Source organism: Martes martes (genome assembly GCF_963455335.1).
Source record: "Martes martes genome assembly, chromosome: 13".
NCBI lineage: Eukaryota > Metazoa > Chordata > Mammalia > Carnivora > Mustelidae > Martes > Martes martes.
The window spans coordinates 76,791,163-77,079,520 of NC_137901.1; the positions used below are offsets into that span (position 1 = coordinate 76,791,163).

Consider the following 288,358-nt stretch of genomic DNA (forward strand, 5'->3'; position numbering starts at 1 on the left):
CTGTCACACTGAGGGACAAATGCCCATCAGTGACAGCCTCCACCTAGGACATTAACCACTCCAGAAAGCATGGCTTCCCGGGTGTCGTGTCCGCCCGCCAACCCCTGGCCCTGAGACAGGGCCTTTTCGAGGAAACGAAGGGACAAGAGGGAAATCAAGCTGAACCGCGGGTCCTCGGGACCTAGCATTGGGGTCACATCCATTCACAGGCATCCGTGGGCTTCGAGATTCACGGATAATTGACAATCCAAAACAGATCGGCAAGCAGGAACCATGTGATCGTGTTTCTGGATGGATAGATACAAAGGAGCCTGGGAACACTGGTTGTTTCTGGGGAGAGGAGGGGAACCCAGAGACCGGAGGACAGAGTGGAATGAAGGCTTCTCTTTTGCGCTACTTCAATTTTACGGGGTCCTGGCGGGATACAGCAGGCACTCTCAGTTGAGATGACGTGGGGGAGGCTTTCCATAAAGGGGCTCTTTACCTAAGTGGGAGCAGATGTAGGAAAACGCAACGGATAGAGTATCAGGGCAGGGGCTGGGTCTGGTCAGCAGGCTCGGACTGGTGAGCGGTGGGAATGGCCTCCAGTGCTTTGGAGAGGGCTGTCCCAAGGGGCCAGCACCATGTGACTCCAAGCCAGGAGGTAAGAGGTAGTAAATGCCTCCACCCCTGCCGCGCTCCTGATCTCCTGCTGGTCTCTCCACTTACCAAAGGCAACCACCAGACAGATTCCCAGGGCACAGGGCTGGGTGCAGACGGAAGAGCACCCCTGCCGAGCAGACCTGACCACCACACAGTGGAGGTTTCCATGATACTGATGAACTAAGGAGTGTATATTTGGACTTCATCCCTGGATCTTGGCACAGAGCACCTGAACCCTTGTAAAATGGATGACAGGGGTGATAGGAGCATCTTTGGTTCCACTATTTGAACTTAGTCCCCGTTCTAGATTTAAGACCTTCCAAGATCTTGGGAATCTCCGGAGGGATGAAATTGTCTTTTTGTATGTTAATGAGATGGCTGATGGCTGGTGGGGGGGCACCGTGGGGGCTCACCACTCAGAAGACCAGGACCAGATTAGAGGATTAGAAATTTCAGGCCTCGGGTTTAAGTGTCTTCCTTCAACTCAGGTCATGATTCCAGGGTTCTGGGATCCACCCCTGCATCAGGGTCCCTGCTCAGCAAATAAATAAATAAAATATTTAAAAAAAAAAAAAAAGAAAATTTCAGGCCCTCCCACCCACCCCTGACCTCTAAGGAGGGGGGAGGGTTAATCAATGGCCAGTGATTTTAATCAACCCCGCCTATGTCACAAAACCTCTGTTAAGATCGTAAATGAGAGAGTTGGGAGAGCTTGCAGGTTGGTGAACACACGCTTGTGCTGGGAGAGTGGTGCCCCCCTGCTCCACGGGGACAGAAGCTCCTGTGGTAGGGACCCTTTCTTATTTTTTTTATAAGATTTTATTTATTTATTTGACAGACAGAGATCACAAGTAAGTAGGCAGAGAAGCAGGCAAGAGAGAGAGGAGGAAGCAGGCTCCCTGCCGAGCAGAGAGCCTGATTAGAGGCTCAATTCCAGGACTCTGGGATCGTGGCCTGAGCCGAAGGCAGAGGCTTTAAACCACTGAGCCACCCAGGTGCCCCTCCTGTGGTAGGGACCCTTTCGACTCCCGCCCTAGGTACCTCTTCCTCTGACTGGTCATTTGCATCCTTTATCATATACTTTCTAATAAACCAGTAATAGTAAAGTGTGTCCCTGAATCCTGGGAGCTATCATAACAGATTATCGAAACTGAGGATGGGGTCATGCATGGGAGCTTCTGTCAGACAGAAGTGTGGGTACCCTGGGACCCCAGTACCTGTGAGTGGCATCTGAGATGGGGGCCGTCTTGAGGGACTAAGCCCTTAACCTACGGGGTCTGCAATAAGCCTAGGTAGTTGGTGTCAGAACTGAGCTAAAAGCTGAGTCTTCTTTTTTTTTTTTTAAGATTTATTTACGTATTAGAGCAAGAGAGCATGAGTAAGAGATGAGCAGACTCCCCAGTGCAGGGCTCCATCCCAGGGCCCTAAAACCAGGACATGAGCCGAAATCAAGAGTGGGATGCTTACCTGATGCAGGCTTCCTAGGCTCCTAGAGGCCTGTACAGTATTTCTACCTACCGTTCATGGAACAAAATGCAGTCACATGGCCACCCCTAGTTGCAAGAGAAATGAGGAAATATCTTTATTCTAGACAAGATCAGGATTCTGTTGCTAAGGAAAAATGGGAAGAATGTCTGTTAGATGTGTAATTAGCTACAAATAATCGTAGCATCTCCAGTCATTAGGCCCTTACTATGCGCTGGTACAGTGTATCTGTGGTCAAATAGGATTGACCGCTGCCCCTTCCGTAGCCAGGGACACACACACACACACACACACAGGCCATTTGCTCCTTCACTGTGAGCTGCCCATGTGAGAAGTCTTTGTAATGTGATCCCAAGCAGGGAGGGGTAATGTTCCCTTAGCATAATAAGGTCAGGGTTACTGGTTCTCATGAAATTCAGTCAAAACGCTGTGACTTGGAGAAATATTAATTTCCCATGCAGATAGGGGGGAATGTTTTCAGAAGGAAATTAATCTTGGTAGCTGGAGATAACGTTTGATTTTATATACACTGATACGAGACCAGCCGCTGTCTGGCATGGAAACCCCCCACTATTCCAGCCAACCCCAGCCTCCCGCTCCTGCCCCCAGAGGAGTCAACAAATGGTGAGACCAAAGTCCCTCTGTTCCCCTCTGCGAGTCAGCAGAAACTCTGGAGAAGAAAGGCTTTTGATAGTCAGCAGACTCTGGGAACTGTGTACTTAGCAATTTACAAAAAGGGGCTTCGGTGGGGACTCTGACATTTTCATAGAGATGGGTGATGGCTGGAGTGGCAGGAGGAAGGGACGGCATGAGGCATGCAAAGGTAGGAGAGAGAAGTAGGCGGTGCAGAGAGGAAGGGAACATCACAGGGCTGCCATTTTGCACAACTCCAGGGTCACGCCCACTCACAAAGAAGAGAGGCCAGCACTGTTTCTAAAGGGCCTGTAGAAAGGAGATGACATTCAACCTTCTGGGAGTGTTGGTGGATAAAGGAGCTCGAAAGGGGGAGGTGGCAGCAGTGCCCATCCCCTGGGAAATGAAGCTATCCCAAGACTGGAGACATGGTTTGGGGTTCCTGAGGATTGGTGATGTGGGCAAAACCCAGGGAGGCTGGATCCTGGGTATGGAGCAGCCAGTCCAAACCAAGACACCCGCACTAAAGCTTGGCACAGAAATGGTGGTCTTGCCAGCCTTGGGGGCGGTTCCACAGCCTTGGACCAAGGGCATAGATGAAAGGCCAGAAGGCTCCCCTCAAACACGTTTTCCTGTAAAGGAGTCCCATGACCTTTGTACAAGACTAAAAATAAGAAGCTGAGTTATGACCGAACATGAATGCCACCCTCCCTGAACACGCGGAAGCCTTGGGTCAGGAGTAGTTGGATTTCAGATAAATAAAGTACTGTTCCCTAGTATCTGTGGTGGAAATTCATATCCCCCCCCACCCCCGCCCCGCTGCAACCTGCAAGGAAATGGTGTTATTTTAGGCAGATGGCCAGACCCTTCTGCAATGAGTCGGGAAAACTGGAGGAGAGGGACCTGACCTTCCACAAGACCGCTCTCACCTCACCTCAGATACCAACTGCAAGATTGGGGGGTCCCCAGGCCACCCTCACTTTTCCCTTTTTATATTTTGGGAAGGAGTTGGGAATGGAAAAAAAGAAAAGGTCAAGACGGATCAAAAGTGTAGTTCTTGAAACAATGGAAACAAAATGAAAGCTATTAAGCCTTAATTAAAATTCTCCCTTCTTCTCCCCAGAAACTTTATGCACCCACAACCTTCCCCTAGTCAGTTAAGGACAACTCCGTGGCATCATTAGGAGTCCAGGTTCTTTTCATCTTCCTTCTCAGCAGTCCACAGCATCAGCTTCGCTGAGTTGTGACTCCCCTCGTGGTCACAAAATGGCTGCCACCACTCACTGAGGCATCTTGGCTTCCTAAGGGAAGAAGCAGAGGGGGGAGCTGCTTACATGTAGTAGTCTAGCCAGATATCAATCAACCAGGGGCAAAAGAAGAAGGAATTACCACACTTGATTTAGTCTGGTGGTGATTCTCTCGGAAGTGCAGTCCTAGGACCAGCAACATCTGCCCCCCCTGAGAACATGTTAGAAAGGAAAACCCGAGGGCACCTGGTGGCTCAGTCGGTTAAGCATCTGCCTTAGGCTTAGGTCATGATCCCAGGATCCTGGGATGGAACCCCAAGTCGGGCTCCCTGCTCAGTGGAGAGTCTGCTTCTCTCTCTCCCCTGCTTGTGCTCTCTCTCTCTGGAAGAAAAAAAAAAAAATGCAAATCTTCCAGCAGACCCAGGGAACCAGTGTTTCCTAAGCCCTGCGGGTGATTCTGACACCTGCTCTAATTGGAGAACCTTAAGTAAAGTAAACCTTAAGTAAAGGTCTTCATAAACCACCTTCAAGGTCCAGGCGTGAGGGTGACGTTGGAGAAGCGTAGGTGAGTTGGCAGGAGGGCCATGAGGGAAAGAACGCCCTCCCCAATGGGCACTGCAAATCCCGCTGTGGATAATGAGATGACAGGGATGATGTGGAGTTCCCATCTGCAACAAGGAGACTGTGAAACTGAGGTCTCTTCTGCTACGATCTGCAAAGGAACGGGATCTACCCACTGGACAGAACAAACGCCTACACATCCATCATCATTGGATCTCACAGTGGTCCTTTAAGAGATGTTACAAAATTTCCATTGTATCCATGATGAAACTGAGGTTCAGAAAAGTCAAGGCTACACAGCTATACACAGCCACCCATCTGGGTCCTACCCTCTACGCCATGGGAGACGGACAGTCTTCCGCCCGCATGACCAGGGATGTACCAGTCAACGGTGGCGTGATGGGAAAAGCTAGCTTCGGATCAGAACAACTAGCAACAAAGGGGAATGAGCATTTCATGTAGAGAATTTTAACCTAATGGTAAAACCAGCTAAAAGTTAGTTTTTATCAAAATGTAATAGCGCTTCTCACCAATGTCAGTTACAAAATACTCTCCCCCCACACCACCAGTTGGTTTAAGCTCTAAAAGAACTCCTGTACTGTTGGGTTTTAGTAATATAAATGACTCTATAATAAGTATAAAATTAAATTAAAATAGAACACAAGTAATATAAATGTAAAACTGGCACTTTATAATATCTTTGGGGTTTTTTGTTTTTGTTTTTAATAATCATTGTAGTCTACTTATAGGGAAGTTAATTAGGAGAATTTCCAGTGATATGGCTGGTCCCCAGGCAGCTGGTCTCAGCTATTTTGGTTTTTAACAATATAAAATCACTGGGGGTGGTCATCACACCAGCCCCTATGGCACTATGTGTTCCTCCTTCAAACAGTAGATTTCGGGTGCCTGGTGGGCTCAGTTGGTTAAGCGACTGCCTTTGACTCAGGTCATGATCCTGGAGTCCTGGGATCAAGTCCTGCTTCAGGCTCCCAGCACCATGGGGAGTCTGCTTCTCCCTCTGACCTTCTCCCTTCTCATGCTCTCTCCCTCACTCTCTCTCAAGTAAATAAATAAAATCTCTAAAAAAATATAAACAGTAGATTTAAAAACAAAACAACACAGAGATAGTACAGTGATTAAAAAGATGAAGAAACAGAACTTAGCCTACCTCTAATTTGGTCATTTTAGAAGGCCACTTGGGAGTTCTTATTTGTGTTTAATAAAATTTAAAAAGGTGAAACACAGTGTGAACGGCAAGATGTAATACTTCTGTTTGGTCAGTGCTAATTTTAGTTCCTGCATGATATTTTTACTGAATTCACTAATAAGTTTAAAATCGAAATGTATTCCTACTTCTTAACCGTTAATTGTTTTAAAAGGAAAGAATGGGGGTGCCTGGGTGTCTCAGTCGATTAAGCATCTGATTTTGGCTCAGGTCATGATCTTGGCGGGGGCGAGTCCTGGAATGGGGCCCCGTGGTCTGGTCTGAGCTCAGTGGGGTGTCTGCTGAGCCTCTCCCTCTGCCCCCTCCCCCGCTCTGGTGCTTGCTCTCACTTTCTCTCTCTCTCTCAAATAAATAAATAAAACTCTTTAAAAAATAAATGAAATGAAATGAAACCATGACTCAAGAAAATAATAATCTTCCCCAAAAAAAAAAAAAAGAAAAGAAAATAATAATCTTTATTGGTTACCAAATGATTAATACTGAAAATGATTTTGTCGTCTCGAGGAAGGGAAGGTTGAGAAATGATGTATTGGGGGTCAGATACAGTCCTTCAAATGTCTGAAGGATATTTTCATGCCACCATTGCTAGTTCTCTCTTCCTGGCTAAATGGCCCTAATCTTTTTTTTTTCCTCACTTGTCTTACCACTAGAGCCTGGTGGGGATCTTCTGTGATTGTGGCGTCTGGAACAGTAGGGTCTGCAGAACGAAGAGCAGACAAGTTTTTGTTTGTTTGTTTGTTTTGTTTTTTTTTTAAAGATTTTATTTATTTATTTGACAGAGAGAGAGAGATCACAAGTAGGCAGCGAGGCAGGCAGAGAGAGAGGGGGAAGCAGGCTCCCCACTGAGCAGAGAGCCCGATGTGGCTGGATCCCAGGACCCTGAGATCATGACCTGAGCCGAAGGCAGAGCTTTACCCCACTGAGCCACCCAGGTGCTGCAAGCAGACAAGTTTTTGAACCAGGTGGGCCAGTATTCAAATCCTCAGTCTGGCTGTGTGATCTGGGGCAAGTCATTTTCTCTCTGAGCCTGTTTCTTATCACTACAATTTGATTAAAGATCTTTACAATCTTTTGTTGTGGTTTATGTGAGGATTAGATGAGCTAATTTATTATTATTATTATTGTTTAAAGATTTTATTTATTTATTTGAGAGAGAGATGGAGAGAGCACAAGTCCGGCGGGGTGTGGCAGGGAGAGTCAGAGGGAGAAGGAGAAGCAGGTTCTCCTGCAGAGCAAGGAGCCTGATGTGGGTCTCGATCCCGTGACCCTGAGATCATGAGCTGAGCCGAAGGCAGGTGCTTAACTGACCCAGGCACCCGGGTGCCCTGAGCTAATTTGTTATTATCTAGGTGGGCTTATTCATACTCTTTCCTTCCCCTCTTTCTTTCCTTCCTTCCTTCCTTCTTTTGTAATCCCTACACGCAACGTGGGGCTCAAACTCACAACTCGGAACCCTGAGATTAAGAGTTGCACGCTCCTCTGACTGAGTCAGCCCAGTGCCCCTCCCTCCCCACCTTCTAATGGAAGAGAATCCTTGCCAGCTAAGCTCCATACCTGTCCTTTATGATGCAGGATCCCAGCAACTGGTTTACATCTTGGGAGAAAAGTGGTCAGGGAGTTTGAGATCTGAGTCTATGTCTAAGGGACTGCCTCCTCCAGGGAGACCTCTGTGAGGGGAGAAATTGTGTTTAAAGAAGTCTTACTCAGCATAGAAAATGTGCTTACTCCCAGACCATACCTTTTTTTTTTTTTTTTTTTAGATTTTATTTATTTTGGCGGGCGGAGCAGAGGGAGAGGCATGGAGCGTGGAGCCCAATGCAGGGCTCGATCTCATGACCCTGAGATCATGACCCAAGCCAAAATGAAGAGCCAGATGCTTAACCTTGTGAGCCACCCAGGCGCCCCCAAACCACACCTATTTGAATGGCTAAAATGAAAAAGCCTGACCACAGAGTGCGGGCGAGGATCTGGAGCCGCTGGAACTTCCCGGCGCGACTGTTAGAACTGTCAAGTGGTATAACCACTTTGGAAAAGAGCTTGCAGTTTCTTCAAAAGTTAAATATACAATTCACATAGCATCCAGCCATTCCACTTCTCGGTGTTTACCAAGGACAAATGCAAACATCTGCCCACGAGTAACCGTGTGCCACACGAGTTCACAGCAGCTTTATCCATAGTAGCGGAAAGCCGGAGGCAGACTGAATGACGGTCAGCCAGGAGAGGGATCAACAAACCGTGTCCTCTCCATGCAATCAAAGACAAACTGAGGGACAACAGAGCCAAAGATTCATTCACACACCACTACGCGAATGAATCTCACGGTAATGGTGCTGAGTGAAAAAGAAGCCAGGCGAGACTGGGAACGTACGGTACGAGTTCAGTTCCGTGGAAGTAATCTCCAGTGATGGAAAGCAGACTGGTAGTTCCTGGGGTCTGGAGGGCGGGCAGGCCAGGGAAGGTGGGGGGATTACAAAGCGCACAAGGAAACTTACAAGGGTTCTAGGTGTGTTCATTATCATGATGGCGATGATGGTTTCACAGATGTGCTTTTATTGCCAACGCTTATCAAATTACACACCTGAAACACGGGCAAGTTTGTGGTCAGTCCATTTCACCGAGACAAAGCTCTTTTCACAGTCTACTCGCCCCTTTACATTTTTTCAAGGGTTTGGGAGAAGATTTGAATTGCTTCCAATTACATTTTTTCTGCCAAGTTGGTCACCACGCAGAGACTAGGCAACCAGAAGTTCTGACTATATTTGGCTTCCGTATATTACGCATACAGCTTGGGGCCCACCTCAGTAAATAGCAGTGATTGGGATTAATAATGCTGTATTCCAGGTATCACCTGACGGGCACAGAACTTTCTATTTATTTATTTATTTATTTTTAAAGATTTTATTTATTTTTCTGACAGACAGAGATCACAAGTAGGCAGTGAGGCAGGCAGAGAGAGAGGAGGGGGGGAAGCAGGCTCCCTGCTGAGCAGAGAGCCCGACACGGGGACATGGGGCTCGATCCGAGGACCCTGAGATCATGACCTGAGCCGAAGGCAGAGGCTTAACCCACTGAGCCACCCAGGCACCCCAGAACTTTCTATTTAGACCAGATGTTGCAAACCCAAAAGAGACTGTTAGGGGCCAGGTTGGTAAACAAGGTAAGATAAGCGTTTACGATAGGCAATAGCAGAGACGATGGCAAGAAGAATTTACATCTGGTCTGAATGCATTCAAATTAGTGTGGAAAAACAGGCATTGGTTGACTGTGTGGGGCAGGTCTCCAGGAGTGGGGGGCAGGGACCCCCGCACTGTCACTTTAACGGGATAACTGTGTGTAAAAAAGGTCCTTGCAACTTAGTGATTCCATAGGAACTGCTAACATTTTCACAGAAGGCTTTTACTTGGTCCTTCCTACAATTCTGCATGCTAGGAAGATTATCTCGGTTTTCTGAAAGAGGAGACTAAGGTTCAGAGGTTCACTAGCCCAGGGCCAGCGAAACCAAGATTCCACCTTGCTTCTTTTCAACCCCGCCTGGGTTTTTGCCCCTACCCGGCTACACCTACGATTGTATGAGCTTTGTTTACCCCCATGGAGTAAACCCAGGGAGGAAACTCAGCTTTCTCTTCTTTATCCCCAGAGCAGTCACTTCCTGGGGCCAACCTTGGTTTGGAAGGAGAAAGACAACAGGGGGCCCTCTGGTGGGCATTCTAGGAAAAAAAAGTTGGAGATGGGAACGGCCTCTTTGAACTCCGTTTTTTTGTTTGTTTGTTTGTTTGTTTATAAATTCTCTTTTTAAGGAGTTCGTCTGTGTCTGGATATCCTGGGATAATAATGCAGTTAAGGGAGTCTTTCAAATGTCTGAAGGCTATTTTCACTTCAGTTAAGTTCACTTCAAGGAGACCATTGCATAAGAACTCAGACTTGCAAAATGGATCTGTTTATTCACTCCACAAATACTTATACATCTGGTATATGACCAGCTTAACAGTTAATGGGACTAACTGGATGCCAGGCGCAGTTTTAAGTGCTTTGCAGGTATTAACAGTTAGTCCTGAAAGAACAACAATTCAGATGGGTTCTGTGATGTCTTGGTCCACCTGAACTGCCCCTAACTGAGTGGCTTAAGCAACAGAAATGTTATTTCTCAATTTTGGAGGCTGACAGTCCAAGATCAAGGTGCCAGCGAGGTAAGTTTCTTTCTTTCTTCTTCTTCTTCTTTTTTTTTAAGGTTTTATTTGTTTATTTGACAGAGATCACAGGTAGGCAGAGAAGCAGGCAGAGAGGGAGGGGAAAGCAGGCTCCCCGCTGAGCAGAGAGCCGAATTCGGGGCTTGATCCCAGGACCCTGAGATCATGACCTGAGCTGAAGGCAGATGCTTTAACCCACTGAGCCACCCAGGTGCCCCTCTTCTTCTTTTTTTTTAATTTGAGAGAGAGGGAGAGAGAGAGCATGCAAGCAGGTGGCGAGGAAAGCAGCAGAGGAAGAAACCATGACCTGAGCCAAAGGCAGACACTTGACCAATTGAGTCACCCACACGCCCCTCCTTTTTTTCTTTTTTTTTCCCCCCAGATTTTATGTTTAAGTAATCTCTACGCCCAATGTGGGACTCAAACTTACAACCCCAAGATCAAGATCCCACTCTACTGCCTGAGCCAGCCAGGTGTCCCTAGGTAGGTTTCTTTCTGTGGACTCTTTTCTAGACTTGCAGGTAGGCACTTTTTTTTTTTTATTACTTATTTATTTATTTGGGAGAGACAGAGATAGTGAGAGAGAAGGAAAGGGAGAAGCAGGCTCCCCCCGCTGAGCAGGGAGCCCGACGGAGGGCTCATCACCCGACGGAGGGCTCCGGGCTCATCACCGTGGAGGAGAAGCAGAGAGAGTTCCATGAGGATACAGCAGTGGCCCCTTGTCTAGACCGGGGAGTTGGAGAGAGGGACTTTCCTGAGGATGTGCTGGGTGGGCCTCGTTGTGGCATGGAAAGCGACATGGAACAAGGCACATTCTAGAAATTAAAGAAGCGTGGGCAGGATGAAGAAAGCCACAAAAGGTGTGGAGGCTGGAGAGAAGAGCTGGGACCAGACTTCACCGGTGGCGGGAAGGGGGAGAAAGAGAAACATCGTGGGACTCATTTTTTTTTTTGGAGAGTAAACTGAATGGGACGCAGGTGGATGGGATGGCTTCTCTAGGGCTCCTCTGAGTGGACCCCTTGCCCTCCAGTTTACCCCACCCTCTTCTGCTCCCTACCCCCAAGCATAAACATCTTGCCTCAATTTACACAAAACTTTTCGGGAGGCAGGGCAGTCACACTTAGAATCAGTCATAAAGAAAAGGGAATGAGAAAAGGCCTGGCATACTTGAGTCCCTACTATGTGCCACTTCATTCATTCAGAGGAGCCCCCAGGAGGCGTGGATCAGAAACAAAGCCAAGAGTTCACCGAACCCATTTCCCCTTCCCAGGCACTGACTAGACCACATTCCCAAGCGCCCTTGCATCTAGGGAGGACCGTTGCCATGTGCTGCCAATAGGGTGTGGACGGAGGGATGTACTCTCCACCACGCCTGGCCAGGAAGGAGCCTATCCAGTCTTTCACGTTCTCTGTCCTGTCCAGTGGGAAAGGGAACAAAGGAGTTTAAGATGGCAGGAGCCTTATGATGGGAAGGAACCTGATCCCAAATCTGTGGGTCAGCAGAAGGCTGTGTGCCTCTGCATCAGACCTAGCACAAGAGAGAAATAAACCTTTGTGGGGTTACGCCAGTGATGTTGTGTAGTGCTTTCTTCTGCAGTGAGCCAATGCTGATTCATATGAGGTGACTGATAGTGTACTCCTAGTTTGGATGAGGAAACAGAGGTCCAGGGACGCTGATTAAGTAAATGCAGGTCACGCTCCTCAAAGAGTACAGCAAGAATTTGAATCAAGCTCTGCCTGACACTTGGCATCTCTCTCTCGTTTGCTAATTTCTTTCTGTCTTCAAACAACTTCTTAGAAACTGTGTAAAGAATGCACGCAGGGTTTAGTGTGAACGCAGCCTAATTCACTTACCAGTTCTCCAACATCGAGAGGTGCTGCCATTCTCCCCCTCACTGTCCTAAGTAATCCTTCAGTGACTATGCTTATGGCTGGGCCTGGATGTGTAATCCTCGATTGTACCTTTAGGATAAATTCTTAGTGATGGAATTTCTAGGTCATGGTGTTCGTATGTATGTATACAGGTTTTGGAAAGCCAAATTTGGTAGCCAAAGAAGTCCCACCACACCCTGCCTTCTGCTCTCTGCTGGCTCCCTAGTAGGTGGCTGATGACTGGAAGGCGCCTTGAGATTTCTCTGACTTCTGTGACCTCGGTGTAAGGCATGAAGAAAGCCGGTCCAGGGGCGCCCCGGTGGCTCAGTCAGTTAACCATCTGCCTTCAGCTCAGGTCATGATCAGAGTGGGATCCTGGGATCCAGCCCCAGGTCTGGGTCCCCGCTCAGCGGGGAGCCTGCTTCTCCCTCTCCTCCTGCTGCTCCCCTGCTTGTGCTCTCTTGCTCTGTCTGTCAAATAAATAAAGTCTTTAAAAGGAAGGATGCAGGCAAGCAAGCCAGGTCCCGAACTACTGGCTGTATGTGAATCTATGAAATCAAGTGAGGAAGAAGCAGTCTGGGTAAGCAAGCCCAGCCGACCACCGAAAACTAGGTATTCCCCTTTCCTGGGCATTTGGGTTGTTTCCCATCGCTTGGTATCATAAACGCTGCATCAAGGAACACCCTTTACCAAATATTTGTTTAGACTATCCCAGGGTGCCCGGTGGATAACGAGGATAAGGTAGAAGCTGAGACAGATGTGGCTTGTGCCCTTGGAGAACTTAAGATCAAGCGAGGCAGAGACCATTGATAGGCCACAAACAAGTGAAGGACGTAAGGGCACAAAGGGAAGAACTTGGAGAGTGCAGGTGGGGTGTCCAGTTACGGGGTCAGTGCCAAAGGGGAGTTGGGGAAGGGCATCGCCTTCTTCCCCATCATCTCCATCAGCAGAAGCAGAGAGGGGACGTATCTGATATTGACATGGATAATTTTTCAACCTCAGGTGAAATGTGATTATCTTAGGCTTAGTCTGACTCTGGTGCACTGAGACCCAGTGAAAGAGTGAGCGAAGCAGGCTAGGGCAGGGGAGGGGCAAGATAAAGTCTAGCCTCGGCCAGGAGCTACCTGTAGCTGGGGCAGAGAGGGAGGTGGTCTGGAGTGTTAGTTGCCCTGTAGGTTTGCCGCTCACTGAGGCAAGAGGACCAGTCTTCTGTGTCTTTCTATCTGCCGTTGCCTACACGCTGCTGGGTGGGGGAGCACTAGAAGCTGTCAGAACCTTCTACCAAGGCAGGACCCCTTAGATGAAGGCAGTTCTCTGGAGAAAGAAGTTGCAACACTCCTGGAGGTTCGACAGTAGATGCTGGGGGAAAAGGATCTAGACAGGGTACCAAGAGCGTCTTCTACAGCTCCCAAAATGCAGCTTCAAGACAACTCCCTCAGCCTTCCCTTCTAAACCCCCTCACCCCACCTGCTCATGGGAAGGTTACAGAAGGCTTCTCTGCAAATATGAATGATGCTCCCTGGAGATCTGAGGGATAGTGAGGAGTTTGCAGACCAGAGGGAGGAAGGAGAGGGAAGAAGGCTCCCAGCAAAGGGCCAGCACTTGCAGAGGCTTGGGGTTGGGAGGGAGCGTAGCTCATGTGAGGAACTGAGACACAGGCAGTGAAGGGGAAGGACAGACAACTGTGGTTGACCAAGGGGGCCGCTGGGCTGGAGGCGGGGTAGAGAGCACACTGGGTCTTCAGCTTTGTCTTCGGGATTGGGGGACCCACTGGAGGTTTAAAGTGAAGGAGTGGCGCCACCTGACTCCTGTTTTCAAAGGGGTCTTTGGTGGCAGTGAGAACAGACCCTTGGGAGCCAAGGGCAGAAGCGTGGACTCTGGTGAGGTTACTGGTCCGGTTCAGGCAAGAAGTAATGGTGTCCAGGCGCCTGGGGGCTCAGTCAGTTAAGCATCTAACTCTTGATTTCAGTTCAGTTCATGGTCTCAGAGTGGTAAGATGGGGCTCTGTGTGGGAGAGCTCTCCCGAGCCTGCTCCAGAGAGTCTCTCTCTCCCCCTCTCCCTCTGCCCTACCCCTCACTCTCTAATAAATAAATTCATTCATTCATTTAGAAATGTAATGGTGTCCACACAAAAACTGCACAAACGTGCACTGTAGCATTGTTCATAATGGCCCCAAACTGGAAATAACACGAATGTCTATCCCCTGGTGAAGGGATAAAGAAATTGTGGTCTCACCATATGATGGCATATTTGGCCATTAAAAACAATGAAATACTGGGGCGCCTGGGTGACTCAGTCGGTGAAGCATCTGCCTTCAGCTCAGGTGGTGATCTCAGAGTCCTGGTATGGAGTCCCATGTGGGGCTCCCTGCTCAATGGGGAGCCTGCTTCTCCCTCTGCCCCTCCCCCACCCCCTCTTATGCACACGCTCTCAAATAAATAAATAAAATCTTTTAAAAAAGGGAAAACAATGAAGTACTGATACATGCTAAGACATGAACGAGCCTTGAAAACATTATACTAAGTGAGGGAAGCCAGACACGAAAAGATCATGTACTGCCTGTTATTGAAATATCGAGAATGGGCAGAGCTTAGATGAGAGATTAACCAGGGCTGGGGGGGGACTGGTCGGGGGGGCTCACTGCTAATGGATGAGGGGTTCTTTTTGGCGTGATGAGAATAATTTGAAAATTAGATTGTGGTGATATGGCACAAGTTGGTGACCATACTGAAATCCACTTTAAAAAGGTGAATTTTTTAAAAAGATTTTATCCATTTATCTGACAGAGCACACAAGCAGGGGGAGCAGCAGGCAGAGGGAGAAACAGACTCCCTGATGAGCCAGAAGCCAGATGCAGGACTAGATCCCAGGACCTGGGACCATGACCTGAGTTGAAGGCAGACACTTACACGACAGAGCCACCCAGGCAGCCCTGGGATGTGTTTCGAAGATGGGTCCCTTCACTGGACAGAGTGGGGCAGAGAGTGGCTCTGTAGGAGTCCTTGATTCCCTTAATGGTAATCCTGGGAGGAAAGCAGCCCATAGCAGGCGTGGCCAGCTCCCCCTCTGAGCTGCTCTGAGAATAGAGAACATGCAGTACTGGGATTCAGAAAGTTGTGGATTGTGAAGCCTCCGCTGCATGGCTTCTTGGCTTCCTGTCCCTCTGCAATGAGCTAGCCCTCCTGGGCCCCTGGATGGACTGGGGAGATGAGTCTCTAAGGCTCTGAGCTGCCTTTCCAGCGTTTCTCAGCTCATTGTAATCCGAGTGCATGGTCACAAGCTTGATGCTACACTGACGACTGTCAGAGTCCACCAGCCGCTCTCTCCGCGTGGCTTCAGAGTCCCCAGGTAAAAACCTGACCCCATCCGGCCAAGCCCAGCTCTTAAACAACAGGGCCCTGCCTTAGAGGAGGGTTTTTCCTCCAACACCTCACCTCTGTGCCTCTGCTCCCCGAGCCCAGCATTGTCCCCAGTTCACCTCCCAAATCGTTCCAGCCTCTTGTCTCCCCTAAGTTCGAATTCTGCTCCTGCCACCTCCTAGCTCTGACCTTGGGCAAGTGACATGCTCCCTGAACCTCAGTGTCTTCATCTGTGTAATGAGGATTCAGTGAGATCTTATGGCACATGAAGTGTTCAGCCCAGGTACTTGGCACAGAGCAATGCCCAATAATTGTTAAGTATGGTTTTTAAATTTTCAAATCCATTTTATTAGATAACATATATACACCGTATAACATATTCATTCCAAAAACATTTATGGAAGGCCTCCTGGGTACCAGGCCCTGTTTTGGTTGCTGGGGATATAGTGGGGACTAAAACAGACCCAGGTGCTGCTTTTGTACCTTACAGGAAGAGAAGACACACACACACACACACACACACACACACACACAAAAAAAACCTGACACTTTTCATTCTCAGGTGGAAAAAATATAAAGCAGGAAAGAGGCAAGGGAGCACAGAGTGGATATAATTTTGAGTAGTCTAACTATAAAACCTCATTGAGGAGGTAACTTTTGAGCAAAACCCTGAAATATGTTATAAAACTTAATCACAAAATAAACATTATCTGTGAATTCACTCCCTAATTTATGAGCTATAATATGATCACTCCAGAAGCTATGTTTTTTGTTCTGTTGTTTTTGTTTTAAGATTTTATTTATTTGACAGCGAGAGAGTATAAGCAGGGGGAGCAGCAGGCAGAGGGAGAGGGAGAAGCAGACTCTCCACTGAGCAGGAAGCCCAATGTGGGACTCGATCCCAGGACCCCGAGATCATGACCTGAGCTGAAGGCAGAAGGCAGATGCTTACCTGACTGAGCCACACAGGCGTCCCTCTTATGACTTCTGAAGCCCTTTGATGCTCTGTTAGAAAACCTGAGGCAGGAGGTCAACATGTGGCTTGGCCAGAAGCTCTGTGTATGGTCTTTTTAAAAAAGATTTTATTTATTTATTTGAGAGAGAGAATGAGCGAGCAGAAGCAGGGGGAGCTGCAGGCAGAGGGAGAGGGAGAAGCAGACTCTCTGCTGAGCAGGGAGCCCAATGCAGGGTTCGATCCCCGGGTCCCGGGATCACATGAGCCAAAGACAGATGCTTAACCGACCGAGCCACCCGGGTGCCCCTCTGTGTGTGGCTTTGAGCAAGTCACTGGCCTGCTTGGTGCTTCAGTTTCTCCATTCTGAAAATGAAAGACCAGAGGCTCTTCAAGAACCCTTCCAGCTTAGAATATGAGTCAGACAGTGTGTGTGTGTGTGTGTGTGTGTGTGTGTGTGTGTGTGTATTCCCAGAATCAGAACCTCGTACCTGTGTTTGGGGCAGGGGCCGGGGGTGGGGGGTGGTCCACCTTCTGGATCAAATATCAGATTTTGTATGGAATGAAAGTATCAAATATTTGTTCTCAACAAACTGGACCATTTGGCTGGAACCTCTGCAAGCACGGGCTGAGGGTTGCCTACGAGGAGAGGTGATGTGGACTTCATCTGGCCTCTAGCGCTCAGTGGTGGTTGCAGGCTATTAGGTGTGGTCCCAGCCATCTACCTCCCTGGGTTTCTGCCAATTTCCTGCTTCTATTTCCCTAAGCTTCCAGATGTCCTTCCAACAAGTTCTTACCTGCCTAAGTTACCCAGAATTGGGTTCTGTTGTTGGCAGCTGATGAGCTCAGACCTTCAAGTGGCCCTGTGTTACAACTATGTGTCTTCTTCTTCTTCCTTTTTTTTCCTTTAACTATGTGTTTTTCTTCAAGTGTGGCATGCCTTTTGGATATATATCTTACATCTCACATCTTCCCTCCCCAGACAGAGGGCTATCTGGAGGACTCGAAGAGTGCAAAACTCAAAACAGCTGGTCTGTAGACACGGGATCCTTTCCAAGATTGTGGAGCATCTTCTAGTTCACAGGGCCAAATTGTCATCCTGAAAACAGCCAGCAAGTGGAAATGCTTTGTAAATTTCACATAAAAGTTTCTGATTTCCAGATTTTCTTGAAGAATCAGATCTGGCTAAACTGACCTGTAGCCCCATGTGGTAACATTTTGTTGGAGACGAGTCACACCTACTGCCTTTAGTTGGGGTGTGGCTTCTCCAGTTATCCACAGTATTTACCTCTCCCTGTCGTCTTACCCGTGTACTGCTTCACAAATTCATTTAAATGATCTGTTTGGGTCCAGGAGGCACTTGAGTTTGCACCCTTTGTTTAGGTGAGTGGAATGTTGTGATTCATGCCTTGTTTTCCTTGAGCGAGGCTCTCAAGGCCACAGCTGGGGCTAGGACGTGGCAGGATGAGATGAGCATGGAATCATATGCTGGCCATATAACCCTAGAAAGGTCCCTCACCTCTCAGACCCTCAGTCTCCTCCACTCTGAAATGGAAGTCGTGCACAACAATGTAAAAAATATGAGGTTGATAGACCATGACACAGAGTAGAGGGTCACTAAAAGTTTGTGGAAGAGTTAGCAGAACCTGAGATCTTACGTTTGGAAGGGCCCAGCAGGCTGCTTGGCAGATAGTGGGTGCTTAGGAAATGTGCCTTCTCTTTGCCCAGCTTCTTGACTGCTGGGTTCATGGGTAGGGATGTTCTGGCCAAGAGAGAGCAGAACAATCAGGCCACGATACCCTCCAGAGGGCCTCCATGGGCTAGAAATAGACTGGTTCCCAAATAGCATGGAGTATGAGATGAGGGGTGGGCATGACACCTCCTGGAATATGGCTTGGTCCCCCCACCCCCCACCCCTGATCTGCATGGGACCCATGCGCTTCACGGAAAAGGACTGACATCCTGACCAGGTGTCTGAACCTGGGATTCAGATAGGGTCAGAACAGCCCAGCCGTGCTGTTAGGGGACAGACATGACACATGGAGCTAGAGAGAGAAAATCGCAGGAGGAAGGCACCAGACAGAGAGGGCCTGACAGGGGGCTAGGCTGCGAGATCGGCAAGATTGGCGGGAACAGCTTGGCGAAGGGGATCCACATCCAAGTCAGGACTTCCTGCCGGCCTGGCTCTGGCAGGGGGAGGCGGGTGCTCAGAGCACCAAGGCCGTAGGTGGAGGCATGGCTGTGACCGAGGCCTGCCGTATTCACGGCTCACCCGCAGCTCTGCAGCACCTGTGCCGTGCCCAGCTCCATTCCAGGCGGATGTCCGGGGAGGAGCAGCCCGCGGGAGCTTCAAGGCAGCAGGGAGATAAGCAGGTGCATCGTGTGGGTCAAAGTGAATCCAAGGTGAAGAAGAGAATGCGATGTCCTGGAGTGGCTGGGGTGGGGTGGCTGAGTCACGACGGCAGATGTGGTCATTTGTGTCCCCATATGATGAGCTCCCAGGCCTTGCCCTGTTGGGGCCCCTGTCCCACCTCAGAAGTCAGGTCCACTGAAGGCTTGCCCAAGAGTGCAGACAGCTCTGTAGCCCCTCGGCAAGCCAACCCCGGGGGTCTCACCTGAGAATGAGACCAAGTGGGTGGGTGTCCTCTGAACCACTGGTGGGGTTTGCGACGTGCTTCTCCCTGCCGGGGTGTGCCCAGAGTCCAGGGCTGGGGCGTCACCTCTGAGTCACCTCAGGTGGAGCTGGGAGCCACCTGCTACACCCCCCACCCCCACACTGCCCTGGCTCCAGGACTCTGGGAGAGGATCTGACTGGAGATGCTCACAGAAATTGGGGCTGTTGATCACTGGGGCAGCAGCCCTACCCCCTCACTCCCACCCCGCACCCCTGCCCCACAGCAGCCATGATGAAATTTAAGGTTCTTTTCCACCTCTTCCTGTGGGAAAGGGGTGTGGTCCTTGAGGACTGGATGTCAGCATTCCTTAGGGGACTGCCTGAGGATTGTGTTGCTGTCTGAAACTATAGCTCTAAGAGGAGGCCAGCTGGCAGCCGGCCCCACCAGCAATCACCAGTCTTTGCTCCTTCTTCTACAGACGTGCCTCCTTCAAAATCCACTTGGTTTTTCCCTTTGCACCCAGATCTCAGTTGAGATCCAGACCTTCCCTTCTGCTTCCTGGGAAGCCGCATTTCCCTGGGTTCAAAGCCTGGCCTCGCTGTCCATTTCTTACGTGTCTGCCCTTCGAGCATCCCTTTACCTTCTCTGCATTTCAGCTTCCTCTGAGGTAGAATCCAGACAGTCTAGCCTCACAGGGTTGTCGTCGTATTTTTTCAACCAGCAAATACTGCATGAGTTAAGAGATATAAAGCATTTTGAACAGTACCTGGCACATAGTACCACTCAGTAAATGGTAATTTTCCTATTACCATGATTAAATATTTACCCGGTGTCTGTTCTGCTGGGCATTGGGGTTCCGTGCTGAGGAAAGCAGACCCTTACAGTAGATAGAGTATAGTAATGTACAGTATTGGGGCACCTGGGGAGCTCAGTTGGTTAAGGGTCCAACTCTTGATTTCAGCTCAGGTCATGATCTCAGGGTCGTGGGATCAGCCCCCGTGTCAGACTCTGCGCTCAGAAGCGTGGAATCTGCTTGAGATCCTCTCTCCCTCTGCCCCTCCCCCACCTCAAATGAATGAATAAATAGATAGATAAAATCTTAACAACACTAAAAAAAAAAAAAAAGAAGGCGCAGCATCTGGCATATAGAGGGTCCCCAGTAAACAGGGGTGGTCCTCCTTCCTTCCTTCTTAGGAACCAGCCCTAGGAACCCAGCTGGTCCCCAGTGTTCCCTGAAAACCACAGACCTGGCATGCGATGGAGGTTGAAGGAATGCTTTGGCCAGCAGAAGAGCCCCAGGAGTGTGCCTAGAACTAGTCACCTTGGGGTGTGTCATGTGCCACACAGGAAAGGTTTCTCTGGGGAGGAGCCTTACAGAGATGTTTGCTGGAAGGGGGAAGCTTCAGGGGTGATGGCTGCGTCCTCTCTCATGACCCCCCACTGCTCAGCCAGTGTCTAGAAATAGGGCGTTAGAAGCTCGCCTTCCTCAGAACTTCTTGGTCAGGCCTGTGTTCCCCTTTGGACGCTCTGACTCAAGCCTGACTCTCGGGAGCCGAGGTGGTTAGTGTCAGCCATTTAAGTCTGGTTTTGTGATTTTAACCCCCTAGTCTGGTATTCAAGGTTGTCATTCAGGGCTTCACTGAAGGCGTGACCTGTAACGTCCAGCTCACAGGCAAGCAGGGGCACAGCCGGATGCCAAGGGCATTTTAGTCACTTCTAAGAAGTTCTTCAAGGTCTGAGCTCAATTTAAAACGTTTCCTGCCCTAAGGCAGGGGGGCTGGGGTGGGGATGGCTCAGTTGAGAGAACAGAGGTTGTGCTAACTTTGGGGAGGGGGGATTTTAAAATACCTTAGAGGGCATAGGTGTAGTTTAACTCTAGAAACTGGGTTTAGGTAAGAGACAGAACAGAGTTCACACAAGCAGAAGAGCTAAGAGAGGATGTGTTCATTGTAATAACAGCTACTATCAATTGGGTGCTTACTGGGTGTCAGGTCCTCTGCAAAATGTTTCGGCCAAATTAGCTCACGTAAACCTTACAACAGCCCCGTGAAGTTGGTGCTTTATATAGATATATTTTAAGATATTTATTTATTTATTTATTTGAGAGCGTGCAAATGAGCAGTGGGGAGGGAGGAGCACAGACAGGGAGAGGGAGAAGCAGACTCCCCCGCTGAAAGGGGAGCCCAATGCAGTTCTGGATCCCAGGACCCCGGGGATCACAACCCGAACGGATGGCAGATGCTCAACCGACTGAGCCACCCAGGCACCCCAGAGTTGGTGCCATTGTGATCTGCATTTAAGATCAAAGAAAGCAGGAGGCTCAGAGAGGTGGGACCACCTGCCCAAGGCTGCACAGGTGACAAGTGACAGAGTGGGGATGGGAATCTAAGCAGGGTCCCTACCTAGGTGGAGCGTGATGGAAAAATAAGAATCCTGAGCTATAGGAGACAGAAGAATACTGGTGGCAGGTACTTTGCCTTTCCCAGATGGGTTTTTAACCCCGACTGGGCATTAGAATCATGAAGAAGCTGTATAAAATGTAGGCTTCAAGTCTCTACCGCTAGTACCTCTCCAGCAGATGGGGTCCACCATCTCTATTATTCACGGTTTCTCAAATGATTCTGACACTGCAGGTTGAATACTGCTGCCCCAGCCTGAATAAGGGTTTTGGGGGATCTCACTTCTTTCCATCCTTGAATATTTTCCAGTGGGCTCTAGACTGGGATCCAAATCACCTTAAAGACATATAGGAAAGGTTGTGAATTGGAGCAAGGACTGGGTTATGTCATCTAATTTCACTCAAACCCTGGCTGTGCCGTGAACTAGCTATGTGACCTCGGGCAACGTACTTTACTTTTCAAAGCCTTGTTTTCCTTAGCCTAAAAACAGGGCAGATTATACTGATCTTGGTGTGGTGCTCTGAGGAATAAAGGGAGGGGATGGTAATAGCAGATTAGGATTGGGTTGGTCAGAATAACCCTCCCTCATAAAATCTGAACAAAATATATACCAAAAACTTTCGGTTAATCAAAAAAAAAAAAAAAAAAGAAGTGGGGGGAAGAGAGAAAGAGAGAGACATGGATGGGTACAGAAATATAGACATAGAAGTAGGTGTATAATATCGGTTTTGTTTTTATTCAGCTCTTAATAATTAGATTAAAATCATGGAAAGAAAGGTAAACAAAGCAAAGACTCTGAAACAACATAAGAAAAAAAAAAAAAAACTTTCGGTTATTTGAAGGCACCGTAGCGCATCCCATGGCAGCCAGAAATGTGAGAGAGCCAACAACACGTGAAAGATAGAAGCTACAGGTTGAAATTTGTATTGTTGTGGCCTCTCGCCTGAGGCACTCTCTAACCTGTGTGGGAGGTAGGCATGTGTAGAGAGCTGTGGTCTTACTGGTTTGAGGTGTCAGGAGTACAGAACTCCATGCAAAGTGTTGAAAAATTAAGGTGAGTGGTGGGAGAGGGAATCCCAGAAAAACCTGGACTGTAGAGGAGCTGAGTCCCAAACTCTGTCTAAATCCTTGGGTTTCCACTGGACTATCCACATACAGAAGAGGCTCCAGGGATCTCAGGGAAACCAACAGCCAGAAGCTGAAAGAACTGTGGAAAGCTCGGGGACCACCCTCTACGTGGATGCAAAATTTGGAGTTTTGAGTCCAGCCAGATTAGTTGCCTGCTAAAACAAAGTTCAACAGTCTTGAGAGGAAGAAGACAGACTCCAAGGTCTCTGCAATGGGTCACTGACAATGGCCAGCACACAAAAACCAAGTAAGCTGTAAGCAGACATATGAAGAAACCAGAAAACTGACTTATACCCAAAACTCATCCTCAAAGAGAAAAGTGACAATCCAGATATTGGACTTAACATCGAGGATTTAAAAGCAGCTGGTAGGGCACCTGGGTGGCTCAGTGGGTTAAAGCCTCTGCCTTCGGCTCAGGTCATGATCCCAGGGTCCTGGGATCGAGCCCCACAGGGTCCTGGGATCAAGACCCGCATCGGGCTCTCTGCTCAGCGGGGAGCCTGCTTCCCCCCTCTCTCTGCCTGCCTCTCTGCCTACTTGTGATCTCTGTCTGCCAAATAAATAAATAAAATCTTAAAAAAAAAAAAGCAGATGGTAAATATTTTCAAGGCCTTAAAGGAAAATAAAGTCACAGTGAAGAAACAGACGAAGCTCCTCAGCAGAGAAATTGAAACTATGAAAAAGAACCAAATGGAAATCTGAGAACTAAAATGTACGATAACTGATGTGAAAAAATTAACTTGATAGGTTCAATAGCAGCATGAGGATGACAAAAGAGTGAATTTGAAGATCAACAGAAATTACTCATTCTGGGATGCCTGGGTGGCTCAGTTGGTTAAGCATCTGCCTTCTGCTCAATCTTGATCCTGGAGTGCTGGGATCGAGTCCCGCATCAGGCTCCTTACTCAGCGGGGAGCCGCTTCTCCCTCTTTCTCTGCTCACCACTCCCCCTGCTTGTGCTCTCTCTCTGACAAATAAATAAATAAAATCTTTTTTTAAAAGATCTTATTTGTTTATTTGACACACACACACACACACAGAGATCATAAGTAGAGAGACAGGCAGAGAGGTGGGAAACAGGCTCCCTGCTGAGCAGAGACCTGATGTGGGGCTCGATCCCAGGGCCCTGAGATCATGACCTGAGCTGAAGGCAGAGGCTTAACCCACTGAGCCACCCAGGCGCCCCAATAAATAAAATCTTAAACAAAAAAAAAAAAAAGAAAGAAAGAAATTACCCATTCTGGAGAAGATATTTGCAAATGACATATCAGATAAAGGACTAGTATCCCAGATCTATAAAGAACTTATCAAACTCAACACCCAAGGAACAAATAATCCAATCAATGGGCAGAAGATATGAACAGGCATTTCTGCAAAGAAGACACCCAGATGGCCAACAGACACATGAAAAAGGGGTCAACATCACTTGGCATCAGGGAAATACAAATCAAAACCACAGTGAGATACCACCTCATACCAGTCAGAATGGCTAAAATTATTAGGAAATGACAGATGTTGGCAAGGATGCGGAGAAAGGGGAATCCTCCTACACTGTTGTTGGAAATCAAGCTGGTGTAGCCACTCTGGAAAACAGCATGGAGTTTCCACAAAAAGTTGAAAATAGAGCTACCCTACAACCCAGCAGTCGCACTACTGGGTATTTACCCTAAAGAGACAAATGTAGTGATCTGAAGGGGCACCTGCACCCCAGTGTTTATAGCAGCAATGTCCACAATAGCCAAACTATGGAAAGAAACTAGATGTCCATCAACAGATGAACAGATGAAAGGTTAAAGAAGATGTGATACACACACACACACACACACAAAAACATGCAATGGAATACTATGCAGCCATCAAAAATGAAATCTTGAAATCTTGCCATTTGTAACGACACGGATGGAACTAGAGGGTATTATGCTAAGTGAAATAAGTCAATCAAAGAAAGACAATTATAATATGATCTTCCTGATATGAGGAATTTGAGAAACAAGACAGAGGATCATAGGAAAAGAGAGGAAAAAACAGAACAAGATGAGACTAGGGAGGGAGACAAACCATAAGAGACTCTTAATCTCAGGAAACAAACTGCAGGTTGATGGAGGGGAGAAGGGTGGGAGGGTAGGGTGGCTAGGTGATGGACATGGGGGAGAGTATGTGCTATGGTGAGCACTGTGAATTGTGTAAGACAGATGAATCACAGACCTGTACCCCTGAAACAAATAACACATTGTATGTTAATAATAATAATAATAATAAAAAGAAATTACCCATTCTGAAGACCAGCGAGAAAAAGAAAACTGGAAAAAATTAGACAGTTTCATGAGCCTGTGGGACAACACTGAAAGATCAATTAGCCATACATAATTCAGTTTTTAGGAAAAAAGAGGAAGAATGGGGCATAAGAATATTTGAAGAAATACTTGCTGATGATTTCTCAAAATTTAATCAAAGATAAATTTACGGGTTCAAAAAGCTCAGGGAAGCCCAAACAAGATAAATACAAAGAAAACCATGCACAGCACAGCATAGGCAAGTCACCAAAATCCCAAGAGAATGAGAACTATCTTGAAAACAGCTAGAGAAAAGTGACACGCCATAAGGGCGGGATCTGTGATACAGATGACAGCTGACTTCTCATTGCAAATAATGGAGCCTGGAACCTAATGGTCAACACCTTTAAAGTGCTAGAAAACAAAACAAAACAAAGCAAACCCCCTCTCGAACCAGATTTTTTAAAAATACTTTATTTATTAGAGAAAGAGAGAAAGCACAAATGGGGAGAGGGACAGAGGGAGGGGAAGAGAGAGAGAATCTCAAGCAGACTCCACATTGAGTGCAGAGCCCTGAAATCAAGAGTCGGACACTCAATGGACCGAGCTACCCAGGCACCCCAATGCTGTACATTCTTTGTCATACTTCGTCTGCTGTAAGGTGTCTGTTTCCTTCAGCACTGAATCCCCAATGACCATCAGAATAGACACTAGGATTGTGCTTCTCAAACTTTATTTTATTTTTTAAAAAGATGTTTATTTATTTATTTGGCAGAGAGAGAGAGAGCGTGCATGCAAGCAAGGGGAGAGACAGAGGGAGAAGCAGACTCCATGCTGAGCAGGGAGCCTGATGCGGGGCTTGATCCAGGATCCTGGGATCATGACCTGAGCCAAAGGCAGATGCTTAACCGACTGAGCCAACCAGACACCCCCAAGACATATTCTTTAAATACAAAGCTACACGTAGGTTGAAAGTAAAAGAATGGGAAAAGATACAAAATAAGAACAGAAATCCTAAGATAGCTTTAATGATTGTATTAATATGAGATAAAGTAGACTTCAAAGCAAAGACTGTAACAGAGATATTTCACAAAGATAGAAGAGACACTTCATCAGAAAGATAGGACAACTTTAAGTGTGTGTTAACCTAATCACAGAGATTCAGATATGCAAAGCAGAAGTGGATAGGATTAAAGGGAGAAGTAAACAAACTCATAATTATAATTACAGATTTTATTTTATTTATTTTTTAAATATTTATTTATTTATTTGAGAGAGAGAGAGAACATGAGAGACAGGGGCAGAGGGAAAGGGAATCTCAAGCAGACTCCACACTATGGGGCTCGATCTCACAACCCTGAGATCATGACCTGAGCTGAAACCAAGAGTTGGATGGTTAACCGACTGAGCCACCCAGGCACACTTTAATCAGAGATTTTAATACTTCTCAAAAATTGATACGAAAAATCAATTACTAGACCCAAAAAAACCCCTAGTAAGGACATTATCAGCTACCTCGACTTAATTGACATTTACAGAATATTACACCTCAAATAATAGAATACAAACTCTTTTCAAGTGCACATAGAATATTCATCAAAATAAGCCATAGCCTGGGTCATAAACAAGTTTTATCCCATTTCAGAAGGTTAAAAATCTCATGGAATATATTATTTGACCACAGCAGAATTAAATTAGAGATCAGCAGCAATAAGATACCTGGGAAAGCCCCCAAATATTTGGAAATTAAACAGCACACCTCTAAAAAATTCATGATATTCTGAAGTAAGTTGAAAACATATGTCCACACAAAAACCTGTACACAGATATTTATAGCTGCTTTATGCATACTTGCCCAAACCTGGAAGCATCCCAAATGTCCTTTAGTAGGTGAGTAGATAAACAAACACAGGTACATTGATACAACGGAATATTAGTGATAAAAAGAACTTTGAAGGGGCGCCTGGGTGGCTCAGTGGGTTAAGCCTCTGCCTTTGGCTCAGATCATGATCTCAGGGTCCTGGGATCGAGCCCCACATCCGGCTCTCTGCTCGGCAGGGAGCCTGCTTCCCCCTCTCTCTCTCTGCCTGCCTCTCTGCCTACTTGTGATCTCTCTTGCTCTGTCGAGTAAATAAATAAAATCTTAAAAAAAAAACTTTGAAGTCCCCAAAAGACATGGAGGAACCTTAAAAGCATATTGCTGAGTGAAAAAAGTCAATCTGAAAAGACTGTATGATGCCAACTATAGGACCTCTGGAAAAGGTTAAACTCACAGGGACCGTAAAAAGCTACCAGGGGTTTGGAGGGAGGGAAGGATGAGGAAGGGAAGCACAAGGGATTTTCAGGGCAGGGAAACTATTCTATTCTGTATGACACTATAATTGTGGATACCTATCATTATTTCTCTGTCAAAACCCACAGAATTGTACAACACAAAAAGTGAAACCTTGGGGCACCTTCCTGACTCAGAGCATGTAACTCTTGATCTCAGGATTGTGAGTTTGAGTCCCATGTTGGGTATGGAGATTATTCTCTAAAAAGATTTTTAGAAACTGAAGCCTAATGTGAACTATGGATTTTAGTTAATAGTGACATACCATTACTGGCCCATTCACTGTAATAAATGTGCCACACTAATACAAGATATAAATAATGAGGGAAACTGTGTATTGAAGGGGAGGGAGTATGTGAGAAGCCTCATACATTCTTCTTTAAACCTAAAACTGCTCAAAAAAAATTTTTTTACAAGACCCATGGCCAAAGATTGGCAGTGACCCAATGCCTTATAAGCTCACCACATTCTTTTTTTAAAAAATCTTTTTTTTAAGGTTTTACTTATTTTTTGACAGACAGATATCACAAGTAGGCAGAGAGGCAGGCAGAGAGAGGGGAGAAGCAGGCTCCCTGCTGAGCAGAGAGCCCGATGCAGGTCTCGATCCCAGGACCCTGTGGGGCTCGATCCCAGGACCCTGGGATCATGACCTGAGCTGAAGGCAGAGGCTTCAACCCACTGAGCCACCCAGGCACCCCAAGTTCACCATATTCCTAAACCTATACTTCCGATCTTCTGTCTTCCCATTACGTCTCTAATAGAGATTTATCTGCTTTGAAGGATTCTTGTTCTCAGTCAGGAAGTGGGTTTCCGGGGACAGGAGGGGACACTAAATATGGACGAGATCATGGAGAGAATCATGGGAATATCAGGCGAAACCAGTTGTCCTGTTTCAAAACCGGGTTTGCCCTCTTGTTCACTCCAACATTCATTCATTCCACAGTGTTTGAGCTTCTACTCTGAGCTGAGTTCTGTGCTGGGAACTGACGGTGTAACTGGCAAGACGCCACAGCTCCTTCCCCCAAGGCAGTCCCAATCCAGAGGGAGAGAATGACAAGTAAACAAGCCATGACAGGGAGAGTTTGCCGTGTTAAGTATTACAGGTACATTGCATACATGTACATTCAGGGATCTGGGGGGAATCCTGGGGAAGAGTCCCTGAGCTTGCCTAGGTTTGGTCAAGTTAGACTTCCCTCCCAGAGGAGGTGACATAGAAGCCAAGCCTCAAAAGGAGGGACTGGAGTTAAGAAGGAATGGAAAAGCCTCCTGGGCTTGGTCAGAGATCTGGAAACAAAAAAGATCAGAGCCCATTGGGAAGCCACAAGCTGGTCACTGTGGAATGTAAACAGAGAGCATGTGTACGTGTGTACGCCAGTATTGGCGGGGGCGGGGGGGACGGGGGGCTGAGAGAAGTGGAGGATAGAGGTGAAAATGGGCTGGTGAGGCAGGCAGGGACCAGTCAGACCCAAGCCTTTGACCCTCTCAGTAGTGCCTACTCAGCCCAGGCAGACCCGAAAAGCCTGCTCCCAAGAGTCTGTGCCCAAGGCAGATGACGCGTCTTGGGGAGACTCACCAAGTCTCTTTTGAACACATTCGATAGAAGAAGCAATCCTATAATTACCGTGGTGATAATTAGAGGAACTTCCATCGCTTCTTTCAACAAACACTGCATAAAATGTGGCTCTCTCACCTTCAGGGCAGGGGTGGGGTGGGATGGGGTGGGGAAGAAGTCAGGCATCCCTCATGGGGGAGGCCAACGCCTGCATCTTTCTCCTGCCAAGGACACCTGACTACCCTGCTGCGGCCCAGAGGTGCCATAGATACACCTGGGACGGCTCCAGCTTGGAGCTGAGTGTTGCTGGCCGGGGGACGAGAGTCACTCCCCAGCTCCCCAGGCTGAACACTCTAGCCTTTATTTCAGTCTGGCCTTTAGACCTGCAGAGAGCCTGCCCAGGACCTGGATGTTCCTTCTACATCTTGGCCTAGCCTGAGATGCTCAAGCCACTAGTCTCTGGGCTCATGTTCCATCTTCCTAGGACCACATACACAGGGTCTCTGTGGCTTGGACATGATCCTAGGCCGTCACATGTTTCTTATACAATCTACATTCACATGTATACCCAAGAGACATCTTGAGGGCCTCTGGTTTAGATGGAGAGAAGAAAATACTTCTTCTCATTTTTGACCCCATACCTTCACCCCAACCTCTTCTCCCTCCTTTCTTCTACCATATATTTCTCAGTGCAAAGAATGGTCCCATTGCTTCTGGGACGGCCTAGACTTTCTTCCCTCAGCACCCCGTGGCCCATCCACCCGATACCAACAACTTTTCACTTGGCTTTGCTGTTAATGACTCACTGGGAGTGAAATCCAAGTGAATTGCCTGAAGGCTCTGTGTCTCTTTTTGTCTCATTAGTGACATGTCTGGTCTGTTTTGTTGTTAGCCTTCCAGACAAGAAGCTTCTGCACCTCTCAAAGTCACTTGTACCTATGGCTTCTGGCCTTTCCCATGGGGCCTGGAGCCTCACTCATGCTCCTTTGAGACTCAGGATGACTGTGTGTCACAATTAAGGGGATAGCTGGTATTCTGTAAAAACACCTGGCAAAGCTGTAAGAGCTAAACAAACAGCAAGAATTTAGGCTCTCTGCCTTCCTATCTCCCCGTGATATCCCTACATCCAGTGGTATTTATGGCTGGACAGATATTTGCAGGTTGGTATCTTTCTGCCAATGGTCAGAGGAAGGACCTGGTATTTTCTTGGGACGCTGCCTCCAACCCTCTTTGGGACTTTGATCTTATCAGTTGGCACTTTCCCAGGCCTCTCTGGTGGAACTTCAGGAAACATGCTGAACCTGACTGGTCCTGGCACCTGGCAGTGGGGGAAGGAGGAAGAAGGAGAGATTCCTCCTGAAGGAAAAGTGTACTTGGCTTTCTCATTAATGGGTTCCCCTTGGGGAACAGGCAAGCAGCAGATGTATGGGCAATGGCCAACTGATCCATTTGGAGATAGATTCAGGGTGTGGTGTTCCCTGTAAGCCTGGGCAGGTCCTGGGAAACAGGAGCAGAGCTAGATCACGGCCTGAAATTGGGCAAGCACCGTGGAGCTTGAATATGCTGGTTTCAGGTGTGCGAGCTCTGCTCCCAGTGGATACTGGGGTCCGGGGAGCTAGTGTGTCTGTTGCTCAAGCATGCTTCTCAAACATGGAGCTGCACTGATCATTTTCATTCATGAACACAGTAATCAGCAAGGAGGCTTAGCTTGGCCCTTCAGAATCTCGCTTCAGAGCAACTTATCAGTCCCTTCTCTTGATACTCACCAGCACAAACCATCTATCCCACTCCTGGATCCAAGCTCACCCCAGGCCTTCATATCTTTGGGCCTTGCCTCATGCCATTCTCTCTTCGCAGAATGCCTTTCCTCCGAGGAGACCACTCCTGGAGAAGCATCCCCCAATGCCCAGAGGCTCAATACGTCTCTCTCTCCTCTCTTCTCCTATGCCCCAGATTCACTCTGTTGGTCTCCGGTCTAGCCCTATTACGTTTGCTTCGTGCCTGCCTCCAGTCATGCCGATGGGCGGTTCCCTGAGCTTTTTGCTCCTGCATGACCAGTTCCTTCTCATCCTTCAGGTGTCAGATCAAATGTCATCTCCTCAGCTAGGCCTTCCTTGACCATTCATACATATTCTGCCCCATTATCTGGAGTTATCAGCTTCATGAAACTTAGCATCTGAAATTATCTTCACCTATATGTTGGCCTGGACTATGTCTCTACCTCTAGAATGTAAGCTCCTGGAGGGCAGAGATACAGCAGAATCAATTGATACGTGGTTTGTGCCCAATAAATATCTATTGATTGATTAAATGAAGGCAAGTATGGGGTATTCGAGTTGTCACCCTGAGGCCCTGGCACAGAGCCTGGCGCAATAAAAGTTGGCTGCATGGAACGTTTGCTAGACGAATGAATGAACCAAGGAACAAACGAACCAAGGGATGCAGCGATCTGATTACTGACTGACAGGTTGACTGACAGTTGGGGGACGCTTGGCCCGCACACTGTTGATTGACGACTGACAGCTGAGTGGCAGCCAGCGGACCCGCATCGGGGCTCCTGATTGGCTGGTTGCTGCAGCCCCCTGAAAGGGGAAGGGGAGGGGGCCTGAGGCTACTGCTCCGCGTGCGGAGGAGGCGGCACCAAGCGGCGGAAGGCGGCCCAACTGCAAGAAGCTGTGCGAGCAACAGTCGCCTCGAACCAGCAAACCGACGTCTCGCGCAAGGGCCCGGCGCGAGGGGCGGGGCGCGCGCGTCACGTGAGCGTGTTTTGGGCACGTGACCCGCGCGGGGCCAAAGCTGGCCCCCGCCCCCTCCTCTCCTCCCCTCAGCGGGTGTGAGCCGAGCGGCCTCGCCTCACCGCCTAGCGCCCCCCTCAGCCGCCGCCGCCTCCGCCCGCCGGCCATGTCCCCCGGCCGCCGCCGCCGCCGCTCGAGCGCGGCGCTCCGGTGGCCCAGCGCGCAGTGAGCGCGGGGCCCTCTCGCTGCTCGCCCGCCCCGGGGCCCCCTTGTTCTCAGCGCCGCCGCCGCCGCCGCCATGTTGGGTTTAGAGCCGCAGCGGAGCCGCCGCCGCCGCCGCCGGTGAGGGAGGCCGAGAGCGGAGCCCGCCCCGCCCCGGGGCCCAGGGAGCGGGGCCGCCTCGGAGCCCGGCCTCTCCCCGCCAGACGCCTTCCCGGCCCGCCCGCCGTGCGAGCCAGCGAGCGAGCGAGCGCCGGGCCGCGGCCGCGCCTTCCGCTCCCGGCCCGAGCGAGCCCGCCGCCCGTTCGTTCCCGCGCCGCCGCCGCCGGGCCCGGACAGAGCCTGCAGCGGAGCCCACGAGAGTCAGCGCCATGGCGGAGCAGACCTACTCGTGGTGAGTGCGGGGCTTGGGAGGCCGGGGCGCGGCGCAGGTGGGGGTCGGGGCGCCGGCGCGGCCGGGGGGGGGTGGGGGAGAGGAGGAGGAGGAACAGGTGCGCGTTGGGGGGGGCGCGGATTGGGGGTGCACGCCCCCCTCGTCCCCACCAGAGGGGGCGGCTGGCCCTCGTGGCGGGCGGTCAGCGCCCGGGGACCCAGAGTCCAAGACGAGGGATGGAGGCGGCGGCGGCCGCGGCGGATGTCATCTGGTCATGGGCGGAGCAGGTGATGGAGAAGGGGAGCATGACCCCAAAGGTGGGAAACCCACGGATGGGAAGTTGAATCCCGTGGGCACCCCGGAACTGACTTGAGGGGGTGGCTTCTGGGCAGGAGGATTGAAGGGGTGGGCAGAGGCGGGCCGGGGCAAGGGTGGGCCATCGGGCTGCGGGGAAGCTGGTGGGAAAAACAGGTGATAAGAGTCTGAACTTGGAAGTTGTGAGAGAGGAGGAGCCGTCTAACTGGGGGCCGCTGGTTATTAGCACCTGGCTGGCGAGTGAAGGGAGAGTTGGTAAGGTGGGCAGAGGCTCGGGTGTAACCGAAGGAAAACCGCGGAAGGAGCGTCTTGGGAACCATGGAGGGGAGTCCCTCGTGAAGAGGTTGGAAGGGGATCCTGTTTGGATAACCACGTTCTGGAAAGGAAGTCGTTGGTGGCAGTGGGGCATGAGTAGAATATTTGTGAGGATTGGTACTCTGTTCTTCAGAATTTAAAGTGGCCTGCTGCCCTGGTTCAAGTATGAAGATGGAAGATCTGCGAGTTATGTCCATTTTTATGGGACTTCTAAAGTTATTAAATAGTTTGTTAAGGATTGAGAAGTGTACTCTGCAGCTTATGGAGTGAGAACTTACCTATCCTGAGAAGGGAGTGCAATGTTTGGGGAGAGGGGGCTTAGAGGCCTCCCTTTAGCATGTGCAGGTAGAATATTTCCAGGAGGGGTTGAAGGATGATGATAGTTTCCTTGAAGAGTGGAAACTGGACAGTGGGGAGGAAGTAATAACTGGAGGTTAAGGAAGGAAGAAATGGGATGGTAGGTGTGGGATGGGAAATCTGGTTGCAATCTAGAGAGATTGTTTGAAGATGGTTTTACTCTTCGAAGCAAACGTGATTTGGGACGGAGTTGTACTGCTTTCCCTTGTTAGAAAAAAACACAGTTGGGAAGAGCATGGCTTTCGGAGTTTGAAGACTTTGTTTGGAAGTCCTGTTCATCACTGACTTGCTTTATAACTGGGCACGATAGTAAGTTCTCCATTCCCTTTCCCTTACCTATTAAATAGGGAATTGCCTTTTTCATAGGTTGTAAAGATTAAATGAATAACTTTACAAAGCACATGGCAAACTGTAAAGTGTTGCATTTTATTACATTATAGTTAGGGAAACAGCAAAGAAATGGGTAATACATGAAAATAAAGAATGGTTTTAGGTAGAGGGCTTTAACGGAGTAGATGTTTTGTGGTGGTTGAGGTTACGATAGGTAAGTCAGGAACTCATTGTGTCTTCACATAGGAAAAGGGGGTTAGTGATGGAAGATGATAATTCAAAAGGGAACTTCAGTGCTCAAATAGAAGATAACTGAGAGTCTGCAAAAAGTAACACTAAAAGAAGAATTAAAACATCGGTGAACAGTTGTGACTGCAAATGTATTTTTAAAAGTGTTAACTAATTGGATAGTTTTGAGGAGCAGTGAGCTGTCTCTCCTTAGCAGGTATTAATGGAACACAAGATCACAGTTTGAGCTTTCTTATGGACCAAATTAAGTTCCGTAACTAACTTAACTAACTCATCTTGAGCTCTTAACACTGACAGCTGAGAGTTCTGATGGCTGCCATTCTGCTTTTACTGTACCATACAGAGACTGGGTGGTTGAAGGGGTAAACACAGGGGCCAAGAAGTGGGAAAAGTGAGCATGTTTTGCTGGATATTTTGGCCACACTGATGTTGGACAGCTCTACTAGTGAAGGGGGGGACTACTTTGTGAAGTTTGGTATTTTATAATATTTATCCTTCTGAAATACTTCAATCTTAGCTGCTTTTGCTTTATAGGCAAAGAAGCTTCTTGAAATCAGAATGGTTATTAGCCTGCCACCTTTAGCAAGTTTTGAGATGGTGAAAGTTTTTACAGCATCTTGAGAGAGGGAGGTGTTTGAGGAGGGAGGATTGGGAAACCAAGCAGCATTTTGATAGTTACCGTAGGTAATTATCCATGTAAGGTGCACATTTAATTCTCACCAGTCCCTGAGGTAGGTGACCATTCTGTTTTATGGAGGAGGAAGCTTAGGCTGAGGAGACCAAGTGATTTGTCCAAGATACTTCACCTGTGATGCTTTATTTTGTTTGACACAGATTCCCACATCATTGTTTTTATTCTCCTTGTAATAAAAGTGTGGAAAAGGTATTCCAAAAGTACATGTGAACTGAGCTTTGGATTATCTCTCGTTTTGCAGTATCTTTGTCACTGTTCCTTTGGTTCATGTAAATAGGAGTTGATTTTTTTTTTTTTTTTAACAGACTTGTACTTCACTCATTTGTATGTGGCCTTTAGGAAAATCAACCTTGTGGTGACTATTGTGGCAGTATAGATTTGTCTGAGGATGAAGTCAGTGAAGAATGTAGAAAGTAGGTGTTAGAAGAATGAAAATAGGTTCCTTGGGATTTTCTTTTCTTTTTTTTTAAAGATTTTGTTTTTAGAGTCTCTACACGTAAATGGGGCTTGAACACACAATCCTGAGATCAAGAGTCAAAAGGTCCACTGACTGAGCCAGCCACGTGCCCCAGGATTTTCATATAATGATATGTAAATTATAAAGCAAAATTGGCCATGAGGTGGTGATTGTTGAAGCTTAGTGATGAGTACTTGGAGGTTTATTGCCATGTTTACATTTTTCATAATAAAAAGTTAATTTAAGAAAACTAATACACATGTTCATGCAGTTTTCTGGTTTCTCGTGCTTGCTTTCTGTGTTGAGAAGCCAGAATGGGTGTGCTGAATTAAGAATATGTAGATTATGACCTGATGGATGAGAGGGCACAAGACACTCGGGTAGTTGGCAGGTAGCTTTCTCAGCATCTGAGCTCCCACTTTGGGGAAGGGAAATCCAAGGGGTCATTGCAGTTGAAGATGCAGTTTCAGTACACCCATACAGTGGAAGTACATTAGCCCCCGTTACCTGTGGGGTTTACATGCCAGGATCCCAGTGGATGACTGAGGTTGAGGGTAGTATCGAACCCTATACATACTATGTTTTCTCTATATGTACATGCCTGTGGTAAAGTTCAAGTTGTAATTTAGGCCTTGTAAGAGATTAATAACAAATAATAAAACAACTACAACAATACACTGTGATAAAAGTTATGTGAACATGGCCTCAAAATATCTTACTGTACTGTATTCACCCTTGTAACAATATGAGATGATAAAATGCTTATGTGATGAGATGAAGTGAGATGAATGACATAGGCATTGTGACGTAGTGTTAGGCTACTATCGACCTAAGGACAATACGTAAGGAGGAGGATCATCTGCTTCTAGACTGGTTGACCCTGGTAACTGAAACCGTGGGGCTCAGTGAGCCAGGGAAAGGGCAGTCCTCTGTCCCAGGTCACAAACAGGAGATACAGAGTAGGGTAGCAAACACCTATTACTTATAAGATGATGGAGGTGGAGGTCAGTAATTGGGGGTCTTAACTTCTAGAGGTTATTTTTAAAGGTGCCCTGGGGAAAAGCAAGGTAGGGACTTGTGGGCCACCTAAACTCAAATCATTATCTAAATGTCCAGACTCTGGGTGTGATTACAGATAATCATAACTGTAAAATGGCTGGGCACCAACTCTGAAAAACAAAATTCTTGTCTTCGAAAGTTGTTTTCCTCTTCACACTTTCTTCCAGCAAATTCTATCAAAATCCCATTACCCAAAGTTCACCTGAAATTCCACGTAGCTGAGAAGCATTTTCTGAACACCCCAACTGAAAGTGATCTCTTTGTTTTGGATACTTGTAGTCTGTCTGCATCTTTCCTTCCTTTACTTGTGTGAATACTTAGCTTCTTCATTAGATTGTAAACTCCTTGAGGGAAAGGACAGTTACACTACCCTTTGTCCTCCCATATACTTAGCACATTGTCTTGCCCATAGCTTCTATTTAAAACACGCTGACTGAATATGATAGGTTTTGAGGGTGGTTCTTCCTTTGTTGAAAGAATATTTTAAGTGTAAGGGAAAGCTACAGATAGATGAGTATTTGTTAAAATCCTTGTACTTATAAAAGAGAGCTTTTGGTAACTTAGTTTCCTGGTGTCACAGTGCTTAAGAATGAGAAATGCCATCCTTAATAAAGTTTTAAATAAAAGCTATTGACAAATTAAATTAAAATATTTGGTAGTAACACCACAGTCTTTATCACCATGTACCCACAAGATTCATCTTGTGTTCTTTTTACTTGTATACTGAGGAAGTAAAAGAACTCATGTGAAAATACAAATAGAAGGTGCAAACTAGATTTTTATTAATTTGAGAAAAACACCTTGCTCAATATATATTTGTGAGTGCTATTTTAGCAAAAGTTCTGTGGAAAACAGGAACTTGTCTCTCTTTTTTTTTTTAAGGAACTTCTCTCTTGATGGAGTCAGTGCAGTACTTCAGTCTTGATGGTAAAAATGATTTACGTTACGATTAATATTGGTGTAGAAAGAAAAGGAAATAAGTACATGTTAACTTCATCGAGATGAATTTTGTTGCCAGAGTAGTATCATAATGTTTTATTGTGTGTTTTCTGGGTGCTAGGGCTTTAAAGAATTGCTAAGTAAGGAAACTGAGGCTCAAAGAATTTAAGTAACTTACCAAATAACATGTAAATGGTGAAAGGGCTCAAAGTCAAGACTGTTTAATATGAAGATTCTGTCACTGAATCTGTCTACTTCCATTTCCACAATCACTCCTTCTAAGCCAGCCCATCTTTTGCTTGAGTTCCCTGTTAGCCTCCTCACTGGGTCTCCCTCTCCCCATTCTCCATGTGATGGCCATTCTCCTCAGTGGACTTTTCTTTAAAAAAGATTTTATTTATTTATTTGAGAGAGAGAGCGGAGAAGGTCAGAGGGAGAAACAGACTCCCCATGGTGCTGGGAGCCCAAGGCAGGACTTGATCCCGGGACTCCAGGATCATGACCTGAGCCGAAGGCAGTCGCTTAACCAGCTGAGACACTCAGGCACCTCTGAGTGGTCTTCTGACAGTTTAACTTAGATTGTGCCTGTCCTCTGCTTAAAACTCTTCAGTGGTCATACTTGGAATAAAATCCAGGTTCCTCAGTATGCTCTTCATGGTCTCATCTTGTGTGTGTCTCTAAGGGTTGACAGACAATAAACAAACTAAAAGTTACACAGGGGTAAGAATCTTTCTATTTGGGTACTCTCTTCAGTGCCTGGCTTGTAGTGGGTAGCTGGTAAATATTTACTGAACAAATGAATGAGAATGCTTCCCCCTGGGCTAAGTATCCTAAGATCTACTCTAAGGATTGCATTACATTGAGGTAATAAACTGTGATGATAATGGGCTTTATCCTGCTGGGTATTTGCAAATAGTGCTACACCTGAGAATGAGAAATAACACAGATCTCTTGAACTTTATGGAAGTCACTTCCATGCAATTACTGTTGTGTATCATTGTATCTGTTGATGAACATATCTGTTCTTTGTATCTTGTGGTCTTTGCATCTTATGCAAGTTTTTAACCCACTGAGCCACCCAGGCGCCCCCTTATGCAGGTTTTTCAGAGAGAAACTATTTAGTTGAAAATGTGTGTCTTGGGATGCCTAGGTGGCTCAGTCAGTTAAGCCACTGCCTTCAGCCCGGGTCGTGATCCCAGGGTCCTGGGATCAAGTCCCACATCGGGCTCTTGCTCGGCAGGGAGCCTGCTTCTCTCTCTGCCTCTGCCTGCCACTCTGCCTGCTTGTTCGTTCTGTCTCTCTCTCTGACAAATAAATAAATAAAATCTTTAAAAAAAAATGTATGTCTAGCATTATAGACTTTAGATTTGCTCACTTTTAAAACATGTTTTGCTTATAGTTAAGGTGGTATAATAATGGTTTGGTGATGCGTGATTCAGACTGAAATTAACCAAAACTAAGACCAGAAATTTGTACTGAAATCATTTCCCTCAGGGTTTCTTATGAAGCCTGGGGATGGGGGAGAGGGAAGCTGGAGAGTCTGTAACCATATCAGCTTTTAATTTCCCAAGTGGTGTTATGAATTAAAATGCCTAATGTCCATGCATTTCTTAGAACAGATTTCTATGTGACCATTTATTTTAGAGATGACAAATGCCATGAATTAGGTGTTATGGAGCTCTGTGTAACTGTATTTTACTTCAACATTAATAACTTAGTTTTTATCATTCTCATGTTTCACCAAATCATCTTTTGGAAAATCAGGGGATGTTCTAAGAGGAGGGTGTCTAGCCAAATACTCTTGGCTACATTTGACATCTGAACTTTATGTGATTGCTGTCCCTAGCAGTAGAGCCATAAGTATGATTTGATTTGTTAAATTCTAGAATATATTTTCTGGAGTTTAATGGTTGCTTCTTGGGAGTTAAAGGAAAATAGTGGTTTTATATGTTGAATGTATAAATCAATAAATTTTTACAACTTCGCAACAAGTTTCTGTAATATTTTCCAATCCTCACTTAAAAAGTTAGAGGTAGAATGCTCTTCCTCTGTAATTTTAATCTCTTAGGTGTCTAGAGGGGCTCCAGGTACCAAATTCAGTTTTATAGGGAAAATCTATGGTTAGTCCCCAGGGTCCTCACAATGAATTCTTACCTCCCAGATTTTATTAATAGGTCTCACTAGGGCCACAGCTTAAAACAGACCCATGCATTAGCTGTGATTAGACTAGATTGAGCACCTGTGAAAAGTTAGGTTAGAAAATATTTTTAAGGTATTAGGCCAATCAATTAATATATATTAGCCTAATAGAGACCTAATGGAAAATCCCATTTCTTGGTTTTTGGGTGTCACCCTAATTTGGTAAGGAGACTTGATAATCTCTATTTTGGAGTTCTGGTATTGATAGTGAAGAACCGCTAAGGGATAAAAACCCAAAGTGTGCTAAAGTAGAGATGTGCTCTACTTGGTTTTTCTGTGTTTGTGAATTATATTGAATATAATTGGTTGCTTAAGAAGTATTCAGTTCTGCCAATTCCACTGATTAAATTTTTGTTTGAAATCGAAATTCTAAAATACGAGGATCTAATTCTGTTCTGGTTTCTTTGAATTGGGAAATTTTTTCTTTGAGGGTGATTTCTATCTCTGATGAACTGTGATCCTAGTCTTGTCTTTGAGTCACAGTGTTGTATTCTGTACCGAGGTTATGCCTGTCCTACTCTGAAGAGTTGTTGCAAGGATTCAGTGAGATAATACATGTGCAAATGCTTTGTAAGTTACTAAGTGAAATATAAAAACAAGCTATTTGTGCTCTACATTGCTACATCCAGACAGGTTCCAAGTACAGAATTCCTCACTACAGAAATGATTTTTCTCATTTCATAATATAACCAGCCTTTAAACTTTGAGATGTCCATTCTGAGAATTCTTTTGAGGATATCCAAATAATGCCATATAAAAAGGAGGAGAATAGTTTGCAAATTTTCATTGATTAATATAGTTGCCTTTGAAATGTGCTATAAGGCCATCTTCTTTTAGTCACATTTCATAGTCCAAAAATAAAAAAGAAAAATTGTGAATTGAATAAAACTTACAAAAATAAGTTTTTTCATGTAAGTTTTATTTTGATCTTAGAAGGCAATTTCCTTCATAATATACTCAGATGAGGGAAGAGGACAATGATGTAGATAATCCTAGTCTTTTCCTGGTTTTCTTTGGAATGCACAGGATACTCATACCCTAAAACGCCCAAGGACGGGCTGTTAGCAGTCTCTTACCTGTTTCCTTACTCCACACTACTTATTCCAGGCACACCCACTTCCCCCTCATCTGAGGGCCTCAGACTTTGGCTTCACTCTTGACCTAAATAGGACATATGCAGCAATGTTTTAATTGTTTCTTTAATTTGGTTATACAGACATTTTGACTGAAGTACAGTGCTTGACTTTGTTGTTTTCTTGTCTTAATTTTTGCCCAAGTTGTCTAGCTTTACTTTCCAAACTTGTAAATCTTGGGGCTTTGTCTGACAGCCTTAACTTTTAAACCTTTCACTATAAGCTCTGCTGACTTGTAAACTCCCCCCAATTTACATGTATTTCTCAAAAGTGCTTGCAAAAATACTGTTAGAGGTAAAGGTTAGTTTTAGGGGCACATGGGGTGGCTTGGTCCTCAGGGTCCTGGGATGAAGGCCCTGTGTTTGGCTCTCTGCTCAGCAGGGAGTCTGCTTCTTCCTTTCTCTCCCTCTGCATGCTCTCGCTCTCTCTCAAATAAAATCTTTTAAAAAATTAGTTTCAGAGATTGAATTCTCTTCCCTCTGCATTGATTAGTGCAAGCGTCAGTACCTTAAAAGTATTAAGGGCAGATATCTTAAAAATATTTTCAAATGTAAGTTTTATAGGGACTCAAGTCTAGGCTTGTTACAGAAATGCCACCTGGGACCACTGTGAGGAGAGAGTAGTTCTGAGGCCTGGAAGTTGAGGCTTGGGAAACCTCACAGTTGAGAAATGGGAGAAAGAAGAGGAGTCAGAGGAAGCTCCATCAGAAGTAGGATAATTAGTAAGGCTCAACAGTGATGAAAGAAAAGGCATGGAGAATTTTGGGGGACAAGAGTGTAAAAGGCTACGGGGTTCAAAGAGAATGAAGAAAAAACAGGCTGTTGAATTTGCAAAGGAAGTCATTAGTGAAAGTGCACTAATAAAGATCAGAGTAGTGAGGGTGAAAGGCAGATTAGGTCAGGGTAATGAAGAAATAAAAGCATCCTTTGGGTCTGGGCCATTTGTTGGCAAGATAAGATGAGAAAGACATAAAGAAGATAGGATGCTTGATATAGACAGGGCCGTAGTCTTCTGTTTTTTTTTTTTTTTTCTTTTCTTTTCTTTCTTTCTTTTTTTTTTTTGATAAGGGGAGAGAATTGTGTATTTGAAGCTAGAGAGGAGGAGAAATTGATCTTGGAAAGACTTTGCTGTTTTTAACTGTAGTTTAAATTTAGAGATTTTTATTTGTTTATTTTAATCACGGATTTCAGTTAGGAGTTTTGAAGGGAACTTAATGGGGTATGTGTATACATTTGCTCTTTGCTTCTCTTGTGTTTGTATTGCCACTAGTTCAGTTTGTATTGCTTTTGAAGGTCTTGTTTCCTGTTTTGTGTGTGTGTGTGTGTGTGTGTGTGTGTGTATGTGTGTGTGTTTAATTGTATCAGTGTAAAATCCAACCTCTTTGGTCTGACTTTCGAAACAGTCTTGCCTTGTAACCCTACTTCCCTGTATTTTCTTTAAAATGCTTGTTATTTCTGCCAAACTGGGTTACTCATCATTTCCCCTTTTATTTAAGGTGACTCCTATACCTGGTTAGTCTTTCTCCCAAGTCTCTAAATATGTAAGTCCAAAGCATCTTTCAAGGTACTGCTGAAATGCTGTCCTCTTTGTTACAGAACCTTCTGATTCGCCCAGAAGAAATATTCTTCTGATGCCTGTAGTTCTTTTTCTGATCCTGTGATGTGGCAGCCCTTTTATGATTTTTCTGACCTTGTATTGAGTATACTTACGTGACTGTCTTCCCACCCTGCATGAATTCTGTAAGCATAGGATCAAAATGACTGATTTTAGGTGTAAGGACCTACACATAGTAGAGGCTGAGATTTTCCTTTTTTTTTTTTTTTTAAAGATTTTATTTATTTTGACAGAGAGAGACACAGCAAGAGAGGGATCACAAGCAGGGGGAGTGGGAGAAGCAGGCTTCCCACCTAGCAGGGAACTTGAAGCGGGGCTTGAACCCAGGACCCCAGGATCATGACCTGAGCTGAGGGCAGATGCCCAATGACTGAGCCACCTAGGCGCCCCGCAGATTTTCCTTTTTTTAAAGATTGAGTATTTTGGAGGTGAAATTTGCCAGGTGCTGGATTTAGAATATACAGGACACATAGAAGAGAGAATACTTACCTAACATTTCACAACTCTTGGAAGAAAATACTAAAGTAAAATTGTTACTGTTAAGTTGGGTCAAGGGTTGTGGCCGGATTTTGCCTAATGTACTAATATCCACACAGCACCTTGAGAAGAGAAAGTGGCTCAGCCCCTGAACGGAACACATGAGGGAGACATTTACAGAGGACCACAGGCTCTTTAGAGTCATCATCTTCACTTACCTCATCATCTTCAACCTGACCACAGACCAACTGCTACCAACTTATTAATACTTTTATCTCCCAAACAGGCACTTTGTGACATATATTATTTTTTTAAAGGGGAAAAGCTCTGCCTTTTTTGTGCTGCGGGGCGGGGTGGTAATTAGGGAAAAGTTTCAATCTTGTGCTCAAATGAAATATTTTGCAGGAAATTTCCTTTAAGGTATGAGGAGAAATAAGCAATATGGAAAGTAGCTTCTGAGCAATTTAACATTTTCTGTCTCTCTTGCTACAATTTCAGAAATTCATACTCCTATATTTTAAGCTTTTGTTTTAAGGAGCTAAAAATATTTTAAAAATAGAAACTTATTTTGCCTTCATTTTTTTCCCCATTTCTAAGTATTTTCTCTTTTAACTCATTTCTTTTCTCTTGTTTAATAATTATAATTCAGAAAGGGCAATTTAAAAAAATCTCTTGGCCTAGTGCATGCATATTTTAAATTTCATAGCTGCAGCAGTGCCTCAGTCTTAGGTCAGAATTAAATCAACTGGTCTTCTGAATAGACATAAACCAGAAGTTTGGGGGATTAGAAGTTTGTTTTTGTATTGTATCTTTGCATGCTGTGCAATGGTGAAAATAACCTATAGACCTAAAGGTGATATATTAGAACAAACTTAGAACAAAAGAGAATAACAAGTAGAAGTAGGAGAGAGCCGTGAATAGCAGATGTGATTGGACCTTAGAAACAAGGTTAAGGTTAGAGACTCAAGCATCAGGAAGCTCAAATAATGCGAGCAAATGGAAAAGATAGCCAGCTCCTAGAATAGGAAAGTCAATGAGAGTCATCATGTGGCAGAGGTGCAAATGGCCTGCAAATCCAGCTTTGTGCTTCAGGGTAGACTTACTGAGTTGCCATCTGGAGACCTTGGAGACATTCTTTTTTTTTTTTTTTTTTTTTTCTAAGATTTCATTTTATTTATTTGGCAGACAGAGATCACAAGTAGGCAGAGAGGCAGGCAGAGAGAGAGAGAGGAGGAAGCAGGCTCCCTGCTGAGCAGAGAGCCCGATGTGGGGCTCGATCCCAGGACACTGGGATCATGACCTGAGCTGAAGGCAGAGGCCTTAACCCACTGAGCCACCCAGGTGCCCCACCTTGGAGACATTCTTAACCCTCATCAAACAAGTCAGTAAGTCCTGTTGATTTTCTACATATAAAATTTTTTTTGAAAGTGTGTCTTCTTCATTGTTCCTGGAGGACCTTTTTTGGTGTTCCCTTAGTACACTGTGCTTACCTCTTTCAGTTATTTATTTCCTTATTTGTTTCCTTTTGAAGTATTGAGGACATGACTACATTTTGTTTGTGTGTTTATTCTCAGTGGTTTGACACATAGTTTATTTAAATAAATATTATTCCAGGGCGCCTGTGTGGCTCAGTCGATCAGGTGACTCTTGATTTTGACTATGGTCGTGATCTCAGGGTCGGTTTCCTCACTGGGCATGGAGCCTGCTTAAGATTCTCTCTCTCTCTCTCCCTCTGTCCCTCTTCCCCATCTGAAAAAAAAAAAAGTTTTTTAAAATTTTTTAAAGATTTTAAATATCTGATAGAGCATACAAGCGGGGGAAGCGGGAGAAAGAGAAGCAGACTCTGCTGAGCAGGGAGCTGAGTGTGGTGCTCAGTCCGTCCCAGGACCCTGAGATCATGACCTGAGCTGAAGACAGACGCTTAACCAACTGAGCCACCCAGGTGCCCGCCCCCAATTTTTTTCAAATAAATAAATATTTTGTATTTGATTTTTTAAAAAAATAACCCTTAAAAAAGTAAAATTAGTAAGATGGGAAAGTATGTTGCTCTCAACTTCCAGTTTAAGAGCTCAAGGGGACAAGCATCAAATATCACTTGAGGTCAGTAGCTCACTCTTTATGCTAAGTAATTTAAAGTATCATTGTGCAGAATGTTAGGCGAGATCTGCCGTGATCATCACTGTTTAATTTATGGAACCTCTTCAGAATACAGTGGGAGTATTGGTTACTATATTGATTAGCTGTTGCCATCTTAATACTGTATAACAAATTATCCCCACATTTAGTGGCTTAAAATAGCTGTCTGCAGGTTGTCTGGTCAACTTCAGATCTGTATGTCAGCTGGGTAGCTCTGCTTCATGTGTATTTATTTTGAGGCCTAGACTGAATGGACAGCAGAACCTAGGGGAAGTTCTTCTCATGACAGTTGGCAGAAGCATAGGAAGGCAGGTGGAAACCTACAAGACTTACACTCAGAACTGGCATACATGACATTTCTGGGTCATTCTTTCAACCAAAGCAAGTCATATGGGGAAAACCAAAGACAAGGAGCCACAAAACTAAGCCTTGCCCATTTGTGGGAGTAGCTGCAGAATCACAGGGCTAAGGAGTAGATTGCAGGAGGAGTGAGGAATCAGGGCCAGTAATGCAATCAACCGCAAGTGAAGTTCCCTCTTTGCTTTCGTATGACTAGTTGTCACATTTTCATTCTATTCTAAAATGAAGTGTATCATATAGTCCGATTTCATATAGGTCCCTTCTGTAGCATTCAGGTTTTGACTTTAATGTTTTATTTTCTGTTAATGTTTTCTATCTATTTCTATCTATTCTTAAGAAAGCTTTTTTGAGATATAAGTCACATAACATACAATTCACTCATTTAAAGTGTATAATCTAGTGGTCTTTGGTAACTTTCACAGAGTTATGCAACCATCGCCACAATCAATTTTAGAATTTTTTTTTCATCTCAAGTGAAACTCTGTACCCATTAGCAATTACTCTCTTTCCCCCGCTTCTCTCCAGCCCCTGGCAGCCAGTAATGTACTCTTGGTTTCTATGGATTTGCCTATTTCATATAAATGGAATAGTACAATATGTGGTCTTTTGACTTCTTTCACTCAGTCTCCTGTCTTCAGGGTTCATCCATGTGGTATGTACTAGTGCTTCATTCCTTTCCATTGCCAGATATATTCCATTGTACGGATATACCTCATTCTACTTATCTGTTCTCAGGTGATGGTTGGTTCCTTTTTTTTTTTTTTTGCTATTATGAATAATGTTGCTATGAACATTTGTGTAAAAGCGTTTGTACAGATGTATGTATGTTTACATTTCTCTTGGGTAAATATCTAGGAGTGGAATTGCTGGCTCATAGGGTTTTTCTGTGTTGAACATTTTGAGGAACTGCCGATTGTTGTCCAAAACATCTGTACCATTTTACATTCCTATCTGTAATGTGTGAGGGTTCTAATTTCTCCACCTCCTTACCAACACTTGTCATTGTTCATGTTTTTTATTATAGCCAGTCTAATGAGTGTGAAGTGGTTTTTACTTCTGTAATGTTTATATTGAAGGGTTTATATAGGATAAAAGCAATGGTTACAAATTTGTTTGTAAAATAAGTAAATAAAAAATAAAATGTTAAATCTCTTTGTACTTAACAGTGTAGTACTAAAGTCATGCTTCAGTTTTAGTTACCTAAAAAATCTAGCATTAGGAAAAAATTTTTTTTGTCTCACAGATTTTTCTTCAGGCTACTCCTTCTTTAATTTACATGCTAGAATCATTTAGGAAGAAATTAACCTCAGATGATTGTTACATGAATTCTTTATTTTTGGGTAAGTGAATGCCCAGATTACTCTGGCAGCCTGCTGTATCCCAGTAGTCTTGGGACTGTGACTGGTTTAATGACTGAAGTTGTTGGGTTGTTTTGGGGGGTGGGGTGGGGAGTCCTCCATATCTATTCTTTGCCAGGAAGATAATCACTAGAGGAGTTGTAAAATATGACCTTTTTGGGCTTAGCACTGTCCAATAGAAATACAATATAAAGCACCTATGTCATTTATAGTATTCTAGTAGCCACATTAAAAAGTAAAAAGAAACACATGAAATTAATTTTAATAATATAGTTGATTTAATCCAGTGTATCAAATATTTGTATCATTGATTATATGTAATCAATACAAAAATTATTAACAAGATATTTTACATTTTTTAGTACAAAGTCTTCTCAGTTGAGGCTAGCTACATTTCAGAAGCTCTGTAGCTACATGTGGCTAGCAGCTGCCATATTGAACAACACCATCATGGAGGTGTAAGAGCTTATGATCTGAATTTCTTCTCACAAGCATAATGATCCGTATCTTGAGGAAAAACAGATGAGTGCTTGATCAGCATGTATTTCTAATTCTTCAGTTTTATATTGTTACTGCGTTTTTTTCTTTTTTTAAACATGGGAGAGCGTCTTCAGAGGGGTATAGAGACAAGCTCCTTACAGCTCAGATTTTTGTCTGTGAGTAGAGATTAGTTAGCAGGAGGAAGAAAAACTGGTCTCCCTCATCATTAAGGATGCACCAGGTTCTGTAGTTCTCAGCAAATAAAAGAACTACTACTATTTGGTCCTTATTCTGATTATTCTTAGATGGTCAGAGTCTCTTTTGGCCTGTTCTTGTACTTGTACTGTCTGACCACAGTAGTTCACTTGGTTAGACAAAATAAAGCTGTAGATTTGATCTCTGTAATTAATGACTGACTTTATGCCTGCTGGGGCTTCAGTATAGTAACTAAGGCAGAATAAACAGGATTCTCTGTTCCATGAGTTTACACTGTTGTTCGAGACTGCTGGCATTTGCTGGATCTAGCGCCAGCAAATATAATTAAAACTTCAAGAGGAGATTTTAGAATGGGCCATTCATTGTATAGAAGGCGTATCTGTCAATCGTTTGATTATTATTAGAGGGACTGAATTTTGTCAGGTGTCTTAATACTTGAGTGCCTTCACCCATAGCTTATATTTTCTAGTTTGCCTCAGTGCCCACCACTTTTATGTTGCTGTACCCTGAATCTCTACATCACTAGTTTATATGATTTACCTAGCCCCTGCAGGCAGTTGAGTGGTGACCCCTTGATGTCGGTGATCAGTTCTATGTCATTGCCACAAAGGTGGATTAGGGATAAGGAGATAGCTGATCAGTGCTTCAGTGACAGTGGATTAAAAAAAGTCTATCTTAAGAGCACATGCAACATTAGACACAAAAAGTTTCCCCATACTTGACCATTGCATTAAGTATTGCTGACTATTGTATGTCTTAAGGTTCTAACAAATGTTCCATCAGCCATGGTTCTGGTTTTTCTGAGCATTTACATGCAGTTATTCTAAATGGAATTCACTTGCTCTTGTATTGTAGTCTGTAAATGGTTTTCTGACTGAGAGGACAAGGTCACTGTCTAATTGACATGATATATCCTATTGCATTCATTTTTGAATTCTTTTGAACTCTTTTTTGAACTTTGGAACTCTTGGTATTTGTGATCATGTGGACCCAGGGCCCATTTGTTGGGTTCATGGACTTGAATTTGAATTTTAAGTCCTTATGAGTTGTAGGTCCTCAGTGCACAATTGTGGAATTAAAGAATACCATGAGTGGTACTTTCTTTGGTCAACAGTTTACTGGGTGGCTATGTCAAATTTTTGATACACATTATGATTTTGATAATCTCCAAATATTTTAGTTTGACACTTGTTTATTCTTCATTTTTGAAATGTGCTTGAAAGCTTTAGCTTTATTAAGAGAAAAGTAATGTTTTTTAGTTTAGAATTTGAAATGCTTTGATTTATTGCTATTATGAAATATTCCTTTAACAGCTATTTTACTTGTTCTCAACTGAGTGCACAGCCTCCAGTGACTAAGCTCCAAGTCGGTTGGCCCAGTGGGGACAGAATTGGAAGCCTTACTTCTCTGGTTCTGTGTACTAAACAATTCTACTCTTTTGGTGATAAAACCTAATTTAAACCTCTTCTGATGGCAAAAAAACCAAAGACCTGATGTGAAGTTTTTTGTTGTTGTTGCTGTTTTTAAGATTTTATGTTTATTTGACAGAGAGCACAAGCAGGCAGAGCAGAGCGGCAGGCAGAGGGAGAGGGAAAGCAGGCTCTCCACTGAGCAGTGAGCCCGATGTGGGGCTTGATCCCAGAACCCTGGGATCATGACCTGAGCTAAAGACAGCCACGTAACTGGCTGAGCCACCCAGGTGCCCCATGAAGTTCTTTGTATTATCTATTTATCCCTCTTAGTGTGACTCTTCACTCTGTTGCAGAAATATTTCTGTTTGATTATGGGATACTGCTTGATGTTAGGGTATGTTACATAATCCTAATACATGTTTTTGTGTTGCCTTTCTAAAAGAAAAAAAAATCTGATTTCTGAAACGTCTCTGGCTACAAGAGTATCAGATAAGAGATTATAGAACCCTAATACATATATTATTGGTGCATTTTTGGAAAATACAGATGAACAGGAGAAGAAAAGAAAACCGCATATTCCTCTTCCAGTGCCTCATTAAATTTGTTGCATATTTTTCAGGTCTTTTTTTTTCTTTTAAGATTTCATTGATTTGTCAGAGAATGGGGGAGAGAGCACAAGCAGGGGGAGTGGCAGGCAGAGGGAGAAGCAAGCTCCTCACTGACCAAGGAGCCTAATGCTGAAATCAATCCCAGAACCCTGGGATCATAACCTGAGCCAAAGGCAGACGCTTAACTGACTGAGCCACCCAGGCATCCATTTTGCAGGTCTTTTAAAAAATACATATGCTTGTGACTATTGTTTAATTACACACACGTTCATAAAAAAATCAGACATCTCAAGTAATAAAAAAATTGTCATTACCTAAAATTTAACCTACCTAGAAAATTCATGGCAAAATTTCATGCAACTCTTCTGGGTGTTGTAGGAATTATAGATCATTTTTTACACAAAAAGAGGAATCGGTTCATACTGTATTTTCCTTCTTACATCATATGGAATATCTGCTCTGTGTATATAAGTTATGAGACATAATAAGCACTCATGAGCCTCACCAACCACCTACAGAACTACAGGATTTCCAGTACTCTTTTGAAGCTCCTGTGTACACCTTGATCCCTCCTCCTACCTGTTCTCCCTCTACTGCTGTCATGAATTCTGTATTTAGCATTCCCTTGCTTTTTAAAAAATGGGTTTTACATTTACTATGTATTAATGGTTTACTGTACAACATGTTTGTTTTTACTTTTTTTTACAGTTGAGTGTGGTAAAGATAAAATATGTGGTCTTATACCTTGCTTTTTACAATCAGTATTGTTTTCAAGTTGTGTCCTACTTATTGCACTCATTTTCATGAATGTATAATGTTCTACCCTGTGAATTATACCACAATTCATATATTTTCCTGTTATTATGGATATTTAGGTTTCTAGGTTGGAGCTGTTTCAAAGAGTTCTGTGATGTGTTCATGTTTATATATATAGTATATATTCCTGGGGTTCATGTTTTAGAGTTTTCCTAGGGTTTATACCTATTGCGAGAATCTCTTTTAGGTGAGTGCTTTTGTGTCTTAAGAAATCCTTTTCTGGCCCAAGGTCATATAGGAGAAGGTATTCTCCTATATTCTAAATAGGAGTGGGTTAGTGTTAACACTTTGCCTTTCATGTACAGGTTTTTAATCTAAAGTCTAGATTAAATTTAGAATTTAGCCTAAATTAACATGAATTTAGGTAAGAATTAAGACATCTGTAATTGTCTTATTTAAACATAGGATAATAGGATTATTGATTATATTATTGTATCCTATTAGTAGAGGGTAATAGGAATCCAGTTGTCCCAGCTCTGTTGAACAGTCCCTTCTTTTCTCATTGATCTCTAATGTCATCTCTGAGACTTTTTGGTGTGTTTTGTGTGTTTAAGTAATTTCGGTGGTAAATGGTATTTTGTTATTAAATGGCAAATGGTATTTTGTTATCCGCCTTTTTTCTGTTTAAAATTCCTTGAACGTCTCTTCATACCATTAAGTATTATAGATTAGTTTTTAGTGTATGTATAGTAGACCACTGTATTCAACCCCCCCCCCTTTTTTAAGATTTTATTTATTTATTTGACACAGAGAGAGAGATCGCAAGTAGGCAGAGAGGCAGGTAGAGAGAGAGAAGGGGAAGTAGGCTCCCTGCTGAGCAGAGAGCCCGATGCGGGGCTCAATCCCAGGACCCTGGAATCATGACCTGAGCCGAAGGCAGAGGCTTTAACCCACTGAGCCACCCAGATGCCCCTATTCAACCCCTTTTTATTTAGTCTTGTTCATTCCTTCTCCTCCAGTCTCCCTCTCCAGTAAAATTTATAATTAGCTTTCTCTCCATTCTTCTAGAAATGTATGCACATGTATAATCCTATGAAATCCTTTTTTTAAATTGTGGTAGCATATAGAAAATACAAAATTTTCCATTTTAACCATTTTTAAGTGTACAGTTAACAGTGGCATTAATAAGTACATTCACATTGTTGTGCAACCATGACCACCATCCTTTTCCAGAACTTTTTCATCTTACGAATTGGACGCTCCATACCCATTAAACACTAATTCGTTCTATCTTCTCCCTTTCCTGGCAGCCACCATTCTCCTCTATATCTCAGTGAATTTGACTACTGTAAATATCTCATATAAATAGAATCATACTATTTCTCCTTTTGTGACTGGCTTATTTCACTTAGCATAATATCTTCAAGTTTCATCCAGGTTATAGTATGAGTCAGAATTCCCTTCCTTTTTCAGGCTAAGCAACACTCAATTCTGTGTGTATACCACATTCTTTTTATCCACTCATCTATCAGTTGGTTGTTGTATTATTGAATAATGCTGTTATGAACATGGTTATACAAATATCTCTTCAAGTCCCTGCTTTCAAATCTTTTGAATATATACTCGGAAGTGGGACTGCAGATAATACAATAATTATTTAATTTTTTGAGGAACTGTCATAGTGTATTCCATGGTAGCTACACCATTTTACATTCCCACCAGCAGGGCATAGGGTTCAGTTTCTCTATACCCTCTCTACCACTTGTCATTTTCTGTTTTTTTTGTGTTTGTTTTGTTTTGTTTGGATAATTGCAATCCTCTTAATGGGTGTGGTATCATTGTGGTCTTGATTTACATTTTCCTAATAATGAATGATGTTGAACATCTTTTCATGTATTTTTTGGCTATTTGTATATATTTGAAGAAATGTTTCTTTAAGTCCTTTGCCCATTCTTTATTCAGGTTGTTTGATTTTTGTTGTTGAGTTGTAGGAGTTCTTTATATATTCTGGATGTCCGTCTGGATATATTCTGGATATCTTTATATATTCTGGATGTCTTATTAGTCATATGATTTTTTTTTTCATTCCCTAGGTTGCCTTTTCATTTTGTTAATAGTTTCCTCTGTTGCACAAAAGTTTTTAATTTTGATGAAGTCCCAATTTATTTTTTCTTTAATTGCGTGTGTTTTTGGTGTCATATCCAGGAAATCAAGGCCAAATCCCAGGTCATGAAGCTTTTCTTCTGTGTTTTCTTCTTTGAGTTTTATTGTGTTGGCTCTTATGCTTAGGACTTTAATCTATTTGGGATCCATTTTTGTATATGATAAGCATTTGATTTCATTCTTTTGTTTAATCCCTCTTTAATGAAGTGATAGTGTGCTCTACACACCATGATGCCTGTGTCTTGCCTTTTTCACTTAGTAATGTATCTCAACCCTACACACTTGTTTCTTTTTTGTTCTATCTAGTATTTAGTTGAACAGGGTAACTCAGTATATAGGAGAGCTTCTGGGTATGGCTGCCTTAACTAACAGTTAAATGAAAAGAAAAATAGGAATGTTAAACCCAGGAATGAAAACTCAAAGGAAAAGACAAAAGCAAGGAAGGGAGAAAGAGAGGGAGATATGGGAATAAGATCATTAAGTTTTACTCTCTGGAAGACAAATTGGAATTTTGTTGAAAGTTATCGGTTTATTTATTCCTAATACTGTGTGCATGTAATTTATCTTTAAATCAGTCCTCTGAAGTATAGGTATTGCTTCCCCCACTACAATTTTACAGTTGAAAAACTGATTACTCACTCAAGATTATATAGTTAATGAATGGCAGAGCTAGAGTTTGAACACAGATAATTTTTAACTCCAAAGCCTAGGCTCTTTGCCACTAATGGTTCTCTGAGAATAAAGGGAACCTTTAACCAAGTAAGCTTGAGAAAGGCTGCATGTTAAATCCTTCTCTTGGAAATTCATAGTCTGAACTAGTGTGTTATGAGGTCTGATAAGTCAGGTGGTAATAAAGAAACTTGTTTAATTTTGTTTTAAATATTAAAAGACACTTGCTCCGGGGAAGATTTTGCTTGGCATTTTAATACCTAGAACAGTTCTCCATTAACACTATTTTGGGAAGTGCTGCTCTCAAGGTTGTGTTTTCTTTCTTGTATCAAATCTCATCAAAGGCTAAGGACAGGAAATTAAATCCTAACTTGGTGAAGAAAAGAAACACCCTATAGAAGAACTATGTCAGACAGACGAGGCATGTTGTAGTTTGGAGAGTGAGAGTCAGCTTATATCCGAATATCTGTAAGGTGACTCAGACGGACAGCTAGCTGCTTTTCCAGAGGTAAATTACATGTGATTGCAACTTCCGTTGTCCACAGGACAAGTAAAAAAGTTCTAGCTTTATTTCAGTGTGTATGATATGGTAAAATTGTAATACAACAGAAGAATTTAAGACATTCATTTAGAAATATTTAAGAAAAAATATTTGACCTGCAGAACTTCTTACATGTGAGCTTTCTGTTAAGGACTCTGTCTTGGTCATGAATTGTTCATTTTAGCTGTACCACAGAGCTAGGACTTAGGAAATGAAAGATTGTCTCTATTATGAGTGTGCCATTTAAACATTGAACAGAGGGACACCTGGGTGGCTCAGTTGGTTAAGTGTCTGCCTTTGGCTCAGGTCGCGATCCCAGTGTCCTGGGATTAAGTCTGGCTCCTTGCTCGGTGGGGAGCCTGCTTCTCCCTCTGCCTGCTCTGCCTGCAGCTCTCTGTGCTTCTGCTCTCTCTCTGACAAATAAATAAAATCTCCAAAAAATAAAACATTGAACAGAAATTAGTGTCAGTGATTGTCAGCAAATGAATGAATCAGCAGCCTATTTGCATTTATTTTGCAAGAGAAAGTCATTTTTTAGTTTCCTTAAGCATTGCTTTAGTATAACATAGAGCTAATCCTGTTTTCAGGATTTTAACAGATGCTCTTTGATTTTTCACCCATTTATTTTTCCAAGTTCTCAGGTTGTACAACATTCTTGTTAGTGTTCTAAGTGGAAGTACATTATATTTATTTATTTATTTTTAACTTGGACAGAATTGTCGTCTTCATGTTATGGTATATGTTCTATAACTAAGTTTTCTCCCTTTAAAGTTTAGATTTTTTATATGTTCAGTACACCAGTTACTAAGTATTTTATACTTTTTGTTGCTCTTTTAATGGAGAGAGTTCCCCATTCTTTTTCTAGCTGGTTACTGCTCCTGTATAGGGTTATATTGATCTTTGCAGACTCGCTTTATACCCAACAACTGTAGTAGACAAATTATTCTGCTGATTCTTTGCTTAAATTTTATACAAACTGAAGTAGTGATACCTATATTTCAGTAATTTTTGTAATTCTCTTGTTTTATTTGTACCTTAAAAAATTACTCGAGTAAAAAAAAAATTACTCTGGAGTAAAGAATATGTGATATATGCTATTATAAATAACTGAATAAGGCACTTCTTCGTCTTTTAAGTGGAAGGCCACTAATGTTTAACCATCAGATTTGTGGTGTGGATTGTTTTAATTATATTGAGAAACAAGTATTTTATTGCTTTTTATAAAAAGGAATGGGATTGAGTTTTATAAAATATGTAGAGTCTATTGCTATCATCACATTTTGCTTAAATCTTTGTACAATATCAATAATTTTACTTATTTAAAAAAACAGTGTTTGCATTTGTGGAACAAAATCTATTCAGTAGTTTTTAAAATCTCTTGAGGTATTGTTCAATTGCTTGAATTTTATTTCAGATTTCTCACATCATTATTCATAAATAAGATTGTCTTGTAGTTTTGTCTTAATTTTATCCGTTTTTTGTTTTTGTTTTTGTTTTAAATATCTTGTTAGAGAGCAAGCGATTGAGCACAGGGGAGAGCAGCAGGCAGAGGGCGAAGCAGGCTGCCTGCTTAGCAGGGAGCCTGATATGGGACTGGATCCCAGGACCCTGACACCATGACCCGAGCCGAGGGCAGAGGCTTAACCCTCTGAGCCACCCAGGCGCCCCTTATTCCATGTAATTTTTAAAATTTCTTTCTGAGGTATAGTTGTCTGCAGTAAAATTCACCCATTTTACGTGTATAATTCTCTGAGTTTATGACCATGCTCTTGTGGGATCGCCAGCACAGTCAAAATACATTTCTTCCCAGCACTCCAAACAATCCTTTATGCCTCTCTCTCATTTCTAGGCCATTAGCAATCACTGATTTGTTGTTTGTCGTTATTTGTTTTTGTTTTTGTTTGGAATTTCGAATAACGAGTCATATAGCATATAGTCAATTCTGGCTTCTTTCACTTAGAAAAATGTTTTTGAGATCACCTGTGTTGTTGGGTGTATCAGAAGTTTTTGTTCTTTTTATTGCTGGACAGTGGTCCTTTGTATAGGTATATCACCGTTTGTTTACTATTCACCATTTGTTGGGTACTATTTCTTGTTTTAGGGCTATTATAAATAAAACTGCTATGAATACTCAAGTATTTTCACAGTTCATGTTGCAACTGGTAGTTTTGTCTTCTCATTTCTGCTAGGTTGTATCATTTGTTGGTATAATATTTTCTTATTCTGATAATATTCTGATAATATTCTTATTTTGATAACCTTTCTTATTTTCTAATATTCTTTCTGGGGGCACCTGAGTGGCTCAGTGGGTTAAGCCTCTGCCTTTGGCCTAGGTCATGATCTCAGGGTCCTGGGATCAAGCCCCGCATCAGGCTCTCTGCTCAGTGGGGGGAGCCTGCTTCCCCCTCTCTCTTTGCCTGCCTCTCTGCCTACTTGTGATCTCTCTCTCTCTTCCAAGTAAATAAAATCTTTTAAAAAAAAGTTTCTGATTTTCTCTAACATGTTTTTTTATTTATGTAAACATCTGTTGTGATATCCCTTCTTTCATTCCTGATATTGGTAATTTGTGGCTTGTTCCTTTTTCCTGATCAGTCTATAGAGCTAGGGGTTTATTAATTTTATTTATCTTTTCAAAGAATCATTTTGCTTTCTGTTGCTTGTTCTGTAGTATTTTCCTTTCTGTTATACTGATGTATTATTACTTTTCCTTCTTTCTTTGCCTTTTATTTGCTTTTCTTTTTGTAGTTCCTCAAGAGGAAAGCTTAGATCATTGACTTGAAAGCTATCTTCTTTCCACTATAACCATTTGAAGCTATAAATTTACACCTAAGAACTTCTTTAGCTGGGTCCCTTAAATTTTGATGTTTCATTTTCATTCAAGTCAAAGTATTTTCTAATTTATAATCTACTTGACCATGGCTTATATATTTAGAAGTGCATCTTTGAAGTTTAATTCTCTTACAGGTAGAGAACATGCTTTGTATTATTTCAGTCCTTTCAAATTCAAGTAGTTTTTTCCCCTCCCTACTTCCTTATTAGTGTTTTGTATTGTTTTATTTTTTCTTAACTGGTCCAGAATATGGTTCATGTTGGTGACTGTTTCAGGTACACTTGAAAATAATGTGTATTTTGCTATGATTGGGTGAAATATTATATAAATATCTATAGGTCAAATTGGTTTATAGTGTTCAAATCTTTGCTGATTTTTAAAAATTCTGTCAATTACTGAGGAAGGTGTGTTGAAAGTTCTTAACTTTAATTGCTTTGTGTATTTCTGTTTTCAGTTCTATGACTGTCAAAGCTTTGTTACTAGGTATATACATATTTAGGATGGTTATGTCCTGTTGATGAATTAATCCCTCTATCATTATTAATATCCCTTCTAATAGTCATTGTTCCAAAATCTACTTTGTTGATATTTATACCACTTCAACTTAGTGTCTACCTTCATTTGTATTTTTCCATCCTTTTAATCTGTGTTTTATATATATATATATATATACACACATATATATATATTTAAAGATTTTATTTATTTGACAGTGATCACAAGTAGGCAGAGAGGCAGGCAGAGAGAGAGAGGAGGAAGCAGGCTCCCTGCTGAGCAGAGAGCCCGATGCGGGGCTCAATCCCAGAACCCTGGGATCATGGCCTGAGCCGAAGGCAGAGGCTTAACCCACTGAGCCACCCAGGCACCCCTGTTTTTTATATTTAAACTGTTTCTTATAGATAGCATGTGGTTGGGGCTTGCTTTTTTATGCAGTTTGACAACATTTGCCTTTTAATTGAAGTAGACTGTTTATATTTTCTGTAATTATATACTTGTATTAAACATAAACTCAAGACCCCAAAATTAGGGTTGCACGTTCTACTGACTGAGCCAGCCAGGCACCCCCATATTTTCCTTCTTGCTATTTGTTTTCTATTTGTTCCATGTGTTCTCTCTCCTTTCCTATATTTCCTCTTTTTTTTTTAACATTTGAGAATTTTTATGATTCCATTTTATCTTTTTTTGCTTTACTTGGTTTGTGTCTTTGTTTTATATTAGTGGTTGATATAGCGCTTATAGTATACATCTTTAATTTCTTACTAACTGTTGAAATAATGTTATACCACTTCACCTATAATTTATGGGATTTACGATGGCATACTTTAATTTTTCCTGTCCCAGTTACTTTCATGGCATAAGAAGTTATCAGTAACTTAGTGCCTAAAAACTATATACACTGTTAATTTTACATACCTATTCTGATGGTGAGGCATTTGAATGGGGCATAGTAGGGACAGTCCAGTGATGTGACCTCTGCAGAAGGAGCTCAAAACTGGGGGACTGGGATTATCTGAAGATTTTGCTCACTCACATGTTGAATGGTTGAGGCTGGCTGAGACCTTAGCTTAGTCTATTGGCTAGAACTCATATACATGACCTCTTTGTGTGGCCTAAATTTTTTTAAAGTCTGGTAGTTGGGTTCCAAAGGCATGTATTCTAACAATAACCAGACAAATAGAAATTATTTTGCCTTTTATGATCTAGCCTTGGTCTTGAGTCATGCAGTGTTTCTCTTGCTGTATTCTCTGGTGGAGGCAGTTACAAAGATTTGCCCAGGTTCAAGGAGAGGGAACATAGATGCCCCCCCCCCCCCGTACACACACTTACCCTATCACCATCTTATTGGAGGAATATCAGTGTCAGTGTCACATTGGAAGCAGAGCATATGGGTTGAGATGGGAGGCAATCTTTGGAAAATGCAGTCCATTATGCTCTCACATATCTCTATTCCTCTGTTATTGGACATTTTAATTTTTTGTATGTTGTAAACACCACAGTGTGTTATTTTGTTTTAAACATGTCTTTTATACTTACGCACATACTTACAATTTGTTTCACTCTTTATTCCTTTTTGTAGATCCAAATTTATATCTGATAGTATTCTATATGAAGAACTTCCTTTAACATTTATTGTAGCAGGGGTCTGCTCCTGATGAATCCTCTCAGCTTTTATTTGTCTAAAAGATTTATTTTGTCTTTGTGTTTAAAAACACTTCACTGGGTATAGAATTTTATGTTGACAAAATTTTTTTCTTTAGCGCTTTAGGATCTTACACTTTTTTCTGTCCTTTGTGATTTCTAGTAAGTCTGCTTTCATTTTCATCTATGCTCTTACTTGAATAGTGTGGCCTTTTCCCCTGGATGCTCAGAGTTTTCCTTATCATTTTTTCTTTTAAGCAGTTTGATGTATTTCATTGTTTTTTTTTCCCTTTGTTTCTTCTGTATGAGACTTGGGTTTGTTGGCTCTCTTACAGTTTTTATCAAGTGTGCCAGATTTTCAGCTATTACTTCTTCAAGGTTTTTTGTTTGTTTTTCTGCTCTCCCTTCAGTTTTTCTGGACTCTAGTTATCTGTGTTTGAGCACTTGATAGTGTCCAAAAGGTTATTGAGGCTCTGTTCTTTTTTTATTTCCCCAATCTTTGTCTCTATGGATAGTCTCTATTTGCTGTCTTACACTTCACTAATATTATCTTCTGCAGTGTCTCATCTCTTTTCCCATTCAGGGTAGTGTGTGTGAGGCAGCGCGCGTGTGCATGCATGCACGCAGGCGTGCACACACACACACACACACACACACAAGTGGTGCGGGGAGAGGCAGAAGGAGAGAGAGAATCTTAAGCAGACTCTGTGCTGAGTGTGGAGCCTGACTCCATGCTCAGTCTCATGACCCTGAGATCATGACCTGAGCCAAAATCAAGAGTTGGCCAGCTGTCCAACCAGTCGAGACACCCAGGTGCCCTGTATTTTTCATTTTAGATAATATCTTTTTTAAAACCTCTACAAGTTCCATTGGTTCTTTTTTTTTTAATCTATTTTCTTTCCACTTACATATATCTGGACCAGATTTATAATATAACATCTTTGTATTTTAAATCCATAATGTCCCATTTGTCTTTAATTCCATTTATGGTTCTGTTTCAGTTGATTTTGATTAACTTTTCTGGATGTGGATCATAGTTTTCCTCTTTCCTTTGTATGGCTGAACATTGTGAATTTTACATTTTACATTTCTGGGTACTGAATTTTGCTATATTCCTTTAAAGAATGTCAGACTTTGTTATTTACATAGTTAAGTAATTTTTAGGCCAGTTTGATCTTTGTGAAGCTTTGGAGACTTATATGACTGGTCACAGCAGTCTTTCTCCTTAGACTGTAGCCCCATGTTGGAGTGTGATCCTTCTAGTGACTCTGAGTTTCTCCATTTTGACTAATTGGATCACAGATGATTCCCAGCCCTGTGTGAGCTCTGAGAATTGTTGGACTGATTGCTTTTTGGTAGTTTGTTCCTTGCTCTTGAGGAGAAGGTTTCTGGGATCAAAAGGAACTCCTTTATAGATCATTAGATCTCTACATGCATGCAGCTAGTTGCTTTTCAGCCCTTCATTCCTCAAATTCTCACTGCACATTCTCAGCTTCCCCCAACTCTCTTTTTCTCTTCAATACAGTCAGACCTCTGAATCCTATTTCAAATTTCTGTCCCTGCAGTGAAGCCTAGTAATTGCCTCCAGGCAGTAAAGTTTGGTCAGTCATGGACTTTACTTTCTTTGCTTCCTTTTTCTCAAGGATCACAGTCTGTGCTGCTGTTTGTCCAATGTCTAAAAACTGCTGTTTCATGTATTTTGTCAGGTTTTCTAGTTGTTTACAAGAGTAGGGCAATTCCTGTAGTAGTTACCACTTCATGTTCAGAATTAGAAGTCTTCCTGTTTAAATTGCATTTGTCTTTCAACGGTTTATCCGTTTCATTGGACAACAAATTTTTTTTAAGATTTTATTTATTCATTTGAGAGAAAGAGAACATGAGCAGAGGGAGGATCAGAGGGAGAGAGGGAGAAGCTGGCTCCCCACTGAGCAGGAAGCCCAAGATGGGGCTTGACCCCAGGACCCCAGGATCACAACCTGAGCCAAAAGCAGATGCTTAATTGATTGAACCACCCAGGTGCCCCTCATTGGCCAACAAAAATTCTGTGTCAATTCTACTTTCTAATTTTTCAGCTCCCCCCCATTTAATTGTTAAAATTGGTTTAAATATACAAATACATAAATATATAATAAAATATATATTAACTGTATGTTTACGTAACGTATGTAAATAAAAACGTACCATTTTAACTATAAGTGTACAGTTCATGGCATTAAGTACATTCACGTTGTTATACAACCATCACATTGTTCATCTCCAGAACTTTTTCATTTTCTCAAACTCAAACTCAGTGCCCATTGAACACTCAACTCCCCATTGCACCCTCTCCCCAGGACTTGGCAACCACCATTTTACTTTGACTACTCTTACATTAAATGGAGTCATACAGTGTTTCTCTGTGTGTGACTGACTTATTTTACTTAGCATGATGTCTTCAAGATTCATCCATGTTGTAGCATGTGTCAGAATTTTCTTCCTTTGTGAGGCTGAACATTTTATTGTATGGCTGTATCACATTTTGCATATCCATTTGTTGATAGATGTGGGTTATTTCTGCCTTTTGGCTGATTGTGAATAATGCTGCTATGAACATGGTTTTACAGATACCTGTTGGAATCTCTGGTTTTGGTTGTTTTTGGTATATACCTAGGCCTTACTAATTTTTATGGACACATGCCTCAGAGAGTATTGAGACATTCAGGAACAGTTCCTGGTAGTGAGTAGATTGCTAATCCAGTAAAATCCAGTTTTTAAATATTCCTATTTTTGGATTCTCAGCTATTTGAAATCACTACATTTGAAATTCTTTTTGTTCCAGAAGATATATGTTTCCATTCTGGTATTTGAATCATGTTTGATTACATTTATTTGTGATATGCTTAGATGTAGTATTTGTTTTTGTTTTTATAACTACTTCTATGAGGATCATTAAAGTGAGTTGTAGCTACAGAATAATACTGCGTAGTGGCAAAAATGCTAATTTAAGAAGTAAATAGTAGCATGCCAATGATTTTTAAATACCTACCCTAGTTACTTAGCTCAGTAGTTTTCAGGTAGGGTAGTGCTGTTGGCGGGGTGGGCAGGCATTTTTGGTTGTCACCACATTAGAGGTTGTTGTAGGTGATAGTGAGCTAAGTTTGCTAGATGTCTTACATTGTGCAGGACAGTGCTGTATAGTGAATAACTATTCTGTCTGTTAGGAGGTTGGAATCTCCTGTGATGACCTCAGTCTAAAATATTTTACATACATACACAAGACATTTTTACGTGATGTTAATATATACTGCAGTCAATGAATGCAGTTGGTATGTACATCAGGGACTAAGTAATGTCCTTTCACACAGAGGTTTACAAAGAATTGTTTACCATTTTGGAAAAATGCTTCACAGTGGTACCCCTTATAGTATTTTGGTCACCATTTCGTATACCTGATTGAGTTAGCATTTGTAGGTGTCAAGTTCCTGGGGATTCATAGTATTGATGCAGACATTTTACTAGATCATATCTTCTGGTGTAGTGATGCTCAAGTTTTTACATGGTAGCGTTTTAAGTTTTTACATGGTGGCGTTTTAAGTTTTTACATGTTAGCATTTTATGAGTCCTTCCTATTATAGTTAGGGCATTGTATTTTTTTTTTTTTAAGTTATGTGGCTAGGTAAGTTTTCAATATAATTTCAGGGTTTAATAAAGGAACTGTTAAAAAGTTTGTTATAAATAGGAGGTTTTGAGTCTGGTAAGCTTGAAGGCCCTGAATTGATTGAATAGCAGAGAGGACGGAGCTGCAGAGTCCCTGTGGCACACACATACCTTTAAGACTGCTGTAGTATTTCTGTGAAAAGTTATCACTAATATTACCTTACAGATATGTGTGAAAATATTCTTTGGAAGTTACCACTATCTCATTAATGGGCACACCATTGGTACTTTGAGAAACAATGCTGTGTATCTTGTCTTTTATATATTAACCTTATTTTTCCCAGTTACTGTTTTTGTTGTAAATTCTCTATATATAGTTTTTACTTCAAGCCTCTTTTTGTTTTGTTTTAAATTTTATTTACTGAGGTATAACTGACATACAACATAGTAGTTTCAGGTGTACTCCAAGGTGCTTTTTATTGTAGTTCAGTACTAAACTTTACCCTTTAGTCTGTCCTTTTTGAACAATTTGTTATTGAATTTGGGTTTTAATTCATTGCGATGAGACTTTTTATAAGGAAATCTGATCCTTTACATTTATCGCTTTAATTTTCTTTTTTTAACTTTAATTTTCTTATATATAAATTATCTGATACTATAAGCCCAACTGTGGAATGAACGTTTTTTTAACACCTTTAAACATTTTTGATGTGCCTTTGCAGTCCTTAATGGCGAGTGAAGTTTGCGATTAACTGGTGGATAACTTTGTATTGCAGTTGTCACTGGCTGCTTATATGTCAGTTTAGCCATGTGTAAAGGTGTCTTTTCACTCACTTGCCACCTCAGTTATTTGCACTGACAACATTACACATGGCTGAATTTTAAGTTAAATTTAGGTATAGAACTTGTTGTGTATTTCTTCAACGGGAATGTGATACAAAGATTTTTTATGTGCAGGAAACAACCTGTACCAGGACAGATGATACAGTTAAAAGAGATAAAGTCGTTAACACATCTTAGAGTTTGAAAGATAAGGAAGTTGAGTGTGACTATTCATGATTTGTGGTGGATTATAACCCAAGTGCTGACATTTTTTTTTTAAGATTTTATTTATTTATTTGACAGAGATCACAAGTAGGTAGAGAAGCAGGCAGAGAGAGAGGAGGAAGCAGCCTCCCTGCTGAGCAGAAAGCCCAAAGTGGGGCTTGACCCCACGACCCTGGGATCATGACCTGAGCTGAAGGCAGAGAGGCTTTAACCCACTGAGTCACCCAGGCGCCCCAAGTGCTGACATCTTTAAAAATCCTAATTTTTAAACAGAAATTGCTCAACATCTTGTGGTCTAGTTAAGAAAAAAGGAAACAGTATAACCACATACAAAATTTAGAAGATTCCCAGATATTCCTCTGTTTGCCTCAAAGTTATGTGTTCTGAGGTTGTAAAAGAGAATGCAATTAGTTTTTTTTTTTTTTTTGACAGAGGGAGAGATCGCAAGTAGGCAGAGGGGCCGGCAGAGAGAGAGGAGAAAGCAGGCTCCCTCTTGAGCAGAGAGCCTGATGAGGGGCTCGATCCCAGGACCCTGAGATCATGACCTGAGCCGAAGGCAGAGGCTTTAACCCCTTGAGCCACCCAGGCGCCCCTGCAATTAGTTTTTAAAAAGTGACATGTTAATCTGATAAGACAGGACTGCTGATGGCCAGAAGTTCAGAAAAATTGTTAAACTTTGAATTTGAAGAAAGTTTCAGTTCAAACTTCGATCAGCTTTTGAAGAGGAAAGTCGTATGTAATTGTTTTGAGAAATGTGTTGCCATGATTTCACAGTGGATGGCCCCTTAGAATGGAAGAAATGAGTTATTTCTCCCTTTTAAATCTTTCCTGTTTTCAAACATGCCTTTTTCAAGATAGATTATGCCTTACCATTCAGTTTATTCAGAAACTGACTTTACATATCAACCTTTTATTTATTTACTTATTTTAAAAAGATTTTATTTATTTTAGAGAGAAAGAGTGCATGTGAGCAGGGAGGGGCAGAGGGGAAGGAAGAGGAGAGGGAGAAAAAATCTGAAATAGACTCTTCACTGAGCTCAGAGCCTGATGTGGGGTTTGAGCCCATGACCTTGAGATCCTGACCTGAGCTGAAATCAAGAGTCCGATCCTCAAGTGACTGAACCATCCAGGTGCCTCATGTATCAGCCTTTTAATAGTTACATTTGTAATTAATTTCATGCTTTTCAGAGAATAAAATATATAAATTGTGTGACTATAGATAGGATCTAAATTCCTCAATTACAGTGTTTCTTCTAAAGTATGTTTCCTGCCCTCACATGATCATAAGAATCCCTAACATGTTGCTGCATAGGATTCCCAGGCTTCTTCCTTAAAGTTTCTGGTCTGCTAAGTCTGTGGTAGAGCCCAGGAATCTAGATTTGTAGGCACCCTAGGTGATTCTTCAGGATAGCTTGGGAAATACTGCTAGAGAGCCTGGGCTCATTCCTGGGAGTGCTGCCTAATTTTGACTGCTATACAAAATTTCTTTGCTACAATTTAGGATACATCTGTTCTAGTTATAGTGATATTTTGACTATTACTGATATTTTGTAAGTACTTCTTTTGTATCAGGCCCCATGCCAAACACTGAATGGGTTGAATCCTCAGACTCTTAGACGTATAGGTACTATTATTCTTATTTTGCAAATAAGGATAAATAATTTGTATAAGGTCTTTGCTAGTAAGTGATAGACTCAGGATTGGAACCCAGACAAACAGACTTAAAGCCAGTGCTCCTAACCACACTATATTGGCTGTTGCAAGTCAAATGCTGAGCTAAGCTGGTTGTGCAGTACATCGTAGAATAGTGTACAGTTCACTGTGTGTATGAGGTGAGAGACATAGTAGAACATAGGTTGAAAGCCCAGCAGAGTGTTGTCTTCTAAATATGTGAGAGTCAGAGGGGAAGACAGTAACCAAACCTGAAAGATCACAAAGGGATCAGTTAGATAACTATTAATGATTCTGGAGATTAACAGTTTTCAACATGTGGTATCTGTACTCCTGGAAACCTTGAAACCCTTTCATGGGGTCCTCAGGGTCAAACTATTTTCATAACATTACTGAGAAATTCTGACTTTTTCTGTGTGCTAGTAACATTTGTACTGCTGGTACAACTGCACTGGTAGATAAAGTGTTGGTGCCTAAGCACGAAACAGGGCATTGGCACCAGATTGTCTAGTAGCCATTTTACTCTTCACTGCCATATACTCTCTAGTTTAAAAAAAAAAAAAGTCCATTTCATTAAGGAATGCCCTTATTGAAGTAAAAAATAAAATAAAAGAGTACATGTCCTTTGATTTGTCTATATAAGGTAATGGGGAGTATATAGATGGCACTTCTGCATATTTATGTACCAAGGTGGTTTTAAGGAAAAGCACTTGGAGGATTAGAGTTGCATACTGATCTAGCAAATTTCTTCATGGAACACTGTATTTATTTATTTACTTGAGAGAGAGAAGGAGAGCGCACACACGTGGGGGAGGGGCAGAGGAAGAGGAACAAATAGACTGGCTGAGTGCAGAACCGACATGGCCAGTCCCACAACCCTCAGTTCATGACCTGAGCTGAAATCAGGAGTCAGTTGTCTGACCAACTGAGCCACCCATTTTTACTTGAAAGATTAGTTGAAAGAAGAATTACAGTTATTCTGATTTGGGTAATTAGCATTTTCTCAAAAATGAAAGAACTCAGAAGTAGGAGGTTCTGGGTGACTTTGGATGTCATTCATCCTTACCATAGGGACTACTTAGTGCCAGACCTTGCAGATTTGATCTTTTCTTCTTCTGGACCTGAGGCCTCTAGTGCAGCCGTGTTATGTCAGATCCTAAGGCTTCTGAGCTTGATCCCCCTCTTATGTCAGTGGGTTAGGAAGAATGACCCAGAATCCTGGAACAAACTGGATGTTGTTGATTAAAGCAAGTTCTACTCAGTGAATAGAGATTATAGCAAGCTGAAGAAAGGAGTCCAAACTTCTAAATGAAATGTTTCACTATATAAAGCTGCTTTGAATGAAGGTCTTCCAGAAGCCATCTGCACAGTTTTCCACTTATCTAGGAAATATTTCCTCTCTAAATGTGAAATCATGTTGGTGTATTGTGTTGGGGTTTACACAAATTAATAAATCTGTGAAACTTGGGGGGAGGTAATGAAACAGCTGAGTGGAGGGGGGGTGCGCCTGGGTGGCTCAGTTGCTTGAGCGTCCGACTCTTGATTTTGGCTCAGGTTATGATTTCAGAGTCTTGAGATCAAGCCCCATGTTGGGCTCAGCACTGACTGAGAGTCCGCTTAAGAGTCTCCCTCTGCCCCTCCCCCACATGCATGTGCATTTTCTCTCTCTAAAATAAATAAAATCTTAAAAAAAAAAAAACTGATAGTATTTGTTGCCGATGGTAAAATTTGAGCTTCCCAGTATTTAAAGGCTTTTCTGAAGAGATCAGTGGTAATGTTAAGAAATAAGAATTTTTGATATTGAATAAGGAAATGTGTTAATGTTTTGAAGAGCTCTATAACTCAGTGAAATAATAATTGCTGAATAAAGATCCAAAGTGCAACGTAGACCGGTGGATTTTAATGTAACATTGATGTGGTTTTAGGTTCCATATTGTGTGTAATCTTTAAGAAACTACCATCTTTTGAGCTTTGTTGCAGTACTGAAGAAGAATATCCATAATTCTCTGAAAAGCTATTTACAAACTCCCTTTTTAAACTACAGATTCGTGTGAGGCTATATTTTCCTTATATATTTGATCCAAAGCAAATTATTGCAACAGATTAAATGCTGAAGTAGATGTGAGAATGCAGCCAACTTCTGTTAAACCAGATGTTAAAGATATTTGCAAAAATGTAAAACAGTGCCACTATTCTAACTTAAGAAAAACCTATGTTTCATTAATATGTGATTTATGTGCATATGTATTGGGCTTATTATTGTTTTAAAATAAATTTTTTAATGTTCTCAGTTCTAATTCTAAAATACATATCTGTATATATAATGTACATAAACAAAAGCTTTTTGGGTCCCCAGTAGGAGTCCTGAAATAAAAAAAGATTGCAAACAGCTTCTGTAGACACTGTGGGTATTATTTTACAGTACAGTATTGTAATTATTGTTGACTTGTTTATTGTTATTTTAAAGTCTTAATTCCTTCAAGTGTGTGCCCAAAATTCTAGAATTGAAACTATGTGGAAAACATGAAAATGTCGAGAACCACCACCCGAAGCCATATTCTTAATCCTTTCACAGTTCTCTTTTACCCCAACTCTGTTTTAGGCTTCCTTATCTTCTTTTTAGTATCTCAAAAGCTCTTGGGTATCAAGGATCCCAAGCATATTTTGAAAGGTACGTTCTGCTCTTCCCTTCTTCCCTTCCACATCCGTTATCCTTACTGCTCTTGTAATCTAGTTATTGACCCTCAATTTGAGAGATTGTTCTTGAGAGATGTTATAGATATCTTTAAAGTTTTATGGCTTTATTTCAGATGGTTGGAAGTCTGAATGCTGTTGGGATTTTTGTTCTTTGTTATATATATTGAGGAAATTTTGGTCTGGTGAGAAAGCCTGAATAATAGGGATCAGGAAATCTGGATTGTGGTCTTGAATCCACTTTTAACCAGTTACGAAATTTCTTGTTCCCGTGGTTTCATCATCTGTGAAAGGCAGATATGAATCACTCCCCGCCTTAGATCTTATTCAGCAAATAGTTGACTTTTTTAAATGTGCTTGGTAGAAGAGATACAAAGAAAAATCAGCATGAATTCTGCTCTCAAGTAACTTAGGGTCTAGTAGGAAAAGTAATGTAATTTTTACCTTGCATTTTGGCTATTTATAGATGTATCTTATTTTAATCATTAGAATATAACTTTTTAAAAGGCAAACCTATTTTTACACCCTCAGTAATGGATACCACCAACAGAGCTTTGTACCTATTAGGTACAGAAACTGTTTCATAACACCAATAATAAGGGACAGGACAAATCTGTTGGGAAATTGGATTGTTTATTATATGTTATGATTTTAAGGATGTGATTTTTTTTTTTAACCTACTGGAGATTTGGTTGTATGCTAAGTGTAAAAGCAGACTGTATCCTCCCTTTCCACATAAATCAGGATTCAGTCCTTTGCTCTGATGCATATAAATGAAGGCATCTCACTTATGTAGTATCACCACAAGACTGTAGTTTACTGTAATAAAGCAAGGATCCACCATAGCCTGGTTAACTAAAAATGTGGCTACTGGCATAGCTAAATGAAATCTAGATTACATTGATTACATTGATAAATTGTAATCTAGAGTGATAAATCTAGATTACATTGATAACAATCTCTTCAGGATTGGATTCTAAAATTCTTACTCTTTTCCCCTTCCTATCATTGGCAAAACCCCAAGGTTTTGTCCTTTGGGAGAATTTTATGCTTTGTCTCCTTCCTCCTCCTATTTTTCTTCAATGTTATATAGTACAAGAATCAGTGAATATGGCCTATAGGCCAAATCTGACCCACCAGCTGTATGTGTAAATAAAGTTTTATTATAACACAGCCATACCCCTTTATTTACATATCATCTATGACTGCTTTCATGCTGTAATGGTAGAGGTTAATGACTGGAGCAGAGACCCTACAGTTTGCAATCTAAAGTATTTACTGTCTAGCCCTTTTAAGGAAAAGCTTGTTGGATTCTGCTTCTCACGCTATTTCTGATAAAGTGCGTTTCTCATTCCTCCCTGCCCCCAATTTGTCATGAGCACATATTTTGGTAAAATACACTAAAATAAATTATCAGAAAAAAAAAGTAATAAAACATTACAAAATGCACGCCCCCAATTTCATTATTAGAGGCAACAGACATAAAATTACCAAATTCCTTTAAAGGTTTCAAAATCATTTATTCTGTTTTTGTACTTGAAGTAGGTCAGTTACCAATAGTTTTTGAACCAGCACCAGTGCTGAATCACATTCTGAATAGTCCTGTTCTAGGGACACCTGGGTGGCACCGTTGGTTGAGTGTCTGCCTTCGACTCAGGTCGTGATCCCAGGGTCTTGGGATTGAGTACTGCATCAAACACCTTGCTTGGTGGGGAACCTGCTTCTCCCTCTTACCCCTGTTCCCCCTACTTGTGCTGTCTCTCTCTGACATAAAATCTTAAAAAAAAAAAAAATGAATAGTCCTGTTCTAAAAATCAATCTATTATTTAAGGACTTTTGCATTTATATAATTTATTCAATTTGTTTAATAATTATAAAAATATTTGTGTAACTTACTTGGCGTATATGCCAAAGTATGCTAAAGATACATCGGAAAGTGATGTGTTTTCCACAGGTGAGCCAAGTCTTTCCTGGGTAATTTTATGTGTTCTTTTTTTTTTTTTTAAGATTTTATTTATTTATTTGACAGAGATCACAAGTAGGCAGAGAGGCAGGTGGGGTGGGGGCGGGGAAGCAGGCTCTTGATGCGGGGCTCCATCCCAGGACCCTGGGATCACGACCTGAGGCAGAGGCTTTAACCCACTGAGCCACCCAGGCACCCCTGTGTATTCTTTATCAGCTTGAAGACCCTGCTCAGTGACTGAGTAGACTCTTTTGTTTTTTAAGATTTTATTCATGCATCTGACAGAGACACAACACAAGCAGGCAGAGGGAGAGGGAGAAGCAGGCTCTCCTGTGAGCAGGGAGCCCAACGCAGGGCTTGATCCCAGGACCCTGGGATCATGACCCAACCAACTGAGCCACCCAGGCACTGTCTGAGTAGACTTTTTGACTCTGTGTTTTATATTGTATTTGAACTTAGTATAGCTTCCTTATTAATAGGGCAATATGTCTATAGATATAAGTGTTCAAAAAGAGTTTTTTTAAATTAGTGGTTTCTTTTTCTTTTCTTTTTTCTTTTTAATTTTTTATTTGTCAGGGAAAGAGGACACGAGCGGAGGGGAGAGGCAGGCAGAGGGAGAAACAGACTCCCCACCAAGCAATGAGCCTGATGTGGCTCTCGATCCCAGGACCCTTAGGATCATGACCTGAGCTGAAGGTGGCCACTTGACTAACTGAGTCACCCAGGCATCCCAAATTAGTGGTTTTTATAGGATTTTTGTTTCAGGTAGTACTTTTTCAGGAGGTCAAAATAAACCATATATACCCAGACACACTACTATATATGGTGCACATGTGTGTGTATATATAATCACAAATAACTTCAGTTACTGCTTGAAAACATTTGGATTCAGGAACCTTTACCTTATTTAGGAAGAGATGTGAGCACCTAATTTTATATTTTGCTTATAATAAGCACTCTAAGTTTTCTTTATAGATAAAATCTCCTCATTAGAAATTTTTCTTACCGTGCCTCCTAGAAACATGATGAGACAAAAATAAAAAATGAAAGCGTATAACTTTTTATTTTAAGGACCCTAAATAGAGTGACTAAGTAAAGGAAACCCTAATAGATTATGAAAAGAAACTGGTTCATAAAAAGTTAAGCGATATACTGTATGACCCTACAGTTTTATTCCTACTAGTTTGGCTGCCTATAAATTCTTGGCTCACATTTGGTTTTCTCTGTTGTCTTCTGCCATATTGTATTACTGTCCAAGACTAAAGATATTCTGATAGTTCTTACAAGTGATTTGGTCTTTTTGCCTGGATGCCAGAGTTTTTGCTGGCTGGTTTTCAAAATCTAGTCATTTACTAGAGTGTCCTAGTAGTGGTCATTAGGGCTTAATAGATTCGATACGTAGTTTCAGTTTTTTTATTTCATAAAATTTTTCTCAAATTATGTTTCAGTATTTTTTATGTTCCATTCCTTTGCTTTTGTTTTGTTTTGTTTTTTCCATTATGTTATTATTATGTCATTTTCTTAAATTTTTAAAGCTGATTTTGAAATATTGTGTTATAATTTTCATCTTGTAAAGGCATGTTTTTCTAGTATGCTTTCATTGCCTTTAAGGATGGTATCTGCCTCCTCCCCCCCTTTAAAAAGACGCATTTATTTATTTATTTATTTATTTGACAGAGACAGACAGAGACAGGGGGAGACGGAATATAAGCAGGGGAAGCAGGAGAGGGAGAAACAGGCCTCCCACGGAGTGGGGGAGCCTGACGTGATGCTGGTATCATGACCTGAGCAGAAGGCAGATGCTTAACCACTGAGCCACCCAGGTGCCCCACCCTTTTCTTTTAGTAACTTTGAGATACAACCCCAGTGCTTTCCCTTGCTCATTTGTAAGTGAAATTAATTTCCTGAACTATTAGAAAAAATAAAGAGTCATAAAAACTTTTCTAGCTTCATGGTTCTAGCTCCCTATTCCGAATTTTCTGGTGGGGGGCGCAGAGGTAAGTTTGTACTTGCACACTTCTCCTGGCCCTTACTCCTCCCAGTTGTTTATCCTGGCCGCCTTCTTCCTTTCCCTCTCTTGTCTCTTTGATGCTTAACTTGGATTCTGTTCCCAGTAGTGTCTCCTCAGTACAAGGCTTTGTCCTGAAAAGGGAGCTTTAGATGGGCTAGCTTTGAGTTTGTAGGGCCAGCGTACTCCATCCCCTTCAGACCTCCACAGTCTCCTTGAAGCTACCCACAAGTTGGAATGTATATAATTCCTTTTATTTTCAACTGCTGTTCTCAGTTGCCAGGCTGCACTTTCCATACAGTGTCTTTCATCTCTTTTGGGGTTCTCCTGATTTCAGGTTCATCAGATACCTTGTTGTTGTTTCCCTCTGCTGCTTCTCAAATGAATAGCAGTTGCATGTGGGTCTTTAGCAGGCAGTAGTTGGCCCCTACCTGCTTGTATATTGGGTTTCATAAGCACACCTTATTTCTTAGTTTTGTTGTAAATGTAGATTTTCAGTTTTGCTGACCAGATTGCTCAGTTTGTTTTTATGGGAGAATTCAGGAGGAGTCAAAAACAACTATGCCCTTGCTGCTGCCATTATTCTAGAATCCTGTCCTGTAATTAAATATTTTTAAAATACTTTTTTGAGGGACGCCTGGGTGGCTCAGTTGTTTAAGCGGCTGCCTTCTGCTCAGGTCGTGATCCCAGCATCCTGGGATCAAGTCCCACATCGGGCTCCTTGCTCAGCAGGGAGCCTGCTTCTCCCTCTGCCTCTGCCTGCCACTCTGTCTGCCCGTGCTCGTTCGCTCGCTCTCCCTCTCTCTCTCTCTGACAAATAAATAAATAAAATACTTTTTTGAGCAGAAGAGTAGCAAAATTGAAAATGATAGTATTTTGTTTTTGCTTTTTATGTCAGATATGCATGTAGTTTAACAATATAGTGGGGAAAAGCTCTGGTGTGATATGCTATCTTGATTCATTAGGAGTACCAAACATATTTAAATTATTTCACTTTGGAAACATGATTTAATCTGTTTATATGATTAGCAAAATTCATGTGTAAGAACAGTCCCTACTGTTCTTTGGTTTGAGAACAATTAGGTAACTTAAGTAATGTGTATTTTGTAATTCATACAAAGCAGTAGAGAGAGAGATGCATGGAGGAGAAATTAAGTTAGAAAAATACTCTGTTTTTACCAATACCTTAATAATGGCAGCCTTAAATTCGTCATTGGATGGTAGTGTACAGGTGGTTAGTTTACTGTTGACCATATTTATTTATGTTTCTTCATAGTCTGGCCTTAATACATGCTAACAAAATGATTTTTAGCAAAGTACTTATGACCCATTATTTAGGATATAATTGTTTGGAGGTGCAAATTTGGAATTGACATCAATGTCTGATCATTAAATATATATTTTTTTCACTGCTGTACCAAGGAGGACAGTTTACTTCATCCACTTTTTCATTCTTTTATGAATTGGTGTATCTTCAGTATAATTAACAATAGTCCTGACTTGACTGACATAACAAAAACTTGTTGAATTCATATTGTCAGGATTTTTTATCTGTTGTGCTTATTGCAGTATCTCTAGTCAGTACTTGAAATATCTGAATAATTGAAAATATCTAAAATATCTGAGTAAATAGATGAAAATATTATCTCCATAATAGTGGTTGGGCAGCTCAGTGATAGTACCAGAGGTCCATATTTTTTCCATTCTTCTGCTCTCCTCTCTTCAGTGTATCTGCCTCATCTGTAGGCTTGCTGCCCTACTGTTTGCAAGATGGCTGCAACATTTCCTAGACATCGCTTCCTTGAGACCACATCTAGCAGCAGAAGAATCTTTTCTTCCCTCTGTGTGTGGGGGGGCGGGGAGGTGTTTGGTTTTTTGCTTTGTTTTGTTTTATATAGGGAAGACCTTTTCCTCCTATCTCATTGGCCAGAATTGTATCATAAGCCTAAGCCAGATCGCTGTCAAGGGGACTGGAATCTCCAGAATTTGCTTAGAGCTGTGCTGTTCAATAAAGTAGACTCTAGCCCCATGTGGCTATTTAAATAAATTCATTAAAATTAAGTAGAATTATAGATTCAGTGACACCCACCATGTTTCACTTATTGGCCAGTGCAGATACAGTGTGTTTCATCATCACAGAAAGTTCTGTTGGACAGCGTGGGCTTAGGTTAACGTGATTTATCCTCTGGGCCTTTTAGAATTACATTCACTCTTAAAACTGGAATTCTCTCTGCGGCCTTCCAGCCCTCCAGGGACATCTGCATAATGAATAGGTACAGTATCTGACAGTGATTCCACCGTGGTGTGGCTCTTGGGCTATAGGTACACCGCTACTCCCTTTGCAGGGTGACGTATTTCCTCCATGTGTGAAAAAGAGTAAGATTTTTCTGCCTGAAAGAGAACTTCACACATTTTTGAAGCGAATTTTGTTTCCACTTGAGACCAGTAACTTTATTTGAAAATAAAGCTTGGAGTCAAAATGCTAAGTAGCAGAGAGCTATGATTTACTTGACAAAAACTGGTTTATATACATTTGTCAATTTCTTTTTTTTTTTTAATAAAGATTTTATTTATTTATTTGACAGACACCGTGAGAGAGGGAACACAAGCAGGGGGAATGGGAGAGGGAGAAGTAGCTGCCTGCTGAGTTAAGTTCTTTATAGATTTGGGATACTAGCACTTTATCTGATAATGTCATTTGCAAATATCTTCTCCACTCTTCTCCATTTTCTTTTGGTTTTGTCGACTGTTTCCTTTGCTGTGCAAAAGTTTATCTTGATGAAGTCCTAGTAGTTCATTTTTGCTTTAGTTTCCCTTGCGTTTGAAGACGTGTCTAGGAAGAAGTTGCTGCAGCCAAGGTAGAAGAGGTAGTACTATGCTGAATAGCAGTGATGAGAGTGGACATCCCTGGTGTATTTTGACCTTAAGGGAAAAAGCTCTCAGTTTTTCTCCATTGAGAATGATATTTGCTATGGGTTTTTCATAGATGGCTTTTATGATGTTGAGGTATGTTCCCTCTATCCCTACATTGTGAAGAGTTTTAATCAAGAAGGGGTGCTGAAAAGCATCCCTTTTTTTAATCAAAAAGGGATGCAAGAAAAATGCTTTTTCTGCATCAATTGAGAGTATCATGTGGTTCTTGTCCTTTCTTTTATTAATGTGGCTTATCATATTGATTGATTTGAGGATGTTGAAACACCCTTGCAGCCCAGGAATAAATCCAACTTGGTCGTGGTGAATAGTCTTCTTAATGTACTATTGGATCCTATTGGCTAGTATCTTGGTGAGAATTTTGGCATCCATGTTCATCAGGGATATTGGTCTGTAATTCTCCTTTTTTGTGAGATCTTTGGTTTGGGGATCAAGGTAATGCTGGCCTCATAGGAAGAGTTTCCTTTCCTTCTATTTCTAGTTTTTGAAACAGCTTCAGAAGTATAGGTATTAATCTTCAAATGTTTGGTAGAATTTCCCTGCCTTCCCCCCCACCTGTGCTCATTCTCTCTCTCAAATAAATAAATACAGTCTTTAAAAAAAATAAATAAAATGAAAAAGAATAAAGGAAATTTAGTTTTTCATTATTGATAAACTTCGCAAAGTTCTGTAATTTAATGATACTTAGACTTTGGGGCATTCAGGCTGACTTATTTTATTTTTTTTAAGAGGAGGGAGGGGCAGAGGAAGAGAGAATCTTAAGCAGGTTCCAAGCCCTGTGCAGAGCTAGATGCGGGGCTTGATCTCATAACCCTGAGATTATGACCTGTGCCAAAATCCAGAGTCTGGATGCTTAACTGACAGAGCCGCCAAGGCACCCCCAGGCTGACTAATTTTACTTTATTTTATTTTATTTTTAAAGATTTTATTTATTTGAGAAAGAGAGAACAGGAGTGGGAAGAGGAGCATAGGGAGAGGGAGACTGCTGGGCATTTGAACTCCCTGCTGAGCAGGGAGCCAGATGCAGGGGCTCAATTCCGGGACCCTGGAATCATGACCTGTGCCAAAGGCAGACACTTAACCAACTGAGTCATTCAGGCGTCCCCAGGCTAACTAATTTTAGATTGAACCAGTTAACTGCCTTTTTGTTTGTTTGTTTAGTATTATTAGGATGCTTTCTTGCCTTAATAAAATATACCAACGCAATTTGACATTTAGTTGATTAAGGATTTGATAACACCTCTTACTCTTGTCCGTCATTCACTGTTTTACTGATTTTAAATGTAGGTGTTGTAAAAGACAGGTGAGCAACACAGCACATCTCCCCCTAATTAACAAACAAAACCAAACCAAAAAAACCTGCTGCCTACTTACATACTTCTCCGTTATATGTCAGCAGGACTAGATTTACTTCTGTCTATTCGAGTGTAATTTGACAAACACCACCAAAACTTACTTGTTTCTTCATTCTGAAGCAGTTAAGGGATGAACAAACATTCTGAAGTCTTTACAAATGTAATAACCTCCCATTGGATGTGGAAAATTATTCTCATGCTTGGTGGTGAACCCTGGGCTTTGCTGAGCTTTAGTTTCCTCTGCCCACTGCCCAGCTGGCTGCTGCATGTATGTATTGTCTCACTGCGCAGAGCAGTCAGTAAAGGGTAAATTGGTAACTTGCACAGACCATGAGGAGCTCAATTTGAGTTGGCTCAGTTTTCTTGTTTGGGAAAGTACTGACTGTCACTGTGTTCCCCTCTCCCCCCTCCCCCATGTGTTTTTGTTGTTGTTTGTGGTGGGTTTTTGTTGTTATTTTGCAGTTTCAAATGTAGTTTTGTTTCCTCACCAGCTTTTATAATTAGTAGCTTTTCCAGTGCCATGAATATCTGAATTTTATCTAAAACAGTGTTTCTTTTAAAGTATGGTCCTTGTACTAGCAGCATCTGCATCACCAGGGAACTTTTTAAAAATGTAAATTCTTGACTCCACCCCAGGTCTCCTGAACCAGAAACTTGGGGAGTGATGCCCAATTGTCTGTGTTTTAATAAATCTTTCAGGTGGTTTTAATGTACCCTCAGGTTTGAGAACTCTGATCTAGAAGATCCATGGATTTGCATCATTTGGATCAAGCTCTGAAACTTTCTCTCCATGTGCTTTGATCTGCGTATCTTCCTTCCTAACAGTCTTAAAAGGATACCAAAAGAATGAGGAAATAAGATAATTTATGTTGAGAGTTTTTTACTTTGCTAATATTGTGTACATTTTTAAAGTTCGTGAATTTTTGATGTTTGGTATCAGGTGTTATTGTGATATCTTAATGAGTAAGTACAATTCATTTGGGCAAATAAAAATGTTAGTGTATCTTACTTGTCTTAACACAGAAGTTCTCTGCTTTTAGATGCAGCATACTCCTGGAGAATTATAAATAAAAGTCATTACTATATACAGATATTTTCTTTGAGCTGCTCGCATGTTCTCTCAGGAGAATATGATGAGCAGATATGGTGGTGATAAAGAATGTATTTTTAATAGAAAATGTCAGATGGGATGCCTGGTGACTCAGTTGGTTAGGCATCTGCCTTCGGCTCAGGTCATGATCTCAGGGTCCTGGGATTGATCCTTGCATGGAGCTCCCTGCTCAGCAGGGAGTCTGCTTCTCCCTCTGACCCTCCCCCACTCATGCTCTCTCTCTCTCTCAAAATCTTTAAAAAAATAAAAAAGAAAATGTCAAATTGGCATGCCAGTATGTATAGTAACAGACAGGGAGTTCTCTATATTGTTTGTCTTAGCCCATTATCCGGAAATACAGCTATCGTTTTTCATACCAAATAGCATATCCCCATAGGTCCAAATAATTTACCTGTATGCTGTGGGGTGGCTCAGCAAAACCATATGGGCATCACAGGATATTTTTAATTTTCCAGGAAACACAGTGACATCTGTCAGACATCATGCAATTTGCTGGTGTAATGTAGTTCACAATTCAGCATTAAATCACTGCATTCCTTTAGATAGGATGTTATATTTTTGCAAAGCTGGGATTTTGACCACTGCTGTAACCAAGCAAGTACTGTATTATGAAAATCAGTGTGAAGCAAGAAATAAGGGAGGCAGTGTCCAATCTGATTCTAAGACTCAGAAGTTGAGAAGTTGAGAGTACCCAAAAGGTGCTAAGTTGTTAGGACATACTTGAAGCTAACAGAACTATTTGGCATTTCTTTTGGCCCAGTGGACACCATAAGAAAATGACCAAGGTTATAAGGTAACAATGACCTGAAGAAGTGAGGGAACATCTGGTGTGAATTAAGTTTTTTTGATAAATTGCTGTTTGGACTTCAGGTATGGTAAAAAGTTGTACAAGAAAACAAGAGGGAGAAAGTGAGGTGACTGTAAACAGCACAGTCTAGGAGAAGGCAGTATGTGGTGATGTGTATGGTCTTCAGGGCCATATACTCTTGTTTTGAGTCCTGGTTTTTTGGCTAACTATATGACTGAGTGAGAAATTGACTTTTCGAGACCTGCCTTAGTATTCGTAAAATAGGAATGATTAACACCGCATAAGATTTAAGTGAGACGTTCTAGGTTAAGTATGCTTTATAGAACTTAAAATCTCTAGACAGGTTGGGGGTAGGCTCAGTAATCGTTCCTCAAAGATGTCCATATTCTAATTCCTGTTAACCTAAATATGGTAAAAGAGACTTTGCAGATGTAATTAAGTTAAGGATCTTGAGAGGGGGAAGTTATCCTGGATTATCCAGGTGGGTCCTTAAAAGAAGGCAGGAGATCCAAGTGAATAGTAGTAGAGTTGATGGTAGAAGCAAGAGGAGGGGGTGATGTGATTTAGGGGGCATGAGCCAGAGTACAGGAGGGCCTCTAGAAGCTGAAAAAGGCAAGGAGACTTATTACCTCTCAGAGCCTCCAGAAGGAACCAGCCCTGCCAACACCTTAATTTTTAGTCCTGTGGGACTCACTGCAGATTTATGACCTCCAGAATGATAAAAGAATAAATTTGTGTTGTTTTAAGTCACTGAGTTTGTGGTAATTTGTTACAGGAACAATAGAAAATGAATGCAGGGTGTTACTGAAGTTGAACAGGGGACAGTTTCCTTAAGAAACCATTAGACCAGTATCAGAAGACTCATTTTTTTATCATCACATGAAGTCTGGAATAGCAGCATGTGGCTTCTCTACACTGTGACATAAACTTCCACGGTGTGTATATGTTGAGATTTCCTTTGGCCTTAACACTCAGATGGCTCGAAAGACTAAGAAATTAGATTTGATAGGGATAGTGGGGAGGATTTCTAAACCTCTGGAACATCTAAAATAAGAGCGTCTCCAGAAGACTTAATGCAGTAGAAAGGGTTCCTGGAACGGGAGCTTCCTTTACTGATCATCCATCCTGATGAGTTTGGTGCAGCAAGTTACTTTAGAACAGTTTCTCCAAGCCTAATGGTAATTTAAGTTTACACACTGGAGGGTAGAATTTCAGAGCCTCTCTGAAGTGCAAAGTTGGGGTTTTTCATGGCCCACTGATTGAGCTGAGGGAAGCATCTGACTGGTGTCTGCTTGTATATATCTGTTACACTGTTAAGAATGGTTATTTTTTGGGCGCCTGGGTGGCTCAGTGGGTTAAAGCCTCTGCCTTTGGCTCAGGTCATGGTCTCAGGGTCCTGGGATTGAGCCCCTCAACGGGTTCTCTGCACAGCGGGGAGCCTGCTTCCTCCTCTCTCTCTGCCTGCCTCTCTGCCTACTTGTGATCTCTGTCTGTAAAATAAATAGATAAAATCTTAAAAAAAAAAAAAAAGGAATGGTTATTTTTACTGAGTTTTTGTCAACAACTTCTCAATCTTAGATTTTCAGATAAAATTTGTTCACACTAGATATGGATTTATAAAGCAGTGGCTGTCATAAAGAAGTGGTAAGTTTTGAGGACATGAAAACTTTAGGGGGATGGTATGTGTGAGAAAATTTAGAGCCTCTAACCCAGAGTTGTTTTCAGGAGTCTGAGCTAACTAGGGTTTTCCTAGTCCCAAAAGGTATAGACCGTATGTATCGTTCGCTAGTCAAGCTAATTCACAGCTTAACTAGAATGCCTGGTACAAGCCAGACATTTTCTTGGACATAGTCTCAGTGCCATATGGAAATATCATACAGAATATGTTAGTCTCTGGTTTTTGACCAGTTTTTGGGTTTTTAAAGTAAAAGTCATAATTTTACTTGTATTTGCTACATATTGGTAATTTAACTGCCCCAAATCTTTTTTTTTTTCAAGCTCTATTTATTTTTGACAGCATGTGCATGAGGGGGAGGGGTATAGGGAGGGGGAAACTCAACCAGACTCCCTGCTGAGTGGGGAGCCTGACATGGGGCTTGATCCCACTACCCTGAGATCATGACCTGAGCTGAAAACAGGACTCCGACATTTAACTGACTGAGCCATCCAGGTGCACACTGCCCCAGATCTTTTAAGCAGTTGCTAGTGTAAACAGATCACCCATTTCCACTGCATCTGTGGTGGCTCACTAATCATTAGTAGCTACCTAAACAGTAGCTCAGGAAACTGCCCTGCCAATTGGTTATAGCTCTGTAGAAGTTGGTACTAATTACATGAAACTATTTTTTACCTTAGAAGACTGACTTAGATGGTTTGATACACCGTAAAGCTTTTTAGAGTCATGATCCCATTTCTGGTAACTTTGTTAGAGGGAAGAGAGTATGAGAGGTATATATGTAAGTTTAGCTTTAGTTTTACTTTATTGATGTAAAAACGTTTACACAGTAACCAAGTTCGTCTTATGCCCTGAGCCCCAGAGGGTGGCTTAAAAAAAAAATAGGATGTCATACAAATCATCTATAGCTTGCTCATTTTTTGGTTATTGGTGTTATTTATCATATAGAGGTAATAAAGGGTAGTTTCTGCACCAATTTGTTTAGAATTTTATCCTTACTGTTTGCTTACTTTACTATTTCCTTAGTATATGTGCTGCCGAAGCGAGCACTTTACTATTTCCTTATACTTTAGATGTAATGAGATATGTTAGAAGAACAGTAATTTTAAAGCACGTGTAAGAAATCTAGCCTTTTCCTTTGGAATCTTCTTAGTTAGTATGACTTTGGAAATGAAACAATCAGAAAGTAGTTATGAAAGCTATAAATTTGTCTTCCTTTAATCTTTTTTTTTTTTAAGATTTTATTTACTTTTTGACAGACAGATCACAAGTAGGCAGAGAGGCAGACAGAGAGAAGGGGGAAGCAGGCTCCCTGCTGAGCAGAGAGCCCGATGCGGGGCTCAATCCCAGGACCCTGAGACCATGACCTGAGCCGAAGGCAGAGGCTTTAACCCACTGAGCCACACAGGCGCCCCTCTTCCTTTAATATTAAATATATACATTAATTCTACAAGCCCATGCAAATTATGTTGGATGATTAAAGTAATAAAGCAATTCTAATACTTGTAAAGGAGGCTTACTTGGTGGGGTAGGGAGACATGTAAATTAGTTAAAATAAACTCTTGCCATTCTCTTAATGGTACTAATGTTCTAAGTCATTGAGACTGGACAAGAAATAGCAGTGCTGGTGTGTCACCTGCCTTGGGCCTTCCCATGTTGAAGGACTTTAATTTGAGGGCTTAGTTCTGTGATTTTGAGAATCATTATAGACCCACACCCATCCCTGTAGTCTTCAACTTCATTCCAGGACTTTAGGATCTAGAGCTGATCCTAAATGTCTGTGGTTTGGCCTGCTTTCTCAGACCCTTTCCTAGAGATTTATATCTTGATCCTGGTATATTAGAAAGTAGCCTTTGGAGAAAATGAGGTTAGACACTGCAAATACAACTTTGTTTACAATGCCAAGTACAGCAGCCTTGAGATTCTCTATCAAGGCCTTGCTAGTAATGTTCTTTTACCAGGTTCTTGCTGCTCTATTCATCAAGAGGTGGTAAATAGTCTAGGTCTGAAGCTACTCTTGGACACATGTAACAACACCTTCTAACTCACTCCAGTGTTCATGGACAAGACTAGTTTTGAAGTTTCTGGTGGGTTTTTTTTTCCCCCCTGTTTTTGGGATGGGGGGCATGCATAATGCTTTCTCTTTTCTGTCACCAGACATTCAGCAGTCTATAAAAAAATCACTCTCAGGGCGCCTGGGTGGCTCAATTGGTTAAGCGTCTGCCTTTGGCTTAGGTCATGATCCCAAGGCCCCTGTCGGGCTCTCTCCTCAGCGGGGAGTCTGCCTCTCCCTCCTCTCTCTGTCGTCCTGCTCTCCATTCTCTGTCTGTCTCTCTCTCAAATAAATAAAGCCTTAAAAAAAATCACTATCAAACCAGAGCTTATCCCCCTTATCTCAACAGTTAAAAGGAACACAGTTTGTGTTTACTGTGGCGATTTCAAAGCAAGGGCACACACCCAAGGTTTATGGTATGTAGTTACAGGGGAAGAGGAAGACCTGTGCTCTGCTGTGGAACATGAGTTATGAAAAGCAGCACTACATTTTTATTAGATTAAAAGTCGGTTCAAGTGGCTGCCTTAAAAAATAAATCTAATGGATATTTCTAGCTTCCCTTGAGAGGCTAACTAAATTTGTCTTTTTCTTTATTTCCTTTCTCTCTAGTTAGCATTGAAATCAGTGTTACATCTTCTTTTGGTTTTATTTTGTTTCTTGAGTCTCCCTTTCTCCTTTTTTCCATCTGTTTGCTTCTGTGCATAGTGAAGCTTGGGGCTATCTGTGCAGGCGTTGAATAACATAAAACTTCATTTATTTGTGTTTGTAAATCAGAATCCTATTTCACTTCTTCCTGAGCCTGAGGGGAAATCTTAGAAAAGTCCATTGAGATTTAAGTTTTAAACACACTACTTAATTACTCCACAAGCTTAACCACTGAGTTTGCTGTCACAATATAAACACCCAGAAGAGGGCCTGAAGGAAGCCTCCACACTTCTACCCTTGCGAACTCCCTTGGGTTTTCTGTTCCTGCCCTCTATCTGGCAAACAAAAATATGGAATCCATTCCAAGAGCTACCGTAGAACTGGCTTAGAAACTTTATAAATGGCTCAACGAAATGCTCAAAACTCTGCTAATTCTATTCTGTTTTGCCAGCTTTCCCCAAACCGTTTTTTTTAACTTAAAAAAAAAAGGTTATTTTTCTTGAAAACTTTGTGATTGTATTCTTAAGACATTCTACTTGCCTTGCTGCCAAGTTCTTAAAACCCCCAATTTTAAGACTTCTCTTTCTAGTCTTAAATAATATATACTAAATAAGCAAAAAAAATCCCTGACTCACTATTTTACTCTCCAGAGTCTTTATAGGATAAAACATGTTCAGGCTTTTAAATTCTAAGGCAACTATTTTAAATTGAAATAGCAGCTATGTAAGTAAACCAGAGACTGTGGGTTGTTTCATCAGTTTAAAATAGTAACATTTCATTGCCTTCAATACAATTAAAAATCTACTTGAAGAGCTCAACATAATATCTTCAAAAAAAAAATCAAGTGACATACTAAACAAATGTGTCATACTGTGTATGTGTTTGAAATGAATTTGTGAAATGAGAAGATTATTTTATCAGTCCTCTCATAGTGTTCCTACTTTCCAATTATTCAGTCATTTGAAATATTTACCGTGCTCTAATTATGTCAAGCACTGTTTTAGGTGCTGGGGGTTTACTAGAACAAGGTGTCAAGCCCCTGCTCTAGTGTAGCTGTAGGGAGCAGTAAACAAGGAAAATACCAATAATGAATTCTAAGCAGAGAATTAATATAGAATGATACAGTGATTGGGATGACTGAAATTGGGCAGGCAGGAAATAGCTGCCTGAGAAGGTGACATTTAAGCTGATGTCTGAATAGCAAGAGTCAGCTATGCAAAGATCAGAGGAATCATATTCTAAGCGGAAGGATTAGTCCTAAAGTGGAAATGAGTATTCAGAAACAGAAAGGTGGCCAGTGAGGCTGAATCGTAGTGTTTGTATTGGTAAGGCATGGGGTGTGGGGCACTGAGTTGGGGTGATTCAGGAAAAAGAATAAGATTTTGGTCAGATGGGTATACAGGGAGCTTGGATTTTATCCCTGTGGTGGATGCCATTGGGGGATTTTAAACACAGGCACAATGGTGCTGTTTAGACATGAATTGGTTGTGTGTGTGTGTGTTGGGGAAAGGAGATGGAAGTAAGGAAGACCAGTTAAGACTGTTGCTGTGGTTCAGGGTAGAAATTGAGTTGAGCCAGAATGCTTATAATGGAGATGGAGGTGGAAGGATTTGGGGATATGTTTGGGGGGTATGATTGATTTACTTGTGTTGTAGATTTTAACTTGAGTACCCGGAGGGTGATGCCTTTACTGATGTAGTAAAAACTGGGGAAGAGAAGCTTTTTGAGAAAAGCCAAGAGTTTCTGTTTTGTCCATTTAAGATTTTTTTAAAAGATTTTTTTTATTCATTTGAGAGAGAAACAGAAAGCATGAGTCGGGGGAGGGGCAGAGAGAAAAGGACAAGCAGACTCTCCTCTGAATGTGGCTGGATCCCACCACCGTGAATTCATGAGTCAGTTGCTTAACCGACTGAGCCACCTAGGCGCCTCTTGTTCATTTGAAGTTTAAGATACCTGTTATTAGCCAACTGGAGATCTTAAATTAGCAACTGAATAAATGACTCTGGAGTTGCAGGGAGAAGGACAAACCGAGAGGTATTAACTAGTAGAGAGCAGGTGTTTCAAACCATTGGACTTGTAAGATCATGGAGGAAATTGTGTAGATTGAGAAGAAGAGGAGAGCTAGTACCCTGGAGACCCCAGAAGAAAGCCAGCAAAAGTGACTGAGGAGGAACCACCACTGTGGTGGAGGGAAACCAGTGATTTGTGGCAGCGAAACTGAAAGTTGAAAGTTTCAAGAAGGAGGGGTAGAAACTGCCAAACACTCCTGAGGGTCAAGTTATATAAGAACTACAGGGATGCTGGCTTTGAGAGCCATCCATGATCTTCATGAGAACATTGTCAGTGGAGTTGATACGAATGAATGTCAGGAGAGAATAGAAGCAAGGAAGGAGACAGTTATTGACAATTTTTAGATGACAAAGGATTATGTTAAGAATAGATAGAACAGGAAATTATGTTTTGTAAGAGAGAACTGGGATAACAGACATATTTTGTTCCTAATGCAAATCTACAGAAATGTCACTATATAATTTATAGATACCTCTCTCCCCTGTGGACCCAGACATGTATTAGTAGAACTGTAACCCATCACCATAAGAATCCTATTGAATGTGGCATAGACCATGTTGAGAACCTTACTTACTAGTTTGAGGATGTAATTCAATATATTTCAAGTTAGAAACAGTGCATAGTGCATAGTTGATTGGTATGTGGATGTGTGTGTATGTTGTGTTGCCTCCTCCAGCTTCCAAATCACTGGTCAGCAAGCCCTTCTATATTTAAAACAAAAACTAAAACAAACAAAAAAAAACCTTCTTGGTGTTTTTTTCCCATTAACTGAATGTTTGCTAGAACTCTCTCTTCAGCACTATATTTTCCCCTTTCACTATTTTTGAAAAATAATTTGTTCAGGAACATTTTTATAGAAACATTTTATAAGCCATTGGTAAGGTTCCTTTCTCCCTTCCCCCACCATCTGTAGCTTCTTGGGGCTCTATTTTAATGTTCTACCGCTATCTTAGCCTGAAGAACACGAGTTTCTGGTATTTTGTTTGTACATGTCTATAACTTTTTTACGGTGCCTGTTGGCATTATTACTTCTATCAGTCAACTCGATCATTGGGATCTTTATGACTGCTTTCTTTCTTCTTACTCTACCTAAAAAGTACTAGCTTCCTGTCTGTGAGTCTCACCCATCATTTCAAAAATCGAGCTCTTCTGTTCATCACAGGTGGTAGCTGTGCTTTATTTTTTGTTTGTACTGTAATAGTCCAGCAGAAGAGACCTAGACAGTACGCATCGGTGACCAGAATTAATTGAACCTGCAGATCCTTCGAGTTACTATTTCATATGATAAGATAATATTGCAGCATGATAGAAGCTTAGGACGTAAAACAGTTAACTCATATTTTGCCATAAATGTCTAATAGTACTGTGCACATTTAAATGTACAAACCAATAGTTATGTGACTCAGGTTATTGATTAGTAGTAAAAATAGAAAGGTATATATATTTTAAGATTTTATTTATTTATTTGAGAGCGAGATCACGAGTGAGAGAGTACAAGCAGTGGGAGCAGCAGAAGGAGAGGGAGAAGCAGACTTTCCACTGAGCAGGGAGCCTGATGTGGGGCTCCATCTCAGGACCCTGAGATCATGACCTGAGCCAAAGGCAGCCACTTAACCGACTGAGCCACCCAGACACCATGTGAAAGCAGAAAGGTATTTACGTTGATGCTTATTTTGCTTTGAAGAAAGAAGTTGTATTGCTGGGTATTGCTGGGAAGTCAAATACTGAGACTCTCTGACTAAAGGACAGTTCGGTTATCATTCCCTGTCTGACCTTTCACTTTTCAGACTCAGAAACTGAATAGATTTGGACAACAAGGGATACTTGTTTTGTAACATTGGGCTAATTGTATAAAGCAGAGGCTGGGACTTACCCAATTAACACATTTTGTTTCATATTCCAGAACTTCTGACTTACACAGTCAAGTAATTTAACCTAATTCACATGAATGTGCAAGCTAGGCGGTGTCTCTTTTTACTCTTTTAAGGAAAGCACGTAACTTGGCTCTTTATTTCTCATCCTTTTACAATAGGAATGTCTCAGGAATCTGTAACAATGTAAACTGAGTTGGAGGAAGGAGACACCCTTGTATATATAAGTAATAAGTAATCTGTTCTCTTCGCTTTAAAATGCATAGCACAGGGGCGCCTGGCTGGCTCAGTGGGTTAAAGCCTCTGCCTTCGGCTCAGGTCATGATCCCAGGGTCCTGGGATTGAGCCCCGCATCAGGCTCTCTGCTCAGCGGGGAACCTGCTTCCTCCTGTCTCTCTGCCTGCCTACTTGTGATCTCTGTCTGTCAAATAAATAAATAAATCTTAAAAAAAATAAAATGCATAGCAGAGAAAATCAATGAATAATAAAGATTTGAACAGTTCAAAGCTTTTATACTTTTTTAATACCAATTTTATTGAGATATAATTCACATACTGTAAAATTCAACCTTTCCTATCTACTTCACTGTTTTTAGTTGCACAGCCATCATCATCATCTCATTTTCATTCCCCCCATGAGAGATCCATGGGTACTAGCTGTCACTTTCCATTTCCTTATCCCCCACCCCAACCCTAAGCCACTAACCTGCTTTTTATTGATTCACCTCTTCTGCTGTGTCACAAGTCGACTCCTACGATATGTGGCCTGTGTGTCTGACTCTTCTCCCTTAGCATAATGTTTTCAAGGTTCATCCATGTTGTAGCACATATCAGTGCTTCATTTCCTTTTTATGGCCCCAAATAGTCCTTTGCATGGATTATACTACAGTTTGTTTATCCGTTCCTCAGTGGTGAACATTGAATTGTTTCCACTTTTGAGTTATTATGAATAATGCTGATATAGGAGCATCTGTGTATATGTTTTTGTGTGTGAACATGTTTTCAATTTTCTTGAGTACCAAAGAATGGAATTTCTCCATTTTGCAGTCTATTTTATTGTTTGTTAAATAATTGTTATTTATAATTGTTTCTTAAATAACAATCACTGTTGACTAGTCCAGAGAATGGAATGTGATAGATGTACTTACATACTGAAAAAATAATTTATCCACAGAGCTAGGCATATTCTTATGCTGTTTTCCACCTTTGGTTATTTAAAGACAAAGACTCCTTCATTTATTATGAGTTGAGGAAAGTTGATTGGGTTTTTTGAGTCTGCCTTTCTTGGAATGATAGCTATGCACTTTGGTAATACCTTTAATTCTAATTTCACTTTTGCTTCCTGATTACTCTAAAAATTTTTGTCAGTTGAATATTTGGCTTAACTAGGAATGAGGCTTCTTTAGTGCAGTGACTGAAAAGTCCAGGTAGTCCTGCCTTGGGGCAAGGACATGTCTTTCCACTCTTAAGATGAGTTCCCTGATGGCTTTAACAGAAGTCCCAGTTGAGGGTGCCTGGGTGGCTCAGTGGGTTAAAGCCTCTGCCTACGGCTCAGGTCATGATCCCAAGGTTGTGGGATCGAGCCCCGTATCAGGCTCTCTGCTCAGCGGGGAGCCTGCTTCCTCCTCACTCTGCCTGCCTCTCTGCCTACTTGTGATCTCTGTCTGTCAAATAAATAAATAAAATCTTTTAAAAAATTAAAAATAAATAAATAAATTTAAAAAAAAAAGAAGTCCCTGTTGAATATTATGTCCCTTATTGATCTGCCTTGGGTTGTGTGCTCTTCTTTGGTCAGGATTTGGGTTAAACTAGAGCTGGGAATGAGTACACTCCAGGTTAGGGTTCTGTTAGGGAAAGAAGAATGTGTGTTTGAGATGTACCCAACAAGGGCCCATTGCACAGTCACACTTCTCTTTCTGTAGAGCTGATAAGGGAAAAATAAATTCACATCTCACTGCAGTTGAGCCTGAACCTGATAACCTACTGAATTCAGGAAGCCCATCTTTCCTCAAGAGATCAACAACCCTTTTCTAGACTTTCCTGGAGATCCTTGATGTCTGAACCTCTTTATTCTTGAGTATTTATTTTGATAAAGTGTTTTATAACCTTGTTAAATAAAAATGGTTCCTGGAACTCTTTTAACTAGTATGTGTGGCCTTTATTCATAAATCACTGGGTCTGAGTTTTAATACTAAAGAGACACCTGTCATGGTGAAGAATGTTTTATTTTTGCTCAGTGATAGTCTTGCTTAATATTAAGGGTTGGGTTTTTAGTGACCAGTGCAACTTGAATTTTATTTGAAACAGCATCCCTATATGATTCTTCCAGCTCATTTTTTTTTAATTTTTATTTATTCATTTGAGAGAGATACAGAGATACAGAGAGAGCCAAGCTGGGGGAGAGGGAGAGGGAGAAGCAGACTCCTTGCTATGCTGGGAGTCCTGGGTCCCAGGAACTGGAGATCATGACCTGAGCCGAAGGCAGATGCTTAACCATCTGAGCTACCCAGGTGCCCCTAGCTCATTCTAATAACTAACAGGGCAAGGCAGTATATAGGGTGGCTTAAATATTCTCTTCTGGGCATCAATGACAAGAATGCAGATAAGCATTCTGTGTATAATACGAATTTTATTCAGTTTAATAACTTTCCTTGTATAGCTTTTTTTCTTTTTTCTTTTTTTGGATGCTGCATAACCCCAAAATCTCAGTGAATTACAGCCAACATTTATTTTTGTTCATATGGGTTTTTGAGTTGGTGCATTTCCTCTATAGGCTTTGCTCATCTAGGCCAGGCTCAGTTTCTATTTCACAAGTTTTTGAAAATAGTTTGAAAAACTAATTCACAATTTTTTGTTCTGGGGCCTGGGCTGAGAGGCATTGGCTATCTGGGTACATGGCTACATGTTCTTGTCATATAGGATCACAGGAGTATAAGGGTGAGTAGAAACATGCAATGTCTCTTAAGGTTTTATCTGGGAATTAGCACACTGATACTTCCTCCCAGTTTTATTAGCCAAAGTAAATTATATGGCCAAGCCCAAAATTAATGGGGTCAGGAAATACACTGCTCCCACAGTGGGAGGCATTGTAAAGTCACGCAGCAGGGAACATGGTGTATAATTCTAACCAGGGGTTGAGTAAAGTATTGGGAATGATAATCTGCTTAGCTATAGGTATTATCCCAGAAATAATGGTGCATGAAACTATCTGACAAAAGCAAGACTTCTTAGAGTGAGTAAATTCGGATTATGTAAGAGTATAATTGGGTACATTTTAATTTGATTAAAACCATAAATGTTCAAACTAAAATTAATGATATTTTATTTACTGCTACCTCTCAGAAAGCAACCTCAGTTGGTACTATGCTCAACTCCTCATCTCAGTGTCTGAAGACACTTGCTAAATTGCTTAATGATTGTTAGTACTGGCCTCTTGTATTAATAGTAAGAAGGGTTGAAATCCTTGTTTGTGGTCAGTCTTAAATTGCTAACCAACTCTTATTCCCATTCTTTAGAATTTAGCAAACTGCTAATCAGTCAATTTATATATCAGCTGTTGCAAGGATCTCATAACAGCTAGAACATAGAATTAGTGAAAAGGTGAGGCATCTAAAATTATATTTAGAGGGACGCCTGGGTGGCTCAGTTGGTTAAGCACTTGCCTCTGGGTCGGGTCATGATCCCAGAATCCTGGGATTGAGTCCCCGAATCAGGCTTCCTGCTTGGCGGGGAGCCTGATTCTCCCTCTCTCTGCCTGCCGCTCTGCCTACTTTTGTTCTCTATCTCTCTGTCAAAATAAATAGATAGATAAATAAAAATAATTAAAAATAAAAAAATAAAGTTACATTTAGAAACATTTAGGTCATCTAAGGAACATTTCAGGAACACTGTATACATTCTCCTAGACAGAATTGTTGGTTTGTTTTTGTCATTTTGAAAGTTTCCAATCCTGGTAGAAAAGTGATTTTTTAGACTTTGAGGAATGTAGGTTTTAATGGGTAGGATGGTGTTTTTCCTACTCATTTATATATGGAACTCTTTCACAAAAAAAGGATATTTTCAAAAACTAAGGTTCCTTAGGGGTATGTTTTGGAAAACACTGTTACAGTCTTTATTTATTAGCTGAGATTAGATTTAACTGTATGTGATTAAAAACTCAAGATAATAGTGGCTTATATGTGAAGGAACTGTAGAAAACAAAATTATTTTGTGTTTCAAAATGTAGTTAAATATATATTTGGGCTTAAAAAGAGCTCAGATTTTAATGTGTTTCAGCTAATCTGAGACTGTGGATTTAAAGTGGACCATTATTGGGGCATTGGATAGCTCTTTTGGCTAAGCGTCTACCTTTGGCTCAGGTCATAATACAGGGGTCCTGGGATCGAGCCCCCGTTGTCTGTTCTCTGCTCAGTGGGAAGTCTGCTTCTCTCTCTCCCTCTGCCCCTTCCCCCAACTCGTGCTCACTCTCTCAGGCTTACTCTCTCTCTCAAATAAGTTAATAAATAAAATCTTTAAAATGAACCATATGTTTGCACTACTAAGGAAAAAAATGCTGTCAGCTGTAAAATAGTAGTCCAATTTCAGAGATGTTAAAACATGGAAAAGGGTGCCTGTTAACAGTATTAACCTTTTTCATGTTTGGTTTTGTCTCCTCCCATTTCTAACTAGCCTGTTGAAGGAATAACTATTGCATGCAATTGAGAAATGTTTGGTCAGATGCAAATGAAATTAGGCAAAAATAATGCACCATACTAATAATAGCACTTGTTAGCATCAGTTTTGTACCCAGTTACTGTTTTCTTATAAAACTAAGCTAATAAGCTGCATTAAAATATTACTACTCTATATCAGTTATTTATTGCTATATAATAGGCTACTTAAATATTTTTAGTTGACATTTTTATTGAGATAATTGGATTCATATGCAGTTGTTAAAAAAAAAAAAAATGCAGAGAGATCCCTTGTATCCTTTGCCCATTTTTTCCCCAGTGGTAAATTTTGCTAAACTTTAGTGTAGTGTCACTGCCAGGATTCTGGCATTGATCCAACCACTGATCTTATTCGGATTTCACCAGTTTTACTTGCATGTGTGTGTGTCTGTGTGTTAGGTCTGAAAAATTTTAACACTTGTGTATATTTGTATATCCACCAGAGTCAAGGTACTGAATAGGACTAACACTAAAAGTACCCTTCATATTGCTCTTTTGTAACCATACCCACCTCCCTCTCAGTGCTGACATGCCACCCTCACTTCCATCCCCAACCCCTGGCAACTACTGTCTTTTAATTTTGTCTTTTCAGAAATATTTGCTCATGATTGTATGGATCTGCCTTTGGAGCAGGGTTCAGTTGGGATGGTTTGTCTTTGCTCCACATGGTATCCACTGGACTCTACTAGCACTGAAGAATTCAAGATGGTCTTGGTCACTTGCCTGCAGTCTTGATACTGGCTTTCTAAGTGGGTGTCTAAGTGTTTCTCATGACCTCTCTCATGTAGCCCCCTCTCCTACAGGCCCTCTTCCCACATGGCTCCTTGTTTCTAGCAGTAGAGTTGGGACTTCCTTACATGTGAGCTCAGGGCTCTAAGAAAGCAAAAATTGGAAGCTACGGGGTCTCTCTCAACCTAAGTCCAGAACTGGCACAACTTCACTTCTATAAGCAGCCTGTGGTTGGAGCAGTCACAAGGATAGCCCAGGTTCAAGGGGAGGGGAAACAGGTGCTGTCTTTTGGTGGGGGGCACAACAGGTGTGTGCAGGGATTGTTGGTCAGCTTTGCATACAGTCTGTCATTTTAAAGTGTCATTTTAAAGCTTGAATTCCATAAAAAGTACAAAGAATATAAAATTCGTAGTTTTCTGCTGTTAATGCCTGTTTCAAATAGAAAAGTTCCTTTGGAGGGCAAGTTGCCAGAGTTCAAGTTATCCACCAAATCTAAGGATTCCCAAGGGGCCTGTGGTATTTACAGAACAAGTGGTTGCTTGAAGTGGCTGTTAAGGTGTTAGAAATGGTTCACCTCTCTTTTATTTTCCCAGGCTAGCTGTTTCCTCGGGATCTTTAAGATTTTTAAATAGCAGGGGCTTGTATACCAGATTTCTGTAATGCTAACTTTGAGAGACCGTACAGATTTTCTTCTTTTTATTAAACTTTTTAGGTAAGGCATAACGGTATTTTTTTAAGATACTTTGACTTAATAGAAAAGATCTTTTAATAGGGAATAAAGTTGTAGAAGGAGACACTCATTTCAGCCAAGAATTTGGAACCAGAAGAGCATTTTCTCAAGATTTTTTTGGACTGTGAAATGTTACTTACTGTGAGAGGGTTCATTTTGCTGTGAGAGTGGCAGTAGAGTGCGTCAAGGGTTAGGTCCTGGACTTGGTTGGAAGAATCATTGTTTATCTATTACACTGTAAGGAATAAGCATTCTTAGAATTTCTAGAATGACAGGTAACTAAAGAGCTGTTGCCCAGTGAGGGCCACGTGCTTAGAAAGCCTTTAATGAATCATGAGGGTGCATAGTTGTGCTTTCAAATATAGAAATGAATTTTTCAACTCTGAGTTGTAGACTAGTGTGTTATTTGGTTGTTTCCTTCCTGACTTCTTTTGAGTGATACCTGACTCCACAGACATTGACTATACACTCTATATTGGGGCACTTTGTTAGACATCATTAAAGGAAAGTTGGAACAGGGCAAATAAGATGCACACAAATATCTGATATATAATACCAAGGTGATAACATAGAAGTTCAAAACAAGTAGAGAACATTACTGGCAACAGGCTGAGCTGCCGGAATCTTAGTTTTCATTTTCACCCCTGTGAAACCAATGTGGACGGGCTCTCTTCCAGTAATCTAAAGTATGATAATTCTGAAATGTCTGCTTTAATGATTAGTTAGTGGTTTATCATTTCTTTCTTTTTTTAAAAGATTTTCTTTAGAGAGAGAGAGAGAGTGTCAGATATGTGCATTTATGAATAGGGGGAGCGGCAGGAAAGGGAGAGGGAAAATCCCAAGCAGACTCTTCATGGAGCTCAGAGCCTGATGCTGGGCCCAATCCTGCGACTGAACTGAAACCAAGTCAGCCACTCAGCCAACTGAGCCACCCAGGCACCCCAAGTTTATACTTTCTTATAAGATGTATCAGATTCCATGTGATGTTCTGATGTTCTAAAAGATTTATTGCTGTGTAATTTTGGCACGTTTTACCCACTGTGCGTACGCAGTTATGGACACCAGTTTTAATATTTGTTGATGAAACAAAGAATTACATTCATTAATGAAATACAGAAAGGGAAACAAAAGGTTTTTTATTTTTAGTTAAACTAGAGTAGTTTAAGACTTCCATTCAGTGCTTCTCAAATACTAGCGGTGAGAATGGCATAGCTGATTCCTGTTCACTCTGATAGAAAAGGAGAATGAATTAAAAATTACAGAAAGTAGAATTACCTAGACGGTGAGAAGGAAAGGTCTTCCTTTGTTGTAGTAGACATTGCTAACTTCTTTGGTGACATCCTTGTCCTCTTTTGCTTCCTACCTCCTGAATGTTAGGTGTTGACATGGAAGCTGTTCATGGTCCATCTGTCTGTCTTCCCAGCAGTCTCTCTCAAAGGTACTTCAGAGGGCAAAATCACTGTCACTACCGCACCCCCCAACCCCTTTCGGAGACAACCATGCAGCCTTCATGGACCATTGAGCCCTCTCATCACCCTATTGTCCCCTGTTAACCATGGCACAGTTGGCTTCAGACTGCGTAGCATACATGATTGTGCTGAAGAGATCAGGGAGCTACTAGGAGTAAGAATGAACTGAATGATTGTCATACAGGCTTGGTTGCCTGTTAAGAACTGAAGACTTTTGAAACATTATCTGTGGGAGATTTCCTTTGTTTCTGCTTTGCAGATTGTGGTTAAAACCAGTTCTAACTGAAGTCATTAGCTATGGAGCATTTATAGGCCGAATATTATCATTTCAGGAAATGGTGATAAGTAATCGTGTGAGATAAATGCCGTCTATTTTATTAGGATTAAAGGAGAATGTAAGTGAAAGTGTCTAATCCTTGACATATGTTTATTCTGAGTCTTCAAAGATCAGCACTATGCAAATTTACCAGCAGTTTGTGTGTGTGTGTGTGTGTGTGTGTGTGTGTGTGTGTGTGTGTGTGTTAAGGTGAAATCTCAATCCTGAGTGCTAGCCCCACATTTGGAGCTCACTGCAGTTATGTAAAATACAAGTGGATCTCACCATTGAAATGTTCCTCTATCACTTGAAACTCAGTGTATAAAAAACAGCACTCCTTTCCCTGTCCCTACTCACATGCATCTGTTTCTCCTCCTTTGCTGCATTTTTTTATCACTGTATTACCATCCTCTCATTTACCCAGCCTCATTCGTATTTCACTGTTGTTTCACCATACCATGTCAGCTGCCAGACCCCGCTCTGTTTTACCTTTTAAAATGTTTCTGGTGTCAGCCTTGATTCAGGTGTTCTCCTAGAAGACTGTAATCACTCTTCCTCTATGCTCTCTGCTGCTGTCACAGCCGAACTTAACCTGTCTGGCCAACCTTATTTTCTAATGTTTCCTCTTAGGGCCCCATGCTCCATGTGAAGTACTGAACACCCCCCACTCTTCCTTGTCATAATGCCATCATTCTTGTTGTACCCTTTGCTTCTGAATGTTCTCTCTGCTGGATTCCACATATCCAGATCCTACTTACCCTTCAAGAACATTTCAAATATTACCTCTTCAGAAGAGGATAATTTGATGTCTGTATTTGGAAGTAGTTTCTTTCTTGTCTCCTGTAGCTGTCTTTTCCTTTTATTGTAATTTAATTATCCCTGGCTTATTTAGAGTTACTTGTGTGCATTTTTATCTCCCCACTTAGATTGTAATCTGGAGGTCAGGAGCCGTGAGTTATCACCATATTTTCTCTCCTCCTCCCACAGTGCTGATGTGGTGCCTAAAGTAATCCCTCATACTTTGGAAGGGCTCCGTAAAACATCTGTCCAATACACTATTTTAAAAGAGTCTTCCTGTGCACTTAGATCTCTGATATTAAACTACAGTGTAAAACAAGGTGCCTGTATAGTGTAGGGAGCTCTCAATTGCTGCGAGGACAACCTCAAGTTCCCTTGAGGATTATTATGAGAATTTCCAAGCAAAATAAAAAGAATTTTCATTTCCAAAAATGTGATATTTTCAAATAACCTGTTTTCTTTAAGAGCAGGCACACCTGTATTTTTCTTCCTCCTCCTCCTCCTCTTCTTTTTTTTTAAATGTCAGAGCCAGAAAATAACAGTATAAGTCAAAAACCATTTTCTCTAATCCTTTGGTGATTAATTAAATGTCATACTCCTTAGTATAATGCCAAAATATTGATCATTCAAACCAAATTTTAGGTACTTGGTGCTTGCTTATTTCTAAGGTTAACATAATATCTCTTGTTTTTATAAATGTTACCTTGAATACTAACTTTACATGAATAAAATAGGAGTAAAGATAATGGTAACTTTGTCACAGGGTTATTTTGAGTATTAAATGGACTAATTTATTTAAAGCACTTAGCACAGCACCCCACGCATATTAAATTGTCAGTAAACCCAAGCAGCTGTAATTACCATCAGGAATTTACAGTTTGAGATTTTGATTGGTAATGGTGTAAAGGCAAGTGCTGCTGCTGGTTTTTATGTTTTGAACTCTGTGGAGTAGTTTCCTAGGACTTAGATTAGCCCTAAAATGTTATGTCAGCTGAGAATTTTGGTTTCTAGGTGACAGTAGTGTAGTAGGAAACAGGACTGGCTCTCCCTTCAGAGAAAAAGACTTTCAGTGGGAATCCATGGTGGCTTTTTTGTTTTATCAGGTTCTTTCTTCCCACCTTTCAGATTAAAATGATAGTCAGTGAGGGGCACCTGGGTGGGTCAGTCAGGTTAAGCATCGGACTCTTGATTTTGCTCAGGTCATGGTCTCAGGATGGTGAGTTGGGCCCCATATAGGGCTCTGTGTTCAGCAGGGAGTCTGCTTGAGATTCTCTCTCCATCTCCCTCTCCCTGTACCCCCCCCAATAAATAAATCTTAAAAAAATAAAATGATAGTATAAAGGAGAGAATAGGGAGCCTCTGAAAAGGATCAGGACCTACAGAACTTCAGAGGAACTGACTCACTGAAGAGATGGGAGAAACAAGAAGCAGGTTTTTTTTGTTTTTGTGTTTCAAGCGTACCGTTTACTAGTGGAAATGATGAACTCCATAACAGGAAGAGAATGCTGTATCAGAGATACAGGTGATTCTGACATGAATCCCCAAAGTATCCAACCTCTCCCTTGCATAAACAGTGGGGCAAACAGTGGGCATAATAATTGAAGTACAGAAATAGTGACGTGGAAGAATTTCTGTTAGAGGGTTAGGTGTGAGACCTGAGTAAATAGGAGCCATTGACAGTGGACACATTTTTGCCTTTTATTTAAGAAGAGTATGCTTCGCTTGGAAATGATGGCTGGTAGTACCATTAAGCTACCAATAGCAGAATATATGATGACTAGGCTTCCTTCTAAGGTCACAACCAAGTCTACATGGTAGGACTTCAGGCTGAAATGGAGGAATACAGTGACATATACAAAAAACACACAAACATGCAAAACCATGAGGTAGGTAACATTATCTGTCTTTGATAGCAGACTGGAGCTTAGAAGTGAACTCCTGATCAACCTCCATCCCTCCTCCCCCCACCTGTGTTCCCCTTGTAGTCATCCATGTCAATTGATGGTGGCTTCATGTTTCCAGTTGCTCAGGCCAACCGTGGTAGACATCCTTGGGTTCTGATTCTCTTCATGCTCCATTTTCAGTCTGTCAGGAAATCCTATAGACTTTTCTTCAAAATAAAACTAGATCAGATCACTTCTTACACTACCATGACTTTCACTTGGTGCTAGCCACCATCTATTGTTGTTCGCCTGGATTACTACAGTAGTCTATTTTCTCTCCTCCTACCTTAACCCATAATATCTGTTCTTAATATTATCAGCCAGTCATCCCCTTTTTCATCCACTTTTTTAAAAAGTCACATTTCTTAAGGTATACTTTACACACAGTAAAAATTACTTTTTTTAAGCATAGAGTTTATGAATTTTGATACCACAGAATCTTGTACTGGCCACCATAATCAAGAAATAGAGGGAACACGAGTTAGATTTCTACCTCAGTCTGTGCCTTCCAGATTTCTAATTGCTCAAATAAATGCCTGTTTGCAGAAAGAAAGAAAAGAGGGAGAGAGGAGGGAAAGAGAAAGAACATCTCCATTGCCCCAGAAAGTTCCCTCATGCTCTCTTGTAATCATTCTGTCATTAGTCCGCTCATCTGATCCCTGGTCCCTGGCAACAGGTCTCTTTCCTCTCTTTTTAGTTTTATGTTTTTCTGGAATGTCTTATAAATAAGATGAGGTTTTGCAATCTTTTGAGTCTGGCTTCCTTGCCTTAGCATAATGAGATTCATCCACATGCATCTATTAGTAGTCTGTATCTTTTTATTTCTGAGTAGTACTCTGCTATGTAAAAGTTCCATAATTTTCTCTTCCCTAGTTGATGGACATTTAGATTATTTCCAGGTTTGGCAGTTCTGGGTAAAGCTGCTAAAAACATTCATTCACATTGAAGATTTTCTGTGGATATGTTTTCATTTCTCTTGAGTCCTAGGGTAACTTGTTTCCTTTTATATGAAGCTGCCAAACTGTTGCTAAAATGACTGCTATTTTGCATCCCCACTGGCATTGTTTGCAGTTTCCAGTAGTAGCTTAGCTACCTTCTCAGCACTTGTCACAGTCACTTTTTGTTTTTTAATTTGAACCGTTCTGATAGGTTCATAGTTGTGTTTTTTTGTTTTGTTTTGTTTTTTTTTGACAGAGAGATCACAAGTAGGCAGAGAGGCAGGTGGGGGGGGGGTGTGAAGCAGGCTCCCCGCTGAGCGGACAGCCCAACACGGGGCTCCATCCCAGGACCCTGAGATCATGACCCGAGCCGAAGGCAGAGGCTCAACCCACTGAGCCACCCAGGTGCCCCAACATAGTTGTATCTTGATATAAGTTTTAATTTTCATTTCCTTAATGATTAGTAGTGGTTGGCAAAAAGACTCCTGTTAGAGCAGAGCTTCTCCAAGAATTCACTGTAGAATATAAAAGTTCCTCTAAGGAAAAAAGGAGGAGAAGTATAAGTTCTGTGGAAAAATATATGATGAGGACACCTCGGTGGCTCAGATGTTATTAAGCATTAGCCTTCAGCTCAGGTCATGATCTCAGGGACCTGGGATCCAGTGTCACATGGGGCTGCCTGCTCCTGCTTCTCCCTTAGCCTCTGTCTCTCATGAGTAAAATAAATTCTTAAAAAGAAAAAACATACATGATGCGCAGCAGGAAGTTCTCTACTTAAAAACAACAACAGCAGCCCATAGTGGTATAGCTCAGCATTTAACAAACCTGCTTGTCCATTACTGGTTTTAGTCATGCAAATCAAATAAATTGCCTAAGAAACTTTTGTCAGCATAGAATCTGGGAAACACTATTTAATAGGTTTGTTGTTGTTCTTGTTTAGTGATACTGAAGTTTGCCAGATGTTTTCCTCTTATCACCCTTGTATTTGTTGTAAGGCATTAGTTCAGCTCTGACCAATTTTATCAAGGTTCTGACTTACCATTTCTTTTTCTTCTGCATCACTAAATTCTCAGTATAATCAGGGCAGTGGTGAAGTACACAACTGCATTTCTCTTTCTGCATGGGCCTATGCTGTGCAAGCTCAGGAGTGTAAGTTGGGCTGCTGTCCAAATAAGGATGGTATGGGGCTTCGGGGAGCTTGGAATTCAAGTATGACCTTACAGTAAACATGTGTTTATAATATTGGGAAAGCAGCAACAAAGCTTTTTTTAATTGGTTTTGGAATACTTGTGTGTTACATGAATGTTGCACAATGAGTTGCCTTTTACATTGAGTTGATAAATGTTGGCCTTTTTTAACATGCTGTAACTAAAATATTCAGGTTCTGAAGTCAGTCTCAACACCTCTGGTCTTAGATTCCTTACAAAATATATTGGAAATAGAATAAAACGTAATGTTAAAACTTCCAGAATCCTATAAGCTTTTACTTTTAAATATATTATTGGAAACCTTATACTTTATTACTGATTTGGAGGCAAATTACTGAATGACCTCCAGTTTAGTTGTCACACAAATTATTTATGTTTTCTGTTTTGGACCTTCATCTATGGCCAGTTCTGGCACCTGGTACATTAAGGGTAAGTATGCCTTTTCCTCATACTTCAGAGTAATATCTAATTCAGGTAAAATCCAGTTGAATAAATTGGGTGAGTTCAAGATGAAGTAAAACATTAGCACTTGAAAATGTGGTAGTACAACCAGAAGTGGAAAAGGATGGAGGGACTAAGTAGCCAAATGGGAGTATATATCCTAGTGGGAGATACAGAAGAGTTTAACCTCAATGGGGTTAATAACGTTTCTTCCCCCACCTCCCTACTGCAAGCAGCCCTGAGTCACTGCAGTCACTCAGCATAGCTTTGGGTCTCTCTGGAAAAAATCAGGCCCTGGTGCTGATCCTGATTTGTCTGCTGGAAAATGACAAATAATCGTATCTGCAGACAGTCCTTGATTATTTTCACTAACAAAGGGAAGCCTTTACTTGGGAAATACAAATGGCAGCGATTCAGAGTAAACAGAGTACTTTAAAGTTTCTGTACCCAAACTGTCTGGATTTGAATCCAGACTCTGTCACTTAATACTTTGTAACCTAAGGAAGATAGTTCACCTCCATATTCCTTAGTTTCCCTCTATGTAAATTAGGGATAAGAAAAGGTATTTCCTACAGTGGTAATGAGGATTAAATAACAAAATTATTCAGAATGAGCCAAATCTTTTTTTTTTTTTAAAGATTTTATTTATTCATTTGACAGATCACAGGTAGGCAGAGCAGCAGGTGGGGGTGGGGGGAGCAGGAAGCAGGCTCCCCACTGAGCAGAGAGCCCAATGCGAGGCTCGATCCCAGGACCCTGAAATCATGACCTGAGCTGAAGGCAGAGGTTTAACCCACTGAGCCACCCAGGTGCCACCAGAATGAGCCAAATCTTTAGTAGAGATTAGCTCTTACCCTCTATAGAATTATTAAAGTAAATTTCCCTACTTTTCTCTTTTCATCATCACTTAGCTAAAGAATATGTGATTCTCATGAACAGTAAACTTCTAACTCCATCTCCCAGGTAACTTTGAGAGTAATGGTGTTACTACCATTCTCATTTTACAGGTGACAACACTGAAGAGTAGAGAGGTGAAGTAACTTGCCCAAAGTCATAGTTGGCAAAGGACAGAGTTGGGATTTGAACCCAGGACATCTGACTACAGAGCCTGTTGTCTTACCTGTACTATCTCATAAGGCACTTCTGTCCACTCCACATGTTTCATTGACCCAGTTCTCATATTTTCATTAGGGTATTTATCCTCCTCAAGTCAAGTCAGTTGTGCATTTCCATCTCCTTACCATTTTATATGTCATTTCTTCTGCTTAAAATACCTCCCTTTTTCAACCAGTCTTCTGGGATGCCTTGCACACGGTTCACCTCACTCAACACTTGATGTCTTTCTTTGGCATTTTTACCTGGCTGATTTCTGCAGTGCTTATTAGATACTCATTATTCTTTGAAGGGAATTCAAGTGTCCCTTTTTATCTATTAATTCAGTGTGAAGATTTTCTAACATGAATCTTATAAAAGTACATGATTAATTTATCTTATGAAACCAAGCTTTGAATTTAAGGAAATTTTTCTTTCTTTCTTTCTTTCTTTTTTTAAAGATTTTATTTATTTATTTGACAGAGAGAGAGATCACAAGTAGGCAGAGCGGCAGGCTGGGGCTGGGGGGGGTGGGGGGGCAGGGGGGATGGGAAGCAAGCTCCCTGCTGAACAGAGAGCCGGATGCAGGGCTTGATCCCAGGACCCTGAGATTATGACCTGAGCCAAAAGCAGAGGCTTAACCCACTGAGCCACCCAGGCACCCCTTAAGGAAATTTCTGCTTACAGTACTTTCAAACATGCTTTTTTCGTTGAACTTGTACCATCTTCACTTTATACTGAACAACTTACTCTGCATCCTACTTTATCGAGAAGATTGAGATCTTCTGGCGTGAGTACTTTCATAAAACCTCATCTGTACTTCAGCCCATTATTGCTTATCTGACCTTTCTGGTCTTGGTAGAGAAGGTGTTTTTTTCACTCCTGTCTAAAGCTAACCCTTTCTTTCCTGTTTTCTGTGGAATCTTATCCACATGATCATTTCTCTCCTCTGGTTCCCTTAATCTCTCTTTCTCTAAGAATTTCTGGTTTTGCTTCATTCCAAGTGGCATAGGTCTCCCATCTTTAAAAGTATATCAGTAAACAAAGTCACCCTACTTACCTTTCACATTACCGTTCAGTTGCATTCCAGTCTTCTAGTCATGGACCTCTGCCAGCAGTGAAGGGACTTAGCACTTCACATTCTATCTGCCATTAATGGAAACTGCTCTAGAAAATAACCTATAATCTCTTTTAAACCAAATGACCTATTCTCAACCCTCATGCTCTTTTGCTTTTTTGAGAGATAATATGGGGTATTGGTTAGAAGTGTGGGCCTTTGGATCCATACTATGTTCACATACTGTTTCTGATGCTTTCTGTATAACTTGGGGCAAATATGTTAGCATCTGCCTGTCTCACTGCCCCAGTTTGCTCAGTACATACGCCCAGCATTTTTAACTCTTTGTTGTATCTCCAAATGACTTTTTTCCCCCTCGACTTTCAACTCTCTCTGTAGTAATTCCTAATTTACATTTTGCCACTGTTCAGGATAATTGAAACCAAAGATTAAATGCTGGTTTAAAATGTTTTGCTGTCGGAGAGTGAACCCAGTCCAGCGGAGTCTAGGCTCTAGAAGGTGAGATTTGAAGGAGAGGAAGTGGATTAAGGCTTTTGCAGTCAAAAGATAGCAGAGTATCTCAGTTCCTTATTAGGAAGGTAGAGTGTGGGGGGTTTGCAGGTTCCTGGCACTTGTTGATTAAGGAAGCATTGGGCCAGGGGGAGAGGTCTGTGTCTAGAGGATTTTTCTGTCTTGGTTTGTGACTTCCAGCTGCCTCTTCTACCAATATGAGGTACCTGGACCTGGATTCTGGTGTCCAGTCAGGTGTCCCCACTGTCAGGCTAAGTGGCCGGATCACTGTTTGTCATACTGCAGAAATTTTCACTCTCATCTCTCCTTCATTCCCTTTACCCAGTGTTGTCACCAGGTCTCTTTGGTATTTCTTTCAAAATATAGTTTGTAGAGGCACATGGGTGGCTCAGTCGGTTGGGTGTCTGCCTTCAGCTGAGTCATGGTCCCGGGGTCCTGGGATTGAGCCCTGCATTGGCTCCCTCCTCGGTGGGGAGCCTGCTTCTCCCTCTCCCACTCCCCCTGCTTGTGTTCCTTCTCTCACTTTCTCTCTCTCTGTTAAATAAATAAATAAAATCTTTTAAAATATATATATATATATAGTTTGAAACTGTATTAGCTCTTCTGTTTCCACTTCTTATTAATCAGGCTTTCTCACTTAAGGCCTGGATTGCATAAGAATTTTAGTTAGTCTCCTTCATTCCAGTCTCATTTCTTCTGTCCCTTCCTTCTGCATTGGATATTTCTACCTGACTGATTTTCCAGAATATTATTGTATCATTTTTATGATTTATTCTATTGACAAAAGTAGTATTTCCAGGTGAGATTAAAACTTAGCAGATAAATTCCTACTGACAAACCCAGAACCCTAGTACACCATCTTTTAACCTGTTCACTTAAATAGAAGCTAAACTTTTAGTTAGTCTCTCTGGAATTCCATTCTTCTGTGAGACAAGAGAAACTTGCTCCTATTGATGTATTCTCCTTAGGTACCTATATCCTCTTCCCAGAGTTTAAGACTTTAGTAATAAAGATGTCCATTTGTGCTACTAAATATAATGACTGTCCAATAGATTTAAGGTAGTGTCATATAGGGGAGAGCATACTATGGGAAAGGGACTGAGGGGTCTGTCTACTCTTTAATGTTTGCTCAGCCCCATCTGCAAATAACCTTTCTAAAAATGTTCTTAAAAATCTGTTACGTGGGGTGCCTGGGTGGCTCAGAGGGTTAAAGCCTCTGCCTTCGGCTCAGGTCATGATCCCAGGGTCCTGGGATCGAGCCCCACGTCGGGCTACGTCGGGCTCTCTGCTCAGCGGGGAGCCTGCTTCCCCCCGCCCTTCTCTGCCTGCCTCTCAGGCTACTTGTGATCTCTGCCTGAAAAATAAATAAAAATAAAATCTTAAAAAAAAAAATCTGTTACATGGGCTTCTGGGTGGCTCAGTGGGTTGAGTGTCTGAATCTTGGTTTTGGCTTAGGTCGTGGTCTCAGAATCATGAAATTGAGCTCCATTGTGGGTCTGTGTTGGCACTCAGCAGGGAGTCTGCTTTAGATTCTCTCTCCCTCTGCCCTTCCACCCACTTACATGCTCTCACTCACTCAGTAAAGAAATAAATAAAATCTTTTTGAAAAAATCTGATATATGGGCTCCATCTTGTGCTCAGGTCCTCAGGTCATGATCTCCAGGTCCTGGGATGGAGCCTTGTATTGGGCTCCCTGCTCAGCAGGGAGTCTCCTTCTCCCTCTCCCTCTGATTCTTCCCCCAACTATTTTACACACACACACACACACTCTCTCTCTCAAGTGAATAAATCTTTTAAAAAATCTGTTATAATAGCTGCTTAAAATTTTTTAAGCTGCCTTTTCAAATAAATTAGAGTATGAGAGTTTGTTGCCATTTCCTGTGTGAAGAGGGGTCAGTAACCAGAAAAATAACATTTACTTGCAAGTAGCATTTAGTGCTGAATCAAGATCTCAATTGATGTGACTGTATGACTAAATAAATCTTAAAATATGAATGTAATCATAATGTTGGTGCTTTTAAAGTTTAAGAATACCTTTATCTTAAAAATTGGCTTTTTAAAAATAAATTCTGTAGATGGGATGTTACATTTAACTGTAGAACATAAGCTTTTAGCATTTGGTTAAAAATAAGTGAAAATATAGCTAAATCAGAAATCATAAGCACTTCCTTTTCTTAACATGTCCTCTAAGATCCTAGACACAGTTTTTAAAATTTAAATGTTTGTGTTACTTTAAAAATGCACATAATATAAAAATGTGAAATAGTACATCCCATTTTTTTTTTTTTTAAAGATTTATTTATTTATTTATTTGTCAGAGAGAGAGAGAGAGAGAGAGGAGCGAGAGTGAGCACAAGCAGACAGAGTGGCAGGCAGAGGGAGAAGCAGGCTCCCTGCCAAGCAAGGAGCCCGATGTGGGACTCGATCCCAGGATGCTGGGATCATGACCTGAGCCGAAGGCAGCTGCTTAACCAACTGAGCCACCCAGGCGTCCCAGTACATCCCATTTTTAATAAAAGTAGGATTATGTGATATATTGGTCTTTAGCCTACTTCTTCCTGTAATAGTTTTCCATGGTCTCCTTCTAAAATTTCTTCATCGTGAGTGAATTATACAAAACCAATTAAAAAAAACCAGTGACTGTAGTAGAAAGGAAAAGTTGATTAACCTCACTATGTTTCAGTTACTTCAACCGCTTGATGCAGTGCTCAGTGGAAGATTGTTACTGCTTAGAGGAGGGAGTCATCAGCCTGTAAAGATGGTATCTGAACACATGACAGTGGACAGTGTCACCCAAAGAAAATGTGTAGGATAAGAAGGGGAGAGAACTGATGACAGAACCCTGATTGGCAGAGGAAAAGGAGACTGAGAGGTTTAGGAGCCAGAGGGATAGGAAGAAATCTAAAAGAAAACTACGGAAGCTGGAACAAAATTGTTTCAGGAAAAGGAGGCAGTCACTGGTGCCTAGATCCTGCAAGGAGCCAGAGGGAGCATGTCAAGTAAGATACTGACTGAAGTTGATAGATGAAATAGATGAAATAAAATTGTTGCTGATCTTGGGGAGGGGAAGAGCATGTTGCATGGAATACTGAGGGCAGAAGCCAGATTGTGTCAGAAAGACACTAGTAGCGTTGGCAATCCAGCCTGAATCCCTCAAAGACTGGACCTGGCCTGTTTAACCTTTCTGGCCGTTTGTCTTTCCACTACATCACCACACTCCCCCCCTCCCCCAACTGGTATAAACCCCAACAGATACTCTTGTGGGAGTACGTTCTTGCTCTGTCTTTCCAACCCATTCTTGCTGCCTCATGTCTCTTGGTTCTCTTGCTCAGTCTTCTCCAGCTCAGCTGAACTACTGGACTATTTGTAACCTCCCAGCGGACCGGAGTCTCCCATAGACCTCCAAGCTGAACGTTTACACCTATCCACACAACTTGATAGCCTGTTTACTTCTCTTTTTCCTTAGTGGGTGATAGGGGGCTGGGTCTTTATCTCGGAGTGCCAGCACTTATGAGAGTACTAATTTCAATAGTCATGCATGCAGTGATGCATTGGATAGGATGGGATAGTGACGAGCAGTTATTACTGTTGGAGCACATATAACAGACGTTAGATTTTGCAGGGTGATGGGGAGATTTGTTTGGTTTTAGATGTGTTGAATTTGAGGTGACCGCAGTCTATGCAGGTGGAACTACCTTCATGGGCATTAGAGATTTTTTACGGAAATTCAGACTGTCTTAGAAATTCCCCTTGTTCTGGGACAGTTCCTTTTAACTCTGGTTTATCTTGACAGAAGTAATGGAGGCACCGTGACTTAAATTGTCAGGCATCCTTTTGCTTGTCTACAGAAATAGATTTGTCACTAGGAGAGGTTAGCTACCTGGAGATGACTAAATGTCAACCTGTAGCATCCACTTTTTTTTTTTTTTTAAGATTTATTTATTTACTTTAGAAAGCACACATTCACCCACAAGGGGGAAGAGGGTGAGAATCTCAAGCAGACACCCTGAGGAGCACGGAGCCTGAAGCAGAACTTGATCTCAGGACCCTGAGATCGTGACCCGAGCCAAAATCAAGAGTCAGATGCTTAACTGACTGAGTCACAAGGCGCCCCTGCAGCACTGACTTTTACAAGGCATTGCAGAATTTCTTCTTAAAGTCCAGATTTTGGACTTGTGTGCATGCTTTCAAGACTTTGTTTACAGTATAATATGTAAAATTATTATATTATCAGCATTAAATGGCAGAGAGTAATCTTGTAATGAGACTCATGAAGTGAAGATCAGTTTGCTGCATGTTTTTAAGAGCAATGTTAAAAACTAATTCCCTTTTTGTTAAAAAAAAAAATGTGATAGGGGCGTCTGGGTGGCTTAGTGGGTTAAGCCTCCACCTTCATTCGGCTCAGGTCATGAGGTTGAGCCCCGAATCAGGCTCTCTGCTTGGCAGTGGGCCTGTTTCCCCCTCTCTCTCTGCCTGCTCCTCTGCCTATTTGTGATCTCTCTCTCTCTCTCTGTCAAATAAATTAAAATCTTTTTTTTTAATGTGATAAATACAGAAGTTACCAGTTTAACCATTTGTAAGTGGCATTAAGTCCATTCACTTAGGTTGTTGTGCAGCTGTCAACCACTATCCATTTTCAGAGCTTTTTCATCATCTCAAACAGAATTCTGTACCCATTGAACAATAATTCCCAATTCTGGGAACCTCTACTCTACTTTCTCTATGAATTTTTTTTTAATTTTTTAAGAAAGATTTTATTTATATATTTGTCAGAGAGAGAGCATGCCCACAAGCAGGCAGAGTGGCAGGCAGAGGAGGGGAGAGAAGCAGGCTCCCTGCAGAGGAAGGAGCCCAATGTGGGACTTGATCCCAGGACCCTGGGATCATGACCTGAGCCAAAGGCAGTGGCTTAACTGACTGAGCCACCCAGGTGTCCCTCTCTCTATGAATTTAGCTCTTCTAGGCCCCTCGTATAAGTGGAATCAAACACTTTGTCCTTTTGTGTCTTGCTTATTTCACTTTGCATATTTTCAGAGCTCATCTGTGTTGTAGCATGTATCGGAGTTGCCTTCTTTTTTAAGGCTGCATAATATTCATTTGTATATATACACATACCACATTTGCTTTATCCATTCATTTTTTTTTTTTTTTAAAGATTTTATTTATTTGACAGACAGGGATCACAAGAAGGCAGAGAGGCAGGCAGAGAGAGAGAGAGGAGGAAGCAGGCTCCCTGCTGAGCAGAGAGCCCGATGCGGGGCTCGATCCCAGGAGCCTGGGATCATGACCTGAGCCGAAGGCAGAGGCTTTAACCCACTGAGCCACCCAGGCGCCCCTGCTTTATCCATTCATTTGTTGTTGGATAGTTTGGTTGCTTCCACCTTTAGGCTGTTGTGAATAATGTTGCTATGAACATATATTCAAGTATTTGTTGAGTCCCTGCTTTCAGTTGTTTTGGGTATACATAGGCCTTACTAAGTTTTATGGGCATATATCATTAGAGAGTATATAGACATCCAGGCATAGTTCCTTTATGAAATATTAATCTTGGCCAGCATGTTAACACAAATTTTTGTAAATTTGTAAGGATATTTATTTAGTTCAAGTTCTAAAGCAATCTTGGATAGTGATACAAAAATGTCTTTGAAAGCTGCATTATAAGTTTCTTTTCCAAAAATGAATTCCTTGGTCAAATGAAAATATACAAACCACTTTACTCCAGCTTGTACCTGTCTACCTTGAGAAAACCAATTGCCTAGGTTTTTCCCTTGCCTTAAAAATAATCTGTTACAGCTAATACAGGTCTATTTCTGGCTGCTGGTGTATTAACACAGAGGTCACAATTATGTTGCTGGGTGTATGCTCAAATCACAAAAAAATGCACATGCTTTTGAAATTGTAATATGAGGGCATATCTAAAAGAGTAATTAATAGGAAAAAATGAAAGCATAGTGCCATGGAATCCTTGAGTATGGGGTCTTCTTATTTCACGGGAGCATTGTATACCCTTTCTTATCTGTCTTACGCAGTAAAATCCATCTGAAAACAAAATGACTACAACTCATCTTTACTGCCATGGAGACTAATACCTTTCTTTCATAGGAATTTGCTCAGTCCACAGATTTTGCATTTCTGATGGAAATAATTTTTTACTGTACTGTTGGTGTAAAATGTAAAATATTAACATATGGTACATCTCATATATGTTCTTTCCATAAAGTATTTGGTGCTAGTGAAGGGATATGAAAGAATGAAAATTCTTCTTTTCTGATCCAAAAATATTTTGATATTGGAAATCCACCCATCTTCATGTTGTGACTCAGAGATGTTCGTGACTCTTGATAGACTACATATATACACCACTTTGGCAAAGCAGGAAATAGTGCCTCCGTGGCTGAGTGGACTCAGGCTCACAAATAATCACCTTTGTGAAATGAAAAGATGCCACTCCTACCAGGTATTTGCATCCATCCACTAGGAGACAAGGTCACGCTTATCAAGCTTTGTGCTGAATGTCAAGCTGGATCCTCTAGGAGGAAAGGACATGTTATATTTTGACATTTTCTCTCCCTAGTAGCCAGGTGGCCTTGTGCAGTAACAACAGTATACAAGAGTGAGCAAACTGTTAGCATCTAGGACTAGATAGTAAATATTTTGGGCTTTGTGAGCCATGTGCAGACTGTCACAACTTTACAGCTCTGCCAGTGAGGCACTAGACAGCAATAAACAATACCTTAATGGATGAGCTTAACTAATGTTTACTGAATAGCAGTAGGCCATAATTCGCCCACTCTTGGTATGTAGCAACCCATAGCACCTCCCATAACACTTTATTAAAACATTGCATTCTGGGGCGCCTGGGTGGCTCAGTCAGCTGGGCATCTGTCTTTGGCTAAGGTTATGATCCCACGGTACTGGGATCAAGTCCCACTTCAGGCTCCCCGCTCGGTGGGGAGCCCACTTCTCTGCCTGCCCCTTCCCCTGCTCATGCTTGGGTGCTCTCTCTTTCCTCTCTCTCTCTCTCCGAAATACATAAATGAAATCTTAAAAAAAAAAAAAAAAACAACCCATTCTGTCACCTTGTATGCTGTGTCTTTCTTACTATATTGTAACCGTCTTAAGTGACTGTCTGTCTTTGTATCTTGCACATAAAGATTTATTTAAATTTTATTTAATATGATTACCTATTCCATTATTAGGATACATATTTTTCCCTTAAAATACAGAAAAACGTGGAAGGGGATTGTGGGCATTATGTTAGACAAATATTTTAGATAAAAATACAAATTGAGGAGCACCTGGTGGCTCAGTCGATTAAAAATCCGACTCTTGGTTTCGGCTCAGGTCATGATCTTGTCGTTGTGAGATGGAGCCCTGTGTCAGGCTCCTCACTCAGTGTGGAGTCTACTTCAGATTCTTCTTCTGCCTCTCCCCACTTGTGTGCATGCTCTGTCTCTCTCTCTCTCTCTCTCTCTCACACACACACACACACACACCCCTGAATAAATAAAACCTTTAAAAAAATACAAATAAAATCCTCTTTCAACATACTCTGTCTTAAAGGGAAAGATGATAGCATTTGTTAGGCTTTGTATATAAGTCATTCTACATACCATATTTAAAGCCAAAAATCTTGCATAGCAAAAAAATTGTTCACTACTTCTTAGTGTTTTGTGATTTTAGAATTGCATATGAGGGGACGCCTGGGTGGCTCAGTCGGTTAAGCTGCTGCCTTCGGCTCAGGTCATGATCCCAGTGTCCTGGGATCAAGTCCTGCGTTGGGCTCCTTGCTCAGCGGGGAGCCTGCTTCTCTCTGCCTCTGCCTGCCACTCTGCGTGCTTGTGCTCTCTCTTTCTCTGACAAATAATAAATAAAATCTTTAAAAAAAAAAAAAAAGAATTGCATATAAAAAAATGCTAGCAGTCTGTATAGCCAGGGCTGTGGGTAAATGTGTAAGGCAGCAGTTCTCTAAGTGTGGACTTTTAATCTCTCAGGGTTCCTCAGACACTTTCAGGGGGCTTTAGGGTCAAACTGTATAATGCCATTAAAGTTTTTTGTCCTTTTCATTTTGAGATTTTTTTTTTTCTTATGGTAAAAAGTGGTGATGGGTAAAACCACTGCTGGACTGTAACAGGAATCAAGGTAGTGGCATCAAAACTATGCTAGTAATCACTATATTCTTCACCACCATGCACACACTGTTAAAAAGATAACAAGGGCAGTTTCACTTAGGGTGAAACAAAGAAAATTACTTTTATTAAATCTCAACCCTTGAGAACACATTTTTTATTATTTTTTTAAGATTTTATATATTTATTTGACAGAGAGAGATCACAAGTAGGCAGCGAGGCAGACAGAGAGAGAGGAGGAAGCTGGCTCCCTGCTGAACAGAGAGCCCATTGCGGGACTCGATCCCAGGACCCTGAGATCATGACCTGAGCCGAAGGCAGAGGCTTAATGCACTGAGCCACCCAGGCGCCCCAAGAACACATTTTTTAATAATGAAATGGAAAGTTCTCATTAAGCACTTTGCTGTATACTAAAGTACCATGGGTTTTCTCGAAAAAACACTTCTGCAGTCAAGTGAGATGCTTGCCAAACTGGCTACTTTTTTCTTGGAACACTATTTTTACTTAAGGAATGACTAGTGGACAAACTAGAGTTACTCACACTTTGATGTTTGACAGTTTCTCCAAAATGAATAAAGTAAGCCTGTCACTTAAAACACATGCACACACGGTACTTTCGCCACTGATAAAATTTGAACTTTTTAGTGAAAATTCGAATTTTGGAAAATTTATATGTTATCATTAGCCTGAGGAATGATAATAACAAATGTGGTTTTTCAGATATTGTATAATGAAATGTGACAACATGTGAAATAGCTACATAACTCAATGAACCAGTATTTTCCAGATGATCAATACATAGGTGTTAAAAAATCATCCATGGGTAGAGGATCCATTCAAAGTATAGCATAATCCACTGGATTTTAACATATGATCCATTGGATTTTAACATAATAACAAAAAAATTCACTGATACGGTGTCAGATTTCACTTTGAAACTAACCTTTAAGAAATTACCGCTTGCTGAAGTTTAGTGTAGTATGAAAGAAGAGTGTCCTCATTTATCTAAAAATGTTATTATAATACCCCTCCCTTTTCCAACTACCCATCTGTGTAAGGCCAGATTTCCTTCTCTGTAGCATTCAACTAAAGCAATGTATAGCAACAGAATGAATGCAGAGGCAGTTATGAAGAGTCTGGCAGTCTTCATTTTAAGCCAGTCATTAAAGAGGTATGCAGAAATGTAAGAGAAAGCCATCCCCTTGTCTCACTAAATTCTTTTTTGTTTTGGAAAATAGTTCTTTTTCTTTTAAAGAAATTTGTGCTCAGGGAACTTGGGTGGTACAGTTGGTTGAGCTTCTAAGTCTTGGTTTCAGCTCAGGTCATGATCTCTGGGTCGTGAGATAAAGCCCCGTGTTGGGCCCTGAGCTAACCGCCAACTCAACGCAAAGTCTTCTTGAGACTGTCTCTCTCTCTCTCTGCCCCTACCCCCTGCTCTCTCTTTCTCTAAAGTAAATAAATTTTTTTAAAAAATTATGCTCCTATGTAATGGTTTTGTTATATTTAAATGAGTTAGTAAATATTTTTAATTTTTCTCAGTTTTAATTTCTAACTGTTATTACCCACAGGAACAAAAGCACTAAAGGGTCTTCATTTCAAGAGTATAAGTAGTTTCAAGATGAGAAAGTTTGCAAAGTGCTAGTGTAGGGCACTGTCTGTGCCGGGTTGGAATATTAGTTGCTTGGTTTGTTGGATGGATAAGAATGCTTTCATTGTATAGCTGGAAGGCTGACACATAGAACACATTATAGAACAGTACTCTCTGTGTCTCAGTTTGGCATGATTTTTAGCAGGCTATGTGTTATAAGCACTTGTGGTAAAGCATCTAGAAATAGATGTTTGATTGTAGAGCAATTACTAAGTAAAATCCAGCATGGTTCTAAAAATCTTTGGGTGTAGGGGCACCTGGGTGGCTCAGTGGGTTAAGCCTCTGCCTTCGGCTCAGGTCATGATCTCAGGGTCCTGGGATGGAGCCCCACATCGGGCTATCTGTTCAGCAGGGAGGCTGCTTCCTCCTCTGTCTCTCTGCCTGCCTCTCTGCCTACTTGTGATCTCTGTCTGTCAAATAAATAAATAAAATCTTTAAAAACAAAATCTTTGGGTGTAGAATATAATCTTACTGTATATGAGAGAACTTTCTGGTAGCTTTTTGTCTTTGTCTATTAAGGTTGGGGGAATGTAGTAAAGGAATTAGGAGTTTTCATAGTGACCATGTAAAATATCTCAATAGCTAACCTGTACTAATACATTACTTGGCACAGTCTCCCAAGTCTGTCTTCAGTACATTTGGCTAACCTGATTTTGGCATGTCTAAAATGCATGTATTTAGTTTCTTTTTGCATTTCAGTAGGAATTCCTTTGTTTCAGGGTGTAGAGTATGTTCCTGTCTTTAATGTGCATCAAGTCTCTAGAAGAAACACCTCACTAGGAGGTCTTGAGAGATGACACATTTCTGCTGATGGCTTTGGCAGAGTTTGAAGTATGGGATAGGAGGAGGTTGTAAAATAAAGAAGATCGCAAGGCTTTGATTTCCTAGAATTGGCCAGGACTGTCTTTTTTGGGGGACTGTCTTTCCCTCTCTGCCTACTGTACTCTGGTTGTACCCCCAAAGCCCAGACCCCAATTCTGTTGTAAAGTTCTAGGATCTCTGCATACTTCTGAAGTGCTGACAATTCTTTCTTCACTGCTTTTTGTGGACCAAGAGAAGAGAAGAGAGAGGTATGGACCCGGCACTCTTCTCCCATCATTATCAGCAGTGAAAACCTTTATCGAACAATCTGTTTGACAAAGGAACAAAAGAGCCGTGGGTTAGACCCTAGAGCTGGCCAGTTTTTTAAGAAAGTGACTCAGAAGGATTTTCCCTGGGTTGATTAAACCAACCAGTTATGGAATTAATAAGTCACAGAAATAAAAGGCACAGCATAAGAAATATAAGCAATGATACTATAATAGTTGTATGTAACAGTTGTATGGTAGCTTGTGAACATAGCATAATGTGTAAACTTGGCGAATCACTATGTTGTACGCCTGAAACTAATGTAATATTGTGTCAACCATACTAAAAATAAATAACAATTTTCAGTTGCCTGAAAACAGTGCTAATTTACCTATAACATGCCAGTGATCAGCCAAACATAAACGGATATTTTTTGAAGGACTTATAATTTTTGGAGGAAAAAACACAATATAAAAACCTAGAATCTTAAGAATAAAAATTAGTTGGGCCTTCAAGTTTATTGAGGACAAAGGAGGATTTTATAGAGACCAGGAAGATGTAAAGCCTTGCCCAGGGAAGATCACATGGCTAGTTATAGTATAATTAAAAATAGAAACTGGAGTTTCCTGACTCCCAACTTTGTCATCAGATGATCAAGTCAGTTTGGGAGAGTCTGGAGTAAGGCTGCATGTGTTCAGAACTGCACCTGGCTCCTCACCTCAAAATGGTGATCTTCACACAGGTCCACAATTCCCAAACCCCAAGTTCTGAAAACCCAGAGTTTTTCTGTAATTCTTTTGGAAGCAAAACATGATCTAAGCTGATATGAAGCAGTTTCTAATCTTCATTTATCTTACTTCGGTTATTCATGTTTCACTACAGAAACATTAATATTTGATTATGAGGCACTGTACTAGACCCAAGTGAGGGTGTTTTCTGTGTAAGATCCAAAAAATTTGAATTCTGCAGCACATCTGTTCACAAGGTATTGTTTTGGCTAAGGGGTTGTGGACACGTAGGACCTAACCTCACAGAATGGTTGTGAGAATTAAGCACTCAGTAAAATGTCAGATGTTGCTCTTACCACCAAGAAAGCGCCAGAAGCCCGGTTTTGAAGTGAAATATGGGCATCTTCCTATACAAGTGTATGTGTCAGTGCAGTCATAAGAACTTTCTCCTTTGGTGGAAATGTTCTTTATCTGGCCATTCAATACAGTAGCCACCAGCTATTGGACACTTGAAATTCAACTAGTATAACCAGTGAGCCAAATTTTTAATTAAATTTAAATAACCACATGTGTCTAGTGGCCGTTTTAGTGCCAGTGGCTGCTGTATTGGACAGTGCAGTTTGGTATTTGAGTTCATGTTCCATTTAGTCTTTACTTTTGCTATTTTTGCAATTACCTCTTTGTATTGATTAAGATACAACATGACCCAGCAGACTGTTGGCTAAGACAGCTGGTATGAGGGGAAGAACTTGTGTTTCTAACTACATTCTAGGCTTATCATCAGTGGAATAGTTCTTTTGTCCTCAGGGATTTTTAAAGACTTAATAGTAAAGTGTACATATTGCTACTTAAACTTGACACAGGCAACCTCTAGTGAAATAAATGTAAGTGATTCATAAAACATAATGCATCTATGCGAAGAAGTCCCTAAACTTAGAGAATGTAAGTGGCAGAAGGTTTTCTGGTAAATGTGAAAAAAGAAAAACTTCATCGTGAAGTTTTTAGAATAGCAGAATGTGCTAACATGTTCAGTGTCCGTGACAAAATGTGCTAGCATGTTCACATTTCATAAGCAGATGTTATTTTCCAAAAATAGACATTTGAAATGTAGTATTATGTATAATATCAATGTTTTCGATAGCCTCTAGGCTGGCAGGAGTCATTAGAGTGCATCTGCCAGAGCACGAGATGCAGTGTTTCCTCCTGTTTTTCCCAGGAGATTTGACTGTTGGGTGTAAGGACATGGACGTTATCTTTACCTGTTTGCCTTTCCATGGTCTTTGCCTTTGAAAAATGGACAATAGAAATGTTCCTGTCTTCACTAAATCTTAAATTGGCAAAAAAGAGCAACACAGGCACAGGCATCCATTTGTTTCTGTTGAGATTAGAAACAACAGTCTACCCTCCTAATTTAGAAAGTCAAGTGAGATGAAAAAGTGTGAAGCATTGGGAGATCCTGCCATTGTTAATACCTCAGAAATAAGAATGTTTAGATGGTGTGTATGTGGTTAAAAGTTGCGAAGGAAAAGAAGAATGCTTTCTAAATTGTCAGGTTTTCCATGTCTTAATTTTATACCCAAAGACCAATAAGGTGAGGCAATAGAAAAGAACAGCTCCTGGTACGTAGTTGAGTTTTCAGAAAGAGTAAGTTGTAGAAGAATGTGTGTGTGTGTCCCGATTTTATGGCTGTGTTTACATTCTGCAATTTATGTAGAAGGATGCACACACCAGATTGTAAACAGTGTTTGCTCATAGGGAATGGGAGCGCAAAGGAGGAGGAGGGAGGAGACGGTTGTACTTTTGCTTCTTAACTTATTTGTTACAATGAACATGAATTGTTTTTGTAATTTTTAAAAGATATTTTTGCTTATTTATCTGAGAGAGTGTGCAGCTTGAACAGGGGAAGGAGCAGAGGGAGAGGGACAGACTCTGAGCTCAGCATGGAGCCCAACGTGGGGCTGTCTCAATGACCCTGAGATCACGACTGAGCTGAAATAAAGTTTCGGAAGCTCAGCTGACTGAGCCACCCAGGTGGGCCCCATTTTGGCAATTTTTAAAAAAGAAAATCACTACTGTTTTTAAAATGCAAATTGACTAAAATTAATTTTAAATCGTACTCTGTATAATAAGTTCTTTGTGTTAAAAAGCTTTTGTAAAACTTCCATAATGGTAGTTAGAGTTGGAAATATATGACATTTCAAATAACCCCATGAAATAATTTATAACTTCTAATTATGTGATACTTGGTACAGTTTGCAATGTGATAACTTTTTAAAATGTTACTATAAATTACAAAATACCGTGGATATGTCAGGAGCCAGCTTTCACCAGATTTTCTTGTATAGATTGGAAAAATAAAACTGTTCAGTCTAGACAAAACCATTTTCTGAAGCTGTGCATTTAGTTCTGCAATGGGTAACATGCTTATTGGCTGGTAGCCCTGGTCAGCCTCTTTAGAAGGCATTTTGCACATGGTCAGACCTTTGCCTTGAAAAAGACTGTAGACTACAAGATGGTCAGCCACAGAGACAAGAGGACAATCCAAAGGATCTGTGGAAGATAAAGAGCTGGTTTAGTAACAGTTCAACCCCAAACTTTTAGAAATCTTAACTGATGAGTCTTTGGAGAGTCTCCACTGATTGGAGAGATGTAGCAAAAGGAATAAACAATGGTATAAGATCTTAAGATACTGAGTTTGAGGGGTGCCTGGGTGCTCAGTGGGTAAGCCTCTGCCTTCGGCTCAGATCATGATCTCAGGGTCCTGGGATCGAGCCCCACATCGGGCTCTCTGCTCAGCGGGGAGCCTGCTCCCCCCCAACCCCCTTCTTGCCTCTCTGTCTACTGTGATCTCTCTCTGTCAAGTAAATAAATAAAAATCTTAAGAAAGAAAAAAGATACTGAGTTTGGGAAGTTTAGACTTTAATCTACCTTTTAGGTAATGAAAATAGGCTTCAGAATACAAAGGGTACAAAAAAACCAAGGCATCCAACCCAAGTAAAACACCAGCAAAAAAAGGGGGTGCCTGGGTGGCTCAGTGGGTTAAAGCCTCTGCCTTGGGCTCAGGTCATGATCCCAGGGTCCTGGGATGGAGCCCCACAATGGGCTCTCTCTCAGCAAGGAGCCTGCTTCCCTCTCCCCTCTCTCCTCCCACCTCTGCCTACTTGTCATCTCTGTCAAATAAATAAATAAAAGCTTTAAAAAAAAAAAAGGCAGCAAAAGAAAAGATCCTTTTAAAAAAATATGTGCCTTTGTTTTTTATAGCCTTGGAATCTGGAAAAATTTTTAAATTAAAAAAAATGCCTACTAGCCTTTAATCATGTGAAAAGCTGCCTAAGCTCACTTTTAATCAATTTTTAAAATTTTAATTACATCAGGAAATTAATGCAAATGAAAGCCATATTGAGATACCAATTTTCATGTTTCAGACTGGTAAAAATTCCGAAATTAAGAGACACCATTGACAAGGCTTTGGAAAGAGGAACTCTAATCTGTTGCTGGTGAGAATGCAAAATGATACAATGTCTCTGGAGGGCAGTTTGGCAGTATCTATCAAATTGCATGTGTATTTCCTCTGTGATAGGCAGTCTCACCTTTAAGGCCTTTGTTCTAAACAGATGTGTCATTTCATGTGTGCATTGCAGGTATAATTTACTCAGCTTTTTTTTTTTCATAGAAGTGTGGTTAAGAGAATTTTTGGAAACAACCAAGGCTATAAAAAACAAAGTGTCTATCTAAAAGGGATTTGTTTAAAAACAAAAAACAAAAAACTGCTTTTCAGTGTATCCACACAATAGAATACTGTGCAGCTTAAAGAACACAAAAAAGAGAAAATCTGCACATGCTAATATATAGGAAGATCTGTACGTTATATTGTAGGAGGATAGGGGAAGTACAGAGTCTTGCCTTTTGTGTAAGAAATGGTGAGAAATAATATGTGTTTATATTATATATTCTAGAAGGCTCTACAAGAAACTAAAGTGGTTATCTAAAGAGGAGCTGGGGGAAACTAGATGGGAATGGGACTTACTGGTGTGTCCCTTTTGATATATGTAGATTTGATTTTTGTACCATATGATTACATGATGTTTTCCAAAAAATTTGTCAATTTTAAGAAAATGTTCCTTCTAGGGGCACCTGGGTGGCTCAGTGGGTTAAGCCTCTGCCTTCGGCTCAGGTCATGATCTCAGGGTCCTGGGATCGAGCCCCACATCAGGTTCTCTGCTCAGCGGGGAGCCTGCTTTCCCCTCTCTCTCTGCCTGCCTCTCTGCCTAGTTGCGATCCCTCTCTGTCAAATAAATAAATAAAATCTTAAAAAAAAAAAGAAAATGTTCCTTCTAAACAGAGGTCATTTGTTTTCAGAATTTTAAGAAGAGATGTACAAAAGCGATTATGTCAAAGCAAGAAACTCAATTCTAAAATAGAGACATTGATTGAATTTGTTTTCCTAATATACGAAATGTAGTCTTGTGGTGGGTAAGCCCTCTCTATGTCGTCTGGTTGTCTGCCTGAAAGAGGACACATTGGCCAGTCACAGCTGCACAGCTGAACACAGGCTGGCAGAGCAGCTAGGGTGGCTGTCCTGTCGCCTGCATCTCCATTCCCTCTGCTGACTGAAATTTTAGGAAGGGGTGGTTGCCTACTGTGGGGTGCTGGGGTTCAGAACTCATGACCCAGAACAGATGTTCCTGTATCCATTTGCCTCTCACACTTTTAACTCTCACCAATTTTCATGTTGCTGTGAAAAAAGATGGTTTTTTTCCTTTTTTAGCTTTTTATTGTGGAAGTTTTCAAAATACACAAAAGTAGAGGGAAGAGTATAATTGACTCTTGAATAACATGGGTTTGAACTGCACAGGTCCACTTATACATGGATTTTTTTTCCCCGGTAAATATACTACAGGACTGTAAATGTACTTTCCTAATGATTTTCTTAACATTTCTCTAACTTTATTATAAGAATACAACATGTAATATAACATAAAAAATATCAGTCAGCTGTTGATGTTATTGGTTAACAGTAGTTTAGTAACAGTTAAGTATCTGGGGAGTCAGAAGTTGTACAATTTTCAACTGTGAAGGAAGTTCAGCATCCTTAACCCCTAGTTGCTCAAGGGTCAGCTTTATAATGAATTCCCATCTACCTATCATTCTAACATCAATAACTAAAAATTTTGCCTTAAAAAAAAAATCTATCCCTACTCCCCCCCCAGCCCCCAGACATTTTAAAGCAAACCTTAAATCATTTCACCCAGTCTCTGCAGTGTGTGCCTCTAAAAACTGAAGATCAAAAAAAAAAAAAAAAAAGACACTACAGACCACAGTATCTTACCATTGAATTTCACTGTGTGTCCTATTTTTTAGAAAGGTTAAAACTCTTCTGTATTCACCAGTCTTTCTCTTCTCACTGGGATAATTTCCAGTCAGCGTACACAAAATGTTGAATATCTCCTATCTTAAAGAAAAAAATCAGACCTGTGGACCCTGGGTGGCACAGTCGGTTAAGTCTCATACTGGTTTTGGCTCAGGTTGTGATCTCAGGCGGTTGTGGGATCGATCCCCCTCCGTGCAGAGTCTGCTTAAGACTCTCTCCCTCTGGGGCGCCTGGGTGGCTCAGTGGGTTAAGGCCTCTGCCTTCGGCTCAGGTCCTGGTCTCAGGATCCTGGGATCGAGCCCTGCATTCAGGCTCTCTGCTCAGCAGGGAGCCTGCTTCCTCCTCTCTCCCTGCCTGCCTCTCTGACTACTTGTAATTCTGTCTATCAGATAAATAAATAAAATCTTAAAAAAAAAAAAAAAAACTCTCCCTCTGTCCCTCCCACTTTCTGCACATGCATGGGGTATCTCTCTCTCAAATAAGTAAATCTTTAAAACGAGTTTTTTTCCAGGCCTCACTTATCCTTACATTCCCCTCCTACTGCTGTTCCCTTCTTTGTGCCTTTCAAAAAGATGTCAGTCTTTATTTGCCTGATTCTCATTCTCAGCCAGTTCCGACCTGACTCCCATCACTGCCATGCCTTAAAGTGTTCTTGTTTGGTTTATTTTTTTTTAAGATTTTATTTATTTATTTGACAGACAAGAGATCACAAGTAGGCAAAGCAGCAGGCAGAGAGAGAGGTGGGGGGAAGCAGGCTCCCTGACGTGGGGCTCGATCCAAGGACCCCAGGTTCATGACCTGAGCCGAAGGCAGAGGCTTTAACCCACTGAGCCACCCAGGTGCCCCATGAAGTGTTCTTGTTAAGGTCACAGGTGATTTAGATGGTAAATAAATCCAGTGGATACCAGTTTTTATCTTACTTGCTATCTCCCCAGCCTTCAGCACAGGTGACCTCTCCCTCCTAATACTAACAGTGATTGTTAATTGAGTACTTAATTGAGTACTTACTGTGTTCAGCTGTTCAGCTCTTCGTAGGAATCGTCTCATGGGGGAGGGGCAGATAGGGAGAAGCAGGTTTGATGTGAGCCGGGTGTGAGGCTTGATTCCAGGACTCTAGGGTCAGAACCTGAGCCGTAGGCAGATACTTAACCAACTGAGCCATGCAGTGTCCCTCATTTGATTGTTTAATATCTATTTAAGGTAGGTGCCATTATTTGCGTTTTATAGGTGAAGAGGCTGAACTTAGGTTGAGTAACTACTGGTAAGTGGTAAAGCAAGGGTTTAAATTCAGGCACCATCCAATCCTGCTGCCTCTGTGAAATACTCTCATCACACTGTGTTATCCTGGGTTTTCTGGGTTTTCTTTTTTCTCGTTCATTTTGGGAGGTATGTCTTTGTGTTTTGCAGCTTCTCCTTCTTGACCTTTATATTTTATAGAAGTTTCTCAGACTTTCCTCCTGGGTCCTCTTACTGCTGCTAGGCAGTCTCATGCACACCTATGGTTTCAATTAACATGTTGAAAGTAATGAGCTCCCAATATACATCTTTGTCCTAAAGCTGCTTCTGAGCTCTAGACCCACATACCCACTTGTCTACTCAACAATCCAAAACCCAACATACAAGGAATTTGCTTCTGTATGTTGCCTTTTTTGCTTCTGTATGTTGCCTTTTTTGCTTAATGGTAGAGCCATTCAACAGCTGCTCAGCAGAAAGCTGGGAATGCTCTTAGCTTTAAAAACAATGACCAAGTCCATTACTGTGTCTTATATCTCAGTCGTTCATCTGTTACCCTAAGGAAAGGCCCCCCCAAATTCTTCAGTAAGACCCACCTATTATATATTCTCAAAGGACCTTGTACTTGTCTCTCTCCTCTTTACAACATTTTCCATGATGATATTTACTTGTTTTAACCTTTTTGTTTTCATTCCTTTGGAAAGAACGGAGTTTAATTTTTTTATTCCTTTAGAACATTCAGTATGGGACCAAGACAGTCTTGTTTGTTACTGTATCCCCAGTCACTAGCAGAGTACCAGCAGAGAGGCATCATCAAATATTTGGTGAATGAAAAAAAATGAGAAATGTGTTTTAGGAAAATCGTGAACAAAAATGATTAGTGTGAAGGGTTAACTCTTGGAGACAGGCTTATACACAAGATTTTTGTTGGTCAAGCCATAGAAGAGAGCTAAAGACTTGGCCAGTAGGATTTAGAGAAGTGGGGTGGTTGGGGATGTGGCAGTTGCAAGATTTGCTGACTGTTTTTAATGTGTAAAGAGAAGGGGGTGTCAGGAATGCAGCCGACTTCTAGCTTTGAACTGAGGGAATTGTAATTCCATTCCTTAAGAGGATCAAGTATGAAGGGAAGTATACTGACTTTAATTTTGGACCTTGTTGTCTTGGAAGAACTCCTGTAGGACAGCCGGATGGGGAGAACCCAGTGGGCAATTAAAAAATGGAAATGGAATACAGGGAAGAGATACAGACTTCACCTCATCACTGAGGAAAAGCAGTAAAATACTATTAACAGTTCAAGTGTAAACTGATAACAGTTTAATCACTGAAACTTTTTATCTTTGGCACAGTGATGGTATATATTTTGGTACTTCTTAAATTGGGAGTGGATGTTGTAGGCATATGTGGTATACAGAGGTGGGATTTTTACATTGATATCATTTAACATCCTGAGAATGTTAACTAATAATAGCTGCGAACCTACACACGTATTCTTTATATTAAACTAACAGACCTCATTTTAATTATGCTGTTTGTTCATGCTAATTTACATTTTTTTTTAAACTTAAAGACAATAGTGAAGCTTAGTGGGATAGAACTCCACCAGACTGTAAACTCCATGAGGACTTGTAGCATGTGATCTAATTTTTTTCCCCTCTTATTTCTCTAGGGCCTATTCCCTGGTGGATTCCAGTCAAGTGTCTACATTTCTGATTTCAATTCTGCTTATAGTCTATGGTAGTTTCAGGTGAGTTGCTCTCAATATGGATGGATTTCAGTTGGAGCTGGAAGAAGCCTTTCTCTGAAAGTGTGAAAACTTACTGCTCTATGAATAGAAACATGACTAACAAGAATTGAGTTAGAGTGGGATAATTCTGATATTTATTTGGTTGGCTGCTGTTAAAACATTTTAATCCAAACATGTAAAAATTGCTTAAAAATTAAAATTTAAAATTGCTTTAATTCTGGTTCTAGAAATAATGAGTCACATAAGTGTATTCATTGAAAAGATCAAGGAGAGAATCCTTGATAGTGATTCTACAGAGTTTGAAAGGGGACATAAAGTTTTCCTTAATACAGAGGCATTGACATTGGTTGAGCCATTTGCAATTACTGATGGTCTGTTCTTTTGACCTACAGAAATGATATCATATGGTTTAACCTACTATTTTTAGGATTGTGCCAAGATCATTCACCAAGTATTCTGCTAACCTTGGCAGTGCTGAGACTAGATCCTCTTGAAATCCCTGTCGTACCAGACAGCCCTAGGAATGGAATACAAAGGAATATCCAGAAGCTAGAGGCTTCTTCTTCTCCCTCCTTACTTGAGAGAGAGGAAATTAGTGGTTGTATAACTCAGATGTTTTATGGATTATATATTTACAAATGAAGGCTGCCTGAGAAATTTTAAATAGAGAACTTGGAATGGGTTGACAATGATAAATGAAATAATCAGGTGTGAGGACTTTGAACTGCCCAGTATTATAGCTGTATTTGAATGAGCACTTGATAAAATCAGACTTCTAGGCTTTATCTCAAAACTGGGTGGAATGGTAAAATACTATTGATAATTCCAGTATCAGCTGATGAAAGTTTGAATGATTAAGATTTCTACTGAGAGCCCTAGAATCATAACCACTCTTAGGAAGCATTAATCAAGCTAGAGCAATTTAGAACCTTATCAACATAATCTTGCTATTTTGTATCATACTTGGGACATGTTTCTGATTTTTTCTCTGTGAGTATATAATGTATCAACATTTCAAAAACTCCTTTGTCATTAAAAACAAGATCTTGTAGGGGTGCCTGGGTGGCTTAGTGGGTTAAAGCCTCTGTCTTGGACTCAGGTCATGATCTCAGGGTCCTGGGATCGAGTCCCGCATCGGGCTCTCTGCTTGGCAGGGAGCCTGCTTCCTCCTCTCTCTCTGCCTGCCTCTCTGCATACTTGTGATCTCTTTCTGTCAAATAAATAAATAAAATCATTGGGGAAAAAAGACAAGATCTTGTAGATTCAAAATTCTGATACTACTTTCATTAGTAGAAATGACTTTGGTGTATAATTTATATACAGTGTACATTTTCATTTTTAAATCATTTACTTTCTGATTATCTTTACCTAACAAAAAATATTTTCCATAATCTTCATACCAGTTTTTAGTAAGTTGATACTTCTTTGTGTTACTGTCTTACTCCACTATTGTTGGACATGTGGATTGTTAAAGTGACCATCTTTTTATGTGTTCTTTGATTAAATTATTTCCTTAAGACAAATATCCAGAAGTTGAAAAACTTTGCCAGAGAGTGTGAACTGGCTCTTACTACATACATATTGCCATATTGTTTTCCAGAAAGGTAATACCAATTATACGACTGGGCAGATTTTAAACAAAATTGATGTAATAGGTGTACCATAAAATTATATAGATGGAAAGGACTTCTCTGGTCAACTTTTATTTTACAAATGAAGGAACTGAAGCCCAACAAGATGGAGTAACTTGACAAAGATTACACAACTATTTGGTAACAAACTCTGGACTAGAACCCAGTTCTTAATACTTCTGGTCCAGTACCTTATATCTTTTATACTTTAAGGAATTTAAATTGACCTCACTGAATAAGTCTGGAAGTGTTTTCTTCTGTTTACTGGAAAAGATTATGCAAAATTGTGTTACTTCTTTTTTATGTGTATGCTAGAACTCACCAGTAATACCATCTAAAGCCCAGCTTTTCTCTTTGTGGGAAGATGATTTTTGTTTTCTCCTACTTTGTTCACTACTTTCTTTCTCTCTCTCTTTTTTTTTTTAAGTATTAGGACTGTAAAAATTTTTTTATTGTGATAAAATATAATGTAAAATTTACTATTTTTAACCATTTTTAATTACACAGTTCAGTAGCCGGTTTGAGCCTTTTTTAGCACACGTTACTGTTCTTTTATTATAGCCATTTTAGTACTAGGATGTGAAGTGATACCTCATTTTGGCTTTGGTTGCATTTCCCTAATAATTCAGATTAGAGTGTTGAAAAGTTGTTGAGCATCTTTTCATGTGCTCTGTTGGCCATATGTTTTTCTTCTTTGTTGAAATGTCTATTCAGATCTTTGGCCATTTTTAAATTGGGTTGTTTTGTTATACTGAGTTGTAACATTTCTTTAAATAGTCTGGATACAAGTTCTCTCTCAGTCCTAAGATTTGTAAATGTCGTCTCCCAGTCTCTGCCTTTCATCATCTTGATACTGTCTTTCATGGTGTGTAAGCATCTTTAATTTTGATAAAGTCCACCATACCAACTTTTTGTTTCATGGATCGTGTTTTTGGTGAAAAGTTGTTTCCTAATCCATGGACACAAAGAGTTTCTCATGTTTTCTTTAAAATTTTTTTCTAGTTTTATTGCTTTCATTTAAGTCATAATTCATTGTAAGTTAATTTTTCTGTGTGGCATGAAATAAAATGTAAATTTATTTAATGAATGTGGCTGTCCAGTTGTCCCGGCAGCACTTATTGAAAAGTCTGCCCGTTTCCCCATCAAATTGCATCAGCACCACTGTGAAAACACAGTTGACTGTAAATGTGGATACCGATTTCTGTTCTTTGGTCCATATCTCTCCTTAGGCCAGTACCACAATGTCTTGATTGCTGTAGCCTTTATAATAACTGTTGAAATCCATCGTGCTTGTCTTAACAACTTAATACTTTTTTAGAATTTTTGCTACTCTGGATCTTCTGTATTTCCATGTAAATTTAGATTTAGCTAGTTGTTTTCTACCAAAAAATTTTGTAGATATTGTAGATATGCAGATCACTTCAGGGAGTGGCTCTCCTAAAACTGAGTCTTCCCGTTCAGAGACCTCAACTATCTCTCCATTTACTTAGAGCTTTACTTTTTCTTAGTAATGCTTTGTAATTTTCCGTGTACACGACTTGCACTTCTGTTGTTAAGTATGTCATTCTTTTGGATATTCCTAAGTATTTCATTCTCTTTGGATATAGTATTTGATGAAATTTTTTTCTTGGTTTCATTTTTGGGTTTTTCATTGGTGAGTATGTAGAACCATGCTTGATTTTGTATATTGATCTGGTATCCTGTGGCCTTGATGAACTCATTTATTGTGCTGATAGTTTTTTGTATACAGACTCCTTAGGTTTTTCTACACACAGGATAATGTGGTCTGCAAATAAAGACAATTTTTTTTTCTTCTTTTCAAATCTGAATGCCTTTAATTTTTCCTCCTCCTCCTTTTCCCACCCTTATTGCATAGGATAGAACCTCCAGTACAGTGTTGAATAGAAAGTGAAAAGAGCACACTTCCATCCTTCTTTGCTTTGTTCCTCATCTTAAGGGGAAAGCATTTAATTGTTCACCAGTAAGTGCAGTGTTACCTGTATGTTTTTCATAAATGCCTTTATCAGTGAGGAAATTTCTTCTTGTGTCTAGTTTGTGGAGAGTTCTTATCATGAATGGGTTTTGTCATGTATTTTCATGCTTTTACTGAGATAGTCATGTGGCTTTTATGCATTGTTCTATTAATATGGTATATTAATTTTTTAATGTTGAACCAACTTTGTATTCCTGGGGTAAATCTCAGCTCATGTTTATATACCCTTTTAAACGTTGCTCATATTTTGTTAAAGACTTTTGTGTCTGTATTCATGAGGGATATTGGTCTGTTCTGTTCTTGTTATCCATCTTCTTACGATTTTGGTACCTAGATAATACTGGCTTCATTGAATGAGTTGGGAAGTGTTTCCTTTTTTATTTTCCTGAAAAGATTGTATTAGAATTGTATTATTTCTTCTTTAAATATTTGTTAGAGTTTACCTGTCTAAAGCCGTGCTTTCCTTTGTGGGAAGCTTTTTTTGGTTTTGTTTTTTTTCCTGCTTGGTTCACTACTTTATTCCTTTTTCTTTTTTTTAAGTATTAGTAGGGTTTTGTTTTGTTTTGTTTTTAAAGATTTTATTTATTTATTTGACAGAGATCACAAGTAGGCTGAGAGGCAGGCAGAGAGAGAGAGAGAGGAGAAAGTAGGCTCCCCGCCGAGCAGAGAGCCTGATGTCGGGCTTGATCCCAGGACCGTGGGATCATGACCTGAGCTGAAGGCAGAGGCTTAACCCACTGAGCTACCCAGGCGCCCCTAGTAGGGTTTTTTTTAAATAGCTTTATACATATCTATACATAGATAAAATTCTATGTAAGGTGCACAATTTTAGTATTTACAGTTTTAGTATTTACAAAATTGTGCAACTGTCACCAATTTTAGAACAATTTTATCATCCCAGAGGAAGCCTTGTATCCATTAGCAGTCATTCCCCTTTGTCTTATCCCTTGTTCTAGGCAACCACTAATCTGTTTTCTGTCTCTATATAGATTTGCCTATTCTGGAAACTTACATTTAAGTAGAATCTGCAATACATGGCCTTTTGTGACTAGCTCTTCCACTTAATGTTCTTAAAGTTTATTCATGTTGTAGCATGTGTCAGTACTTCATTCCTTTTTATTGCCCAATATCTTGTTTATCCATGCATCAGTTGATAGATATTTAGGTTGTTTCTACATTTGGGCTGCTGTGAACATTCATGTATAAGTTTGTGTGGGGACATAAGTTTTCATTTCTTTTGAGTAGATACGTAGGACTGGAATTGCTGGGTCATATGGCAACTCTATTTTTAACATTTTGAGAAACTGCCACTGTTTTTCAAAGCAGCTGCATCATTTTACATTCCTACTGGCAACGTAGAGGATTCTAATTTCTGTTATTATCTGTCTTTTGATTATAGATACTGTATTCTGTTTTGATGGATACGAAGTGGTATCTCACTGTGGTTTTGATTTGCATTTCCTTAGGGACTAATGATGTGTTGACCATCTTTTCATGTGCTTATTTACCATATGTGTGTCTTCTTTAGTGACGTGTCTATTCATATCTTTTGTCCGTTTTAAAATTGTATCACCTTCGGGGCTCCTGGGTGGCTCAGTGGGTTAAAGCCTCTGCCTTTGGCTCAGGTCATGATCCCAGGGTCCTGGGATCGATCCCCACTTCGGGCTCTCTGCTCGGCAGGGAGCCTGCTTCCTCCTCTCTCTCTGCCTGCTTCTCTGCCTACTTGTATCTCTGTCAAATAAAAAAAATAGTAATAAAATAAAATTGTATCACCTTCTTATTATTGTTCTGAGAATTCTTTTTATATTATGGGTCCAAGTCCTTTATCAGATAAATGCTTGCAGAGAGTTTCTCCTAACCAGTGGCTTTGTCTTTTCACTTTCTGTTTGTTTATAATCTTTATATTTTCCTAATAGATTGAGATAAAATGTCACTTTTTAGAAATAGTTTTTGTCGTGAAGGTCCCATATTATCTGATGTTAGTATAACCATTCCAGTTCTCTTACGGTTGCATGTGGAAAGATTTTTAATTACCAATTTTATTTCTTCTTCTAAGTCTACTTAGATTTTCTGTTTCTTTTTTAGTTGGTTATGGTAATTTGTGTCTTTCCAGGATTTGTGCATCTTTTCTAAATGATTTCATTTGTTGACATCCGTTTGTTCATATTGTTCATGTATAATTCATTTAATTTTTATTGATCGGTAGTGAGTGATGTTCTTTTCATTTTTTATCGTAGTCATTTGTATCTTTAGTCTTTTTTTTTCCTTGATCACTCTAGCTAAAGGCTTATCAATTTTGTTGATCTTTTCAGAGAAATGGGTTTTGGTTTCATTATTTTTTCATTTTTTTTCTATTTTCTGGTTTAATTGATCTCCACTTTAATTTTTATTATTCCTTCCATCTGCTTGCTGTGGATTTAGTTTGTGCTGCTTTTCCTAGTTCCTTAAAGTAGAAGCTGAAGTTACTGATTTGAAACCTTTCTTCTTTTTTAACATAGGCAATTAGAGCTGCAGATTTCTCTCTAAACATTGCTTTAACTGCATCCCATACATTTTTTTATGTTGTATTTTGTTTCATTCAATTCAAGATACTTTCTAACTTCCCTGGTGATTTTTTCTTTGACTCATGAATTCTTTATAAGTGTGTTGCTTACTTTCCTACTATTTGGGAATATTTCAAAATTCTTTCTGTTACAAGGAATTTTAAGAGTCTAATTCAATTTCACTGTGGTCAGAGACATACTTTTTATGATTTCAGTCTTTTTAAATTTATTGAGGCTCATTTTATGGCCTAACATATGATCTGTCCTAAAAAACGTTCCATGTGCAGTTGGAAAAATCGGCCTACAACAGAGGGTTGAGAGCAGGAAGTGACATAATCCAGTTTGTGTTTTAGAAAGATTGTTGTGGGTTCTGTATGAGAAATAGCTTTTTGGATAAGAGGGAAAAGTGAAATAAGGGAAACTGGGAGCGTGTTGCACTCGTACAGGCAAGAAATCATGATGGCTTTAACTGGGCTAATAGTAGTAGAGTGAAATGTCAATGGATTTAGGACAAGACGGCTGATAGAATGGATAGTATGTGTGAGAGAGAGGAGTCAAGAAGACTTCAAGGTTTATGGCTGAAACAACTGGATCCAGTGATGATGCCATTTCTGAGATGGAAAGCTCTATAAAAGAAGCAGACTTTTCGTGGAAACACGGTATTACAAAGCAGATACAATTTATCAAGAGACTGATGTTTGTTCTGTTCTCTTCCTTCTCTTTAATTTAGGACAAGAAATTTAACCTCTGTAGACCCCTATCTGGACAGTTGTTAATTTGATTAATTAATGAGTGTTACTATGATTTATAATAATAGTAGTGTCATTTATTCTGACTTAATTACGGTATCTCTCTTTACAGTTTCCAGAGGGAGTTGGAAGTATATTTTAGTAGTGCTTTACCAAATTTAGTACTGCTTTCACATCTTTTTCTTTCTGAGTATTTAGTAAACAAGCAATACTGCAGTTACTGCTTTGGTAGGTCAAAACTTGTCAAATATTGGCAGTTTTATGTAGTTCAACCTGATAGATTCTTTTTATTCATTGACTAGGATCATGTAGGGTTTTATGTATTTCTTTTCTCAAAAATACCTCTTTGTGATAACAGAAATGAAAATTGAAGTCATCATTGAGGTAAAACTAGTAGCAAAGTAATTTCCTTAATTCTTGCTTTTGCATAAACGTCAGATAGCTGGATGAAGAACTGGCCTGTGACTTCTTTGTACATAGATTCCTTGATGAAAATATTTACATAGAGTTTATTGAGGCAAAGCCAGTGGGTACCCTGTGGGTTCTGAATGATGCTTTCCAGTCTACATGCTGTCTGACTCCTACTATTTGGGTTTCCTACAGTTGAGATGCTTTTTAATTGTTGTGAGTTGACTTTTGTTACTTACTGTGAGGGGGTTGAGTGGAGATGTATGATTTTTGTTGGCTCTCATAATCTTTTTACTGTGATATTAACTGAATTTAAAAATGTGATGAAGATGAAGAAAACAGCTAATAGTTTGCTGAGCATTTATGTGACAGGTATGGTACTAAGTGCTTTACATAAAGTCTCATTTAATCCTTACATTAATTCAATAAGATAGATATTGTTATTCCCATTTTACAGATGAGGACACTGGGCCCAGAAATGTTTAAGTGGTCAAGTGCAATAAGTGACGAAGCTGGGATTTAAGTACTTTACTACTGCCAGCTATTGAGAATAGTAACAATTTCAAATCTGAACCAAATAAATTGATCTGGTAGTAAACTCAGAAGGAATGAGAAACTTTCTTATAAACCTCTTTTTTGTGATTTTTTTTTTCCCTCAGCCATTGTCTTCAGGCCTTATTGTGCATAAAAATCACCAAGGAAAGATTGCTTCACTAGGCTTCAGATGGGGACCTAACACCCGAGCCTGTTCAAGTGGCCTGTGTGACACATTTTGTGCAGACTCTTTCCTGACTTTCTAAGTTGTTAGTTCTTAATTGCTGGTAGCATTTTCAGGGCCCATTCATTGATATGCTGTTTACCCTTTATAGATCTATTTGAAACTCTCCTGAAGTTCTCGAAGTTTTTCTCTTTTGCTAAAAAGAAAAAAAATTCCCCTCCAGCCTTACTCTTTTTTTTTTTTTTTAAGATTTTATTTATTTGAGAGAGAGCATGCTAGAGAGAGGGAGAGAGCGCACAAGCAAAAGCAGTGGAGAGGGGGAGAGGGAGAGGGAGAAGCAGACTCCCGCAGAGCAGGGAGCCCAATGCAAGGCTCTGCCCCAGGACCCTGGGATCATGACCTGAGCCAAAGGCAGACGATTGACCAACTGAGCCACCCCAGTGCCCCTCCAGTCTTTATTCTTGAACTGTCCTTCATGGTTTACCACCACCTGGTACTGAAATTTTCTCCGTTAGCTTCATGATTCACTTTTCATGCTACCCTCCGTATAGGACATGCACAAAAAAGTTCCTGAATTTGAATAGAACAGTTTGTATTATTCCCCTTCCCCCGCTACCCAACCAGATATGTTCATATCTCCTCTGAGACCATAAGACTATATTATTTACTCATTCACATTATCACATTTTACTCAGAGCTGTGAAGACATGGGGAATATCATAAAATATAGGATAAAAGATTTGTGAATTGTACGGGTTATTTCTTACCAGGCTTTCACGTTTTTAAGTACAGAAGGAAAAACTACTGTGTAAAACTCTGTTCTAAAAGCCAAAGCCAATCCTCAATTTAGGAACCCTTAGGTTTGCCATCCCTTGGCTGAGCTTTGCTAGATTTCCTATATTACTTAAACTGAAACCTGTCTCTCCTTCGTCTTTCTACTTGCTCAGGAAAAAATATATCATAATTACTCATTTAATCAGTATGTCCCTGAAGAGTTTGACAAACTATGACAAACTGCAGAAGAGCATTAACAGTGAGAGAGAGAAACAGAGAGAATAAACTTCCAACCACAGCTCATTACTGGCAAGATATTTAAGTTCTGTTTCGTCAGGAATCATAGACACAGAAATAACAGGTTTGAAATAGATCTAAAAGAAAATCCAAAGGAAGGCATATTTTATATCCTATCTCTCTAAGAAGATAATTATTTAATATATATTTATCTATAATCCCTATATAAAGTTGCTGTATGAAGGAAGAACAGAACTTCTGTAACTGTAGGGTAACTACTACCTTTTTCCTAAGACAAGCACTTACCTGTGCTTTCTTTAATGGCAAAGGCAATTTATTTTCTTATACCCAGACCTACTGTAGGAAGACAATGTCATCAAGTTAATGAGACTGCAGAGAGTATAAGAAATGCACTTTCTATGATTGTGTTGCCCTTCACACTAAATGTTTATCACTGTAGAGTCAGACCAGGTTAATAGAAACAAATTCCATCGTGGTCCACAGTGTCATGACAAGGTGTTGATCACACAGTGCTGCGGCATTTGACGTGTTACCTTTTGAACTGCTCTTGTTGCCAACTCATAATCTGTCCTACGTTCAGAAAACATCATATACAGGGGCACCTGGGTGGCTCAGTTTGTTAAGCATCTGCCTTCAGCTCTGGTCATGATCCCAGGGTCCTGGGATTGAGCCACACATCAGGCTCCCTGTTTGTCAGGAAACCTGTTTTTCCCTCTCCCATTCCCCCTGCTTATATTCCCTCTCTCACTGTCTTTCTCTCTGCCAAATAAATAAATAAATAAAATCTTTTAAAAAATCGTATACAGAAATCTGAATTTATTAGGGAATGGTTATGTACATTTTATGTATATGGACAAGTTCCTTGATATACTTAACAGTTTCATCAACTCTTCTTAAAATGTTCCATTTATAAAAAACCACTGAGTTTTCTAGAAACAGGCATCTAGCTTAAGTCCAATTCAGCCATGTAGTGTTTTCTCTGACCAACTGAATTCCTCTCTTCATTGCACCTGCTTCTGATATTAGAATGATCAAAAAACATGGTATTATTAAAATATTAAGATAAAAAATTCCAATTTGCCTTTCTTCTCCAGTACTCACAGTGTACTCTGTTTTCAGAATTCAAATGAATGAACAAGTATAACTCAGCAAATATGTTCTCAGCTCCATTTTGCTTCCTGCAATTGTTTATTTTTGCTCTGCCCTGTTCAAAAGGATTTCAGGCCATTTGCTAGAGTTTTCCAACTTGTGATGAGATAAGGTAAATTAAAATGGGGCCAAAGAAAAGAAAAAGTATGGGTGGAGACAGAGAGCCAAAAATAATTCTAAAAATGCAAACCATACTGGCCGACACCTTTACTACTGGTGGTCCACAAATAGCACAGTAAGCTTTCTAGCAGCCAACTTTATAATAAATAAAGTGAACCTAGTTGTTCAGGTGAATTACAACTGTTGTTGGTCTTAAGATCAGACAGACCTTTATCCTGAAGATCCTCAGAAAGAGGAGAAACTTTGAGTTTCATAGCATTTCAAAATAAGCATTCAGATGTTTGTTGAATGAATTACAGTGCCCTTCAAAATCAGCTAGAGATCATTTCATGAAATACATTTTAGCAAAAGTAATTTTGCTAAAATTAGAGGCACACAGCCAGCAGCAGAAAAGTGGTTCAGATTGCTAGCTTACTCTGGTCTAACATTATATTTTAGAATATCTAGGGAAATGAATGGGTTGTTCTTTCTTCAAATGATTATTCCTGAATATTGATCTCTTGATAAATGTTGGCAGCAGTCCAGACATGTACTCTGTTGCCAGGCAAATACAGACCTCTTTGTCTTAACAGTGCTCAGAGCACATTTGTATTTTCATCAGAACTAAGGAACCTAAAAAGGCCTAATGATAAGCCCATATTTCCTCTTGTTCTAAGCAAGCAGTGGAAATTCCCACGGACCTAGGACTTTCTTTAGAAAATCCTTTATAATCCAGTCCGGTACATAAAGACATGAGTAGTTGATTTCCTAAAGTTCTGTTCCTTGCAGCTGAATTAGTTTTAGTCTGAAAAAATTTAGAGCAAATACAACCAGATTTCCAGCTCAGCCAAAATAAAATCTTATTAAAGCACTCAGAGAACATTAAACCACTTCCTCCTGTAGTTAGTGTCTGTGATATATTACTTGTGACATGGACGTCAAAGTGACCCCAAAAAGGCACACTTAAGATTTTCACTTATTCACAAATTTAAATTTGAAGAACATTGATCAGTTCTTTCTGACACTAATTAGCTGGCAGGCTCAGTTATCAGTTGAACCCTTCCCAGTTCAGTATAAAACCATATCATCTTATTATAAAAAGATGCTTGTGTAATAAGGTAGGATATATGCCTTTCATCCACAAATGGTATCAGGTTAAGTTAACTCAAGGAGAAATACTGTGTAGTTTGTTTCTTGTTTTGTTGTTCCTTTTTTTAATGAGAAAAAAAAACTAGTGTGTATTGATGTAAAAAGACATCCTTGGAATACTATTCCTAATATTAATTTGTGAAATAATACTGTATTAATCCTCATTTTTAAAAAAGGCAATTGTATACCAAATGCATATATCTCTGGAGATAGGGATTTGGGGAGTCTGTTTACCTTTTTCTCCCGTTTGGGTTTTTTAGTAATCATTATGTTTTTTCAAAAAAATAGAGTTCATTTGTTTTGGAAGGGTTGATATTATAGCCAAGGCAGGGTGTATAGTGAGAACCTTCGTTTCCTTACCTTATAGGGATAATAATAGAGCATCTTCATATTAGTTTGCTACAACTGCCATAATAAAGTAACACAGACTATCTAACTTTAAAAACAGGAATTTATTTCAGGAGGCCAGAAGTCCAAGATCAAGGTGTCAACAGAGTTGGTCTCATTCTGAAACAGCTTATAGGTTGCTGTCTTCACATGTAGATGGTGCCCTTCACATGGTTTTCTCTCACATGTAAGCATGTGCCAGGGGTGACTGTCCTCTCTGTTCTAATCTCCTCCTCTTATAAAGATATCAGTCAGATTGGATCAAGGCCCACCCTCTCCACTCCCACCTTAATTTAATTATGTCTTTAAATGCTCTTTCTCCCAAATACAGTTGATATTACTAGTTACAGTTATTCTATGAAACAAATCTTTCTCATAAAGGAGCTAGCTTGTAATGCCTGACAGGAAAAGCTCTAATAAAGGTTAACTATTACCATTATTTTAATCCTGAGGAAGTTTTCAGTTGCTTAGTCAGAAGACCATCTCTTTTACCTGGATTCTTAGTAGTAGATTCTTCATATAGGTTCTTTGCTAGCATCAATAATTAGAAATTTGTATGCCTCCTACAGCTTGACCCATAACTATTTTCTGTTCAGTCATAGTTGATGACAAGGCAACTAAAAATAGCAAATGATACGCTATAATTTAGATGGCTTTTTCTGCGATGGTAGGTGGTTGTGATGAAATAGCCACAGCTCAGGTCTTTCTGTGAGTGTTTGAACATTGATTTCAGTAACCCAGACTTGCTGTTAAGCAAAAAGCCAAGATACAATTTGGCTGGAATGTCTAGTGATAACACTGATGAATTAATGTGTGTTTTTGTGTAGTAATAACAATGAGATTGTGATGGCAGGGGATGGGGGGTGGAGTTAAAGATAGTCTTTTATAAAGATGGAACAAAGGCTTCTAGGTCCATACAAGCAATTTCGTGTCTGTAGAGTTAATAAAGATCACCAAGTAAGGTGGGATAAAGGCTTATCATTCCGCTTAGGAAGCAGCCAAGACTTTATTTAAACAGCTTAAGTTGGCTGTCACTTACGCAGTGTGGGTAACTGTTGCTGGACCCCAGTAACAGTGGCCTGTAATCTGCTAAACCTAGGTTGTCCATTGATCTTGTTTTGTAAAGCTACAGTACACGAATCTTCCTGTTTGAGCAAATACATGGGGCCCCACAACCTCATTTAACCAGATTTCTGTTTTGTGGAGTCGTGACCTGTGGTCTGTTTATCAAGCAGTGCTTGATTTTAGCTAAGCTTACTTGTGGCAGTAAGAAACTCAAAGTAAGCTTCAAACCATATACATGCTTGCTTACCCCACACCCCTACCTTGTACCTCATTAGCCTATCTAAAACTTTCAGGTCCCTGCAACAGTTCTTACCAGACTAGGGTCTAAGAAAATGTTACAGCTAAAACTGGTTTTAAGTTAATGACAAGCTACTAGTAGTTGGAAAGAAGGGGAATCCTTGCCTTAAAACAGCCAGGGTAGTCTTAAATAGTCCTTAGTTAATAACAAATTGAACTGTAGTTAGGTATCACCACTAAGCCTATCTGATAGTACTCAGCAGCCAGTCTCATTTACCCAACATTAAGACAGAGGCTTTGTACTAGTGGTGCCGAGGGTCGAACCAGAAAGATGACTGGAACTTTCCAGTCCAGACATCATTACAATGGCCAGGAGAAAGCATAGGAAACAATTTGTAACAATTTTGTAATAGCCAGCCCCAGCTGTTGAGATGCGGGTTAACAATTTCTGTAAATGTATCATGCTGTCTTCAAGATTCTAAGCAGAGTAGGCATAACAAATGTTGTTGTTGTTGTTATTTCCACTCGTAAGTGAACTTGAAAAATGCAATTTAAATTAATACAGGTCTTCTCCAAAGCATCCCCACAGGGAAGAAGTGGTCTTCATATTCCCATGGCTCCAGATAGGTCCTCATGAATTACATCACCAGTTTTAGAGTTTAACTCTCTTAGCTTTTCCATGAGAAACATGGATTAAAGTTTAAAAACCACAGAAATTGAAAACTAGGACCAATGTCTTAGCAGGAGAAATATTTGCAAAACATTGTGTCTAGTTAGTTGTGGAACTAATCAAAGTTGACCAGGTAGAGTTTGTCCCAGGAGCCAGTGGCTGTAGCAGTAACTAGGGCTGACTAAGGTGCGAACAGCTTGTATACTTCCTAATCTCTGTTAAAGTGTCTTCCTCTAATTGCTGGAGAAATAGAAGTCCCTAATACTAGATATGAGAAGATGAATGTTCTAAAATACAGGGCTTTTTTTTTTTTTTTTTTTTTTTTGTAATTATAAACTCCCAGGAAGGACAATGCATCAGAGTCCTGACCGTATTCAGAAGAGGAGTGTTATTATCCGTGTTTTAAAGGGTGTTGCCGTTTGCAACCACGTGGATGGAACCAGAGGGAATTATATGCTAAGCGAAATAAGTCAGTCAGAGAAAGACAATTATCATATAATCTCCAGACACTGGAGGTTTAGGGGAAAGGGGAGAGATTGTTCAAAGGGTACAAACCTTCAGGTATAAGATGAATAAGTTCTGGAGACCTAATGTACATTGTGGTGACTATAGTTAATGTATTTCTGTACTTAAAACTTGCTTAGAGAATAGATTTCAGGTGTCTGACCATGAGAAAAAGAGATAATTATGGGAAGCAGTGGATATGTTAATTAGTTTTATTGTGGTAATCATTTCACAGTGTATACATGTATCAAAACATCATGTTGTATACCCTAACTAGTACAGTTTTTACTAGTCAAAAATAAATTTAAGGGGCGCCTGGGTGGCTCAGTCGTTCCTCTGCCTTCGACTCACGTCATGGTCCCAGGGTCCTGGGATCAAGCCCCATGTCGGGCTCCCTGCTCAGGGGAGCTTGCTTCTCCCTCTCCTACTCTCCCTGCCCGTATTCCCTCTCTAGCTGTCTCTCTCTCTGTCAAAGAAATACATAAGTAAATAAATAAATAGATATAAAATAAATTTAAGAAAAAGGGAAAACATTAAAGACAATTTCTAGGTAATGGTGTAGGGAGAGATATCCCCTTCCTCAAAGAGACAGAGCTGAGAGTCCAGGAAGCGTAAGGCAACCAGAGTTAATAGGACAGAGTATGAAAGACAAAAGTGCTTTAAAGACAGAAAACCCCAGAGATCTGCAGGTGCACCCTTTGAGAAGTCATTGGAGTATTGATCACTGCATGCTTGTGAGGACATTACCTGAAGCTAAGGAAAGAATAATGTGGAAGGAGTAGAAGAAGAGTGCCTACTCCCTCAGCTGGGTTGGAAAACCTTATGATTCATGTGGCATTGGGTAAAGTACCTCAGTTGGTAGAGAGTAATTACCCTAAATTGAGCACTGCCTAATAAATTACAACAGCAACACCTGAATACACACTATGTCTGAGTAACTAACAGCATTCCAGAACAAAGCTCAAGAAAATTTGTGGGAATATAAAAATATCAGATAGTCAGCAGGAATATAAAAATATTGAGACAAAGTAAAACTCATAATGTCTGGCATACAAGCAGAAGTGACCAGGCAGCAAAGAAGAAGGAAAACATGACCAGTGATGAATCTTCAGTCAAAACCAACCCAAAACTGACACATATGTTGGAATTACCAAAGAAGTACATTAAACTCATATTATAAATTACATTCCGTCTGTACAAAAAGATAGATACATGGATAAATAAAATAATAGCCAAAGTCAAGCCTCTGGAAGTGAAAAACAGCAACATCTGAGATTAAAAAAAAATACGCTGACGGGACGCCTGGGTGGCTCAGGTGGTTAAACAGCTGCCTTCAGTTCGGGTCATGATCCCAGCGTCCTGGGATCGAGTCCCACATCGGGCTCCTTGCTCAGCGGGGAGCCTGCTTCTCCCTCAGCCTCTGTCTGCCTGTGTTCTGCGTTCTCTCTCTCTCTGACAAATAAATAAAATCTTTAAAAAAAAAAAAAAAAAATACGCTGAATGGGAACTCAGTGGCAGCCACTGCTCAGACCAGACACTGCTTGCTCATGCACCTCACTCTGTTTCCTCTGTAACCATGTCTCACAAACTTGATATGGCTGAGATTGGGAAATTCATTAAGTCAAAATTGAAGAAGATAGAAATGTAAGAGAAAAATTACCTACCCTCAAAAGAAACAACAGAAGGAGCAAGCAGGAAAATTCTAATAGGGCGCACACTGCCAGTATGCACTGTACTCCACAAGCATTGTGTATTTTACTGCTTCTAGCTGTTTATAAGATGCAAAGAGTTTGGATCAAGTTAATGACTGCTGCCCCTTTTCACATCAAAGAATCGAAGACTATGGACAACAAAGGTCACATACTTCTCTCATCTGCCTGTCTTGCTGGCAGGAAAGGAAAACTTGCATGCTGCTCAAAGAAGCTGGGTGGGACAAGTGAAATGTAGAGGAAAATCAAGCTGTTCTAGGTGTCTCACAGGTTGCAAAATGCTGTTTAATCATAGTGGGGTTTTTTTGTTCAAATGATTCTAACTATTGGACTGCACAAATTTTTAAATATGTAAATAAAAAGTTTTAAAACCTGAACAAAATACACTGGGAGGGATTAAGAGCAATTAGACATTACAGAAGAAAGGATTAGGAACTTGAAGGCACAGTGACAGAAAATATCCAAAACAAAATACAGAAAAGAGGGAAAAAATGTTCTTAATGGAAAGAGTGTCTTTGACCTATGGACATCAAAGAACAACCCCCAGGGGGCAGTCAGAATCTCTGCAAGAGAGAAGAAAGGGAAAGAGAAAACTCCTTGAAGAATTAATGGCCAAAATTTTTCCAAACTTAAAGAAAACTGTTACCCACAGATCTAAGAAACTTAAACTCATAGCACACAAAAACATGAAGAAAACTACTCCAGGGCATAGCGTAATCAAGTCACTCAAAAGCAGTCATAAAAGAGAAAATCTAAAAAGGAACCCGGAGTGAGTGGGGGTGGGCAGAAGAACATGTTACATAGAGAGGAACAAAGTTAATAAACACCAGATTTCTCACTGAAAATAATGTAAGTGAGAAGACAGTGGAACAACAGCTTTAAAGCACAGAAAGGAAAAACCACCAACATAAAATTCTGTGTTGACAAATTCTGTTGGCAAAAAATCTTTCAAAAATGAAGGCAAAATACAGAAGTTTCCAGATAACACAAAACCACTTTGCCCTATAAGAAATGTGAAGGGAAGTACTTCAAGCAGATTAAAAATGGTACTGCTGGAGATCTGGATCTACACAAAGGAATAAAGATCACCAGAAATGGTAACAATATTGATAAGTATAAAAGGACTATTTTCTTATTATTTAAAGTTTTTTAGAATATAATTATGTAAACAAAACTAACAGTGTGTTGTACAGTTTATAGCATAACATGTAAAAGTAAAATGCATGGAAATAGTACAAAGGTTCAGGGTAACAAATGTAAACTTGTCAGGTTTTTATGCTACACATGAAGTACCATAATATAACTTGAAGGTACTGTATTGCTTAAAGATGTTTTAATATAAATGCTCAGTGACCACTAAAATAATAAGTTACAGATAATAAGACAACAAAAGAGATAAAAAGAGAATCATTTAAATACTGTTAATCCTGGGGTACCTGTGTAGCTCAGTTGGTTAAGTGGTTGACTCTTGATTTTGGCTCAGGTCATGATCTAAGGGTCTTGGGATTGAGCCCCACATCCAGCTCCATGCTCAGCAGGGAGTCTGCTTAAGGATTTCTCTCCTTCTCTTTCTCTCTCTCTCTCTCTCTCTCTCTCTCTCTCTCTCTCTCTCGTAAATAAATAAACCTTTTTTTCCTTTAAACTGTTTATCCAAAAGAAGTCAGGTAAAGGGGAACAACAAAGGTAGGACAGATAGCAACATGATAGTCTCAAAACTAATCACAACAATAATCTTGTTAAATGAAATTGGCCTAAATACTGCAATCAAAAGGTAGTAATTGTCAGATTGAATTAAAAAGTAAGCTCCAATTACATGCAGCTTACAAGAAGTACATTATAGCTATGAAGTTAGAACAAGATTTAAAGTAAAAAGTTGAGAAAAGACATACCTTATATTCATCAAAAGAAAGCTGGAGTTAACTGTAAATATCAGGCAAAGCAGCTTTCAGAGCAAGAAATGTTACTACAGACAAGGTTAATTCATAATGATAAGGGATCAGTTAATCAACAAATCATAATAATCCTCAATGTTTATGCCTCACATAAAAGATCTTCAAAATACATCAAGCAAAAACTGATAGACTTCAAGAAGAAATAAAACATTCACAAATATAGCTGAAGATTTCAGTACCTCTCTCTTAGTACTTGATAAATTGTCAGAAAATCAGTGGCTTGAATGATACTCTCAACCAGCTTAACCTGATATTCATAGAACACTCCCAACTGACAGGAGAATATGCATTCTTCTAAAGTGCATATGGAACATTTACCAAGATAGAACATATTTTGGGACATAAAAGAAGTCTCAGTAAGTGGATACAAGGCATAAAATGTATGACCTCTAATCTCTGTTAGTTAGCTGGGGCTGCCATAACAAAATACCACAGACTGGATGGCTTTAAACAACAGCAGTTTATTTTTTCACAGTTCCAGAGGCTGTAAATCCAAGGTCAGGGTGCCAGCATGGTTGGGTTTTGGTGAGCACTCTTTGTGGCCTGCAGCCACCTTCTCCATGAGTGCTCACATGGTTTTTCCCTGGTGTATGCACACTGAGGGGAGAGAGAGCAAAGCTCTCTGGTATCTCTTCTTAAGAGGATACGAATTCCATCATGAGGGCTCTGCCCTCATGACTTCAGCAGAATTACATCCCAGAGATCCAGTCACCAAATATCATCATACTAGGAGTTAGGGCTTTAACAAATGAACTTTTGCGGGGGTGGGGGTAGGGGACGGGGACACAAACATTCAGTCCCTAACAGCTTACAGTTGAATCAAATTAGGAATCAATAACAGAAAGAGGTCTAAAAAATTCCCAGATATTTGGAAACAAAAATAACACTTCCATGCATCAAAAAAGAAGTAAGGAAAATACATTGAATTAAAAGAAAGTGAAAACACACTAAATTTATGGGTTGCTGCAAAAGCAGTACTTAGGGAGGAATTATACCTCTAAATGCCTAGGTTAGAATAGAAGAAAAAGGTATCAGTGATCTAAACTTTAACCTTAATAAACTAGGCAAGAAGAGAGCAAATTAAACCCAACTTAGCAATAGGCAAAAGGTAAGAATAAAGATCAAAGCCAAAATAAGTGAAATATTTTCTCTAGGGGTAGAGAAAAATCCGTGAAACCACAAGCTGATTTTTAAAGACCAGTAAAAGTGGTAACTTCTGGCCAGACTAATCAGGAAGAAGAGAAGCCATAAAACCAGTATCAGGAATGATAGAGGTGGTATTACTAGAGCCTCTGGTATTAAAACAATAATAAGGGACCACTGTCAACAACTTTATGCCAATAAATTTGATGACTTAGATGAAATGGACCAATTTTTTGAGAGAGATAGTCTGCTAAAGCTCACTCAAGAAGAAATCAATAGGGAACCTGGGTGGCTCAGTGGGTTAAAGCCTCTGCTTTCGGCTCGGGTCGTGATCCCAGGGTCCTGGGATCGAATCCCGCATCGGGCTCTCTGCTCAGCGGGGAGCCTGCTTCTTCCTGCCTCTCTGCCTGCTTGTGATCTCTGTCTGTCAAATAAATAAATAAAATATTTAAAAAAAAAAAAAAAAAAAAAAGAAGAAATCAATAACCTGAATAGCCCTATATTTATTAAAGAAATTGAAAATGTCAGACTGTTTTTCAGAGTGTCTGCACCAATTTAAATTCTTACTAGCAATGTCCTTGCTGACATTTGGTTATTGTCTGATTTTTCTGGTTGTACCATCCTGGTGGGTATGAAGTGCTATCTCATTCTGTTTGAATTTGTATTTCCCTGACATTTAATGATGTGAAAAATCTTTCCGTGCGCTTACTGGCAGTCATTTGCATATCTTCTTCGGAGAAGTATTTATTCAGATCCTTTGCTTATTGTTTAATGGGTTTTTTTTTTATTGTTGAATTGCAGGAGTTCTTAAATGTTCTGAATACAAGGCTCGTATCAGACATATGGTAGCAGGTATCTTCTCCCATCCTGTACGTTGGGACCTTTTTGATTGTGTCCTTTGAAGCATAAGATTTTTATGTTGATTAAGTCCATTTTATCAGTTTTTGGCTGGGTCTTTGGCATCATGTGTAAGAATCCACTGACAGGGCACCTGGGTGTCTCAGTGGGTTAAAGCCTCTGCCTTCAGCTCGGGTCATGATCCCAGGGTGCTGGGATCGAGCCCCGCACCAGGCTCTCTGCTCAGCAGGGAGCCTGCTTCCCCTCTCTCTCTGCCTGCCTCTCCGCCTCCTTGTGATCTCTGTCAAATAAATAAAATCTTAAAAAAAAAAAAATCCACTGACAAATCCAAGATCATGAAGATTTATCCCTATGTTTCATCTAAGAATTTTATGGTTACAGCTTCCATATTATTTAAATTAGTTTTGCCCTCCCACATATTAAGTGCTCATGTGGCTGATGTCTCCCCAGTGCAGATAAAGAATGTTTCCATCATTGCAGAAAGTTTTTTAAGATTTTATTTATTTGAGAGAGAACAAGTGAGAAAGAGAGAGCATGAGCAGGTGAGAGGGGCAGAGGGAGAAATAGACTCCCCACCAAGCAGGGAGCCCGATGTGGGGCTCAGTCCCAGGACCCTGGGATCATAACCTGAGCTGAAAACAGCCGCTCAACTCACTGAGCCACCCAGGCACCCCTGCAGGAAGTTCTTTAGGACACAAACACTTTAACATTGATGAAGATGAGCTAAGGACTTGAACAGTTAGTCAACCAAAAAATAAATGAGTGAACTCATGTACACAAAACTGTTTAGTAGTTAAAGAATGCAAAATTAGAGATTGCATTGTTAGTTCCCGAGGTGGACAATGACTACTTCCTTCAGGTCTTGACTTAGAAATCACATCAGTGAGGCCTTCCCAACCCACCCTATTTAAAATTTCAAACTTACTCTTTTCAGTTCCTGCATTTTCTCATTAGCTGTTACCATATATACATTGAACTTATTTTCTTGTTTATTGTCACCCCGCCCACTTTGAATGTACAATCCACGAAAGCCTGTTTTATGCACTATTTATTGTCCCTCCATTTCGTAGAACAGTCCTGTATATAGAAACTCAAATACATGTTGTTAAATGAAAGCTGACAAGGTGTAGAGAAAAAAATGTTCTCATATACTGCTATCAGAGAGTAAATTTGGTACAACCTTGTTGGAAGTAGTTGTGTAGTATGTTAAAGTCTCAAAATTGTGCTTGCCCTTTGACCTAACTTTTCTCTTTCTAGGTATTTATCTATCATAAGGAAATAATTAAGGATGTGCACAGAGATATGGCTGGAAGATTTGGCCACAATGGAATGCTTTTATCTGCAGTCTGAACTCTTGAACTGACATACCAGAAGGAATGTAGATTGTTTTCAAAATGTGATGACAAGAACTGTTTTTGCAGAGTTGTTCAAAAGAGCCTTTCCTATCTTTCATAATGCCTTAGCATATTAAAATATTGTCTCATTACTGACTTTTGGACCTACTTTCTTTCTTAAGCAAAATTAAAACTTGTCTATGTAATTTTTTCCACAGGTCCCTTAATATGGACTTTGAAAATCAAGATAAAGAGAAAGACAATAGCAGTTCTTCTGGGTCTTTCAATGGCAACAGCACCAATAATAGTAAGGCATTTTATGTCAATTAACTTTAATACATACAGTGGTCTTAATTAGATTCTTTCTATAACCCCAGTTAATTTACCGGGTTTAAGGATTTATGTTTAATTATAATAAAATCTAATCTGTATTGGTATAATTTGTAAAAATTCCTATGTTCTGAATCTAAACCAATGATTTCTCATTACTGCTTTTAACTCATGCCTAAAAGCTTGCTGCTGAGATTATTTTCTTAAAAACAAGTAGGATAGTAAAGATTTTGTAAGAATGTTGAGTTATGAGAAATAGAAGTGTGCTAGATAGCAAATGTTTGGCAGCATTGTTTATAATGGCCAAAAAGTAGAAATATGACTCAGAAATGAATAAACTCGTTGATGGATAAACAAAATGTGGCCTATCCATACAATGGAATACTATTCAGCATTAAAGAGAATGAAGTACTGACAGAAGTACTGATACTGATACATGATATGAACCTCAAAACATTATGTTAAGAAGTCAGGAAAGAGTATATATTGTGTAAGTCCACTTAACATGAAATTTCCAAAAAGGCAAATATGGAGAAACTGAAAGTACATTTGTAGTTGCCTGGCAAGTATTGGACACTAAAGATGGGTGAATTTTGCCGTATGTAAATTGTGCCTCAGTAGAGTTATAGAAAATTGGTGTTGCCTGTTATAAGGGGAATTTAATTATAAATAAGGAGACTTGATTTGATCATCAAGAGCTTGATATTGGGTTCCTACCGTGCAGTTTATTAGATATATATTTTTTAGATATTCTGTTAGATATTTTGAAAGCTGCCAAAGCACAAGAGCTGGTACCCAAGCTGTCACTAGGCACTGTGGCCAAAACACTTTGTGAGGCGTTAATAAAGTGCTAAGACAGAGATAGTAAATACCACTTCCTTCCCTAGAACAGGAACATTCTCTCACAGACCCTTACCGTAGCCTCAGAGTATTTCTAACAAGCATCTGCTATCAGTAGATCAGAGTAAGCCCTAGAGATGAACTCATTTGACATCCATGTACAGAGAGAGCAAAGAGAAAGGCAAGTCAGGGTAAGCCACATGGGTCAATTTAATAAGGGACTCCCATGCCAGAGAAGGTGAGTTTGATCTGAAATTTGAAACCGTGAACTTGGATTGCTGGAGAAGTCATTCTGGATGGGAAGAGCATATGATTAACAGGCACAGAGGAGAGAATGAGCGTGACTTACAGAACAGCCTCAAGTCACCACCTAACGGGGAGGAAATACTGAGGATCCAGGATAAAGGTAGAATACTGATGGAGAATTTTAGAACTTAAATGGAAAAGAGATCACTCATTTTCTCTAGTTACTGCCCCGCCCACCAAATTATACTTGCCTAGTTTTTACCCAGTTAAATGTGTTCGTTGTACCCAGGAATGTAAAGTGGGCATTGCAAATACAGTAAGTAGAATTATTTAAATATAATGAGTCTATTCTTAAACTTATGACACAGATTCTTGTATGAGGTAAAATACCCTATCAGTAACTTACAGGGAAACCAGCTAAAACCCAGATCAATACCTGATTTTCAGGTTAAATGATTACATAGCGTTTATCTTCTGTCAACATTTTAAGCCAAATCACTTTTACAACTGAAACTCCTTTGCAAGTCCTGTGTTATGTAGCATATATGCATATGATATATTTAAACCAGACTATAAATCCATTGTACATTGAATCACAGAAACCTAAGAGAAATGGACACTGTGTGTCTAAGTACTATTTTATCCTCAAATAATTGATTAGGTCAGTCCATACAGTAGAAGGAAGTTACCTAGTGACATGAGTTTTCATTTCTTACCGCTGATGTCTAAAGAGTAGTAAATGTTTGTTTAAGTGGTCGTTTTCTTAAATCTACCTCCTGTGTTGTGCTAAATGATCCTCACAAATGTATTTCCTCAGTGCCTCATCTGGGCCATGGATACCAGAAGAGATAGATCAGGAGAGAATGCCGTCCTCTTCCACAAAATCAGGAAAAACACAATGAAAGAAATGGCTGTTGCAGCAGGGAAGGCCAGTCTTTGATCATGGGGCATGACACCATTCCAGATTGAAGGGACAGCATGGAACATGGGGTACATTTATCAAAATCAAAGAAATAATAACAGCCAAGAGGATGAACAGAGAAACACAAGAAATTGTGTGGGTGCTGAAGAGATGGAAGTCCTGAATGATAATCAGTGTAGAAGAATTACAGCGTTGTTCTCAGGAAAGGAAGGTGTGAGTTTAGTGTCCAGATTTTGGCAAGAGTCTTGATTGAAGGAGAAAGTGTAAATAGGTAGAAGTTATTGTTAAAGGTTGCAATATTAAAAAAGAAAAAAAAAAGTTGCCGTTGTCTAATCCCAAAATAAATAAGAATCGAGGAATTTGTGAAAAAGACAACAAAAATGAGTGACATATGGTTTCCTAGACAGCATGGATGCTGATAACAGTGTTGAGCAAAAGGAAGCCAGACACACAAAAACACATGCTACGTATCAGTGTATGTAATCAGCTCAAAAAATAAGCAAAATAAATACTAGTATTTTAGAATGTGCAGTTGAGTAGAAAACATATAAAATAGAGCGAAGAAGAAAGTGTCATAAAGGCCAAGGTAGTAGTTCCTTTTGGGGAAAAGAATGGGGACTTAGGAGGGGCACAGGAAAGACTTCTGGGCTTGGCAGGGTTGTTCCCTGACCTGGGTGGTATTTGCTGATTGATTGAACTCTACATCTTTACTTTATGTACTTTGTTTTATGACTGTTGTGTTTTTGTGTTTGTTTTAAGATTTTTATGTATTTATTTGACAGAGACCAGCAGCGAGAGAGGGAACACAAATAGGAGGAGTGGGAGAGGGAGGAGAAGCAGGCTTCCCACTGAGCAGGGATGGCGGGGCTTGATCCCAGGACCCTGGGACCATGACCTGAGCGGAACTCAGCCACCCAGTTTCCCCCGTATGCTGTTGTGTTCTACAATAAAAAGGGTTAGAAAGAAAGTGGGGAAGGGGAGTGCCCTCCAGGTTCTGTCTGATTTTCCTGAACCTGGTTCTAAATCCTGTCTCATCCCTATATCTGCAGAGATTTTTCCTTCTGGCACACCAGCCCTTCATTTAATCAGTATTAAGTGAGTTAAAAAAAGGACAGCTCCCACCCTTGCCCCCATTATCTTACGTTTTGAAGTCCTTTACCAGGCTTCCCATGTAGTTTATCTGAACTCTGAAGACTGTACAGCTTTTCGAAGCCCACATGTTACCTACTGTGTAATAGGTGCTCAGTAAATAGTGAAAAGCATGCTTCTTTCACGGAGGTGCAAAATCAGTAACTTTCTTAGTGATTATCAATAATATGCTGGTGTATATTATTGTTCAGTATCTATTTCATGACCATGTATTTAGCCTATAGCCTTTTTTTTTTTTTTTTAAATGACTGCCCTCCATCTCTGTGCCCCAGCAGTTTCTTGCCACTGTCCTAAAATTACTTTATCTCTAGGGTCCGCCTTGAAGAGAAAACTGTGCCTATTTCTTATGTTAATTTTGGCTTTAAAGGTAATGCCAACTGCTTTTGAGTAACTCCTCCTAATTATGACAACTGTGTTCTGCTTTGCTCTGTTTTGTTTTGTTTGGAAGTCACTGAAGTTTGCCTGAAATTTCTGTTAGCTCCATCCCCTTCAGGACCATTATCTCCAGACCTTTTAGGAAGTACAGTATTAAAATTGTGTACATTTTTTTAGGTAGCATATTGTCAGCAACTAAAGGAACTCTATTTGCCCTGTGACATTGCCGTTTGGTAAACTCCCTTGGGCATTCTTCTATAAAACTAATGGAAGCAGTGTCTCATACCTCCTGTTTTAAAATCTGTGCTTTTAAAAAACAAAAATCTGTGCATTCTATCTAATACTCTAGAAAGGCTCTTTGTGTTCAGTTTTGCATTTTTTTTTAAAGATTTTTATTTATTTATTTGACGGACAGAGATCACAAGTAGGCAGAGAGGCAGGCAGAGAGAGAGGAAGGGAAGCAGGCTTCCCGCTGAGCAGAGAGCCCGACGCGCGGGGCTCGATCCCAGGACCCTGGGATCATGACCCGAGCTGGAGGCAGAGGCTTTAACCCACTGAGCCACTCAGGTGCCCCAGTTTTGCATTTTTTTTTTTAAGATTTTATTTTATTTGACAGCGATCACAAGTAGGCAGAGAGGCAGGCAGAGAGAGGGGGGGAAGCAGGCTCCCCACTGAGCAGAGAGCCCGATGCGGGGCTTGATCCCAGGATCCTGAGACTAGGACCCTAGCCAAAGGCAGAGGCTTAACCTACTGAGCCACCCAGGCCCCCCCCCCCAGTTTTGCATTTTAATTGCAGACTGAACTTCTAAAATTTAGGTTGTTTTATAAACAAATACTTACCATATACCTGACTCACTAAAGTCTTTATTCTAGCCAGCCATTTAAGTTTTCTATTCATGTTTTAAACCAATATAATTAATCTGTAGACTATATGATGTTTTGTTTTACAAAAGAGGGGGGTGTGGATGTATATTTTAAAATTTATAATTTTTTTAAGATTTGTTTCTCTTAAGATTTATTTCTCTTCATATAACAGTTACTTATTTGTGAAACTATTATTTTCTGTTGTGAAAGGCACCTAAAATCTGTCGTTTTCTCTAGTAGTTCTTTGACATAGTATAGAGCACTCAGACCAGCTAGGTGAAATTCAGTTAGAAATTTCATGGAGTTGTGTCTCATAAATGTCCATAAGACACTTCACTTTAAGGTACCAGCCCTACCCCCACCCACCCCCCACCAACTCCCATATACACACACAGATGATCCAGGCCAAGTGAAGGAGTTTGACTGCAGTTCTGGTCAGCCATCTTAAGAGCATCTCTGTCTTGACACATAGATCACTCCTCCTCATTGAAATGCCCTATTCCTACGTGAATTGACTCCTCCACCTAGCCATTAAGAAGCAATTTTGTTTTGTAGAAATATTTAATTTTATTTAACTTTAAATAATTTAATATTTATTTTATTTAACTAAAATACCTAAATAGCCTTCTTGGGACAGATAAATTTAAATACCAAAGAGCAGTTTTTAAGCATTGGTTGATGATTGCAACCCTTTGTGCATAGTTATGTTCTTCCTGGTCACAATATATCTTATTCATAGCCTTAATTTAATGAAGAGAGACTTCTGATATTTCTTTATAATAGTTTCATGTGATTATTTTTCTTTGATTCCTCTCAAGAACTTTATATCTCTGCAGGGTTAACTTGGAAGTAGATCACACACAAGATTAGTAATTTTTTCTTTTAATTTAGTGGTTATCAGATATAGCCATGTTTCTCTTCTCTACCAAATATTTTTTTAATGCTATTCAACTCTGTATGCAAAGTAAAATTTTCTGGGAGTTTTTAGCTGGGCCTACTAACCCCCAGAGATTTCAGTTTCCTTGATCTGGGGTTGGGCCTGGGCATTGTAATTGTTACAGCTGTCCAGGTATTCTAATGAGTAACCAAGAACTGAAAACCACTGTGCTAAATCCTGTATCCCAAGTAATTGTTTTCTCCCATTTATCCTTAAAATGTTCCCATAAAATTTTTCTGATTTTCGGGTTTTCAGATGTCTTATTCCCTCCACTCCCTGACTCTACTCAAGAGTTGATCCTCAGCAACAGTGGGGAAGAATGAATATAAATAAACCCATAGATGATGATAAATGATTTTAGTCAGTGGATTTAAACCATTCTCTTTTACCAGACCTGCACATGAGACTACAAATGTACTCAAATTGACTAATCTGAATTTTTTTTCTAAGATTTTATTTATTTGAAAAAGAGCTCAAGCAAGGGGAACCGCAGGTGGAGGGAGGGAAAGGGAAAAGCAGGCTCCCTGCCAAGCAAGAAGCCTGATGCAGGGGTTTGATACCAGGACCCTGGGGCCATGAGACTTGAGCCAGAGGTAGACACTTAACTGACTGAGACACCCAGGTGCCCCAATTAATACAAATTTTTACTACCTGTTGGTGTTCTTGGTTGTTTGTTTTTGTTTGTTCGGGGGGGTTTTTGGCGCCCTGTCAACCAGATTGTTAGCACCAGGAGGTAGATAATGAAGGCACCATGAGGAGAGCAAGGAGTTCATGATCTCAGTGGGAAGGAAAGAATCAGAGGACCTAGATAAACTGTATCTTATATACTAATCCCTGGAACTGTTAAAGTGTCTGGAGTACATGGGCACAGTGCCTGTTACTTAAGTCATTAATATGTCCCTTTTTCTCTTTCAGGTATCCAAACTATTGACTCTACCCAGGCCCTGTTCCTTCCAATTGGAGCATCTGTCTCTCTCCTAGTAATGTTCTTCTTCTTTGACTCAGTTCAAGTAGTTTTTACAATATGTACAGCAGGTAAATGAGTTTCTTCTCTTTTCTTAAACTTTAACCTAGAAGGAATTTTTTCACGTCTTTTTAATCATCATTCCAAACTTAAGATTTATACACCATGCCATGCAAGTTTTTCTTCTTAAGTCTGTTTTTTCTCCCCATACTTCTCCTTGAACCACTGGATACACATAACATCAGTTTGGGATTGCCAGTACAGCCTGAACAAGAGACCAGGGGGGTTGAAAACATGCAGGCTTTATGGTACCAGAGTAGGACCACTTTGACTGTGGCTCCTTGTCTGGGAGGTTACTAGAAGATCCAGTGTGGCAAAGTGGTCATTGGCAACCCCCACTGATGTTTCTGTCGTAGACAGACACAGTGATAACTAATCAAAGTAATTTGACTGTCAGCCCTCTGATCAGTTTTTAAGCAAAGAGGTGATGTAAGTGTATAAAACATCAGCAAAATGCTGAACATGTCAGATCATCCCCTGGCCCGCTGTTTCTCTTTTCATATTAAGATAGAAGAGAATAAGAAACCCTAGATGTCTCTGCTTCCCCTACTTCAAATCAGGTACTTCTTTCTTCTCAAGACTTTATCTGTATGGTGCTAATGGAAGACATTTTTTATCTCTAGTTAATTGTATCTCCTTGTTGAGAAAAGTTTTCTGGGCAGTCAGTGTTTCCATAAGTCATGCCATTTTTCTTACGGTTGTTGAAAATAAACAACAAAACCTAACCATATATTTTCTTTCTCTAGTTCTTGCAACAATAGCTTTTGCTTTCCTCCTCCTCCCGATGTGCCAGTATTTAACAAGACCCTGTTCACCTCAGAATAAGTAAGGACTTGGGATTTTCCTCTAAATTATGAATTTGTATGTGTTTTTATCTTAGACTTGATAGCATTGTTGGGAGTCTCAATTTCTGGTATTGACCAGAGCACACAAATGCCAGAAGACTGGGAAGGGAGATGTTTGATCTTTAAGACTAGAAGACAGTACTTCCTTTTGTACCTTTCCATAGCAGAGGAAATGTAAACAAATCTTACAAAGTCTGAGTCGTTGAAATATGCTTCCTGCTTAATTACTGAAAGATGAGCAGTTTTATTTTGAAGCAATACTCTCATTCCTTTACTAGGGAGTTAATGGGATGTGAAAATAGTGGTTGACTCAAACATCTTTTGCCTTTCATCTTTGGTGGCCTAAAATATACACTAGCCACTTGGGTTCAAACCCCATGTGCATACCTTTCACTCCTTAACTCCCAAAGCCATTGCTCCATAGAAACAAAATGCTGTGCTAACAGAAACGCTGTATGCACTTAGGAAACCCATCACTTGGGGCAACTGATTTTCCCAGGAATTAGTGATAGCCAAAGAGAGTTATTACACATTTTTATAAATATGTATTCATCATTCATTGCCCAGTGGATTGAAGGTCAGTACTTTTTCATTTTGTTTTCCTCATAAGAACAGAATTTCCCCCTATAATGTATTTAATTCTCCAAAGATTGGTGTTGTCACTTTAAATTTCTAAACACCCATGCTGGTAATTTGGATAAAAAGTACAATCAGATGGGTGCAGAAGTATAAGTAATTCCTTTTTTTTTTTAAGGATTTTATTTGTTTATTTGACAGAGAGATCACAAGTAGGCAGAGAGGCAGGCAGAGAGAGAGGGGGAAGCAGGCTCCCCACTGAGCAGAGAGCCCGATTTGGGGCTCGAACCCAGAACCCTGGGATCATGACCCAGCCGAAGGCAGAGGCTTTAACCCACTGAGCCACCCAGGTGCCCCTAATTAATTCCTCTTTGTTTCTGTAGCTTACTCCAAGGAGGTTTGGGTATTTTCGAATTCCAGGTGTCTGGGTATTGCCTACTGTTCTCATCTGGCCATATGAGCTCTGATCATGAAGGACCAAGGTAGAGTTTGGTTATTGAAATATAATATATTGCCTATTAGTCCAATAAAAGGTGTGTGTTTTCCAGGATTTCCTTTGGTTGCTGTGGGCGTTTCACTGCTGCTGAACTACTATCATTCTCTCTGTCTGTCATGCTCGTCCTTATCTGGGTTCTCACTGGCCATTGGCTTCTTATGGATGGTGAGTAACATGTGAAAAGTTGAAGTTTTAATGTAGTTTATACGGTTATATTTGTCCTCCCTTCCTCTGCTTACTGTGTTTAGTAATATTTCCTCCGAGTACTGTGAACATTAGGTGTCCTTAGGCGGTGCTACCCATTGTTGAGTTTTTTTACCCACATTCTTTTTTTTTTTTAAAGATTTTATTTATTTATTTGGCAGACAGAGATCAAAAGTAGGCGAGGAGGCAGGCAGAGAGAGAGGGGGAAGCAGGCTCCCTGCGGAGCAGAGAGCCCAATGCAGGGCTCGATCCCAGGACTCGGATCATGACCTGAGCCGAAGGCAGAGGTTTTAACCCACTGAGCCACCCAGGCGCCCCCTTTTTACCCACATTCTTAAGATATTTTTGAATAACAGCTTTTTGAGGTATAATGTCCAAGTGTATAAATGTACAATTCATTGGTTTTTAGTATATTCAGAGAGTTGTGCAACCATCACTCCAGTCAATATTGGAACATTTTCATCACCCACTCCCCAAACCCCATACCCAGCAGTCACTCCCATTCACCCACCCAAGCCCCAGGCATCCACTAATCTGCTTCTCTCTCTATGGATCTGCCTCTTCTGAACATTGCACATAAATAAAATTATACATTATATGACCTGTGTGTCTGCCTTCTTTCACTTAGCATGATTTTTTCCAGATTCATTCATGCTATAATCTGAACCCGTACTTCATTTCTTTCTCTGGCCAATACTACTCAATTGCATAGCTATGCCAGTTTTATTTATCCATTCATCAGTTGTTTCCACTTTTTTGCTTTTATGAATAATGCTGCTGTGAACATTCATATTTTCATTTTTGTGGAGACTCTGTTACATAAATGGAGTAATACTGTAATATATATAAATACATATGTGGAATATATGTTATATATGTGTTATATACCATAGACTTTTTATGTAATGATATAAATACATGTCTGTATCATTACATAAAGGTAGCATATCCTTCTTAATAATTCCAGAGTATTCCGTTGTATGTTACTTCACTATTGCTGGACCCTTAGATTACTCTTAATCATCTCTTATAAACAAGCTGAGATAAACATTGTTCTACCTCTGGATATACATGTCAGATTACTGAAAACAGTTATTTCTGTGGATGAGTTCCTAGATATGAAATTCCTAGATGAGAGGATTTTGTATTAAAATTTTTTTTCTCAGGCGCCTGGGTGGCTCATTGGGTTTAGCCTCTGCCTTCGGCTCAGGTCATGATCTCAGGGTCCTGGGATCAAGTCTCGCGTTGGGCTCTCTGCTTGGCAGGGAGCCTGCTTCCTCCTCTCTCTCTCTGCCTGCCTCTCTGCCTACTTGTGATCTCGCTCTGTTATTTGACAGATAAATAAAATCTTTTAAAATCTTTCTCTATTACTGTACTGCCTTTCAGAAAAGCGGTAGCAGTTTACACTCCTACCTGTAGCGCATGAGACTCCCTCTTTGTTGGTGATGATTAGGGTGAACTAAGAATGTCATGAGGAGCTAACATTTGTTGAGTGCTGTGCATTGGCTACTTCCCTGGATGTTTACATGGAGTATCTCATTTAATCCTGAAAAGTCTTTGAAGTAGATACTTCTGTTCCCACTTGACAGAAGAGGAAACAGGTTCAGAGAAGTCCCTTATCCAGTCACAGAACTCTCGTGTATATTTCATACTTCTCATCAGAATATCTTGAAGGGACATTTCCAGAAATCCCCCTTTATTCTTTTCTCTCCCTTAAGACATTTTAAAACTTTTCTCAAAGACCACGTAAGCATTTCCACCTCCTTTTTCATTCAGTCCTTACTTTCACAGGTCACTTTCTTGATCTCAAGAAGCTTTATCTAACTGCTTGCCCCACAAGGTCTGTTCACTTTTTCCTTTCTTCTGGTGTTTCAGAAGAGAAGGAAGTTAAAATACGAAAGACAGTTTTATATAATTTGTAATACTATCTAAGGAATATTTAAGGGAGGATTTTGAAAATCAGAGATGATGAGTACAGATCACACTTATTCCTATTATCCATTTCAAGCAAACACAAGACTAATCAAGACTTTAGAAACAGGGCTCTTTGGAGGCCCCTGTCCACCAAGACTGTGTCCTCACAGCTCTGAGAATGGCTCAGCTATTGTAGACTCATTGTCATCTAAGCACAGAGCCACCCAGCGTGGTGCTCCCTATCCACGTGAGGAGTAGCAAACATTTGTGTCACAATGTTCTGCTCATGGTCAAATCAGATAGAATTTGACAAAAAGGATTTTAAACTGCATGTGTGTGTAAGTGTGCAATCTAAACCTTGATAAGGAAGTAATTTTAAATCTTGAGGAAAACTAAAAACTTATACTTTTGTTTCAAGGGATTTTTTTCCCCTCATAATTTACTTGGACTAGTTTAGGGATTTGAAATTTATGTGTGCGAAGTTAACTGGCAAAACAATATTATGAGGGAACAGGCTATCAATTGGTTTGAGAGCTCTGTAAAGCTATATTAAAATGGCACATTATTTTAACTCAAGGTGGTAATTATGGAGAAAGGATTTTTCAAATTGTAAACCATACAAATACCTGATACGCTTCTTCAGAAAGTATTTTTTAAAATAATAAGAATTATGGTGATGGAGAACAGGTGAGTGGTTGCCAGTGGTTATATAATATTTATAATTTTATAAATATATAATTTGTATATTGTCATAGTTCCTTGTTCCAGCAGTTGTCACTGTTCCATTGTTCCTTGCTTTTTTGAGTGCCTACCACATACCAACCTGTTGAAACTCAAAAGTAGTTCCTTGAGGTTGCAGATCAAGTTACCTCTTAGATTTATATAGAGATCTTTAATGAGTTGGAATGGAAGGCAGAGTCAAAATCACCAGTGTCTGACCATGCAGTAATTGACATTTGCTGATTTCTGACAGGTTTGGTCTCTCATTTTAGCTTCTTGAGTTGCCTTATAAAAAACATTTTTGTGGTCATTTGCTTTGGAATGTGTATAAACATCCTGAAGTGTGCAGTGTTTAGGATTTTTAAATGGTTACCAGAACTATTCAATTTCCCAAATCAAGTATCAGTGCTTTCAGTATTCCCACGGATTGGTGTTTGATACATCAGTGCTTGTGGAGGCTGATAAAGAGTAAGTTTGAGAGAACGAAGTTACATCTAAAGTCACACAAGTTGCTTGCCTGGTAGAAGAGCGAATGCCAATTTTTATATACTAGGCATTGAGTATTGAGAAATATCAGGTATGTATATTTGACTTTTCCTAAGATTAACTCTTGATATCTGCAGAATGATTTAACCTAAAAGCATGTAGGTGATTTTGAAAGACTTTCATAGAGCCTAATCTCTTTAAATCTGTGTTGTAGAAAATTAAGGAGTCTTAGTCATGATGATTGGAGTAAGGATAGTAACTATTAGTCCAAATCAGTCTCATAGCTGCTTTTATGATTATATCCTTTAATCTCACCTAAACCAGTGCTTCCTGATGAGGAAACAAGTAGATATTTCTCCTCTACTACTTCTGAACAAAAATATTTAGAAATGCTGGTTGGTTGGTTGGTTGGTTAATATCTAAACCAGATTACTTCAGCCTATTTAAAATCACTGGATGACTGTTAGCTATATTCTCTTAAGAGAAACTGGTTTATGTTGATGTCCTTAAATGAAAGAGTCCACTCCCATAAATATTACACATAAATGATTTCCCTATACAAATACTGTGTTAAATGAGATGACAAGAGCTTCAGGTGCCACTGTTTCAACTAGAGTAATAGCAGACAGTCATCACCTAACCAGACTGATTAGTTTCAAAGCCGGCACACTCAAAGTCCAGATGGTGCTTAAACTACATTGAAGTCTCTCAGCTTCCTCTGAGGTTCTTTAATCCCACTGACTTCTGGTGACTCTATACTTTCGTGGAACTCTTTATTCATGTGTCCAGACACACATGTTACTATCTAATAGGCTCTGCTAAGGGTTTTAAGTTTACCAAGCTGTTGACCCGAAAAGATTAGATACCTCTCAAAGCAGCAAGTAATGTGTTTATACTCTCATCTCTACTCTTCCCAGGCATTGCAGAGAACAAAGAAATACATATTTTCTAGTAGTATGTAACTAAGAGAGAAGAGGTTGGCATTGGAAGGTGACATTCTTTTCAAGATCCACTGATTTACAGAGCCATCTGAAGTACATACTTTAGAACAGATAAGCAGAACTTTCCTCATTGTACCTCTGCAGGCAGGGCTAGGGACAGGCTTACTAGACTCACTAACAGAAGAAACGGATAAGCAGCTCTCGGTAAGATAGAATGCAGAGTCCATTGCACTACAGGATTTCCTCTAGACTGTAGAGTTCATGAGAGCTGCCCATACAAGACAACTTTCTTTCCCAGTGACCACTGTCGGAAATACATTTCCATCCTCAAATTCACCTGATAGCTAAAATTCTTTGAGGGTTCAGTGAGGTTCCCCAAACCCCACTTAACCCGAACGTGTAGCTGTTTATATCACCTTTTGTCATTATTGCTGGTCCCCAAAATTTACTTGTCTAGGAGTCTCTTCTCCCTACCAGTTCGCACTGGTTAAACTGCCTTTGTAACCAAGAATAGAGTTCTCTCCCTACCTGGCCCCCCAAAAAAGGGAACCTTTGAGCTTTTTAAAATTTTCTCAGACTCTAGTGTTCGGTGTGTGTGTGAGACTTGTTTTCTGCTGTTAAGAAAAATCTAGAACTGGTTCTTTTCTAACATGGAAATTATCTTTGTAGATGGCTCTGCAGAATCAGAATCATCATAGGCAGTGATAATTTGGTAGTAGAATTTTTTAAAAAATGAATGTTTCTCAATGAAAGCCTGTTACTTGAAGTTAGAGTAAAAACAGAATGATAAATGTGGTTGTTTTAGGGCAAGGCATCAAGTATATTTTCAGGCTTATATACTAAAAAGCATTAATAGTAAGAGACTTAAGCATGTTCCTGAACTAAACCTAGAGGTTTTTTTATCTACTTTCACCTTCATCTGGCAAATTAACCTTTTAAGTTTGGGAAGCCTTGAAAGAATTTGACCAATGGGTGGTGTGGTACATTAGCTAAAAGTTGATGAATCTTGTGCACACACATTTACTGTTCAAAGATTGTTACACCAGGTCCAGTTCAGGGGCTAGAAGTCTTTAACAGATGTCTAGTCCAGCCACCTCATTTAATATGCTTGTTACTAATCTATGATTAGAAAATGTACAATGCCAAAAATCTAGTAATTGGTTTGTTTTAAATGCTAGACTCTGGCGTTTAGTCCACATAAGGCTAAGATAAAGACTCTACAGGTTCTACAGAACAGAGTACTGCCTAAGATCTTAATACAGGTTACATGTTTCTTTGCAAGAACATTTTGGCTCGGTTCAGTGTCGTTGTCTTTGTCCCTGGCCCTACTGGTCATGGAAGGCAAAGTGACACAAAGATTTTATCAATAATACGTTGAAAGTAATTCTAGATAGCTGGCTAAGAATAATACTTTACTTAACACTTTTGGTTATTTTACATTTAACCAAAAGTTACAGTTGGTCTTGAGTTTCTCAAAAAGTTAAGTCTTCAGTTTCTCAACCAGCATGGAATGAGGGAAAGCTACCGCCCATTTTCATTTTGGCTTGGAAAAATCCTAAGGAGGAGGTGAGACTTTGAAGAGCTATTTAAATGAAAGCATGAAGAAAAAGAGAGGCAAACTAGATGAACACATGTGTTTCAGGGATGTGACAGATTGTGGCAATATTTGTTTGGGGGTAGGAGTGATACTGTCTGAAAGAGTCAGGAGGGATGCATTTTGCCTCTTCAAATGTGGAGCTCACAGCACAGCGGGGATGGTTGGTCGGAATGACTGGAAGAGGGTATCGCTCAGCTTAGCTGGAGACGAAACAGTAGCTGAGGAATGGGAGCAAAGGAAGGCAGACTCTGAAACCTCACTGTCCTGTGAGTTGTGCCCAAGGCCATGGGACTTATAATTAGACTGGACCCCCTCACAGAGTAGGGAACCTAGTACCATATGCAGGAAACACACAGTGATTGTTTCCAGTGCCAGTGAAGAATTAAGTGGGAGAGAAGCCAGAGTGGGAAAGGATGCATATCAAACTAGGGAGGCGTAGGGAAGCATGAACAGGTGTACTGTGGCCACAAAGGGTGGCACCAAGAATGGCTGCAGCGTGAGTGTACATGATGAGAGACTGTGAGAAACTGAAAACAGACCCAGAGTTTCTAGTTTGGAAGATGAGAAACTGAATGGCATTGTCTGGAATCATGGAAAATCCTGTCACTGAGCAGTTCTGTCTTGTCCGTGGGTGGTTTCCTCTTGGGAAAGGGGTAGGATTAGTGTAAGAGGAGTGGCAAAGCAGCAAGTGGATGCTTAGACCATATGGCCAGAAAGGCCCCTACCAATTTAGGATTAAGTAACTGTATGGCAAGTTGAAAAGTTCTAGAACAGACCAGTCACCTGTGTGTGTCACAGAGGCATATACATTTAACTTGGGAACCTGCCATTTTGCTTGTCTGTCCCTTTCGTTGCCGTAATACCTCTTTTTCAGGTGTCATCAGTCCACTGACCTCCCCTGGCCACATGCCTGTCCCTTGTATGTCCATCTCAAGCCTTCATTTCTCCCTTTCTTCCCTTGATGTGCTTTGCACTCCACATATGCACTTGTCTAAGTTTCTGAACAGATCACTTCTTCTTCCCTTACCACCATCACCCCTGCATCTGCCCCCAGGGCTTCCCACCCTCCACTGACCACTGTTGTTCCTCAAGTCAGCTGAGCTTATCCCTGCCCGTGTCCTGAGTATTGATTCACAGCACAGCCCACTCTTTTTTTCTGAAGATCGTTATAATGGAAAATATTGTTATTAAAAAACAGGTATGAGTTGATTATATCAGGGGCCTTCATTGTTTTTATGAATTTATAAAAAATTAAAGGAGACCTTAGTAAAATGAGCACATCCTAGATTATTGTAAAATCAGAAATTACATTTGACCACCTCTCTCCAAAACATACCCACAGTGCACAACATGGAGATTAGTGAATACTTGATAACAATAATGACACGGGAAATTGAGAGAGTTTGCTCTTCTTTCCAGTTTTAGTTCTGTCTTCCAGGGATGGGAGTGGTTGTTCTCATTTGTTTGTGCAACACCATTCCCACAGTAGAAACTCACCAAATATTAGTTGAATTGTTGTGTCTAGGGTCCACCAAACTGCTGTATTTGCCCACTTAGTTACATGTATTGACAGTTTACCACCAATTCTATTAAAATGATATCCATCTGCAATATGGCCTTGCTTTTCTTACCTTCCTTAGAATTAATTTGAAATTTAAAGTAGACAGCATAATTTTTCATTCATTCAGCAAATATTTGTTGAATGACTACTCTGTTAAGTGCTGGGGCTTCACAGAAAGAATAAGCTGTGATTTCTGTCTACCAAGAGCACTGAGTTTAGGGAATAAATTCACTTGTAAATAAATTAATCACACTGTTACAGAATGGATGAACGTGTTGAGAGTGAGAGTTCTGTAGCATCACAAGAGGTGTTTACTTAATCTGATTAGATCAGGAAAGACTTCCCTGAAGAGCGCATTTTGTGAACAAGAAGGAACATAGTTGAGAGGTGTGATCATATTTAGGTGAGAACAGAGCCAGAGCACTGTACGCTTGAGGGCAGGGGACTTGGGCAGTGGAGAGTGCCCTCCCTTACATCCCTGTCAGTGCCCATCCAAGTTTTCTGACCTTCGTTCCACTGTGAGAACCCACAGGAAGTACAGAAGCAGCTGAAGTGGTCTGATGAGACCTGTGTTTCAAAAGAATGGAGGAGAGCTGAAGGCAGGGAGACACCATTCATCTGCGTGACCTGTTCTAGTCTCCTGCGATGCGGCAGGGAACCATGCCCTCAAGGACCTGGCATTTTAGTTGAGAGAGAATTTAAACACATATATATAGTGTATGTCAGATTTTGAGAGGTGTGAGGAAAAAAATAAGGCCAGGATAGAAGAATGAATTGCTGAGTAAATTAAAGGGGATGTGATCTCAGGTGTGGGCAGACCACATAAAGTCAGGAGCAAGGAGGAAGGATCCTCAGGGATGGGGAAGGCCAGAAGCAGAGCCAAGAAGTCTTAAACTGGGCCTGGCCAAGAGCTTTATCATTCAGAACAGAATCTCCTGGGTCTTACACAGTTAGCTCTATCCAAGAACATGAAAAAAAGGATGTTCCCAAAGACCAAGCAGGTCAAAATTGGCTCAAGTGGGCACTTTGCACAAGTAGAGTGTAAATGTCTTAAACTGGAGCTTAAGCTGAGCTGCTTGGTTTTTGAGGGGACTTATAAACTGTTAGGTGTATAAGCAGAATTGCTTGTGGAAAGAGGATGAGCCCATACTCCACACTGACCAATGTCTGTGGTCTCCTCCCCAGCCCTGGCCATGGGTCTCTGTGTAGCCATGATTGCCTTTGTCCGCCTGCCCAGCCTCAAGGTGTCCTGCCTGCTTCTCTCAGGGCTTCTAATCTACGATGTCTTTTGGGTAAGTGTCTGTTTCCCTGAAGCCACCGCTCTCTCTTGTGTTTAATTGGAGCATTGATTCCTGAAAGTTCTTAACTTTAAGTATCCAAATGCTGGCTGGCTGGAGTACCTCCTGCCTAAGATCACTCCCTCCAGTCCTGAACTGTACATGCTAAAGGTGAGCAGGCATCTGTCCCCACCTGTTTGTTAAGATGTGTTAAACAGATAGTGCATCTGTGTCTCTTGGGGTGAGGGAGAGACCAGGCAGACAGGATTCTTTGCCATGGGAGCAAATATTTTTTTCTCCAAGCATGCAGTCAAAGAAGCCTGATGTTAGCCCAGAAATAGACCCTCAACTCTGTGGTCAACTAATCTTAACAAAGCAGGAAAGAATGTCCAAAGGAAAAAAGTCTCTCTTCAACAAATGGTGTTGGGAAAGTTGGACAGCCACATGCAGAAAAAATGAAACTGGACCATTTCCTTACACCACACACAAAAATAGACTAAAAATGGATGAAGGACCTCAATGTGAGAAAGGAATCCATCAAAATCCTTGAGGGAGAACACAGGCAGCAACCTCTTCGACCTCAGCTGCAGCAGCTTCTTCCTAGAAACATCACCAAAGGCAAGGGAAACAAGGGTAAAAATGAACTATTGGGACTTCATCAAGATCAAAAGCTTTTGCACAGCAAAGGAAACAGTGAGCAAAATCAAAAGACAACTGACAGAATGGGAGAAGATATTTGCAAATGACATATCAGATAAAGGGCTAGTATCCATAATCTAGAAAGAACTTGTCAAACTCAACACCCAAAGAACAAATGATCCAATCAAGAAATGGGCAGAGGACATGAACAGACATTTCTGCAAAGACGACATCCAGATGGCCAACAGACCCATGAAAAAGTGTTCCACATCACTCGGCATCAGGGAAATACCAATCAAAACCACAATGAGATACCACCTCACACCAGTCAGAATGGCTAAAATTAATAAGTCAGGAAATGACAGATGCTGGCAAGGATGCGGAGAAAGGGGAACCCTTCTACACTGTTGGTGGGAATGCAAGCTGGTACAGCCACTCTGGAAAACAGCATGGAGGTTCCTCAAAAAGTTGAAAATAGAGCTACCCTATGACCCAGCAATCGCACTACTGGATATTTACCCTAAAGATACAAATGTAGTGATCCAAAGGGGCACGTGCACCCAGGTGTTTATAGCAGCAATGTCTGCAATAGCCAAACTATGGAAAGAACCTAGATGTCCATCAACAGGTGAATGGATAAAGATAAAAAAATGTGTATATATATATATATATATATATATATACACACACACACACACACATACATACATACATACAGTGGAATACTACACAGCCATCAAAAGAAATGAAATCTTGCCATTTGCAACGACGTGGATGGAACTAGAGGGTATTATGCTGAGCAAAATAAGTCAGTCGGAGAAAGACAATTATCATATGATCTCCCTGATAGAAGAATTTGAGTGGCGACGTTGGGGGTTGGGGGTAGGGAAGGAAAAAATGAAACAAGATGGCATCGGGAGGGAGACAAACCATAAGAGACTCGTAATCTCACAAAACAAACAGAGTTGCTGGGCGGGGGGGAAGGGGTGGTGGGGTTATGGACATTGGGGAGGGTATGTGCTATGGTGAGTGCTGTGAAGTGTGTAAACCTGGCGATTCACAGACCTGTACCCCTGGGGCTAATAATATATGTTAATTAAAAAAAAACACTCTTGATGTTGCAGTATTCTGAGACTTTGCTCTTAAGAACAAGGAGGGTTGATGCTGAAATCAGGGTGCTCCCAGCTTCCTCTGTTAAACACGTCTCTCCATTTGGCTTTCGGCAGGTGTTTTTTTCTGCCTACATCTTCAATAGCAATGTCATGGTGAAGGTGGCCACACAACCGGCTGACAATCCCCTTGACGTTCTATCCCGGAAGCTCCACCTGGGGCCCAATGTTGGGCGTGATGTTCCTCGCCTGTCTCTGCCTGGAAAACTGGTCTTCCCAAGGTAGGACTGGCATGTCAGGCCTCACGTTGTGATAGTGAACACTGTCTTCCTGTTCCTCTGTGTTCCTTGATTAGCCTTTGTCTTCAACATTCTTATCCTAGACTGGAAAAGAGTTGTGAGTCATCCTCTCTGTTTTACAAATGAGGAAGAGAATACTGATTTGAGTTGCAAAGATTTATCATTAAATGATACAGGTGCTGCTTTTTATTATTTTTTTTTAAAGACTTTATTTATTTGACAGAGATCACAAGTAGGCAGAGAAGCAGGCAGAGAGAGAGGAAGAAGCAGGCTCCCCGCTGAGCAGAGAGCCCGATGCGGGGCTCTATCCCAGGACCCTGGATCATGACCTGAGCCGAAGGCAGAGGCTTTAACCCACTGTGCCACCCCGGCGCCCCGCTGCTTTTTATTATTGATTAATGTTATCAAACAGCTGTATATTACTACTGTTAGCATATTTTAGAGTTGGCTGGAGGAAATCAACAGGAGACTCTGAATCTTTTTTATTTCTAAAGCAGTTGTAAAAATATGTCCTAATGCTAAAATTACACAGTTGCTGATGATACAATCGTAGGAAAAACTGTGTTGCTTTAATATCCATGTCTGGGAGTAGTCAGGTGCTTGTTTAAATTAAAGTCACAGCAGCAAATGTGTAACAAAATGTGGAATTGCCTGACATTTCTGGAAGATGCGATACTTACACAGATGACTTCAGCAGTCACTTTAGAGGTACTCTTCCTGAAGCAGTGAGGGGCCTAGTTGAAGACGTCTGTTGCCAGTAATCTTGTGGCTTGTGATCTCTAAAAACTCTTAAAAACTAGTGTTGTTCCACCTCTAGAGATTTCCATCTCCCATTCAGATAAGTCCAACTTCTTAAAAAGCTGACAGACGACTCTGCACAGGAGGAGGAGAAATGGGATTGTTGAGGGTGGCATCCCTGACCTATGACACTGCATTCCAGCTCCACTGGCAGTCACTTCTCTATGTTGGGCATTGGGGACATCGTGATGCCTGGACTCCTGTTGTGCTTTGTCCTTCGTTATGACAACTACAAAAAACAAGCCAACGGCGACGCCTGCGGTGCCTCTGGACCTGCCAATATCTCTGGACGCATGCAGAAGGTCTCCTACTTTCACTGCACTCTTATTGGATACTTTGTAGGTAAGAGAGCTGGAGAGCCTGCATGGGATCCCCTGACTGTCCTCCAAGCCCTGGAGTTAAATCAGGTCTTCTCGCTACAGACACTAGATGGAAGGAGAGCAGTACTCTGGTTGCTGTTCTAGACAGCCACGGAGAAAGAAAAACATGGCCCATGACATGACAGATGCTGTCTCTACTGGCCAGCCCACTTCCCTATCCACCAAGTCTGAGGAACATTGTGGAAAAACTGATCAGGCCTCAGAGTTAGAAACATCTACCACTCAGTGATCATGGATCAGTCTGTGTGCTTAATTAAATCTTCAGCTTGAGGTTAATCAATGTCATGTTTATTTCCCGCCTCATGAAACAGGTATTTCCCTTTATTTGTTCTAACATGTCTGTCACTTCTAACGTTAGACTCTCCCTGAGCCAGTTCTTCTCTAGCTGGCTCACTTACACACAGACAGGGAAGACCCACATAATGGGGCTGTAGGAATGGTGGGAACCTGTCTGCTGCTCCAGTGGCTACAGCGGGGTGGATCATTTCAGCACTGAGGCTCAGAGAGGTGAAACGCCATGACCCAGGTGAGAATGCTTGCAGAAGGAGCAGAGTCGGAACTTGACCCCACCTCTTTGCCTCTGAGTTTGGCATCACCTACCACACGGAACTGGAGGACCAGGCACATTCAGGGCAGAAGTAAGGGCTTGGACCAGGAAGCTAAGCACTGAGGGGCACCTGGGCCACTCACGGGTCCTTGGAATTGTAGGACTTTTCAAAGCTGTGCTGCTCCACCCTGGGCAGAGATCACAAGCAGGGCCTCTCCCTGGGCATCCCTCTAGACGGCACACGTCACAGGAGAGCTGTCCGATCAAGACCCTGGCAGGTATCAGCCAGGTAGCAGGCTTTCCTCTCTGAGGGTTGAGCCCTCAGTGTTGCTTATGAATGTTTCTCCCTTCATAGGTCTGCTCACTGCAACCGTGGCGTCCCGCATTCACCGAGCGGCCCAGCCTGCCCTTCTCTATTTGGTGCCATTCACCTTATTGCCACTCCTCACGATGGCCTATTTAAAGGTGAGAGAAGCAGTTAGAAACCTGTGAAAGCAGTAACTTGGCATTGACTCAGCGCTTGGGTATGTATTCTCCTTGCCAGAGGTGGGTTTGCTTAAGCCCCGCAGCTCTTGACCTTGACGGTGGGTTGGTGGGTCTTTGTTCACCTGGAATGACAACCTCTTCCAGCCTTTTGCAGACACTGGCACAAAATGCTAGTGAATTAGACTACTCTGCCTCTCCATCATGAGCGAACTTATTGAAGTCCCTAGAGCCCAGCTGCAGAGACTTCCCTTAAAAGCAGCATCATATTGTCACCTAATAGCTTTTTTACTACTTTGCATTAAAATTTTGAGATATTTAAGAAATGTATGATTACAGCTGGACTTGGAACATTACCTGATATATAAGATTTGTATTATCCTCATTTTACAGAGGAGGAAACAGGTAAACTACCTTGGCTTCAGCATGTCTCTCTTAAATGATAGAACTTATACCCTTCTTTGCTGGAGGGGCCTAAGAGCTCTTCTAGAGAGTTCTTCAAAGAATGGTAGGTTACTTTTCATTGAATAAAATTTGTATGTTCTTTGATTCTTCACAGAAGCCAGCTGATCTGAGATCAAGAATCAGAAAGGACTTATAGATGTGTGTGGCTCATGTTAAATCTGTAACTTAGTAAAGTTCCTTCTTCCCCAGGGTGACCTTCGGCGGATGTGGTCTGAGCCATTCCACTCCAAGTCCAGCAGTTCCCGATTCCTGGAAGTATGATGGATCCCAGACAGTGACCAGAATGGCCATCTGAGTCCTTTTCTGTCAACACGTGGTTTTGTTTCCTCTTATAGCTGGCCTGGTACTTGGAGATGTACCTGTACAAGGAACTGACGTGTGGCTGGATTTTGCGTTTGCAGGGAGCTTGTTTGCAGGAGCGAGGTGCTGGAGCCCTGCTTCGTTTTTTCTCTTCCTGCCGTTGTAGAGGCGGAGCCCCTCCTGAAGTGACAGGCCCTCCCCAGCGCTCCTTCCTCCCCCATTTTTATGAATCTGCACCAGACTGTTACCTGTGGGGGATGGAGATATGACTGCTTAAAACTGACCACGGCAAGGAGTCATTCTATACCTTTTGAACACTAAAAAGGATGAAAAATATTAGCAAACCGAAGTTTCTTCAGTGAACCCTCAAGAACTTTGGGACCAGTTTCCTATGGGGGACTCCGTTTCAGAGAACTGAGACAGAAGCTCTTCTGTTATATTCTTTCCTTTTTCTGGATTTATTAAATATTTTCTGTGGTGTGAAGTGACTTATTAAAAATCCACAGACATTGAGTGACTTCTTAAAACATACACATAAGAATTTGTTGTAATGAGTTCATGTCCACCCAGATGTTGTGTTGGCAGTGAACGAGGGCACGGTTTTTATACATACACACACGCACACATCGATATATATGAATAAACAGAATTAAAACCTGCTAAGATCATGCTGTGTAGCAGACAGGGACTTGCTGTAATTTTTAGCATGTAGAGCAGTTTACTCCGGCTTCCTTGTATATGGATACGCTGCTGTCTCTCCCCTCCACAACTGAACGTGCAGTTAAAAAACCAGTATAGTATTCGTACTGATATACTCATGGACTTTCGGGGGCTCTTGTTTGGTTTTGATCAGTGTAGCCAATTAGGGATGAAAAGTTCAAACTTTTTGGCCCTTTTTTTGTTTTGTTTTTACAGGCTTCTCCCTTGCAGGGTTTTTAGTAGTTTCTTCTTGAACCAATGCATGTAATATAGCAGCAGGTGTCTTTGTGCTTTCTGATCATAGTAATGTACTACTTGTAAATACATTTTTCTATTTTCTATTGTTTTTGTATTTTCTTTTTTTTTTTTTTTTGGCATTTTGTTTCATTGGTGTGCTGTATTTTCCATGCCCTCACTCCTTGAAGAAAAAAAGGAAAAAAGCAACATGATCCTGTCCTTGCTGTTGTGATTATAGTCTTGGTTTACCTGTGGTGACAACTGGGTATTGGGGACAAATGTCAGTTGCCCCTCTGAGCTGGGCCCTACATTGCAGGCATGGCGGAAGGAGCAAGCTGCTCTGTCCCCTTAGAATCTGACCGTGTGCTGTGTGGTCTCTGCTGGAGAGCCGATATTCTGGTAGTAACTACTGTGAGCATGTCAGCTCGCTTTTGTCTTGGCAACCCCAGCCTGATAAGAAATGGCCCACTGTAGAGGCAGAGAGAAGCCTGGCTACCTGACAGCAGAAGTGGGAGAAGGGCCCACGTGTCCCCCTCTCCCCCTTCAGCAGGTAACCTGCCGCTGCTTTGACCTGTGCAATGAACTGGTGTGCTGTGCCTCCCCGTGGACAGAGCTCATAGGCAGTGCGTGTCACGTGGTCACGGGGGCGGAAAGCGATCAAGACGATGCATTCTCCTGTTGTGTCTTCAAATCCTGCTGAGGGCCGTTTCGTTTTTTGTTGTTTTGTTGGTTTTGTTCTGTTTTTGTTTTTTAATAAATGACTCCTTTCTAGCCTTTGCCACCTCATCTTCACTTTTGGTTGTTCGTACCACACAGAGCCTCCCGTCACCTCCCACCCGCTGTGCCTGTTCCAGAAGACTGACGGGAAGACCTTGTCTCCAGACAAGGTCACCTATAGCTCTGGTTCATTTCAGTCCTAGAGATGTCAAAGAACTGAAGCTTCCGTTGTCCACAGAACTCGAAACAGCCTCTGGAGTTGGTGAAGACCAAAGGTACACTGGTGTGCTTGCTGCTTATCAGCTGTTCTTCCTTAGCCCTCCCTGATGCTAATGACTAATTAAACGGGGCAGGAGTCGGGGAACTCTACCAAAATGACTCCGATTAAGGGTAAGTGCCAATAATGGTTAGAAGTATTATCCTGGCATTTGGTCATTTTGATTTTTCTATCTTTTCGTAAAAAACTAAATTCCAGACGGAATATAATTTTTTGTCATCCTTACTTCTGTGTGGGTTTAGGGGGAAAAATACCCACTTGGGTCTCCTGGATGTAATTTGGATCCCAGCTGCTAGTTCTCAAAGCCCTTAAAACTTTGGCAGAGGAACCACAAATACTCCTTTTGTTTTAAATTAACCACAGAAGACACATTAGAACTTCCCTGGTTCTGGAAGTAGTGCTGTTATGGAGGTGTGGGAGGTGCTGCAGTTATAGCACACGATTTTGGTCTTTCCTTACAGTCTTCTCCCCTGCCCTGCCTGATACAGATTTATGTCCTCAGCTTTTTTTCTTTTTTCCCTCTTCTGGTTTCTCAGGTGGTCTGAGTTCTGTGGTCTTCTAAGAAGTCTTTGCACTAGGCAAGGCGTGTTGACAAAGTTCTAGCACAGACCACCTTTCTTCCTCACTGGTCTGAGTTTCTTCCTCCTCTAAAGAGACTGCATGCTGGAACTCTTCACTTACATAGTAACTTTATTCTAATCTGAGCTAATGAAGATAGAACAGCAAAGTTTATGCAAAGCCTAGTATGTTCCGTTACTGTTACTACAGCTTCTGCTTTTCTGAATAAGATAACTGCACAACTCCCTGTGTAGGGGACAGTTCAAACCAGCACTGGAGGGTGTGGGGGTAGGCTACTATCTAAATTACCTCTGTAGCATGCCAGCACAAACCTTGGTTAAACAGGTAAGTTATGGTACCCATAAGAAAAAAGACTAGTTCTCTGTGAGGGTGAAGGGAAGGGGGTTCTGTTTTGTCAATAAAGTGTCAAAAATAGAATCTACCGTGTCTGCACTCATATTACTGCTAACCAGATCCAGTGTTGTATGTAGACGTTTGTGTTTGGTAAAGGCCAACATTTACGTCAGAGCCTTGGAATGTAGCCGTTTTGTATACACATGAAGCATACTCATCAAGAATGTCAACTGCAATTCTCCTTCTCCATAGAAGCAGGGCAGACAGTACAGGCTCAGAAGGAAAGCAACCTGTCCTACTTCTGATCTTCCAGTGCATACTGGCTGGACAGACTCCTCCCTCCACTCAGTCACATTGCCTTGGCAATTTCCAACAATGAAATCACTTCAAGAACAATGGCTCTTAGGTGGCAGCCTTGCCCAGGAGTCTATACGAAGTCCTGCAGATCTGCCTGTAGAGCTCAGGCCTCTTCCCTCTTCTGGGAGGGATAAGCCAGGTAAGAGGTTTTTTATCAAGAAATTATTTCTATTCCTGTGCAATTTATAGACTGCTGTTTGCAGGACTGAACGAACACTTCCTCAGGTTCGGACTCTTAACTCCTCACGTGTATAGAGCCTCTCCCAGAACAGTTCGTTGCTGACTCCTCCTCTTGGCTGTCAGCCATAATTTGTTTCCTCCTCATTTCCCTTGGAATTCAAAGCCCTTTCCTGCCCACTGGTGGTCATTTCAGAGTTGTTTCAACTCAAGTTGTGTCAGGCACTGGGTGCTCCAGGGAACAAAACCAAACTGATCAAAAGCTGATCTCTAGTGCCCCACGGCAGGGGTGCCTTACCATGCCGGGCACGTGGGGAACGTGGTCCCCGTACATGAGGTCACTCAGCAACGTAGCATTGAGTTCGAGAGAGAGTGTCAACCTGAAATCGTTAGGAAGCAATAATTAAGCACAGCTATTTGGGATACACAGATCTGGGTAGCAATCCAAATAGTGTCCCACTAGGGAGCAAAAAACAGTTTTGGTGTTTGTTTTGTTTTTTAAACAGAAAGGGCATTGATACTATTTACAAAGCATTCTGATTGGTGGTGGCAGAATCTAATCTTGGCTGAACATAATTGGTCGCTAAGGCTGTCCCCGAAAGCAAAAATCTGTTCCTGTACGAAGCTGCAGATCTGTGCAGAGTCCTTGGGAGGATCTGTGATTTAGCCCAGTCCAGAAGTTCAAGGTTCCATCCAGTGAGGACATGCATAAGGCCCACCTCCTTAACGGCCTCCCGGCCCCTTTTAAAACTCCTTGACAGAAGTGAACTTATTTCACCTTTGACAAGTAGAATCTAGAGCTTTTGGTCCATGACTCTGGACTCTCCTGTAAATAGCAAAGGCATAGCTGGGAATGCAGGACTGGATCCTGCAACTAACAAAGGGAAAGCAGGGCTATAAATGCTCCTTTTTCCTGCACCATGGTGCTCCTGGCCAAATACATAAAACTACAGCAGACAGGAGCACTGAGCACATTATCTCTATGCAGCATGGTTTAGGAATCTTACTAAAGCCAGCAGTTCTAACTTTATGCAGTACTTTCTCGTAGTGATCACTTTGGTGTGCTATACAGAGCTTTTAGGTATTTGAGTTATTAAAAATTCATGTGGCTGACTCAGGCTTAGCTTATGGCTCCTCTGATTACAATGCTGCCTAGTCAATTGAGTTCCAGGAAGTCTAGCCCCTGTCAAGTAGAAACCGTATCACTTGCCACTGGTTTGCAAGTGAACAGTGTTCCTAAGAGGAATCCATGAGCTTGCTCCAGCCCCTTCAGAGTCCTGGGATTCTCACTAGATCTCAAGAAGACAGAGGAATGGGAACCAGTTGGGGAGAGGAAACAAGGCTCGAGACTGGGAGCTGGGAAATTTGCCAAGCAGTGGGCTTTTGCCTTGTGAGGAATGAAAGACAGGAAGTGGGTGTCCAGAGGACAAAGAGATGGAGAGAGGGGCAGCAAGGTGGCCACGTGCCAGCATTCCGGCCTCGGGATTCTGAATGCCAGTTCCTCTGCCTTCCCAAACACTCTGGCTCCAGGCAAGTTACCTCTCTACCCTCTAATGAGACCGTTCACTCAACCCACCTGGACTTGGAGATGCAGGTAGCACGTGTAGCTAACTTTTAGCCTGTGTGGTTGAACCTTTCCATCGAAGACTCTGGATTCCCTCCCTCTTCCAGTTGGTGGTGCAGCTTGTTTGGGGTATTTTCTGCGGGTATATAGTAGCACATCCTGGGGCAGCTATGCCCAGCTTTACAGGCTTCCTGGCGAGGGCAGACACCGAATTTCAAAAAGAGAGGTTAAGGGCTTGCTTTTATGAGAAGGAGCACTCCTGGCCTCTGAGATGACAAAGCTCTGTACGGATAAGTCACAGTCTTGCTAGCTTGACAGTGGTGGAAACAGTGCCACCTGCCCCAAGGCTGGTGGCAGGTTTGGCCAGGTCTGAAGGAACACCTCATGCTGGCCAAGAGCCCCAGGCCCAACCAGAAGCCTGGGGAATGAAGAAACACCTTTCCCCCACACTGCCCACTCCTTTCAACAGCTACAGGTGTAATCAGGGCCTGTGCCACTGGATGTCACCCAGTGGGTTTCCCTGCTGCCATTCTGTCCGGCTTTCACCATCGTCTTCAAGGAGCTGTTATGCCAGCAGGCCTCCCTGCTATGCAGTCCCAGTGCAGGGTGCCTGGGACTAGGGGGTGGGAAGAACCTGCTGCCACCCTGCATGCAGAGCACGGGACTGGGGACTGTGACACCACAGCTTTTGACCTGAACACTTAATTGCCAAAACTGAGAGAAAGGACAGACGGAGGAGGAGGAGTTCTGGTTCAGTCAGTAAAGCAGCTAGAGAACTGGGATGTCATAAAGATAGAAATGTACATTCCCCAAGGCTTTAAATACCAAGATGATCTCAATAGTGAGAGGTAGGAAAATGACTCCTAAGTCAGGAGTTAGCCTCACACAGCCACATGTGGCCTGGGGTTAGTGATAAAGCCCCTCTGGGCCTTGGCGATAAAGGTGCGTTATTTAAAGTACCAAATGAATACTAGGCACTTCTCTGGTCTGTTGAGTTTTCATGTACTCTACACAACTTAACCAGTCTCTGTGGAGTTAGAATGCAATTAAAATGATCAGATTTAAACAGACATGCTTTGATTATCAAAGCGACCACAGCTTCTGTAAATGCTTTCAGTTCATCACTGAGGAAACTGGTTATCTTTCCCCTGTTGAGGGTTGAAGGGAGGGCTGGCACTTGAATTTGAATCCTAGTCTGGGTGTTCAAAACAGAGCGGATTCTTCATAGAGAATAGGATCTTTGCCATAAAACTAGGCCAGCCCAGGATCTTGACATTTTCCTGTGTGCACTGAAGGACTTGGTACAAAGCAGTGATGCTGGCTGAGCGTGTCTAACAGTTCCCACATGTGTGAGTCCTGCGATGTCTGGGCAGGGCCCAACAGTGAGCCTCACCCTGGTTATGTTTAAGGAGTGGCCGCCTAGAGCCTTTAGGGCCTTCCTTGAGCCATTCTCTGAGGTCAGTTTAGGCCTTAATTGTTTGCAGCCTGGACTTAGCAAAATGCTCACAACAGAAACGTGATATGTCCTCAGCAGCGAACATAGAGGCGCTTACAAGAAGCCACTTGTTCTTTGCAGTACTCAAATGCGACAGGTTCTGCCTAATAGGTCCTTAACATTTTGGGTATCAACCTCTAATCAGATTCTGCAAACCAGTGGTGATGTTTTTGTTTTTCGTAATGAACACTACCTGTGCCCTCTCTCACTTCATGTACTTTAGAGTCCTGCTACTTATTTTGAGGGAAAAGTTAACCACTGCACTGTGAAGCCCCCCGTCAGTCATTGTGGGCTTGTATTAGTTCCCAAATCTGCAGGCTTTTCTTGAACAGCCTTGGAACAAAAGATTCAATGGGCTAAACTCCCAGTCTATTTTAAAATAAAGAGCAATGTCATTCTAAGCCACTTGGCTGAAGTCAGTCCACAAGATAGAAGAGGGACAGAAGCCAGAGTCGGCAGAAAGCAAGAGTAGATTCAGCAAAGCATTTGAAAAATTATCCTCAGGGACAAGGTGGGGAAGTCAAGGCTGAGGTATCATTGATAAAATAGGTTACTAACTTGTTAAGTGACCCTGTTCCAAATAAGCAAAGGAAGGGCCTGGCAGTAACTCAGAGCAGCAGCCCTGGCCTTTGTCTTCAGCCCCACCCAGTAGTTTCCCTGACAGTGTGGCTGAGGCAATGCCTGCCAGGCTTAGCAAATTGGAGGAGGACCTGAAGCGAGAGAAGACACAACCATGATCCAAAGAGAGCGTAGAGGGCTAGAACAAGGAATTTTGATGGTGAGGGCCACTACCATCACCAGGTTTACAGAGGAACTCAACGAGGCCTCCAAGATCACTACCTGATAGCTCCAAACACTGGCCTGTGACCTTAACCCCTATACTTGCTCTCCAGCACACTATTACAGATAGTCCCCACCCTCCGAAAATACAGCCAAGTCATTAGACACTCTATGGTAGCTGACTGGCTTAGTAGCCCCAAAGCATTTTAAATCTAACCACTGCGCAAAACGAATGATGATTGTTGCAACCACCTCTGCCCTGGTCTTCCCAAATCCAGTCCGTATTCCACGTTTGTAAGCCAAAATGGTAATCACCTCATATTTTTAATAAAACCTCGTGATATAGGCGAAGCAGATTTTATTACCCATTTTATATACCAAAAAAAACTTTCAAGGTCAGTTTGCCTCAGGTGTTCCCACCGTCTTTGTCCAGCTTATCAGAAGGTAATCACATCCCCGTGTTGTAGATGTGACTTGTGTGGCTTAAACAAAAGGGGGATAGGGGTGTCTATAAACAGAGGACTGTGCAAACAACATCCTGTTGGAGGTGAGGGACCACCAACCCTATTAGGCAAAGAAGAGCTGGAGTTTGGGCTGCCTGGGCCCTTCTGACTCAGCTGCTGTCCAGAGGTGTATGCAGAGACCTTCATCCCAGCCGTGTTGTTTGTGGCAGTGTGGACTACTACTGACTATTAAGAGTACGGTCTTGTACAAATCAGGAGTCCCTAGGAAGAAGGGGCCAGGACCAGACACCTCTTTGAGGCATCTGAAGCAACCAGATTTTAATGTTAAAATTTTGAATCCCCCATTGCTGTCATTAAAACAAAACAACAAACCATAAAAATAAATGAAAACAACTTCCAGCCACTGTTCCGATCTCCAGCAATGATGGGCTGTAATTCAAACCAATCCTTCTGCTAAAAATAACTTTAAACTATAGAAAGTGTCTTTTACAAAGCAGTGAAGAAGGTTCTGCTTCTGCTAATGGTGGAAGAGCTTCTATTCGTCCAACCCTCCCACAAATGACAACTATAGATTCTCAACAAAATGAAGAAAACAAGTACCTTACAGCAATGAAGAACAACCAACCCCAGAGAAACTGGGAGTTGCCATTTGGAAGGAAATGTCACTGAGTGCCCATTTTTATGGCTTTTTGCCTGAGGACAGTCCCCAGTTGCCACCAAAAGATAGTTAAAACTTGGATAGAAACCTGCAACCTCTCTGGAAAACAGCATGGAGTTTCCTCAGAAAGTTGAAAATAGAGCTACCCTACGACCCAGCAATTGCACGACTGGGTATTTACCCTAAAGATACAAATATAGTGATCCGAAGGGGCACATGCACCCGAATGTTTATAGCAGCAATGTCCACAATAGCCAAACTATGGGAAGAACCCAGATGTCCATCAACAGACGAATGGATATAGAAGATGTGGTGTGTGTATGTATATATGTATGTGTGAATGCATATACATATATATATATATATATATATATATATATATATATATACCTACAATGGAATACTATGCAGCCATCAAAAGAAATGAAATCTTGCCATTTGTGACGACATGGATGGAACTAGAGGGTATTATGCTGAGTGAAATAAGTCAGTCGGAGAAAGACAACTATCATATGATCTCCCTGATATGAGGAAGTGGAGATGCAATGTGGGGGGGGGGGGTTGGGGGGTAGGAAAAGAATAAATGAAACAAGATGGGATTGGGAGGGAGACAAACCATAAGAGACTCTTAAATTTCACAAAACAAACTGAGGGTTGCCAGGGGGAGGGGGGGAGGGAGAGGGTGGTGGGATTATAGACATTGGAGAAAGTATGTGCTACGAAGTGTATAAACCTGGCGATTCACAGACCTATACCCCTGGGGCTAATAATACATTATATGTTAATTATTAAAAATAAATAAAAAGAAACCTCCAATCTTGGCTTCAGTCACCAAAGGAAATGGTTTGGAATCACCCCAGTACCTTAAAAAGTGAGGGAGTCAGTCCCTGAAAGGAGAGTGAGTGAGCACCCATGGTCTGTGTATAAACTCTGCCTAAATCTTTAATCTCTAAATACAGCAGACTCCAAGCAGCCCGCTGAAAGAGCTGAAAAGAAAGACCAACTGCTGCCCACCACAGGGGTGTCAAAGTTTTAAGTCTGAGTTCAGCCAAGTGCCTGTTTTAAAAATACTCTTCAGAACTTCTTCACTGTATTATCACACTATCTAGGATATAATTCGAAATTACTACAGAGGAAAATGTGATCCACACCAAAGAGAGAAGGTAATTAACGGAAACTGACTTGGAGATGGCCCAGATGTTATTAACACTCAAGATTTTTAAATCAACTATTACAATGATGCCAAAGAATGTAAGGGGAAACAAGCTTATAATGGATGCACACGTAGGAATTGTCAGCAGAGAAAAAGGAATGAACCCAATAAAATTCTAAACTGAAATATACAGTACCATAACTATTCAATAAGTGGGATTAACAGCACATTGAAGATGACATGTTCAAGATCATTAAGCTTGAAGAAAAAAAAAAAGCAGGGGCTAGGAAACATTTTCTGCAAAGGATCATAGTACTTGTGGCTTTGAGGGTCAAAAGTCTCCATTACAACTACTCGTCTCTGCCACTGCAGTGTGGATCCGGTTTCTTAACTCTGAAAAGGAGCAATAGACATCCAATCTAAAGAACAGAGAGGAGGGGCGCCTGGGTGGCTCAGTGGGTTAAAGCCTCTGCCTTCGGCTCAGGTCATGATCCCAGGGTCCTGGGATCGAGCCCCGCATCGGGCTCTCTGCTCAGCAGGGAGCCTGCTTCCTCCTCACTCTCTGCCTGCCTCTCTGCCTGCTTGTGATATCTGTCTGTCAAATAAATAAATAAATAAAACCTTTAAAAAAAAAAAAAATAAAGAACAGAGAGGAAAAATACCTATTCTTCTGAAGCTGTTTCAAAAATCAAAATGGAAGGAAAACTTCAAAACTCTGTCTATGAGGTCAGCATTACCTTGATCCCAAAACCAGACAAAGACCCCACCAAAAAATTACAGGCCAATATTCCTGATGAACATGGATGCAAAAATTCTCACCAAAATACTAACTAACAGGAGCCAACAGTACATGAAAAGGATCATTCACCACAACCAAGTGGGATTTATTCCTGGGCTGCAAGTTTGGTTCAGCATCTGCAAATCAATGTGATACACATATATTAATAAAGAACAAGAACCAGAGGATACTCTCAATAGATGCAGAAAAAGCATTCGACAAAGTACAGCATCCTTTCTTGATCAAAACTCTTCAGTGTTGGGATAGAGGGTACATACCTCCATATCATAAAAGCCATCTATGAAAAACCTACGGCAAATATCATTCTCAATGGAGAAAAACTGAGAGCTTTTCCCCTAAGGTCAGGAACACGGCAGGGATGTCCACTATCACCACTGCTAGTCAACATAGTACTAGAAGTCCTAGCCTCAGCAATCAGACAACAAAAAGAAATAAAAGACATCTGATTTGGCAAAGAAGTCAAACTCTTAATCTTTGCAGATGATATGATACTCTGTGTGGAAAACCCAAAAGGACTTCACCCCCAAATTGCTAGGTCTCATACAGGAATTCAGCAAAGTGGCAGGATATAAAATCAACGCACAGAAATCAGTTGCATTTCTACATACAAACGAGACAGAAGAAAGAGAAATTAAGGAGTTGGTCCCATTTACAACTGCACCCAAAACCATAAGATACCTAGGAATAAACCTAACCAAAGAGACAAAGGATCTATTCTCCGAAAACTATAGAACACTCATGAAAAAAATTGAGGAAGACACAAAGAAATGGAGAAACATTCCATGCTCATGGATTGGAAGAAAAATATTGTTAAAATGTCTATGATACTAGAGCAATCTACACATTTAATGCAATCCCTATCAAAATACCATCAACTTTTTTTGCAAAACTGCAACAAATAATCCTAAAATTTGTATGGAACCAGAAAAGATCCTGAATAGCCAGAGGAACGTTGAAATAGAAAACCAAAACTGGTGGCATCACAATCCCAGAATTCAAGCCTTATTACAAAGCTGTAATCATCAAGACAGTATGATTCTGACACAAAAACAGACACATAGATCAATGGAACAGATTAGAGAGCCCAGAAATGGACCCTCAACTCTATGGTCCACTAATCATTGACAAAGACAGGAAAGACTATGCAATGGAAAAAAGTCTCTTCAACAAATGGTGTTGGCAAAATTTGACAGCCAAATCCAGAAGAATGAAACTGGACCATTTCCTTACATCATACACAAAAATGAACTCAAAATGGATGAAAGACCTAAATGTGAGACAGGAATCCACCCAAAATCCTAGAGGAGAACACAGGCAGCAACCTCTTCGATGTTGGCCACAGCAACTTCTTGCTACACATGTCTCCAAAGGTAAGGGAAACAAAGGCAAAAATGAACTATTGGAACTTCATCAATATCAAAAGCTTTTGCACAGCAAAGGAAACAGTCAACAGAACCAAAATATGAGGGGCGCCTGAGCGGCTCAGTTGGTTAAGAGACTGCCTTCGGCTGAGGTCATGATCCCAGAGTCCTGGGATCGAGTCCCTCATCGGGATCCCAGCTCCAGGAGGAGTCTGCTTCTCCCTCTGACCTAATCCCCTCTCATTCTCTCTCACTCACTCTCTCAAATAAATAAATCTTACAAAAAATTTTTGATAAATGACAATGGGAGAAGATACTTGTGAATGACAATCAGATAAAGGACTAGTATCCAAAAACTATAAAGGACTTATCAAACTCAACATCCAAGAAACAAATAATTCAGTCAAGAAATGGGCAGAAGACTCAACATCACTCGGCATCTGGGGAACAAATGAAAACCACAATGAGATACCACCTCCTCCCAGTGAGAATGGCTAAAATTAACAAGTTAGATAACAACAGATGTTGGTAAGTATGCAGAGAAAGGGGAACCCTCACACACTATTGGTGGAAATGCAAGCTGGTACACCAGCATGAAAAACTCAAAAAGTTGAAAACAGAGCTACCCTATGACCCAGCAATTGCACTACTGGGTATTTACCCAAAGATAGAAATGTAGTGATCCGAAGGGACATGCACCCCAATGTTTATAGCCCAATGTCCATAATAGCCTAACTTTGGAAAGAGCCCAGATGTCCATCAACAGATGAATGGATAAAGATGATGTGATATGTGTGTGTGTATACACACACACACACACACACACACAGGAATATTACACAGCTATCAAAAATGAAATCTTGCCATTAGCAAGGACACAGATGGAACTAGAGGGTATTATGCTAAGCAAAGTAAGTCAGTCAGAGAAAGACAATTATCAGATTATCTCACTGATGGTCGAATTTAAGAAACAAGGCAGAGGATCATTGGGGAAGAGGAGGGGAAAATGGAACAAGATGAAACCAGAGTGGGAGACAAACCATAACAGAATCTAACAAACAGCATTTCTGGAGGGAAGGTGGGGAAGGGATGGGGTAACTGGGTGATGGACACTGGGGAGGGTATGTGTTGTAATGAGCACTGGGTATTACATAAGACTGATGAATCACAGACCTGTAACCCTGAAACAAATAATACATTATATGTTAATTTAAATTTAAATTTTTTTTTTTAAAAACATGAATGGTCAGAGCATCTTGGGACAACATCAAACAGTCTAGCATACATATAAATAATTGGGATCCCAGAAGGAGAAGGAAGGCATTAGGCAGAAACAGGGGGTGGTTTTTTGTTTTTAAGTGGGCTCCATGCCCAACTTGGGGCATGAACTCATGACCCTGACTGAGATCAAGAGTCACATGCTCTATTGAGCTAGCCCAGTGCCCTAGAGTTTTTTTTTTTTTTAATAACGGCTAAAATTTTCCAAATTTGGAGAAAGTTCTAGAATCATAACAAACCCCCAATGGAATAAATACAAAGAGAGCTGCACCCAAGAACTTCATTGTCAAGTTGCTGGAAACTAAAAATAGAAAATTTTGAAGGCAACAAAAATGACACACTTAAAAAACCACATTTCAACTATATGAAATACTGCAAGCTTCTCATCAGAAGTCACAGTAATTAAAAGACAATGGGATAACCTCTTTAAAGGTATGAAAATAAAACATGTCAACCCAGAATTCTATTACCAAGTGGGAATATTCTTGAAAATGCATATGAAATACAGACATTTTCAGATAAAAGGAAGAGTCAGCAAGCAGCAGAGCTGCATTACAGGAATTACTAAAAAGTTCTTCAGGGGCACTTGGGTCGCTCATTTGGTTAAGCAGCTGCCTTTGGCTCAGGTCATGGTCCCAAGGTTGTGGGATTGAGCCCTACATTGGGCTCCTTGCTCAGCAAGGAGCCTGCTTCTCCCCTGCCTGCCAGAGCCTGCTTCTCCCCTGCCTGCCATTCCCCCTGCTTGTAGCTTGCATGCTCTGTGTCCAAAAAAATAAAAAAATAAAAAATAAATAAAATCATTTAAAAAAAAAATTTCTTTCAGGTCAAGGGAAAAGAGACCAGTTGGGAATTGAGGTTTACAGAAATTAAGTCAGTCGGTCTAGTAATTTCAAAATGATCTCAGTGATCCTTTCTCTCTGTTATTTATCTCCTCTATATAGTTCCCTCCCACACCATCAGGACTGGTCTGTTTGACCACCAGAATATGAAGTGATAGTGTAAGATGTCCAAAACGAGGTCATTAAAGACACTGACATAGGCATAAATCTTCATGTCCTTGGATTAAGCATGAATTCTTGAGAAATAACAACTAAAACACACACAATCAAGGAAATAATAGATAATTGGACTTCATAAAAATTTAAAACATTTGTGCTTTAAAGACATAACCAAGAATGTAAAAAAAAAAAAAAAAGTCCAAGGAATTGGATAAATTATTTGTAAATCACAAATAAAGGCTTAGTATCCAGAACACTTGAAGAACCCCTACAACTCAACCATTTAAAAACTCCATTAGACTTGAATAGACATTTCTCCAAAGAAGATATATAAAAGGCCAATGTAAGTGGCCAATAAGTTCATGAAAAGTTGCTCAACACCATTAATCATCAGGGAAATACAAATCAGTCATGAGATACCACTTCACATCCACTAGGATGACAATAATAATAATAGTAGTAATAAACCAGACAATAACAATGCTAGCCAGGATGTGGAGAAACTGGAACTCTCCTACAATGATAGTGGGACTATAAAATGGTGCAGCTGTTTTGGAGAACAGTTTGGCAGTTCCACAAAAAGTAAACCATGGAGTTACCATATGATCTAACAATTCCACTAGTGGTTATATACACAAGATAATTTAAAAAATATATATCCACACAAAAACCTGTACACAAAGGTTCACAGTAGCATTATTCATAATAGCCAAAAAGGGGAGATGACCCAAATGTTCAACTGACATATGGATAGACAAGTATCCATACAATGGAATATTATTTAATAATAAAAAAGAATGAAGCATATACATAGATACATAATACAACATGGATAAGCCTTGAAGACATTATGCTAAGAAGCCAGACACAAAAGGCCACATAAAATACTGTTTCACTTATATCAAATGTCAAAAACAGGCAAATCCTTAGGGACAGAAAGGAGATTAGTGGTTGCCAGGGGAAGGGTGAAATGGTAATAACAGTTAACAGGTAGAGGGGTTCCTTTTAGGGTGATGAAAATATTCTGGAATTAAACCACAGTGGTGATTCCATAGCTTTGTGAATGTACTAAATATCCACTGAATTATACACTTTAAAAGTGTGAATTTTAGGGACACCTGGGTGGCTCAGTCAGTTAAATGTCTGCCTTCTGCCTTCTTTCAGCTTGGGTGATGATCTCAGGGTCCTGAGATCAAGTCCCGCATCGGGCTCCTTGCTCAGCGGGGAGCCTGCTTCTCCCTCTGCCTGCTGCTCCCCCTGCTTGTGCTCTCTGACAAAATCTTTTTTTTTTTAAGTGTGAATTTTACAGTATGAGAATTATATCTCAATTTACAGTAACACAAAACAAAACCTCCCACTTTCATCTTTCTCAGAACATTCACATTGGGAGAATTCCGATGTCATGTCATGACAGCACTCAAGCAGCTTTATGGGGAGGCCCATATGGCAAGAAACATATCAGTATGCTGTGATGTAAGAACTTGGAAGCAGATCCTCTAGCTCGAGTCAACCCTTTAAATGACTGCACCTCTGACCAATATTTTGACTATAATCTCCTAAGAAGATAAAAGCCAGAATCATCTAGCAAAGCCGATTCTGACTCCTGCCTCACAGAAACTGTGGAATAAATGTTTATTATTTTAAGTCACTAAGATATGAGGTAACTTGCTATGCCGTAATAGATAACTAATACAATTGTCAATTGATTAAATATAAAAGATTTTTCTCTAAATTTCATTAATATACCTGTAACTGAGTGGAAAACTCAACATTGTATAGTGGGGTTTCTGATGTATGAAGATCTAATACCTATAACAACTATTGCATAAAATATGGGTGATGGGTAAATGGACCTCTATGGTTCCAATATTTTTATATTTTTGTGAACTGATAAAATATTAATAACTCTAGGTAGGTTGTGAAAAGTTTATCATGTATATTGTAATCCTTAAAGCAAATACTTAATAAAGTGCAAAAAGTATAACTAAAAAAGTCTAATATGAGGAATTAAAATGGAATACTAAAAACTATTTAAAGAAATCAAGAAAAGAGAAAATTAAGATGGATAAATAAGAAAATAGCAAAAAGAATCAACCTAAATATGACCATATCAATAATTACATTAAACATTAATGGACTAAAACAAATATTAATTGGCTGATAACCCAATTCTGACTAAAGGAATAAAAAGGAGTTTAATCCTCCCACCTTAAACAACTAAAACATAAAATATATGAAACAACAGGTCTCAGACAGACAACAGGCAGCACAGGACAGTGATCTCTGACAGAAGGAAAACTAATGAAATAAACCTTACAACTGCTCCAAGATACAATGTGTAGAGCATTTCCAAACCATGGATCAGAGAGAACATATCAAAACAGAACCCAGAAGTTTCCCTGGAATGCCTAGAATTGTGGGACAAGGTAAAAGAATTTCAGAGGGAAAGATATCACTGAAGATCTGCAAAGGTTCACCTTTGACTTTAGTACATCTGTATGAGAAACTATCAAGGCCAGAGAAGGAACTGGAAGAAAGGAGCAGGGCTCCACAGAGCTCACACATAGCCAGGAATATTTCATACTCTCAACACCAGAATAGAAAAACTAACACATGAGGCATTAATTAGTATTCTTAGAAAGGTATTGTCTCAATAGTAGGGGTAAATTAGCCACAGACAAAAGGACATTCTGGACCCATCTAATAAAGCGTAAAAGTAATCCCTGAAAAGATCCCAACTATTTCCAAGTAACTGTCACAGGACAAAGCTCAAGAATATTTAAAGGAATACAAATGATACAAAACATCTAACAGTGTAAAATACCCAGTGTCTGGAACCCAGTAAAAATTACTAGAGAGGGGCACCTGGGTGGCTCAATGGGTTAAAGCCTCTGCCTTTGGCTCAGGTCATGATCTCAATTAGAGTCCTGGGATGGAGCCCCACATTGGGCTCTCTGCTCAGCAGGGAGGCTTCCCTGCCAGCAGCTTCCTCCTCTCTCTCTCTCTGCCTGCCTCTCTGCCTACTTGTGATCTCTGTCTGTCAAATAAATAAATAAAATCTTTTAAAAAAAATAACTAGGCATATGAAGGAGCAGGAAAGTAAGACCCATATAGGAGAGAAAAATCCACCAAAAGGAATAGACCCAAGAATTATTTAGATGATAGAATTAGTAGACAAGAATATTTAAAAAGTGGTTATATACTATATATCCAAAGAAGCAAAGGAAACCATGAACAGGTTGAGAGAAAAAATGGAAGATATAAAGAAGACCTAAGTCAAAATTACAGAAATGAAAACTACAGTGTCCGAGATACAAAATATACTGGTTGGGAAGAACAGCACATTGGATAGTGCAGAAGAAAAGATTAGCGGCCTTGAATACAGCAATAGAAACTATCAGCAAAAAAACAGAAAAAGATTGGGGAAAAACAGCATCAGTGAATTATAAGACAACATTAAGCAGCTTCACATATGTGTCATTAGAGTGTCAAGAGAGGGCGCCTGGATGGCTCAGCTGTGAACTGTCCACCTTCGGCTCAAGTCATGATCATAGGGTCCAGGATCAAGCCCCACATTGGGCTCCCTGCTCTGCAAGGAGCCTGCTTCTCCCTCTCCCACTCCCCCTGCTTCTGTTCCCTCTCTTGCTGTCTCTCTCTGTCAAATAAATAAAATTCTTTAAAAAAAAAAAAAAGTGTCAAGAGAAAGGTGTAAAACAGAAAAAGATGGTAAGAAAATAATGGCCAAATTATTCTCAGGATTTTTTTTTTCTATTTTGGAGAAAACTGTCAACTCCAAAATCCAAGAAGTTCAATTAACCCCAAGTAGAATAAACAGGAAAACCACACCGAGGTATTCATAATCAAATTGCTGAAAATAAATGATAAAATAATTATAAGTAGGGGCACCTGGGTAGCTCAGTTGGTTAAGTGTCTGACTCTTGATTTATGCTCAGGTCATGATCTCAGTCATGAGATTGGGCCCCATGTTGGCCCCCATGTCAGGTTCCACACTCAGCGCAGTCTGCTTGAGATTCTCTCTCTCCCCCTACTCACCTGCTCTTTAAAATAAATAAATAAAATCTTTTTTTAAAAGTAATTGTAAGTAGCCATGTGGTGGGTCAAGGGGGTGGGATGGAAATACGGAGCAAAGGTGAGAATGACAGAAAAGTTCTCATCAGAAACAATTCAAGCCAGGAGACAGGAGAGCAACATTTTTAAAGGACTGAAAGAAAACAAGTCCCCAACCAGAATTACAAGGAATTCTAAATTTTCTCAGAATTTTAAGAGAATGTTTTTCAAAAATGAAAATGCAACACACAAAAACTTATGGGCTGCAACAAAAGCGGTACTCAAGGGAAATTTATCACTGTAAGTACCTACATTAAATATGAAGAAAGATCTTGGGGTGCCTGGTTAGCTCAATCAGTTAAGCATCAGACTCTTGATCTCAGCTCAGGTCTTAGTCTCAAGGTTGTGAGTTTGAGCCCCTTGTTGGGCTCCACACGGGCATGGAGCTTACTTGAAAATAAATGAAGAAAGATCTCAAGTCAATAATAACTTGCACCTTACGAAACTAGAAAAAGAAGAGCAAGCGAAACAAATCTAGCATAATGAAGAAAATAATAAAAATTAGAGAGGAGACAAAGTAGGAAATGGAAAAATAGAAAATCAATAAAACCAAAAGTTGGTTCTTTGAAAAGATCAGCAAAAGTGACAAAACCTTAGACTGATGAAGAGACAAATAACTAAATTGAAAATGAAAGTAAAGACATTCAATAATGACTTTACAAAAATAAAAAGGATTATAAGTGAATACTTGTAATGAAGAACTCTATGTCAACAAATTATATAATCTGGAAAAAAATGGACAAATTCCTTAAAAGATACAAATTACTTAAACCGGTTCAAGAAATAGAAATCTCAACAGACCTCTAACAAGTAAAGAGATTAAATAAGTAATGATAAAGCTCCCAAAAAAGAAAAATTCTGTACCAGATGGCTTCCCCAGTGAATTCTACTAAACAAAGAATTAACACCAATCCTCAAATTTTTCCAGAAACTGAAAAGAAAGGAACACTTCCTATCTCATTTTATGAGGCGACCATTACTCTGATACCAAAGCCAGTTAAAGACATCACAAGTAAAGGAATTTGCAGACCAATATTGCTTATGAATATAGATACAAAAATTCTCAACAAAATACTAACAGATCATACCCAACAGCACATTAAAACATTCACCATGACCCAATGGGACTCATACCAGGGACACAAGAGTAGTTCAACATAAGAAAATCCGTAAATGTTAATACATCACGTTACCAGAACGAAAGGGTGGAAAAAACACGCAGATGAACATCTCCAATAGTGCAGAAAAGGCATTTGATAATCCAACACCCTTTCATGATAAAAACTCACAGAAAACTAGAAATAGGGAGAAAATTTCTCAGCATGATAAATGGTACTTAGGAAAATCCCACAGTTAACCTCATCTGCAATGATCAAAGCCTGAAAGCTTTAGGATGAGGAATGAGACAAGAATGCCCACTTTCACTGCTGTTATTCAACTTTGTACTGGTAGTTCTAGCCAGACCTATGAGATGAGAAGTAAAAGGTATCCAAATCAGAAAGGAACAGATAAAACTATATTCACAAAAGACATTATCCTATATAGAGAAAATGTCAAAGTCCACAAGAAAACTATTACAGTTAATAAATTAATTCAACAAAAAAATAAATAGAATAACATCAAAACGATAATGAGATACCACTTCACATCCCCTCATTAGGATGGCTATTATATTAAAACACACACAGCTGAAAACAAGTGCTGGTGAGGATGTGGACAAAATGGAACCCTCGTGCATTGCTGATGGGAGTATAAAATGGTAAAGCCACCGTGGAAAACAGTTTGGAAGTTTCTCAGAAGGTTAAACCTAGAACAGCCATATGATCCAGCAACACCACTCCTAGGTATAAATCCATAAGAACTGAAGGCTTGGACTCAGATATTTGTACAGCCATGTTCATAGCACTGTTACTCACAATAGTCAAAAGGTGAAACCACCCCAAGTGTCCATCATATTAAAATGAGGATAACTAAAATGTGGTATATACATACAATGGAATACTATTTAGCCAGAAAAGGGAATGAAATGTTGATATTGCTACAACATGGATAGAACTTGAAAACATTATGCTAAAAGAAGTAAGCCAGACACACAAAAGGAGAAATGGTATATGAGTCCTTTTATACGAGGTACCTCAAATAGGCCGATTCACTGAAATGGAATAGAGGTTATCAGAGGCTGGTGAAAGGAGAGGAGAGTTACTGTTTAGTGACTATGGAGTTTTTGTTGAAGATGATGAAAGATTTTGGGTATAACGAGTGGTGATGGTTATACAACACTGAATGTATTTAACACCACCTAATTGTACACTTATGTGCACAATTAAGTATGACAGATTTTTTTAAAGGTTTTATTATTTGAGATGGGGAGAGCACAAGCAGGGGGAGGGGCAGAGGGAGAGGAAGAAGCAGACACCCCACTGAGCAAGGAGTCAGACTTGGGGCTTGATCCCACGACCCTGAGATCATGACCTGATCCGAAGTCCGACACTTAACCAACTGAGCCACCCAGGTGCCCCTAATTATGATAAATATTTTGTATATTCGACATACACAAATAAAAAATTTTTTTAATTGAAAGTGAAATAAAGACTTTTTCAGTTCAGGCATACAAAAGCAAAAAGAATTCATCATTATCAGACAGTAATGCAAGAAATGTTAAAGGAATTTCTTCAGGCAGCACAATGGTACCAGATGGAAACTGTATCTAAAGAATGATGAGCACTAGGAACAGAAAATATGTGGATAAGCATAAAAGACTCACATTTTCAATCTCATTAAAATATAATGGACTGATTGGAGCAAAAGAAGTAAGATATGTTGTGGGTTCATAAATATAAAACTAAAACGTATGGCAGTAATCACATAAAAGTTGGAAGGGAAATGGAAATACGCTATTTTAACATTCTTATATGTCAGGTGGTATAATATTATTTGGACATAAGCTGAGATAAGAAGGTATACTGTAAATCATAGAATAACACTAAAATAAAATAAGCCAATGAATGAGATAAAATGGAATCATAAAATAATCTAAAATAAGGGAGGAAACAAGAAAGAGATGAGACATCTTCTTTATCCATTCATCACTCGAGGAATGTATCAGCTCTTTCCCTAATTTGGCAGTTGTTAATAATGCTGGCAGAAGCGTCCGGATGCATGCATCCCTTGGAGTCAGTATGTTTATATCCTTTGGGTAAATACCTGGTAGGGCAACTGCTAGATCATAGGGTAGCTCTATTTTTAACTTTTTGAGGACCCTCTGTATTATTTCAGAGTGGCTGTACCAGTTTGCATGCCCTCCGACAGTGTAAGAGGGTTCCCCTTTCTTCGAAGCCTGGCCAATAGCTGTTGTTTTTTGTGTTGTTAATTTTAGCCATTCTGACTGGGGTGAGGCAGTATCTCATTGTAGCTTTGATTTACATTTCCCTGATGATGAATGATGTTGAGCATCTTTTCATGTGTCTGTTGGCCACCTGGATGTCTTCTTTGGAAAAACGTCTATTTGTGTCTTCTGCCCATTTCTTAACTGGTTTTTTGGGTGTTGAGTTTGGTAAATTCTTTATGGATTTTGGATAATAATCCTTTATCAGAAATGTCATTTGCAAATATTTTCTCCCACTCCACAGGCCACCTTTTAGTTTTGTTTCCTTCACTCAGTGGCAAAAGAGATGAACATAGAGGGCGAGGGAAAGTGGGGGAGGAGGGGCGGTGCAGGGAGGCAAACCATAAGAGACTCTTTCTCTTTTTTTTAAGATTTTATTTATTTGACAGAGAAAGAGAGATCACAAGTAGGCAGAGTCAGGCAGAGAGAGAGAGGAGGATGCAGGCTCTGATGCAGGGCTCGATCTCAGGACCCTGAGATCATGAACTGAGCCAAAGGCAGCGGCTTAATCCACTGAGCCACCCAGGTGCCCCCATAAGAGACTCTTAACTACAGAGAATAAACTTAGGGTTGATGGAGGGGAGGTGGGTGGAGGGATGAGCTAAATGGGTGATGGATATTAAGGAGGTCACTTATTGTGATGAGCACTGGGTGTTACATGTTAGTGATGAATCACTAAATTCTACCCCTGAAACCAATAATACCCTATATGTTAACAAATAGAATTTAAATAAAAGTGTGAAAAAAAAGAAAAAAGTAAATGAATGGAAAATATATATCATGCTAACACAAATCATAAGAAAACTGAGTGTCTACATTATCATCGAAATAGTTTTCAGAACAAGAAGCATTACCAATAAAGCAAATCATTCCACAATAATAAGATGATTAATTTATCAGAAGCGCATATTTCTAAATGTTTATGCAGCTAATAATATAATTTCAAAATGCATGAAGCAAAAATTGATAGAAATATAAGTAGTCTCATCTACAACTGTAGTTAAGATTTCAATATCCCTCTCACTAATTCATAGAGCAAGTAAACAGAAAATGAGTGAGGGGACGCCTGGTGGCTCAGTCCTTAAGCATCTGCCTTCAGCTCAGGTCGTGATCCCAGGGTCCTGGGATGGAGCCCCACTTCAGGTCTCCCTGCTCAGCGGGAAGCCTGCTTCTCCCTCTGTTCCTCCCCCTCCTTCCCTTCTTTCCCTCCTCCCCCTGCTTGCACTCTCTCTCAAATACACAAATAAAATCTTTAAGAAAAAAAATGAGAACATAGAAGATTTAAACAACACAATCAACCACTGTAACCTAATTAATATTTATAGAACACCGCACCCAACAACAGAATATATATTCCTCTCAAGCGCAGAAAGAACATATACAAAGATAGACCATACTCTGAGCTGTAAGATAAGTTAATAAATGAAAAGGAGTGAAATCATGCAAAGGCTGTTCTCTACCACAACAAAATTAAAAATCATTAACAAAGATCTAAAAATCCTCAAAAACATTGAAACTTAAGCAGCTCACTTCTAAACAACCCATGGATCAAAAGAGGGTAAGGGGACAATCACAGGAAAATTTAGGGGGGAAAAATACATTTAGAATGGAAAGAAAATGAAAATATTACATGTCAAATTTGTGGGGTATAGCCAAAGCAGTGCTTAGAGGGAATTTATGGCATTAAATGTTCATATTTGAAATGAGGAAAAGTCTCCAATACATTACCTAAGCTTGTGCCTTAATAAACTAGAGTGGGAAAACCAAATCAAACCTCAAGTGAACACAAGAAGAAATAATAAAGATAAAAGCAGAAATATCAGAAAATACAGGAAAAAAAGAGAAAAATTAAGCCAAAAGCTGATACTTTGAGAAGATCAATGAAATTCATAAATATTTAACCACACTAATGAGGGGGAGCACAAATTACCAATATCAAGAACAAGAGTGGAAACATTCCCAGAGTCGGTAGCTATGGAAATGATATTAATAAATTTTATGAACTTTATGCCAATACATTTGAGAATTTAATTGAAGTGGAAAAATTTCTTGAAAGATGACAAACTACCAGAGTTCACTGAAGAAGTAAAAGATAACATAACCCAGAATCTACTAAATTGAATTTATAGTTCAAAAGCTCTCCACAAAGAAAATCCAGGCCTGATGTCTTCAACAGTGAGTTTTACCAAAATTTCAGAAAGAAATATTACTAATTCTCCAAAATTCTTCCAGAAAATTGAGGAGAAGGAAATACTTCCTCTATGCAGACAGCATTATCCTGGATATCTAAACCAGAAAGACAGTGCAAGAAAACTCCAGACCAGTATCCCTCATAAACCCAGAGATAAAAATTCTCAACAAAATTTTAGCAAATTGAATCCAACAATATATAAAAAAGACAATACATAATGACCAAAACGGATCTATTTCATGAATGCAAGTTTGGCTTAAGATTCAAAGATCAGTCAATGCCATTCATATGAACAGACTTAAAAAAAAAAAAAAAAAGCAGAAAAAGCATGTAACAAAATCCAATATTCATTCATCATAAAAACTTGCAAGAAACTAGCAACAGAAAGGAACTTCCTCAGTTGAATAAAAGGTACCTAAAAGGGGCACCTGGGTGGCTCAGCGGGTTAAGCCTCTGCCTTCGACTCGGGTCAGGATCCCAGGTCCTAGGATCGCTCTCTGCTCAGCAGGGAGCCTGCTTCCTCCTCTCTCTCTCTGCCTGCTTCTCTGCCTATTTGTGATCTCTGTCCGTCAAATAAATAAATAAATCTTTTTTTTAAAAAAGGTACCTAAAAAAATAAAACAAACACCATGCTTAAATTGAAAGAATTCAGCAGAAAATAGAAGTGTGAGGGAAAAAAGCCAATTCAGAAATCCCTGTTTTGGGGGGTCAGTTAATGAACTTTGCTCATGATTCCTCCAAGCACTGCTTTAATCAACTGTATAACTAACATCACATTTTTTTCCTCCTGCATGCGCTTGTCCTAATAATTATCCTTAAAATCTTTTGGTTATGAAAATAAACTTCGAAAGATTTTATTCTTGTTTAGAGATAACATGTGCATGCAAGTGGGGGAAGGGGGAGACGGGGAGAGAGAATCTCAAGCAGATTCCACACTGTGTGCAGAGCCTGAGATCATGACCTGAGGCGAAATCAAGAGTTGGTCACTTAACCTGCTGAGGCACCCAGGCGCCTCAAAACAAGCTGCTACATTCTAAAACAAGTGAATTTAATGGATGGACTGAAATAGGGAGACCGAATTACTAAACCCATGAAGGCTGAGGAAATTATCCAGAAGGCAGCACATAGAGGCAGAGATGGCAACATGAAAATGAGGTTACAAAACCCAGGCGATAAGAGGAGAAGGTCTGAATCACATCTACCAGGAATTCCAGGGGGAACGAACAGTGCCTGCCACCAATGTTTGTTCTGAGAATGAGAGGAACGATCATCAAATCCAACAGGCACAGTGTTTACTACATGCCAACGATGTTGTGCCCAGTAATCCCTGTGTTTAAGAAGATCTGGCAAAAATATCCTCCAAAAAGGAGATTTAAATCACGGTATATCCATAGAATCGAATACCATGAAGCTACCAAGAAGAAGGCAGATCTACAAGTACTAAGATCTGGCCATCTTCAAGGGACACCGGTAAATGAAAAAAGCAAGATGCAGAACAGCGTGGGCCTGTCCACATGAAGGCGGTGCGGACAGATCGCATCACCCCCACACAGACGTCTCTGGGAAGGGAGAAGGATGCGTAACAGCCGCTGCTCTGCGGGGAAGTGGGATGGGAAGGAGTCCGAGTTTTCAAACTTGTGCCTCTATTAAGGGATAAACAAATACTTCACTGAAAGAAAATCTTTCCAGGCAGCAGGAATCACCAGTGCATGGCCTGGAGGAAAGAGATAGTGGGTCACCTAGCGTACACTAGGTGGTGTTCACATCCCCACGAAAGCCCTGCCATTAGCCACAGACTCAGGCCACAGGCCAGGCTCTTGGCTGGACTAGACTGCACACCCCGTCCCGGTCGCAAACACCCTCCTCTTGGGGTGGCAGACCTCAGACTGGTCCCACTCCCTGGGGTGAAAAAGAACAAGACAGACCCACCTCCACCCACCTCTTTCCCATGAAAATAAGATCATAAAATGGATGTCGCTTGTCACCACTCCTAAAGCAGATGATACGTGATGCAGTAATAATCTACGGGGACAAAAACTCAGAGATTCACCCACAAATGTGTGAGAGGAAGGGCAGAGGAGAAAGCAGAAATGCCTGGTTATTTCTTCTTCTGGGAGAAGTCAGTATCCTGACCCATTTCTGAAGATGAGAAGCTGGAAATACAGACCTAAATATATTATTTAAAGTTAAAAATAGCAACTAGGAGAACTAAAAATGTCAATTTTCCAAATTAAGCAGGGAAAGACATTGCAGCAAAGGATGAAAAGCAAAGCAAACAACAAGCATGCAAAGAAAAGGTGATAATGTGAAAAAAGTGAAAGCTAAGATCAAGAATCTGGTACTAACTTAAGTTGGATAAAGTCACTTGATAGAAGAAAAAATTCATATCAGACCGGAAAGATAAATCCACCCACTGAGAAATGACTCAAAATCTTGTTCCAAAGTCAGAGTTCGAGCAAAGATGTACCAAGCAAATACGTGTGAGAAGAAGGGACATGATATTCAGATCCAGCAAAGCTGAATTTGGGTGAAAAGCATTAAGCACACTTTCATAATGGTGAGGACCCTCATCCACACTGAGTATTTCATTATCCAGCCCAAGCTGTGAGCCAAGTTTTCCTTTCAGAGAGGGGAACAGAGGGGAGCCATAAACAGGGACTATCCACAATTTTGAGTGCTTCGTGGCCATGTTTTGTTATTATTCAATAATCAAAAATTTTTTAAATTAAGATTTTATTTATTTGTCAAAGAGACAGACACAGCACAAGCAGGGGGAGCAGTAAGCACAGGGAGAAGCAGGCTCCCCACTGAACAGAGAGTCCAATGCAGAACCCAGTCCCAAGACCCTGGGGTCAAGACCTGAGCTGAAGGCAGACCCTTAACCAACTGAGTCACCCAGGCGTCCCAAAAATAAAAATCTTAAAATCTGACACTGTTAGGAACTTTTACTGCCAAACATATCAAACTATATAAGCAAAAATGCAACACAAGAAATTGATAAAATAAAAATGTTGCTGAAGAATGTGTACAGAAAGGCTCACCATGTCTGGAACAAATCTTGTGCTCTCCCCAACATCACTGCTAAGAGTGGTGCCCCTTTTCTGCATGAAAGACCCCACCATCCAGCCAGCTGGACAAGTTCCTCCGCTCCCATGACCAGTCACCCTCTCGCTGGCTCCTGGCCGTTTACCTTCCTAAATGGCCCTGGGACCCATTCATTCGTCTCCATCTCCTCTGTCTTCACCGTGGTCCAAAATACTACCGTCAGACCCCTAGATTATTTTAAGATTTTATTTATTTATTTGACAGAGAGAGACAGAGATCACAAGTAGGCAGAGAGACAGGCAGAGAGAGAGGGGGCAGCAGGCTCCCCGCTGAGCAGAGAGCCCCATGCGGGGCTCAATCCCAGGACCCTGGGATCATGACCTGAGCCGAAGGCAGAGGCTTAACCCACTGAGCCACCCAGGCGCCCCTTGCCCCTAGATTATTACAGGAGCCTTCTCACTCTGACCAACCCCCCCTTCTGTCTCCCATCACCTGCTGTATACACCACACCCAGAGTGATCTTTCCAAAATGGAAATATGCTCATACCACCCCTCTGAGTCAAGTGGGCCAAGGGCTTCCTGTTGCTCGCAAGGTAAGGCAGAAATCTATAATGTGACCCATAGGGCCAGGGCCACATGGTCCTCCCTGCATCTCTAGGCTCCTTTCACACCATGCTCCTCTCCCACCACAGGGCATTTGCACAAGCCATACCCTAGACCTGGACTGTTCACCTCTAGGCTCTCTGTCTCATTAATGCCAATGCACCGGTCACCTTGTCAGGGAAGCCTTCTGGGACCTGCCATTCTAGCTCAGATTCCTCTATGTTATGCTCTCACAGAACTCTGTTCCTTTCTTGTGTTTTATTTATCCCATTTGGGCTACTATTTGATTGCCTGCCCTGCCACCCACCACCATCACCATTATCCTAGAAGGACAGTTTTTTTCCTATTTTCCCCAATGGCTTGCATGGGATCTCAAATGTACTAGGTGCTATAATAAACACTAGGAAAACAAATCTGAATCAAATTATTAACATTTATTAGATCTTATTAATACCTATTTATTGTTATTGAAATCATAACCTTTTAGTTCTTATGGAATATTGAAGAAAACTGCCATCCTCACACAACCTCTTCATCTGAAAAGGAAAGACAGCTGACTACTTTCTCGGACTACTGCACAGAAGTGCTTATGAGAAAAAAAGAAACCCAGCAAGGGCTCTGTCTTGCTCACTGCTGTGTCTCCGGCACCCGTTCCAGGTGCTCGGTGCACGTGTGTCGAACAAGTAAGAATGGAAAGATGAAAGCGAAGACCCCCAAGAAATAGGAGAGAGAGACAAAGAAGGGTAAAAGAAAAGGAAATCAGAGATTCAGTCAAAAAGAGCCAACATCAGATTCACGGGAATTTCAGAAAGAAAACAAAAAAGAGAGAAGAAAATGATCCAAGAATATACTATTTCCAAGAAGCTCAGAACATGAATCTCCAGGCTGAGAGCACCAGCCAAGCACTCAGCTAACTGGGTGAAAAATGAGCCACATCAAGGCATGTTGCCTTCACAGCTTAGGACACAGGAGACAGGGAGAGAACGCCACAGACGCTCGGACAGAAAACACGGTTCACCTACAAAGGTTCAAGAACAGAACGGCTCCGGACTTCTAAATGGTAACATTAGGGGCGCCTGGGTGGCTCAGTGGGTTAAAGTCTCTGCCTTCAGCTCAGGTCATGATCCCAGAGTCCTGGGATCGAGTCCCGCATCGGGCTCTCTGCTCCGCGGGGAGCCTGCTTCCTCCTCTCTCTCTCTCTCTGCCTGCCTCTCTGCCTACTTGTGATCTCTGTCTGTCAAATAAATAAATAAAATCTTAAAAAAAAATAAATGGTAACATTAGAAGCTAAAAGACAATGCCTTCAAAATTCTGAAGAACTGTAGTTCCAATCTAGAATACTATACCCTGCCTAACTACCAACTATTTAATAAAGGATGGATTAAAAGTATTGAAGTTATGTGGGGCACCTGGGTGGCTCAGTTGGTTAAGCATCTGACTGTGACTCAGGTCATGGTCTTGGGGTCCGAGCATCGAGTCCTGTGTCTGGCTCCCCACTTGGCAGAAACTCTGTTCTTCCCTCTCCCTTCGCTCCTCCCCAACTCATGTGCTCACTTTCTTGCTCTCTAATGAATAAATAAAAGTCTTTTTAAAAATATTTAAGATATGCACCATCTTTAAAAAAATTGCCTCCATATTTTCTCTGGAAGCTACTGGAGGAACTATTCTACCAACACTAGGAAACAAAACAAAAAAGAGCCAGGATCCAAGAAACAAGGAACATGGCAAAGAATGTTCCAGAATGATACTGTGGGTAGTGGGTTCGGATTAACAGAAGAAAAAGATTGAGGGGCCATGAAAATGCACCTGTCAGACCCCTAAGTATAGGGAACACAACTGACCGAGGGCCGCAGCTGCTCACCTTCAAAATCTGTGCTGGCGTTTGCCCCAAGGCCACCTCCCACACAGGTTGCTCCCAGACAGAGACTGAGCACCACAGGGATTCTAAGGCAGACCCATACCGGGGAGACAGGGGACTCCTCCGGTGGCTCCGTTTGGCTAGAAGATGCCCTGAAGGCTGTGCTGAACTTTCCCAACACTGCACTAAAGCCTAGAATGCTTCTATCCAAACTTCTCTCCTTCACTTGGGTCCCGATGGCTCGCCCAGCCTTCTCCGACTCCCCCGCCAACATTTTCCATCAGAGGGGCATCCCTTCTAATAAATTCTCCCATGTTTAGTCCTGCCATGCTGTCTGCTTCTGCGAGGACTCAGCAGAACACAAGCAAAACCAAGAGCGCTCTAAGAGAGCAGGCAGTAAGACCGGGGGTTTGGAGCCGTCTCACCAGCAGCAGCAAGGGAAGAGGACATGGTCCCAGCTGGCAGACGGCGTGGACAGATCCTGTCCCCGGTGATGGCTGAACTAGGAAAGCTCTCACTCGTGGTGACTGGAGGCATGTCGTGGTTGGGGAGGAGGGGATGCTGGGGCAGATGTGGTGATGCAGGCATCTGAAAACTATCCAGGGCACAAGTGTCGGGGACAGCGTCTACAGAAACAGCAGATAATGGACTGTCTGGACGCCCTGTCGACGCTAGGGAGAAACTGAGCGCTGTTACCAGTGAGAGGGCCTTGAACCTGAACGGCGTATAAGGAGGCTCTTTCTCTTCAGTTACTGAGATACGGTTAACACAGAATGTTGTGTAAGTTTAAGGGACACAACACACTGATTCGATACGTTCACAGATGGCAGTGATTACCACCCCAGCACCCGCTAACACCCAGCACTTGCAGTTCTCTCTAAAGAGGCTCCTACCACCGGCTGCAGAAGGGCAGACGCGGCTGAGTGACAAGACCGGACCGCAGCGTCAGAGCTCCAGAGACCCGATGCTCAGCCAAGGCAGGTCTGCTCTGCCAAGGTGAGGGGCGTGGTGAGGAGCCATCGGGACGGGAGCCCCACCGGTGAGAGTTCTACCCCCTCCAGCCCAGACTCTCTGGACTCGCAGAGGGGCCGCCCCCCACAGGAGGGAGCGCTGCCGCTGAGCTGACAGATGGTGCAGAGGCCTCTCGACATCTCAGGTGCCCCCTCAGGAGCCGCCCCCGCCCCTCCTGGCGGCCAAGGCACTACACGTGGTTAAGCCCTAGCATAACCCAATGCGAGATATGCTGGTCCTGCCCAGGGAGCTGAGAGACTCATGTTCTACTGCAGCAAACAAAACTACCCGGGTCTCAGTGGCTTTCAAAGTGCCTCAGTGGCTCAGTCAGTTAAGTGTCCGACTCTTGATTTCAGCTCAAGTCATGATCTCAGGATCGTGAAATCGAGCCCCACATCAGTCTCCATGCCCAGCATGGAGCCTGCTTAAGAGTCTCTCTCCTGGGGCACCTGGGTAGCACAGTCGGTTGAGCATCAGACTCTTAGTTTGGGCTCAGGTTGTGATCAAGTCCTGCATCAGCCTCCACGTTCAGGGGGGAGTCTGCTTGGAGAGTCTCTCCCTCTGCCCCTCCCCCCACTCACACACACTCCAAGATAATTTTTTTTTTAGATTTTATTTATTTTTTTGACAGAAAGAGAGACTCAGCAAGAGAGGGAACAGAAGCACGGAGAGTGGGAGAAGCAGGCTTCCCGCAAGCAGGGAGCCTGATGCGAGGATCAATCCCAGGACTCTGGGATCATGACCTGAGCCGAAGGCAGACGTTTAACAACTGAGCCACCCATGCGCCCCAAGATAAATCTTTAAAAATGTTGGGGCGGGGCGCCTGGGTGGCTCAGTGGATTAAAGCCTCTGCCCCCAGCTCGGGTCATGATCCCAGGGTCCTGGGATCGAGCCCCACATCAGGTTCTCTGCTCAGCAGGGAACCTGCTTCCTCCTCTCTCTCTGCCTGCCTCTCTGCCTACTTGTGATCTCTCTCTGTCAAATAAATAAATAAAATCTTTAAAAAAAAATGTTGGGGCGCCTGGGTGGCTCAGTGGGTTAAAACCTCTGCCTTTGGCTCAGGTCATGATCCCAGGGTCCTGGGATCGAGCCCCACATCGGGTTCTCTGCTCGGCAGGGAGCCTGCTTCCTCCTCTCTGCCTGCCTTTCTGCCTACTTGTGATCTCTGTCTGTCAAATAAATAAAATCTTAAAAAAAAAGAAGAAGAAGAAGAAGAAGAAGAAGAAGAAGAGCTAACACTTATTTTAAAAAAAAAATGTTTCACTCCCCCTCACCCTCTGGCTCTCCCACCCCCCCAAAAAATAAAACAAAACAAAACACTTTGCCCATTTATTATCAGTCAGTGCCCATAGTTTAGGAATCTGGGCACAGCTTATCTGGATCCTCCGCTTGGGGCCTCACAGAGCTGTGGTCAAGATAGAAGCTGGGCCTGCATCTCATCTGAGACTCAGGGCTGTCTCCCAAGCCCATATGCTTGTCAGCAGAATTCAGTTCCTGGTGGATATAAGACTGAGGTCCCTGACAACTGGTGCTCCCCTCAGCTCTTAGGGGCCGGGCAGTTCCGGACATACTGCCCTCACACGGGCCCTCCTCTCACAACATGGCAGCATGCTTCCTCAAAGCCAGCAAGAAAGCATCTGTGAACTATAACTTTCTGTTTAAAAGCTCACCTGATTAGGTATGGCCCACCCAGGATCAATTCTCTTTTGATTTATTCATAATAAACTGATCTGCGATCCTAACTGCAGTGGTACAAACTTCTCAAGAACTTTGCTGGTCACCTACATATGTCACAAGGATTCACATCAGTGGACAAGAGGCTCATCCACAGATCTTTCCTACATAATCACATCTCTGTTTCTGGCTTCTGCTGAGGTGACTCTAGGGATCTAAGTCACACATGTTATCTCTTCCAAGAGACCCGTCTGGGACCCACTGACTGAAAAAGCGCCCAGGTTCTTAGGAGGAAGGACACCTGAGCCACGTACCACACATCCTGTAACATCAAAGCAATCACGTAACCCATGAGCATCCCCCTCAGCCGTCCCCCAAAGGAAGTGTGGTCAATTACCTGGGTGACTGTATACTGGGAGGAAAGGGGCCCACCAGATACTTCAAGGACTACTAGACACAGGCTCTGAGTTGACACTGATGTCCAGAGGCCCAGTGTTTCATCACAGTGCCCCCTCCTTAGAGTGGAGGCTCACGGGGTCAGGTTCCACGGAGTCCTAGCTGAAGTCCCTCTCATGGTGGGTGCCACAGCTCTGCAGAGTCCTCTGATAGTCATCGCTCTAGTCCCTACATGTGTAATTGGCATTGGTAAACTTGACCATTGAAGCAATATGTGTATTAGGTCCCTGGGTGTGGAGGAAGGGCTGTCACAGGAGGGAGGCCCAGCAGAAACCTCTGAAACTCAGATATATACACACATCCCAGCTCCCCACCAGAAAGAGGCATTGAACAACCAAGCAGGCAAAATGACTCCGTGAGTCAACATCAGCCAGTGTTCACCACCAGCCACCCCAAGGCCAGCACAAGAGGTGCCCCCAACAGCATGGTCTCCCACTTGTCAAGACTGATCTAGCTGCTCCCGCCACAGAAGGTCCAGCAGGTCGGCACCAGAGACCAGCACTGCGCTCCCATCATGGCGCTGCGCCTTCAGAAGACCACGTGGTAGCAAATCAACATGGATCCCTCTCCCTCCTGGAAGGGCCAGTGGCTCGTCCTCACGGGGACAGATGGCTACAGAGTCGCCGCCGCGCCCGTCCCCAGGGCTGGATGGCATGCCCGATGCCCAGGCCCACGGTCCCACACAGCAAGCACGGCGCACGGCCGTGAAGCAGGTGCAGGAGGGCGCCCACCATCCTGCGAGCCCCTGGCAGTCACATCCCAGAAGCAGACTCACAGAAAGCTCCAGGGGCCTGAAGGCACAGCTCAAAGGCCAGCTTAGCAAACATTCTCAAAGGCCAGGTGCTACCCATCAGGACACTGGGTTTCTATTACATCAGGCACGGCTGTCTAGGTCTGAGTCTGCGCAGGAAGGACACATGGTTCTCGGAACGAAGAGTGGGAGCAGGAGTTGCCCCACTTGCCATTTTGTGCTTCTCACCCCACAACTCTGGGCTCTGCGGGGTTGGAAGTTGTGGTCACCAAAGGGGTGACCGCAAGAATTCTGTCGTACTACAATTCCAGCGGCTGCTGGGCAGGTGGATGACTGCAGGAAAGCAGCAGGAGAAAAAGAGGAGCCCCGCGCAGGCACAGGTAACAGACCAGCAGGCGGAGGCTGTTTTTACACACGAGGAGGACAGGAAACAACGTGCATGGAATCCAGACGACCCTCCTGGACCCCTCCTGGCATTCTGCCCTGTGCCAGCTGTGAACAGACCTGGGCCGAGCAGGCTCCGCCCACCAGGAAGGGCCCAGACCCTTCGGAGATGAAGGTCTGGGCTCCTCCACCAGGCAGAACCGCCAATGCATGTCAAGGTGACTGCCGGGGGTGAGAGGAACGTGGAATGGACAGTGAAGGAGAACGAGGAGGAGTGCAATTTGCAAAGTCAACTGCAGCAAAGGGAGCTGCAGTTCACCTCACTGACTTCCTCCTTCTGAATTTCCCCAGAGGAAGAAAGGCCCCCGAACCACAGAAGTGCTGCCCCGCACACCTCCGGAGAGAAGCAGGACGGAGACACGCCTCACAGGCCTCCAGCACCAGGGAGCCGAGCTGACCAACAGCGCCAGCTGCTAAGTTTCGAACTGCACCCTCCGGTTTCCGCGGAGGCCTCGCCCGCCGTGGACCCCTCCCAGTCCAGGACACAGGACAGCTGGGGTACTGAGGCAGAAGACCCCAGGACTCCTGTAACAGTTGATTTTAGCTTCAGGATTCCCTAGCAGCTTTGCAGAAACTTCCTGAAGGTACACAGCAATCCAGGTTGCTTCCGCTCACCCTTCTCTTCTGCTCTCCCCCACTTGGTGTAATTACAGCTCAGCCTCGTGGCCAAAATCAAGAGTTGGAGGGGTACCCAACTGAGCCCCCCAGGTGCCCCTCAAAACACATTTGAAAAATTTGCAACCCAGGCGCACCTGGGTGGCTCAGTGGGTTAAAGCCTCTGCTTTTGGCTCAGCTCATGAGCTCAGGGTCCTGGGATCGAGCCCCGCATCGGGCTCTCTGGTCAGCGGGGAGCCTGCTTCCCCCCACCCCCGCCTGTCTCTCTGCCTACTTGTGATCTCTGTCTGTCAAATAAATAAATAATCTTAAAAAAAAAATTTGCAACCCATTCTTCATTAAAAAGAAAACCCTGTTCCTAAACTAGAAACAGATGGAAATGTTCCTCACTCACTAAAGGTTCTACCCAGAAATGTATGACGAAGAGATGTCAGACCTAACGGCGACGCAGCTGAGGCCTTCCCAGTAAACCAGGGGCGGCCATGCAGCGTCCGTACAACGTGCCAAGAAAAAGAAAGGAGGGACGTCACATAGAAAGGATCACCGGCAGTGATGACTTAGCTTTTCTGAGTCGGCAGTCTATTCAAAGAGCTGACAAGAAAGCTCTTCAGCATAACCAGATCAACACACAGAAATACAAAAACATCAACGACATCAGCCATCAAGGATTTCTGGAAAAAATAATGGAGGGCTTCTGGTTTCCCGCAAGATGGAGAACTGGAGAAGGCTGCCGGCCCCGCCTAAGCCCGGCTCTGAGTGCTCCCGAGGTGAAAGGCGTGCACGAGGCATTAAGGAAACTCCGGCGAATGCAGAGGGCAAGAAAATTCCCGGGAGTGAGGGCAGTTGACACCAGGGATAGAGGGAACCACAGCAGCCCAGAGGAGAGTCAGGGGACACCCGTGTCACGGGTCCTGTAACAAATCCTTGACTCCAGTGACCCACTAGAAGGCCTGGGCAGACCTGATACCAAGTTACCTCACGGCTAAGGTTTCTTTTTTTTTTTTTTAAGATTTTTTTTATTTATTTGACAGAGAATCACAAGTAGGCAGACAGGCAGGCGGAGAGAGAGGAGGAAGCAGGCTCCCCACTGAGCAGAGAGCCCGATACAGGGCTCGATCCCAGGACCCTGGGATCATGACCTGAGCCGAAGGCAGAGGCTTTAACCCACTGAGCCACCCAGGCGCCCATAGCTAAGGTTTCCTAAGCAAAGGATATAATACAGAAGCAGCAGGAGAAAGATATGCACAGGTAAGGCCCCAAGAGGTTAGGAGCAGACCTTCTGTAAGCGTTGCACAGATTTTTTAAATTTTATTTTTTAATTTTATTTGAGAGAGAGAGCGAGCCCAAGTGGGGAAGGGAGGGGCAGAAGGAGAGGGAGAAGCAGACTCCTCCCTGAGCAGGGAACCCAAGCGGGGCTCCATGCCAGGACTCTGGGATCGTGACCTGAGCTGAAGGCAAATGTTTAACCAACAGACTGAGCCAACCAGGCGCCCCCCAGTTTTTTTTTTTTAGATGAAGTGCTTATTTTTAGACCAAATATATTTCATATAAAACCCCTTTAATATGCAAACCATAATCACAATAGCATTCCCAGAGCCGGAAGGGAATGGGGAATGGCAGAGAGTACGGCAGGAGGAGGGAAGGTTTTCAGGGTCCCTTCTGCTTCCCTTTGGCCTGTGAGAGCAGGAGGCCTTAGCGGAGAGGAGATCAAGGCAGCCTGATGCCATCACTGAGAAAGGGTGAGCAGAGCCAGGCCCCTCCAACGTGCCATCTCCCCGCTGTGGCCACCTGCCGGGATAGCCAGATCCAGCTAGGAGGTAAGGGGGCTGGCTGTGATGGACAGGAGAGTCAATGGTCATTTCTCAGCATCCCACAGACTGTCCCCTGAGAACAGAGTCTTTCAGGCACCCTCAGTGCAGTGCAGAGATGCGACAGGTGCCCAGGGAAAGCCACTCAGGTCTTGGAACCCAGAGCTCTGGTAAGACGCTGACATGGCACCTTCCTGTTACATGACTAGCGGTGGTAAGTGAGACTTGGGACTTCCAAACAGATACCAGCCATGCAACACAAGCCCTAAGAGTCATGTTAAATATCCTAACATCTGATCATGGCAGGGCCTACGGGTTGTGGAATACACAGTTTACTCAGTCATGATGCTATACCCAAGAACGTTGCAGAGTTAAAGACAGACAAGGACAAAGGCTCAGTGAGTGTTATACAAACCAAATGATAAAAATCCCACCTCCGAGGGTGCCCAGGTGGCTCAGTGAAGCCTCCAGACTCTTGATCTTAGCTCAGGTCTTGATCTCAGTATCGTGAGATCAGGCCCCACCTCCTATCACCACGCACTTTATGGTTTAACTTAAGAACCTCAAAAATAAAAAGAAAAACAATGGAAGGCCTTCTAGAGATAAAAAGCAGATAATTTATAACAGAAAAGGAAAAAAAATAGGGCCAGAAGCAAGAAGACAAAGATATTCTGAGATTTCAGAAGAGTTTCTATACAAAGGACCTCAGTAAATCAATCTTGGATAAAGTCCTTCAGTAAGAATATAAATAAGTCCAGAAGAAGGTGGAGATGCATGGAAATAAGAGAAACTACCTTGATCATTCACAGTGACTGGGAGGGAGGGAAGGGGAGGAAAAGTCTTGAACAACCCTGAACCAAAACACCAGAAGTGAATGGTGGGGGAGGGGGGGATTGGTAGAAGAGAAAGGAGAGACCAGGCAATGAGAGAATGCTCAAGTTCTTTACCTGTCTTAGGAAAGGATGTAGGTGTAAGTTAAATAAGTTGATAGGAAAAATTAAAAATAACTACTGGTCTAAGTTACCTTAACAAGCAGAAGAATAAAACTAGAATGCACACATTTTTAAAAATAAGAAAATTCAATGTATGCAATCAAAGACAGAAACGGAAAAAATGAAAACAAAATAAAGTGGAGAGGGGAAAATATAAAATGGCAGAAGTAGGTCCAAAGATGAAACAATTACAACAGATATAAATGGGTTAAATTTGCCAAGCAGAATGGGGACTCAGATTTGGGTACGGTTGGGGTGGGGGGAGATCCAATAAAAGGTTTTCCAGGGAGACATGCTTACAACAACAACATAAGGCTGAAAACAAAAGCAAAAACAAAAAGAAATTTTATATATTGGGAAAATACAGAACCAAAAAACGCAAGGGTTCCTCAAGAAGATAAACATAGTTACTATATGACCCAGCACTCCAGGGTACACAGAAGTGAAAACATAGGTTCACACAAAAACCTGTACACGAATGTCCACAGCAGCATTATTTGTAAGAACCAAAACAAAAAAGAAACGACCCAAATGGATAAATAAGAGATTATTTGGCCATAAAAAGGAATGAAATGCTGACACATGATATAACATAAATGGACACAAAAGGCCATGTTCGTGTGATTGCATTTATAGAAAATATCCAGAAAAGGTAACTATACAGACTGGTTGCTGCCAGGGGCTCTGGGGCTGGGAGGTTGGAAGGAACGGGGAGAAGCTGCTTAACATGCAACAGGCTGCCTTCGAAGGGAAGCTAACAGAGGCATCGTGGAAGTCCACAGTGTCTAAAACCAGCAGGGACTCTTCCCATCTAGACCATAAGATAACAAACAAGAGAAAGGTAGGAAGGAAAAACAGATCCAGGAAAGGAAAAAGAAATTCACAGACAATAGGAAAATAACCAATAAACAAACATTTGAAAATATGCCCAAACTTCCTTGAAAACTAAAGTCACAGTTTTCAACTGTCATGTTGGCACAAATGAGATGCCTGGTCATTTTTTTTAGTTTATTTATTTATTTAAGTAATCTCTCTGCCCATCACGGGGCTCAAACTCGTGACCTCAGTGTTGAGTCGCACCCTCCTCTGACCGAGCCTGCCACGTGCCCCAGATGCCTGGTGATCTCTAGTGTTGGGAAGACGTGGGGCGCTGGAGGTGTGGAAGAGGAGAGCAACTGGGCGGAACTGGAGGTCGAACCACACAACGGAATGTCTCAAATTGGTTACAGAGAACAAATGGTTCAAGTGTACTGACGTGAAGAAATATGAAGTGAAAAAAACTAAATAACGCACGGAGGACTCATCTCACTGGGGGGCAAGGGTGGGGACACATAAATGAGATGTCAGTAGATGCACGGGAAAAGTTCTGGAAGGATGCAGCCCCAGAAGGAACTGTCACTTTTTACCACAAAACGTGTATTTGAAATGCTCACAGAGGACAGACAAAACTTCTAGAACAACTTTTTAAAGTTAAAGAGTAAACATTAAAATGCAAAACCAGGGGCACCTGGGTGGCTCAGTGGGTTAAGCCTCTGCCTTTGGCTCAGGGTCCTGAGATCGAAACCTGCATTGGGCTCTCTGCTCGGCAGGGAGCCTGCTTCTCCCTCTCTCTCTGCCTACTTGTGCTCTCACTCTCTCTGTCAAATAAATAAAAATCTTTAAAAAAAAATAAAATGCAAAACCATTTTTTAAAGTATTTATTTATTTAGCACAGCTTGGGGGAGGGGCAGAAGGAGAGGGAGAGACTCTCTAGCAAGGGCAGACTGGATCCTATGGCCCTGAGATCATGACCTGAGCCAAAATCAAGAGTCGGATACTTAACTGACTGAGCCACCCAGGTGCTCCTGCAAAACCATTTTAAAAAGTGGAAGCCACACATTATAGGAGCCTGACAAATGATTAGCGTCTGAAATACAACCCATGAGACAATTCCGAATCAACCAGGGAAGGAGCAGACAAAGGATGAGAACCGCCATTCCCAGCAGAAACCACAATGGCCAATAAACATGTGAAAAAGATGTTCAAGAACAACCAAGGAAATGCAAGTTAAAATCAGTCAGGTGGAAGCAATAGCGTGAAGTCAGTGGTACTGAGGGAGAGGGTCCCGCCCCTGCATGGCTGGAAGGGGCGAGCTGACCCAGCTGCTGCGGAAGGCAGCTTGCTGATATCTGGTGAAGCTGAAGAAATAAACAGCCCAAAGGCCAGCAAAGACCGCTTCTACTTACATACTCAAAAGTTGTCTCCTGTGACCAAGAAGACACATTCCAGAATGTTCTCTGCACTACGGTTTGTGTCAGTGAAAAGCTGGAAATAAATAAACAAAATAAACGAACTAATGTATCAAAGTGGAAAGAAAAATTTTTTTCTGAAGATAGAAGCTTTTTTTTAGTATTGAGTTTTTTGTTTTTTGTTTTTGTTTTTGCTTTTTATTTAAATTCAATTAGCCAACATATAGTACATCATTGGGTTTTGGCGTAGTGTTCAATGGTTCATTAGTTGCATATAACACCCTGTGCTCGTCACCATCAAAAAGAATCTCTTAAACAATACTTGGTTTTTACAAAAAAGTGACTTACGGACCATGAAGTAAATCCCAATACATTTCAAAGAATTTAGATAATCAGAAAATGTTCTAAGACCACAATGCGCTTAAGGCAAAAATCATTAACAATGGGTACGGAGTTTTCTTTTGGGGTGACAAAAGTGTTCTGGAATGAGACAGTGTGGATGGTTACACACACTATCCATGTGCTAAATGCCACTGAATTGTACATTTTTTAAGAAAAATGGTAAATTTTACATTATGTGTATTTTACCACAATTTAAAAAAAAAATCAGTAACAAAAAATACCAAGGAAAATCCCATGTTAATAATACTCCTCTCAGTAACTGATAAGTCAAAGGAGAAGAATACCGAAAGAATGAAAATACAATATATCGAGGTTTTGGAAGTTAAGCTAAAGCCATGCCTAGAGAGAAATGGAGGGCCTTAAATTCATTTATTAGAAAAAAGACTGAAAAATCCATGAACATTCAGCCCAGGAAGCTGGGAAAAGCACAACATATGAAATCCAAAAATAGAAGGAAACAAAGCGTCAAACAAGATAAAACTTAGAACCACAATACCCAAAGTCAGTAAAGCCAAAAGCCGTTTCTTTAGACTGCAAACACTGAGAAACCTCGCATTTATTCAGAAAAGGGTAACGGAACTAACAATGGAAGTCAGCAATGAAACCGGACTCCCCCACGTTCTCACCGCCAAAAACACGACCGCGAAGCCACAGCCAGTCCTGGAGAAACCACCAGAGCGAGGCGCAGCCTGGGACCCAACCGGCCCGGACACTTCCAACACGCCCGTGTCTGACCAACAGATGCAGTCTGGGAACCTGTCCTGGAGTGAAAGGGGACAAGAGACTTCTCGCTGCAACAAGGGACCCCCCGATCCTGAAAAACAAAACCGAGAAAGACCTCGTGCCAACTGACAAGTGTGCAGGCGTCGGCAGCTGAACCCCCCGCGTCCCGGGCCTTAGGAAACACACACAGGACACTGGGCACAAAGGGACGGGAGGTCCGAGACCTGCTGCAGCGGTTCAGCCGCAGACGGACCCAGGGGCGGAGGTCAGCCTTTGGTCCTACGCTGAGGGGCTTCCACGAACGGAGGCCGCTCCTCGTCAAAGCCAAGACTCTGGGAGTCGGCGCCCCCGCCCCTCGACAGCTCCTGGAGGCACCAGAGTGCGGGCTGGACGCTGGCTCGGCGCCCGGGGACCTGCGCCGGGCCGGACACTCCGGGGGTGCAGATCCCCAGCGGCGACTTGGAAAGCAGGCCGGTTCCTTGGCGCGCAGCCCTTCGCCTTAGCAGCGGCAGGGTTCATAGGTGGGGCGGGAGGGCTGGGTTTCCAGCTCGGCTACCTGGCTCGGGGTGCGCTCCCTCTGCTCGCCTCTGAGCCGCCACATCACCCGCGCCCCACCCCCACCCGGACGGACGACCCAGGCCCCACGAACCACCTGCCTGGGAGCCCGTGCTACCTGGCTGAAGGGGTCACAGAGCCACCCGAACCCCCCCGTCCGGCTGCTCGTGGGGTCAGTGGCTCAGGGACGGGGTGTTCCTCTGCCTCCCAGGTGGCGTAGGTCAAACTTGGCCGCTCCTGGGGAGAAGCCTCGAATCCCACCACGCGCCCCGCACCTTCGGCTTGCTGCTGAGCCCAGGGCGGCGACAGCGGCGGGTCCCCGCGGAGTGTGTGAGCTGGGAGTCAGCCCCTCGGGGCGCTCACCTGTGGCAGGAGGCGGCGCAGATCACCCGGACGTCCACAGGCCAGCCTGAGCTGGAGCGCGCGCACGGAAGCCGCGAGCTGCAGCCGGTGCGTCTCGTTGGCGGGACGCCGCACCTGCTGCGGGGCGGGCCGCACGAGGGCACCGCCCAGCCGCGCAGGGGAGGCCCCACCTCCAATCCCCGAGCCGCGCGCGCCTCCGGCCGCCCGGGGCCCGGGTCAAACGCAGGGCCCCAAGGGAGGCGCGCGGCTCCCCGCGGCGTCCTCCGCCAAGAGCTTCGAGGATGTTGGGCACCCACGTGATGGGGGCTCCGAATGGGTCATGTCTCTGTCCCCAAGTCTCCAGAGACCTCACCGCGATGACAGGCCCGCTTCCCCGCCCTGCGGAGGGCTGACCCCAGCTCCCTTTAAGTCTGTCTTGCTGGGTTTCTCTTCCCGCTGCCTCACCGCATTAGGTGGCAGTCTTTGTTAAAAGCTGGGCTCCGGCTCCAGGGGCATCAGGCCCCCGTCATCAGCGAAGGCTGTGGAGGCCCCATGTCCACCATTCCGCAGCCGGGCTTGCAGGCCTGTACCGCTTTTCCCGGTCCCCCGAGCCCTCTGCAGCTGTGATGCACCCTCCCACCCTGCTGCTCAGGGGTTGGACCCACCTGCCCTCCGTGTGCAGCAGTCACTGTCCTAGACCCTCACCCCAGCCCGAGGACCCAGCTCTGTACCTTCCTGCAGGAGGTCAAACCCACCTGGTGCTGGAGCTCTCCCTCCAGAGGGATGCCCCTGCAGTCAGCCTTGCTTGCTTGCTTGCACGCGCGCGCACACACACACACAGGCGGCAGCGGTCCGGGAACACACTATCAGACCACGTCCCCTCCCCAGCAGCGCCCAGGCAAGGACACAAGGACCAGGGCACAGGTACACTTTATTACTTAGTTTCCACAACTGATTGTCCTCCTACTCATTGATAATTTATGAAGAACCGGCTAATGGGTTCCAGGTGCTTCACACGGGACCGCCAGCCTTCCCAAAACGCCCAGGCATTCTGTACCCGGCCCCCTCCTCCTGACCCCTAAGCTCAGGGAAAGAACAGGGGTGGTCAAGAGGCTGTCCCACCTGGGTCTCCTGCTGAGAAAGGAAATGGGGGTCCTTCCCAAGGCCCCGCCTCCAGAGGCCAGATCCACTTGAAGACAAGGCACAGGTGTGAAGAGGAAGCAACGTCAAAAACCTGAGCTGAAGATGGGGCCCCTCACCTTTCCTTTCTCGCAGACTCGGCCCCAGGAGGTTAGGTCTGGGGTGGGGAGAGGTGAGGAGCCAGGTGGTCCTGGCAAGAAGAGGCACACAGGGTCCCGGACCGAGCATCAGGGTTAAGGCCTCGTGGCCCCTGCCTCCTTCGCCGTGGTCTGCAGGCTGGCCTGGCCCCGGACCAGGGCGCCCCTCGGCCCTGCATCGCGGCTCAGTTCCGGTAGGCTCTGAGCAGGTGCCCCGCGATCACCAGCCTCTGGATCTCGCTGGTGCCTTCGTAAATCTCGGTGATGCGCGCGTCGCGGTAGTGGCGCTCTGCTGGCATCTCTGTCACGTAGCCCATGCCTCCCAGGATCTGGATGGCCTACCGGGACAGTGGGGCGTCAGGGGCAAGATCGGCCACACGGGGGACCAGCAGGGCAGGGGCCGCTGGCCCGCTTCCTACCACTCAACCCTGGGGGCCGTGGGGCCCTCTTCGCGAACCAGGACACTCACCTGGTGGCTGATGGCGGTTGCGGCCTCCGACGCAGCCAGCTTGGCCATGGCCGCTTCCTAAGCACAGGGGATGGTTGGAGTCCGAAACGTCACTTCGGGGAGGAGCCGCCAACACACGGCCCTACCACGGGGCCTCCCTCTGTGGCAATAAACCCACAGGCCCAAGGATCGGGAACCCCAGCCACACTTCCCCCTCCGCACACCAAAGCTCCCAGCCGCACCTGGGGAGACCCCTTCCCCACAGGCACCTTGGTGAAAGGCTTCTTATTATCCTTCAGCATGGCAGCACGCCAGGTCAGCAGCCGGGCACTCTCCAGGGCCAGGGCCATGTCCGCCAACTTGAACTGCAATGCCCCAAACCCCCGTGGCAGTCAGTGGCTGTCCCTCCCTCCCAGGAAAGGAGGGAAGAGGATGGAGAACCCAGGGGATCCAGAGAGGAAAGGGCGAGCTGCCCCCCTTCCAGCATCTGCGCGAGGCTCCCCTTGTTACCTGGATGCCTTGGAGCTTGGTGAGGGGTGCCCCAAAGGCCCTGCGGTTCTCAGCGTAGTTCACAGCACAATCGAGGGCAGCCTGGGCGATGCCCAGGGCCTGGGAGGCAATGCCAATGCGCCCCATGTCCAGGGTTTGCTGTGCAGAAGGCCCCGGTCAGTGGCTGGCCAGCTGGGCCCCAGGGCCCGGGCCCCACTGCCAGGCTCACCATGGCTATCTTGAAGCCCATCCCAGGCTCGCCCAGCAGGCTGTCCTTGGGGATGCGACAGTCCTCAAAGATAAGGTTGGCCGTGGATGAGGCCCGGATACCCAGCTTGTCCTCCTTCTTCCCCAGCGTGAGCCCAGGCGTCGGCATGGGAACCAGGAAGGCACTGATGCCCTGAAAGGCCCAGACATGGGCAGTGACATTCTCAGAGACGGGCCTCGGTCACACCCCTTACTCAAGGGCACCAGACACAAACTAGACCCTTCCCACCACCTCCCTCAGACCTCAGCCCTCAGCCCGAGGCATCCTCTGATGGCTGCCCAGGGGAAGGTACAGACGGGCCTCCGGCTACCAGCAGGCCAGGGAGGGAAAGGGGCAGCCCCAAGGGATGTGAGAGCAGGAACAGCTCCCCTGAGCCACGGTGGGATTCACATCGAGAAGCTTCGAAACGTCTGCAGCCTAGAAGTCTCACCGACCCTCTCCCCAGGGACCCCACCTTGTTCTGCAAGGATCTGTCTGTGCTGGCGAAGACCACGGCGGCGGAGGCCTCCCAGGAATTGGTGATCCAGGCCTTGGTGCCGTTCAGGACCCACGAGTCCCCCTCTGCTCGGGCGGTGGTAGAGGCGGCTCCCGCGTCACTGCCATTCCCTGCCCCAGACCCAGATTCAGAATCCACTGCTTCCGCTCCCAAAGGGCGCTGTCACCAACGAGCAGAGGACCAGCCCTCGCCCCCAACTACAGCACAAAAACCTTCTGACCTGGCATCCACGGAATCTGGCTGCCAAGAGCGAACTCCTGGGCCACACCAGCTGCCAGAGCTCTCAGAGACTAGTTCAATGGCAGGGGGTGGGGGGATGTGCCACAGCGGGGCATCTTCACACCCAAGGGACCCCAGAGCCAGGGGCCCCTCAGCTCAGCTGAGGTGACCACGTGATCCTGGGCTCCAACCCAGTCTGTCACTTTGATTCTGTGCCAGGGGACGGGGGCCAACCATGGTTCCACATGGTACCTGGTTCACTCAGTGCAAAGCAGCCAATTTTGTCGCCACCGGTAAAAGGGGTGATCCACTGTTGCTTCTGCTCCTTGGAGCCAAACTTCAGGATAGGCCCCAAGTAGAGGGACTGTGGGGGGTGGAAGAAGGGGTTGGTGGCTGGTCAGAGGGGGACTGCGGACCCCACTCCAAGACCTGTTCTCTCCGGGGCCTGACCTGAAAGAACCGAGCCCAGAGAGATCGGGGGCTGGGTGCCAGAGCCTGGCTGTGCCCGGGATGCCGGGACACATGGCCCGAGTGCCCATCTGCCCCCGGGAGCCTCCCTTCCACCTGTGCGTCCCGGGACCCAGGAGTGGGGACTCACATTGTTGACGCTCATGATGACTCCTGTCGAGGCACAGCCCCGGCTGATCTCCTCCATGGCAATGGCATAGGCCAGGTAATCGAGGCCGGCACCACTGAACTCCTCAGGCACATCCATGGCCAGAAGCCCCAGCTCGCCCATCTTCTTCACCTGGCCACAAGGATGTCATGGCAAGGGCAGTTGGGGACCAGTGTCTACCCCTCCCAAGTCCAAACCCTCCTGCTCCTGAGCCAGTGCCTGCAGAAACTCAGGCCATGTGGCCCTATCCACCCACACCCTGATTCTCGGGTCCAGACGCTGAAGCCCAGCCTCAGCTCGGGTCTGCATGATGCTCTGGGTATCCAAGCTGTTCTGGTGCCACACTCCACACTGGCTCACCTCTGTGTCCACAGCCACAGCCAGCAAGCAGGAAGGAAGACTTCAGGGGCCCCCAGGGTAAGGAGCAGGACAGCACAACGTCATATACACCTTCTCTCAGCTCTGCACACATACTCCTGCCTCCCCACCACAGGGCCTTTACACGTGCCGTTTCCTGTCAGTAATGCCCTTTATCAACTAGTTGTTGTGGTCTCCTTCCCTCCAGATCTCAGCTCAAGCCTCACTTCCTGCAGCTGCTGTGTCCCCTAACCAGGCGCTCTCCCAGAACCTGTGCCTTTCCAGTGCGGGGCTTATGCGACTGGAAGTTCACACCTATCACCCTGCTGGGTTTGGTTAAGATTCTTCTCCCTGACCATGAGGGCAGAGACTGGTTTTTGTTTGCTGCGATACTCGCAGTGCCCGTGACTGAGCGAATGAATGCTAAAAGCTTGGAGTCTCTGATGTGGAACCACAGTAATAGTAACGGCCAGCCAGCAAGTGCCTACTGTGCGCCCAGCTCTGCATCTGAGTCTCTCCAGAGCGCAGACCCATGGAGCAACCTGCTCGGGGCCAGAGCCTATGAATAACGCCACCGGACCGCAGCCCAGGCAGTGACTCTGGGGTCGCAACCAGCTCAGTCCCTCCGACCTGGGACAGTCTGCCTTCTGGGGGGCTGACACGGACCACCCAGAACATCCTGAGCTTCACGAAGAAGCAACTAAAACCAGCTGCCTGTGGGGAGCAGCAGGGGGCAGGGGGAGAAGGGTGCCGCAGCTCCCCGTGAGCCCCTCGCTGTCACTAGATTGCTGCCACCATGTTCTTTTTTTTTTTTTTTAGATTTTATTTATTTATTTGACAGAGAGAGAGAGAGATCACAAGTAGGCAGAGAGGCAGGCAGAGAGAGGGGGGAAGCAGGCTCCCCACTGAGCAGAGAGCCCAATGCGGGGCTCGATCCCAGGACCCCAGGATCATGACTGGAGCTGAACGCAGAGGCTTTAACCCACCGAGCCATCCAGGCGCCCCCTGGAACCGTGTTCTTACACAAGTTGACTTAAAAGAAGCTAACATATGGGCGCCTGGGTGGCTCAGAGGGTTGGGCCTCTGCCTTCGGCTCAGGTCATGATCTCAGGGTCCTGGGATCGAGCCCCACATCAGGCTCTCTGCTCAGCAGGGAGCTTGCTTCCCCTCTTCTCTCTGCCTGCCTCTCTGCCTACTTGTGATCTCTCTCTCTGTGTCAAATAAATAAATAAAATCTTTTTTAAAAATAAATAAATAAAAATAAAAGAAGCTAACATAAGAATGTTCACAGTATTTTCTCAGTTTCCTGTAATTATAATTAATAGGACTTCCGTGATTACAGGTGTTGCACCCCCACAGCAGAGCATATGCGACAGGGAACTGCTGAAGGACGGAGAAAATACGTGCAGTGCGGAGCCCGGCGCAGTGGGGCAGTCGGTGAGTGCGCTCACTGTCGGGAAGCGGCTGACCAGGGCTCGCCGGGAAGACACTGACCCAGACAAGGAGCATGTCCATCATGGTGTGCAGGCCCCTCTACGAAATTCTTAAATTCTTATCCTTAGCGTCTCCAGAGAGGGGAGGGGGGACAGCCACCGACCCGCCAAGCCCGCAAGTGCCATGGCGCCCTGCAGCCACAAGAGGGCAGATCCGGTTGCCTCCGCCGGGGAGATTAAGTTAAAGGTCGTGGATTATCCAAGGGGACCCAGGGTCATCTCAAGAGTCCTTATGAGGGGAAGAGGGAGACAAGGGGAATGAGAGGTGACAATGGAAGCAGGGCTCAGAGCGACCAGAGTGCTGGCTGGAGGGGGGTCACGGGCGGGTAGCGCCGCAGGCCTCCACGTGCTGGAAGGGGCAAGGCACGGACCCTTCTCCAGGGCCGCCAGCACGCTAATTTTGGCCCATCAAGACCCACTCTGGATTTCCAACCTCCAGGAAGTGTTGGATAATACGCTAGTGTTTTAAGCCGCTAGTCTCTAGTCTGCGGTCGTTTGTCACAACAGCAAGAGGAAACTGACAGACACTGGCTCAGGTGGGACACCCGAATGACTCAGTCAGTGAAGTGTCAGACTCTTGGTTTCAGCTCAGGTCACGATCTCAGGGTCATGGGATTGAGCCCTGCTTAAGCAGGGAGCCTGCTTAAGATTCTCCCCCCAAACTGGACCCCACCAACCGGTACCTACCACTCACGCTCTCTCTTAAAGAAAAAAGGCGGGGGTGGGGGAGCCTGGGTGGCTCAGTGGGTTAAGGCCTCTGCCTTAGGCTCGGGTCATGGTCCCAGGGTCCTTGGATCAAGTCCCACATCAGGCTCTCTGCTTCGTGGGGAGCCTGCTTCTTCCTCTCTCTCTGCCTGTCTCTTGTGATCTCTGTCAAATAAATAAATAAAATCTAAAAAAAAAAAAAAGGCGGGGGACTCAGAGATACCCCAGATGTGTCATTCTGAGGATCTCTAAAAAGCCAAACACTCTGTGGTGACCACAGCTGCAGCCAGAGAGGGTGGGCCTGCTCAGAGACATGGTGGCACCATGGGCAGAAAGCACCCCGGCGGGCAGGGGAGCCAAAATTCAAGTGGTCTACACAGCACCCTATCTCAGTCCACACGGGGGTGCTGACGGGGCCTGGTGCCAGCAGGAGCATGGCCTCAAAACAGAAACGGTCAGACCCACCCTTCAAGGCAGCCCACAAACCCAGGCCAGGGAGACACAGCGTCTCCTCAGGGAAGGCGCTGCGGGGTCAGGAACCTGGCCACACTCCACCTGGGGCTGGAAGCACACACCAGCCTCTCCAGGTACCCCGCTGGAAGGCTGTCTCTGGCCTCCCGGCCAAACTGTCCCACGCTACTGGTGCCACCCAAGTTCCTCTTCATCCCAAAGCCCTTCTGGGTAGCCCTGGAGTAAAGGACGGACTCATCCCAAACCCCATAACTCCACTTTCCTCCAAGAAACAAAAAGGGAACTGAAATCTGCAGGTGGGGTGCAGGGAGCTCCCGCAGAGGTGACACCTCCGGGACACAAGGAAGCCAGAGCTGGGGGCCCTCTCCCCTTGACCGCACCCCTCCCCCAAGGCTCTCCTGACGGATCACAGCAAAAGCTCACTGTACCCCGACCAGTCACACCCCTCAAGTGTCACCCAGGTCCGTTCCACCCCTGCTATATGCCACTAGGGTTTGCCTGAAAAGCCTCCAGCTCCAGCTCGCTGGAGGGCAGGAGCCAGCCCACCCCAGGCCTGGCGCCTGGACGCAATCGGCTCACCCGGTTTCATCAGTGATGCCTGGCTCTGCTCTTCCCAACCTTTCTACTCAGAAAGCCCAGGGGCGCCTGGGTGGCTCGGTCGGTTAGGCATCCAGCTCTTAATTTCAGCTCAGATCATGATCTCAGGTAAGAGACAACAGCATTGAAAACAGAAAGAGACCAGGGACTAGATGTAAAGCAGCAGAAACAGAAAGAACATGCGTGTCCTTCCCGTCGGGGGAATGCTGAGCAGGCATTTCCCAGAGAAACGCGACTGTAAGGCGCCTCTAGCGCTCACGCCTTCACAAAATCAAATTTATCCAGAGTTTGCATAAGATCAGCAGAGACAAAACTGACTCCCTTCAGAGACTCCAGTGCCCTCACTTGCGGGAGACTTGCCTCTTATTCCAGGGAAAGAAGCCTCATCGGCAGCCGCCTCGAGTGTCCGCTGGTGGCCAGCAAGTGCTGCATGTTGGGCCAGACCCACCACGCAGGGCCACCTCGCCCCCCTGTTCAGTCAGCAACCCGCTGTTGACTGCGGGCCACTTCCCAAGAGTACAGCATGTGCAGACAGGGACGTGCGGGCAGGAACAGGAAGCTGAGTGCCAGTAACAGCACACAGCGACCTGCTGGGCACAGCCACTGGGTCGTGGGTGAGGAACGGGCTGCTCCTGGGACACACAGATGAATTCGCTTGGGACAAATGGGAGGTGGCATTTGGACACATTTCCAGGGAGTAGTTAACAAGATTCAGAGGGTAGGAAGAAGAAGAAAATGGGGTATGGTTCTAGAAGTTTCTATGTGGCTAACTGGGTCAGGGAAGCACCATCACCAGAGAGAGGACATGAGGAGGAAGAGCACGTCTTGCACCTAGTCTAGGAAAGCTAATCAATAAATAGTCACTGAATGAAGAAGAAACATGGCTCAGTGTTTTGTTTTGTTTCGTTTTTAAAGTAGGCTCCCCACCCAGGATGGGGCTCAAACTCATGACCCTGAGATCAAGAGTCGCATGCTCTACTAACTAAGCCAGCCCCTCGTGGGGCTCAGTTTTATACAATAAATATACAGCCCCCACGTGCTGAAGGCTGGTGAGTAAAGCTCAGCTGAAACACCATTTTATTTCTTATTTCCCTTTATAATAAAATAATATTATAAATTTTCCATAGTTTCCTTTCTTCTTTTCTTTTTTTTTTTTTTTTTGTTTGAATACAGAAAAACTGAAGCTCGACTGAGGTCTCCAAACCAGCCAAGCAAGCAGAAATTGGTACTAGGCTTCCACCTAATTCTTGGTCTGCCTCCCTCAATTCTTCTCCCCTTGACTACACCCCCATAAACCCACTTTTTCTGGGAGGAAGGGGTAGATAAAAAATTCTTCAGGGATGGGGCACGTGGGTGACTCAGTGGGTTAAGCCTCTGCCTTCGGCTCAGGTCATGATCTCAGGATCCGGGGATCAAGCCCTGCATCGGGCTCTCTGTTCAGCGGGGAGCCTGCTTCCCCCTCTCTCTCCGCCTGCCTCCCTGCCTACTTGTGATCTCTGTCAAATAAATAAATAAAATCTTTTAAAAAAAAATTCTTGGGGCGCCTGGGTGGCTCAGCGGGTTGAGCCGCTGCCTTCGGCTCAGGTCATGATCTCAGGGTCCCGGGATCGAGTCCCGCATCGGGCTCTCTGCTCAGCGGGGAGCCTGCTTCCCTCCCTCTCTCTGCCTGCCTCTCTGTCTACTTGTGATCTCTCTCTGTCAAATAAATAAATAAAAATCTTTATAAAAAAAAAATTCTTCAGGGAAAAATACTAGAAATCACTACCCAAGCACCTACTCTAGGCCAGGCAGGCCACATAAGTGGCTGCTGTGCAAGAAACTTAACCTCTAGCTTCAGTTTCTTCATCTAAACACAGAAGATACTCTAACCTCCCCCGCGTGTGGTGCTAAAGACAGGATATTCAAGCACCCAGAATACAGCAGCCTCCAAATGACAGCTAGTCCTGTTCTTAACTACCGCTGCACTGGGAAACGTTAGGTGGTCTTATCATTGAGTTTGGCGACCTGCCACATTAGCTGGTGTCGAGTTCTCTGACCCCTCTGCCAGCTGGAGCCCTGGATTTCCTTCTGCACCTGGGCACTCGGCTCCTACAAAGGAGGAACGGAGGCCGGGATAAAAGCACAAATCCAGCAGGCTTCAGTCTGCCGGAAGGGACGCGGATTAACCTCTGGATCCCATCAGCCACCGAGACGAGAGTCCGGCTGGCGAGGGGTGGTGACAAGCTCAGAAGATGAGGCACGAATCCTCCCTAGGTCTACAGCCCAGGCAATTCGAACAGGAGCCGGCTAAGAAAATGGGAAAGAAAAGCCAGAGGAGCAATCCCATCCCACAGGAAGAGGGGGTGCGGGGCTGTTGTCACTGCCTTCGCCCTCCACACCTGTGTCTGCCATGGCTCCGAGGGGTAGCCTGCAAGTTCCCAAGCCCCAGGAAGCCGGGAGGAGAGTATAAAGCCAAAGGACCAGTTCAAAGGAGCTTGGGGGAAGAAATCTGTTTCTACTGCCAGCATTCCTGTCCGGAGCAAATCTACGTCTGTATCTGAGTAAGAATTTCAGAGAACACAGGAATAGCACAGGAAAAGTAAGTCAAGCCATCTGTCTTTTGGTAGGAGAAGCCCCAACACACAGCCATGTCTCAGGCAACTGCTCCAGGGGCAACGTCTCGAAACTCACCCTGCTTTTCCACGGCCACTCGCTTAGCCCCACCCTCTGCTCACAAAGAGACCGAGTTTGGTCACATCTCCCTTAACGCACTGAACGATGACAGGAACGTGCCAGGTGGGGTCACGGAGAGCGGTGCATGTGGATGTGGAGGGCAGAAGGGCAGTTTAGGCCCTTGACGGGAAAATTCCCAACTACAAGAGGCCTTCCCTGCCCACCAACCAGGCTCCTGGGCCAACCACGTGGAGAGTGGATGGAGAAGATGGTTCTGGAACCAGCCAGGCTTGGGATGTGAATTCTAGCACACAGATCGGTAACCTTGAAAAACCACTGAACCCCTCTCCATCTCAAATTTCTCAACTGTGATAAAACAATCAGAGTGTTGACAACTCCCACTTCCCCAGCACCAGGAAGCACCAGAATTCAACATGTGTACCGCGCTTAATCCTGACAAACATTCTAGAAGCCAAATGGGGATCAGACGTGCAGGTGAGGACGTCCTCAGGACTAGCCAGGATGATGCGTGGGGATAAGTGCTCCACACTCCACACCAGCCAGTGTCAGTGCCCAGAGCGCCATCTGCCCACCTCACTCTGAGCTCCCCGCGTGTCGCCACACTCCCGGCACAGTCCCCAAGTCGCTGTGAAACAGCGCAGTATTTTCTAAGCTGGAAAAGTGGCCCCAGAGCCCAGGAGACATGAAATGGCAACCAGAACACTCTGGAACTCCTTAGAGGGCAAGCAGCCTGTAAGCTTAACCATGGCCACCAGCACGATGCCTGGCTCAGGTAAGCACGACACCCAGCCACCCTTATTATTGTTATCGTGGAAATTAAATCCGGGCTATGGGCCTCGTGCTGGATGAAGGAAACCTCCAGAGCATCTTCTGGGTTCCAGGACCCGCCTTAGGATTCCTGGCTGGGTGTCTCAGGGCCTCTAGCGGTTACCGTCACCACCAATCCAGCAGCAGCTGGCAGACCACCCTCAGGGGCTGCTGCGGTTGGAACTCTCACCTGCGCCGTCGGGAAGCGATGCTCCTTGTCCACCTGGGCCGCAATGGGAACCAGCTCCTTCTCAGCAAATTCCCGGCACATCTGACGCAGCATCTGGTGCGTCTCAGGCAGCTCCACAGACTGGTAGATAGTATGTAACCGACGCCAGGCCCGAGGATGCAGAGCTGCCGGCAAGAAGAGCAGGTAGTAGTGGGAGGGGGATGCAGGAGGCCCTGCTGCATGATCATCATAATGACCATCCCGTGACTCGGTGGGCCTTCCCCAGGGATGATTTTGCTCCCCTCACCGGCCCCCACCCCAGGACATCTGGCAATGTCTGGAAACATTTCTGGTAGTTGCAGCTGAAGGGTGGAATGCTGCTACTGTGGAGGGGGTAGAGGACAGGGATACTGCCTAACGCCCTACAATGTACAGGGCAGACCCCACAACTAAGAATTATCCGTCCAAAATGTCAAGCACGCTATTTAGAAACCCATACCAGCTGAATGCTTCCTCCAACTGCAACACACTTGCTCCACAACTCTCCCACCCCATCTTCACACCCATGGTACTAAGACCACAGCTTTGCCACCTTAGGCAAAGATCTTAACTTCACTGAGCCTCTGTGCCTAGCAAACCTGGCGGCCAGCAGTACTGAGCTCCTGGGGGTGGGTCGGTGGGAGAGATGCTGACTGCAGCACTCAGAACAGGGCCTGGCAGAGACAGCTCTCCATGGGGGTCCCCTTACTGTTGTCCTGCAGGCAAAGGAAGCCCTGGCCATGTGTGTCACTGCTGCTACAGCGGGAGAGAAATAAACCGGGAAAGGTGCGGCGGGAAATAACCAACGAGCCTTCACAGTTCTGAGCGCCACCTGACAGGCGCTGCGCTGATTGTTTAACACAGCCTGATCCTTGTAACAAGTCCACGAGAAGAGTGACACATCCTGGGACCATTTTACACACGGGCCAAATGAGGCGGACGGGCCGAGCGTCTCGCCCAAGGTCACAGACACCGAGTCTGGGTTCAGTCCCAGGCCTGGCTCGGGAGGAGGGGCGCCCCTGAGCCTCCAAGGGCGGGGAACTTGCGGGGTGGGGGGTGAGTGGGCAGTGTGGATGCCTCGGCTAGAGCCGGGCGGTGGGCGCGAGTCGGAGCCGGAGCCGGGGCCGCGCAAGCGCCAGCAGCGGCCCAAGTGGGGCAAAGGCCGTGCGTGCTTCAGGAAGGGGTGCCGCCCTGCCGCCGCTGCCGCCGCAGGAAAGAACCCGGCCGCTGGGACTCGCTCCCGCTCGGCCGGCCCGGGCCGGCGCCGCCCCCACAGCCCGGCTGTGCGGAACCGGAGTGCACTCACCTCCGCGGCTGGGGCCGCAGGCCCGGGCGAGCAGCGCGGCGGCCATGGACGCGGACACAGCGCGGGGTTTCTGCTCGCCGACCTCCCGCGGGAGCGCACCGGTTCCGGGCCGCGTGGGCGGGGCAGGGGCGGGCCGTCACGCCCCCTAGCCCACGGGGGCGGGGCCCACCGCCGCTCCTCCCGGCTCTGCCTCCTTCCCGGGAGGGAAACCGTTCTCCCCAGTTCGCTAGGTCTCCGCGGTCCGCCTTCATCCTTTATAAAAACCCGCGGACGGTGGCCCATCTCTCCTAAAATCCAATTCCGCAACCTAAAATATGATCACATGACCGTATGACCAACCCGCACCTACCTCTCTTGCCCCGAACCCACCGTCCCCTCGCTTTGCTCCAGCCGCACAAGGCAGCTCCAACACCCCGGCTTGTTCCTGCCTCCGCGACCGCGCAATCCCTGTTCCTCTACCTGGAATGCTCCTTCCCTCCATCCAGGTCTCACTCACTCTCACTGAGGCCTGCCCTGACCACACATTCTCCATCCCAGCGTCTTACTTATTCCAGCGTCTGACATCTTCTCGACTGCTCCCTGTAGTCTGTGAGCTCCGAGAAGGACAAGGTCTTGCCCTGATGCTCACTATTCAGGCCCAGGGAACTGGGTTGCCTGGGATGGGGGATCTCTCTTCTCCAGAAGTTGTGCAGGTGGGGTGGAACTGTCACCCTCATGCCACTGTAGTCCCATCTGTCCCCCCACCTGTGGGTTAGAGCCCATTTGGGAGCACCAGGCACTGCCCCCAAGCATTTGGTCCTTGGCATCCTTGTCAAGACCCCTTCACCCTCCCCAGAAAACTGGCAACTCCGGTGCCCTGACAAGGGTCTTCCCTCAGCACAAGCGTGAGTCAGACTTCCGCACCCTAACAGGCACCCACACACCCCTCTGTCTTTATGCCTCTGTAGCTCAGCAAGGCACCTGTCCCCAGCACTGACACCCATGCCAAAATCTGTCTTTCAAGACCTTGCTCTCCCTCCCTGAGATCAGTAAAAAGATGCAGCAAAGCCCTTAATATGTTACCTCTCATTTTAAAAGAAAGCCTCTAAATCCACCGTACTTTAGACCCAAACGGATGGCTGTGGTTGGCTAATGCTCCAAGGCTTTCCTTACCTCTCTGCTGCCCTGCCCCGAGCCCTGAAAGAAGGAAAAGGCAGAAGAAGGGGAAATCAGGGAAAGGACACCAGCCAGTGACTGCTTCCACTGCCACAGACCATCCAAACCAGACTTACTTTAACAGTGTATTGTCACCCTACACAACAATGTTAGTTTTATATTAAAAGTATGCCAATTCCCCAGTAGAGACAGAAACCGGACAATGGTTTCAAGGGAACTAGCCTTTGAGGGAACTTTGGGGTGTGAAACAACAGCCCTGGATCATGACCATGATGAGGTAATAAAGCTGGATGCTTGTCCCACTGTATCTTAAACCAGGGGAGTTCTACCGTAGTTAATGCACACCTCAATAACCCTAATGTTAAAATTACATATTTAATTCTCAAAGCCCCCGCCAGCAAAACAAAGCAAAAAGGGGGCCTGGGTGGCTCAGTTGGTTAAGTGACTGCCTTCGGCTCAGGTCATGGTCTCAGAGTCCTGGGATGGAGCCCCGTGTTGGGATCCCTGCTCGGAGGAGGTCTGCTTCTCCCTCTCCCTCTGCCTGCTGCTCCCCCTGCTTGTGCTTACTTTCTCCGTCTCTCTTTGTCAAATAAATTTAAAAAAAAAAAAAAAAGCAACAATATTAAACCTAGAGCCCAATACTGTTCCCTGATGATCCTACAAATCAGCTATACTCCTGATTTACAGAAAGGTCGTTTAAAGAAACTCAGAGCCCACCGCCACCCCACACCTGCTCCCCCCAGCAACCCACGGGGCCCAGAGGACAAGAGAAGATGCACGTACTGTGAAAATCTTTTATTACTGTCTCTTGTGGCAAAATAACATTTTGTACAAATAAGTCACCGAGTTTACTCTGGACACAAAGACAATATAAACTGGAATGAAGATCTTAGGTGAAGGGGAAAGAGGAGGGAGGACAGATCCGGTCATTGATGTTTCTTATATTCTGTGAAAAATAGATTTACAGGGGAAAAAAATAGACTTTCACAACTTCAATGACTTTACGTGATCCTTTGTAAAACAAGGGGTTAAATCCGCCTCCACCAGACCCTTCTTGGGGCACAGATGTTCTGTAACATGGAATGTGAAAAAACGATGAGCCGAGACGAGCAGACGCTCCCAGCAGGGACCGCAGCAGCCTCTGCATCAGGAATGCTCGGGCCCCAGCAAGGAATCCCTGCTGTGGTTCTGGGGACAGACTGTCTCCAGTCCCCAGACCTCACTGCCATCATGGTGACAAGAGCCACCAAAAGAAAGTGACTTGACAGAGAAAAAAAAAGAGTACCCTGGCAGCGTCCCGGGGATGGCAGGACACACTAAGGCAAGATTCCCCCAACTTGTCTGTTACACACAGCCTATTAAATCCAGCCCAGAAACCAATTCCACTTCAACTGGAAAAATAGGTTGACGATTTCCCATCACTGCCATTTCAAGAATCAACAGTCTATGGTTAGCCCCACCTTCCCTAAATCACTGCAGAACCAGACGGCCCGAGGGCTGGAGGTGTCTTCCCGGAGTTCTGCAGGCCCCCAAATGCTGCTTTCTCTGCAAGGTACCGCGGAGCTGACACGTAAGGACAAGACGGCCTACTTTAGCCCACAACTACTTTTATTGGCTATTTCTTCTGTCTGCTCTTTAGGACAAAATGAAATCAACAGGGATCTTCTTTGGAGAAGCAAGAAGGGCATCACAGCCCAAAGGCTCCACAGGAAAAGAGAGATGCTCTTCCTGGAGATTGCAAGGCAGAGGGACAGGAGCAGGACGGCGGAAGAAGTGCAGGCATCCAGTCCGGTGGCACCAGGAGGGCCTGCCAGGCTGCTGGAACGCGTCCCTCCAGGAGCTGCCCTACAGGAGCTGCCACTCAGATGCCAGCTCTGAACAGGAGGCACGGTCTCCCGTGCAGGTCACTTTTTCCCCTCCCCCCGCAGCATCCCCAGACAACTACTCTCAACAGGCCCGATTCCTTGCTAACACAGCCTCCCGACTGAACTTCTGACTGCTTCAGCTACTTTCAGAGAAAGGAGGACTTCCAAGTCTCTCCCCAGGTCAGGTCCAAAAGCTTGAATTCCAAACTCACCGTGGGTAACACCCCAGAGTAGTGATGCTTCTCGAGATTTCTTGAATACTGAGACACAAGAACCCAGACTACCAGGTACAGAACACCAGACAGACCTTCTGGACCCGAGGGCATATGCCTGTCCTCCTGGGCAGAGAGGGAGCACATGGCCTCAAGACGGCCTCCAGGGAGACCAAAGCAAGCTAATGGGGAGGATACAGCACTGCTCAAGCCAGAAGGCCTGCCTCCGCTGCCCTCTCCGTAGCAAAGGCGAACACTGCATGTAAGAGATGGCCCACTAGTCCACAAGACGTGGTCCTCCCTGGGACACATCTCCAAGACACATGCCATTGAGCAGAGCTCTGGACAGCTCCAGAAACCACATCGTAGAAAATTAAATGTCAAAGAGTAGCAAATCTCCCAATGAGGCTACTGTCCCACAGAGAAGGGGTGACTGTGAAGCTCAATAGGCACAGACAAATCGGCTAGAGGAGCCACAGGGAGACCCAGGGAAGGAGGCAATACTGATGTCCATCCACAGACGGGGAGGAAGGGAGGACAATGCAGCTCTTCCCTGCAGCATGCAGGGCAGAGCCACAGTAAGGCACCTGGATTTGTAGTTGACTCCAGTTCTGAGAGTCACCCAGTCTGGCGATGAGGAACGCGTGTGCAGGGTGCCTGGTCCCTTCCCTCCCTCAGTGGCTGGATCCAGTGCCAGCACACAGGGGGAAGGGTTTTCCCAGCGAGAGAGCCGCCAGCACCTGGCACAGCCCAGACTCTGGCCGGGACACAGCACTGGGCCCAGGTTCAAGGCCACTCACACTCTAGAATCCAAAGAGGGAGCAACACTGGTTAATGAATGCACGGGAGGCTTCTGTGGCCAAGCGCCGGCCCTTCTATCCTGGGCCCCGTGTGGCCTTCGTCCCCAGCACCTTGGGAGACTGCTCCCCTTCGGCTACTCTGATGCTTCACAGGGACTAGGACCACATGCCCGGGCCCCTCCTATCAATGCGAAGCCCCGGCCACAGCAACAATCTTATCAGAGAGTCAGCCCCCGTCAGACAACCAGGAGGCGCAGAGGCGGTAAGAGGCCATCCAGGAAGGGTCTGAGGACAAAAGCAGCCCATGAGGAAGTGCGAGGAAGGTTTTCTGAGAACTCCTTCGAGAGCCACCTTGGGCTACTTCGTCCACCCTTTCCAAATAAATACCCGAAAGCCTTCCCAGCTAGCAGTAGGAAGGATCGGAATATGCGTTACCGAGGTCTGACCTGTCAGGATGGTCCCAGAAATTACTTCAGGAGAATGGCAGACAGGAAAATCCTCCTAAATAAGAAATCTACGGAGTTTCAGAGGCAAATCCACATCAAAAGTCAATCCTGCAGGCTCTCCTATGTAGGGAAAATCAAATCCCTCCTTTAAGCAGCTGCTGGTCTGTAACTATCCCGGGCCCCAATGTGAGCCAGATTAGCCCCAGGAGCCTCTTTAATACTATCAGAAGTCTAACCACACATCACATATGCTGGGAACACCATGGTCCTCTTATAGAACCTCCCCAAAAGAAGATTGGGGAAAAAACCAAAATACAAAATACAAGGCCTGTTGCGGCCTCAAGAGATCCTACTGTTCTAAAAGCACAAAACCGACGGTCTGTTTCAGGAGATACTCAGAAGTTAGAGCCAGGACAAGCAGAGCAAACTCATCTGTCCTCCAAGATGGGCAACAGGAAGGCACAGCCAGGCTGAAACCTCGGCGTGTCCCTAGGAGGGCTGGTAGAGGATCCTGGAAGTCTGACAGAGAAGCAGGCCTCGCCACGACACAGACCTTTCAGTTTGGCGGCCCTAGTGGCCCCCGGCGCCTCCACTCTTGGCGCCCCTCCACCACCCCCTTTCCAGTTGCTTTAGAACTACACACAAGCTGAGGTCAGACTATGCTGACAGCAGCACTGTGAGAGGAGGAAGCACCTAGAAGAGGCCTGGTTTCAGCTTCTCGCTGCGCCCGGGATCCTACAGAGAAGCCACTGAGCCGCGAGGTGGCCAGAGCCTCCTCACCCTGACGCAGCTACACCACAGAGACCCAGGCTCACCAGCACAACCACCAGGCGACTAGGACAACAGGAAAACAAACTTGCTTTCTTCTCTGGACTCCAGGAGACTGACCCTAATTCTTTACTCTAGTACCTCTGTGACCTACAGGGCAGGGAAAAGGGAAGAAAAAATACTGGGGAAGAAAACACAGCACTGCTTGGCACCTCTCCTGAGCGCAGGAAACTACCACCCCAGCCCTGGCTTTCTGGGACCAGGCTGCAGACGTGTGTTGAGGAACAGCAGGTTCAACCACCTCCGTGTGCCAGGACCTTGGGCCACAGCAAAGCACATCCCCGCCTGCTCCTGCAGCGGTCACTGGCCTCCGTTATAGGCATAGTCGGCCTTGTTGTGCATTATCAGCTTGTTGTCGACAAAGTAGAAGCTGTCAGAGCGGGTCTCATAGGGGTTTTCAATCATCAGACGAACTGCAAGTCAGAGAAAGGGAAACAGCAAAGACACACGTGTGAGTCCACCCCCTGGGCTAGGTGGGAAAAGCCACAGTATCCCCCCTATAATTTATAAGCCGGCCTTCCAGACGTGAGTATACTCTGCCAGAATAATGAGGTCAGAACAGAGGGGGGCGGGCTTGGAGAGCTGCAGAGAGCCACAGAGGCCCCCAAATGAAACACGATACCCACACCTCAACATACTGATGCAAGCAACCCTGACGTGGCACTCCCGGGGCATCTCCAGCCCTTCGTCAGAAGCCGGGGAAACAGGATCGCCCTTTTGCCAACATGGACCACAGAAGACTGTTTATTCAGTACTTTGGTCTGTCCCCCACCCTAGACATTCTGGTCTAAATTCCGAAAGCTGTGCCTCACGGTGCCCCCTTCCCAGGGGCTCTGCTGACAACCAAAGGAAGCCTAGGTGTGCATGAGTGCGGGGGGACCACGGGCGAGGAGCCTTTCACAGGCATGGCTCAGGGTATTAAATCGCAAACGATCGCAAACGATCCCTGCTTATCTTGGGACCTGCTTATCTTGGGATCCAGATTTAAATCTTCTGTTTGCTCAGCCAACTGTCCAGTCCTCTTCAGGCATAATAGAGAGTCAAGACAATGAACAGTCACTACCTCTGATCGTTCGAGTTAATGATCACATGCTACTCTGGTTCCTCTGGAGGAAACACGCTTGTTTACCACAGTTCTCAAAAGATGAAACAGATTATGTTTAAAGTCCTTTGAACCCACTCAGGCTGAAGTTATTTCGTTTATATCCAGATTATTGACCTCCACACTATTTCAGCATATTTGGTTTCAAGAAGAAAAGTCCTACTGCCTTGGGTAAAAACTGAAACACTATACATGATCCTGTTTTGCAAGTTGTCTACATCTCCTGGCCCAGTGTGGGGAGCAGGGTCAGCTGCAGTCATAAACAGCCGGCCCCACGTCAGCAATCCTTGTTTTATCTGGAAACAGCGCCGTCAATGTGAGTGAAGAATATTCTGGTTCTCGGAATGTAACCGTTTTAAGGATCTGGGATTCTGAGAAAACCAGTCAGTGTACGTAGATCCTTCCCTACAACTCAGCCAAACTTCCCCCTCTAGTCACAGGATCCCACTCACATTCTCATTGTTCTGCAGCCATTTCCGCTGGTTACCAACGTGATAAAGCCTGTTCTTTCTCTCCGTGAGTCCACCTCTTCCCTTTCTCCAGCTTCTCCCCCTGGTGCCTCCCCAGTTTTTCCTCCCCAGAACTACAGGATTACTCTTCCTAAGACATGGCTTCCATCCGGCCATTCCTGCTGCTCTGAACTCCGTAATAATTCCCCATTTCCTGCAGATCTCTTCTGGCGGCAGAGGATGAGGAAGCCCTCTGATTCTAGTTAGCGCCCAGCTTCACTTCTCCCTCTGACTAAGGAGAAAGGGGAGGGCAAACAAAGAGCGCCGGGCAGGAGCCAATGACCAGAACATAGTGAAAAACCAGAGGCTTGGAGAGGTGCTCCAGCTAACCCTAGGCCCGGGGATGGTCAGGGGCCTCCCTTCCTCTCCCTCAGCCACCCCCTTTCCTGCAGCAGGCACCTAAAGCAAACAGCCTCCATTATTTTTTTTTTTTTCCAGTCAGTCCTTCTAATTCAGTGAATAATGTTTTCCCCTTTGGGGGCACATGTAAATGGATTTTCAACTGGTTTTTTTTCTTTTTTCTTTTTTTAATTAACATGTAATATACTATTAGCTCCAGGGGTACAGGTCTGTGAATCATCAAGCTTACACACTTCATAGCACTCAACACAGCACATACCCTATACCCTCCCCAATGTCCATAACCCAACCACCCTCTCCTTACCCCCCTCCCCCCAGCAACCCTCAGTTTGTTTTGTGAGATTTAGAGTATCTTATGGTTTGTCTCCCTCCCAATCCCATCTTGCTTCATTTTTTCCTTCCCTACCCCCCAAACCCCCCACATTGCCTTTCAAATTCCTCATATCAGGAAGATCATACAATAACTATCTTTCTCCGATTGACTTATTTCCCTCAGCATAATACCCTCTAGTTCCATCCACATCATTGCAAATGACAGCCTTCGATGCTCCCATACAGGCAGAGTTTGAAACCCTAGACAGGAGTGCTAGGGACTGAGAAGCCTGAGGTCAAATGCCTAGAGAGGCGTCTTGTCACCACCTCCCTCCTCTGCCAAATGAGGACATTGGACCAGATACGACTCCAAGGTTTGTTCCTTCCAGCCCTAAGAATCTAGAATAGTACAGAGATTAATGGATACATACTGACATCTTCCGAAAGCTGGGGAAACTCATAGATATGTTCACAAGTGTTCCTACTGCTAGGGATGCAGAAGCCGAAATCGAAGTCAAAGTTTTTCAGCAAGTGTTCCCGGAAATAGTGCCGCTCGATCATCCGGAAGTTTGACACAGGTTTGTCTCCCACTGTGAACTCCACTCTGCAAAATAAAACTTTGTGAGCCCCACTTGGCCTCCTCCCTCCTCCCTTCTCTAAGGCCAATCCAGAACCCAACCAAGAACATTCTTTGTGGACAAGCAAGTGTTCTCCCCTCCAGAAATACGGGTACTCACGTCGCCCCGACTGTCCGGAGGCGGAGAAAGGCTGGTGTGAACTGATAGCGGACAAAACGTCCTGCACTGATATCCACGTCTCCACCTTCGTCGTCGTCCTCCTCCTCTTGGTCTGAAAGAGCACACAGCGTCTTGAGTGTATGGTCTTGGCACCACTGGTCCCAACAGCGCAACCAACGGACGGTACTAACACCCACAGCAGGACGACCAATATCGACTGTGCCTTTGCTACAGACCAGGCCTTGTGCTGATCACTTCCCAGGATCCTCAGAGCAATTCTGTGGGGTATCATCATCATCTCCATGTTACAGATCAGGACGCAGAAGCTCAGAGACATTAAGCCACATGTCCACAGTCCCCCAAATAGTAATTGGAGGAAGCAGGAATTTGAACCCAGGGACTCGAAGCTTGTTCTCAAACACTAAACTATTTACCTTTTACATAGCTTAGGGGCCTGGGCCATATCCTAAGGCAGCCGGCCTGAAATACAAGCCAGGGGCTAGGCCCCCCGCATGGTGGACAGCATACAGATAGGTCTGCTGGTGACGAGGGGCAGTACTAGCTGTCAACCAGAAGAATAAGACTACAAAGGTTGAAACTAGTCAAAAGGCCAATTCAAAGAATGCAATGAAACGGCAGCAAAGACAAACCTAGAAATACTCTTGTTATTTAAGTGGAAGAAACTGGCCTCCAGACTCGGGATATTGTAATGCCTACTCCAGGCCGCACCAGGTCCAACACTGACCACTTGGGAAACAGCAAGGCTGATGGGCAAGTGCGGGACCTGAATGAGGGTGACTCTAGTCCATTCCCGAACCCAGAAAGTGGAAGTCCTGTAAAATGAGCCAGAGAACCATTCTAATGTGAAAAACAAGGTAGTTCCTACTAGTAGCCATCCAGTGTCCAGCAAAAGTATTTTCTCCAGGTATAGGCTGAACGTGGGTGCAACTTATCTCTCTTTTAGTCGCAAACATCTCCGCCTATGACAATCCCAAGAGCATATGGGCAACACCGAGCAGGGGTTCAGAGCCAGACCCTGGAGAGTCCTCGTTCCAACAATGTGATTCGGAGAGAATCACACCAAATCTTCTCAGGGATTCAAACTCCTCAGAACGAGTGCAGCAGGAGGGTACGATTCGGTGGGAGCATACTCTAAGTGAATCAAGTTCTTAAAGGTAAAGACTGGAAAAGTTGAAAATCAAGGATCTGCAGCTGACCTTCTTGAGACAGTTCAATTTTGTACTGAAATGACTACTATGGGCCCGGTCTAATCCGAGTCTACACACCTGAAGCGGCCCTGGGGTCTTTGAAACATCCGAAATGCTGGGACATGTCACCCAGGGATGTGAACGCCCCATCACAAGAATGAAGCTGGCTGGCCCTGATCCTCCCATCACCAGCTAAGTCCCCACCAGCTGGAGTCGTGGGGTGCCTTGGTCAGCTCTAGATTATGAGAGCATAAAGGATGCCAGATGGGGCTGGGGCTGCAGCCTTGGCTGTACAATGAACCTGAGCTGAGACCTTCTCAGGAAAGCCTTTCAACCCATGCAGGATACTAATACCTGCCTCACCAAATTTACAGGCTCTTTCTGAGCAGCAAATCAGATGAGAAGAGCTTCACAAAAAAAATTATTAATACACACTTCGGTGAATACTCTGGGAGTCATCTGTGCTGGTGTTCTAACAACGAACACCAGAGGGTGCTCCGTCTCCGGTGATGAGCTCCAAGACAGCCATGAGGTCCTCAGGCCAGGAATGAGTCACCCTGGGGCTGCATCACAAGCACGGAAGCATCTATTCAAAGCTAATTTAAGGAATCCCAAGTAGCTCATAGGTCTGGGCTTTCTATTCATCCAGAAAATGGTGAAGATTAAAACCTAAACTAGGACTTACATGGAACTAGGAGGAAAGTGATGGAGAAGACGGGGAGCCTGGCCTGGGACTCTCAACATCACCCTTCCAGCATCCCCAGGAACCAAGGTTCAGGGGAATCTTTCCTCATTCTACTTTAATTCCAACGTTTCCTTTCCTAAGTGGAGGCAACATGGTAAGATGAACAAGCACAGGACCTTAGGAAAGTCACTTGGAAATTCTGGGCCTGTTTCCTTATCTGTAAAATGGGAAAAATAGCTCCTCCCAGAAATGGGAGGATTAGAGAACCCGATGCAAACAGAAACATGTATACAACCAGCAGAGGGTACATACTCAACAAACACCAGCCTCTCAGTGCTTCTGATCAGCAGGGCTGACAGGCCAGGCTTCAGGAGGAGGCCCGGCAGTGGACATGCTGGAGTCTAAGCTGCCGGACCCAACGGCTCTCACAGACGGAAGCCAAGAGCCTCGGAGACATTCTCAAGGCGGGGCGACAATACTGAGGCCTACCTGAAACACAGGGTTTGGCGATCTCAAAGAGCACTGTCCCTGTCTCCAAGTCTCGAATTTTGAAACGAGTGAAATCAATACTGTAGATGTTATCTTCGGGTTTACATAAATAATCTGAAAATAAGAGACAAATGCTGTTAAATAACCCTCCAAAACTACCATTTCCTTCTTTCTTAAGTTTTGAAGCAAACTCAGGGTTTTTCTTCTTACACAATTCACTTAAAATACACCCCAAAACTTCTTCTTATGTTATTAGCAAAAGTTGTGTGACAAGAGTAAGGGGACTGAAGAAAGAAAAAAAGAGCATGGATTTGGATGGGATGAAAGATTATCATAACACTTTTAGAGACAGGGAAGTTTAAGGGGCTTCCTTTGGAAACACCCCCAAAAATGGCCTACAAAGCTTCCATGATCTATTAACTTGATGTCACAACAGGACAGAATTTTTTTACAAATCCATTTTAAAACATTTATGCTGATCTAACGGCCAATATAGTGCCTGTCTGCCAGCCGTGAGTATCGCACAGCAGATATCAGCAAAGCTTTCTATAAAGGGCCACATCATAAATAATTTAGATCTTGGGGCCACACCATCTCGGTCACAAGTACTCAACTCTGTCACTGTAGCAAAAAGCAGCTGCAGACAACCTGCAAATAAATAAGTATGGCTGTAGTCCAATAAAACTATTTACAAACGCTGAAATATAAATTGCATATAACCACGTATGCCGAGATCTTTTTTCCCCTCTACTATTTAAAAATGTAAAAACCATTCTTAGCTTGTGGACTGCACAAAACCAGGTGGTGGACCATACCTACACGGGTGACAGGGCAGATCTGCTGGGAGGGCACTGGGCCAAAGTGCAGTGGAGCCCGTGACAACCTGAGCAGCTTATCAATATGGTACCCATCATAGGAAACTTCCCTGATTTCTTTCTATGACAACTCCTGATAGCATCTTCTCCACAACTCATTTGAGCACTTTTTCTTACATTGTCTGCTAAGCCGCTGATTATTTGTAAACCCTAAGAAGACTGAGATGGGTTCTGCACCTTTCGAGAGTATTCAATAAATAACTTGTTGAATAGAACAGACATGAACAAAATCCAGAGTCACCGAGCTCTGACCTGTGGATTTCTCCAGTAGGCTTCTGGGGCGAGTCTGAGCAAAAGCACCAACTCCAGGCTCCTACACCTGAGTGCCCACTGAGAATGCTGCTTAGGGGCAGGCATTAGAATGGCCCGATTCACCCTTGGTATCAGGAGAAAGCAGGAGGCTAGAATGCTGAGGTGCTGAGCACTTTCAGACCTTCAGAGCCCCAAATGAAAACGGGGACAGAAAAGAAGTAGCGTTTTCACAATGTTTCAATAAACTGATTAGCAAGACCTTCTAAAGATATACTCAGGCATGCAAAGGACAGGCCAAATCACAGGAACTGCCACCAGCTACCTGAGGTACACCTGAGCAACGGCCCCCCACCCCACCCCGACAGCTAAAGCAAGCTGGGTCTAACCAGGGAGGGGGGAAATGGCAGCAAGGAAAAGGGCGGCAAGTCAGGGTTGGCTTGGGAGAGAACACGAATGGGGAGGAGAGCCAAGACAGGGGGTGGGCAATGTATTTCTTCCCAGCCTTCCTTATTATCAACGAAACCCTGTGGGATGGTTGCATTTCAGGCAAGAAATGCATTTCTTAAACCCTGACACGTTCTTAATTTACTAGAACAGGTGTCAAAAGCCGGAGTCACATTTTGGACTGGGTACATAAACTGAAACTTTATTACATATTTTCTAATGCGGCAGTTTTCAATTTGCATGAAATGCCATGGCAATATGTTTGAGGAAGGGAAGCCCCCCCCCGCCCCGCACACAAAGGGGCAAGGCTTGGGACCAAAGGAGTAAGGGGGCCAAGGAAGGCTGGAGAGGGGCCTGTCAGGGGACGGGGTGGAGGGAAAGGCAGAGAAAGCTGGTAGAGGTCTGGGCGGGCAGACACTGCACAGGCTGGGAGTGGGCAGGCTGAGGGAGCCTGGCTGAGCAGGAAGTTCACTGGTACCTGTGGGTCTCCCAGGACGAGGGGGCAGCGGTCCCACTTAACCAGGTTCAAGAGGTTCCGGTTAAGCTAAGGGGGCTCCCTACCCAAAGGGATCCAGCTTAGGAGGAGAACGGCCCGGCCTGGAGGCCCAGCTGGGGCCCGCCCATGAGGAGCCTGGCGTGGCCGGACACAGGAGAGCGCGGTCAAGCTCAAGGCGAACCCCTTTCCAACCAGGTCTGGGTAAGAGTGGGGAGCACAGAGCTGGCCCGGCTGAGAGCCGGGCGACGCGGCCTGGCCGGCTGAGGGGGTCTGGGTGGTCCCCCGGGCCGGTCAGGTGGCGAGCGGCCGGCTCCGCTGAAGACAAGGGGCCCGGGGCCCGGTGCGAGGGTAGGGCGCGGTCGGGCCGGCACTCACTCTCGGTGACCCGGCTGAGGCGAAGGACGTGCTCGGGCCGGATGGTGTCGAGAGCCAACAGCTCCTGCTCCGTGACCGCCGCCCCGATGCCGTCCTCTGCCGCGTGGTGGGGCGCCTGCCGCCGCGCCTTGAGTCGGTTCAGGACGCCGCCGCCAGTCTTCTTCTTCTCTTCCTTGCCGGCCACCAGCCCCCCAGACCCAGCCGCCGACCCGGGGGCCGCAGCCTTGGGGTTCGACCCGCTCATCTCTCCGCCGCCAAGATGGCCGCCGCCTCCGCAGCGCCGTAACTATGGAGAGCGGGGGCGGGGCCCCGAGTGGCACCTGGGGGCGGGGAGGGGGCGGGGAAGAGGCTGGGGCGGGGCGGGGAGAAGGCGGGGGCGGGGCGGGGAGAAGGCGGGGGCGGGGCGGGGCCGGGCCTGCGGGCAGGAGCCAGCCGCCTGCTCTGCCCGCTCGGTCCCCGCCAGGTGTGAACCCTAGTGGCGGGGGGTGCCAACCCATCAGACTCCATCAGACCCCCCAGGATCACCCCAAATGTCTTTAAAATATTTCATACAGTCAAATGACTTTCTGTCATGTAAACTAGACAAGGCATCTTGAGGAAATATTTTCTGATCTTTAGCACAGAAGTTAAAACAAGTGCTTGCTATGCAACAGCGGCTTCCCAATTAGATTACCATTTCTAAACCCTACTGTGTCAAGCTTTGAGCTAGACATCAGGCTAGACTACAAGAAATATGAGAATATGAACCAGGGCTGGGATTAGGTCCACCTTATTAACTATTGTATTCTGGCCGTAGAGTTCATGTCTGACACAGTTGGTGCTCAATAGGACTGAATGAGTGAGTGAAAAAATGCCCCGCTATGAAGGAGCTACCCCTTTGTTGGGGAAGACTGTGAAGTACATAATTCGTTATGTGGACACTCCTCTTGACCAGCCCAGCATGAATGAACTAGAAGACGAACCAGACTGCTAACTGCTCTAACAGAGGTTACAGCAATGGTGCAGAACACACAGGAGTGGTCTGGCCCAATGGAAGAGGCTTCACAGAGGTAACATCTGCACAGAACCCTGGAAGTTAATCACAATTTCACTAAGTGGAGGAGGTGGATCAGGGGGTTGGGCAGGCGGGTGGAGGGTGGGTTCAGGCTGCCCTCTCACACCCCAAGTGGCTCCTTCTCTAGAGATTCTGGGTCAACAATCTTCTGTGTTAGAGACCTGGGTCCAAATGTTGTCCTGCATCTGCTAGGTCGGATATCACCTCTCAGCCAGACTGATTAGAGTGAAACTCCACCCCTTTCCCCGAGATCAGCTTCAAGACTTGGTTTATGCTGGGCCTCGCTGAGTCCTTCTCACTTTATGTAAGGGGCTTGGGAGGGGCTGACAGGCCTAGCCTGGTTCCTGGACAAAATCCAAACCTGACTCCACCCAGGGCTGCCCAGCCTGGTGGAACAGTGTGTGGCCAAGTTCCTATCTAAATGCTGCCCTGTCTTTGAGAGATTACCACTGGGTGGCATCTACCAAACCGTTTAGGAAAATTTTATTTATTTATTTATTTATAAAGATTTTATTTATTTGAGAGAATGAGAGATCACGAGCAGGGGGGAGGGGTAGAGGGAAAAGCAGACTCCCCGCTGAGCAGGAGCCCCATGCGGACTCAATCCCAGGACCCTGTGATCATGACCAGAGCCAAAGGCAGACCCTTAACTGACTGAGCCACCCGGGAGCCCAGTTCAGGAAAATTTTAATAGATGTGTACAAAGAATTAAAGTCCTTCCCTTCGCAAACAATTCTTTTTAAACCACTGATCAGTGAGTGGTTACTGAAGAATTTCCAGAACTTTTAATATGCTACTTAATTGTGAATCACTAGGAGGGAGGCTCAGCTTGCAGCCATTTCCCACACTCACTTGCTCACTAAAACTTTGTTCTCAGAACACTAGGACTAGTTACCTGGATCCCCGCTTTCATTTCTAGGGATGATAACAAATGTATTACCCTCCATTACCTGAACTTCAGATCCTTTAGCACAAAGACGTTTACCACAGAGCCACATGTAACACTGAAAAATTACAATAAATTACAGTTGCATCCATTCATGTTATGCAGCTGTTAAAAAGAATGAGATCCATCTATGCCAGTATAGAGAGCTTAAAGATATACTAAGTGGGGGGGAAACAAGGCACAGAATCCCATTTGTTTAAAATAAAAAGGACCTGGATATACAGATTTATATTTGTTAACTCCAAAGGAAAAATTCTGGAAATGCACTAAAGTGTTAACCGGTTCCCTCTGAGGAGGAGAGCATTGGAAGGAACTAAAATGGGAATGTATTCACTTTTTACACGAGAGCTACTTATGTTCTGTTTTATCACAGCAGGCATATGATCATGGGTTGCTTGTATATTAAAAAATATCTTAGGATCTCTGGAAGAAAATGCTAAGCCAAAGTAGCCTTATCTTCTCTTAAAATTTAAAAGCAACTTAACACTTGATCAAGAAAGTTAAATAAAAACTGCCATACAGGGGCATCTGGGTGGCTCAGTCATTAGGCATCTGCCTTCGGCTTGGGTCATAACCAGAGTCCTGGGATCGAGCCCCGCATCGGACAACCTGCTTCTCCCTCTCCTGCTCCCCCTGCTTGTGTTCCCTCTCTGACTCTGTCTCTCTCTGTCAAATAAATTTAAAAATCTTTAAAGAAAAAAAAAAAAACCTGCCATATAAGGGAGTTAGGACCTGTACTCTCTCCAGTTGCCACCTATGAATTGTGATTACAAGGAAAAGTCTGTCTTTAGAAAAGACACACAAAAATTATACATGTATATAATAATATAGTATATGTATTACATATATAATAACATAGCATTATGTATTATATGTATTATACGTATATGGAAGGAGCAGAAAAAAACAAGGGCTATAAACTCCAATCCGCCTCTGCCTCTCTTCACCAAATCTTCCTATGGTATATCAAAAGGCTCTTTTAAAAAAATTTTGGAAAGTACATAAACTAAAGCTGTATTTGGGGGAGAGAGGACAACCAAGACCTACTGCATTAAATAGTAACCCCAAGGCTTCCCTGGGCTAGACGGGTGAAGACTGGAGTGGAAAGAATGGCCTTCCTTTCACCGCAGCTCTGCAAGTCCCTCTCCTTCAGGTGGCTGTTTTCCTCACTGTAAGACGTGTGACAGTGGCTGTTTTCCAGGGCAGCCCCAGGGTAACCAGGCAGTCTGCCTCAGATCAGGCCAGGCAGGTGGGGCCTGGAGCTGGTGCAGCCAAGGTAAGCAAGACATCAGAGGGCTTTTTTCTGGCAAGACAGGGAAATTCAGTCCTCCTTCCTACTGCCTCCTAAAGGTGCCATGCCTCGAGTTAGTGGGTCAGGCTGGGGCTGCAGGCCGGCCTTGCAATCTGGGACTGAGAACTGGTAATTTCCTAGTATCCAAGTCACCACTCTCCCTAGCTGAGGGTTGTTTTTACAAAGCATTAATTTATTATTTATACCCCCCTGTTTCCAAAAAGGGTATCTAGCCTATTCCCAAGTCATACAGTGCAAGATTGGTGAGTAAAAATTCATGGAGCCTTGTGAAGGGTAGTACTTCAAATTTGTAAATGCACGTACTGTTTGAACCCAGTAATTCCCTAATGGAGTTTGAAGAAACACTTGCATGTGTGCACAATATGTGAAAATATGTGCATATGGACATATAAAAAAATACATATGGAAATATACACATCGGACTGTCACCTGTATTATCCTCTAGGGATTAGACAGGTAGATATGAGAATGATGGAATTTTCACATTTTGCACCCCATGTAACTTAAAAAAATGTTTATGCATTTCCTGTATCACTAAGTCTTAAAGGGTTATTTTCTTTTCCAGAGAAGGAATGATATGATAAACCTCCACGTAACCATCACCCAGCATCATTAGTTACCTTCCTTCAAACAATTCTTTTTAAGGGACAGCCTGTGGCAGCGAGAAGTTCGACAGTCACAGTCAGTCCTCACTCGGCTACTGACCAGCTGTGGGACTTTGCATGGGTCATCCACTCCCTCTGAGCCTTCCTTTCCCCTCCTTTGTAAGGGGAGCTAGTCACACATCTCCCCGAGGGCTGTAGTGAAGAGACAAAAAAAACACAACGAAAAGCACGATGCTGGTGTCAGGAAGTATGTCTCATGAACGGTCACTCTGCCAACCTATTTCAGTGGCCTTTCTGCAGGACCCCTCCGCGGAGGGCACGAAGACACGGAGCTGGACGGGAGAGCATGTTGACTGGAAAGAGCTGAAGGGAAACGAGCTGGGGACCGGCTTGAGAAAGTGACACATGGACTCCAGTGGCAACAGCAAGAAACCTAGAAGAGCAAGTCTGAGCACAAGGCCAAGCGGAAAAGCAAGTGGGGTTATTTTTTTACTAACATACGCGTGGGCAGCAACACACAAAACTACGGCTCTTGGGCCCGAGTCCTGCAGTGAGGTGCCTGGCATCTCGGGTTGCTAGAGAGCAGAGGCAATCCTGCTCCAGAATCTCCTGGCTCCACCTTCTCTCCGCCTTGACCCCTCACCACTAAAAGCAACGAGCTTTCCAGTAAATGTGGGGAAAACTCATCTCTCTTCCTCTATAAAAGGTGGAGGGGGGCGGGGTACTAAATATGGAGAAAGGTCCGGCACACCAGCTCCAGCCAACCGGGAGCCTGATTTCCTTAGCGAGATTAAGATCTGGACCCAAGGAGTGGTTTAACCCAACCCCCCAGCACTTGGCCCAAGATCTTCTGTCAGACAGTTTTCCTCCTGGAACTCCCTAGAGCAAGGCTTCTTCAGGTCTCTTCCCCCATTTGGCAGCTCATGGAAAACTGCCTGAAATAGTAACAGCTAGGTCTGAATTAGTAAAGAACTCTAGTTATGGGTGGGCTCGAGCTAAGAAAGAGGCTCCATGGGCCTCCTGGTTTATCTGGGCCCTGAAAACAGACTCCACCAACACTGGCCTCAGAATTCTTGAATTCTGCCCTTTAAGGCCAAACTCTCCCGCCCTCTCTTCATACCAGCAGCCTCCACAGCTGCTGGGGAAATTTAGCAGGTAAGTTCTAGAGCCTGGAGCCAGTCGCATAGCACTGTGGGGTAAGCAGAGGTAATGAGAGTAGTAAGGGAGTAAATGATCAGGAGCCAGAGCCTGGGTGTAAAATCCCAGCTCTGTCTTTTGCTGGCTGTATGGCCTTGGGCAAGTCACTTCACCTATGAAAGGCTCATACCAACTGGTGTGTTGAAGATTAAACAAGCATTAACATCTGTGTAAGTGCTTGGCATTGTGCCTCCTCCATTTCAAGGTCTCCATAAGGGATATCTACAATTATCCTTACAGCCTTAGAAAGAACAGAGGCTTTGCAGGCAGGCAGGCAGGCAGAGTTTGAAGCCTGTCTTGACTGTTTACTGACTAGCCTGCGGAAAATTACTTAAGTTTTTAAGTTACATGTTCCTCAGCTGTAAAACGAGGTGGATAAATTACAGGAAAAACATCCTTTGGTCCTTCTGCCCCTTCCCAATGTATACTCAACACTCAACACTGACAACACACTAGAAAAAGAGAAAGCAGTTAGGGTATGTGGGTGGCTCAGTTTGTTAAGCATCTGACTCTTGATTTTGGCTCAGGTTATGATCTCAAGGTTGTGAGACTGAACCCTGTGTTGAGCCCACGCCAAGCCTGCTCAAGATTCTCTCCCTCTCCCACCATTCACTCCCCACTCCAACCCCACAGCATACGCTCTCGTTCTCTCAAAAAAAAAAAAAAAAAGAGAGAGAGAAAACTGTCCCAGGGCTTGATCTGTCCACAGGCTGTCACAGAAGCTGAGGGAAAGATGTGCACTGGGAGGGAGACAGTCATGTCCTGGTGTAGCAGTGAAAGTGGAAAACAAAACAACTGTTTATTTTTCCCTGAATGCACTGCTGGCTGAAATGGCCAGGCAGTTTTACAGAACTTCATTCCCTTAACCAAACATCCCGGCTGAAATGGACAAAAGCCCCTCGTCTTTTCACAGGAGAGCCCTTTGCAGCCAAGTGAGCCCCTGGGTCTCCCCTTTCCCACCCCATCACTTCATCTTTTTGCAATCAAGTTCAAACTCAATCTCAACAGTGTCACTGCAAATTGTTTATTAAAACACAAAGCAATGGACAGTGAAAAACATCCTGATTTTTTTTTACTTTTTGGTGGGAGTAGGGTGGGGCATGTAAAGGGTAGGGACAGATGGAGAAAGCCCAGAAGGAAAGACAGCTCTATCCACCCCTACTGCTTTCCCGGGCCAGCCAGGTTCAAAGCCCCTCAGTCACATCTCACTGTGCTGCTGCAAATGCATGTTGTGGCTACAGATGAAGAGTTGGTCTGACCTCCGCAGGGAGAAGATGGGAATCTAGGAGCTACCAGGGCTACTAAGAACTTGACACTATTCTCCAGTACTTGGTACAGAATAGAGCAGCCAGGCCCGATCTGGAGGGGCGGGATGGGTTTCCTGACAAGTCAGGTTAGGTCAGTAATGGTTGAAGAGGCTGCTCTGAGCTCAGAATGGGCAGCTGGTCCTAGTGCATTGAGAACATGGTGGAAGGAAAATCCAAGGAGGGGACTAATCCAGGGTCAAATTTCTTTTCATTCCCTGGATCATGACACACCAGGGAAGAGAAGAGTCAAAAACGCCTCATTCCTGGTTTGCCGTGAAGATCTCCCTGCCAATTCTCCCCTCCCAGCTGGCAACTCAGCTCTCCTTTCCCGACAGTTGTCCTTTCAAAGGACGGAAAGCACACTTCAGTTTGTTGTTGTTTTCCCTCATACTGAAATAAAGCACTGAAGCTCAAAATAGAGGTGAGAATGAAGTTCGGCTTCTCCTGGTGCTATGTGCCCCCATCTCACAAGCCTGCCTGGATGTTTGAGGTGCCAGGGCCCTCCCTGCCAACTCGAACAGGACTACTGTTTCCCCGGCTACCAGCACAATCCTGGCTCCTTGTTTTTATACTCCTGGGGGGCGGGGGGTGAGGGGGAGTGGACTGTCCCAAGAGATCCATTCTGCTCTTTTCCTGCCAACCCAGCCAGTCCCCAAATCATCTGCTCTTATCAAAATGATTTGGCAACCAAAGGCAGGCGAGCCAAAAGGCAGCTGGGGAAGGACAAACTAGATCGGCAACAAGCCACCCATGTACAAAGAAACCCGCCCTAGCTGGGCAGCTGACCCACTGATGCCAATCTGGTCTCCTAATAAAATGAGGAAATCTAGCCCTCTTGCCCCAGGAGAGGTCTAAATACAGAAAGAGTCCGAGCTCGGACGGATAGGGAAAAATTACTCTGATCTCTCTGAAGCATGAACATTAAGGCTTCTTTGCAATTTTCTTAGAGCTCTCTGAACCCTAATTAGATCTTTCCATAGAAGAGAAGCAGACTTCTAAGAGTTCTGAACACATCCCAGGTGTTTCTCGTTCTGCTTCTGCACTACCCACTTAGCCTTACCCCAGGCTCCTCCCCTAGGGCCACAGCAGGAGGAGGCCCAAAGCATCTCCTCCTTCCCTCTTTTTGAACAGGAGCATCTGTTAGTCTCTCACTTTGGAAAGCTCACCTGCTCTCCTAGGTCCTTTGGAGAGACATGGAGGACAGTATTACATGTTGCCACTTGATGCCATTAAGGCTCCTCGAGGCAAGAAGACACTTGAATTAGGTCAGAGCCGGCCAGCAAAGGGTAAGGGGGGAGGGATGGGGAAGCAGCCCCACAGCAGGGACTGTAAGACCCCTGCCCAGACCTGAATCTAGAGGGAATGCCCACCCTGGCTCAGAGCAGGAGAGGAAAAGGCACTGTGCTGACCGGGGTGGGTCCTGCCCCAATCTCCAGGAAGGGTAGAGAACTTGTGGACTCTCTCCCTGGGCTTCCCAAGGTGAGCCAATTTCTAGACAAAGGAGTCTATCTGCTAGGAAAGGGAAAATACTGCTGTTGTTTTCTGAAGTTCAACTGAGATTCTAGAAGCCATGGCCAGGCCTTCTCAGGAGAAAGCAGAGGCAGGATAAGAAGGAAGAGAAATTCCTTAAAACAGAAGCTTCTCCAAAAAGATAAAGAAGTCAAAACACAATTCTGAAACTGGATTAAACAGTTTCCAGGCACAGAAAGGGGGAGGTAAACTTAAACTTCACCTCATCTCTTCAAAGCTTAATTGACCTCTAATGTGATCCCCCAATTTCAGGCCAGTATCTCTTACACAAACAGCGGGAAAAAGAGAACAAGGTCACACTCTCAAACCAGCCAGTGGCCCTGCAGGCCCTATGGCCCCCCTGGGAGTCTGACACCGCTGACACTTGAAGATAACCATCTTTCAAGTCACCAGAATTCAAGATATCCACTGAGCAGCTTCTCCTCCATAGCGGAGACTTTATGGGAAAATGGATCTGGTTTAGGGGACATGTGTCCCACAGATTATTTCCTGGCACAACGTTTCAGCCAGCATGAGTAAAACCCAAAATGGCCAGCTGGCCCCTGACCCAAATCTGAGCTAGGCTCATACTCTCAGCCTATCCCCAGAAGACATCTTTGTGTAGTCCACCCAGAAACTGAACCGAAAAAGGAGTTTCATCTTGGCCATCTGCTCTTGGCTTTGGCCAGCTGGGGTCAGGGAAATCTAAAAACCTAGGAGAGCATGGATCCAGAAGAGCCCAGATCTCCCTTTCTCCAGGCCTAAGTGGCATCCCTCATCACCTCCCCGACCCTAGACAGACTCCCTACAGCATAGCCGCCTGGTCCTAGCACTAGCTCAAAATATAGGCAGGGGAACAAACAGTGCAAAAAGCAAACGATGAACAGAGTAATTCGTGACACACACAATACAAAAATAAAAATAAAGAGTGCCCCACCCCACCCCTTTAACCTAAACTTCATGTACCTATATCATCTTGGAGGAGCCAAAAACAAAAAAAAAACAAAAACAAAAAAAGCTTTCAAGTTCAGCATCATGGGCCAGCTGTGACTGGCCCTGGGCAGCTCTGTTAGCTGGGTGGGCTTGGCTCCAGGGGACTCTACCCCAGCCCCCACCATACTTCTTCCTGTTTCCTCACTTCTCCTTTAGCTTTTGTGAGCCATAGAAAGATGTTCCTTCCTTTCCGACACAAGTAGAGGAAAATGCCCATCCCTATCCCTGAGCTCAGGGGAAAGGAGTGGGCTTGGAAACAGGGGTGGGCTTGGAAGCAAAGCTGCTTGGCTTACAGTACCATTAGGAAATGGCCCCAGGAGCCAGAGTTTCCTTCTGAGACTCTGAGTCACTGAAGGAATGGGTTGAGGTGAGGAGGCGGGACCCCTCCTTCCTCAGAGACCCAGGCAAACTAACAAACAAGGCAAAATGGAGGCAGCACATCCTCCTTCCTCATCTCGTCTACTCCACTGGCAGTGGCCTACAGCTGTGGGGAGTTCTGATGGAAGAGGAACAGACGCCACTGTCAGGAGCCCAATTAATGGCCAGGATGTCCACTGTCCCAGGCAGGGCATCCTCAGGACCAAGGCCATAGATGTCATCCTTTAAAGCAGGGAGCTTTGTGAAGCATTCCAGAAGTGTTCCCCTTACCGCAGCCTCAGGCCATAGTCATCCAGATGCCTGACTCAATACCCTACTGCTGAGGCCTAAGTCACAGCTAAAATAAAGGGCTCCAACTCTCAAGGACTAAATGCTGGCCCAGAGCAACTCATCAAGAGTCAAAACCCAGGACGTGAGCCCAAAGGCTACTTAATTTGTCACGTGACGAATAGTTCAAATATATGGAGCTCTTTAAAAACACTGAAGAAAAAAAAAAAAGACAAAATTAAACACATTCTAAAGTGATGAGCCTTGTCTTGAGATTCTATGCTGCTCAAGCCCAAGCAGAAGCTAATCCTGCTGCCTTCCATTCACAGAATTCCTTGTAGCTTGGCTGGGTCCTCCCTCATTGCTGCCTAACTGGGAAAAGGGTAACGGTGACCAGAAAGGAAGGAACAGGGAAGCTTCATTTCCTGCAGAAGTTTTTCCAGGGAATTTAAGACAGATGCTTAGATGCTAAGGTTGGCTTCAGAGCTGCCAGGACTATGGTGGACTATGGGCAGTATTTCAGCCCCGTCACACCAAGAACCCAAATGTAACTTGGATAGGGAGATGAAAGGGCACAGGGGTATACTATTAAGATCAGTGAAAGGCGCCCTTGGGCCAGATACAGACAATCAGTCTAGTTCTGTGGGACAGCCCTGGGCATAAATCAAAACTGGTTGACTTGTGCCACAGACACAAGATGCGAATAAATGAACATCAGATACTAGACACTCTAAACAGTGGTCAGTCACTTAGTAGGGTTCAAGTCTCTGAGGTGGCTCTTAAGTTATGCTAACATAAGCCTTTTCTAATCCAAAGACCAGAAAAGACTTTTAAGGTCAAGTGTTCTGTTGCTGCAGGCTGGAAAGCATCCCTGTCCCCTGGCAGCAAGACCCTACAGAGGGGCCAGTAAAAGAACTGCTGGGTCAGGTCCTCCTGGCTGCTGGCTCAGAGATCCAGGGAGGGAGGTACCAACAAGGTGAGGCGGTAGAGGATAAGACATTCAAGCAAAGGGAACCTCAGATCCCCATGTCTCCTTCCCTTCTTGGCAATAACTTAGCAGGATGACTGAGAGAGAGATTTCAAATGAGCCAGATTAAGGGGACGAAAAATGAGAGGAAATCAAGTCCCCAACAGGCACTGAAATCAAAATGATTTGTCGTGGTAACAAGTCAGAGGCAACTTGAGGACCTGACATAAACTAATCGTCTTGGATACCAGACAGTCCTCTAACTGGCACATGTCAGGGAGACAGGCAATGACAAAGCACAAACACTGAAGGTGGAACCATCACTGGGCTGAAACCAGAAAGGCTTCCAAGTAAGGGAGTATCTACTTTTCTTTGTTGTTTTGTTTAATCCCCCTCTGTTTTCGTCTTTATCATACAAATTACACACCTTCACACGTACACAAAGCACACACACTTTCAATCCCAGGACATCTGAAAACTTATCTGGACATCACTTCAGAACATACCCAACTCCCAGTGCTGGTCTTCTCAGGTAATAAGATGACATTTCCCTGCTGTTAATTTCTAATCTAAAAAAAAAAATAAAGGAACCGTGTCTGCTCTGGGTTCAGAGTCCTTTCCACTAGGTGTGCAGACTAGGATCCTTGAACATGTAGGATCCACTTTACCCTAAGTACCCTGGAGAGGAAAGAGACGGCTGGGGCCAGCCACAAAGAGAGCACAAGGACTGAAGCAGGGCTGGGACCAGTGGTGGATGAGGGCTGCTCTCTACCCACTCTGCCTCTTTTTTTCTCCTTTAATTTTTGTATGTGTTTTTTGTTTGTTTTGTTAATCACTGTGAAAAATACAGAAACCAAAACCAGTATGTTTGGTTTCTTTCCCTCACCCCTCCACCCAGTTCAGGATGATATTTGTTCTCACAACCGGCAGAGGCAGAAGAGGGTTGGAATGAAGACTCCGAAGGCCACCAGGATGGGAAACATGAGGCTGCTGTTGTCTGAGGCATAGGGGTTGGGCGTGCGGGGGCCTGACTGCACCCGGTTCTTATTGGTCTGTCTTTTGAGATTAGACCCTTCATCGTATTCTTCTTCTTCCTCTTCTTCCTCTTTCTTCTCCAGTCCTGGATGAGGCTGCAGCTTTGGTACATCTGACACAAGAAAACAGACACCTGTTAGGTAAGGCCCACAGCATTTAAGTGAGACCCTTAAGAGCCATAAATGAGCCACAATAAAGAGATGCTGTGACCTACGCAGGGTCCACAGGAAAAAAGAGAAGTAGCAGAAATAGCTGCTGGCCTAGAGAGAATAGCAGATCGCTGCAAACAGTAGTCTTCTTTAGATTTAACTAAAGCACAGTAAAAGCCCTATGCCCAGGGAGGCTCGCTATCTCTCCCTTCCTGTCCTATTTTTTCAGAACCATGGGAGAACCAGACTGAACAGAGACAATGACCCAACACCCAAAACTTAAATCCCTCCTGCAGCCTCCACAATCCCACATTCCCTTTCTGATCCACCCAGCAACTGAGGAAAGGCTGAGCCACAGAGCCTTGGGTTGTCAGCACACACTACCCCTCTGCTCTGCCTCCTCCTCAGGGACTCAAGCTACAAATCTGTCTTTGTGGCAGGACATCTGCCTAGATGTCAGAATACCAGCATCTGGGGAAACATCAAGACAACAGGATGAGCTCCCTGGTGCATTCAGGAAGAGTTGGGAAAACATACAGAGGCGGAATGGAGGAGAAAAGTCACTAAGACACAAGCTTTCCCTGCAAAAAATCAGCCTGGGAAGCTGGCGGGCAGGATCATCACAACACTGAGAAAGCGATACACCCTAAGGCTGGGTCCCAAGGACCAGGAAACACTGGTAAGTGAACTCCTGTCTAGTGCAGTCCAGCAATTCCGGACTCTCAGAGCATTCCAAGACGCAAAAGGACACCTCCTTTCCGCCCCCCAGGAAACAGAGTTCAAAGAAAGAGACTAAGGACAAGTTTTAGGCAATTCTGAAAGACTACAAGGGTCAGGGCACACTAATAGGTACCATTATTAGGCCAAATTTACAGTGAAGTTAAAGGAATTTGTCCAAAACCAAAGACCTGACTAAGTGGGAACAGCAAAATTTAAACACAGACCTTACTCCAAAGCTTATGGCCAGTACCACGCTACACTTCATCCCCATCCAACCTCCCCACAGTTTGGCTTTAAGTGTTCTCACAAGAGTTATCAGCTAAATTATTTCCCCAAGGGTTTCCTCAACCATATCCTTCACCCCAGGGGAAAAAGAAGGTTAAAGGTTAAAATGCCACTTACCATCCACTGTCCCAGCCATGATGTAGAGTGCACAAACTTTGGGATTATCATAGTACCCCTAAGAAATGGGAAACTATGGTCAGCACCACACAGCAATAAACATTCCCCTGCACCCATTCCTTTTAAACATTTACTCAGCCGGAGGGCAGAGGGAAGACATTACCTTAACAAACTCGATGTAAAGTTTCCCTGTGAAGGTGGACACCTCCCCTTGGACACTCAGCTTCCCCTTTCTGATGCTCATAGGGATGATTTCATCATGAGCTGTGCTGTGCCCAACACGATCAAAGATATCCAAGTCCTTCACCACGACATGGCCATTCAATCGCACATCAAATACCTTCCATGATTAAAAAAGAGAGAGAGACAATGTCAAAACCATCAGCTTCATACCCCTTTAGCAGCTGGACATCATGTACCTGCCCAGGCTTCAAGTTCAGAAATAATTTTTTAAATGACAGGGCTGGATACAGTCAAGGGTACAGAGTTTTTTTTACATGAGCTAATCAAAGCCATGTTCTTTCACTGTCCAGGTCTCATACTGGCCTTAAGGAACAAAGAATATAAGCAAAAAGCTCAACATGGACAGAAAGAAATTCACAAGAAGAGACAGGAAAAGAATAAGGCTAAAAACAAGAAGGCGCTAACAACCAAGGAGGACAATCGGGATCGGTTAATTGCCAAAAAACTAAGATTCTGGCATTGCCTCTGTCACCAACCCCAGGGCTGGTGCAGCCTTGTGAGCTATGGGACATTGCTTCTCTAGGGGCAGAAGGAATCCAGCTTTTCCTCAAAGCTCACCTGTTCCTCCCTTCTGGGGAGGCTCTTACATTCTCTGGCCCATAGCAGGGGACTATCCAAGAGTGGCAATGTCCCACTGACCAGGCCTCACCTTCTGCTGGGACTGTGCAAAGTAGACCTCAGCAAATTTCAACACCAGCACGTAGTCCCCCTCCTCCTTAATGGGCACTTCATAGCCAAAAGTCTCCTCATTGTACCGCTCTGTTTGATACAGGATCTGGTCCTCCGGGTTGGAACGCAGGATTGGCAGTTTCATACCATAGTCAGAGGCTGAGGACAAAAAACAAAGAGAGACCACATCAGAGGCAAGGCACACAAAAAGAGCAGAGACCCTAGAACTGCCATTTCCAGGGCAATGCTAGTAACCCTCCCAGGGGAAGGGACCACCCCCTCTCTGCCTAGCTCTAAAGAGACCAGACACAAAGGCAAGAATCGGAGAGCCATTACCAAGGAAGAATAAAGTGAAAGAAACCAAACACTAATAATCCCAACAGCTCCCTAACCCTCAGAGCAGAACTTTTTAAAAGCCTATTAAAATGACTTTCCTCAACTGCACAGAGAGTGACAGGAAGAAAACAGGTGATAGCTACAGCTCCTGACTCCCTGAAAAGAGGAGCTTCAGAGAAACCTCATAAAACAGGGGGGACGGCCATGAACTCTGCAAGACGATTAAGTTAAAAAAAAAAAGTATGTTGCTTTTTTTTTTCATTCAGAGAAGCTCAAGAGTCTAAAACAGTTTATGTTAGGAAAGTCATTTCTGCATTGTTTTTACTGTAGTAAGATACAAGCTTAGTTGCTTTTTGTAATTTTCATTCACAGAGTTCCAAGGCTGGTAAAGAGAAACATGCTCATAAAAAGAAGGGTGTGATGCTCTCTAATTTCCTTTACGTGCAAGCAACTAATTTCTCACAAACTCAAAAAACTCAACGTCACCTATTCTCTCTTGCACATTCCTCCAGTTAAACCTTTGGTTTAAGTTAAAACCTTTTGAAGGAAAAAAGTTCCTACTGTGTCCCCAGCACCTAACAAGGTGGCTGGCACATAAGCAGGAACTCAGTATGATTTGCTGAACGAACAAACAACAACAAAGGAGGTGCCTGCGGACCAGTGACGCCACTCTATTCTCTGCACAGGGCTAGAGCCAGCCTAGCAAGAAAAAAATCTGCCAAGGTCCAATGGCACCTCTGGCCTAAGATGCCCAAGTCCTGGGGGAGCCACCTTTCCCATTTCATAGACTGACAAGGCTTACTGCGGGGTAAAAGTAAAAAAACTCCTGGGTAGCTCAGCGGCTAGAGCATGCAGCTCTTGATCTCAGAGTCATGAATATTCAAGCCCCATTTTGGGGACAGAGCTTACATTAAAAAAAAAAAAAAAAGGGTAAAAAGTTACATACCTTGGGTCAGTCTCCCGCCCCGTAACAAAGTAGACTGGGGTCTTTCCTCAAACATAAGACATCAACCACACTCCAGCCCCAGAGATGAACAGCTATGCTTCCTCCTTCCAAAAGTAGCTTCTCTGATTCCTTTGTCATGTAAACACAATGAGGCTTCCCAGTGCTCCATAAATCTACTTTCCAACTACAGACTTAGCAGTGATTTTGGTACAGGCCCAGTCTCTCCTCCAGCCTAGAATTAAGATTTAAAGACCACCTTCCAATCTCACACAGGGACTCTGAAGACATTTGGCACCTATATCCTTTGGGAGATGTCCACGAGCAGTCATCCCTGGAGCTTTATCTTCTGAATCACCAAAACTCCAAGGGGATCTTTTATCTCCAAGGGAGGGAGGTAAAAGAGTAACTAAAAGGGCTAGTGACTAAGGTCAAGCCCTCAAAAAAATAAACATAACTGTTAGTTCCTGTAAGTGAATAGTCAGCTATGACATCAGATGGACCTGATGAGACAATGCAACAGGAAACTCATTGCACTTTTGTCTTCAGACTTTTTTCTTCTTACTTCTTCTCAAGAAATCAAAGAAGGGTGCTAAGCAGCACTACAAAGGATGCACTGCCAACACGCCTCAGCTCTTTCCCAGGCTCAAACCATTACACGAGGGCACAAACCCATAAAGATAAAAAGACTGCTATTTCTCTTCCACTTGAATTCTAAGAATTTCCTTCTTCCATGAGAACCATGATCCCTACAAATATGAACATTAACCAGATTTGTTTTTTAGATACACACAAAATGTTGTGCATGTGTGGGGAATCTTCTTTTTTTCCCTGCCGAGTGGAAAAAGTGAAAAACTGACAGTAATGTAATCTGTAACAGCCTTAGTCTCACAACTAAGAAAACTCAGCCATGTGAGTAAAAACTACTTAACAATCTTGGAATTACCTTTAAATATTTTCCCTTTAAAGCCCAAGTCGCTTTCCCAGGAGATCTGCCACATGTAAAGTTGCATTTGCCCAAGTCCCAAGAGACACAGCAGCAAAAAGGGCATTTTTCTTTCTTCCTTAGACTTTACGTACTCACAGCTAAACAGATTTCTCTAAAATACAGTGAAGTGTACATAATCACCACACTGCTGAAGTTGGCCCAATAGAATTCAGTCAGTTAACCAGAAAGGAAGGGGGCCAAAGGGCCTACATTTTGTCTGCTGTTGCTTAGTTCAGGACAATGGAGGAGCCAGGCTGCTCAAAAAATTCAGCCTGTTTTCCTGTAAGACAGGCCTGGATCTGAATCCTGGCTCTGCTGCCTATGATGTGATCTGGAACAAATAAATTATATTCTCCAGGTGTTTTATCACCTGTAAGGTGGGGGATACCACCAATCTAAATTCTCTACCTATGAAATTCTGCTACTTGGAGGGCCCTGCAGATGAAGCCCAACTCTTAGGTGACAGTATAGGGAGAGAATTCTAAACAAATCCCAAGCCTTGAGCAAATCAGAAGGAGCAGTGACTCTCATCCACTTTTAAGTTCTTATCTCCCCAAAGCCAGATCCCTCCCCAGCCAAAAGGAAGGTTGCCCAGCAAAGGGTCTTCCTTAGGCTCGCTGAATTAGTAATCTGATAGGCTCATGCTCTAAGCCACCCTTTTACTCCTCTGGAACTATGATGTGCCCTCGTTGTAACTTCATGTAAAAGGTCATCGAGCACAGAAAAGAGACACTTTAACCCTTAGGACAGTTTTCAGATGGGGGCCACTGATTTCTAAAACAATGGTAAGTTATACTTAAAAAGGAAAACAAAGCCCAGAGAGGTAAAGCGTGTTCTTCAAGGTCACACAAATGATCAGCAGGTATCTTTCTATGAAGAGGAAACAGCCTCTCCTAAAACGAAGCCAAGTTCTATGCTCTCAAGCCAAATAACCAAGTCTTTTCCTCCTCAGTCAGGAGGAACCCAGAATGAGCAAGTTGAAAAGAACCTGGAATGTTCAGCATGCCAAAAACCCAAGTTGAGCATTGCCGAAGCATAGTGGTACTCCCATCTGGTGAAGCACACAAGTTGAAAAAGCCTTTCCCAGGCTATAAGTATCTCCAATGAGCACTAGCTATCCTCAAGGCAGAAATGAAATTGAATAAATATTATGGAGTGCCTATGAAAGCAAAAGCCACGAGGTGCCCTAGGCCACTCACAGTTACAAGAATGCTGAACTACAAAGACACTACAGAGAAACACCAAGTTCAAAAGCAGGCCAAACCCTTATCTGGATTAACTTGGCAACAAATTCCTGAATTCAGTCAACTTAAAATGAACTTTTTTCAGCACGCTAGCAGCAGTACCACAGGCATGTGGCAAAAGAAATAAAACAGCAGTTCCTCCTGCAACTAGTGTAAAAAGCCGCATGAAGCAAGAACCAAGAACGTGGCACACCCCTCCTAACCAGTGCCAGAGAAGGGAAGGCAGAGTGAACAGCTACCCTTCCTTGGTGGTGCCAACTCCTTAGCACAGAAACAAATTAGAGAGTTGCCTCCTGAGAGTGGAAGCTGAATCACATCTCAGGCCCAGATCTAAGGCCACCAAAAATTACTCTCAGGAACCCAGTAAGCGCAATGTTGCAATAGGCTGGTCCAAGCTGCAGCTGCCTCTACTCCTCATCTACCCCTTCCTACTGCTACAATTCACGGTCCACGTTTGCCATACTCTGATGGAGTGGAGCAGAGAACCTCTGTTTATAGAGTGCCCCAAAGGCCGGGGTCCAAGATAGGGCTCCGGTACACATGAGCTTGGGTAGGTCTCCTGTAATTTTACCTGCTACAATAAACTCCAAAGAAACTGCAACCATGAACCAATAACCCAAGAATGTAGAGCCTAGCCTGGCTGAATGCTGACCAGCACCAGCACCTCCCCTGCTCCACCCCCCAAATCACCTACACCAGCAAATTAAAACCAGGACTTCCGAGTAAGAGAAGCTGGGAACTAAACCTGTATTGTCTCAGCTTTTTCCTCCACACAATAAACCTAACAGGATAATGTAACCTACATGCAGCCTGTTATCTGTTAAGTGAAAGAAACCATCTGCACACTGTCCTCACCACTGCTATCTCAAGAGGCAAAGTCCACAAACGGTCTCGAGTTTCCTCAAGGGCTCCTTCCTCCCTGCCCACACCCATGAAGAAAGAGGAAGGGTCCAGGATGGAGATAGCAATGACCTCCTGCTTCTGTTAAGTCTGGCTTTGGCTGCTGTTACAGCTTGCTAAAGATTGGAGCCCTGACTCAGCTGAACCCAGGCTACTGAGACCTACATGCCAGGGCTAACTAAATTCCAAGACAAACATAGAACTTCAGAAAACAGCCCTGTGTCCCAACACTCTCACATGTATGGAAGCAATAAACTCACTAACAGAACAAACTCCAGGACACTGCAATTATCTTGGAAGAACGAAGTTAAACCCTTTCCTAAAGGCAAGAGCCAAATCTGGGCATCGTGGAAAGAATGAGAGAAAGTCTGTCTCTTGGTTTTCTGGAGATGGCATACTGCCAATCTGGCAGCCTCTGAACCCAGCATACAACATAAATCTCCTTCCAACACATGAAGTAAGGAGCTTCCCTCTTAAACTGTTGTCCCATTTACAGAAGAAACAAAGTCTAGAGCAGATTTTTTCCCAAAGTCTGGTCTGGGGATGACCAACATCAAAAGCTCCCGGTGCAGAAACGTGGGTTTAATGTATCAGGCCCAGAATTTGCATTTTTAACCAGCTCCGCCGCCTATTCTTACACTAGCTTTGAGAACTGCGCAGCTCTCTAAAAACTGCTGTTGCTCCTCAGTTGAGCCAAAATCATTTTTCCCATACACTGGAATCCTACCTCTCAAGACCGCTTGGGACAGGATCTACACACTGTGGGACACAATACTCAAGATCTCACACTGGCGGACCGGTTGACACTCTTAATCAGCCTCACGTGCAGGATGGCTTCAATATAACCACCCTCTGGGGGGCCTCAACTTCCACCTTTAAGCACACAGATTCCCAGCTCTAAAGGGGAGGGGGGCGCGGAGGAGACTACAATCAAACTTTCCTGGCCCATCCTCTTCGAAGATTCCTTTCTATGCTGGCTAAGGATCAAGCCCCGCTCCTGCAGAAGGGGTAAGGAAAGTGGCTGGTTTCTGGGATGGCAGGAATCTAGCAGGAACCGTCTTGATAGGAGAGCAAAACCATCCAAGCCTGGGACTCTGATAACCGACAACCCGTGAGGCCTCGAGGTAGCAGGAGGCCGCCCTCGACTTTACTTTCCCAGATCGGGTGGAAGTGAGGGGTTAAGAAAATGCAGGATGTGAGGTCCAAATATAACTTCTCGCCAACTCTGCCTCAATCGTTCTTCGCCGCTTCGAGCCAGCGCCAGGCTCTGAGCTCGGACCGGGTCCCTGAGCAAACTGCAGAGAGACCTGGCTCCAGAGACGTGGCCCCAGGGTCGAGGAGGGAACTCAGGGCCCGCAGCCCTCAGCCGACTGCGCCCAGCACAGCAGGCCCCGATCCCACGGCTCGGCTGAGGGGCTCTCACCTCTGCCCACCCGGCCTTCCAAAGGGTCCTTGCGGAAGTGGATCCCGTGCACGTCCACATGCGCCTCGCCGCCCGCGTTGACGGCCCAAATGACGCTCTCGGGGAGCCCGGCCCCCGCCAAGCCGACCACGCCGAGCCCCGGCCCCGGGAGCGCCGGCAGCAGCAGCAGCAGTAGCAGTCGCAGGAGCGCCACGGCGGCTCCCTCAACCGCCCGGGCCCCCAGCATGGCGGCCACCACAGCGAGGGCAGCCTCCGCCGACCCTCGTCCTCAGCCGGCCGCCAGGCCGCCCCGGACTCAGAAAAACAGCGCCACGAGCCGCTCTGCCTCAGCCGCCGGGGACATGTCGCTCTCAGGCCTCCTTCTCAGCCACGGGTACCGCCTCCCACCTCAGGAACAACCTACCCCGTCGCCCAGCCCCCGGCCACGATCCTGCAGCCAATCAGCGCCCGACCCTCATTAATTACCCATCACCCCGCCGGGAAACGCCCGTCCATTGGCTGCTAGGCGAGGGGAAAGGAGTGGCTACTCCCAGGCGCCGGCCCAACCATCAGGCTCGAGAGGGAGCGCGCGCAGAGGTTGGGAGTTCGGTTGAAGCGGCGGTTCAATGCGGAAGTGGCGGGGTGCAGCGCCCAGGCGGCCCCGGAATCCCGCAGCTGAATAGGAAAGGTGGCCTAGGAGGGAAGGTTTAGAGTAGGGCGCACTGACACGTCGCCAACACTTCCGGTGCTCCAGATCTTGGGACCGAATAGGCTCCGGAGGGGGCGTTGCCGACTTTTCCGCCCTCTCTTCCTTTCTCAGGGAGAGGAATGAACATAAGCTCTAGTAGGAGTAGCAGTGGACACTCTTCCGAACTGAGCCTCGGTCTTTTTCTTCTTGTGAGGCAGAAAACCCATCCTCCCTAGAGAGGCCACAAGCACAGGTCTTCAGGGCACAAGTCCCACGAGGCCAACACCCCGCCCCCACCCCTTAGCGGGCTCAGGGCCGGTGGTAGCGTCCAGGAGGCCGTCCAATCAGAAGGCTCCAACGCAGCGGAAATGCGTGGCCTTGTGGGGGAGGGGCTCTCCAGGCTACCAGTGTATCCATGGCGACAGCCTCGGGCCCGCCCCAGCGACTCAGGGGCGGGATCGGGGCTTCCCCTGCCTTGCAGTGGAGAGTCGTGCGCGGTGCCCACTATGGAGATGTAGGCTCGACCACAGGAGCTTCTTCTCTGCTCTTTGGCAGTTCACCCAGCACTTTCCTGCATTGGCGATCCCTGCACTGTGGTCGCTGTCGGAACTCCCCCCTTTTCAGACAGAGAAAGTGAGGCCCAGAGAGGGTCGCAGCGTTGGCCAAACGGTCACACCACAAGTTTAAGGCGCAGCCAGGGCAAATTCTGCAAACATTTTTCGAGATCCTACTACTATGGTTGGCAGATTTAGCAGGTAAAATACAGGAAGTGCAGTTCAGTTTGAATTTTAGATAAACCAGCGGGACATACAAGAAAAAATAATTCGTATTTTGTTTAAAATCCAAATTTAACTGGGATTTTTGCATTTTACGGGACAACCTTACCTACTACGTGCCAGGCTATGAGTTTTGTGCGGCAGCGAACAAAACACACCCATGGTCCTGAATGAGAATTGCAGACTTTGAACCACCCACTGCTCAATTATTTAGTTGGAACAAAATGGGATATCAAAATGGAGAGTATCAGTGAGGGATTTAAATGTCCCATAATTCCTTCCCCAGCCCCTAGGGTCAGATCCTACAGGGGTAACTTTTAGAGTATCCCTTCTTGGTTCCACTTCCTCCCTGTATCCAGCAAGGATCTGGACTGGGTTGCTGCCACAGACACGTTTCCCTCCTATCCAGCAAGAATCTGGACTGGGTTGCTGCCACAGACACGTTTCCCTCCTCAAGGCACCTCTGGAGTCCTGTACTAGGATGTCTTATCCCACTCCCCATTCTCAAAACTCTTTGGGGGAACCTGATAAGTCAGCACTTAAATAGCCCTTAGAGCAGGGTATGGCGTAAATGGGGACCACAGGTACAAAGAGGTGATGGGGGCTTCCTCCCTCCCAGGCAGTTGACCTGCAGAGACCATGTTCTAGCCACATACTACCTCGAGGAGCTCACATTTATTTTATTCTTAAGGCAGCCTCGTCCAGGAGACACTATCACAAAAATGGATTAAATCTTTGGGGAGGCTTCAAAAGACCTAACCTTAGGCCTCCTCTCTGTTCCCCAGATCCTTGCTCACCCCACAAGATGAATAAGATACTTAGCTAATCCCCCATTGGGCTCCTGAGATTCCATTCCTGGCTGGGTTACCTGTGTACAGAGGAGCCTGGCCCAGTTTTTTGAAACTCAGTAGCTGATGGATTACACTACCTCTTTAGTAAAACACAAGTTCAGAGACCCAGAGGCAGGATGAGCATGGAATCTGAGCTAAATGGCCTGGGTTCCAAGCCCTGCTCCACCATTTATTCACTGTGTAGCCTTGGGCAAGTGAAATACACCTGAGTTTCAGTTTGCTCAACTGTGAAAGTAGTAGTTCCTACTTTGAAGGTCAATCTGAGGCTTATAGAAGGTAATGAAACCCTTTGACCAAACAAGTTCACTCCATTTCACCCAAGAAATGAAAACATGTGTCCACACAAAAACTGGTATACGAATGTTCATAGCAGCAAAAGTGGAAGCAACCCAAGAGTCCATCAACTGATGAATGGATAAACAAAATATGGTCTACCTATACAATAAATTATTGTTGAACCAGAAAAAGTAATGAAATACTAATATACCTACAACATGGATGAACCTTGAAAACCTTACACTGAGTGAAAGAAGCTAAACATAAAAGGCCACAAACTGTGTTACTGAACTTATATAAAATGTTCAGAATAGGTAGATATATAGAGACAGAATTTACCTAAAGTCTATTTTAATAATTTACTTGAAGCACCCTCTCAGGATGGAGAACTTGCCCTCCATGGAGGGACAGGAACTGAGATTTTGGAGTCAGACAGAACTGGTTCAGTTCCTTTCTCAGTGGCTTCCCAGCTAGATCTGTTACTCCTTTTCTCTGTAATAACCTCTCTTCTAAAATGCATACAAGGTCATCTACCTAACAATTGTTGTAAGGATTAACGATATTTTAACTCTGAATTATCTGAAAAAGAAATAAAGAAATCAATTCCATTTACAACAGCATCAAAAACAATAAAGGGGCACCTGGGTGGCTTAGTCAGTTAAGCATCTGACTCCTGGTTTCAGCTCAGGTCATGATCTCAGGGTTCTGAGATAGAGCCCTGCCTCTGGCCCTAGGCTCAGGGGGAGTCTGCTTAGGATTCCTTCCCTCCCTCTCCCTCTGCTCCTCCCCCTTGTGCACACACATTCTCTCTTTCTCTCTCAAATAAATAAATAAATCTTGTGGGGGGGACAATGAAATACTTGGGGATAAACTTAACTAAGTGAAAGATCTCTACTCTGAAAACTATTAAGACATCAGTGAAAGAAATTGAAGAAGACACAAATAAATGGAAAGATATTCCATGTTCATGGATTGGAAGAACTAACATTGTTAAAATGTCAATTCTACCAAAAGCCATCTATAGACTGAGTTCAATCCCTGTGAAAATTCCAATGGCATTTTTGTACAGAGGTAGAAAAAACACTCCTAAAATCACAAAAGATCCCAAATAGCCAAAGAAATCTTGAGAAAGAAGAATAAAACAGGAGGCATCACAATTCCTGATTTCAAGCTATCCTATAAAGCTATAGTCATTAAAAAAAATTGGTGTCCATCAATTAATTCCCACTAAAATTGGAAAAATACAAAAAAATTTTATAGACTTTTTGTTTGTTTGAGGAATAAAAACACACTTTTTGTGGAAAAATAGACAACTCAGAAGGGAATTTTAAAAAGATAAAATTCATTATAATTCCAACCAAAAATGGGGTAAAGCCTGTAAACCCGGGCCCTGATAGACATTTTCTGTATAACCATTAGTTCCCACCCACTTATTCTCACAACCACCACAAGAAGTTGGGAAAATAATGTCCAGCATTTTGCAGATGAGAAGCTAAAGTTCAGTAGGGTCAGGTGACTTGCCCACACAATGAGGGCCAAAATCTGTTTGGTTTTTTGTTGTTGTTGCTGTTTCTCATCTAGTACTAAGCTTCTGAACCAGGCTACCTCTCAGATACCACTCGGTGCAAATCACAGCTCTGCCATTAAATACTGTGTGACTTTGGGTAAATTAATTCACCTCTTTGAGCCTCAGTTTCCTCATCTGTGAAATGTATAGAATAATTGCACATAGCTTGTAGAATTATGAAAACTAAAAAGACATGTTTTAAACAAGAAAAACAAAAGGGACATGCTTTACAAGCTAGCATGGTGGGCCCCGGAAGCCCATAGTTAAATGCTCAATAAATATTAGTCATGGGTGTTTGGGGGCATAAAGCCCTGGATTTGAAGCCTCTCTCTACTGTTTTAAAGCTATGTGGCCTCAGGTAAGTCATTTCTCCTCTCGAGCCTTGGTTGCCTCATCTGTACAATGGAAATAATTAGAAGAGCCACCATACTAGGGTGATAGGAGCCCTTAACAGAATGCCTGGCCCACAGTAGGTCCTCAGTGCACAGTTGCTATTAATTACATAAGAAGAAATAATTATAACATATAATGCTGGCAACTGAATAAATAGAAAAGGTCTTGGCTAAAAAGTTGGGAAAACCCCTCCCACACACAAGAGAGGGGAAAAACCAAAGGGAACCAGAGTTCAAAAGTGGAAAATGGAGCAGCTGCTGGTAAGCCCCCAGAGGCAGTTTCACCTTGACCCACAAAACTGAAAAGAGGTGTGTCTTCCTGAACAGATAAGGATCAGAAGAACAAAGCATGCTATTAATTAAGTCTTGCCTATTTTAAGTTTATGGAATATTCTTTCCCTTAAAGATAAGCTCACAATTAAAGTTCAAAAGGTAAACACAGAAAGGGGGTGGAGGCCAGTCCTGCCTTCTGCTCAGCACCCCCTGCCAACCCTTGGACTCAGAAGTGGGTGGTCTGGTCCCAAAGCCAAGTTTCCTTACCCAGGGCCTCTAGCCATCAGACAGCAGGGGAACGAGATCTCCCCAGAGAGCCTGGGAACCAGTCCCTGGTGTCTCCTGGCCCTGGCTCCCAGCAAGCAACTGGAACTGAACTTCAGGGGAGGGAGAATGGACTCAGCTTTTCCTCACTTCCCCCAGGAGGATATGAGTCATGGGGAAGAAGCCAGGCAGGACTGGAGTTGCCTAGGATGTGGACAGAAAAAGCAAGCGCCTTCCCATCTGGGTGGCCTTGGGCAAGTCATTTCCCTCCTGCATCTGGGTTTCCTCACCTATAAATGAGGTGATGACAACCTTCAGCCTCCTAAGGTTGGAATGAGAATTATAGAAAGTAGAATTCGGGAGAGTGACTTCCATGGCCATCGGCAGTGCTCCACATAAGCTAAATGTTCTTATTATCTCCCAAATTCTTTTTATTGTATTGAGGACACAATTTATGGAGCCAGGAACACCAGGGAGTGTTTACTGTCTACTCTAGGTGTGAGCTTGGCAAGTCACAACCCCTCCTTGAACCTTAGTCCCCTCATCTGTAAAACGAGGTGATTGTAAAGATAGAGTGAACTGATGAATTTAAAAAAAAAAACTTAACCTATATCCAACAATACCACATAAATAAATAAAGCCCCTGCTTTTTCCTTTCTGTTCTCTCCCCCAGAGAGAGAACCAAATTAGGGAGGTGATAAGAAATATGATAGCCAGTGCTCACACATTGGCTTGTAAGTGGCTAGTTTAATTGCCAGCGATCCCTTTATATCAGAACTTTCTATCATGATGGAAATGTACTACATTTGCCCCGTCTAGAACAGTAGCCACTAGCCACCTATGGCTATGGAACATCTGAAATGTGGCTGGTTTGTGTGCGGAACTAAATTTTTTTTAAGGGAATTTTTAAAAAAGATTGTATTTATTTATTTGACAGACAGAGATCACAAGTAGGCACAAGAGAGGCAGGCGGAGGGTGGGGAGCAGACTCCCTGCTGAGCAGAGAGCCCAATGTGGGGCTCAATCCCAGGACCTTGGGATCAGGCAGAGGTTTTAACCCACTGACTATCCAGGCACCCCTAACTAATTTAAATTTAAATAGCCACATGTAGCTAGTGACTACCATGCTGGACAGTACAGTTTGGATTGTAAGCTCCATGAAACCAGTCATTAAATCTGTCTTTTTGTCTTTCTATCCCAAACACCCAGCAGAGGACCTGGCACATAGTATACGCTCAGTGTATATTTGCTGACTGAAAGAATTACCAGAAGTACATAGATAGATAGATAGATAGATAGATAGATATAATGGAATATTACGCAGCCATCAAAAAACCCTCAAATCTTGCCATTTGCAATGACATGGATAGAACTAGATGGTATTATGCTAAGTGAAATAAGTCAGTTAGAGAAAGACAATAATCATATGATCTCACTGATATGAGGAACTTGAGAAACAAGACAGAGGATCATAGGGGAAGGGAGGGAAAAATGAAACAAGATAAAACCAGAGAGGGAGACAAACCATAAGAGACTCTTAATCTCAGGGAACAGACTGAGGGTTGCTGGAGAGGAGAAGGGTGGGAGGGACGGTGTGGCTGGGTGATGGACATGGGGTTAGGCTATGTGCTATGGTGAGTGCTGTGAATTGTGTAAGACTGATGAATCACAGCCCTGTACCCTCAAAAAAATACATTATATGTTAATTAATTTAAAAAAACAAGAATTACCAGAAGCAGGAACTGACAAAAAAATTCCAAGATTTGTTTCCTTCTTTCTGCGGTTTTCAAGACTTACCTGTAAAATGGGAATAATAGGAGTTTCTCTCTCCTAGAGTTATAATGAGAATTCACAAGTTAATATTTGTAAAGGGCTTGCAAAAATGTCAGCAAACAGAGCTGGTGTTGTACAAGTGTTTGTTAATTAAAATAAAACCCATCTAGGGGTGCCTGGGTGGGCTCAGTCCGTTAAGCCTCTGACTCTTGATTTCGGCTCAGGTCCTGATGTCAGGGTGGTGAAATTGAGCGAGCCCGGAGTCCCAGCTTCGTGCTCAGCAGGTAGTCTGCTTCCCTCCTTTACCCTCTGCCTCTGCCCTCCACGCCCCTCCCCCCCACCCCAGCTCATGTTCTCTCTCTCCCTCTCTCAAATAAATAAATCTTAAAAAAAAAAAAATCTAGCCCAAGTGAATTTGTTCACTTTGACAGAATGTATCCGTTATATTTAAATATGGTTGCAAATGAAAGAAACTTCCCAAGGGATAATGGCTTAAAAGACACACCTTTTTTTTTCTCTCTGGTAAAGGGCTCTGGAGGGGGGCTCCTAAAAGTTGTCAAGGACTCAGCCTCCTTCTATATTGGTGTTGCACTGACTCCACCTTAGTATTGGCTTCTTCCTCATGGTCCAAGATGGCTGCTCAAGCTCCAAGCTTCAAGGCCACATTCCAGCTACCGAGGAGAAGAAAGGCAAAGGAACCCAGTCTTCCTTTTAAGGACACTTCCTGGAAACTGCACACACTTCTATCCCATCAACCAGAACGTGGGCACAGGCCACAACAAGCTGCAAAGGAGGCTGGGAAATGTAGTCTTGATCCTGAACATCACAAAAATTGAGAGTTTTATTACTAAGGAAGATGTAGAGAACAATGTTGATGGACACCCAGCAGCATCCCCCCAGAATTTGAGTTTCACCCTAGGATTTGGTTTTCAATGGCTGTTTTCACACCTTTGTAGCTACTAATGTACATGTGTATGGGACTCTTCAACCCACATTGGGCTTTGTTGCCTGCTCCCTGATCTGACCACTAAAACCCTTCCAGGCAAACGTGTTGTTATTGTTGCTATGGTTATTATTTGGAACAGATGAGAAAACGGAAGCCTCACCAACTAGCTCCAGGTCCCAGAGATTGTACATGATAGGTCAAAGACAAGAATCTAGGTCTGTCCAGCTCCCAATCCTTGGTCTGTTTCCCATTCCACGGCACATGCCTTCACAACTTCATTGACCCCACAGCACAGGAAATGACCCAAAAAGACCCGACACTGGAGTAGATCAAGACCTGAGGTCCGGAGAATCACCGGGGATGGGGCCTGGAGCCCTTCCTGCATCTGAGGGCAGCAGTGACAAAGGCCACCCTCTGGACCCCACGCTTACATTCATCTGACAAGTATTTACTAGGTGTGCAGTACGCACCTGGCCAAGCACAAGGGGTTCAGGAGACCCAGCGGAGAACGGGTCAGATAAGATCCTGCACGTCCGTCCCTCACAAACCAGTCTGGGAAAACATGATAGAGGAGCAAACATATTTATTTATATATTCATGGATTTTGTCCATTTATTCAATAAATAATTGCTTAAATATCTCCTTGACTAGAGGTACTGCAGTGAACAAGGCACAGGTGGTCTTTGCCAGGACAGAGCGTCCTTTCTCATGAAGGGTAAGGGGGTGTCACACAATAAGCAGAAAACAAAAAATGTGTTGTAATAAAATAAACATAATATGTCAGGCCATGAATTTCATCTGTCTTTAAATAGTACAAATGGGATGTATCCATGGCTTCCTACCTTCCTTCAACAGGGAAGTCAAGGAGATATTGAAGCACAGTTCTCCCCTCACCCAAATGAGAAGGACCCAGCTATTGGAAGAAGTGCAGGGAAAAGCATTCTAGGCAGAAAGTACAGCATGTGTGAGGGTCTTGAGCCAGGCCCACCACTGAACATTGTACAGGGATCATCTCTTTACCACCACCCCACCAGGCACATGCAATTATTATTGTTAATAATAGATGATGAGGCTCAGAGAGGAAGACGGACTCCTTGAAAACATACGACTCTTTATTTTTTTTTAAAGATTTTTATTTATTTATTTGACAGAGAGCACAAGCAGGCAGAGAGGCAGGCAGAGAGAGAGGAGGAAGCAGGCTCCCCACTGAGCAGAGAGCCCGATCCCAAGACTCTGAGATCATGACCTGAGCTAAAGGCAAAGGTTTAACCCACTGAGCCACCCAGGCATCCTGAAAACATACAACTCTTAACTCCCTTACATGGTAAAGCTGGGTTGCAAACCCAGGTTCACATTACCACTGAAGCCCATGCCTCCGTCGTGAGACTCAGCTCCTCTGAACTCTCTCTAAGAAAGACGGGCATCAGCAGAGCGTGGGAGCAGGTGGCAGGCAGCTCCAGAGGGGGTGAAGGGATATTCTGGTTCTGCAGCCTCGCCCACAGTCACAGCCAACACCATCGAGGCCACTTGGCAGGACCACGCTGTGCGGACAGTCACTCCCTGGTCATAGAGCCAGATCCCCAGTTTAAGCTGATTATCTCGTCACTGTCCACAAAGAGGCTCTGCCACAGCCGTTACAGAATACCATAGCTGGCTCTCTTTCCCCCTTTCCTTGAGAGAGAATCATGGAAGCATGAGGACATATGGGAGAGATGGGTAGGGAAATGGGGAGTAACAACACAACAATAATAGCAAAAACTTTTATAGTGCTTCCGGTGCTAGGTACTGTCCCAAGCGCTTCCTTTATGCTAACTTGCTTAATCGTAGAAATGAACCTCTAACACCATTTTACAGATGAGGAAACTGAGGCCCAGAGGGTCTTATCACTTACCTAAGATGACGCAGCTGATAAACAGCAGAGCAGGGATTTGAACCCAGGCGGCTGACTCTGGAACTCACACTTCCTTTAGCCTTTTTATTACAAAAGAAGACAAACAGAAGAACACACAGAACAAATGTATAACCTTGTGAATTTGTATAAGGCAAACACCCTTGTAAGCAGCAACACGGATCAAGAAATAGAACTTTGCCAGAAACCCCGGAAGCCCGTCTGTGCTCCCCTCCCAGGCACAGTCCCTTCCTGCCCCCTCTCTAAAGTCAACTGTAATTGGGATTTTTATAGGAAGGTTTGTTGTTTTTTTGTTGTTTTGGTTTTTTAAAGAAGAATTCCCTGTGTTTCTCTACAGTTTTCTCGCCTGAGTGTATATCCCTAGCCACTGGTGGTTAGTCAGCCCCATCTTTAAATTTGGTACCTTTTAAGTCTCTTTCAATCTACGTGTTCTCCCTGCATCCCTCTCTTTTTCTTGTAATTTATTTATGGCTGTGGAGTTTCCCAGCCTGGATTTTGCTGGTGGAATACTCACGGTACAACTCAGCATGTTACTCTGTCCTCTGAGTTTTCTGCCAACTGCCCGCTGGATCTAGAGGCACGCCAGACTCAGGTTCTATCCTTTCTGGCAAGGGGGGAGGCGGGGCAGGGCACGTACTCTTCCATCAGGGGCATGGAATGTCTCTTTTCCTCTGTCTTTGATCAGAGCCCATGCTATTAACCGCATTGCTATAGAGATGCTTCCCGGTGTCCTCAGCTGCTCCGTGGTTTACTCCACCCCCTGGACATATCTGTCTCCAAAAGCGAGCCTTTTATAGGCACCACTGATTCTGCTGCCATGGGGCTGGATGACACTTGAAAGCAGCCCTTCAGAGGTCCCACCTGAGCTTCTCCACACTCCAGGGGCTGTGGTGGATGGGGCCCTGCCTCCCAGATGAGCGTCATCTCTGTCTGCTCCTCCCTCCAGCCCCGTTCACCAGGCAGATGGAATTCTACTTCCAAGAGACCCACGTTCTCCCTGACTGCTGGGCCTTTGCTGATGCTGTTGCCTCAACCAGAAACACTCTTCCCCTGCCCTCCTCTGACTGAGCACAGCTGATCCTTCTGGTCCTAGCAAATCTGTCCTTCCCAACCTATCCCCACCCTGCCAGATTACGTTTTATACAGCCCCTCTTCTCCCCGGCTAACCTGGTAAGTAGCCTAGTAAGCGGCAACAATAACATTACACTATACCTGTTTGTTTTCTTAACCGTTTTCCCTGCTAGAGACAGGAACCCTCTAACATCACAAGACCTGGCATAGAGTAGGGGGCACAGTAAATGTCTGCCCAATGCATGCTTGCACCAATGAATCACATGGAGGCAAATCTAGGCTCCGACCGAAGGAGCTTTCAGACCACGAGAGCCCTTCTAAGATGACACACACCCATATCCCCCTCCACCCACCCCCTGCCCAGGGCGGGTAGTTAAGCAGCTGTGTGGTGCAGATCACAGAAAGAACTCACCTGGGTGGCTCAGTCAGTTAAACAACTGACTTCAGCTCAGGTCCTGATCCCAGGGTTCTGGGATTGAGCCCCGTGTTGGACTCCCTGTTTGGTGGGGAGTCTATTTCTCTTTCCCATTCCCAGCTCCTGCTCTCTCTCTCTCTCTCAAATTAATAACATAAAAAAAAAAAAAAAAAGAATTCCCACCTGAGATAGAGTCCATCCAGAAAAATGAGTCTTGGTTCTTGGAACACAGAAGAATCTCTTCAATCTTACTAGGAACCACTAAATAAAAGACAAGTTCAAGAGAAGGAGTTTGTGTTTCAGCGCTGGAGGAGGCAGAGGCCCAGCCCCTGGGCTTTCCCTTGTCCTGAGCACTAGGATTTCTCTGAACAGTAGCCTGGGTTTATTTTCAAGTCACTTTACCGTAGCCACTGTGTCTGCGATTAGGAGGTTACCATACTGGGGAAAGATGCATTCCAGCTGACACCCTAACTCCACCACAGAGGTTCATCCCATCAGCTGACGAGGTGCCCACAGAAGCCCTCTTTCTTTTCTTTTCTTTTTTTTTTTCAGAAGCCCTCTTTCTATGAAGTACTCCTCTGGGCCCTCCAAGGCCATTGCATTTCTGAAACCATGTAGATCGGAGGGCTCTGGGCCAAGCCAAGCCAAGAGAGGAGCAAGCAGAGCTGCAGGCCTGCCTTTCGGGGCGCAGAGCCAAGGGCTTAGTCTTGGAATTGGATTATGAGAGTGAATTTGGAACTCCCAGGCCCCCTTCCACCCCGCCTGGCCTCAGGGACACAGGGATTACCCAGGCCTCTGGCCAGGGGTCCTCAGTCCTTCCCACATTCCCTGCCAAGTCTGAGAACAAGGATCCTGCCTCTGCACAGGGAGTTGTCTGCCCACCACCCACTTCCAGCCTTTAGCCTCCCCCGACCCCCACCCTGCTCTGGGAGCACACCTGCCTCCCACGTGTCTGGGATGATTTGTGGTATTTAAATTGTGGCCCAGCAGTTAGAAGGACTCACTTCAGTGCCCTTTCCTGGGGATAAGGCTTTTGTTCCACGAGAATCTACTGCCTGCCTCTAGAGCCCACGGCTGAGGAATTCAATGCTTTGGTGAAATTCATAATCTCTGTTCTCTGGCAAAACTATTCATTATGCTTATGTCATGGGCACTCTTGATTTGTTGAGGCTTTTAAAAACCAAAGTGTGGTCCTTGGCTGGCAGCAAGAACACCCCCTGGGATCCTGTTAGAGATGTAAGTTCACAGACCCTGAATCAGAATCGGAATCAGGATCACTAGGGTGGGGCCCAGATCCAAGGTTGAACAAAAATCTCCAGGTGACTGTCACACGCTAAAGTTTGAGAGCCACAGGCTTGGAGTACACAGGTCTGTCCTACACACCTGTCTGCTTTCGCCCTAACCCTGTCAACAATTCTGGGCAACTTCTACCCACTAACATCTCTCTTAGACTCCTTCAACCCTTCACTGACGGAAATTAGTGACAGTGATGACAAACGGGTCCTCTTTAAGAGTGCCTTGCCCTGGGGCGCCTGGGTAGCTCAGTGGGTTAAAGCCTCTGCCTTCGGCTCAGGTCATGGTCCCGGGGGTCCTGGGATCGAGCCCCACATCGAGCCCCACATCAGGCTCCATGCTCCGCAGGGAGCCTGGTTCCTCCTCTCTCTCTGCCTGCCTCTCTGCCTACTTGTAATCTCTGTCTGTCAAATAAATAAATAAAATCTTAAAAAAAAAAAAAAAAGAGTGCCTTGCCCAGCTGTTATGTGAATGGCGGCCCTTGGAGAGGAGCAATGCGATGCCCTTCCTGGGGATTTTATTAGCCTTTATTATTCCCCTACTACACATGGGGCTCAGAGAGGGGACATGACTGGCCCAAAATCACACAGCAAATAAACCCAGGGCCTAACCACTCTGCTCTCCCGCACCCCACTCTGCCAAGCAGGGGGAGCTGTTAGGACATCTGTTTCACACACACCCAGGGATTTCCTCCGTGGCAAACACCTTGTCATCGCTTCCTCAGGAAAGCCTCTGCAGACCTCCCCAGAGGACGCCAGGCCTCATTTTTAGAGCCAACCACAGGTCCCTGCATTTTTCCCTCAGAAAAGCATCACAATTTGACCCACGTATTGAAGTACTTCGTGTCTGTCTTCCCGCCAGGCCGGAAGCTCCAGGAAGACAGGAAGTGGGCAGACCCTGCTGGATGCTCACCCGGGATCTATTCTCCTTTATTAGAGAGCCTGACTGCTTGGGGCAGCTGGGTACCCAGCCGGATCACTAGCTCCCCCAGGCTCCCCTCCACTTACAGAAGTACGGAGGCTCTGGCTTCGGAGATGACAGTGGGTCCCTAACAGTGCTCAGTAAATGCACGTTGAATGCAGGACTATGGGCCGGCTCTGGGTTCAGAGTTGGCACTCAGGAAATACGCATCGTCTGACCGGACCCAAGAAGCAAAAGACCGGGACGCCTGGCTGGCTCAGTTGGTTAAGCAGCTGCCTTCGGCTCAGGTCATGATCCCAGCGTCTTGGGATCGAGTCCCACATCGGGCTCCTTGCTCGGCAGGGAGCCTTCTTCTCCCTCTGCCTCTGCCTGCCACTCTGTCTACTTGTGCTCACTCTCGCTCCTCTCTCTCTCTGACAAATAAATAAAAAAAAAAAAAGAAGAAGAAGAAGAAGCAAAAGACCCCCACAGCTGCCCTTGCCTTGGAAATACTTTTATTGGTTCTGAGAGAACAGGGCTGTGGCGAGCTGGGACGGGCACAGAGCGAAGGAGGGCGGCGAGAGGCTTTGCCCCGGGGCGGACATGCTGTGTGGGGGCTGCTGGCGGGCTCCCTGGCCGCCCCGCCAGCAGCGGCTGGGTCCATGGCACTTGGCACCCGGCGTCACCTCTGCCGGCTTGGCACGGTGGCCTCCTCGGCGGCGGGCGCCCCCCCTTTCCAGTTGCAGGAGTTGTGAGTCTTTCACAGTGCGGAGGGGTGGGGGTCCGGGGTGGGCACCTCCCCGGGGTGCAGGCAGGCCCCGTCCGCCAGTCCATCCTGGGCTCTCGGCGGCTGCGGCGGGGTGAGGCACGCTCCGGCTCCTCTTCTCCCACCGGGGAGCTTGGCAGTCCTGGAGGGGCCCTTGCGGCCTCAGCGGGACATCATCCGGACAAACTCTGCGAGGGCACGGGACCAGGTGGGGAAAAAACAGCAGTCAGGCCCAGCTCAGGCTGCCCCTTCCAAGTCTTCTCCGGATCTGAGACCCCCGACCATCACCACTGCCCTGCTGGGCCCCTCCAGCCATTCGGCTTCTTCCAATCCATCTTGAGCACAGCAGCTGGCAGGGGCCTGTCTTATCTACCTGGCCCCTCTGAAACCTCTCAGGGCTCCCTGTGGGAAAATGTCCAATATCCTGTTGCTGGCCTCAAGGCCCTCCGTGCTGCGGCCCCAGCTGATGTCTCTCTCTCACAGTTCATTCCCCCCAACCCCCCACCCCACACTCCAACCACGCCCATCTCCCTCTCAGGGCAGCTGGCACACTCACTCTCCCTCCACCTCTCAGCTTGCCTGCAACCTGTCTCTTCTCTCTCCTTTTCCTTTTAACTGGACTTGATTATTTGGAACAGTTTAAGGTTCCCGGCAAAATGATGCAGAAAGTACAGAGTTCCCATTCACAGGGGGCATGCCCCACCCTCGCGCAGCCTCCCCTACCATCACTGCCCCGCACCAGACAGGGACCTGTGTTACAATCAATGAACTGACACGGATGTGTCATTACCCAGAGGCCACAGTAACACTCAGCTTCCCCCTCGATGCTGTCCATTCTGTGGGCTGGGGCAAATGTGTAAGGATGCGTATCCACCACTACGGGGTCCTACAAAACGGCCTCACGACCCTAAAACTCCTCTGTGCTCCACCAGCTCAGCCCTCCCTCCCCCTAAACCCCTGGCAACCACTGATCTTTTCATCGTCGCCATAGTTTTGTCTTTTCGAGAATGTCATACAGTTGGAATCACGTACAATGTAGCCCTTTCAGATCGGCTTCTTTCACTTAGCGATATGCACTTAAGATTTCTCCGTGTCTTTTCATGGTCTAATAGCTCATTTCTTTTTAGTGTGACTAATACTCCATTGTCACAATTTATTATCCACTCACCAGCTGAAGGACACCTTGGTTACTTCCAGGTTTTGGCAACTGTAAATAAAGCTGCTATAAACATCCGTGTGCAGGTTTCCGTGTGGACGTAAGTTTCAGTTCATTTGGGTGAATATTCCTTCCTTCTTTTTCATCTGGTTGGTCCTACTCATCCCTTAGGGTTCTACTGATTTATAGCCCCCTCCAGGAAGCCTTCCTTAATCCCCCCACCAGCTTGGCACAGATGCCCCCTCTGTGCCCCACAGCTTGCTGTATTTCCCCCAAAACAGCATGCACTATACTGCTGGCTTCTGTTTTCCTTGTTGGTCTTGGGCTCCTCAAGGTGGATCTTGGCATATGGTAGGTGTACAATACAAGCTAGAAGAATAAACGGGGGATACTGGGCTTGTACAGAAGGGCCATTGTCGGGGGGGGGCACTACTAGGACACAGGGTGACCTGGAATTTTCAGATCTGGTGGCAGCAAAGCCTCCTTTCCATGTAGTCACACTCTCTTCGAACTTGGAGTCTACCTGCTCCTCAAGAAAGACGTCCCAACCTTTGTGTTCTGGATACACTCACACTCCAGCACATGCTTATCTTGACTTTCTGCTCAGAATGCCAATTCCTGGAGTAGAGAGTCAATGTTTTACCATATTTTTGCCCTGTATCCCATAGTTGTCCTGAATGGCATCACGCAGTGTGACGTAGGTGGTGGCTGAGATTCCAGACCTGGCATAAGATCCAGCTCTGTGTCTTAATAATGAGGCGATCTCAAGCAAGTCATATGACTTCTCTGAGCCTCAGTATCCTCCTCTGCATCATGAGGCAATAAGAGTGTGATCCAGAGAGTTGTTGTGAGAATAAAATGGGATAATATATGGAAGTGTACTTAGTACAGTGACTGGTGTATAATGTGTATAATACATGATAACTATTGGGGTTATTACTGATTTATTAAAAAAAACACTTTTACTGAGCATTAACTATGTGCCAGGTCCTGAATTATGAGGAAATACAGAGATCAGAGATAAAATGTTCTTCTCCAGAAGTTCTGTCAAGAGGAGATACAGCTAGCACTTGAGGGACAGTGTGAAGAATGAGAGTGAGCCTGAGGTGTTATAAAAGCCCAGGAAAGAGGAATTCAGCCTGGAACCAGTGAGGAAGTACCAGAGGAAGACCCACTGCTGAGTCTTGAGGGGTTAAGAGAATTTAGTCCAGGCGAAGAACAGAATAAAAAGCATCCTGACCGAAAGGACAAAGCATTCAAACGACAGCTTGGCAGGATCGTGGACCACAAGTACTGGGGTTTGGCTTTAAGGGGAGAGTGAGTGAAGGAACGGCAGGATCTGCAACTGGGGAGGTGAGCTGTGGGCCAATCTCAGGGGGCCTGAGTGTCAGACTGATGAACGGGGTGGTCCGAAAGTGGCTAGCGTGGATGGAAGCAGGAGTAAGTGGACAGATAAATGCGTAGAGATGGATGGGGTCAGTAGACACAAGGATGGATGGATGGATCGATCAATTGCTTGATCGATGAGCAGATGGATGTAGAAGGGGAAATGACTACAGATAAATCAACAGAAGTGTGGGTAGAGGCATAGATAGATGGATGGAGATACGTGAATGTATGAACAGACACACAGAAGTATAGATGTATGGACAGACAGATGTACATGGGTGAGTGGATACCTGGAAGAATGTACAGAAGAATGAACAGATGCATAGACAGATCTATAAATGCATGAATAAATGGTAGTATGGATAATTGTTTAGAGACACATGAGTGGATAGATACCTGGACACACGAAGAGTTGGATGAATGAACATATGGAGAGAGAGATTTGGCAAGATGGACCAATGGATGGGGGTAGGAATGAATGGGAAGGTGGATTACAGGGATTCGTGGATGGAGGAGTAAGAGAATGGAAGGGTAGGAGCGTGGACAGTTGGAATCATGATGGATACACAGCTGGGAGTCTCCATGGATCATCACTACTGCCTTGGCTTCTCTTCCGTATTCAAGCACCACCTACCTTCAAAGTCTACTCGTCCATCCCCATTGAGGTCCACGTCTCGGATAATTTCCTCTATGTCTCGGTGTCCCACCTGATGACCCAGGAGTTTCCTCATGGCCTCTCGCAACTCACTGGTGCTTATCTCCCCATCACCATTGGTATCAAACTAGAGAGGGCAGAGAGGAGAGAGGAATAGCTACAACATGGGGAATGTAGAATCAGATCCCAACGTTGGGCTCCTTTTCCAGCCTCATTGTCCCCCGTTCCCCAAAGACCCTTCCCTGTCCAAGCTCCTTCCCCTAGAATGTGATCCAGGGCTTGGATTTCTCTTGAAGTAACCATGCTGGGGTTGCAATTCTAACAATTCTGCACCCCTGCCTGTCCAGTGCCCATTACTCACCTCTCGGAAAGCATCTCGCAGTTCCTTCACTCCAATCATATCTGCTGTTTCTGCCAGGAGTTTAGGTCCCATTAGTTCTACGAAGTCATCAAAATCCACATGGCCACCCACTGGAGACAGAGGAAAGGGCTAGGTTATACATCCAACCACTCCCCACGTCTAGGCAATGGAAGGCACTGTGAACTCCTCCTTGACCTATCTAGTGCCAAGTCCAGGGTAGAACCAAAGGCCAAATGAGGACAGAGAGGTGACCATGGACAGGTGGTCTGTCAAAGAATGGCTCAGGGGAGTGGCCAGAGTTAGGCCAAGGAAACCAGTCAGGAGGTGGACAGAGGTAGATATGGATGAAAGAAACAAACACTGGGGTAGAGAGACGGGCAAAGAATTTCAGAGACAGAGAGCCAAAGACACACAAACAGAAAGGCAGAGAAAGGAGAAGTTAGGAGCACTTGGCCCACTTGTCCCAAGCTTTACTCTTGTTGTGCCAATGGAAAGTCAACTCCAAGACCCGCCCCACCCCCAGCCGGTAGGAGTGCTGGAGAACTGACCCCCCCCCCCCGCCACAACATCTTTCAGCCAGTGACTTAATACCTGGCTGGGGAGGTGAGGGCCCTAAGTTCAGGGCGCGCACGCTGCACGGACTCCGGGAGCTGCCTAGTGAATGAGACTCGGCACTCGCCGTGCTAGCCGGCTTGAGGGTCCACTCCCTGTGGCCCCCATCTCTTCATGGTCTCACCTCTCTGCTCCCTCCTGACGCCTCCCTTCACCTTCACATAAACTGCTCGCACTCAAACCCTTGCTTCTGGGAGAACCCACAGTGAGACAGAGAGCAATACAGGAGAATAAAGAGGACTAATATGCCTTCTGCTCAACAATCCCTGTGTGCCGCCCATGTGCGGGACTGTTTGGCAAATATTCCCTCACAGACTTCCTGTGCTCCTCTCATTTTACAGTTTACACCTGAGAAAAGAGGCTCAGAGAGGCTAAGTGGTTTGCCCCAGGTCACAGAGCCCAGAAGAGATGGACCCAGAACCGAGCCATGGGCCCGTGTGACTGTAGAGGATGGGGATGGCGGGGATGGGAAGGGAAGGAGATACACCGTGGAGGGACTCACGGTTCATGTTGATCTGCTGGGACAGCTCAATGAGCTCCATCTCGGTGGGCATGTAGCCCATGGTCCGCATGCAGTTGCCCAGGTCCCGACAGTTGATGTAGCCGTCCTTGTCCTTGTCAAATTCTCGGAAGGCCTCTCGGAGCTCTGAGGAAAAGAATAAAAATGGGTGTGGTTGAATGAAAGAAGAAAAGTGGGACCCGCAGAGCCTCCAGGCAGAGGTGGCCTGAGCGCCCACCAGCCAGGACAGCCAGACCCTGGAGCCACTGGGACTGCCCTGCTCTGATCCCTGGCCCCGTAGAGAATGCCCAGCCCTGGATCAGGCCACGTCCCCAGGAGGCCAAGGTGTCTCTGCCTCTCTTCCCAGCAATCCCCCTTCCCTCACCTTTCTGGACTGCTGAGCAACCCTTTCGCCTTAGGGGCTGGGTCTTACCTTCAATCTCCTCTGGCCGCAGTGATCTGTCCTAAAACAAAAGAACATGTTCTGTTAGCAGTGTGAGGTGCCTGGACATCACAAAATGCCCAACCTGGGGACCATCCGAGCGACAGCAACCACCAGGTGGGGAGAGTGCCTGGACCATGTCTTTGAGGGAGAAAGGTACAGCCCCACATCTTCCACAGACACAGGAGATACCCAGGGACCCCAGAGCCCCATCTGTGTCCCCATCCAGACACAAGAATGTTGTCAGGGAACAGAGTTGGTCTGGAGGCAAAAACCTGTAAATAAAGCAGGGTGGGCGGGTTGTTGTGGTCACAAAAGGAGAAAGTCTGCAAGATAACGGGAGAAGGGCTGGAGGGACAGAAAGCTGGGACCAGGCAGGATGCCCAAGAGGGAGGAAGAGGAGGAGGAGGAGCCACGGGTGTGGAGGTAGAATTAGGGCTGTGCCCTGCTTCTTGGGCATGGCCCACCTTCTCCAACCTCACCCCCATCCCACACCTTGCCCCGTACTGGGACACAGCATAGGACCCTGGGGGCTGCCAGGGCCGGTGGCTGCCGCCGGGGTCCAAAGCACACATCTCCAGCTTCGAGCCGTGCCTAGGTCTCCTTGGGGACTCCAGGAAGCCCTGGGTCTAGGCATCTGAACAGATGGCAGAGAAGTCTCCAAAGAGCAGGCCCGGAGGATGCCCGGGGTAGGCTCTGGCTGGTGAGGTGCCAGCTACCCCAGGCCGTCCCAGGAGGCAGGCAGACTAGCACGAGATGCATGCCTACCAGCAGGACCTGTTCCGTAGGCTCCAAAACTGGTGCCCAGGGCTCATCCGTCCCACGCGTCACAGCTCTATGACTTTGGGTGGGAGGGACATGGGGCAGGGTGTGTCTGGCTGAGGAAGCATATTTCAGCTGGGGGCACACCTATTGTGAACACAGACACGCAGGCGGGCCCTGGGCAAGCCTGAGGCATGTCAGCTGTGCACGCAGGCAGACCTTGACCTTGACCCAACAGGGTCAAGGCAGGCAAGAGACAACTTCTGCCCACCCACTGTAAAATGGCCCCAGAGCAAGAGATGCCAGCTCCGGAAACTCTCAGAATCTTCTAGAAAGGGGCCACCAAGGGACGCCTGGGTGGCTAGGTCAGTTAAGCATCTGCCTTTGGCTCTGGTCATGATCCCAGGGTCCTGGGATCAAGTCCTGCATCAGGCTCCTTGCTCAGTAGGGAGCCTGCTTCTCCCTCTGCCTGTCGCTCCCCCTGCTTGATCTCTCCCTCTCTGACAAGTAAATAAAAAATTTTTAAAAGGGGGGGCTGATGAGCAACATCTTCGGTGGCCAAAAAGCATGGTTTTTGCAATGTCCCATACCCCCAGCAAGTGAAGTGAGCAAGTAGACAAGTGTATGCGTGCACACACCCTAGGACAAGTCATCAGACCTGAGTCCTTTCCCACCCTTCAAGCCTCAAGCTGCCTCCCACTTCGCTAAGACCAGGCTCTGCAGGACTGGAGAAGAACTGGTGCTGCTGACCCCCACTGCAGCCCTTTCCCCTTCTTGCATAGCCGGAGCCAGGGAGCAGGAAAGCCTTGCTCCGTGTGCCTCTGGCAGAGCTGTTCCGGTGGAGTCTGGGCGGCTGGCCCTTGGATCGCCCACTCCCCTCGTGGGGCAGTGGGGGTATGCACAGTAGAGCGGGGGATGCCCATCAATGTGACACGGAAACCATGAGCACCATTCCCAGGGGTCAGATGGGAAGAGAGCACATGCACACTCCTTTCTCCCCAACATCCATGGTCTGGGAGAAGAGGTTGACCTCTAGAGTCAAACACAAGTTCAAAGCCCAGATCTGATACTTCCTAGCTGTGGGGCCTTGGGCAGGTCACTTGAGCTCTCTGAGCCACAGTCTCCTCATCTGTAAAATAGGTTAATGCCAGTACCCATGTCACAGGGCCTTTGAGAGCATCCCATGAGACAAGATATGTAAAGCGTTTCACATGTGGCATTCAGTAAGTGGAACCTGCAAATGTTTGTGTCTATAACAATATCATTATTACCCTTCTCTCTGTGACTGTTCAGACATCTGGAAGAGGCTGCCCGGACATAGTAGCCACGTGTGGCTATTGAGATTAGAACCAGAAAGTAATGAAATGAACAATTCACTCAAATTGCACTAGTCACCTTTCAAGTGCTCAATAGCCATGTGTACCTGGTGGCTACTGTATTGGGCAGCATGGATCATAGACTATTTCCCCCACTGTAGGAAGTTCTCCTGGACAGGCCTGTGTACTCAGTACTGCTGTTAAGAGAACAGGAAGCCTTGGAGTCAGACTCCCCAGGTCTGAATCTGAACTCGACCTCCCACTAACTGTTATCTTGAGCGTGTTTGCCTCTCCAACTCACTTTCCTTATCTGTAAAATGGGGATGATAATAGGACTTACCTCTCGGAGTTGCTCTGAACCTTATAAGAGGTGATGCAAAGCTCTTAGCACAGAGCCTCGCACAGAGTATGTGCTCAAAAAAACAAGCAAGGAAACAGAGAATGTCACCTGTTCGTTACTTCTTGCCAGTAGACGTGGACTCACCAGTGCTTTGCAGCCTTGGGTGGGAAATTTGGGGGGGGCGGTCAGATTCGCAAGTTGAGGGCTTGGGAACTATCCATGAGGGGACACGGTTTGTTGCAGACAGAGCCCCTCTTCTTCCCAGCACCTCCTCATGCCCTCTGAAGCCAAGCTCAGTGCGGCTCCATGGGGGCCAACTTACGTACAGGCTGCCTGTTCTCAGCGAAGCCCTTGCGCAGGAAAATGCAGGCAGGGCCCAGCAGGTTGTGCATGACAGCGCAGTTCTGGGCCAGCATCAGGAGCGGTCCCGGGAGCTCGCTGCTGGCTGCAAGCCCCTCCTCACTCGTCTGCACCACCGAGTAGCTGCTCTTCTCCTCCTGGCGCATCTTCAGCCAGCACCGAGCAAATACAAAAGAGAGGCAGGGGTCACCACCCTGTCCCACTGGCCCTCCTGGCCTCAGCCTGGCTCCAGGTCCTAGAAGGCGCTCTCCTCAGGAGGAGACCCTTGAGAGTCAAACAGCGGGGTTCAGAGAGCTCTCAGGATGCACGGGAGGCAGGAGTCAAATCGGTTCAACAGATGGAGTCTCATCCTTGACTGCCACAGATGCTCCGGGGACAGCTGGGGGTGACACCCGCTGTGTGGCACATGGGCACACACATGCTCACGACACATACACACGCACAGGATCACACACTCACACGCACGTGGAAGCTTACAGAGAGAAGGGGGTGGAGGGGGGCTTCTGCTCCAGCCAATGGGAAGTGCTCACTCAGAGACTAACGAGTACTGGCCTTGGCCAAGATGCTCTTAAACGGATTTGCTGCCCTGCCCCCGCTGGACCCCACCGGAAGACAGTGAGGACGGTCCGAGCTGGCACCACGCAGAGCAGGCGCAGGTAGGCTGCTGGACTGACAGGCACCAACACAGGGGCCTCACTGATGGAACCAAGCAGGCAGGGGAAGAGGGAAGCCGGTGGCAAAATGGAGGCTGTCAGTCCCCTCTGAAGGGGCAGTGCTATTTAACTCAGTCCGATGTTTCCTTCTGATTTAAAGCACTGGCTGGGCCAGGCAAAGCCCATCTGTGGGTCACATTCTTCCCAGTTTGCAGCCTCAAGACTAGACACTGTCTGCCCCCAGCAGCTCTCCTTCTTCCCCTCCCGTCTGGCTCTGGCTCTCCGCCCAGCTAGCCCGACCTCTAGAGGCTGAGGCAGGGGCCCTCTCTGCTTACCGAATATAGCTGTGCTCCCAGGCCCTGGCCCTCCCCTCCTCCTCTGTGATGGTTCCCATGCAGCTATAAAAAGTCAGCACTGCCCACAGACCGTCCCCTTAGGACAACTACAGCATCCAGACACAACATTCTATTCCATGCTGGCCTCCCCAGGATGCCCAAGGCCCCCCAGCATCTAGGACAGGGCACTCTGCCTTCAGTCCTGAGCTTGGATGCCTCCCTTCAGTGTGAGGATTTGGAGGCAAACCTTCCCAAGAAGAAACGGAGCAGCTCAACCTTGGAGGGCTGTCTTTGTCCTTGAACCCCAGAGCTGCAGACCCTACCCTTCCATCCTGCTGCCAGGATCCTCCAGCTCACAGAAGGTCATGCCCAGGAGAAGATCCCGTGACCGAGGGGGTAGCCTGTCCTCCCAGGCTGAGAAGAAGAACCAGCTCCCCGCCAGCTTACCTTGTCCTCCCCCTCCTCTCGTGCCTCTTCTCCTCAAAGACCCACGCTCTGGGGCTACAGACTAGACTCCCTTCCAATTTCCTAAGCCTCTTCTAGGCCTAGAGAGGGAGGAGTAGTATCCTGGTTCAGACCCTAGGTGAAGGTCCTCCGTGCAAAGCCCAAGTTCGATGAATGCAATAAGGGTGGGTCTTCAGTGGTCTCAGAACCTGAGAGAGGTCAGAGACACAAGGGCCATTCTGGCTTGATGTCTAAAAGAGTTTGGAGCCTCAGTGACACTCGCACAGGCTTCCAGGACCCAGGCTAGAGTGAGGGCAGAACCAGAGAGACTTTCCCAACTGGGAGGCTGGCTAAGAGGAAGCCCAGGAGTAGAGAGTAGCTGGACCCCAAGAGGCAATCTCCCGAGATGTGTGTAGAGAATCAGCCTTTTCGCTTCTGGCTGAGTCTCGCACACTTGGCTCAGAGCGAGCACAAGGCAGGAGGGAGGAGGCAGCAGACAGCATAGAACTCTGAGAGGCCACTTAGTACACTGGCTTTGGTCTCCAACAGTCTTGGGGACAAATTCTGGCTCTGCCACTTGCTTGCTATGTGACCTTGGACAGGTAACTTCACCTCTCTGTGCTCTAGTTTCCTTCTCTGCCCAGCAGGGAACAATGCGGCCACTTGCGGGATTCTTGTGAGAAATAAGTGAGCTACTGCATAGTGCCTGGAGCGTGGTTAGAGCTGAACACATGGAGTTGCCATGGGAATGACAATGACGGTGATGACGATGGTGGAGATGCAACATGAGAGATGCTGGGAGCCAGAAGGCATTTACTGCTGGCTCCAGAGGAAGTGGGAGAATATTTGCCAATCAGGGAAGAACTGAGAAGGGATGGAGAAGAACGTGTTCCCACGAAGGAGGCACCAGTGGTGGCTGGGGAATTTCCACTGCGTCTCTTGATCATAATACTGCCTGGCACCAAGTTGCCCGGGGAGGCTGCTGTTCTTCCCCGGCCAGTGATGGCACCTGACAGCCTGGTCCTGCACTGTACAGAGCCCACAGCAGGCCGCCTCTCCCCGTTCCTGGCTCCCCGGTTACCACACTCAGAAGCCAAGTGGGCAGCAGCCCACAGGCTGACAGTGTCTCCTGGCACCGAGGGGACATCTCCCGAGTGTAGCATGGCAACAAGAGGGGTCAGCTGGCCTTGTGACCCAACAGCTTTCTAACAATGCAAGCCGGCCAGGAGAAGACAGGTCAGAGTTCTCGCTCCCCAAAGGTATTCAAGGATGGGTTAAATGAGTAAGGGCGTGGCAAAGTGGGAGAGGGAATCACTGCGGTGGGTGGAAATCCAGACGACCTGTAAGGTCAGATGCAGGAATCTAAGAAAAACACTTCTGACAGCAGGAAAGAGAGAGGCAGCCCCTTAGGGAGGTTAAAATACAAATCAAATACCAGCTATGGATTCACACGGACAAAACTCTCAACTCCATGTCCACTGGGCTGTGTGGCCTTAGAAAAGCTCTTATCTCTTAAGTCCAGCTCCTTTCTGTATGAAATAGCCAAGAGAACTACTTGGTGGGAAAGAGCAAATGAGATCAGAGACTCTGGGTGCATTGGAGCTATCCAGAAGAAAGCAATTATTACTGTCACAAACACACACAACATTGAGTGCAATGTGCTTTATTGTCTTTTACCTTATTCCACCAACTTAAACAAAACTTCTATTTTCCTTTTTTCCTCCACCCCTTCTCTGAACACCCAGAGTGGAAAAATTAGGATCATGATGTCGGTAACACTAGCTGCCATTTACTGAGGACTCCGTTCCTGGCACTGTGCACAGCACTTTATTTGCTTCCACCCCCTTAGGAGGTAAATAATAGTATTCCCACCTAGTGGTCAGGGGAACTGAGGCCCAGAGAGGTCAAGTAACTTGCCCAAGGTCACAGAGCTGGAAAGGAAGGATCTGCGAAGTGCGGTTCTTAAGCACTCTGTGGGGTACGGGGGAGATGCGCGGGGTGGGGCAAAGGGACCCTGCCTGTTCTAAGTTCACCTCTTTAAGCTCTGGACAGAACTCCAGGGGGAACGCTTTCCCCCCGTGGTCCTCTAGACTAATTCAGGTCAGTTCCTGCTTCTCTGCAACAGCATGGAGGCCACCTGTGGTGCCAAAGGCTCCCCTAAGATGACAGATGATGTGGGTTGTATGCACAGAAGAAGCAGTCAACCCTCAGAAGGATCCAAGGGACCCGTGAAGATTAAAGAGAATTTGTTTTGAGCGGCTTAGCTAAACAAGGAAGACGATGAGCAGAAAAGCCCAGAATGTCCTACATTAAAAAGACTATCGAACCGACCCAGGAGGTGGTACGGGGTTAGGGGCAGAGATGCCATTAGTTAACCTGAGACCTTGGGTAAATCACTTTACCCCAGTGGTAATCAAATTCTTTGACTGGAAAACCACAGAACTAGAGAAAAACATTGCTATCTTTCCTTCTTCCTTTAAATAATATCCATGAGTTTCTTCTCCAGCTTGACTACAGAGGGCTAGAAACACAGGCAGAGCCTACTTGAAGCAAAACCCGATAGATGTAAGCCGAGCTTTGCATAAAAAATGTTTTGGAGGTGGTAATCTGCTTTCCAAAAGGAATTCTTGCAAAAGCATATTATCCTGGTGTATAAGCAATAATTCCACATCAAAAAGCAACTTGCAGACACCTTTGCTCAACATCCTATTTCTCAGTGAAAACAATCCGGGGCTCTGAACCAGCCTGGTCCTAGTTGAGATCCTCTGACCGGATTCAGGAATTACTGAGGGTAGCAGGACATATCCCAGTAGCAATGGGATCTACTTCAAAACGCACAAGTCAGAAGGCTTAGAGACCACCAGAGAGAAGACCAGAGACTCTCGAAGAGATGAATGACAACCCCCCTCTCCCCACCGCCCACCGCCACCACCCTACAGCTGGGAAGGAGTGGTGGCAGGGTCAAAAGCCCAGATCAACTGTCTTCCTTTCCAGCGGCCCCAAGGGGGTCCATCCACTCACATTCTATGGACCTGTGCTTGACATTTCATGGCCCAGGAACTACCTGATTTCTTTCCTAAATCGTGTGCTAATTCCCAAACACAGCTCCCCATGTAGCTCTAAGTCCCAACTTAAGCTCAGAGCCTGAGACACAGAAAACCGGGGGGATTGGAAGGAATCTGGAGGTGGGAACAGGGACACAGCTCTCGACAAAACCCATAGAAAGGACAGCAAGCTTCAGATGCCCACCCCCTCCGTCCCCAACTCTGGGACAGATGGCAAGATGCCCCCTTCCCCTGCCCCTGTCTTGGGAACTCCAGAAACATACCTTCCTTGAGAGATTTCTCAGTGGAGACTTGACACAGTTGCCCATCCTAAGCTGAGGCAGCCTCTCTCAGGATCCCCTGGTCCATGAAGGAGGCTCCTGGGGACTAAGAGACCTTAGTCCCTGTCACGGCCAACCCCAGCCTCTCTCTGCCTGCGCAGCTCTTCCTCCTGGCCCGTTCTGAGCCCTCTCTCTTGCGCGCGTGCTCTCTTACTCGTCTGCCTGCTCCTGCTCTCTGATTTTTTTTTTTTTTTTGGTGGATTGTGTGTGTGTTTGTGTGTCTGGGTTTAACTTTCTGGACACTTTCTTAAGGAGATGAAGGCAGGAGGGGAAGAGTGCAGGGCACAGAGAAAATCGCCTGGGGAGCTGATGGCAGAGGGCAGCAAGCTGGGGAAGGCTGCCGGATCATCTACATCAGATTAGAGCTCAGTCCTCTCTCCGGTTCATTTCCCTTCCCTCAGCCCCTCCTCTCCTGCTGCCAAATCTGCAGGGAGATTGGTTCAGGGAGGGGGGCCCAGAATGGCAGCTGCAGCTGGGAATGAGGCCAGCAGACCCAGAAGGGGAAGCAGGCTAGTTTGGGCCACCAAAGCCAGGTTGCCTCCCAGCTCCCAGCCTTGTGTGTGCATACACACACACACACACACACACATCTGCACACAAACATGCATAAGCAAGCACTGAGGGACAGACACACATCCTAACTGCCCCCTGGCAATTGCAGCTGGATTGAGAGCAGGCAGTTCCAGTTGAGGGCCTGGAAGATCTTGTGACATCCCCATCACGCTCCATTTTTCACACTTGCTTCATCACTGAAATGGGATGAGGCTCCGGGGCTGGAAGCACAAGCTGAGCCAACAGCGGCGAGCAGATCCTTCTGCTCCCTTTGCTACTCGGGGTCTCTCCAACCCAAGAGAAACCAAAAGATGGCGATGAGGGGGCCTGATGGAGGTAGTGCTGGTGTGATGGAGGGCTGCCAACCTTCAAACAATCCTCTGCCTAATCCTGAGCGAGGATCTTTCAAGGCTTCCTTGGGCCGCAAAGCTGAGAGGCCGCCCTTTGCAAAGTGGTCTTCAAGGTCCCACGACTGGAACTTTTTAGGTGAGTGGCTCTCCCTCGTCCCTCTTGGTTCCAGGTCTGATGAGAACTCATCTTCAGCCTCAGGTGTCACACCCAAGACCTATAGCCAGAGCCAGATGACCCAAGAGCGGAGGTGTCCCTGTTTCCCGGCAGCCAGCTTCTCCCAGCAGGGGGCGCCAGAGAGGTCATGGGAAGCCGAACCCTCTCCGCCCCTGATGGAACAGTCCTCGCACGCAGCGCTGAAAGAGTTTTCAGTAGGGAGAGGCTGCTTTTCCACGGACTTTTTGTCCAGCTTCGGTGCCTGGTCAGAAGCTCCATTAGAGGAGTGGGTGGGCGCTGCCCAGAAGGTGCCACAGGCTCCCCGCTCCCAGAGAGCCGTGGGAGGAAGTCCCTGGATAGCTCTTGACGTCTGTGCTGCTGCTGACGACGGAACGGTTTCATCAGGGGAGTTACTCAGCAGCCTTGTTTGGACCAAACCCCCAGAGGAGGTGCGAGAAGGAGGGGCAGCCCCTGAGGGCAGAGGGAGGAGCCTGGGGCGGCGTTGACGCCCAAAGGGCAGGAAAGACACTGGGGAGATGAAACTGAAGAGTGAGCAGCTAACATAAGTGCCTTCTCCAAAGATGTGTTCCTCCACAAGGGAGCATGAACCAGACTCTCTGCGGGGCCCGGGGGGTCAGAATCATGAGACTCAGGTGCGTGAGAAGGGACAGCAGGCCTGGGGTTGAATCCTGGCTCTGTCACCAGCTTCTGACTTCTCACATTCCAGAGCTTCTGTTTCCTTGCCTGGAAAAGGGGGTTTCCCCTTATCTTGCTTATAAAGCAAATGCGGGCATGTACCTGGCGCACGATACTCATGAGTAATTCTTAAAATGGAAGAAAGAAGTATCGTTTGTCCAGTTATATGGGCCAGGCACGGTGCCTGGCTCCGGGAATGCTGTGGGGAGCAAGATAGGCATGGCCCTGGCTTTCAGGGGGCTTACATTCCAGCAGGCAGGCAAGAGCTGTTAAAGAGTTATGAATGGACTTACTGAATCACGTTTCAGGTAAATGCTATGAAGGCAGAAGGAAACACAAAACCTCCAAGAATGTGAGACAGAAGAACGTGACTTAGTCTGGAGGGGATCGGAAAAGACTTGGAGGTCAAGCCTAGGAAACCAGCCATCTGCAGACTCTTGACAAGCTGGGACTCACCAGGGACCCCAGAGGGAAGTCGGGTTAGGTTCCAGGTACAAACGCAATTCATATTAACTACCTGGGCAGACACATGGAAAGGCAGCACAGCGTCAAGCGGAGAGTCTCAGTGCCAGTGGCAGGTGACTCTGATTTCATAGCTGCAGCTGAACTCTGGACATGGGTGGTGGTTAGTGCTCCAGGTTATTCTAATCTGCAGCCAGTGTTGAGGACCACAGACACGGATGCTAGGAGCCTGCAATGCAGGGGCAGACAGACTTGGGTTCAAATCTTGCCCTGCTGTCTGGCAAGCTCTATGACCTTGAGGACTTGTGAATCTCTCTGTGCCTCAGTTTCTTTATTAAATGGGTACACTAATAACCCTTCCCTCCTAGGGCTGTTGTGAGGAGTTAATGAGATAATACACACAAAGGGCTTGGGCACAGTGCCAGCCACCTAGAAGGTGCCCCTTTCCGCCCAGCATCGGTCTTTAAGGGCCAGCTGCTCCCACCTCTCCATACTCAGCTGAACACCCACTCCGTCAGACCTGGTGACTCCTGCCCCCTGCAGGCCAGCCCCGATCACAGCACCCGCTTGCCGACCTTGGAATATGCCTGTCCTTGGAAGCAGGAGACAGGAGACAGCAAAACCAGAACACCATGGAAAAGTCATGCACTTTGAATAAATCCCACCCTTCTTTACCGGGAATGATGCTGACCCTAGCTTGAGGCTGAAGGCAGCAAGGGACTCAGGGATTCAAACTCAGAGCTTCCCTTAAACTGGGCAGGTCAGGCCGAGGTGGTCCTGAGTGACAGGGATAACTGCGATCTGGAGGAAACAGGTGGCTTGACCTTTAGCAGGAATTTTTTAAAAGGGCTGAACGGTAGGGGCTTCTCTAAGGAGCAAAGCACATCACATAGCCCCACCTTCCTGTCACTCTTCAGTGTGGCAGCAGCCCCTGGGCCTCCGGAAGCCTACACTTCGAGTTCTGGAATGATAGGATCAGAGGGATGAGAAGGATAAACCCGTTGCTGATTATCCCTGATTAGGAGGGAGGCTGGCCTCCAGCCCTGATCCTGTTCTATCACCAGTCTTCAAACTTAGATGACGCCCAGGATGAACACACTCAGGGAAAGCTGGGTCCTAACCTGAGAGGTGCCTTGTGGATGCTTCTGACAAATAGGAAACACTCTCAGGTGACTTCCCACCCAACCGGTTCTTTAGAGATCACAGTCCTGTCATTTACTTACTGTGTGGCCTTTAGACAAGCCACTTCCCCCTCTTGACACCGTCTCCTCATCTCTACCATGGAGGGTGAGAATGCCAACCTTCACAGGTGGCTGAGAAGATACTCGGGCAATTGTTCAGTGAGCTCTTGTCTGAGGTCTCAAGCACCCTTTTTGCTTCCCCCACACAGCCAGAGGCGAACGCAGCTGTCCTGGAGGACTCTGCGGGATTGGTATCAACCCCAAGCTGACCTCTTTCCCCTTCCCCAGGCCCCAGGGGAAAGGCAATAGGGGCTTCTCACCCCAAGCAGGGAGCGACTTGGCAAGGAAAGAGTGAATATACACAGCCCTCATCCCAGGAACACAGGCTTAGTCTGATAGAATCTATTAGGACCAAACTCATGGTCTTTCTCCCTCATCTAAGCTATAGGAACTGAGACACCTCTGCAGACCAGAGGTTAGAGATACTCGTCATTCATTCACCTATTAGATACTGTGATCTCGTTATGCGCAAAGCAGTTTGGGAGTTGGGCTAGTCTATTCAAATTGGGAGAGATGTCTCTAGAGCTAGAAAAAGGGGAGGGATGGGACAGATATGTGGGATTTATACACATATGCCTCTTCTACAGAGGCTGTTTCTTCTTTAGCTTAGAGTAAGGAGCAGAAAAACTGCTCTTAAAATAGTTCTACAAGTCCCAATGCCAAGAGTTGCCCCAAATCATGCCTATTCTGAGTTAATGTCTGATACCACATCTCTCTAGGCTGCTAGGTGACATGTCCTTAGCTGGCCACACAGAGGGTACTAGGGAAGGTCCCTTGTCATTCAGCTCCTTCCTTTAATGGCCTTTCTCGCCTGGCTCAGAGACAGCTTTCAAAGTAACTTACACAGGTCCATATTCAGTCACTCTATTAATAATATTAATGAAGGCTGCCCTTTTTTCCAGAACCTACTGGACCCCAGACCATTTGACATAGTTAATCTTGTGTGACCCTCATCAATAGCTCTGCAAGGTAGTTTTTGTCAATCTCATTTCTGGATGAACAAACCCAGACCAGAAAGAGAGAGAGACGGAACGGGCCCAAGGTCACAGCAATGGGAAATGACAGCACTGGGATTGAAACCTACAACTCTACTTTCTCCCAAGCTACCATGTACCACACCACTACCAAAACCACACCATCTGCCTTCAGGCAGTAAGGGTGCTCTGGAAGGTCACCGAAAGGATCTTAATTCCTGTTCCCCCTAATATGGGAGTCTATCTTGGTCCCTTCAGTGTCACTTTGAGCCCTAGCTCTCCCTGACCCTATTACAAATGGAAAGAAAGAGGTCCTGGACAGCACTTGGTAGTTAATCAACAATAACAATGACAACAACAACAACAACAATAATAACTAATATCGATGGAGCCCTTGCTCCCGACGATGCACTGGCCAAAATCTGTATATATCTCCATGTCCCATTTAATTTCCCTAAAACCCAGTGAGGTACTATGATTTTCCCTATTTTGCAAATAAAGAAACAGAAGCTCAATGAGGTTAAGCAATTCACTTAAGATTTAAAAAAATAATAATAACTTGGGAGACATGAGAAATAGACCTTCCCAGGACTATGTTTTGCCTTAAACAGATTCTATCTGATGGTTTCCGTATTCCTGATCCCATGTCCCTTCTCTTGGTCCTGGCTCAGTCTCTAAGAACAGAAATCTCAGTGCAGAGAAGGGAAGGAAAGACGAATTCCCCTCTGTCTCAGGAGACCAGAGACTCTGACCCAAAAGTCTCAGGCTGGGTTCTGTTGTCATTGCTGTTCAACCAGATGCCTTAGAGCTGTCAGCAGGAAGCCCAAACCCAATGTGCTGAGCTTTACAGAAAAAGTCTGCAGCTCCAGAGACCAGAGCTTCCAGAGGGAGGTGGTAAATATTTGATGGGACCTTCCAGCTCTTCCTGACTCAGGTGACCCTGGTGACATTTCAGAACACTGGACTGGAAGACAGTCTTCATTAATGACTAAGAAAGCAGAAGGAGGAAGAAAACCAGGTAGCTGAAATGCTCTGAGCTCACAAAGGGCCCAGGCAGGCAAATTCTGTTAAGACTGGAAAAAGAAGAGCCTCTTTTTCTAGGAACGAAGTCATGTTAGCAACAAAATGAATAACCAGAAAGTGAGTGATTCTGTGCGAGTGACTCCCCCCGTACAAACTGCTAGACTATAAGCTCCCAATAGCCAGAAGCCCAGTGCCTTGTTTACTGGTGTCTCCTTTATGTCCCGCAAATGCCTGGGCAAAGTAGGTGCCCCCATTTGACCAAATGTCACCAATTCCACAACCCAGACCCGCTCCACAGACCCCCGCCCAGACACCTGATGCCTCCTACCTCGTACATAAGCCACCTCCGTGAACTTCCAGCACGATGCGTCGCTGCGCTAATGCCCAAAGCTCTACCTCCACATCTCTACTCTGGAGAACGGCTTCCAGCTAACTCCGCTAACGAGGGCTCCCCACAGCAACAAAGACACATACCGCTGCCCTGTCACACCACACAACAGCCCCGCGCAACCCGAATCCATGTGCAGCTCCTTCATGTCAGACCTCCACCGGCCTCGCCGCCACGGAGTAGTATTTTGAAAAGGGATGTGCAGATCTGAAGCAGAACACACATGGCCTCCTTGGAATCCTGACCCTGCATGGCGAGCCAGGAGCCTCAAACGGCTTCCCTACACTACATCCTAGCACAGAAATGCTCAGGGTCCCCTCTTCCTCCACACACCACGCAAACTCTGCCATCAGACCTCTGCATTACTCCCTCCTTGGCTGCCGCAGAACGGCCTCAACGCTGTGCCAATGAGTCTGAATTAATTATGGGCTCAGAACTAGAGGCAACCCTGGCTTTGCTCAGGAGTTCACAGGTTGCTTTCTGCAAACCTCCCTCCCCACCAGCACACCGCAAAGTGGATTAGACCTGCATGAGAGGACAGAAGCTCAGCTTTCCAGGACCCTTGAGAGAAAGGCCTAGAGGAAAGGGAGTAGCCACTGGTGACCCCTTAGTGACTTTCCTGACCCTAGAATGCATACCGACTCAGGCGAGGCTGTTATTATTCCATGTCCTGCGACCTGACACCTGCCCAACCGCCATCCTAGTGACATCCCTGGAGTGACAACCTCCTTAAAACACCCTGGAAGTACCGATTTGAGCCACAGCTCTGTGTAGCCCTTCCCTGCCTACCCAGACATCTCTCTTTTCTCATATTTTTGAGTCTCCATCTAGCTCTCCTAACTTTTCCCAGGTCTCTGGGGCCACCACAGCCCATGACTAGCGTCCCCCATCCCCAAGCAAGGCTATGTGCCCTGAGGTAGCCATTCTTATGCCCCAGACTCCAAACCCCTTGCTCCTTTGGGTCGCTCACTGGCAGTCTTCACAAGAGACCAGAGAAGTGGATTTGGCGCCACCTGCACCGAGCGCCCCTGCTGACCCCTGCAAGTCTCCGGACGGTTTGCGGCGGTCGCTCCCTTCCAAGACGGGCCTGTTCTGACGGGTGGAGGGTGGCGAGGCGCTGGTGCCTCGCCCAGAAGAGGCCCGGAGCGTGGACAGCGCACAGGGTGCTGAATCAGGCACGGGGGAGGAGGAGTGCCGGCCAGGGCGCAGGGCTGCGGAACGACTACAGGGAGCGTGACCGGGGGCCGCGGACAGCGGGAGGAGGGCTGTGGGCGCGCAGCCGTGCCAGGGTCCCGAGCGCCTTTCCCGGGAGCGCGGGCGGGAGGCGCGGCCCTTACCTGGCCGAAGGCGGAGCTGAGCATGGGGCGCAGCTGGTGGAGGAACGGGTCTGCCTCGGACGCGGCGGCTGGAGCGGAGTCCCCGCGACCGGGGGCTCGCAGCGAGCCCCGGAGGCCAAGCGCCGGGGACAGCCCCCGTTCCTCCCCATCCCGCCCGCGGGCCGGCGGCAGCGGCGACGGCGGCGAAGGTCGGGACGCCGCGGCCGGCAGCGCCTCCCGGGGCCTGCAGTGCGCCTGGGGGAGCCCGCGCCTGCTCCCCCGCGCGCCCTCCTCTCGCGGCGCCGGCCGGCACAGGGGCCTCCGCGAACTGGGGTCCCCGGACGGCGGCGGCGTGCCCGGGCCGGTGCCGGGCAGCCGGCGGCCAGGCAGCCCTGGCTCCCGGGCAGGGCCGTGGCGGGGAACCCGGCTGCCCCCGCTCGCCGCCTTCAGCAGCGACGTCTTGGACTCGCTTTTGGCGATGTGCGAGCTCATCGCGGCGGGGCCCGCGCTCGCATGGCCCGGCGGGGGCGGCGCGGTGCGGCGCGGCGCGGGGCCCCCGGCGGGCAGAGAGCGGGGCGCCCGGCGGGAGCCAAGCCCGAGGACGCGCTGGAGGCGGGCGCCGTCCCCCGGCCGCTTAAATGCGGCCCCGTCGCCGCCGCCCATGTGACAGCGCAGCCTCTACGCCCGGAGCCCCGAGCTTCCCGGCGGCTGGCGGTGCGGATCTGGGGGGGCCGCCGGCTGTCCCCGGAGAGCCCACCCCCGGCTCCTCGGCGGCCCAGGTACCGCTGCGCCCCGCCCCTTTCCCCGCCCCGTGCTCGAGGAGCCCCGCTTCCGGGCGGCCCCTGGCGGCGGAGGGGGCACTGCGGCGCCGCGCCGGGAGCGCTAGGGAAGGGGCTTGGCAAATGGCCCCAAAGATGCCCGGACCTTGGTGGCCGGCAGTGCCCCTTAACACGCCGGGGAGACTCCCACAGTGACCCGGAGCCGCCGGAATCTCCAGAAATGCGGGCGGGGTGCACTCCCCAGGGGGTACAAGTTTGGCAAGGAGGAGGTGCGGTAAACTGGCGACCTAAGGAGGAGGAAGGCACTCTATGACGGCACTACATGCAGACACCGGAGCCAGGATGGTGTGGAAGGACACTGCTGGAAGGAGTGTCTAGGGGGTACTTCACCCACTCCAGCACCGTGGAGTGAGACCAGGATGACCCTGGTACAACAGCCAGAGAATTCTGTTTTCAAAACAGAAGAGAAGCCAGGTGGCATCTGTATAACCTGGACTTTGCAGGGCCTGGTGATCACCGAGTTTCAGGTAGGACCCATTTGCTGCCCCTCCAGCTCTTGTCCCCCCACCCCTGCGCACCCCACCTCCTCGTCCTTCTAGATATTAGAAAAATCCCTGCTCTCAGTGGGTAGCCAGGGAGCCACACAGGCCTGGTCTGAAACTCAGATCCTAGCTCTGCCACTTACCATCTTGGGTAAGCATCACCAACCTCTCAGAACCTTGTTTTTCTCTTCTCTGAGATGCAGGTTAACAACCCTAACCAACTCCTTGGTAACATCCAATGACACCAGGCACAGAAAGGGCCTGGCCGAGGACTTGAAACAGAGTACACAGGGAGCTGGTTAGTTCCCTTCCCTCTGCACCTCATGAGGCCCCATCTGCCACTCTTGTCCAGTAATGGAATACTTGAGATTTGACTGGCGGATGGGGTGTGAACCTCCCAGGCTCTCCCTGTTCTGGTCTCTGGTCCTGATGCCATCCATGCATGAGAATCAGGCAAATCTGGTCACCGCTTGGCCTCAAAAGGACAGATGGACAGATTGCCAATATGCTACACTTCGACCGTGCCAAGGGTGCCCACTGCCTGTTTCTTTTACATCTCCATACGCAAGGAATTAAGAACAACAAACAAAAAGGGCCAGAAAAGCAACTGCCAGAGGCCAAAGTGAACAAGAGAAGTGTGGCAAATCTTTCCCAGCTCACCCAGAACGGACCGAACTGCCGAGTCAAAGCCACTCGGGTTCCAGTTAGGCACACACTAAGGCAGGCTGGGGTGCAGCAGCCGAGAAGCCCCCCTGCGACATCCGCTCCAGTATGAAGGGTGTAGAGGGCCCACCCTCTCAGAGTTTGGGGTCAATGTCTTACCTGTTCCAGCCCTCAGAATGATAATCTGTGTTCAGTCAGCAAGTGTACATTCTGTATAAATCACAGGAAAGAAAATACCTTATCAGACTCCCTCAGGAGGTGACTGGAGGCGGTGGGCAGAAGGGTATTCCAAGACCATGCTGTGCCACTCTTGGTTGTCTTTCTGAAATTCCCTAAGTATTCTTTTTTTTTTTTAAGATTTTATTAATTATTTATTTGACAGAGAGAGACACAATGAGGGAGGGAACTTAGGCAGGGGGAGTGGGAGAGGGAGAAGCAGGTTCCCCGCTGAGCCCGGAGCCCGATGTGGGGCTCGATCCCAGGACCCTGGGATCTCGACCTAAGCGGAAGGCAGACGCTTAATGACTGAGCCACTCAGGCGCCCCCCCCCAAGTATTCTTGACCTCTGTCACCAAGCAATTTCTGAAAAATGTGAGGAACCCGGTTGCATCACCTATGATATTAAATAAAAGCAATCAAGATAATGCTCATAGAACGAATGGATGAAACACTTGCACTCAGATCCTGGATCATCCTGGATATATGGCAAGGTTCCATTTCATTTTTAAAATGGGCTAATTTGTTCATTCACTTAAGGATTTCTAGAACCAGGCACCACATTAGACACCTGGGACAGATTCACCCATTCATTCAATGAACACTTGAGTGCCTGTTATTTGCCAGGCACTGTTCTAGGTACCACAGACATGGTGAGAGAGTCTCTCTCCTCAGTGACAAATGAACAACTACATAAATGCGTGGGAAATCAATGGTGACAAACTGGTGGCATTTAGTGCCGTAAAGAGAAATAAAGCAGGTAAGATAGGAGGGCGTAATGCAGGGTGATTAGGGAGGACCTCTCTGGGGATGGGACATCTAAGCAGGGACCACAGCGGAGTAAGGAACAAGCCATGCAGGCATCCAGGGGAAGAGCTTTCCTGGCAGAGGGGAGATGGTTCCTAAGCCCCAAGGAGAAAACAGCTTGGCATATTCAAGGAGAAGCAAAGAGACAAATGGGGCTGGAGGTGAGCAAGGCGGCGGGGGGGGGGGGCGGGGGGCGGGGAGTGGTACAGATGAAATCAGAGGGGAAGCAGGGGCCAGAGAGCCGACGGCTTTGGGTTTTTTCTAAGTGTGAAGGGAAGCTGCTAGTGGGTTTGTGGTAGAGGAGGGGCATATGGTTGTTTACATTGTTAAGAGATCACTGGCTGCGTTGCAGCAGGTCCTCTGTTGGACAGCAG

At 44.2% G+C, this 288,358-nt stretch overlaps 5 protein-coding genes and 1 long non-coding RNA gene across 9 annotated transcripts; 1 reads left to right on the forward strand and 5 right to left on the reverse strand.

The window, feature by feature from the left end:
- The first annotated feature begins 31,282 nt into the window (after nucleotides 1-31,282).
- Nucleotides 31,283-166,390, forward strand: SPPL3 (signal peptide peptidase like 3). The gene is made up of 11 exons (XM_080820903.1): nucleotides 31,283-31,811; nucleotides 120,938-121,015; nucleotides 142,564-142,652; nucleotides 148,924-149,043; nucleotides 149,779-149,857; nucleotides 151,002-151,114; nucleotides 159,558-159,664; nucleotides 161,515-161,678; nucleotides 162,637-162,836; nucleotides 163,777-163,886; nucleotides 164,559-166,390. The coding sequence occupies exons 1-11, from the start codon at nucleotides 31,789-31,791 to the stop codon at nucleotides 164,628-164,630; spliced, it is 1,155 nt and encodes a 384-aa protein (XP_080677029.1). The 5' UTR covers nucleotides 31,283-31,788; the 3' UTR covers nucleotides 164,631-166,390.
- Nucleotides 166,391-206,718: 40,328 nt separating this feature from the next.
- ACADS (acyl-CoA dehydrogenase short chain) lies at nucleotides 206,719-218,343 on the reverse strand. The gene is made up of 10 exons (XM_080821513.1): nucleotides 218,237-218,343; nucleotides 216,913-217,076; nucleotides 209,602-209,751; nucleotides 209,256-209,367; nucleotides 208,743-208,894; nucleotides 208,250-208,420; nucleotides 208,042-208,179; nucleotides 207,801-207,896; nucleotides 207,553-207,609; nucleotides 206,719-207,421 (listed from the first exon to the last, which is right to left on the reverse strand). Exons 1-10 carry the CDS (start codon nucleotides 218,280-218,282, stop codon nucleotides 207,269-207,271), a joined length of 1,239 nt encoding a protein of 412 aa, XP_080677639.1. The 5' UTR covers nucleotides 218,283-218,343; the 3' UTR covers nucleotides 206,719-207,268.
- A 1,829-nt stretch (nucleotides 218,344-220,172) lies between these two features.
- UNC119B (unc-119 lipid binding chaperone B) lies at nucleotides 220,173-231,648 on the reverse strand. The gene is made up of 5 exons (XM_080822277.1): nucleotides 231,387-231,648; nucleotides 228,945-229,058; nucleotides 226,563-226,674; nucleotides 226,257-226,429; nucleotides 220,173-223,955 (listed from the first exon to the last, which is right to left on the reverse strand). Exons 1-5 carry the CDS (start codon nucleotides 231,628-231,630, stop codon nucleotides 223,843-223,845), a joined length of 756 nt encoding a protein of 251 aa, XP_080678403.1. The 5' UTR covers nucleotides 231,631-231,648; the 3' UTR covers nucleotides 220,173-223,842.
- Nucleotides 231,649-241,587: 9,939 nt separating this feature from the next.
- MLEC (malectin) lies at nucleotides 241,588-251,379 on the reverse strand. 2 transcript variants are annotated; one of them, XM_080821033.1, is made up of 5 exons: nucleotides 250,974-251,379; nucleotides 245,120-245,298; nucleotides 244,391-244,567; nucleotides 244,228-244,285; nucleotides 242,277-243,068 (listed from the first exon to the last, which is right to left on the reverse strand). In XM_080821033.1, the coding sequence occupies exons 1-5, from the start codon at nucleotides 251,197-251,199 to the stop codon at nucleotides 242,839-242,841; spliced, it is 870 nt and encodes a 289-aa protein (XP_080677159.1). In that variant the 5' UTR covers nucleotides 251,200-251,379; the 3' UTR covers nucleotides 242,277-242,838. The 2 variants fall into 2 exon arrangements, with proteins under 2 accessions (XP_080677160.1, XP_080677159.1); XM_080821034.1 differs by lacking the exons at nucleotides 244,228-244,285; nucleotides 244,391-244,567 and having other exon boundaries at nucleotides 241,588-243,068; nucleotides 250,974-251,333.
- Nucleotides 251,380-258,214: 6,835 nt separating this feature from the next.
- On the reverse strand, nucleotides 258,215-261,398 carry LOC308354479. Its single transcript, XR_013967866.1, has 4 exons — nucleotides 261,182-261,398; nucleotides 260,650-260,729; nucleotides 259,229-259,310; nucleotides 258,215-258,628 (listed from the first exon to the last, which is right to left on the reverse strand). It is a non-coding gene; the product is annotated as an uncharacterized lncRNA (long non-coding RNA).
- A 3,442-nt stretch (nucleotides 261,399-264,840) lies between these two features.
- CABP1 (calcium binding protein 1) lies at nucleotides 264,841-285,640 on the reverse strand (the record flags this gene model as incomplete). 3 transcript variants are annotated; one of them, XM_080821966.1, is made up of 7 exons in its annotated part: nucleotides 264,841-265,300; nucleotides 268,292-268,439; nucleotides 268,674-268,783; nucleotides 269,788-269,931; nucleotides 270,218-270,248; nucleotides 272,971-273,150; nucleotides 284,999-285,640. In XM_080821966.1, 7 exons carry the CDS (start codon nucleotides 285,638-285,640, stop codon nucleotides 265,275-265,277), a joined length of 1,281 nt encoding a protein of 426 aa, XP_080678092.1. In that variant the 3' UTR covers nucleotides 264,841-265,274. The 3 variants fall into 3 exon arrangements, with proteins under 3 accessions (XP_080678092.1, XP_080678094.1, XP_080678093.1); XM_080821968.1 differs by lacking the exon at nucleotides 284,999-285,640 and adding an exon at nucleotides 277,765-278,758; XM_080821967.1 differs by lacking the exon at nucleotides 272,971-273,150.
- Between the last annotated feature and the right edge of the window lie 2,718 nt (nucleotides 285,641-288,358).

Coding starts and splice junctions, on each gene's coding strand:
- UNC119B (XM_080822277.1), bottom strand. CDS start 231,630: ATGAGCGGGTCGAACCCCAAGGCTGCGGCCCCCGGGTCGGCGGCTGGG. Junction 229,059..231,386: donor CCTCAGCCGGGTCACCGAGA/GTGAGTGCCGGC, acceptor TCTTATTTTCAG/ATTATTTATGTAAACCCGAA. Junction 223,956..226,256: donor CCAGCTTTCGGAAGATGTCA/GTATGTATCCAT, acceptor TCTGACTTGCAG/TTCGTCTGATGATTGAAAAC.
- ACADS (XM_080821513.1), bottom strand. CDS start 218,282: ATGGCCGCCGCGCTGCTCGCCCGGGCCTGCGGCCCCAGCCGCGGAG. Junction 217,077..218,236: donor CTGCGGCCCCAGCCGCGGAG/GTGAGTGCACTC, acceptor TCTTGCCGGCAG/CTCTGCATCCTCGGGCCTGG. Junction 209,752..216,912: donor ATCGCTTCCCGACGGCGCAG/GTGAGAGTTCCA, acceptor CCTTGTGGCCAG/GTGAAGAAGATGGGCGAGCT.
- MLEC (XM_080821033.1), bottom strand. CDS start 251,199: ATGCTGGGGGCCCGGGCGGTTGAGGGAGCCGCCGTGGCGCTCCTGCGA. Junction 244,286..244,390: donor TTTACATCGAGTTTGTTAAG/GTAATGTCTTCC, acceptor CCCATTTCTTAG/GGGTACTATGATAATCCCAA. Junction 243,069..244,227: donor CATGGCTGGGACAGTGGATG/GTAAGTGGCATT, acceptor TTCTTGTGTCAG/ATGTACCAAAGCTGCAGCCT.
- SPPL3 (XM_080820903.1), top strand. CDS start 31,789: ATGGCGGAGCAGACCTACTCGTG. Junction 142,653..148,923: donor TGGCAACAGCACCAATAATA/GTAAGGCATTTT, acceptor TTTCTCTTTCAG/GTATCCAAACTATTGACTCT. Junction 161,679..162,636: donor GGAAAACTGGTCTTCCCAAG/GTAGGACTGGCA, acceptor ACTGCATTCCAG/CTCCACTGGCAGTCACTTCT.